Below are 288,358 nucleotides of genomic sequence, written 5' to 3'. Positions count from 1 at the left end.
GGAAAGAATCTTTCTGAGAAACTGCTTAGTGTTCTGTTAATTCATCTCACAGAGTTACATCTGTATTTCGTGGATCTCTTTGCTAGCCTTATTTCTGTGGAATCTGAGAACAGATATTTCGGATCCATTTGAAGACTATAGGGCCAAAGGAAATATCCTCCGATAACAAAGAGAAAGAAGTTTTCTGAGAAACTTCTTTGTGTTCTGTGAAATCATCTCACAGAGTTACAGCTTTCCCCTCAAGAAGCCTTCCGCTAAGACAGTTCTTCTGGAATTGGCAAAGTGATATTTGGTAGCAAATAGAGGGCTAGGGTGAGAAAGGAAATATCCTCAGAGGAAATCTGGAAAGAAGCTTTCTGAGAAACTGCTTAGTGTTCTGTTAATTCATCTCACAGAGTTACATCTGTATTTCGTGGATCACTTTGCTACCCTTATTTCTGTGGAATCTGAGAACAGATATTTCGGATCCCTTTGGAGACTATAGCGCCAAAGGAAATATCCTCTGATAACAAAGAGAAAGAAGCTTTTTGAGAACCTTCTTTGTGTTCTGTGAAATCATCTCACAGAGTTACAGCTTTCCGCTCAAGAAGCCATTCGCTAAGACAGTTCTTGTGGAATTGGCAAAGTGATATTTGGAAGCCCATAGAGGGCTATGGTGAAAAAGGAAATATCCTCAGATGAAATCTGGAAAGAAGCTTTCTGAGAAACTGCTTAGTGTACTGTTAATTCATCTCACAGAGTTACATCTGTATTTCGTGGATCTCTTTGCTAGCCTTATTTCTGTGGAATCTGAGAGCAGATATTTCGGATCCCTTTGGAGACTATAGGTCCAAAGGAAATATCCTCCGATAACAAAGAGAAAGAAGCTTTTTGAGAAACTTCTTTCTGTTCTTTGAAATCAACTCACAGAGTTACAGCTTTCCCCTCAAAAAGCCTTTAGCTAAGACAGTTTTTGTGGAATTGGCAAAGTGATATTTGGAAGCCCTTAGAGGGCTATGGTGAAAAAGGAAATATCCTCAGATGAAATCTGGGAAGAAGATTTCTGAGAAACTGCTTACTGTTCTGTTAATTCATCTCACAGAGTTACATGTGTATTTCGTGGATCTCTTTGCTAGCCTTATTTCCGTGGAATCTGAGAACAGATATTTCGCATCCCTTTGGAGACTATAGGGACAAAGGAAATATCCTCCGATAACAAAGAGAAAGAAGCTTTCTGAGAAACTTCTTTGTGTTCTGTGAAATCATCTCACAGAGTTACAGCTTTCCCCTCAAGAAGCCTTTCGCTAAGACAGTTCTTGTGGAATTGGCAAAGTGAAATTTGGAAGCCCATAGAGGGCTATGGTGAAAAAGGAAATATCCTCAGAAGAAATCTGGAAAGAAGCTTTCTGAGAAACTGCTTAGTGTTCTGTTAGTTCATCTCACAGAGTTACATCTGTATTTCGTGGATCTCTTTGCTAGCCTTATTTCTGTGGATTCTGAGAACAGATGTTTCGGATCACTTTGGAGACTATAGGGCCAAAGGAAATATCCTCCGATAACAAAGAGAAAGAAGCTTTTTGAGAAACTTCTTTGTTTTCTTTGAAATCAACTCACAGAGTTACAGCTTTCCTCTCAAGAAGCCTTTCGCTAAGACAGTTCTTGTGGAATTGGCATAGTGATATTTGGAAGCACTTAGAGGGCTATGGTGAAAAAGGAAATATCCTCAGATGAAATCTGGAAAGAAGCTTTGTGAGAATCTGCTTAGTGTTCTGTTAATTCATCTCACAGAGTTACATCTGTATTTCGTGGATCTCTTTGCTAGCCTTATTTCTGTGGAATCTGAGAACAGGTATTTCGGATCCCTTTGAAGAGTATAGGGTCAAAGGAAATATCCTCAGATAACAAAGAGAAAGAAGCTTTCTGAGAAACTTCTTTGTGTTCTGTGAAATCATCTCACAGAGTTAGAGCTTTCCCCTCAAGAAGCCTTTCGCTAAGACAGTTCTTGTGGAATTGGCAAAGTGATATTTGGAAGACCATAGAGGGCGATGGTGAAAAAGGAAATATCCTCCGAGGAAATCTGGAAAGAAGCTTTCTGAGAAACTGCTTAGTGTTCTGTTAATTCATCTCACAGAGTTACATGTGTATTTCGTGGATCTCTTTGCTAGCCTTATTTCTGTGGAATCTGAAAACAGATATTTCCGATCCCATGGAGACTGTACGGCCAAAGGAAATATCCTAAGATAACAAAGAGAAAGAAGCTTTTTGAGAAACTTCTTTGTGTTCTGTGAAATCATCTCACAGAGTTACAGCTTTCCCGTCAAGAAGCCTTTCGCTAAGACAGTTCTTGTGGAATTGGCAAAGTGATATTTGGAAGCCCATAGAGGGCTATGGTGAAAAAGGAAATATCCTCAGAGGAAATCTGGAAAGAAGCTTTCTGAGAAAGTGCTTAGTGTTCTGTTAATTCATCTCACAGAGTTACATCTGTATTTCGTGGATCTCTTTGCTAGCCTTATTTCTGTGGAATCTGAGAACAGATATTTCGGATCCCTTTGGAGACTGTACGGCCAAAGGAAATATCCTCCGATAACAAAGAGAAAGAAGCTTTCTGAGAAACTTCTTTGTGTTCTGTGAAATCATCTCACAGAGTTACAGCTTTCCCCTCAAGAAGCCTTTCGCTAAGACAGTTCTTGTGGAATTGGCAAAGTGATATTTGGTAGCCCATAGAGGGCTAGGGTGAGAAAGGAAATATCCTCAGAGGAAATATGGAAAGAAGCTTTCTGAGAAACTGCTTAGTGTTCTGTTAATTCATCTCACAGAGTTACATCTGTATTTCGTGGATCTCTTTGCTAGCCTTATTTCTGTGGAATCTGAGAACAGATATTTCCTATCCCTTGGAGTCTATAGGGCCAAAGGAAATATCCTCCGATAACACAGAGAAAGAACCTTTTTGAGAAACTTCTTTGTGTTCTGTGAAATCATCTCACAGAGTTACAGCTTTCCCCTCAAGAAGCCTTCCGCTAAGACAGTTCTTGTGGAATTGGCAAAGTGATATTTGGTAGCAAATAGAGGGCTAGGGTGAGAAAGGAAATATCCTCAGAGGAAATCTGGAAAGAAGCTTTCTGAGAAACTGCTTAGTGTTCTGTTAATTCATCTCACAGAGTTACATCTGTATTTCGTGGATCACTTTGCTACCCTTATTTCTGTGGAATCTGAGAACAGATATTTCGGATCCCTTTGGAGACTATAGGGCCAAAGGAAATATCCTCTGATAACAAAGAGAAAGAAGCTTTTTGAGAACCTTCTTTGTGTTCTGTGAAATCATCTCACAGAGTTACAGCTTTCCGCTCAAGAAGCCATTCGCTAAGACAGTTCTTGTGTAATTGGCAAAGTGATATTTGGAAGCCCATAGAGGGCTATGGTGAAAAAGGAAATATCCTCAGATGAAATCTGGAAAGAAGCTTTCTGAGAAACTGCTTAGTGTTCTGTTAATTCATCTCACAGAGTTACATCTGTATTTCATGGATCTCTTTGCTAGCCTTATTTCCATGGAATCTGAGAACAGATATTTCGGATCCCTTTGAAGACTATAGGGCCAAAGGAAATATCCTCCGATAACAAAGAGAAAGAAGTTTTCTGAGAAACTTCTTTGTGTTCTGTGAAATCATCTCAGGGAGTTACAGCTTTCCCCACAAGAAGCCTTTCGCTAAGACAGTTCTTGTGGAATTGGCAAAGTGATATTTGGTAGCAAATAGAGGGCTAGGGTGAGAAAGGAAATATCCTCAGAGGAAATCTGGAAAGAAGCTTTCTGAGAAACTGCTTAGTGTTCTGTTAATTCATCTCACAGAGTTACATCTGTATTTCGTGGATCTCTTTGCTAGCCTTATTTCTGTGGAATCTGAGAACAGATATTTCGGATCCCTTTGGAGACTATAGGGCCAAAGGAAATATCCTCCGATAACAAAGAGAAAGAAGCTTTTTGAGAAACTTCTTTGTGTTCTGTGAAATCATCTCACAGAGTTACAGCTTTCCCCTCAAGAAGCCTTTCGCTAAGACAGTTCTTGTGCAATTGGCAAAGTGATATTTGGAAGCCCATAGAGGGCTATGGTGAAAAAGGAAATATCCTCAGATGAAATCTGGAAAGAAGCTTTCTGAGAATCTGCTTAGTGTTCTGTTAATTCATCTCACAGAGTTACATGTGTATTTCGTGGATCTCTTTGCTAGCCTTATTTCTGTGGAATCTGAGAACAGATATTTCGGATCCCTTTGAAGACTATAGGGCCAAAGGAAATATCCTCCGATAACAAAGAGAAAAAAGTTTTCTGAGAAACTTCTTTGTGTTCTGTGAAATCATCTCAGAGAGTTACAGCTTTCCCCACAAGAAGCCTTTCGCTAAGACAGTTCTTGTGGAATTGGCAAAGTGATATTTGGTAGCAAATAGAGGGCTAGGGTGAGAAAGGAAATATCCTCAGAGGAAATCTGGAAGGAAGCTTTCTGAGAAAGTGCTTAGTGTTCTGTTAATTCATCTCACAGAGGTACATCTGTATTTCGTGGATCTCTTTGCTAGCCTTATTTCTGTGGAATCTGAGAACAGATATTTCGGATCCCTTTGAAGACTCTAGGGCCAAAGGAAGTATCTCCGATAACAAAGAGAAAGAAGTTTTCTGAGAAACTTCTTTGTGTTCTGTGAAATCAACTCACAGAGTTACAGCTTTCCCCTCAAGAAGCCTTTCGCTAAGACAGTTCTTGTGGAATTGGCAAACTGATATTTGGAAGCCCAAAGAGGGCTATGGTGAAAAAGGAAATATCCTCAGATGAAATCTGGAAAGAAGCTTTCTGAGAAACTGCTTAGTGTTCTGTTAATTCATCTCACAGAGTTACATCTGTATTTCGTGGATCTCTTTGCTAGCCTTATTTCTGTGGAATCTGAGAGCAGATATTTCGGATCCCTTTGGAGACTATAGGTCCAAAGGAAATATCCTCCGATAACAAAGAGAAAGAAGCTTTTTGAGAAACTTCTTTGTGTTCTTTGAAATCATCTCACAGAGTTACAGCTTTCCCCTCAAAAAGCCTTTAGCTAAGACAGTTTTTGTGGAATTGGCAAAGTGATATTTGGAAGCCCATAGAGGGCTATGGTGAAAAAGGAAATATCCTCAGATGAAATCTGGAAAGAAGCTTTCTGAGAATCTGCTTAGTGTTCTGTTAATTCATCTCACAGAGTTACATGTGTATTTCGTGGATCTCTTTGCTAGCCTTATTTCTGTGGAATCTGAGAACAGATATTTCGGATCCCTTTGGAGACTATAGGGCCGAAGGAAATATCCTCCGATAACAAAGAGAAAGAATCTTTTTGAGAAACTTCTTTGTGTTCTGTGAAATCATCTCACAGAGTTACAGCTTTCCCCTCAAGAAGCCTTTCGCTAAGACAGTTCTTGTGGAATTGGCAAAGTGATATTTGGAAGCCCTTAGAGGGCTATGGTGAAAAAGGAAATATCCTCAGATGAAATCTGGGAAGAAGATTTCTGAGAAACTGCTTACTGTTCTGTTAATTCATCTCACAGAGTTACATGTGTATTTCGTGGATCTCTTTGCTAGCCTTATTTCCGTGGAATCTGAGAACAGATATTTCGGATCCCTTTGGAGACTATAGGGCCAAAGGAAATATCCTCCGATAACAAAGAGAAAGAAGCTTTCTGAGAAACTTCTTTGTGTTCTGTGAAATCATCTCACAGATTTACAGCTTTCCCCTCAAGAAGCCTTTCGCTAAGACAGTTCTTGTGGAATTGGCAAAGTGAAATTTGGAAGCCCATAGAGGGCTATGGTGAAAAAGGAAATATCCTCAGAAGAAATCTGGAAAGAAGCTTTCTGAGAAACTTCTTAGTGTTCTGTTAGTTCATCTCACAGAGTTACATCTGTATTTCGTGGATCTCTTTGCTAGCCTTATTTCTGTGGATTCTGAGAACAGATGTTTCGGATCACTTTGGAGACTATAGGGCCAAAGGAAATATCCTCCGATAACAAAGAGAAAGAAGCTTCTTGAGAAACTTCTTTGTGTTCGATGAAATAATCTCACAGAGTTACAGCTTTCCTCTCAAGAAGCCTTTCGCTAAGACAGTTCTTGTGGAATTGGCATAGTGATATTTGGAAGCCCTTAGAGGGCTATGGTGAAAAAGGAAATATCCTCAGATGAAATCTGGAAAGAAGCTTTGTGAGAATCTGCTTAGTGTTCTGTTAATTCATCTCACAGAGTTACATCTGTATTTCGTGGATCTCTTTGCTAGCCTTATTTCTGTGGAATCTGAGAACAGGTATTTCGGATCCCTTTGAAGACTATAGGGTCAAAGGAAATATCCTCCGATAACAAAGAGAAAGAAGCTTTCTGAGAAACTTCTTTGTGTTCTGTGAAATCATCTCACAGAGTTACAGCTTTCCCCTCAAGAAGCCTTACGCTAAGACAGTTCTTGTGGAATTGGCAAAGTGATATTTGGAAGACCATAGAGGGCGATGGTGAAAAAGGAAATATCCTCAGAGGAAATCTGGAAAGAAGCTTTCTGAGAAACTGCTTAGTGTTCTGTTAATTCATCTCACAGAGTTACATGTGTATTTCGTGGATCTCTTTGCTAGCCTTATTTCTGTGGAATCCGAAAACAGATATTTCCCATCCCATGGAGACTGTACGGCCAAAGGAAATATCCTAAGATAACAAAGAGAAAGAAGCTTTTTGAGAAACTTCTTTGTGTTCTGTGAAATCATCTCACAGAGTTACAGCTTTCCCGTCAAGAAGCCTTTCGCTAAGACAGTTCTCGTGGAATTGGCAAAGTGATATTTGGAAGCCCATAGAGGGCTATGGTGAAAAAGGAAATATCCTCAGAGGAAATCTGGAAAGAAGCTTTCTGAGAAAGTGCTTAGTGTTCTGTTAATTCATCTCACAGAGTTACATCTGTATTTCGTGGATCTCTTTGCTAGCCTTATTTCTGTGGAATCTGAGAACAGACATTTCTGATCCCTTTGTAGACTATAGGGCCAAAGGAAATATCCTCCGATAACACAGAGAAAGAAGCTTTTTGAGAAACTTCTTTGTGTTCTGTGAAATCATCTCACAGAGTTACAGCTTTCCCCTCAAGAAGCCTTTTGCTAAGACAGTTCTTGTGGAATTGGCAAAGTAATATTTGGAAGCCCATAGGGGGATATGGTGAAAAAGGAAATATCCTCAGAGGAAATCTGGAAAGAAGCTTTCTGAGAATCTGCTTAGTGTTCTGTTAATTCATCTCACAGAGTTACATCTGTATTTCGTGGATCTCTTTGCTAGCCTTATTTCTGTGGAATCTGAGAACAGGTATTTCGGATCCCTTTGAAGACTATAGGGCCAAAGGAAATATCCTCCGATAACACAGAGAAAGAAGCTTTTTGAGAAACTTCTTTGTGTTCTGTGAAATCATCTCACAGAGTTACAGCTTTCCCCTCAAGAAGCCTTTTGCTAAGACAGTTCTTGTGGAATTGGCAAAGTAATATTTGGAAGCCCATAGGGGGATATGGTGAAAAAGGAAATATCCTCAGAGGAAATCTGGAAAGAAGCTTTCTGAGAAAGTGCTTAGTGTTCTGTTAATTCATCTCACAGAGTTACATCTGTATTTCGTGGATCTCTTTGCTAGCCTTATTTCTGTGGAATCTGAGAACAGACATTTCTGATCCCTTTGTAGACTATAGGGCCAAAGGAAATATCCTCCGATAACAAAGAGAAAGAAGGTTTCTGAGAAACTTCTTTGTGTTCTGGGAAATCATCTCACAGAGTTACAGCTTTCCCCTCAAGAAGTCTTTCGCTAAGACACTTCTTGTGGAATTGGCAAAGTGATATTTGGAAGCCCATAGAGGGCTATGGTGAAAAAGGAAATATCCTCAGAGGAAATCTGGAAAGAAGCTTTCTGAGAAACTGCTTAGTGTTCTGTAAATTCATCTCACAGAGTTACATGTGTATTTCGTGGATCTCTTTGCTAGCCTTATTTCTGTGGAATCTGAAAACAGATATTTCGGATCCCTTTGGAGACTATAGGGCCGAAGGAAATATCCTCCGATAACAAAGAGAAAGAAGCTTTCTGAGAAACTTCTTTGTGTTCTGTGAAATCATCTCACAGAGTTACAGCTTTCCCCTCAAGAAGCCTTTCGCTAAGACAGTTCTTGTGGAATTGGCAAAGTGATATTTGGAAGCCCATAGAGGGCTATGGTGAAAAAGGAAATATCCTCAGAGGAAATCTGGAAAGAAGCTTTCTGAGAAAGTGCTTAGTGTTCTGTTAATTCATCTCACAGAGTTACATCTGTATTTCGTGGATCTCTTTGCTAGCCTTATTTCTGTGGAATCTGAGAACAGACATTTCGGATCCCTTTGTAGACTATAGGGCCAAAGGAAATATCCTCCGATAACAAAGAGAAAGAAGGTTTCTGAGAAACTTCTTTGTGTTCTGGGAAATCATCTCACAGAGTTACAGCTTTCCCCTCAAGAAGTCTTTCGCTAAGACACTTCTTGTGGAATTGGCAAAGTGATATTTGGAAGCCCATAGAGGGCTATGGTGAAAAAGGAAATATCCTCAGAGGAAATCTGGAAAGAAGCTTTCTGAGAAACTGCTTAGTGTTCTGTAAATTCATCTCACAGAGTTACATGTGTATTTCGTGGATCTCTTTGCTAGCCTTATTTCTGTGGAATCTGAAAACAGATATTTCGGATCCCTTTGGAGACTATAAGGCCAAAGGAAATATCCTCCGATAACAAAGGGAAAGAAGCTTTTTGAGAAACTTCTTTGTGTTCTGTGAAATCATCTCACAGAGTTACAGCTTTCCCCTCAAGAAGCCTTTTGCTAAGACAGTTCTTGTGGAATTGGCAAAGTGATATTTGGAAGCCCATAGTAGGCTATGGAGAAAAAGGAAATATCCTCAGATGAAATCTGGAAAGAAGCTTTCTGAGAAACTGCTTAGTGTTCTGTTAATTCGTCCCACAGAGTTACATGTGTATTTCGTGGATCTCTTTGCTAGCCTTATTATGTGGAATCTGAAAACAGATATTTCGGATCCCTTTGGAGACTATAGGGCCAAAGGAAATATCCTCCGATAACAAAGAGAAAGAAGTTTTTTGAGAAACTTCTTTGTGTTCTGTGAAATCTTCTCACGGAGTTACAGCTTTCCTATCAAGAAGCCTTTCGCTAAGACAGTTCTTGTGGAATTGGCAAAGTGATATTTGGAAGCCCATAGAGGGCTCTGGTGAAAAAGGAAATATCCTCAGATGAAATCTGGAAAGAAGCTTTCTGAGAAACTGCTTAGTGTTCTGTTAATTCATCTCACAGAGTTACATGTGTATTTCGTGGATCTCTTTGCTAGCCTTATTTCTGTGGAATCTGCGAACAGATATTTCGGATCCCTTTGAAGACTATAGGGCCAAAGGAAATATCCTCCGATAAGAAAGAGAAAGAAGCTTTCTGAGAAACTTCTTTGTGTTCTGTGAAATCATCTCACAGAGTTACAGCTTTCCCCTCAAGAAGACTTTCGCTAAGACAGTTCTTGTGGAATTGTCAAAGTGATATTTGGAAGCCCTTAAAGGGCTATGGTGAAAAAGGAAATATCCTCAGATGAAATCTGGAAAGAAGCTTTCTGAGAAACTGCTTAGTGTTCTGTTAATTCATCCCACAGAGTTCATCTGTATTTCGTGGATCTCTTTGCTAGCCTTATTTCTGTGGAATCTGAGAACAGATATTTCCGATAGCTTTGGAGACTATAGGGCCAAAGGAAATATCCTCTGATACAAAGAGAAAGAAGCTTTCTGAGAAACTTCTTTGTGTTCTGTGTAATCATCTCACAGAGTTAGAGCTTTCCCCTCAAGAAGCCTTTCGCTAAGACAGTTCCTGTAGAATTGTCAAAGTGATATTTGGAAGCCTATAGAGGGCTATGGTGAAAAAGGAAATATCCTCAGAGGAAATCTGGAAAGAAGCTTTCTGAGAAACTGCTTAGTGTTCTGTTAATTCATCTCACAGAGTTACATGTGTATTTCGTGGATCTCTTTGCTAGCCTTATTTCTGTGGAATCTGAGAACAGATATTTCGGATCCCTTTGGAGACTATAGGGCCAAAGGAAATATCCTCCGATAACAAAGAGAAAGAAGCTTTTTGAGAAACTTCTTTGTGTTCTGTGAAATCATCTCACAGAGTTACAGCTTTCCCCTCAAGAAGCCTTTCGCTAAGACAGTTCTTGTGCAATTGGCAAAGTGATATTTGGAAGCCCATAGAGGGCTATGGTGAAAAAGGAAATATCCTCAGCTGAAATCTGGAAGGAAACTTTCTGAGAAACTGCTTAGTGTTCTGTTAATTCATCTCACAGAGTTACATCTGTATTTCGTGGATCTCTTTGCTAGCCTTATTTCTGTGGAATCTCAGAACAGATATTTCGGATCCCTTTGAAGACTATAGGGCCAAAGGAAATATCCTCCGATAACAAAGAGAAAGAAGCTTTCTGAGAAACTTCTTTGTGTTCTGTGAAATCAACTCACAGAGTTACAGCTTTCCCCTCAAGAAGCCTTTCGCTAAGACATTTCTTGTGGAATTGGCAAAGTGATATTTGGAAGCCCATAGAGGGCTATGGTGAAAAAGGAAATATCCTCAGATGAAATCTGGAAAGAAGCTGTCTGAGAAACTGCTTAGTGTTCTGTTAATTCATCTCACAGAGTTACATCTGTATTTCGTGGATCTCTTTGCTAGCCTTATTTCTGTGGAATATGAGAACAGATATTTCGGATCCCTTTGAAGGCTATAGGGCCAAAGGAAATATCCTCCGATAACAAAGAGAAAGAAGCTTTCGGAGAAACTTCTTTGTGTTCTGTGAAATCAACTCACAGAGTTACAGCTTTCCCCTCAAGAAGCCTTTCGCTAAGACAGTTCTTGTGGAATTGGCAAACTGATATTTGGAAGCCCAAAGAGGGCTATGGTGAAAAAGGAAATATCCTCAGATGAAATCTGGAAAGAAGCTTTCTGAGAAAATGCTTAGTGTTCTGTTAATTCATCTCACAGAGTTACATCTGTATTTCGTGGATCTCTTTGCTAGCCTTATTTCTGTGGAATCTGAGAACAGATATTTCGGATCCCTTTGGAGACTATAGGGCCGAAGGAAATATCCTCCGATAACAAAGAGAAAGAATCTTTTTGAGAAACTTCTTTGTGTTCTGTGAAATCATCTCACAGAGATACAGCTTTCCCCTCAAGAAGCTTTCGCTAAGACAGTTCTTGTGGAATTGGCAAAGTGATATTTGGAAGCCCTTAGAGGGCTATGGTGAAAAAGGAAATATCCTCAGATAAATCTGGGAAGAAGATTTCTGAGAAACTGCTTACTGTTCTGTTAATTCATCTCACAGAGTTACATGTGTATTTCGTGGATCTCTTTGCTAGCCTTATTTCTGTGGATTCTGAGAACAGATGTTTCGGATCACTTTGGAGACTATAGGGCCAAAGGAAATATCCTCCGATAAAAAATAGAAAGAAGCTTCTTGAGAAACTTCTTTGTGTTCGATGAAATAATCTCACAGAGTTACAGCTTTCCTCTCAAGAAGCCTTTCGCTAAGACAGTTCTTGTGGAATTGGCATAGTGATATTTGGAAGCCCTTAGAGGGCTATGGTGAAAAAGGAAATATCCTCAGATGAAATCTGGAAAGAAGCTTTGTGAAAATCTGCTTAGTGTTCTGTTAATTCATCTCACAGAGTTACATCTGTATTTCGTGGATCTCTTTGCTAGCTTTATTTCTGTGGAATCTGAGAACAGGTATTTCGGATCCCTTTGAAGACTATAGGGTCAAAGGAAATATCCTCCGATAACAAAGAGAAAGAAGCTTTCTGAGAAACTTCTTTGTGTTCTGTGAAATCATCTCACATAGTTACAGCTTTCCCCTCAAGAAGCCTTTCGCTAAGACAGTTCTTGTGGAATTGGCAAAGTGATATTTGGAAGACCATAGAGGGCGATGGTGAAAAAGGAAATATCCTCAGAGGAAATCTGGAAAGAAGCTTTCTGAGAAACTGCTTAGTGTTCTGTTAATTCATCTCACAGAGTTACATGTGTATTTCGTGGATCTCTTTGCTAGCCTTATTTCTGTGGAATCCGAAAACAGATATTTCCGATCCCATGGAGACTGTACGGCCAAAGGAAATATCCTAAGATAACAAAGAGAAAGAAGCTTTTTGAGAAACTTCTTTGTGTTCTGTGAAATCATCTCACAGAGTTACAGCTTTCCCGTCAAGAAGCCTTTCGCTAAGACAGTTCTTGTGGAATTGGCAAAGTGATATTTGGAAACCCATAGAGGGCTATGGTGAAAAAGGAAATATCCTCAGAGGAAATCTGGAAAGAAGCTTTCTGAGAAAGTGCTTAGTGTTCTGTTAATTCATCTCACAGAGTTACATCTGTATTTCGTGGATCTCTTTGCTAGCCTTATTTCTGTGGAATCTGAGAACAGACATTTCGGATCCCTTTGTAGACTATAGGGCCAAAGGAAATATCCTCCGATAACAAAGAGAAAGAAGCTTTCTGAGAAATTTCTTTGTGTTCTGTGAAATCATCTCACAGAGATACAGCTTTCCCCTCAAGAAGCTTTCGCTAAGACAGTTCTTGTGGAATTGGCAAAGTGATATTTGGAAGCCCTTAGAGGGCTATGGTGAAAAAGGAAATATCCTCAGATAAATCTGGGAAGAAGATTTCTGAGAAACTGCTTACTGTTCTGTTAATTCATCTCACAGAGTTACATGTGTATTTCGTGGATCTCTTTGCTAGCCTTATTTCTGTGGATTCTGAGAACAGATGTTTCGGATCACTTTGGAGACTATAGGGCCAAAGGAAATATCCTCCGATAAAAAATAGAAAGAAGCTTCTTGAGAAACTTCTTTGTGTTCGATGAAATAATCTCACAGAGTTACAGCTTTCCTCTCAAGAAGCCTTTCGCTAAGACAGTTCTTGTGGAATTGGCATAGTGATATTTGGAAGCCCTTAGAGGGCTATGGTGAAAAAGGAAATATCCTCAGATGAAATCTGGAAAGAAGCTTTGTGAAAATCTGCTTAGTGTTCTGTTAATTCATCTCACAGAGTTACATCTGTATTTCGTGGATCTCTTTGCTAGCTTTATTTCTGTGGAATCTGAGAACAGGTATTTCGGATCCCTTTGAAGACTATAGGGTCAAAGGAAATATCCTCCGATAACAAAGAGAAAGAAGCTTTCTGAGAAACTTCTTTGTGTTCTGTGAAATCATCTCACATAGTTACAGCTTTCCCCTCAAGAAGCCTTTCGCTAAGACAGTTCTTGTGGAATTGGCAAAGTGATATTTGGAAGCCCATAGAGGGCGATGTTGAAAAAGGAAATATCCTCAGAGGAAATCTGGAAAGAAGCTTTCTGAGAAACTGCTTAGTGTTCTGTTAATTCATCTCACAGAGTTACATGTGTATTTCGTGGATCTCTTTGCTAGCCTTATTTCTGTGGAATCCGAAAACAGATATTTCCGATCCCATGGAGACTGTACGGCCAAAGGAAATATCCTAAGATAACAAAGAGAAAGAAGCTTTTTGAGAAACTTCTTTGTGTTCTGTGAAATCATCTCACAGAGTTACAGCTTTCCCGTCAAGAAGCCTTTCGCTAAGACAGTTCTTGTGGAATTGGCAAAGTGATATTTGGAAACCCATAGAGGGCTATGGTGAAAAAGGAAATATCCTCAGAGGAAATCTGGAAAGAAGCTTTCTGAGAAAGTGCTTAGTGTTCTGTTAATTCATCTCACAGAGTTACATCTGTATTTCGTGGATCTCTTTGCTAGCCTTATTTCTGTGGAATCTGAGAACAGACATTTCGGATCCCTTTGTAGACTATAGGGCCAAAGGAAATATCCTCCGATAACAAAGAGAAAGAAGCTTTCTGAGAAACTTCTTTGTGTTCTGTGAAATCATCTCACAGAGTTACAGCTTTCCCCTCAAGAAGTCTTTCGCTAAGACACTTCTTGTGGAATTGGCAAAGTGATATTTGGAAGCCCATAGAGGGCTATGGTGAAAAAGGAAATATTCTCAGAGGAAATCTGGAAAGAAGATTTCTGAGAAACTGCTTAGTGTTCTGTTAATTCATCTCACAGAGTTACATCTGTATTTCGTGGATCTCTTTGCTAGCCTTATTTCTGTGGAATCTGAGAACAGATATTTCGGATCGCTTTGGAGACTATAGGGCCAAAGGAAATATCCTCCGATAACAAAGAGAAAGAAGCTTTTTGAGAAACTTCTTTGTGTTCTGTGAAATCATCTCACAGAGTTACAGCTTTCCTCTCAAGAAGCCTTTCGCTAAGACAGTTCTTCTGGAATTGCCAAAGTGATATTTGGAAGCCCATTGAGGGCTATGGTGAAAAAGGAAATATCCTCAGATGAAATCTGGAAAGAAGCTTTCTGAGAAACTGCTTAGTGTTCTGTTAATTCATCTCACAGAGTTACATCTGTATTTCGTGGATCTCTTTGCTAGCCTTATTTCTGTGGAATCTGAAAACAGATATTTCTTATCGCTTTGAAGACTATAGGGCCAAAGGAAATATCCTCCGATAACAAAGAGAAAGAATCTTTCTGAGAAACTTCTTTGTGTTCTGTGAAATCATCTCACAGAGTTACAACTTTCCCCTCAAGAAGCCTTTCGCTAAGACAGTTCTTGTGGAATTGGCAAAGTGATATTTGGAAGCCCATAGAGGGCGATGGTGAAAAAGGAAATATCCACAGAGGAAATCTGGAAAGAAGCTTTCTGAGAAACTGCTTAGTGTTCTGTTAATTCATCTCACAGAGTTACATCTGTATTTCGTGGATCCCTTTGCTAGCCTTATTTCTGTGGAATCCGAGAACAGATATTTCCGATCCCATGGAGACTGTACGGCCAAAGGAAATATCCTCCGATAACAAAGAGAAAGAAGCTTTTTGAGAAACTTCTTTGTGTTCTGTGAAATCATCTCAGAGTTACAGCTTTCCCGTCAAGAAGCCTTTCGCTAAGACAGTTCTTGTGGAATTGGCAAAGTGATATTTGGAAGCCCATAGAGGGCTATGGTGAAAAAGGAAATATCCTCAGAGGAAATCTGGAAAGAAGCTTTCTGAGAAAGTGCTTAGTGTTCTGTTAATTCATCTCACAGAGTTACATCTGTATTTCGTGGATCTCTTTGCTAGCCTTATTTCTGTGGAATCTGAGAACAGACATTTCGGATCCCTTTGTAGACTATAGGGCCAAAGGAAATATCCTCCGATAAGAGAGAGAAAGAAGGTTTCTGAGAAACTTCTTTGTGTTCTGGGAAATCATCTCACAGAGTTACAGCTTTCCCCTCAAGAAGTCTTTCGTTAAGACACTTCTTGTGGAATTGGCAAAGTGATATTTGGAAGCCCATAGAGGGCTATGGTGAAAAAGGAAATATCCTCAGAGGAAATCTGGAAAGAAGCTTTCTGAGAAACTGCTTAGTGTTCTGTAAATTCATCTCACAGAGTTACATGTGTATTTCGTGGATCTCTTTGCTAGCCTTATTTCTGTGGAATCTGAAAACAGATATTTCGGATCCCTTTGGAGACTATAGGGCCGAAGGAAATATCCTCCGATAACAAAGAGAAAGAAGCTTTCTGAGAAACTTCTTTGTGTTCTGTGAAATCATCTCACAGAGTTACAGCTTTCCCCTCAAGAAGCCTTTCGCTAAGACAGTTCTTGTGGAATTGGCAAAGTGATATTTGGAAGCCCATAGAGGGCGATGGTGAAAAAGGAAATATCCTCAGAGGAAATCTGGAAAGAAGCTTTCTGAGAAACTGCTTAGTGTTCTGTTAATTCATCTCACAGAGTTACATCTGTATTTCGTGGATCTCTTTGCTAGCCTTATTTCTGTGGAATCCGAGAACAGATATTTCCGATGCCATGGAGACTGTACGGCCAAAGGAAATATCCTCCGATAAAAAGAGAAAGAAGCTTTTTGAGAAACTTCTTTGTGTTCTGTGAAATCATCTCAGAGTTACAGCTTTCCCCTCAAGAAGCCTTTCGCTAAGACAGTTCCTGTGGAATTGGCAAGGTGATATTTGGAAGCACATAGAGGGCGATGGTGAAAAAGGAAAAATCCTCAGAGGAAATCTGGAAAGAAGCTTTCTGAGAAAGTGCTTAGTGTTCTGTTAATTCATCTCACAGAGTTACATCTGTATTTCGTGGATCTCTTTGCTAGCCTTATTTCTGTGGAATCTGAGAACAGATATTTCGGATCCCTTTGAAGACTATAGGGCCAAAGGAAATATCCTCCGATAACAAAGAGAAAGAAGCTTTCTGAGAAACTTCTTTGTGTTCTGTGAAATCATCTCACGGAGTTACAGCTTTCCCCTCAAGAAGCCTTTCGCTAAGACAGTTCCTGTGGAATTGGCAAAGTGATATTTGGAAGCCCATAGTAGGCTATGGAGAAAAAGGAAATATCCTCAGATGAAATCTGGAAAGAAGCTTTCTGAGAAACTGCTTAGTGTTCTGTTAATTCGTCTCAGAGAGTTACATGTGTATTTCGTGGATCTCTTTGCTAGCCTTATTTCTGTGGAATCTGAAAACAGATATTTCGGATCCCTTTGGAGACTATAGGGCCAAAGGAAATATCCTCCGATAACAAAGAGAAAGAAGCTTTTTGAGAAACTTCTTTGTGTTCTGTGAAATCATCTCACAGAGTTACAGCTTTCCCGTCAAGAAGCCTTTCGCTAAGACAGTTCTTGTGGAATTGGCAAAGTGATATTTGGAAGCCCATAGAGGGCTATGGTGAAAAAGGAAATATCCTCAGAGGAAATCTGGAAAGAAGCTTTCTGAGAAAGTGCTTAGTGTTATGTTAATTCATCTCACAGAGTTACATGTGTATTTCGTGGATCTCTTTGCTAGCCTTATTTCTGTGGAATCTGAGAACAGACATTTCGGATCCCTTTGTAGACTATAGGGCCAAAGGAAATATCCTCCGATAACAAAGAGAAAGAAGGTTTCTGAGAAACTTCTTTGTGTTCTGGGAAATCATCTCACAGAGTTACAGCTTTTCCCTCAAGAAGTCTTTCGCTAAGACAGTTCTTGTGGAATTGGCAAAGTGATATTTGGAAGCCCATAGAGGGCTATGGTGAAAAAGGAAATATCCTCAGAGGAAATCTGGAAAGAAGCTTTCTGAGAAACTGCTTAGTGTTCTGTAAATTCATCTCACAGAGTTACATGTGTATTTCGTGGATCTCTTTGCTAGCCTTATTTCTGTGGAATCTGAAAACAGATATTTCGGATCCCTTTGGAGACTATAAGGCCAAAGGAAATATCCTCCGATAACAAAGAGAAAGAAGCTTTTTCAGAAACTTCTTTGTGTTCTGTGAAATCATCTCACAGAGTTACAGCTTTCCCCTCAAGAAGCCTTTCGCTAAGACAGTTCTTGTGGAATTGGCAAAGTGATATTTGGAAGCCCATAGTAGGCTATGGAGAAAAAGGAAATATCCTCAGATGAAATCTGGAAAGAAGCTTTCTGAGAAACTGCTTAGTGTTCTGTTAATTCGTCTCACAGAGTTACGTGTGTATTTCGTGGATCTCTTTGCTAGCCTTATTTCTGTGGAATCTGAAAACAGATATTTCGGATCCCTTTGGAGACTATAGGGCCAAAGGAAATATCCTCCGATAAGAAAGAGAAAGAAGCTTTCTGAGAAACTTCTTTGTGTTCTGTGAAATCATCTCACAGAGTTACAGCTTTCCCCTCAAGAAGCCTTTCGCTAAGACAGTTCTTTTGGAATTGGCAAAGTGATATTTGGAAGCCCTTAAAGGGCTATGGTGAAAAAGGAAATATCCTCAGATGAAATCTGGAAAGAAGCTTTCTGAGAAACTGCTCAGTGTTCTGTTAATTCATCCCACAGAGTTCATCTGTATTTCGTGGATCTCTTTCCTAGCCTTATTTCTGTGGAATCTGAGAACAGATATTTCGGATCCCTTTGGAGACTATAGCGCCAAAGGAAATATCCTCTGATAACAAAGAGAAAGAAGCTTTTTGAGAAACTTCTTTGTGTTCTTTGAAATCATCTCACAGAGTTACAGCTTTCCCCTCCAAAAGCCTTTCGCTAAGACAGTTCTTGTGGAATTGGGAAAGTATGGTGAAAAAGGAAATATCCTCAGATGAAATCTGGAAAGAAGCTTTGTTTGAATCTGATTAGTGTTCTGTTAATTCATCTCACAGAGTTAATCTGTTTTTCGTGGATCTCTTTGCTAGTCTTATTTCTGTGGAATCTGAGAACAGATATTTCGGACCCCTTTGAAGACTATAGGGCCAAAGGAAATATCCTCCGATAACAAAGAGAAAGAAGTTTTCTGAGAAACTTCTTTGTGTTCTGTGAAATCATCTCACAGAGTTACAGCTTTCCCCTCAAGAAGCCTTTCGCTAAGACAGTTCTTGTGGAATTGGCAAAGTGATATTTCGAAGCCCATAGAGGGCGATGTTGAAAAAGGAAATATCCTCAGAGGAAATCTGGAAAGAAGCTTGCTGAGAAACTGCTTATGTTCTGTTAATTCATCTCACAGAGTTACATGTGTATTTCGTGGATCTCTTTGCTAGCCTTTTTTCTGTGGAATCTGAGAACAGATATTTCGGATCCCTTTGGAGACTTTAGGGCCAAAGGAAATATCCTCCGATAACAAAGAGAAAGAAGCTTTTTGAGAAACTTCTTTGTGTTCTGTGAAATCATCTCACCGAGTTACAGCTTTCCCCTCAAGAAGCCTTTCGCTAAGACAGTTCTTGTGGAATTGGCAAAGTGATATTTGGAAGCCCATAGAGGGCTACGGTGAAAAAGGAAATATCCTCAGAGGAAATCTGGAAAGAAGCTTTCTGAGAAAGTGCTTAGTGTTCTGTTAATTCATCTCACAGAGTTACATCTGTATTTCGTGGATCTGTTTGCTAGCCTTATTTCTGTGGAATCTGAGAACAGATATTTCGGATCCCTTTGAAGACTATAGGGCCAAAGGAAATATCCTCCGATAACAAAGAGAAAGAAGCTTTCTGAGAAACTTCTTTGTGTTCTGTGAAATCATCTCACGGAGTTACAGCTTTCCCCTCAAGAAGCCTTTCGCTAAGACAGTTCCTGTGGAATTGGCAAGGTGATATTTGGAAGCACATAGAGGGCGATGGTGAAAAAGGAAAAATCCTCAGAGGAAATCTGGAAAGAAGCTTTCTGAGAAAGTGCTTAGTGTTCTGTTAATTCATCTCACAGAGTTACATCTGTATTTCGTGGATCTCTTTGCTAGCCTTATTTCTGTGGAATCTGAGAACAGATATTTCGGATCCCTTTGAAGACTATAGGGCCAAAGGAAATATCCTCCGATAACAAAGAGAAAGAAGCTTTCTGAGAAACTTCTTTGTGTTCTGTGAAATCATCTCACGGAGTTACAGCTTTCCCCTCAAGAAGCCTTTCGCTAAGACAGTTCCTGTGGAATTGGCAAAGTGATATTTGGAAGCCCATAGTAGGCTATGGAGAAAAAGGAAATATCCTCAGATGAAATCTGGAAAGAAGCTTTCTGAGAAACTGCTTAGTGTTCTGTTAATTCGTCTCAGAGAGTTACATGTGTATTTCGTGGATCTCTTTGCTAGCCTTATTTCTGTGGAATCTGAAAACAGATATTTCGGATCCCTTTGGAGACTATAGGGCCAAAGGAAATATCCTCCGATAACAAAGAGAAATAAGCTTTTTGAGAAACTTCTTTGTGTTCTGTGAAATCATCTCACGGAGTTACAGCTTCCCCCTCAAGAAGCCTTTCGCTAAGACAGTTCTTGTGGAATTGGCAAAGTGATATTTGGAAGCCAATAGAGGGCTATGGTGAAAAAGGAAATATCCTCAGATGAAATCTGGAAAGAAGCTTTCTGAGAAACTGCTTAGTGTTCTGTTAATTCATCTCACAGAGTTACATCTGTATTTCGTGGATCTCTTTGCTAGCCTTATTTCTGTGGAATCTGCGAACAGATATTTCGGATCCCTTTGAAGACTATAGGGCCAAAGGAAATATCCTCCGATAAGAAAGAGAAAGAAGCTTTCTGAGAAACTTCTTTGTGTTCTGTGAAATCATCTCACAGAGTTACAGCTTTCCCCTCAAGAAGCCTTTCGCTAACACAGTTCTTGTGGAATTGTCAAAGTGATATTTGGAAGCCCTTAAAGGGCTATGGTGAAAAAGGAAATATCCTCAGATGAAATCTGGAAAGAAGCTTTCTGAGAAACTGCTTAGTGTTCTGTTAATTCATCCCACAGAGTTCATCTGTATTTCGTGGATCTCTTTGCTAGCCTTATTTCTGTGGGATCTGAGAACAGATATTTCGGATCCCTTTGGAGACTATAGGGCCAAAGGAAATATCCTCCGATACAAAGAGAAAGAAGCTTTCTGAGAAACTTCTTTGTGTTCTGTGTAATCATCTCACAGAGTTAGAGCTTTCCCCTCAAGAAGCCTTTCGCTAAGACAGTTCTTGTAGAATTGGCAAAGTGATATTTCGAAGCCTATAGAGGGCTATGGTGAAAAAGGAAATATCCTCAGAGGAAATCTGGAAAGAAGCTTTCTGAGAAACTGCTTAGTGTTCTGTTAATTCATCTCACAGAGTTACATGTGTATTTCGTGGATCTCTTTGCTAGCCTTATTTCTGTGGAATCTGAGAACAGATATTTCGGATCCCTTTGGAGACTATAGGGCCAAAGGAAATATCCTCCGATAACAAAGAGAAAGAAGCTTTTTGAGAAACTTCTTTGTGTTCGGTGAAATAATCTCACAGAGTTACAGCTTTCCTCTCAAGAAACCTTTCGCAAAGACAGTTCTTGTGGAATTGGCAAAGTGATATTTGGAAGCCCATAGAGGGCTATAGTGAAAAAGGAAATATCCTCAAATGAAATCTTGAAAGAAGCTTTCTGAGAATCTGCTTAGTGTTCTGTTAATTCATCTCACAGAGTTACATCTGTATTTCGTGGATCTCTTTGCTAGCCTTATTTCTGTGGAATCTGAGAACAGATAATTCGGATCCCTTTGAAGACTATAGGGCCAAAGGAAATATCCTCCATAACAAAGAGAAAGAAGCTTTCTGAGAAATTTCTTTGTGTTCTGTGAAATCATCTCACATAGTTACAGCTTTCCCCTCAAGAAGCCTTTCGCTAAGACAGTTCTTGTGGAATTGTCAAAGTGATATTTTGAAGCCCTTAGAGGGCTATGGTGAAAAAGGAAATATCCTCAGAGGAAATCTGGAAAGAAGCTTTCTGAGAAACTGCTTAGTGTTCTGTTAATTCATCTCACAGAGTTACATGTGTATTTCGTGGATCTCTTTGCTAGTCTTATTTCTGTGGAATCTGAGAACAGATATTTCGGATCCCTTTGGAGACTAGAGGGCCAAAGGAAATATCCTCCGATAACAAAGAGAAAGAAGCTTTTTGAGAAACTTCTTTGTCTTCTTTGAAATCATCTCACAGAGTTACAGCTTTCCCCTCAAGAAGCCTTTCGCTAAGCCAGTTCTTGTGGAATTGGCAAAGTGATATTTGGAAGCCCATAGAGGGCTATGGTGAAAAAGGAAATATCCTCAGATGAAATCTGGAAAGAAGCTTTCTGAGAAACTGCTTAGTGTTCTGTTAATTCACCTCACAGAGTTACATGTGTATTTCGTGGATCACTTTGCTAGCCTTATTTCTGTGGAATCTGAGAACAGATATTTCGGATCCCTTTGGAGACTATAGGGCCAAAGGAAATTTCCTCCGATAACAAAGAGAAAGAAGCTTTTTGAGAAACTACTTTGTGTTCTGTGAAATCATATCACAGAGTTACAGCTTTCCCCTCAAGAAGACTTTCGCTGAGACAGTTCTTGTGGAATTGGCAAAGTGATATTTGGAAGCCCATAGAGGGCTATGGTGAAAAAGGAAATATCCTTAGAGGAAATCCGGAAAGAAGCTTTCTGAGAAAGTGCTTAGTGTTCTGTTAATTCATCTCACAGAGTTACATGTGTATTTCGTGGATCTCTTTGCTAGCCTTATTTCTGTGGAATCTGAGAACAGATATTTCGGATCCCTTTGAAGACTATAGGGCCAAAGGAAATATCCTCCGATAACAAAGAGAAAGAAGCTTTCTGATAAACTTCTTTGTGTTCTGTGAAATCATCTCACAGAGTTACAGCTTTCCCCTCAAGAAGCCTTTCGCTAAGACAGTTCTTGTGGAATTGGCAAAGTGATATTTCGAAGCTCATAGAGGGCTATGGTGAAAAAGGAAATATCCTCAGATGAAATCTGGTAAGAAGCTTTCTGAGAAACTGCTTAGTGTTCTGTTAATTCATCTCACAGAGTTACATCTGTATTTCGTGGATCTCTTTCCTAGCCTTATTTCTGTGGAATCTGAGAACAGATATTTCGGATCCCTTTGGAGACTATAGCGCCAAAGGAAATATCCTCTGATAAAAAAGAGAAGGAAGCTTTTTGAGAAACTTCTTTGTGTTCTTTGAAATCGTCTCACAGAGTTACAGCTTTCCCCTCCAAAAGCCTTTCGCAAAGACAGTTCTTGTGGAATTGGCAAAGTATGGTGAAAAAGGAAATATCCTCAGATGAAATCTGGAAAGAAGCTTTCTGAGAATCTGCTTAGTGTTCTGTTAATTCATCTCACAGAGTTACATCTGTTTTTCGCGGATCTCTTTGCTAGTCTTATTTCTGTGGAATCTGAGAACAGATATTTCGGACCCCTTTGAAGACTATAGGGCCAAAGGAAATATCCTCCGATAACAAAGAGAAAGAAGTTTTCTGAGAAACTTCTTTGTGTTCTGTGAAATCATCTCACAGAGTTACAGCTTTCCCCTCAAGAAGCCTTTCGCTAAGACAGTTCTTGTGGAATTGGCAAAGTGATATTTGGAAGCCCATAGAGGGCGATGTTGAAAAAGGAAATATCCTCAGAGGAAATCTGGAAAGAAGCTTTCTGAGAAACTGCTTAGTGTTCTGTTAATTCATCTCACAGAGTTACATCTGTATTTCGTGGATCTTTTTGCTAGCCTTATTTCTGTGGAATCTGAGAAGAGATATTTCGGATCCCTTTGAAGACTATAGGGCCAAAGGAAATATCCTCCGATAACAAAGAGAAAGAAGCTTTCTGAGAAACTTCTTTGTGTTCTGTGAAATCATCTCACGGAGTTACAGCTTTCCCCTCAAGAAGCCTTACGCTAAGACAGTTCCTGTGGAATTGGCAAGGTGATATTTGGAAGCACATAGGGGGCGATGGTGAAAAAGAAAAAATCCTCAGAGGAAATCTGGAAAGAAGCTTTCTGAGAAAGTGCTTAGTGTTCTGTTAATTCATCTCACAGAGTTACATCTGTATTTCGTGGATGTCTTTGCTAGCCTTATTTCTGTGGAATCTGAGAACAGATATTTCGGATCCCTTTGGAGACTATAGGGCCAAAGGAAATATCCTCCGATAACAAAGAGAAAGAAGTTTTCTGAGAAACTTCTTTGTGTTCTGTGAAATCATCTCACAGAGTTACAACTTTCCCCTCAAGAAGCCTTTCGCTAAGACAGTTCTTGTGGAATTGGCAAAGTGATATTTGGAAGCCCATAGAGGGCTAGGGTGAGAAAGGAAATATCCTCAGATGAAATCAGGAAAGAAGCTTTCTGAGAAACTGCTTAGTGTTCTGTTAATTCATCTCACAGTGTTACATGTGTATTTGGTGGATGTCTTTGCTAGCCTTATTTCTGTGGAATCTGAGAACAGATATTTCGGATCCCTTTGGAGACTATAAGGCCAAAGGAAATATCCTCCGATAACAAAGAGAAAGAAGCTTTTTGAGGAACTTCTTTGTGTTCTTTGAAATCATCTCACAGAGTTACAGCTTTCCCCTCAAAAAGCCTTTCGCTAAGACAGTTCTTGTGGAATTGGAAAAGTATTATTTGGAAGCCCATAGAGGGCTGTGGTGAAAAAGGAAATATCCTCAGATGAAATCTGGAAAGAAGCTTCCTGAGAATCTGCTTAGTGTTCTGTTAATTCATCTCACAGAGTTACATCTGTATTTCGTGGATCTCTTTGCTAGTCTTATTTCTGTGGAATCTGAGAACAGATATTTCGGACCCCTTTGAAGACTATAGGGCCAAAGGAAATATCCTCCGATAACAAAGAGAAAGAAGCTTTCTGAGAAACTGCTTCGTGTTCTGTGAAATCAACTCACAGAGTTACAGCTTTCCCCTCAAGAAGCCTTTCGCTAAGACAGTTCTTGTGGAATTGGCAAAGTGATATTTGGAAGCCCATAGAGGGCAGTGTTGAAAAAGGAAATATCTTCAGAGGAAATCTGGAAAGAAGCTTTCTGAGAAAGTGCTTAGTGTTCTGTTAATTCATCTCACAGAGTTACATCTGTATTTCGTGGATCTCTTTGCTAGCCTTATTTCTGTGGAATCTGAGAACAGATATTTCGGATCCCTTTGAAGAATATAGGGCCAAAGGAAATATCCTCCGATAACAAAGAGAAAGAAGTTTTCTGAGAAACTTCTTTGTGTTCTGTGAAATCATCTCACAGAGTTACAGCTTTCCCCTCAAGAAGCCTTTCGCTAAGACAGTTCTTGTGGAATTGGCAAAGTGATATTTGGAAGCCCATAGAGGGCTATGGTGAAAAAGGAAATATCCTCAGATGAAATCTGGAAAGAAGCTTTCTGAGAAACTGCTTAGTGTTCTGTTAATTCATCTCACAGAGTTACATCTGTATTTCGTGGATCTCTTTGCTCGCCTTATTTCTGTGGAATCTGAGAACAGATATTTCGGACCCCTTTGAAGACTATAGGGCCAAAGGAAATATCCTCCGATAACAAAGAGAAAGAAGTTTTCGGAGAAACTTCTTTGTGTTCTGTGAAATCAACTCACAGAGTTACAGCTTTCCAGTCAAGAAGCCTTTCCCTAGGACAGTTCTTGTGGAATTGGCAAAGTGATATTTGGAAGCCCATAGAGGGCTATGGTGAAAAAGGAAATATCCTCAGATGAAATCTGGAAAGAAGCTTTCTGAGAATCTGCTTAGTGTTCTGTTAATTCATCTCACAGAGTTACATCTCTATTTCGTGGATCTCTTTGCTAGTCTTATTTCTGTGGAATCTGAGAACAGATATTTCGGACCCCTTTGAAGACTATAGGGCCAAAGGAAATATCCTCCGATAACAAAGAGAAAGAAGCTTTCTGAGAAACTGCTTCGTGTTCTGTGAAATCATCTCACAGAGTTGCAGCTTTCCACTCAAGAAGCCTTTCGCTAAGACAGTTCTTGTGGAATTGGCAAAGTGATATTTGGAAGCCCATAGAGGTCGACGTCCAAAAAGGAAATATCCTCAGAGGAAATCTGGAAAGAAGCTTTCAGAGAAAGTGCTTAGTGTTCTGTTAATTCATCTCACAGAGTTACATCTGTATTTCGTGGATCTCTTTGCTAGCCTTATTTCTGTGGAATCTGAGAACAGATATTTCGGATCCCTTTGGAGACTATAGGGCCAAAGGAAATATCCTCCGATAACAAAGAGAAAGAAGCTTTTTGAGAAACTTCTTTGTGTTCTGTGAAATCATCTCACGGAGTTACAGCTTTCCCCTCAAGAAGCCTTTCGCTAAGACAGTTCTTGTGGAATTGGCAAAGTGATATTTGGAATCCCATAGAGGGCTATGGTGAAAAACGAAATATCCTCAGAGGAAATCTGGAAAGAAGCTTTCTGAGAAAGTGCTTAGTGTTCTGTTAAGTCATCTCACAGAGTTACATCTGTATTTCGTGGATCTCTTTGCTAGCCTTATTTCTGTGGAATCTGAGAACAGATATTTCGGATCCCTTTGAAGAGTATAGGGCCAAAGGAAATATCCTCCGATAACAAAGAGAAAGAAGCTTTCTGAAAAACTTCTTTGTGTTCTGTGAAATCATCTCACGGAGTTACAGCTTTCCCCTCAAGAAGCCTTTCGCTAAGACAGTTCTTGTGGAATTGGCAAGGTGATATTTGGAAGCCCATAGAGGGCTATGGTGAAAAAGGAAATATCCACAGAGGAAATCTGGAAAGAAGCTTTCTGAGAAACTGCTTAGTGTTCTGTTAATTCATCTCACAGAGTTACATGTGTATTTCGTGGATCTCTTTGCTGGCCTTATTTCTGTGGAATCTGAGAACAGATATTTCGGATCCCTTTGGAGACTATAGGGCCAAAGGAAATATCCTCCGATAACAAAGAGAAAGAAGCTTTTTGAGAAACTTCTTTGTGTTCTGTGAAATCATCTCACAGAGTTACAGCTTTCCCCTCAAGAAGCCTTTCGCTAAGACAGTTCTTGTGGAATTGGCAAAGTGATATTTGGAAGCCCATAGAGGGCTATGGTGAAAAAGGAAATATCCTCAGAGGAAATCTGGAAAGAAGCTTTCTGAGAAAGTGCTTAGTGTTCTGTTAATTCATCTCACAGAGTTACATCTGTATTTCGTGGATCTCTTTGCTAGCCTTATTTCTGTGGAATCTGAGAACAGATATTTCGGATCCCTTTGAAGACTATAGGGCCAAAGGAAATATCCTCCGATAACAAAGAGAAAGAAGCTTTCTGAGAAACTTTTTTGTGTTCTGTGAAATCATCTCACGGAGTAACAGCTTTCCCCTCAAGAAGCCTTTCGCTAAGACAGTTCTTGTGGAATTGGCAAGGTGATATTTGGAAGCCCATAGAGGGCGATGGTGAAAAAGGAAATATCCTCAGAGGAAATCTGAAAAGAAGCTTTCAGAGAAAGTGCTTAGTGTTCTGTTAATTCATCTCACAGAGTTACATCTGTGTTTCGTGGATCTCTTTGCTAGCCTTATTTCTGTGGAATCTCAGAACAGATATTTCGGATCCCTTTGGAGACTATAGGGCCAAAGGAAATATCCTCCGATAACAAAGAGAAAGAATGTTTTTGAATAACTTCTTTGTGTTCTGTGAAATCATCTCACAGAGTTACAGCTTTCCCCTCAAGAAGCCTTTCGCTGAGACAGTTCTTGTGGAATTGGCAAAGTGATATTTGGAAGCCCATAGAGGGCTATGGAGAAAAAGGAAATATCCTCAGATGAAATCTGGAAAGAAGCTTTCTGAGAAACTGCTTAGTGTTCTGTTAATTCATCTCACAGAGTTACATCTGTATTTCGTGGATCTCTTTGCTAGCCTTATTTCTGTGGAATCTGAGAACAGATATTTCGGATCCCTTTGAAGACTATAGGGCCAAAGGAAATATCCTCCGATAACAAAGAGAAAGAAGTTTTCGGAGAAACTTCTTTGTGTTCTCTGAAATCATCTCACGGAGTTACAGCTTTCCCCTCCAAAAGCCTTTCGCTAAGACAGTTCTTGTGGAATTGGCAAAGTATGGTGAAAAAGGAAATATCCTCAGATGAAATCTGGAAAGAAGCTTTCTGAGAATCTGCTTAGTGTTCTGTTAATTCATCTCACAGAGTTACATCTGTTTTTCGCGGATCTCTTTGCTAGTCTTATTTCTGTGGAATCTGAGAACAGATATTTCGGACCCCTTTGAAGACTATAGGGCCAAAGGAAATATCCTCCGATAACAAAGAGAAAGAAGTTTTCTGAGAAACTTCTTTGTGTTCTGTGACATCATCTCACAGAGTTACAGCTTTCCCCTCAAGAAGCCTTTCGCTAAGACAGTTCTTGTGGAATTGGCAAAGTGATATTTGGAAGCCCATAGAGGGCGATGTTGAAAAAGGAAATATCCTCAGAGGAAATCTGGAAAGAAGCTTTCTGAGAAACTGCTTAGTGTTCTGTTAATTCATCTCACAGAGTTACATCTGTATTTCGTGGATCTTTTTGCTAGCCTTATTTCTGTGGAATCTGAGAAGAGATATTTCGGATCCCTTTGAAGACTATAGGGCCAAAGGAAATATCCTCCGATAACAAAGAGAAAGAAGCTTTCTGAGAAACTTCTTTGTGTTCTGTGAAATCATCTCACGGAGTTACAGCTTTCCCCTCAAGAAGCCTTTCGCTAAGACAGTTCCTGTGGAATTGGCAAGGTGATATTTGGAAGCACATAGGGGGCGATGGTGAAAAAGGAAAAATCCTCAGAGGAAATCTGGAAAGAAGCTTTCTGAGAAAGTGCTTAGTGTTCTGTTAATTCATCTCACAGAGATACATCTGTATTTCGTGGATCTCTTTGCTAGCCTTATTTCTGTGGAATCTGAGAACAGATATTTCGGATCCCTTTGGAGACTATAGGGCCAAAGGAAATATCCTCCGATAACAAAGAGAAAGAAGTTTTCTGAGAAACTTCTTTGTGTTCTGTGAAATCATCTCACAGAGTTACAACTTTCGCCTCAAGAAGCCTTTCGCTAAGACAGTTCTTGTGGAATTGGCAAAGTGATATTTGGAAGCCCATAGAGGGCTAGGGTGAGAAAGGAAATATCCTCAGATGAAATCAGGAAAGAAGCTTTCTGAGAAACTGCTTAGTGTTCTGTTAATTCATCTCACAGTGTTACATGTGTATTTGGTGGATGTCTTTGCTAGCCTTATTTCTGTGGAATCTGAGAACAGATATTTCGGATCCCTTTGGAGACTATAAGGCCAAAGGAAATATCCTCCGATAACAAAGAGAAAGAAGCTTTTTGAGGAACTTCTTTGTGTTCTTTGAAGTCATCTCACAGAGTTACAGCTTTCCCCTCAAAAAGCCTTTCGCTAAGACAGTTCTTGTGGAATTGGCAAAGTATTATTTGGAAGCCCATAGAGGGCTATGGTGAAAAAGGAAATATCCTCAGATGAAATCTGGAAAGAAGCTTCCTGAGAATCTGCTTAGTGTTCTGTTAATTCATCTCACAGAGTTACATCTGTATTTCGTGGATCTCTTTGCTAGTCTTATTTCTGTGGAATCTGAGAACAGATATTTCGGACCCCTTTGAAGACTATAGGGCCAAAGGAAATATCCTCCGATAACAAAGAGAAAGAAGCTTTCTGAGAAACTGCTTCGTGTTCTGTGAAATCATCTCACAGAGTTACAGCTTTCCCCTCAAGAAGCCTTTCGCTAAGACAGTTCTTGTGGAATTGGCAAAGTGATATTTGGAAGCCCATAGTGGGCGGTGTTGAAAAAGGAAATATCCTCAGAGGAAATCTGGAAAGAAGCTTTCTGAGAAAGTGCTTAGTGTTCTGTTAATTCATCTCACAGAGTTACATCTGTATTTCGTGGATCTCTTTGCTAGCCTTATTTCTGTGGAATCTGAGAACAGATATTTCGGATCCCTTTGAAGAATATAGGGCCAAAGGAAATATCCTCCGATAACAAAGAGAAAGAAGTTTTCTGAGAAACTTCTTTGTGTTCTGTGAAATCATCTCACAGAGTTACAGCTTTCCCCTCAAGAAGCCTTTCGCTAAGACAGTTCTGGTGGAATTGGCAAAGTGATATTTGGAAGCCCATAGAGGGCTATGGTGAAAAAGGAAATATCCTCAGATGAAATCTGGAAAGAAGCTTTCTGAGAAACTGCTTAGTGTTCTGTAAATTCATCTCACAGAGTTACATCTGTATTTCGTGGATCTCTTTGCTCGCCTTATTTCTGTGGAATCTGAGAACAGATATTTCGGACCCCTTTGAAGACTATAGGGCCAAAGGAAATATCCTCCGATAACAAAGAGAAAGAAGTTTTCGGAGAAACTTCTTTGTGTTCTGTGAAATCAACTCACAGAGTTACAGCTTTCCCCTCAAGAAGCCTTTCCCTAGGACAGTTCTTGTGGAATTGGCAAAGTGATATTTGGAAGCCCATAGAGGGCTATGGTGAAAAAGGAAATATCCTCAGATGAAATCTGGAAAGAAGCTTTCTGAGAAAGTGCTTAGTGTTCTGTTAATTCATCTCACATAGTTACATCTGTATTTCGTGGATCTCTTTGCTAGCCTTATTTCTGTGGAATCTGAGAACAGATATTTCGGATCCCTTTGTTGACTATAGGGCCAAAGGAAATATCCTCCGATAACAAAGAGAAAGAAGTTTTCGGAGAAACTTATTTGTGTTCTGTGAAATCAACTCACAGAGTTACAGCTTTCCCCTCAAGAAGCCTTTCGATAGGAAAGTTCTTTTGGAATTGGCAAAGTGATATTTGGAAGCCCATAGAGGGCTATGGTGAAAAAGGAAATATCCTCAGATGAAATCTGGAAAGGAGCTTTCTAAGAAACTGCTTAGTGTTCTATTAATTCATCTCACAGAGTTACATCTGTATTTCGTGGATCTCTTTGCTGGCCCTATTTCTGTGGAATCTGAGAACAGATATTTCGGATCCCTTTGAAGAATATAGGGCCAAAGGAAATATCCTCCGATAACAAAGAGATAGAAGCTTTATGAGAAACTTCTTTGTGTTCTGTGAAATCATCTCACAGAGTTACAGCTTTCCCCTCAAGAAGCCTTTCGCTAAGACAGTTCTTGTGGAATTGGCAAAGTGATATTTGGAAGCCCATAGAGGGCTATGGTGAAAAAGGAAATATCCTCAGATGAAATCTGGAAAGAAGCTTTCTGAGAAAGTGCTTAGTGTTCTGTTAATTCATCTCACAGAGTTACATCTGTATTTCGTGGATCTCTTTGCTAGCCTTATTTCTGTGGAATCTGAGAACAGATATTTCGGATCCCTTTGAAGACTATAGGGCCAAAGGAAATATCCTCCGATAACAAAGAGAAAGAAGTTTTCTGAGAAACTTCTTTGAGTTCTGTGAAATCATCTCACAGAGTTACAGCTTTCCCCTCAAGAAGCCTTTCGCTAAGACAGTTCTTGTGGAATTGGCAAAGTGATATTTGGAAGCCCATAGAGGGCTATGGTGAAAAAGGAAATATCCTCAGATGAAATCTGGAAAGAAGCTTTCTGAGAAAGTGCTTAGTGTTCTGTTAATTCATCTCACATAGTTACATCTGTATTTCGTGGATCTCTTTGCTAGCCTTATTTCTGTGGAATCTGAGAACAGATATTTCGGATCCCTTTGTTGACTTTAGGGCCAAAGGAAATATCCTCCGATAACAAAGAGAAAGAAGATTTCGGAGAAACTTCTTTGTGTTCTGTGAAATCAACTCACAGAGTTACAGCTTTCCCCTCAAGAAGCCTTTCGATAGGAAAGTTCTTTTGGAATTGGCAAAGTGATATTTGGAAGCCCATAGAGGGCTATGGTGAAAAAGGAAATATCCTCAGATGAAATCTGGAAAAAAGCTTTCTAAGAAACTGCTTAGTGTTCTATTAATTAATCTCACAGAGTTACATCTGTATTTCGTGGATCTCTTTGCTGGCCCTATTTCTGTGGAATCTGAGAACAGATATTTCGGATCCCTTTGGAGACTATAGGGCCAAAGGAAATATCCTCCGATAACAAAGAGAAAGAAGCTTTATGAGAAACTTCTTTGTGTTCTGTGAAATCATCTCACAGAGTTACAGCTTTCCCCTCAAGAAGCCTTTCGCTAAGACAGTTCTTGTGGAATTGGCAAAGTGATATTTGGAAGCCCATAGAGGGCTATGGTGAAAAAGGAAATATCCTCAGATGAAATCTGGAAAGAAGCTTTCTGAGAAAGTGCTTAGTGTTCTGTTAATTCATCTCACAGAGTTACATCTGTATTTCGTGGATCTCTTTGCTAGCCTTATTTCTGTGGAATCTGAGAACAGATATTTCGGATCCCTTTGAAGACTATAGGGCCAAAGGAAATATCCTACGATAACAAAGAGAAAGAAGTTTTCGGAGAAACTTCTTTGTGTTCTGTGAAATCATCTCACAGAGTTACAGCTTTCCCCTCATGAAGCCTTTCGCTAGGACAGTTCTTGTGGAATTGGCAAAGTGATATTTGGAAGCCCATAGAGGGCTATGGTGAAAAAGGAAATATCCTCAGATGAAATCTGGAAAGAAGCTTTCTGAGAAACTGCTTAGTGTTCTGTTAATTCATCTCACAGAGTTATATCTGTATTTCGTGGATCTCTTTGCTAGCCTTATTTCTGTGGAATCTGAGAACAGATATTTCGGATCCCTTTGGAGACTATAGGGCCAAAGGAAATATCCTCCGATAACAAAGAGAAAGATGCTTTCTGAGAAACTTCTTTGTGTTCTTTGAAATCATCTCACAGAGTTACAGCTTTCCCCTCAAAAAGCCTTTCGCTCAAACAGTTCTTGTGGAATTGGCAAAGTGATATTTGGAAGCCCATAGAGGGCGAAGTTGAAAAAGGAAATATCCTCAGAGGAATTCTGGAAAAAAGCTTTCTGAGAAACTGCTTAGTGTTCTGTTAATTCATCTCACAGAGTTACATGTGTATTTCGTGGATCTCTTTGCTAGCCTTATTTCTGTGGAATCTGAGAACAGATATTTCGGATCCCTTTGGAGACTATAGGGCCAAAGGAAATATCCTCCGATAACAAAGAGAAAGAAGCTTTTTGAGAAACTTCTTTGTGTTCTGTGAAATCATCTCACAGAGTTACAGCTTTCCCCTCAAGAAGCCTTTCGCTAAGACACTTCTTGTGGAATTGGCAAAGTGATATTTGGAAGCCCATAGAGGGCTATGGTGAAAAAGGAAATATCCTCAGAGGAAATCTGGAAAGAAGCTTTCTGAGAAACTGCTTAGTGTTCTGTTAATTCATCTCACAGAGTTACATCTGTATTTCGTGGATCTCTTTGCTAGCCTTATTTCTGTGGAATCTGAGAACAGATATTTCGGATCCCTTTGAAGACTATAGGGCCAAAGGAAATATCCTCCGATAAGAAAGAGAAAGAAGCTTTTTGAGAAACTTCTTTGTGTTCTGTGAAATCATCTCACAGAGTTACAGCTTTCCCCTCAAGAAGCCTTTCGCTAAGACAGTTCTTGTGTAATTGGCAAAGTGATATTTGGAAGCCCATAGAGGGCTATGGTGAAAAAGGAATTATCCTCAGATGAAATCTGGAAAGAAGCTTTCTGAGAAAGTGCTTAGTGTTCTGTTAATTCATCTCACAGAGTTACATCTGTGTTTCGTGGATCTCTTTGCTAGCCTTATTTCTGTGGAATCTGAGAACAGATATTTCGGATCCTTTTGAAGACTATAGGGCCAAAGGAAATATTCTCCGATAACAAAGAGACAGAAGTTTTCTGAGAAACTTCTTTGTGTTCTGTGAAATCATCTCACAGAGTTAGAGCTTTCCCCTCAAGAAGCCTTTCGCTAAGACAGTTCTTCTGGAATTGGCAAAGTGATATTTGGAAGCCCATAGAGGGCTATGGTGAAAAAGGAAATGTCCTCAGATGAAATCTGGAAAGAAGCTTTCTGAGAAAGTGCTTAGTGTTCTGTTAATTCATCTCACAGAGTTACATCTGTATTTCGTGGATTTCTTTGCTAGCCTTATTTCTGTGGAATCTGAGAACAGATATTTCGGATCCCTTTGAAGACTATAGGGCCAAAGGAAATATCCTCCGATAACAAAGAGAAAGAAGTTTTCGGAGAAACTTCTTTGTGTTCTGTGAAATCAACTCACAGAGTTACAGCTTTCCTCTCAAGAAGCCTTTCGCTAGGAAAGTTCTTGTGGAAATGGCAAAGTGATATTTGGAAGCCCTTAGAGGGCTATGGTGAAAAAGGAAATATCCTCAGATGAAATCTGGAAAGAAGCTTTCTAAGAAACTGCTTAGTGTTCTGTTAATTCATCTCACAGAGTTACATCTGTATTTCTTGGATCTCTTTGCTGGCCTTATTTCTGTGGAATCTGAGAACAGATATTTCGGATCCCTTTGGAGACTATAGGGCCAAAGGAAATATCCTCCGATAACAAAGAGAAAGAAGCTTTCTGAGAAACTTCTTTGTGTTCTTTGAAATCATCTCACAGAGTTACAGCTTTCCCCTCAAAAAGCCTTTCGCTCAAACAGTTCTTGTGGAATTGGCAAATTGATATTTGGAAGCCCATAGAGGGCTATGGTGAAAAAGGAAATATCCTCAGATGAAATCTGGAAAGAAGCTTTCTGAGAATCTGCTTAGTGTTCTGTTAATTCATCTCACAGAGTTACATCTGTATTTCTGGATCTCTTTGCTAGTCTTATTTCTGTGGAATCTGAGAACAGATATTTCGGACCCCTTTGAAGACTATAGGGCCAAAGGAAATATCCTCCGATAACAAAGAGAAAGAAGTTTTCGGAGAAACTTCTTTGTGTTCTGTGAAATCATCTCACAGAGTTACAGCTTTCCCCTCAAGAAGCCTTTCGCTAAGACAGTTCTTGTGGAATTGGCAAAGTGATATTTGGAAGCCCATAGAGGTCTATGGTGAAAAAGGAAATATCCTCAGAGGAAATCTGGAAAAAAGCTTTCTGAGAAACTGCTTAGTGTTCTGTTAATTCATCTCACAGAGTTACATGTGTATTTTTTGGATCTCTTTGCTAGCCTTATTTCTGTGGAATCTGAGAACAGATATTTCGGATCCCTTTGGAGACTATAGGGCCAAAGGAAATATCCTCCGATAACAAAGAGAAAGAAGCTTTTTGAGAAACTTCTTTGTGTTCTGTGAAATCATCTCACAGAGTACAGCTTTCCCCTCAAGAAGCCTTTCGCTAAGACAGTTCTTGTGGAATTGGCAAAGTGATATTTGGAAGCCCATAGAGGGCTATGGTGAAAAAGGAAATATCCTCAGATGAAATCTGGAAAGAAGCTTTCTGAGAAAGTGCTTAGTGTTCTGTTAATTCATCTCACAGAGTTACATCTGTATTTCGTGGATCTCTTTGCTAGCCTTATTTCTGTGGAATCTGAGAAGAGATATTTCGGATCCCTTTGAAGACTATAGGGCCAAAGGAAATATCCTCCGATAACAAAGAGAAAGAAGTTTTCGGAGAAACTTCTTTGTGTTCTGTGAAATCAACTAACAGAGTTACAGCTTTCCCCTCAAGAAGCCTTTCGCTAGGACAGTTCTTGTGGAATTGGCAAAGTGATATTTGGAAGCCCCTAGAGGGCTATGGTGAAAAAGGAAATATCCTCAGATGAAATCTGGAAAGAAGCTTTCTGAGAAACTGCTTAGTGTTCTGTTAATTCATCTCACAGAGTTACATATGTATTTCTTGGATCTCTTTGCAGGCTTATTTCTGTGGAATCTGAGAACAGATATTTCGGATCCCTTTGGAGACTATAAGGCCAAAGGAAATATCCTCCGATAACAAAGAGAAAGAAGCTTTTTGAGGAACTTCTTTGTGTTCTTTGAAATCATCTCACAGAGTTACAGCTTTCCCCTCAAAAAGCCTTTCGCTAAGACAGTTCTTGTGGAATTGGCAAAGTGATATTTGGAAGCCCTTAGAGGGCTATGGTGAAAAAGGAAATATCCTCAGATGAAATCTGGAAAGAAGCTTTCTGAGAAACTGCTTAGTGTTCTGTTAATTCATCTCACAGAGTTACATGTGTATTTCGTGGATCTCTTGGCTGGCCTTATTTCTGTGGAATCTGAGAACAGATATTTCGGATCCCTTTGGAGACTATAGGGCCAAAGGAAATATCCTCCGATAACAAAGAGAAAGAATCTTTCTGAGAAACTTCTTTGTGTTCTGTGAAATCATCTCACGGAGTAGCAGCTTTCCCCTCAACAAGCCTTTCGCTAAGACAGTTCTTGTGGAATTGGCAAGGTGATATTTGGAAGCCCATAGAGGGCGATGGTGAAAAAGGAAATATCCTCAGAAGAAATCTGGAAAGAAGCTTTCAGAGAAAGTGCTTAGTGTTCTGTTAATTCATCTCACAGAGTTACATCTGTATTTCGTGGATCTCTTTTCTAGCCTTATTTCTGTGGCATCTGTGAACAGATATTTCGGATCCCTTTGGAGACTATAGGGCCAAAGGAAATTTCCTCCGATAACAAAGAGAAAGAAGCTTTTTGAATAACTTCTTTGTGTTCTGTGAAATCATCTCACAAAGTTACAGCTTTCCCCTCAAGAAGCCTTTCGCTAAGACAGTTCTTGTGGAATTGGCAAAGTGATATTTGGAAGCCCATAGAGGGCTATGGTGAAAAAGGAAATATCCTCAGATGAAATCTGGAAAGAAGCTTTCTGAGAATCTGCTTAGTGTTCTGTTAATTCATCTCACAGAGTTACATCTGTATTTCGTGGATCTCTTTGCTAGTCTTATTTCTGTGGAATCTGAGAACAGATATTTCGGACCCCTTTGAAGACTATAGGGCCAAAGGAAATACCCTCCGATAACAAAGAGAAAGAAGCTTTCTGAGAAACTGCTTCGTGTTCTGTGAAATCATCTCACAGAGTTACAGCTTTCCCCTCAAGAAGCCTTTCGCTAAGACAGTTCTTGTGGAATTGGCAAAGTGATATTTGGAAGCCCATAGTGGGCGACGTTGAAAAAGGAAATATCCTCAGAGGAAATCTGGAAAGAAGCTTTCTGAGAAAGTGCTTAGTGTTCTGTTAATTCATCTCACAGAGTTACATCTGTATTTCGTGGATCTCTTTGCTAGCCTTATTTCTGTGGAATCTGAGAACAGATATTTCGGATCCCTTTGGAGACTATAGGGCCAAAGGAAATATCCTCCGATAACAAAGAGAAAGAAGCTTTTTGAATAACTTCTTTGTGTTCTGTGAAATCATCTCACAGAGTTACAGCTTTCCCCTCAAGAAGCCTTTCGCTAAGACAGTTCTTGTGGAATTGGCAAAGTGATATTTGGAAGCCCATAGAGGACTATGGAGAAAAAGGAAATATCCTCAGATGAAATCTGGAAAGAAGCTTTCTGAGAAACTGCTTAGTGTTCTGTTAATTCATCTCACAGAGTTACATCTGTATTTCGTGGATCTCTTTGCTAGCCTTATTTCTGTGGAATCTGAGAACAGATATTTCGGATCCCTTTGAAGAGTATAGGGCCAAAGGAAATATCCTCCGATAACAAAGAGAAAGAAGCTTTCTGAAAAACTTCTTTGTGTTCTGTGAAATCATCTCACGGAGTTACAGCTTTCCCCTCAAGAAGCCTTTCGCTAAGACAGTTCTTGTGGAATTGGCAAGGTGATATTTGGAAGCCCATAGAGGGCGATGGTGAAAAAGGAAATATCCTCAGAGGAAATCTGGAAAGAAGCTTTCTGAGAAACTGCTTAGTGTTCTGTTAATTCATCTCACAGAGTTACATGTGTATTTCGTGGATCTCTTTGCTGGCCTTATTTCTGTGGAATCTGAGAACAGATATTTCGGATCCCTTTGGAGACTACAGGGCCAAAGGAAATATCCTCCGATATCAAAGAAAAAGAAGCTTTTTGAGAAACTTCTTTGTGTTCTGTGAAATCATCTCACAGAGTTACAGCTTTCCCCTCAAGAAGCCTTTCGCTAAGACAGTTCTTGTGGAATTGGCAAAGTGATATTTGGAAGCCCATAGAGGGCTATGGTGAAAAAGGAAATATCCTCAGAGGAAATCTGGAAAGAAGCTTTCTGAGAAAGTGCTTAGTGTTCTGTTAATTCATCTCACAGAGTTACATCTCTATTTCGTGGATCTTTTTGCTAGCCTTATTTCTGTTGGAATCTGAGAACAGATATTTCGGATCCCTTTGAAGACTATAGGGCCAAAGGAAATATCCTCCGATAAGAAAGAGAAAGAAGCTTTCTGAGAAACTTTTTTGTGTTCTGTGAAACCATCTCACGGAGTAACAGCTCTCCCCTCAAGAAGCCTTTCGCTAAGACAGTTCTTGTGGAATTGGCAAGGTGATATTTGGAAGCCCATAGAGGGCGATGGTGAAAAAGGAAATATCCTCAGAGGAAATCTGGAAAGAAGCTTTCAGAGAAAGTGCTTAGTGTTCTGTTAATTCATCTCACAGAGTTACATCTGTATTTCGTGGATCTCTTTGCTAGCTTTATTTCTGTGGAATCTCAGAACAGATATTTCGGATCCCTTTGGAGACTATAGGGCCAAAGGAAATATCCTCCGATAACAAAGAGAAAGAAGCTTTTTGAATAACTTCTTTGTGTTCTGTGAAATCATCTCACAGAGTTCCAGCTTTCCCCTCAAGAAGCCTTTCGCTGAGACAGTTCTTGTGGAATTGGCAAAGTGATATTTGGAAGCCCATAGAGGGCTATGGAGAAAAAGGAAATATCCTCAGATGAAATCTGGAAAGAAGCTTTCTGAGAAACTGCTTAGTGTTCTGTTAATTCATCTCACAGAGTTACATCTGTATTTCGTGGATCTCTTTGCTAGCCTTATTTCTGTGGAATCTGAGAACAGATATTTCGGATCCCTTTGAAGACTATAGGGCCAAAGGAAATAACCTCCGATAACAAAGAGAAAGAAGTTTTCTGAGAAACTTCTTTGTGTTCTGTGAAATATCTCACAGAGTTACAACTTTCCCCTCAAGAAGCCTTTCGCTAAGACAGTTCTTGTGGAATTGGCAAAGTGATATTTGGTAGCCCATAGAGGGCTAGGGTGAGAAAGGAAATATCCTCAGATGAAATCAGGAAAGAAGCTTTCTGAGAAACTGCTTAGTGTTCTGTTAATTCATCTCACAGAGTTACATGTGTATTTGGTGGATGTCTTTGCTAGCCTTATTTCTGTGGAATCTGAGAACAGATATTTCGGATCCCTTTGGAGACTATAAGGCCAAAGGAAATATCCTCCGATAACAAAGAGAAAGAAGCTTTTTGAGGAACTTCTTTGTGTTCTTTGAAATCATCTCACAGAGTTACAGCTTTCCCCTCAAAAAGCCTTTCGCTAAGACAGTTCTTGTGGAATTGGCAAAGTATTATTTGGAAGCCCATAGAGGGCTATGGTGAAAAAGGAAATATCCTCAGATGAAATCTGGAAAGAAGCTTCCTGAGAATCTGCTTAGTGTTCTGTTAATTCATCTCACAGAGTTACATCTGTATTTCGTGGATCTCTTTGCTAGTCTTATTTCTGTGGAATCTGAGAACAGATATTTCGGACCCCTTTGAAGACTATAGGGCCAAAGGAAATATCCTCCGATAACAAAGAGAAAGAAGCTTTCTGAGAAACTGCTTCGTGTTCTGTGAAATCATCTCACAGAGTTACAGCTTTCCCCTCAAGAAGCCTTTCGCTAAGACAGTTATTGTGGAATTGGCAAAGTGATATTTGGAAGCCCATAGAGGGCTATGGTGAAAAACAAATATCCTCAGATGAAATCTGGAAAGAAGCTTTCTGAGAAACTGCTTAGTGTTCTGTTAATTCATCTCACAGAGTTGCATCTGTGTTTCGTGGATCTCTTTGCTCGCCTTATTTCTGTGGAATCTGAGAACAGATATTTCGGACCCCTTTGAAGACTATAGGGCCAAAGGAAATATCCTCCGATAACAAAGAGAAAGAAGTTTTCGGAGAAACTTCTTTGTGTTCTGTGAAATCAACTCACAGAGTTACAGCTTTCCCCTCAAGAAGCCTTTCGCTAGGACAGTTCTTGTGGAATTGGCAAAGTGATATTTGGAAGCCCATAGAGGGCTATGGTGAAAAAGGAAATATCCTCAGATGAAATCTGGAAAGAAGCTTTCTGAGAAAGTGCTTAGTGTTCTGTTAATTCATCTCACAGTGTTACATCTGTATATCCTGGATCTCTTTGCTAGCCTTATTTCTGTGGAATCTGAGAACAGATATTTCGGATCCCTTTGGAGACTATAGGGCCAAAGGAAATATCCTCCGATAACAAAGAGAAAGAAGCTTTCTGAGAAACTTCTTTGTGTTTTTTGAAATCATCTCACAGAGTTACAGCTTTCCCCTCAAGAAGCCTTTCGCTAAGACAGTTCTTGTGGAATTGGCAAAGTGATATTTGGAAGCCCTTAGAGGGCTATGGTGAAAAAGGAAATATCCTCAGAGGAAATCTAGAAAGAAGCTTTCTGAGAAACTGCTTAGTGTTCTGTTAATTCATCTCACAGAGTTACATGTGTATTTCGTGGATCACTTTGCTAGCCTTATTTCTGTGGAATCTGAGAACAGATATTTCGGATCCCTTTGGAAACTATAGGGCCAAGGAAATATCCTCCGATAACAAAGAGAAAGAAGCTTTTTGAGAAACTTCTTTGTGTTCCGTGAAATCATCTCACAGAGTTACAGCTTTCCCCTCAAGAAGCCTTTCGCTAAGACAGTTCTGGTGGAATTGGCAAAGTGATATTTGGAAGCCCATAGAGGGCTATGGTGAAAAAGGAAATATCCTCAGATGAAATCTGGAAAGAAGCTTTCTGAGAAACTGCTTAGTGTTCTGTTAATTCATCTCACAGAGTTACATCTGTATTTCGTGGATCTCTTTGCTAGCCTTATTTCTGTGGAATCTGAGAAGAGATATTTCAGATCCCTTTGAAGACTATAGGGCCAAAGGAAATATCCTCCGATAACAAAGAGAAAGAAGTTTTCTGAGAAACTTCTTTGTGTTCTGTGAAATCAACTCACAGAGTTACAGCTTTCCCCTCAATGAGCCTTTCGCTAGGACAGTTCTTGTGGAATTGGCAAAGTGATATTTGCAAGCCCATAGAGGGCTATGGTGAAAAAGGAAATATCCTCAGATGAAATCTGGAAAGAAGCTTTCTGAGAAACTGCTTAGTGTTCTGTTAATTCATCTCACAGAGTTACATCTGTATTTCGTGGATCTCTTTGCTAGCCTTATTTCTGTGGAATCTGAGAACAGATATTTCGGATCCCTTTGGAGACTATAGGGCCAAAGGAAATATCCTCCGATAACAAAGAGAAAGAAGCTTTCTGAGAAACTTCTTTGTGTTCTTTGAAATCATCACACAGAGTTACAGATTTCCCTTCAAAAAGCCTTTCGCTCAAACAGTTCTTGTGGAATTGGCAAAGTGATATTTGGAAGCCCTTAGAGGGCTATGGTGAAAAAGGAAATATCCTCAGATGAAATCTGGAAAGAAGCTTTCTGAGAATCTGCTTAGTGTTCTGTTAATTCATCTCACAGAGTTACATCTGTATTTCTGGATCTCTTTGCTAGTCTTATTTCTGTGGAATCTGAGAACAGATATTTCGGACCCCTTTGAAGACTATAGGGCCAAAGGAAATATCCTCCGATAACAAAGAGAAAGAAGCTTTCTGAGAAACTTCTTTGTGTTCTGTGAAATCATCTCACAGAGTTACAGCTTTCCCCTCAAGAAGCCTTTCGCTAAGACAGTTCTTGTGGAATTGGCAAAGTGATATTTGGAAGCCCATAGAGGGCGATGTTGAAAAAGGAAATATCCTCAGAGGAAATCTGGAAAAAAGCTTTCTGAGAAACTGCTTAGTGTTCTGTTAATTCATCTCACAGAGTTACATGTGTATTTCGTGGATCTCTTTGCTAGCCTCATTTCTGTTGAATCTGAGAACAGATATTTCGGATCCCTTTGAAGACTATAGGGCCAAAGGAAATATCCTCCGATAACAAAGAGAAAGAAGTTTTCTGAGAAACTTCTTTGTGTTCTGTGAAATCATCTCACAGAGTTACAGCTTTCCCCTCAAGAAGCCTTTCGCTAAGACAGTTCTTGTGGAATTGGCAAAGTGATATTTGGAAGCCCATAGAGGGCTATGGTGAAAAAGGAAATATCCTCAGATGAAATCTGGAAAGAAGCTTTCTGAGAAAGTGCTTAGTGTTCTGTTAATTCATCTCACATAGTTACATCTGTATTTCGTGGATCTCTTTGCTAGCCTTATTTCCGTGGAATCTGAGAACAGATATTTCGGATCACTTTGTTGTCTATAGGGCCAAAGGAAATATCCTCCGATAACAAAGAGAAAGAAGTTTTCGGAGAAACTTCTTTGTGTTCTGTGAAATCAACTCACAGAGTTACAGCTTTCCCCTCAAGAAGCCTTTCGCTAGGAAAGTTCTTGTGGAATTGGCAAAGTGATATTTGGAAGCCCATAGAGAGCTATGGTGAAAAAGGAAATATCCTCAGATGAAATCTGGAAAGAAGCTTTCTGAGAAACTGCTTAGTGTTCTGTTAATTCATCTCACAGAGTTACATCTGTATTTCGTGGATCTCTTTGCTGGCCTTATTTCTGTGGAATCTGAGAACAGATATTTCGGATCCCTTTGGAGACTATAGGGCCAAAGGAAATATCCTCCGATAACTAAGAGAAAGATGCTTTCTGAGAAACTTCTTTGTGTTCTTTGAAATCATCTCACAGAGTTACAGCTTTCCCCTCAAAAAGCCTTTCGCTCAAACAGTTCTTGTGGAATTGGCAAAGTGATATTTGGAAGCCCATAGAGGGCGAGGTTGAAAAAGGAAATATCCTCAGAGGAATTCTGGAAAAAAGCTTTCTGAGAAACTGCTTAGTGTTCTGTTAATTCATCTCACAGAGTTACATGTGTATTTCGTGGATCTCTTTGCTAGCCTTATTTCTGTGGAATCTGAGAACAGATATTTCGGATCCCTTTGGAGACTATAGGGCCAAAGGAAATATCCTCCGATCACAAAGAGAAAGAAGCTTTTTAGAAACTTCTTTGTGTTCTGTGAAATCATCTCACAGAGTTACAGCTTTCCCCTCAAGAAGCCTTTCGCTAAGACACTTCTTGTGGAATTGGCAAAGTGATATTTGGAAGCCCATAGAGGGCTATGGTGAAAAAGGAAATATCCTCAGAGGAAATCTGGAAAGAAGCTTTCTGAGAAACTGCTTAGTGTTCTGTTAATTCATCTCACAGAGTTACATCTGTATTTCGTGGATCTCTTTGCTGGCCTTATTTCTGTGGAATCTGAGAACAGATATTTCGGATCCCTTTGGAGACTATAGGGCCAAAGGAAATATCCTCCGATAACAAAGAGAAAGAAGCTTTATGAGAAACTTCTTTGTGTTTTGTGAAATCATCTCACTGAGTTACAGCTTTCCCCTCAAGAAGCCTTTCGCTAAGACAGTTCTTGTGGAATTGGCAAAGTGATATTTGGAAGCCCATAGAGGGCTATGGTGAAAAAGGAAATATCCTCAGATGAAATCTGGAAAGAAGCTTTCTGAGAAACTGCTTAGTGTTCTGTTAATTCATCTCACAGAGTTACATCTGTATTTCGTGGATCTCTTTGCTAGCCTTATTTCTGTGGAATCTGAGAACAGATATTTCGGATCCCTTTGGAGACTATAGGGCCAAAGGAAATATCCTCCGATAACAAAGAGAAAGATGCTTTCTGAGAAACTTCTTTGTGTTCTTTGAAATCATCTCACAGAGTTACAGCTTTCCCCTCAAAAAGCCTTTCGCTCAAACAGTTCTTGTGGAATTGGCAAAGTGATATTTGGAAGCCCATAGAGGGCGAGGTTGAAAAAGGAAATATCCTCAGAGGAATTCTGGAAAAAAGCTTTCTGAGAAACTGCTTAGTGTTCTGTTAATTCATCTCACAGAGTTACATGTGTATTTCGTGGATCTCTTTGCTAGCCTTTATCTGTGGAATCTGAGAACAGATATTTCGGATCCCTTTGGAGACTATAGGGCCAAAGGAAATATCCTCCGATAACAAAGAGAAAGAAGCTTTTTAGAAACTTCTTTGTGTTCTGTGAAATCATCTCACAGAGTTACAGCTTTCCCCTCAAGAAGCCTTTCGCTAAGACACTTCTTGTGGAATTGGCAAAGTGATATTTGGAAGCCCATAGAGGGCTATGGTGAAAAAGGAAATATCCTCAGAGGAAATCTGGAAAGAAGCTTTCTGAGAAACTGCTTAGTGTTCTGTTAATTCATCTCACAGAGTTACATCTGTATTTCGTGGATCTCTTTGCTAGCCTTATTTCTGTGGAATCTGAGAACAGATATTTCGGATCCCTTTGGAGACTATAGGGCCAAAGGAAATATCCTCCGATATGAAAGAGAAAGAAGCTTTTTGAGAATCTTCTTTGTGTTCTGTGAAATCATCTCACAGAGTTACAGCTTTCCCCTCAAGAAGCCTTTCGCTAAGACAGTTCTTGTGGAATTGGCAAAGTGATATTTGGAAGCCCATAGAGGGCTATGGTGAAAAAGGAATTATCCTCAGATGAAATCTGGAAAGAAGCTTTCTGAGAAAGTGCTTAGTGTTCTGTTAATTCATCTCACAGAGTTACATCTGTGTTTCGTGGATCTCTTTGCTAGCCTTATTTCTGTGGAATCTGAGAACAGATATTTCGGATCCTTTTGAAGACTATAGGGCCAAAGGAAATATTCTCCGATAACAAAGAGACAGAAGTTTTCTGAGAAACTTCTTTGTGTTCTGTGAAATCATCTCACAGAGTTAGAGCTTTCCCCTCAAGAAGCCTTTCGCTAAGACAGTTCTTCTGGAATTGGCAAAGTGATATTTGGAAGCCCATAGAGGGCTATGGTGAAAAAGGAAATATCCTCAGATGAAATCTGGAAAGAAGCTTTCTGAGAAACTGCTTAGTGTTCTATTAATTCATCTCACAGAGTTACATCTGTATTTCGTGGATCTCTTTGCTAGCCTTATTTCTGTGGAATCTGAGAACAGATATTTCGGACCCCTTTGAAGACTATAGGGCCAAAGGAAATATCCTCCGATAACAAAGAGAAAGAAGCTTTCTGAGAAACTTCTTTGTGTTCTTTGAAATCATCTCACAGAGTTACAACTTTCCCCTCAAAAAGCCTTTGGCTCAGACAGTTCTTGTGGATTTCGCAAAGTGATATTTGGAAGCCCTCAGTGGGATATGATGAAAAAGGAAATATCCTCAGATGAAATCTGGAAAGAAGCTTTCTGAGAATCTGCTTAGTGTTCTGTTAATACATCTCACAGAATTACATCTGTATTTCTGGATCTCTTTGCTAGTCTTATTTCTGTGGAATCTGAGAACAGATATTTCGGATCCCTTTGGAGACTATAGGGCCAAAGGAAATATCCTCCGATAACAAAGAGAAAGAAGCTTTTTGAGAAACTTCTTTGTGTTCTGTGAAATCATCTCACAGAGTTACATCTTTCCCCTTAAGAAGTCTTTCGCTAAGACAGTTCTTGTGGAATTGGCAAAGTGATATTTGGAAGCCCATAGAGGGCTATGGTGAAAAAGGAAATATCCTCTGATGAAATCTGGAAAGAAGCTTTCTGAGAAAGTGCTTAGTGTTCTGTTAATTCATCTCACAGAGTTACATGTGTATTTCGTGGATCTCTTTGCTAGCCTTAATTCTGTGGAATCTGAGAACAGATATTTCGGATCCCTTTGAAGACTATAGGGCCAAAGGAAATATCCTCCGATAACAAAGAGAAAGAAGTTTTCTGAGAAACTTCTTTGTGTTCTGTGAAATCATCTCACAGAGTTACAGCTTTCCCCTCAAGAAGCCTTTCGCTAAGACAGTTCTTGTGGAATTGGCAAAGTGATATTTGGAAGCCCATAGAGGGCTATGGTGAAAAAGGAAATATCCTCAGATGAAATCTGGAAAGAAGCTTTCTGAGAAAGTGATTAGTGTTCTGTTAATTCATCTCACAGAGTTACATCTGTATTTCGTGGATTTCTTTGCTAGCCTTATTTCTGTGGAATCTGAGAACAGATATTTCGGATCCCTTTGAAGACTATAGGGCCAAAGGAAATATCCTCCGATAACAAAGAGAAAGAAGTTTTCGGAGAAACTTCTTTGTGTTCTGTGAAATCAACACACAGAGTTACAGCTTTCCTCTCAAGAAGCCTTTCGCTAGGAAAGTTCTTGTGGAATTGGCAAAGTGATATTTGGAAGCCCATAGAGGGCTATGGTGAAAAAGGAAATATCCTCAGATGAAATCTGGAAAGAAGCTTTCTAAGAAACTGCTTAGTGTTCTGTTAATTCATCTCACAGAGTTACATCTGTATTTCGTGGATCTCTTTGCTGGCCTTATTTCTGTGGAATCTGAGAACAGATATTTCGGATCCCTTTGGAGACTATAGGGCCAAAGGAAATATCCTCCGATAACAAAGAGAAAGAAGCTTTCTGAGAAACTTCTTTGTGTTCTGTGAAATCATCTCACAGAGTTACAGCTTTCCCCTCAAAAAGCCTTTCGCTCAAACAGTTCTTGTGGAATTGGCAAAGTGATATTTGGAAGCCCATAGAGGGCTATGGTGAAAAAGGAAATATCCTCAGATGAAATCTGGAAAGAAGCTTTCTGAGAATCTGCTTAGTGTTCTGTTAATTCATCTCACAGAGTTACATCTGTATTTCTGGATCTCTTTGCTAGTCTTATTTCTGTGGAATCTGAGAACAGATATTTCGGACCCCTTTGAAGACTATAGGGCCAAAGGAAATATCCTCCGATAACAAAGAGAAAGAAGCTTTCTGAGAAACTTCTTTGTGTTCTGTGAAATCATCTCACAGAGTTACAGCTTTCCCCTCAAGAAGCCTTTCGCTAAGACAGTTCTTGTGGAATTGGCAAAGTGATATTTGGAAGCCCATAGAGGGCTATGGTGAAAAAGGAAATATCCTCAGATGAAATGTGGAAAGAAGCTTTCTGAGAAAGTGCTTAGTGTTCTGTTAATTCATCTCACAGAGTTACATCTGTATTTCGTGGATTTCTTTGCTAGCCTTATTTCTGTGGAATCTGAGAACTGATATTTCGGATCCCTTTGAAAACTATAGGGCCAAAGGAAATATCCTCCGATAACAAAGAGAAAGAAGTTTTCGGAGAAACTTCTTTGTGTTCTGTGAAATCAACACACAGAGTTACAGCTTTCCTCTCAAGAAGCCTTTCGCTAGGAAAGTTCTTGTGGAATTGGCAAAGTGATATTTGGAAGCCCTTAGAGGGCTATGGTGAAAAAGGAAATATCCTCAGATGAAATCTGGAAAGAAGCTTTCTAAGAAACTGCTTAGTGTTCTGTTAATTCATCTCACAGAGTTACATCTGTATTTCGTGGATCTCTTTGCTGGCCTTATTTCTGTGGAATCTGAGAACAGATATTTCGGATCCCTTTGGAGACTATAGGGCCAAAGGAAATATCCTCCGATAACAAAGAGAAAGAAGCTTTCTGAGAAACTTCTTTGTGTTCTTTGAAATCATCTCACAGAGTTACAGCTTTCCCCTCAAAAAGCCTTTCGCTCAAACAGTTCTTGTGGAATTGGCAAAGTGATATTTGGAAGCCCATAGAGGGCTATGGTGAAAAAGGAAATATCCTCAGATGAAATCTGGAAAGAAGCTTTCCGAGAATCTGCTTAGTGTTCTGTTAATTCATCTCACAGAGTTACATCTGTATTTCTGGATCTCTTTGCTAGTCTTATTTCTGTGGAATCTGAGAACAGATATTTCGGACCCCTTTGAAGACTATAGGGCCAAAGGAAATATCCTCCGATAACAAAGAGAAAGAAGCTTTCTGAGAAACTTCTTTGTGTTCTGTGAAATCATCTCACAGAGTTACAGCTTTCCCCTCAAGAAGCCTTGCGCTAAGACAGTTCTTGTGCAATTGGCAAAGTGATATTTGGAAGCCCATAGAGGGCGATGTTGAAAAAGGAAATATCCTCAGAGGAAATCTGGAAAAAAGCTTTCTGAGAAACTGCTTAGTGTTCTGTTAATTCATCTCACAGAGTTACATGTGTATTTTTTGGATCTCTTTGCTAGCCTTATTTCTGTGGAATCTGAGAACAGATATTTCGGATCCCTTTGGAGACTATAGGGCCAAAGGAAATATCCCCCGATAACAAAGAGAAAGAAGCTTTTTCAGAAACTTCTTTGTGTTCTGTGAAATCATCTCACAGAGTTACAGCTTTCCCCTCAAGAAGCCTTTCGCTAAGACAGTTCTTGTGGAATTGGCAAAGTGATATTTGGAAGCCCCTAGAGGGCTATGGTGAAAAAGGAAATATCCTCAGATGAAATCTGGAAAGAAGTTTTCTGAGAAACTGCTTAGTGTTCTGTTAATTCATCTCACAGAGTTACATCTGTATTTCGTGGATCTCTTTGCAGGCTTATTTCTGTGGAATCTGAGAACAGATATTTCGGATCCCTTTGGAGACTATAAGGCCAAAGGAAATATCCTCCGATAACAAAGAAAAGAAGTTTTTTGAGGAACTTCTTTGTGTTCTTTGAAATCATCTCACAAAGTTACAGCTTTCCCCTCAAAAAGCCTTTCGCTAAGACAGTTCTTGTGGAATTGGCAAAGTGATATTTGGAAGCCCATAGAGGGCTATTGTGAAAAAGGAAATATCCTCAGATGAAATCTGGAAAGAAGCTTTCTGAGAATCTGCTTAGTGTCCTGTTAATTCATCTCACAGAGTTACATCTGTATTTCGTGGATCTCTTTGCTAGCCTTATTTCTGTGGAATCTGAGAACAGATATTTCGGACCCCTTTGAAGACTATAGGGCCAAAGGAAATATCCTCCGATAACAAAGAGAAAGAAGCTTTCTGAGAAACTGCTTAGTGTTCTGTGAAATCATCTCACAGAGTTACAGCTTTCCCCTCAAGAAGCCTTTCGCTAAGACAGTTCTTGTGGAATTGGCAAAGTGATATTTGGAAGCCCATAGACGGCGACGTTGAAAAAGGAAATATCCTCAGAGGAAATCTGGAAAGCAGCTTTCAGAGAAAGTGCTTAGTGTTCTGTTAATTCATCTCACAGAGTTACATCTGTATTTCGTGGATCTCTTTGCTAGCCTTATTTCTGTGGAATCTGAGAACAGATATTTCGGATCCCTTTGGAGACTACAGGGCCAAAGGAAATATCCTCCGATAACAAAGAGAAAGAAGCTTTTTGCGAAACTTCTTTGTGTTCTGTGAAATCATCTCACGGAGTTACAGCTTTCCCCTTAAGAAGCCTTTCGCTAAGACAGTTCTTGTGGAATTGGCAAAGTGATATTTGGAATTCCATAGAGGGCTATGGTGAAAAAGGAAATATCCTCAGAGGAAATCTGGAAAGAAGCTTTCTGAGAAAGTGCTTAGTGTTCTGTTAAGTCATCTCACAGAGTTACATCTGTATTTCGTGGATCTCTTTTCTAGCCTTATTTCTGTGGAATCTGAGAACAGATATTTCGGATCCCTTTGAAGACTATAGGGCCAAAGGAAATATCCTCTGATAACAAAGAGAAAGAAGCTTTCTGAGAAACTTCTTTGTGTTCTGTGAAATCATCTCACAGAGTTACAGCTTTCCCCTCAAGAAGCCTTTCGCTAAGAGAGTTCTTGTGGAATTGGCAAGGTGATATTTGGAAGCCCATAGAGGGCGATGGTGAAAAAGGAAATATCCTCAGAGGAAATCTGGAAAGAAGCTTTCTGAGAAACTGCTTAGTGTTCTGTTAATTCATCTCACAGAGTTACATGTGTATTTCGTGGATCTCTTTGCTGGCCTTATTTCTGTGGAATCTGAGAACAGATATTTCGGATCCCTTTGGAGACTATAGGGCCAAAGGAAATATCCTCCGATAACAAAGAGAAAGAAGCTTTCTGAGAAACTGCTTCGTGTTCTGTGAAATCATCTCACAGAGTTACAGCTTTCCCCTCAAGAAGCCTTTCGCTAAGACAGTTCTTGTGGAATTGGCAAAGTGATATTTGGAAGCCCATAGTGGGCGACGTTGAAAAAGGAAATATCCTCAGAGGAAATCTGGAAAGAAGCTTTCAGAGAAAGTGCTTAGTGTTCTGTTAATTCATCTCACAGAGTTACATCTGTATTTCGTGGATCTCTTTGCTAGCCTTATTTCTGTGGAATCTGCGAACAGATATTTCGGATCCCTTTGGAGACTATAGGGCCAAAGGAAATATCCTCCGATAACAAAGAGAAAGAAGCTTTTTGAATAACTTCTTTGTGTTCTGTGAAATCATCTCACAGAGTTACAGCTTTCCCCTCAAGAAGCCTTTCGCTAAGACAGTTCTTGTGGAATTGGCAAAGTGATATTTGGAAGCCCATAGAGGACTATGGAGAAAAAGGAAATATCCTCAGATGAAATCTGGAAAGAAGCTTTCTGAGAAACTGCTTAGTGTTCTGTTAATTCATCTCACAGAGTTACATCTGTATTTCGTGGATCTCTTTGCTAGCCTTATTTCTGTGGAATCTGAGAACAGATATTTTGGATCCCTTTGAAGACTATAGGGCCAAAGGAAATATCCTCCGATAACAAAGAGAAAGAAGTTTTCTGAGAAACTTCTTTGTGTTCTGTGAAATCATCTCACAGAGTTACAACTTTCCCCTCAAGAAGCCTTTCGCTAAGACAGTTCTTTTGGAATTGGCAAAGTGATATTAGGTAGCCCATAGAGGGCTAGGGTGAGAAAGGAAATATCCTCAGATGAAATCAGGAAAGAAGCTTTCTGAGAAACTGCTTAGTGTTCTGTTAATTCATCTCACAGAGTTACATCTGTATTTGGTGGATGTCTTTGCTAGCCTTATTTCTGTGGAATCTGAGAACAGATATTTCGGATCCCTTTGGAGACTATAAGGCCAAAGGAAATATCCTCTGATAACAAAGAGAAAGAAGCTTTTTGAGGAACTTCTTTGTGTTCTTTGAAATCATCTCACAGAGTTACAGGTTTCCCCTCAAAAAGCCTTTCGCTAAGACAGTTCTTGTGGAATTGGCAAAGTGATATTTGGAAGCCCTTAGAGGGCTATGGTGAAAAAGGAAATATCCTCAGATGAAATCTGGAAAGAAGCTTTCTGAGAATCTGCTTAGTGTTCTGTTAATTCATCTCACAGAGTTACATCTGTATTTCGTGGATCTCTTTGCTAGTCTTATTTCTGTGGAATCTGAGAACAGATATTTCGGACCCCTTTGAAGACTATAGGGCCAAAGGAAATATCATCCGATAACAAAGAGAAAGAAGCTTTCTGAGAAACTGCTTCGTGTTCTGTGAAATCATCTCACAGAGTTACAGATTTCCCCTCAAGAAGCCTTTCGCTAAGACAGTTCTTGTGGAATTGGCAAAGTGATATTTGGAAGCCCATAGAGGGCGATGTTGAAAAAGGAAATATCCTCAGAGGAAATCTGGAAAGAAGCTTTCTGAGAAAGTGCTTAGTGTTCTGTTAATTCATCTCACAGAGTTACATGTGTATTTCGTGGATCTCTTTGCTAGCCTTATTTCTGTGGAATCTGAGAACAGATATTTCGGATCCCTTTGGAGACTATAGGGCCAAAGGAAATATCCTCCGATAACAAAGAGAAAGAAGCTTTTTGAGAAACTTCTTTGTGTTCTGTGAAATCATCTCACAGAGTTACAGCTTTCCCCTCAAGAAGCCTTTCGCTAAGACAGTTCTTGTGGAATTGGCAAAGTGATATTTGGAAGCCCATAGAGGGCTATGGTGAAAAAGGAAATATCCTCAGAGGAAATCTGGAAAGAAGCTTTCTGAGAAAGTGCTTAGTGTTCTGTTAATTCATCTCACAGAGTTACATCTCTATTTCGTGGATCTTTTTGCTAGCCTTATTTCTGTGGAATCTGAGAACAGATATTTCGGATCCCTTTGAAGACTATAGGGCCAAAGGAAATATCCTCCGATAACAAAGAGAAAGAAGCTTTCTGAGAAACTTTTTTGTGTTCTGTGAAATCATCTCACGGAGTAACAGCTCTCCCCTCAAGAAGCCTTTCGCTAAGACAGTTCTTGTGGAATTGGCAAGGTGATATTTGGAAGCCCATAGAGGGCGATGGTGAAAAAGGAAATATCCTCAGAGGAAATCTGGAAAGAAGCTTTCAGAGAAAGTGCTTAGTGTTCTGTTAATTCATCTCACAGAGTTACATCTGTATTTCGTGGATCTCTTTGCTAGCCTTATTTCTGTGGAATCTCAGAACAGATATTTCGGATCCCTTTGGAGACTATAGGGCCAAAGGAAATATCCTCCGATAACAAAGAGAAAGAAGCTTTTTGAATAACTTCTTTGTGTTCTGTGAAATCATCTCACAGAGTTCCAGCTTTCCCCTCAAGAAGCCTTTCGCTGAGACAGTTCTTGTGGAATTGGCAAAGTGATATTTGGAAGCCCATAGAGGGCTATGGAGAAAAAGGAAATATCCTCAGATGAAATCTGGAAAGAAGCTTTCTGAGAAACTGCTTAGTGTTCTGTTAATTCATCTCACAGAGTTACATCTGTATTTCGTGGATCTCTTTGCTAGCCTTATTTCTGTGGAATCTGAGAACAGATATTTCGGATCCCTTTGAAGACTATAGGGCCAAAGGAAATAACCTCCGATAACAAAGAGAAAGAAGTTTTCTGAGAAACTTCTTTGTGTTCTGTGAAATCATCTCACAGAGTTACAACTTTCCCCTCAGGAAGGCTTTCTCTAAGACAGTTCTTGTGGAATTGGCAAAGTGATATATGGTAGCCCATAGAGGGCTAGGGTGAGAAAGGAAATATCCTCAGATGAAATCAGGAAAGAAGCTTTCTGAGAAACTGCTTAGTGTTCTGTTAATTCATCTCACAGAGTTACATGTGTATTTGGTGGATGTCTTTGCTAGCCTTATTTCTGTGGAATCTGAGAACAGATATTTCGGATCCCTTTGGAGACTATAAGGCCAAAGGAAATATCCTCCGATAACAAAGAGAAAGAAGCTTTTTGAGGAACTTCTTTGTGTTCTTTGAAATCATCTCACAGAGTTACAGCTTTCCCCTCAAAAAGCCTTTCGCTAAGACAGTTCTTGTGGAATTGGCAAAGTATAATTTGGAAGCCCATAGAGGGCTATGGTGAAAAAGGAAATATCCTCAGATTAAATCTGGAAAGAAGCTTCCTGAGAATCTGCTTAGTGTTCTGTTAATTCATCTCACAGAGTTACATCTGTATTTCGTGGATCTCTTTGCTAGTCTTATTTCTGTGGAATCTGAGAACAGATATTTCGGACCCCTTTGAAGACTATAGGGCCAAAGGAAATATCCTCCGATAACAAAGAGAAAGAAGCTTTCTGAGAAACTGCTTCGTGTTCTGTGAAATCATCTCACAGAGTTACAGCTTTCCCCTCAAGAAGCCTTTCGCTAAGACAGTTCTTGTGGAATTGGCAAAGTGATATTTGGAAGCCCATAGAGGGCGGTGTTGAGAAAGGAAATATCCTCAGAGGAAATCTGGAAAGAAGCTTTCTGAGAAAGTGCTTAGTGTTCTGTTAATTCATCTCACAGAGTTACATGTGTATTTCGTGGATCTCTTTGCTAGCCTTATTTCTGTGGAATCTGAGAACAGATATTTCGGATCCCTTTGAAGAATATAGGGCCTAAGGAAATATCCTCCGATAACAAAGAGAAAGAAGTTTTCTGAGAAACTTCTTTGTGTTCTGTGAAATCATCTCACAGAGTTACAGCTTTCCCCTCAAGAAGCCTTTCGCTAAGACAGTTATTGTGGAATTGGCAAAGTGATATTTGGAAGCCCATAGAGGGCTATGGTGAAAAACAAATATCCTCAGATGAAATCTGGAAAGAAGCTTTCTGAGAAACTGCTTAGTGTTCTGTTAATTCATCTCACAGAGTTACATCTGTGTTTCGTGGATCTCTTTGCTCGCCTTATTTCTGTGGAATCTGAGAACAGATATTTCGGACCCCTTTGAAGACTATAGGGAGAAAGGAAATATCCTCCGATAACAAAGAGAAAGAAGTTTTCGGAGAAACTTCTTTGTGTTCTGTGAAATCAACTCACAGAGTTACAGCTTTCCCCTCAAGAAGCCTTTCGCTAGGACAGTTCTTGTGGAATTGGCAAAGTGATATTTGGAAGCCCATAGAGGGCTATGGTGAAAAAGGAAATATCCTCAGATGAAATCTGGAAAGAAGCTTTCTGAGAAAGTGCTTAGTGTTCTGTTAATTCATCTCACAGTGTTACATCTGTATATCCTGGATCTCTTTGCTATCCTTATTTCTGTGGAATCTGAGAACAGATATTTCGGATCCCTTTGGAGACTATAGGGCCAAAGGAAATATCCTCCTATAACAAAGAGAAAGAAGCTTTCTGAGAAACTTCTTTGTGTTTTTTGAAATCATCTCACAGAGTTACAGCTTTCCCCTCAAGAAGCCTTTCGCTAAGACAGTTCTTGTGGAATTGGCAAAGTGATATTTGGAAGCCCTTAGAGGGCTATGGTGAAAAAGGAAATATCCTCAGAGGAAATCTAGAAAGAAGCTTTCTGAGAAACTGCTTAGTGTTCTGTTAATTCATCTCACAGAGTTACATGTGTATTTCGTGGATCACTTTGCTAGCCTTATTTCTGTGGAATCTGAGAACAGATATTTCGGATCCCTTTGGAAACTATAGGGCCAAGGAAATATCCTCCGATAACAAAGAGAAAGAAGCTTTTTGAGAAACTTCTTTGTGTTCTGTGAAATCATCTCACAGAGTTACAGCTTTCCCCTCAAGAAGCCTTTCGCTAAGACAGTTCTTGTGGAATTGGCAAAGTGATATTTGGAAGCCCATAGAGGGCAATGGTGAAAAAGGAAATATCCTCAGATGAAATCTGGAAAGAAGGTTTCTGAGAAACTGCTTAGTGTTCTGTTAATTCATCTCACAGAGTTACATCTGTATTTCGTGGATCTCTTTGCTAGCCTTATTTCTGTGGAATCTGAGAAGAGATATTTCGGATCCCTTTGAAGACTATAGGGCCAAAGGAAATATCCTCCGATAACAAAGAGAAAGAAGTTTTCTGAGAAACTTCTTTGTGTTTTGTGAAATCAACTCACAGAGTTACAGCTTTCCCCTCAATGAGCCTTTCGCTAGGACAGTTCTTGTGGAATTGGCAAAGTGATATTTGGAAGCCCATAGAGGGCTATGGTGAAAAAGGAAATATCCTCAGATGAAATCTGGAAAGAAGCTTTCTGAGAAACTGCTTAGTGTTCTGTTAATTCATCTCACAGAGTTACATCTGTATTTCGTGGATCTCTTTGCTGGCCTTATTTCTGTGGAATCTGAGAACAGATATTTCGGATCCCTTTGGAGACTATAGGGCCAAAGGAAATATCCTCCGATAACAAAGAGAAAGAAGCTTTCTGAGAAACTTCTTTGTGTTCTTTGAAATCATCACACAGAGTTACAGATTTCCCTTCAAAAAGCCTTTCGCTCAAACAGTTCTTGTGGAATTGGCAAAGTGATATTTGGAAGCCCTTAGAGGGCTATGGTGAAAAAGGAAATATCCTCAGATGAAATCTGGAAAGAAGCTTTCTGAGAATCTGCTTAGTGTTCTGTTAATTCATCTCACAGAGTTACATCTGTATTTCTGGATCTCTTTGCTAGTCTTATTTCTGTGGAATCTGAGAACAGATATTTCGGACCCCTTTGAAGACTATAGGGCCAAAGGAAATATCCTCCGATAACAAAGAGAAAGAAGCTTTCTGAGAAACTTCTTTGTGTTCTGTGAAATCATCTCACAGAGTTACAGCTTTCCCCTCAAGAAGCCTTTCGCTAAGACAGTTCTTGTGGAATTGGCAAAGTGATATTTGGAAGCCCATAGAGGGCGATGTTGAAAAAGGAAATATCCTCAGAGGAAATCTGGAAAAAAGCTTTCTGAGAAACTGCTTAGTGTTCTGTTAATTCATCTCACAGAGTTACATGTGTATTTCGTGGATCTCTTTGCTAGCCTTATTTCTGTGGAATCTGAGAACAGATATTTCGGATCCCTTTGGAGACTATAGGGCCAAAGGAAATATCCTCCGATAAGAAAGAGAAAGAAGCTTTTTGAGAAACTTCTTTGTGTTCTGTGATATCATCTCACAGAGTTACATCTTTCCCATTAAGAAGTCTTTCGCTAAGACAGTTCTTGTGGAATTGGCAAAGTGATACTTGGAAGCCCATAGAGGGCTATGGTGAAAAAGGAAATATCCTCTGATGAAATCTGGAAAGAAGCTTTCTGAGAAAGTGCTTAGTGTTCTGTTAATTCATCTCACAGAGTTACATCTGTATTTCGTGGATCTCTTTGCTAGCCTCATTTCTGTGGAATCTGAGAACAGATATTTCGGATCCCTTTGAAGACTATAGGGCCAAAGGAAATATCCTCCGATAACAAAGAGAAAGAAGTTTTCTGAGAAACTTCTTTGTGTTCTGTGAAATCATCTCACAGAGTTACAGCTTTCCCCTCAAGAAGCCTTTCGCTAAGACAGTTCTTGTGGAATTGGCAAAGTGATATTTGGAAGCCCATAGAGGGCTATGGTGAAAAAGGAAATATCCTCAGATGAAATCTGGAAAGAAGCTTTCTGAGAAAGTTCTTAGTGTTCTGTTAATTCATCTCACATAGTTACATCTGTATTTCGTGGATCTCTTTGATAGCCTTATTTCCGTGGAATCTGAGAACAGATATTTCGGATCACTTTGTTGTCTATAGGGCCAAAGGAAATATCCTCCGATAACAAAGAGAAAGAAGTTTTCGGAGAAACTTCCTTGTGTTCTGTGAAATCAACTCACAGAGTTACAGCTTTCCCCTCAAGAAGCCTTTCGCTAGGAAAGTTCTTGTGGAATTGGCAAAGTGATATTTGGAAGCCCATAGAGAGCTATGGTGAAAAAGGAAATATCCTCAGATGAAATCTGGAAAGAAGATTTCTAAGAAACTGCTTAGTGTTCTGTTAATTCATCTCACAGAGTTACATCTGTATTTCGTGGATCTCTTTGCTGGCCTTATTTCTGTGGAATCTGAGAACAGATATTTCGGATCCCTTTGGAGACTATAGGGCCAAAGGAAATATCCTCCGATAACAAAGAGAAAGAAGCTTTATGAGAAACTTCTTTGTGTTCTGTGAAATCATCTCACAGAGTTACAGCTTTCCCCTCAAGAAGCCTTTCGCTAAGACAGTTCTTGTGGAATTGGCAAAGTGATATTTGGAAGCCCATAGAGGGCTATGGTGAAAAAGGAAATATCCTCAGATGAAATCTGGAAAGAAGCTTTCTGAGAAACTGCTTAGTGTTCTGTTAATTCATCTCACAGAGTTACATCTGTATTTCGTGGATCTCTTTGCTAGCCTTATTTCTGTGGAATCTGAGAACAGATATTTCGGATCCCTTTGAAGACTATAGGGCCAAAGGAAATATCCTCCGATAACAAAGAGAAAGAAGTTTTCGGAGAAACTTCTTTGTGTTCTGTGAAATCAACTCATAGAGTTACAGCTTTCCCCTCATGAAGCCTTTCGCTAGGACAGTTCTTGTGGAATTGGCAAAGTGATATTTGGAAGCCCATAGAGGGCTATGGTGAAAAAGGAAATATCCTCAGATGAAATCTGGAAAGAAGCTTTCTGAGAAACTGCTTAGTGTTCTGTTAATTCATCTCACAGAGTTACATCTGTATTTCGTGGATCTCTTTGCTAGCCTTATTTCTGTGGAATCTGAGAACAGATATTTCGGATCCCTTTGGAGACTATAGGGCCAAAGGAAATATCCTCCGATAACAAAGAGAAAGATGCTTTCTGAGAAACTTCTTTGTGTTCTTTGAAATTATCTCACAGAGTTACAGCTTTCCCCTCAAAAAGCCTTTCGCTCAAACAGTTCTTGTGGAATTGGCAAAGTGATATTTGGAAGCCCATAGAGGGCGATGTTGAAAAAGGAAATATCCTCAGAGGAATTCTGAAAAAAAGCTTTCTGAGAAACTGCTTAGTGTTCTGTTAATTCATCTCACAGAGTTACATGTGTATTTCGTGGATCTCTTTGCTAGCCTTATTTCTGTGGAATCTGAGAACAGATATTTCGGATCCCTTTGGAGACTATAGGGCCAAAGGAAATATCCTCCGATAACAAAGAGAAAGAAGCTTTTTGAGAAACTTCTTTGTGTTCTGTGAAATCATCTCACAGAGTTACAGCTTTCCCCTCAAGAAGCCTTTCGCTGAGACACTTCTTGTGGAATTGGCAAAGTGATATTTGGAAGCCCATAGAGGGCTATGGTGAAAAAGGAAATATCCTCAGAGGAAATCTGGAAAGAAGCTTTCTGAGAAACTGCTTAGTGTTCTGTTAATTCATCTCACAGAGTTACATCTGTATTTCGTGGATCTCTTTGCTAGCCTTCTTTCTGTGGAATCTGAGAAAAGATATTTCGGATCCCTTTGGAGACTATAGGGCCAAAGGAAATATCCTCCGATAAGAAAGAGAAAGAAGCTTTTTGAGAAACTTCTTTGTGTTCTGTGAAATCATCTCACAGAGTTACAGCTTTCCCCTCAAGAAGCCTTTCGCTAAGACAGTTCTTGTGGAATTGGCAAAGTGATATTTGGAAGCCCATAGAGGGCTATGGTGAAAAAGGAATTATCCTCAGATGAAATCTGGAAAGAAGCTTTCTGAGAAAGTGCTTAGTGTTCTGTTAATTCATCTCACAGAGTTACATCTGTGTTTCGTGGATCTCTTTGCTAGCCTTATTTCTGTGGAATCTGAGAACAGATATTTCGGATCCTTTTGAAGACTATAGGGCCAAAGGAAATATTCTCCGATAACAAAGAGACAGAAGTTTTCTGAGAAACTTCTTTGTGTTCTGTGAAATCATCTCACAGAGTTAGAGCTTTCCCCTCAAAAAGCCTTTGGCTCAGACAGTTCTAGTGGATTTCGCAAAGTGATATTTGGAAGCCCCCAGTGGGCTATGGTGAAAAAGGAAATATCCTCAGATGAAATCTGGAAAGAAGCTTTCTGAGAATCTGCTTAGTGTTCTGTTAATACATCTCACAGAGTTACATCTGTATTTCTGGATCTCTTTGCTAGTCTTATTTCTGTGGAATCTGAGAACAGATATTTCGGATCCCTTTGGAGACAATAGGGCCAAAGGAAATATCCTCCGATAACAAAGACAAAGAAGCTTTTTGAGAAACTTCTTTGTGTTCTGTGAAATCATCTCACAGAGTTACATCTTTCCCCTTAAGAAGTCTTTCGCTAAGACAGTTCTTGTTGAATTGGCAAAGTGATATTTGGAAGCCCATAGAGGGCTATGGTGAAAAAGGAAATATCCTCTGATGAAATCTGGAAAGAAGCTTTCTGAGAAAGTGCTTAGTGTTCTGTTAATTCATCTCACAGAGTTACATGTGTATTTCGTCGATCTCTTTGCTAGCCTTATTTCTGTGGAATCTGAGAACAGATATTTCGGATCCCTTTGAAGACTATAGGGCCAAAGGAAATATCCTCCGATAACAAAGAGAAAGAAGTTTTCTGAGAAACTTCTTTGTGTTCTGTGGAATCATCTCACAGAGTTACAGCTTTCCCCTCAAGAAGCCTTTCGCTAAGACAGTTCTTGTGGAATTGGCAAAGTGATATTTGGAAGCCCATAGAGGGCTATGGTGAAAAAGGAAATATCCTCAGATGAAATCTGGAAAGAAGCTTTCTAAGAAACTGCTTAGTGTTCTGTTAATTCATCTCACAGAGTTACATCTGTATTTCGTGGATCTCTTTGCTAGCCTTATTTCTGTGGAATCTGAGAACAGATATTTCGGATCCCTTTGGAGACTATAGGGCCAAAGGAAATATCCTCCGATAACAAAGAGAAAGAAGCTTTCTGAGAAACTTCTTTGTGTTCTTTGAAATCATCTCACAGAGTTACAGCTTTCCCCTCAAAAAGCCTTTCGCTCAAACAGTTCTTGTGGAATTGGCAAAGTGATATTTGGAAGCCCATAGAGGGCTATGGTGAAAAAGGAAATATCCTCAGATGAAATCTGGAAAGAAGCTTTCTGAGAATCTGCTTAGTGTTCTGTTAATTCATCTCACAGAGTTACATCTGTATTTCTGGATCTCTTTGCTAGTCTTATTTCTGTGGAATCTGAGAACAGATATTTCGGACCCCTTTGAAGACTATAGGGCCAAAGGAAATATCCTCCGATAACAAAGAGAAAGAAGCTTTCTGAGAAACTTCTTTGTGTTCTGTGAAATCATCTCACAGAGTTACAGCTTTCCCCTCAAGAAGCCTTGCGCTAAGACACTTCTTGTGCAATTGGCAAAGTGATATTTGGAAGCCCATAGAGGGCGATGTTGAAAAAGGAAATATCCTCAGAGGAAATCTGGAAAAAAGCTTTCTGAGAAACTGCTTAGTGTTCTGTTAATTCATCTCACAGAGTTACATGTGTATTTTTTGGATCTCTTTGCTAGCCTTATTTCTGTGGAATCTGAGAACAGATATTTCGGATCCCTTTGGAGACTATAGGGCCAAAGGAAATATCCTCCGATAACAAAGAGAAAGAAGCTTTTTGAGAAACTTCTTTGTGTTCTGTGAAATCATCTCACAGAGTTACAGCTTTCCCCTCAAGAAGCCTTTCGCTAAGACAGTTCTTGTGGAATTGGCAAAGTGATATTTGGAAGCCCCTAGAGGGCTATGGTGAAAAAGGAAATATCCTCAGATGAAATCTGGAAAGAAGTTTTCTGAGAAACTGCTTAGTGTTCTGTTAATTCATCTCACAGAGTTACATCTGTATTTCGTGGATCTCTTTGCAGGCTTATTTCTGTGGAATCTGAGAACAGATATTTCGGATCCCTTTGGAGACTATAAGGCCAAAGGAAATATCCTCCGATAACAAAGAAAAGAAGCTTTTTGAGGAACTTCTTTGTGTTCTTTGAAATCATCTCACAAAGTTAAAGCTTTCCCCTCAAAAAGCCTTTCGCTAAGACAGTTCTTGTGGAATTGGCAAAGTGATATTTGGAAGCCCATAGAGGGCTATGGTGAAAAAGGAAATATCCTCAGATGAAATCTGGAAAGAAGCTTTCTGAGAATCTGCTTAGTGTCCTGTTAATTCATCTCACAGAGTTACATCTGTATTTCGTGGATCTCTTTGCTAGCCTTATTTCTGTGGAATCTGAGAACAGATATTTCGGACCCCTTTGAAGACTATAGGGCCAAAGGAAATATCCTCCGATAACAAAGAGAAAGAAGCTTTCTGAGAAACTGCTTAGTGTTCTGTGGAATCATCTCACAGAGTTACAGCTTTCCCCTCAAGAAGCCTTTCGCTAAGAGTTCTTGTGGAATTGGCAAAGTGATATCTGGAAGCCCATAGAGGGCGACGTTGAAAAAGGAAATATCCTCAGAGGAAATCTGGAAAGAAGCTTTCAGAGAAAGTGCTTAGTGTTCTGTTAATTCATCTCACAGAGTTACATCTGTATTTCGTGGATCTCTTTGCTAGCCTTATTTCTGTGGAATCTGAGAACAGATAGTTCGGATCCCTTTGGAGACTACAGGGCCAAAGGAAATATCCTCCGATAACAAAGAGAAAGAAGCTTTTTGAGAAACTTCTTTGTGTTCTGTGAAATCATCTCACGGAGTTACAGCTTTCCCCTTAAGAAGCCTTTCGCTAAGACAGTTCTTGTGGAATTCGCAAAGTGACATTTGGAATCCCTTAGAGGGCTATGGTGAAAAAGGAAATATCCTCAGATGAAATCTGGAAAGAAGCTTTCTGAGAAAGTGCTTAGTGTTCTGTTAAGTCATCTCACAGAGTAACATCTGTATTTCGTGGATCTCTTTTCTAGCCTTATTTCTGTGGAATCTGAGAACAGATATTTCGGATCCCTTTGAAGACTATAGGGCCAAAGGAAATATCCTCTGATAACAAAGAGAAAGAAGCTTTCTGAGAAACTTCTTTGTGTTCTGTGAAATCATCTCCCGGAGTTACAGCTTTCCCCTCAAGAAGCCTTTCGCTAAGACAGTTCTTGTGGAATTGGTAAGGTGATATTTGGAAGCCCATAGAGGGCGATGGTGAAAAAGGAAATATCCTCAGAGGAAATCTGGAAAGAAGCTTTCTGAGAAACTGCTTAGTGTTCTGTTAATTCATCTCACAGAGTTACATGTGTATTTCGTGGATCTCTTTGCTGGCCTTATTTCTGTGGAATCTGAGAACAGATATTTCGGATCCCTTTGGAGACTATAGGGCCAAAGGAAATATCCTCCGATAACAAAGAGAAAGAAGCTTTCTGAGAAACTGCTTCGTGTTCTGTGAAATCATCTCACAGAGTTACAGCTTTCCCCTCAAGAAGCCTTTCGCTAAGACAGTTCTTGTGGAATTGGCAAAGTGATATTTGGAAGCCCATAGTGGGCGACGTTGAAAAAGGAAATATCCTCAGAGGAAATCTGGAAAGAAGCTTTCAGAGAAAGTGCTTAGTGTTCTGTTAATTCATCTCACAGAGTTACATCTGTATTTCGTGGATCTCTTTGCTAGCCTTATTTCTGTGGAATCTGAGAACAGATATTTCGGATCCCTTTGGAGACTATAGGGCCAAAGGAAATATCCTCCGATAACAAAGAGAAAGAAGCTATTTGAATTACTTCTTTGTGTTCTGTGAAATCATCTCACAGAGTTACAGCTTTCCCCTCAAGAAGCCTTTCGCTAAGACAGTTCTTTTGGAATTGGCAAAGTGATATTTGGTAGCCCATAGAGGGCTAGGGTGAGAAAGGAAATATCCTCAGATGAAATCAGGAAAGAAGCTTTCTGAGAAACTGCTTAGTGTTCTGTTAATTCATCTCACAGAGTTACATCTGTATTTGGTGGATATCTTTGCTAGCCTTATTTCTGTGGAATCTGAGAACAGATATTTCGGATCCCTTTGGAGACTATAAGGCCAAAGGAAATATCCTCCGATAACAAAGAGAAAGAAGCTTTTTGAGGAACTTCTTTGTGTTCTTTGAAATCATCTCACAGAGTTACAGGTTTCCCCTCAAAAAGCCTTTCGCTAAGACATTTCTTGTGGAATTGGCAAAGTGATATTTGGAAGCCCTTAGAGGGCTATGGTGAAAAAGGAAATATCCTCAGATGAAATCTGGAAAGAAGCTTTCTGAGAATCTGCTTAGTGTTCTGTTAATTCATCTCACAGAGTTACATCTGTATTTCGTGGATCTCTTTGCTAGTCTTATTTCTGTGGAATCTGAGAACAGATATTTCGGACCCCTTTGAAGACTATAGGGCCAAAGGAAATATCATCCGATAACAAAGAGAAAGAAGCTTTCTGAGAAACTGCTTCGTGTTCTGTGAAATCATCTCAGAGAGTTACAGATTTCCCCTCAAGAAGCCTTTCGCTAAGACAGTTCTTGTGGAATTGGCAAAGTGATATTTGGAAGCCCATAGAGGGCGATGTTGAAAAAGGAAATATCCTCAGAGGAAATCTGGAAAGAAGCTTTCTGAGAAAGTGCTTAGTGTTCTGTTAATTCATCTCACAGAGTTACATGTGTATTTCGTGGATCTCTTTGCTAGCCTTATTTCTGTGGAATCTGAGAACAGATATTTCGGATCCCTTTGGAGACTATAGGGCCAAAGGAAATATCCTCCGATAACAAAGAGAAAGAAGCTTTTTGAGAAACTTCTTTGTGTTCTGTGAAATCATCTCACAGAGTTACAGCTTTCCCCTCAAGAAGCCTTTCGCTAAGACAGTTCTTGTGGAATTGGCAAAGTGATATTTGGAAGCCCATAGAGGGCTATGGTGAAAAAGGAAATATCCTCAGAGGAAATCTGGAAAGAAGCTTTCTGAGAAAGCGCTTAGTGTTCTGTTAATTCATCTCACAGAGTTACATCTGTATTTCGTGGATCTCTTTGCTAGCCTTATTTCTGTGGAATCTGAGAACAGATATTTCGGATCCCTTTGGAGACTATAGGGCCAAAGGAAATATCCTCCGATAACAAAGAGAAAGAAGCTTTTTGAATAACTTCTTTGTGTTCTGTGAAATCATCTCACAGAGTTACAGCTTTCCCCTCAAGAAGCCTTTCGCTAAGAGAGTTCTTGTGGAATTTGCAAAGTGATATTTGGAAGCCCATAGAGGGCTATGGTGAAAAGGAAATATCCTCAGATGAAATCTGGAAAGAAGCTTTCTGAGAATCTGCTTAGTGTTCTGTTAATTCATCTCACAGAGTTACATCTGTATTTCGTGGATCTCTTTGCTAGTCTTACTTCTGTGGAATCTGAGAACAGATATTTCGGACCCCTTTGAAGACTATAGGGCCAAAGGAAATATCCTCCGATAACAAAGAGAAAGAAGCTTTCTGAGAAACTGCTTCGTGTTCTGTGAAATCATCTCACAGAGTTACAGCTTTCCCCTCAAGAAGCCTTTCGCTAAGACAGTTCTTGTGGAATTGGCAAAGTGATATTTGGAAGCCCATAGAGGGCGACGTTGAAAAAGGAAATATCCTCAGAGGAAATCTGGAAAGAAGCTTTCAGAGAAAGTGCTTAGTGTTCTGTTAATTCATCTCACAGAGTTACATCTGTATTTCGTGGATCTCTTTGCTAGCCTTATTTCTGTGGAATCTGAGAACAGATATTTCGGATCCCTTTGGAGACTATAGGGCCAAAGGAAATATCTTCCGATAACAAAGAGAAAGAAGCTTTTTGAATAACTTCTTTGTGTTCTGTGAAATCATCTCACAGAGTTACAGCTTTCCCCTCAAGAAGCCTTTCGCTAAGACAGTTCTTGTGGAATTGGCAAAGTGATATTTGGAAGCCCATAGAGGACTATGGAGAAAAAGGAAATATCCTCAGATGAAATCTGGAAAGAAGCTTTCTGAGAAACTGCTTAGTGTTCTGTTAATTCATCTCACAGAGTTACATCTGTATTTCGTGGATCTCTTTGCTAGCCTTATTTCTGTGGAATCTGAGAACAGATATTTCGGATCCCTTTGAAGACTATAGGGCCAAAGGAAATATCCTCCGATAACAAAGAGAAAGAAGTTTTCTGAGAAACTTCTTTGTGTTCTGTGAAATCATCTCACAGAGTTACAACTTTCCCCTCAAGAAGCCTTTCGCTAAGACAGTTCTTGTGGAATTGGCAAAGTGATATTTGGTAGCCCATAGAGGGCTAGGGTGAGAAAGGAAATATCCTCAGATGAAATCAGGAAAGAAGCTTTCTGAGAAACTGCTTAGTGTTCTGTTAATTCATCTCACAGAGTTACATGTGTATTTGGTGGATGTCTTTGCTAGCCTTATTTCTGTGGAATCTGAGAACAGATATTTCGGATCCCTTTGGAGACTATAAGGCCAAAGGAAATATCCTCCGATAACAAAGAGAAAGAAGCTTTTTGAGGAACTTCTTTGTGTTCTTGGAAATCATCTCACAGAGTTACAGGTTTCCCCTCAAAAAGCCTTTCGCTAAGACAGTTCTTGTGGAATTGGCAAAGTATTATTTGGAAGCCCATAGAGGGCTATGGTGAAAAAGGAAATATCCTCAGATGAAATCTGGAAAGAAGCTTTCTGAGAATCTGCTTAGTGTTCTGTTAATTCATCTCACAGAGTTACATATGTATTTCGTGGATCTCTTTGCTAGTCTTATTTCTGTGGAATCTGAGAACAGATATTTCGGACCCCTTTGAAGACTATAGGGCCAAAGGAAATATCCTCCGATAACAAAGAGAAAGAAGCTTTCTGAGAAACTGCTTCGTGTTCTGTGAAATCATCTCACAGAGTTACAGATTTCCCCTCAAGAAGCCTTTCGCTAAGACAGTTCTTGTGGAATTGGCAAAGTGATATTTGGCAGCCCATAGAGAGCGATGTTGAAAAAGGAAATATCCTCAGAGGAAATCTGGAAAGAAGCTTTCTGAGAAAGTGCTTAGTGTTCTGTTAATTTATCTCACAGAGTTACATGTGTATTTCGTGGATCTCTTTGCTAGCCTTATTTCTGTGGAATCTGAGAACAGATATTTCGGATCCCTTTGAAGAATATAGGGCCAAAGGAAATATCCTCCGATAACAAAGAGAAAGAAGTTTTCTGAGAAACTTCTTTGTGTTCTGTGAAATCATCTCACAGAGTTACAGCTTTCCCCTCAAGAAGCCTTTCGCTAAGACAGTTATTGTGGAATTGGCAAAGTGATATTTGGAAGCCCATAGAGGGCTATGGTGAAAAAGGAAATATCCTCAGATGAAATCTGGAAAGAAGCTTTCTGAGAAACTGCTTAGAGTTCTGTTAATTCATCTCACAGAGTTACATCTGTATTTCGTGGATCTCTTTGCTAGCCTTATTTCTGTGGAATCTGAGAACAGATATTTCGGACCCCTTTGAAGACTATAGGGCCAAAGGAAATATCCTCCGATAACAAAGAGAAAGAAGTTTTCGGAGAAACTTCTTTGTGTTCTGTGAAATCAACTCAACGAGTTACAGCTTTCCCCTCAAGAAGCCTTTCGCTAGGACAGTTCTTGTGGAATTGGCAAAGTGATATTTGGAAGCCCATAGAGGGCTATGGTGAAAAAGGAAATATCCTCAGATGAAATCTGGAAAGAAGCTTTCTGAGAAAGTGCTTAGTGTTCTGTTAATTCATCTCACAGTGTTACATCTGTATATCCTGGATCTCTTTGCTAGCCTTATTTCTGTGGAATCTGAGAACAGATATTTCGGATCCCTTTGGAGACTATAAGGCCAAAGGAAATATCCTCCGATAACAAAGAGAAAGAAGCTTTTTGAGGAACTTCTTTGTGTTCTTTGAAATCATCTCACAGAGTTACAGGTTTCCCTTCAAAAAGCCTTTCGCTAAGACAGTTCTTGTGGAATTGGCAAAGTATTATTTGGAAGCCCATAGAGGGCTACGGTGAAAAAGGAAATATCCTCAGATGAAATCTGGAAAGAAGCTTTCTGAGAATCTGCTTAGTGTTCTGTTAATTCATCTCACAGAGTTACATCTGTATTTCGTGGATCTCTTTGCTAGTCTTATTTCTGTGGAATCTGAGAACAGATATTTCGGACCCCTTTGAAGACTATAGGGCCAAAGGTAATATCCTCCGATAACAAAGAGAAAGAAGCTTTCTGAGAAACTGCTTCGTGTTCTGTGAAATCATCTCACAGAGTTACAGCTTTCCCCTCAAGAAGCCTTTCGCTAAGACAGTTCTTGTGGAATTGGCAAAGTGATATTTGGAAGCCCATAGAGGGCAATGTTGAAAAAGGAAATATCCTCAGAGGAAATCTGGAAAGAAGCTTTCTGAGAAAGTGCTTAGTGTTCTGTTAATTCATCTCACAGAGTTACATGTGTATTTCGTGGATCTCTTTGCTAGCCTTATTTCTGTGGAATCTGAGAACAGATATTTCGGATCCCTTTGAAGAATATAGGGCCAAAGGAAATATCCTCCGATAACCAAGAGAAAGAAGTTTTCTGAGAAACTTCTTTGTGTTCTGTGAAATCATCTCACAGAGTTACAAGTTTCCCCTCAAGAAGCCTTTCGCTAAGACAGTTCTTTTGGATTGGGAAAGTGATATTTGGTAGCCCATAGAGGGCTAGGGTGAGAAAGGAAATATCCTCAGATGAAATCAGGAAAGAAGCTTTCTGAGAAACTGCTTAGTGTTCTGTTAATTCATCTCACAGAGTTACATGTGTATTTGGTGGATGTCTTTGCTAGCCTTATTTCTGTGGAATCTGAGAACAGATATTTCGGATCCCTTTGGAGACTATAAGGCCAAAGGAAATATCCTCCGATAACAAAGAGAAAGAAGCTTTTTGAGGAACTTCTTTGTGTTCTTTGAAATCATCTCACAGAGTTACAGGTTTCCCCTCAAAAAGCCTTTTGCTAAGACAGTTCTTGTGGAATTGGCAAAGTGATATTTGGAAGCCCTTAGAGGGCTATGGTGAAAAAGGAAATATCCTCAGATGAAATCTGGAAAGAAGCTTTCTGAGAATCTGCTTAGTGTTCTGTTAATTCATCTCACAGAGTTACATCTGTATTTCGTGGATCTTTTTGCTAGTCTTATTTCTGTGGAATCTGAGAACAGATATTTCGGACCCCTTTGAAGACTATAGGGCCAAAGGAAATATCATCCGATAACAAAGAGAAAGAAGCTTTCTGAGAAACTGCTTCGTGTTCTGTGAAATCATCTCACAGAGTTACAGATTTCCCCTCAAGAAGCCTTTCGCTAAGACAGTTCTTGTGGAATTGGCAAAGTGATATTTGGAAGCCCATAGAGGGCGATGTTGAAAAAGGAAATATCCTCAGAGGAAATCTGGAAAGAAGCTTTCTGAGAAAGTGCTTAGTGTTCTGTTAATTCATCTCACAGAGTTACATGTGTATTTCGTGGATCTCTTTGCTAGCCTTATTTCTGTGGAATCTGAGAACAGATATTTCGGAACCCTTTGAAGACTATAGGGCCAAAGGAAATATCCTCCGATAACAAAGAGAAAGAAGCTTTTTGAGAAACTTCTTTGTGTTCTGTGAAATCATCTCACAGAGTTACAGCTTTCCCCTCAAGAAGCCTTTCGCTAAGACAGTTCTTGTGGAATTGGCAAAGTGATATTTGGAAGCCCATAGAGGGCTATGGTGAAAAAGGAAATATCCTCAGAGGAAATCTGGAAAGAAGCTTTATGAGAAAGCGCTTAGTGTTCTGTTAATTCATCTCACAGAGTTACATCTGTATTTCGTGGATCTCTTTGCTAGCCTTATTTCTGTGGAATCTGAGAACAGATATTTCGGATCCCTTTGGAGACTATAGGGCCAAAGGAAATATCCTCCGATAACAAAGAGAAAGAAGCTTTTTGAATAACTTCTTTGTGTTCTGTGAAATCATCTCACAGAGTTACAGCTTTCCCCTCAAGAAGCCTTTCGCTAAGAGAGTTCTTGTGGAATTGGCAAAGTGATATTTGGAAGCCCATAGAGGGCTATGGTGAAAAGGAAATATCCTCAGATGAAATCTGGAAAGAAGCTTTCTGAGAATCTGCTTAGTGTTCTGTTAATTCATCTCACTGAGTTACATCTGTATTTCGTGGATCTCTTTGCTAGTCTTATTTCTGTGGAATCTTAGAACAGATATTTCGGACCCTTTTGAAGACTATAGGGCCAAAGGAAATATCCTACGATAACAAAGAGAAAGAAGCTTTCTGAGGAACTGCTTCGTGTTCTGTGAAATCATCTCACAGAGTTACAGCTTTCCCCTCAAGAAGCCTTTCGCTAAGACAGTTCTTGTGGAATTGGCAAAGTGATATTTGGAAGCCCATAGAGGGCGACGTTGAAAAAAGAAATATCCTCAGAGGAAATCTGGAAAGAAGCTTTCAGAGAAAGTGCTTAGTGTTCTGTTAATTCATCTCACAGAGTTACATCTGTATTTCGTGGATCTCTTTGCTAGCCTTATTTCTGTGGAATCTGAGAACAGATATTTCGGATCCCTTTGGAGACTATAGGGCCAAAGGAAATATCTTCCAATAACAAAGAGAAAGAAGCTTTTTGAATAACTTCTTTGTGTTCTGTGAAATCATCTCACAGAGTTACAGCTTTCCCCTCAAGAAGCCTTTCGCTAAGACAGTTCTTGTGGAATTGGCAAAGTGATATTTGGAAGCCCATAGAGGACTATGGAGAAAAAGGAAATATCCTCAGATGAAATCTGGAAAGAAGCTTTCTGAGAAACTGCTTAGTGTTCTGTTAATTCATCTCACAGAGTTACATCTGTATTTCGTGGATCTCTTTGCTAGCCTTATTTCTGTGGAATCTGAGAACAGATATTTCGGATCCCTTTGAAGACTATAGGGCCAAAGGAAATATCCTCCGATAACAAAGAGAAAGAAGTTTTCTGAGAAACTTCTTTGTGTTCTGTGAAATCATCTCACAGAGTTACAACTTTCCCCTCAAGAAGCCTTTCGCTAAGACAGTTCTTGTGGAATTGGCAAAGTGATATTTGGTAGCCCATAGAGGGCTAGGGTGAGAAAGGAAATATCCTCAGATGAAATCAGGAAAGAAGCTTTCTGAGAAACTGCTTAGTGTTCTGTTAATTCATCTCACAGAGTTACATGTGTATTTGGTGGATGTCTTTGCTAGCCTTATTTCTGTGGAATCTGAGAACAGATATTTCGGATCCCTTTGGAGACTATAAGGCCAAAGGAAATATCCTCCGATAACAAATAGAAAGAAGCTTTTTGAGGAACTTCTTTGTGTTCTTTGAAATCATCTCACAGAGTTACAGGTTTCCCCTCAAAAAGCCTTTCGCTAAGACAGTTCTTGTGGAATTGGCAAAGTATTATTTGGAAGCCCATAGAGGGCTATGGTGAAAAAGGAAATATCCTCAGATGAAATCTGGAAAGAAGCTTTCTGAGAATCTGCTTAGTGTTCTGTTAATTCATCTCACAGAGTTACATCTGTATTTCGTGGATCTCTTTGCTAGTCTTATTTCTGTGGAATCTGAGAACAGATATTTCGGACCCCTTTGAAGACTATAGGGCCAAAGGAAATATCCTCCGATAACAAAGAGAAAGAAGCTTTCTGAGAAACTGCTTCGTGTTCTGTGAAATCATCTCACAGAGTTACAGATTTCCCCTCAAGAAGCCTTTCGCTAAGACAGTTCTTGTGGAATTGGCAAAGTGATATTTGGCAGCCCATAGAGGGCGATGTTGAAAAAGGAAATATCCTCAGAGGAAATCTGGAAAGAAGCTTTCTGAGAAACTGCTTAGTGTTCTGTTAATTCATCTCACAGAGTTACATCTGTATTTCGTGGATCTCTTTGCTAGCCTTATTTCTGTGGAATCTGATAAGAGATATTTCGGATCCCTTTGAAGAATATAGGGCCAAAGGAAATATCCTCCGATAAAAAAGAGAAAGAAGTTTTCTGAGAAACTTCTTTGTGTTCTGTGAAATCATCTCACAGAGTTACAGCTTTCCCCTCAAGAAGCCTTTCGCTAAGACAGTTATTGTGGAATTGGCAAAGTGATATTTGGAAGCCCATAGAGGGCTATGGTGAAAAAGGAAATATCCTCAGATGAAATCTGGAAAGAAGCTTTCTGAGAAACTGCTTAGAGTTCTGTTAATTCATCTCACAGAGTTACATCTGTATTTCGTGGATCTCTTTGCTAGCCTTATTTCTGTGGAATCTGAGAACAGATATTTCGGACCCCTTTGAAGACTATAGGGCCAAAGGAAATATCCTCCGATAACAAAGAGAAAGAAGTTTTCGGAGAAACTTCTTTGTGTTCTGTGAAATCAACTCAACGAGTTACAGCTTTCCCCTCAAGAAGCCTTTCGCTAGGACAGTTCTTGTGGAATTGGCAAAGTGATATTTGGAAGCCCATAGAGGGCTATGGTGAAAAAGGAAATATCCTCAGATGAAATCTGGAAAGAAGCTTTCTGAGAAAGTGCTTAGTGTTCTGTTAATTCATCTCACAGTGTTACATCTGTATATCCTGGATCTCTTTGCTAGCCTTATTTCTGTGGAATCTGAGAACAGATATTTCGGATCCCTTTGGAGACTATAAGGCCAAAGGAAATATCCTCCGATAACAAAGAGAAAGAAGCTTTTTGAGGAACTTCTTTGTGTTCTTTGAAATCATCTCACAGAGTTACAGGTTTCCCTTCAAAAAGCCTTTCGCTAAGACAGTTCTTGTGGAATTGGCAAAGTATTATTTGGAAGCCCATAGAGGGCTATGGTGAAAAAGGAAATATCCTCAGATGAAATCTGGAAAGAAGCTTTCTGAGAATCTGCTTAGTGTTCTGTTAATTCATCTCACAGAGTTACATCTGTATTTCGTGGATCTCTTTGCTAGTCTTATTTCTGTGGAATCTGAGAACAGATATTTCGGACCCCTTTGAAGACTATAGGGCCAAAGGAAATATCCTCCGATAACAAAGAGAAAGAAGCTTTCTGAGAAACTGCTTCGTGTTCTGTGAAATCATCTCACAGAGTTACAGATTTCCCCTCAAGAAGCCTTTCGCTAAGACAGTTCTTGTGGAATTGGCAAAGTGATATTTGGAAGCCCATAGAGGGCGATGTTGAAAAAGGAAATATCCTCAGAGGAAATCTGGAAAGAAGCTTTCTGAGAAAGTGCTTAGTGTTCTGTTAATTCATCTCACAGAGTTACATGTGTATTTCGTGGATCTCTTTGCTAGCCTTATTTCTGTGGAATCTGAGAACAGATATTTCGGAACCCTTTGGAGACTATAGGGCCAAAGGAAATATCCTCCGATAACAAAGAGAAAGAAGCTTTTTGAGAAACTTCTTTGTGTTCTGTGAAATCATCTCACAGAGTTACAGCTTTCCCCTCAAGAAGCCTTTCGCTAAGACAGTTCTTGTGGAATTGGCAAAGTGATATTTGGAAGCCCATAGAGGGCTATGGTGAAAAAGGAAATATCCTCAGAGGAAATCTGGAAAGAAGCTTTATGAGAAAGCGCTTAGTGTTCTGTTAATTCATCTCACAGAGTTACATCTGTATTTCGTGGATCTCTTTGCTAGCCTTATTTCTGTGGAATCTGAGAACAGATATTTCGGATCCCTTTGGAGACTATAGGGCCAAAGGAAATATCCTCCGATAACAAAGAGAAAGAAGCTTTTTGAATAACTTCTTTGTGTTCTGTGAAATCATCTCACAGAGTTACAGCTTTCCCCTCAAGAAGCCTTTCGCTAAGAGAGTTCTTGTGGAATTGGCAAAGTGATATTTGGAAGCCCATAGAGGGCTATGGTGAAAAGGAAATATCCTCAGATGAAATCTGGAAAGAAGCTTTCTGAGAATCTGCTTAGTGTTCTGTTAATTCATCTCACAGAGTTACATCTGTATTTCGTGGATCTCTTTGCTAGTCTTATTTCTGTGGAATCTTAGAACAGATATTTCGGACCCTTTTGAAGACTATAGGGCCAAAGGAAATATCCTACGATAACAAAGAGAAAGAAGCTTTCTGAGAAACTGCTTCGTGTTCTGTGAAATCATCTCACAGAGTTACAGCTTTCCCCTCAAGAAGCCTTTCGCTAAGACAGTTCTTGTGGAATTGGCAAAGTGATATTTGGAAGCCCGTAGAGGGCGACGTTGAAAAAAGAAATATCCTCAGATGAAATCTGGAAAGAAGCTTTCAGAGAAAGTGCTTAGTGTTCTGTTAATTCATCTCACAGAGTTACATCTGTATTTCGTGGATCTCTTTGCTAGCCTTATTTCTGTGGAATCTGAGAACAGATATTTCGGATCCCTTTGGAGACTATAGGGCCAAAGGAAATATCTTCCGATAACAAAGAGAAAGAAGCTTTTTGAATAACTTCTTTGTGTTCTGTGAAATCATCTCACAGAGTTACAGCTTTCCCCTCAAGAAGCCTTTCGCTAAGACAGTTCTTGTGGAATTGGCAAAGTGATATTTGGAAGCCCATAGAGGACTATGGAGAAAAAGGAAATATCCTCAGATGAAATCTGGAAAGAAGCTTTCTGAGAAACTGCTTAGTGTTCTGTTAATTCATCTCACAGAGTTACATCTGTATTTCGTGGATCTCTTTGCTAGCCTTATTTCTGTGGAATCTGAGAACAGATATTTCGGATCCCTTTGAAGACTATAGGGCCAAAGGAAATATCCTCCGATAACAAAGAGAAAGAAGTTTTCTGAGAAACTTCTTTGTGTTCTGTGAAATCATCTCACAGAGTTACAACTTTCCCCTCAAGAAGCCTTTCGCTAAGACAGTTCTTGTGGAATTGGCAAAGTGATATTTGGTAGCCCATAGAGGGCTAGGGTGAGAAAGGAAATATCCTCAGATGAAATCAGGAAAGAAGCTTTCTGAGAAACTGCTTAGTGTTCTGTTAATTCATCTCACAGAGTTACATGTGTATTTGGTGGATGTCTTTGCTAGCCTTATTTCTGTGGAATCTGAGAACAGATATTTCGGATCCCTTTGGAGACTATAAGGCCAAAGGAAATATCCTCCGATAACAAATAGAAAGAAGCTTTTTGAGGAACTTCTTTGTGTTCTTTGAAATCATCTCACAGAGTTACAGGTTTCCCCTCAAAAAGCCTTTCGCTAAGACAGTTCTTGTGGAATTGGCAAAGTATTATTTGGAAGCCCATAGAGGGCTATGGTGAAAAAGGAAATATCCTCAGATGAAATCTGGAAAGAAGCTTTCTGAGAATCTGCTTAGTGTTCTGTTAATTCATCTCACAGAGTTACATCTGTATTTCGTGGATCTCTTTGCTAGTCTTATTTCTGTGGAATCTGAGAACAGATATTTCGGACCCCTTTGAAGACTATAGGGCCAAAGGAAATATCCTCCGATAACAAAGAGAAAGAAGCTTTCTGAGAAACTGCTTCGTGTTCTGTGAAATCATCTCACAGAGTTACAGATTTCCCCTCAAGAAGCCTTTCGCTAAGACAGTTCTTGTGGAATTGGCAAAGTGATATTTGGCAGCCCATAGAGGGCGATGTTGAAAAAGGAAATATCCTCAGAGGAAATATGGAAAGAAGCTTTCTGAGAAACTGCTTAGTGTTCTGTTAATTCATCTCACAGAGTTACATCTGTATTTCGTGGATCTCTTTGCTAGCCTTATTTCTGTGGAATCTGATAAGAGATATTTCGGATCCCTTTGAAGAATATAGGGCCAAAGGAAATATCCTCCGATAACAAAGAGAAAGAAGTTTTCTGAGAAACTTCTTTGTGTTCTGTGAAATCATCTCACAGAGTTACAGCTTTCCCCTCAAGAAGCCTTTCGCTAAGACAGTTATTGTGGAATTGGCAAAGTGATATTTGGAAGCCCATAGAGGGCTATGGTGAAAAAGGAAATATCCTCAGATGAAATCTGGAAAGAAGCTTTCTGAGAAACTGCTTAGAGTTCTGTTAATTCATCTCACAGAGTTACATCTGTATTTCGTGGATCTCTTTGCTAGCCTTATTTCTGTGGAATCTGAGAACAGATATTTCGGACCCCTTTGAAGACTATAGGGCCAAAGGAAATATCCTCCGATAACAAAGAGAAAGAAGTTTTCGGAGAAACTTCTTTGTGTTCTGTGAAATCAACTCAACGAGTTACAGCTTTCCCCTCAAGAAGCCTTTCGCTAGGACAGTTCTTGTGGAATTGGCAAAGTGATATTTGGAAGCCCATAGAGGGCTATGGTGAAAAAGGAAATATCCTCAGATGAAATCTGGAAAGAAGCTTTCTGAGAAAGTGCTTAGTGTTCTGTTAATTCATCTCACAGTGTTACATCTGTATATCCTGGATCTCTTTGCTAGCCTTATTTCTGTGGAATCTGAGAACAGATATTTCGGATCCCTTTGGAGACTATAGGGCCAAAGGAAATATCCTCCGATAACCAAGAGAAAGAAGCTTTCTGAGAAACTTCTTTGTGTTCTTTGAAATCATCTCACAGAGTTACAGCTTTCCCCTCAAAAAGCCTTTCGCTCAAACAGTTCTTGTGGAATGGGCAAAGTGATATTTGGAAGCCCTTAGAGGGCTATGGTGAAAAAGGAAATATCCTCAGATGAAATCTGGAAAGAAGCTTTCTGAGAATCTGCTTAGTGTTCTGTTAATTCATCTCACAGGGTTACATCTGTATTTCTGGATCTCTTTGCTACTCTTATTTCTGTGGAATCTGAGAACAGATATTTCGGATCCCTTTGAAGACTATAGGGCCAAAGGAAATATCCTCCGATAACAAAGAGAAAGAAGTTTTCTGAGAAACTTCTTTGTGTTCTGTGAAATCAACTGACAGAGTTACAGCTTTCCCCTCAAGAAGCCTTTCGCTAGGACAGTTCTTGTGGAATTGGCAAAGTGATATTTGGAAGCCCAAAGAGGGCTATGGTGAAAAAGGAAATATCCTCAGATGAATTCTGGAAAGAAGCTTTCTGAGAAACTGCTTAGTGTTCTGTTAATTCATCTCACAGAGTTACATCTGTATTTCGTGGATCTCTTTGCTAGCCTTATTTCTGTGGAATCTGAGAACAGATATTTCGGATCCCTTTGGAGACTATAGGGCCAATGGAAATATCCTCCGATAAGAAAGAGAAAGAACCTTTTTGAGAAACTTCTTTGTGTTCTGTGAAATCATCTCACAGAGTTACAGCTTTCCCCTCAAGAAGCCTTTCGCTAAGACAGTTCTTGTGGAATTGGCAAAGTGATATTTGGAAGCCCATAGAGGGCTATGGTGAAAAAGGAATTATCCTCAGATGAAATCTGGAAAGAAGCTTTCTGAGAAAGTGCTTAGTGTTCTGTTAATTCATCTCACAGAGTTACATCTGTATTTCGTGGATCTCTTTGCTAGCCTTATTTCTGTGGAATCTGAGAACAGATATTTCGGATCCTTTTGAAGACTATAGGGCCAAAGGAAATATTCTCCGATAACAAAGAGAAAGAAGTTTTCTGAGAAACTTCTTTGTGTTCTGTGAAATCATCTCACAGACTTAGAGCTTTCCCCTCAAGAAGCCTTTCGCTAAGACAGTTCTTGTGGAATTGGCAAAGTGATATTTGGAAGCCCATAGAGGGCTATGGTGAAAAAGGAAATATCCTCAGATGAAATCTGGAAAGAAGCTTTCTGAGAAACTGCTTAGTGTTCTGTTAATTCATCTCACAGAGTTACATGTGTATTTCGTGGATCTCTTTGCTAGCCTTATTTCTGTGGAATCTGAGAACAGATATTTCGGATCCCTTTGGAGACTATAGGGCCAAAGGAAATATCCTCCGATAACAAAGAGAAAGAAGCTTTTTGAGAAACTTCTTGTGTTCTGTGAAATCATCTCACAGAGTTACAGCTTTCCTCTCAAGAAGCCTTTCGCTAAGACAGTTCTTGTGGAATTGGCAAAGTGATATTTGGAAGCCCATAGAGGGCTATGGTGAAAAAGGAAATATCCTCAGAGGAAATCTGGAAAGAAGCTTTCTGAGAAACTGCTTAGTGTTCTGTTAATTCATCTCACAGAGTTACATCTGTATTTCGTGGATCTCTTTGCTAGCCTTATTTCTGTGGAATCTGAGAACAGATATTTCGGATCCCTTTGGAGACTATAGGGCCAAAGGAAATATCCTCCGATAACAAAGAGAAAGAAGCTTTCTGAGAAACTTCTTTGTGTTCTTTGAAATCATCTCACAGAGTTACAGATTTCCCCTCAAAAAGCCTTTCGCTCAAACAGTTCTTGTGGAATTGGCAAAGTGATATTTGGAAGCCCTTAGAGGGCTATGGTGAAAAAGGAAATATCCTCAGATGAAATCTGGAAAGAAGCGTTCTGAGAATCTGCTTAGTGTTCTGTTAATTCATCTCACAGAGTTACATCTGTATTTCTGGATCTCTTTGCTAGTCTTATTTCTGTGGAATCTGAGAACAGATATTTCGGACCCCTTTGAAGACTATAGGGCCAAAGGAAATTGCCTCCGATAACAAAGAGAAAGAAGCTTTCTGTGAAACGTCTTTGTGTTCTGTGAAATCATCTCACAGAGTTACAGCTTTCCCCTCAAGAAGCCTTTCGCTAAGACAGTTCTTGTGGAATTGGCAAAGTGATATTTGGAAGCCCATAGAGGGCGATGTTGAAAAAGGAAATATCCTCAGAGGAAATCTGGAAAAAAGCTTTCTGAGAAACTGCTTAGTGTTCTGTTAATTCATCTGACAGAGTTACATGTGTATTTCGTGGATCTCTTTGCTAGCCTTATTTCTGTGGAATCTGAGAACAGATATTTCGGATCCCTTTGGAGACTATAGGGCCAAAGGAAATATCCTCCGATAACAAAGAGAAAGAAGCTTTATGAGAAACTGCTTTGTGTTCTGTGAAATCATCTCACAGAGTTACAGCTTTCCCCTCAAGAAGCCTTTCGCTAAGACAGTTCTTGTGGAATTGGCAAAGTGATATTTGGAAGCCCATAGAGGGCTATGGTGAAAAAGGAATTATCCTCAGATGAAATCTGGAAAGAAGCTTTCTGAGAAAGTGCTTAGTGTTCTGTTAATTCATCTCACAGAGTTACATCTGTATTTCGTGGATCTCTTTGCTAGCCTTATTTCTGTGGAATCTGAGAACAGATGTTTCGGATCCCTTTGAAGACTATAGGGCCAAAGGAAATTCCTCCGATAACAAAGAGAAAGAAGTTTTCTGAGAAACTTGTTTGTGTTCTGTGAAATCATCTCACAGAGTTACAGCTTTCCCCTCAAGGGCCTTTCGCTAAGACAGTTCTTGTGGAATTGGCAAAGTGATATTTGGAAGCCCATAGAGGGCTATGGTGAAAAAGGAAATATCCTCAGAGGAAATCTGGAAAGAACCTTTCTGAGAAAGTGCTTAGTGTTCTGTTAATTCATCTCACAGAGTTACATCTGTATTTCGTGGATCTCTTTGCTAGCCTTATTTCTGTGGAATCTGAGAACAGATATTTCGGATCCCTTTGAAGACTATAGGGCCAAAGGAAATATCCTCCGATAACAAAGAGAAAGAAGTTTTCGGAGAAACTTCTTTGTGTTCTGTGAAATCAACTCACAGAGTTACAGCTTTCCCCTCATGAAGCCTTTCGCTAGGACAGTTCTTGTGGAATTGGCAAAGTGATATTTGGAAGACCATAGAGGGCTACGGTGAAAAAGGAAATATCCTCAGATGAAATCTGGAAAGAAGCTTTCTGAGAAACTGCTTAGTGTTCTGTTAATTCATCTCACAGAGTTACATCTGTATTTCGTGGATCTCTTTGCTAGCCTTGTTTCTGTGGAATCTGAGAACAGATATTTCGGATCCCTTTGGAGACAATAGGGCCAAAGGAAATATCCTCCGATAACAAAGAGAAAGATGCTTTCTGAGAAACTTCTTTGTGTTCTTTGAAATCATCTCACAGAGTTACAGCTTTCCCCTCAAAAAGCCTTTCGCTCAAACAGTTCTTGTGGAATTGGCAAAGTGATATTTGGAAGCCCTTAGAGGGCTATGGTGAAAAAGGAAATATCCTCAGTGAAATCTGGAAAGAAGCTTTCTGAGAATCTGCTTAGTGTTCTGTTAATTCATCTCACAGAGTTACATCTGTATTTCTGGATCTCTTTGCTGGTCTTATTTCTGTGGAATCTGAGAACAGATATTTCGGACCCCTTTGAAGACTATAGGGCCAAAGGAAATATCCTCCGATAACAAAGAGAAAGAAGCTTTCTGAGAAACTTCTTTGTGTTCTGTGAAATCATCTCACAGAGTTACAGCTTTCCCCTCAAGAAGCCTTTCGCTAAGACAGTTCTTGTGGAATTGGCAAAGTGATATTTGGAAGCCCATAGAGGGCGATGTTGAAAAAGGAAATATCCTCAGAGGAAATCTGGAAAAAAGCTTTCTGAGAAACTGCTTAGTGTTCTGTTAATTCATCTCACAGAGTTACATGTGTGTTTCGTGGATCTCTTTGCTAGCCTTATTTCTGTGGAATCTGAGAGCAGATATTTCGGATCCCTTTGGAGACTATAGGGCCAAAGGAAATATCCTCCGATAACAAAGAGAAAGAAGCTTTTTGAGAAACTTATTTGTGTTCTGTGAAATCATCTCACAGAGTTACAGCTTTCCCCTCAAGAAGCCTTTCGCTAAGACACTTCTTGTGGAATTGGCAAAGTGATATTTGGAAGCCCATAGAGGGCTATGGTGAAAAAGGAAATATCCTCAGAGGAAATCTGGAAAGAACCTTTCTGAGAAACTGCTTAGTGTTCTGTTAATTCATCTCACAGAGTTACATCTGTATTTCGTGGATCTCTTTGCTAGTCTTATTTCTGTGGAATCTGATAACAGATATTTCGGATCCCTTTGGAGACTATAGGGCCAAAGGAAATATCCTCCGATAAGAAAGAGAAAGAAGCTTTTTGAGAAACTTCTTTGTGTTCTGTGAAATCATCTCACAGAGTTACAGCTTTCCCCTCAAGAAGCCTTTCGCTAAGACAGTTCTTGTGGAATTGGCAAAGTGATATTTGGAAGCCCATAGAGGGCTATGTTGAAAAAGGAATTTTCCTCAGATGAAATCTGGAAAGAAGCTTTCTGAGAAAGTGCTTAGTGTTCTGTAAATTCATCTCACAGAGTTACATCTGTATTTCGTGGATCTCTTTGCTAGCCTTATTTATGTGGAATCTGAGAACAGATATTTCGGATCCTTTTGAAGACTATAGGGCCAAAGGAAATATTCTCCGATAACAAAGAGAAAGAAGTTTTCTGAGAAACTTCTTTGTGTTCTGTGAAATCATCTCACAGACTTAGAGCTTTCCCCTCAAGAAGCCTTTCGCTAAGACAGTTCTTGTGGAATTGGCAAAGTGATATTTGGAAGCCCATAGAGGGCTATGGTGAAAAAGGAAATATCCTCAGATGAAATCTGGAAAGAAGCTTTCTGAGAAACTGCTTAGTGTTCTATTAATTCATCTCACAGAGTTACATCTGTATTTCGTGGATCTCTTTGCTAGCCTTATTTCTGTGGAATCTGAGAACAGATATTTCGGATCCCTTTGAAGACTATAGGGCCAAAGGAAATATCCTCCGATAACAAAGAGAAAGAAGCTTTCTGAGAAACTTCTTTGTGTTCTTTGAAATCATCTCACAGAGTAACAGCTTTCCCCTCAAAAAGCCTTTCGCTCAGACAGTTCTTGTGGATTTGGCAAAGTGATATTTGGAATCCCATAGAGGGCTATGGTGAAAAAGGAAATATCCTCAGATGAAATCTGGAAAGAAGCTTTCTGAGAATCTGCTTAGTGTTAAGTTAATTCATCTCACAGAGTTACATCTGTATTTCTGGATCTCTTTGCTAGTCTTATTTCTGTGGAATCTGAGAACAGATATTTCGGATCCCTTTGGAGACTATAGGGCCAAAGGAAATATCCTCCGATAACAAAGAGAAAGAAGCTTTTTGAGAAACTTCTTTGTGTTCTGTGAAATCATCTCACAGAGTTACAGCTTTCCCCTCAAGAAGCCTTTCGCTAAGACACTTCTTGTGGAATTGGCAAAGTGATATTTGGAAGCCCATAGAGGGCTATGGTGAAAAAGGAAATATCCTCAGAGGAAATGGGGAAAGAACCTTTCTGAGAAACTGCTTAGTGTTCTGTTAATTCATCTCACAGAGTTACATCTGTATTTCGTGGATCTCTTTGCTAGTCTTATTTCTGTGGAATCTGATAACAGATATTTCGGATCCCTTTGGAGACTATAGTGCCAAAGGAAATATCCTCCGATAAGAAAGAGAAAGAAGCTTTTTGAGAAACTTCTTTGTGTTCTGTGAAATCATCTCACAGAGTTACAGCTTTCCCCTCAAGAAGCCTTTCGCTAAGACAGTTCTTGTGGAATTGGCAAAGTGATATTTGGAAGCCCATAGAGGGCTATGTTGAAAAAGGAATTTTCCTCAGATGAAATCTGGAAAGAAGCTTTCTGAGAAAGTGCTTAGTGTTCTGTTAATTCATCTCACAGAGTTACATCTGTATTTCGTGGATCTCTTTGCTAGCCTTATTTCTGTGGAATCTGAGAACAGATATTTCGGATCCTTTTGAAGACTATAGGGCCAAAGGAAATATTCTCCGATAACAAAGAGAAAGAAGTTTTCTGAGAAACTTCTTTGTGTTCTGTGAAATCATCTCACAGACTTAGAGCTTTCCCCTCAAGAAGCCTTTCGCTAAGACAGTTCTTGTGGAATTGGCAAAGTGATATTTGGAAGCCCATAGAGGGCTATGGTGAAAAAGGAAATATCCTCAGATGAAATCTGGAAAGAAGCTTTCTGAGAAACTGCTTAGTGTTCTATTAATTCATCTCACAGAGTTACATCTGTATTTCGTGGATCTCTTTGCTAGCCTTATTTCTGTGGAATCTGAGAACAGATATTTCGGATCCCTTTGAAGACTATAGGGCCAAAGGAAATATCCTCCGATAACAAAGAGAAAGAAGCTTTCTGAGAAACTTCTTTGTGTTCTTTGAAATCATCTCACAGAGTAACAGCTTTCCCCTCAAAAAGCCTTTCGCTCAGACAGTTCTTGTGGATTTGGCAAAGTGATATTTGGAATCCCATAGAGGGCTATGGTGAAAAAGGAAATATCCTCAGATGAAATCTGGAAAGAAGCTTTCTGAGAATCTGCTTAGTGTTAAGTTAATTCATCTCACAGAGTTACATCTGTATTTCTGGATCTCTTTGCTAGTCTTATTTCTGTGGAATCTGAGAACAGATATTTCGGATCCCTTTGGAGACTATAGGGCCAAAGGAAATATCCTCCGATAACAAAGAGAAAGAAGCTTTTTGAGAAACTTCTTTGTGTTCTGTGAAATCATCTCACAGAGTTACATCTTTCCCCTTAAGAAGTCTTTCGCTAAGACAGTTCTTGTGGAATTGGCAAAGTGATATTTGGAAGCCCATAGAGGGCTATGGTGAAAAAGGAAATATCCTCTGATGAAATCTGGAAAGAAGCTTTCTGAGAAAGTGCTTAGTGTTCTGTTAATTCATCTCACAGAGTTACATCTGTATTTCGTGGATCTCTTTGCTAGCCTTATTTCTGTGGAATCTGAGAACAGATATTTCGGATCCCTTTGAAGACTATAGGGCCAAAGGAAATATCCTCCGATAACAAAGAGAAAGAAGTTTTCTGAGAAACTTCTTTGTGTTCTGTGAAATCATCTCACCGAGTTACAGCTTTCCCCTCAAGAAGCCTTTCGCTAAGACAGTTCTTGTGGAATTGGCAAAGTGATATTTGGAAGCCCATAGAGGGCTATGGTGAAAAAGGAAATATCCTCAGATGAAATCTGGAAAGAAGCTTTCTGAGAAAGTGCTTAGTGTTCTGTTAATTCATCTCACAGAGTTACATCTGTATTTCGTGGATCTCTTTGCTAGCCTTATTTCTGTGGAATCTGAGAACAGATATTTCGGATCCCTTTGAAGACTACAGGGCCAAAGGAAATATCCTCCGATAACAAAGAGAAAGAAGTTTTCGGAGAAACTTCTTTGTGTTCTGCGAAATCAACTCACAGAGTTACAGCTTTCCTCTCAAGAAGCCTTTCGCTAGGAAAGTTCTTGTGGAATTGGCATAGTGATATTTGGAAGCCCATAGAGGGCTATGGTGAAAAAGGAAATATCCTCAGATGAAATCTGGAAAGAAGCTTTCTAAGAAACTGCTTAGTGTTCTGTTAATTCATCTCACAGAGTTACATCTGTATTTCGTGGATCTCTTTGCTGGCCTTATTTCTGTGGAATCTGAGAACAGATATTTCGGATCCCTTTGGAGACTATAGGGCCAAAGGAAATATCCTCCGATAACAAAGAGAAAGAAGCTTTCTGAGAAACTTCTTTGTGTTCTTTGAAATCATCTCACAGAGTAACAGCTTTCCCCTCAAAAAGCCTTTCGCTCAAACAGTTCTTGTGGAATTGGCAAAGTGATATTTGGAAGCCCATAGAGGGCTATGGTGAAAAAGGAAATATCCTTAGATGAAATCTGGAAAGAAGCTTTCTGAGAATCTGCTTAGTGTCTGTTAATTCATCTCACAGAGTTACATCTGTATTTCTGGATCTCTTTGCTAGTCTTATTTCTGTGGAATCTGAGAACAGATATTTCTGACCCCTTTGAAGACTATAGGGCCAAAGGAAATATCCTCCGATAACAAAGAGAAAGAAGCTTTCTGAGAAACTTCTTTGTGTTCTGTGAAATCATCTCACAGAGTTACAGCTTTCCCCTCAAGAAGCCTTTCGCTAAGACAGTTCTTGTGGAATTGGCAAAGTGATATTTGGAAGCCCATAGAGGGCTATGGTGAAAAAGGAATTATCCTCAGATGAAATCTGGAAAGAAGCTTTCTGAGAAAGTGCTTAGTGTTCTGTTAATTCATCTCACAGAGTTACATCTGTATTTCGTGGATCTCTTTGCTAGCCTTATTTATGTGGAATCTGAGAACAGATATTTCGGATCCTTTTGAAGACTATAGGGCCAAAGGAAATATTCTCCGATAACAAAGAGAAAGAAGTTTTCTGAGAAACTTCTTTGTGTTCTGTGAAATCATCTCACAGACTTAGAGCTTTCCCCTCAAGAAGCCTTTCGCTAAGACAGTTCTTGTGGGATTGGCAAAGTGATATTTGGAAGCCCATAGAGGGCTATGGTGAAAAAGGAAATATCCTCAGATGAAATCTGGAAAGAAGCTTTCTGAGAAACTGCTTAGTGTTCTATTAATTCATCTCACAGAGTTACATCTGTATTTCGTGGATCTCTTTGCTAGCCTTATTTCTGTGGAATCTGAGAACAGATATTTCGGATCCCTTTGAAGACTATAGGGCCAAAGGAAATATCCTCCGATAACAAAGAGAAAGAAGCTTTCTGAGAAACTTCTTTGTGTTCTTTGAAATCATCTCACAGAGTTACAGCTTTCCCCTCAAAAAGCCTTTCGCTCAGACAGTTCTTGTGGATTTGGCAAAGTGATATTTGGAATCCCATAGAGGGCTATGGTGAAAAAGGAAATATCCTCAGATGAAATCTGGAAAGAAGCTTTCTGAGAATCTGCTTAGTGTTCTGTTAATTCATCTCACAGAGTTACATCTGTATTTCTGGATCTCTTTGCTAGTCTTATTTCTGTGGAATCTGAGAACAGATATTTCGGATCCCTTTGGAGACTATAGGGCCAATGGAAATATCCTCCGATAACAAAGAGAAAGAAGCTTTTTGAGAAACTTCTTTGTGTTCTGTGAAATCATCTCACAGAGTTACATCTTTCCCCTTAAGAAGTCTTTCGCTAAGACAGTTCTTGTGGAATTGGCAAAGTAATATTTGGAAGCCCATAGAGGGCTATGGTGAAAAAGGAAATATCCTCTGATGAAATCTGGAAAGAAGCTTTCTGAGAAAGTGCTTAGTGTTCTGTTAATTCATCTCACAGAGTTACATCTGTATTTCGTGGATCTCTTTGCTAGCCTTATTTCTGTGGAATCTGAGAAGAGATATTTCGGATCCCTTTGAAGACTATAGGGCCAAAGGAAATATCCAACGATAACAAAGAGAAAGAAGTTTTCTGAGAAACTTCTTTGTGTTCTGTGAAATCATCTCACAGAGTTACAGCTTTCCCCTCAAGAAGCCTTTCGCTAAGGCAGTTATTGTGGAATTGGCAAAGTGATATTTGGAAGCCCATAGAGGGCTATGGTGAAAAAGGAAATATCCTCAGATGAAATCTGGAAAGAAGCTTTCTGAGAAAGTGCTTAGTGCTCTGTTAATTCATCTCACAGAGTTACATCTGTATTTCGTGGATCTCTTTGCTAGCCTTATTTCTGTGGAATCTGAGAACAGATATTTCGGATCCCTTTGAAGACTACAGGGCCAAAGGAAATATCCTCCGATAACAAAGAGATAGAAGTTTTCGGAGAAACTTCTTTGTGTTCTGCGAAATCAACTCACAGAGTTACAGCTTTCCTCTCAAGAAGCCTTTCGCTAGGAAAGTTCTTGTGGAATTGGCAAAGTGATATTTGGAAGCCCATAGAGGGCTATGGTGAAAAAGGAAATATCCTCAGATGAAATCTGGAAAGAAGCTTTCTAAGAAACTGCTTAGTGTTCTCTTAATTCATCTCACAGAGTTACATCTGTATTTCGTGGATCTCTTTGCTGGCCTTATTTCTGTGGAATCTGAGAACAGATATTTCGGATCCCTTTGGAGACTATAGGGCCAAAGGAAATATCCTCCGATAACAAAGAGAAAGAAGCTTTCTGAGAAACTTCTTTGTGTTCTTTGAAATCATCTCACAGAGTTACAGCTTTCCCCTCAAAAAGCCTTTCGCTCAAACAGTTCTTGTGGAATTGGCAAAGTGATATTTGGAAGCCCATAGAGGGCTATGGTGAAAATGGAAATATCCTTAGATGAAATCTGGAAAGAAGCTTTCTGAGAATCTGCTTAGTGTTCTGTTAATTCATCTCACAGAGTTACATCTGTATTTCTGGATCTCTTTGCTAGTCTTATTTCTGTGGAATCTGAGAACAGATATTTCGGACCCCTTTGAAGACTATAGGGCCAAAGGAAATATCCTCCGATAACAAAGAGAAAGAAGCTTTCTGAGAAACTTCTTTGTGTTCTGTGAAATCATCTCACAGAGTTACAGCTTTCCCCTCAAGAAGCCTTTCGCTAAGACAGTTCTTGTGGAATTGGCAAAGTGATATTTGGAAGCCCATAGAGGGCGATGTTGAAAAAGGAAATATCCTCAGAGGAAATCTGGAAAAAAAGCTTTCTGAGAAACTGCTTAGTGTTCTGTTAATTCATCTCACAGAGTTACATCTGTATTTCTGGATCTCTTTGCTAGTCTTATTTCTGTGGAATCTGAGAACAGATATTTCGGACCCCTTTGAAGACTATAGGGCCAAAGGAAATATCCTCCGATAACAAAGAGAAAGAAGCTTTCTGAGAAACTTCTTTGTGTTCTGTCAAATCATCTCACAGAGTTACAGCTTTCCCCTCAAGAAGCCTTTCGCTAAGACAGTTCTTGTGGAATTGGCAAAGTGATATTTGGAAGCCCATAGAGGGCGATGTTGAAAAAGGAAATATCCTCAGAGGAAATCTGGAAAAAAAGCTTTCTGAGAAACTGCTTAGTGTTCTGTTAATTCATCTCACAGAGTTACATGTGTATTTCGTGGATCTCTTTGCTAGCCTTATTTCTGTGGAATCTGAGAACAGATATTTCGGATCCCTTTGGAGACTATAGGGCCAAAGGAAATATCCTCCGATAACAAAGAGAAAGAAGCTTTTTGAGAAACTTCTTTGTGTTCTGTGAAATCATCTCACAGAGTTACAGCTTTCCCCTCAAGAAGCCTTTCGCTAAGACAGTTCTTGTGGAATTGGCAAAGTGATATTTGGAAGCCCATAGAGGGCTATGGTGAAAAAGGAAATATCCTCAGATGAAATCTGGAAAGAAGCTTTCTGAGAAAGTGCTTAGTGTTCTGTTAATTCATCTCACAGAGTTACATCTGTATTTCGTGGATCTCTTTGCTAGCCTTATTTCTGTGAAATCTGAGAACAGATATTTCGGATCCCTTTGAAGACTATAGGGCCAAAGGAAATATCCTCCGATAACAAAGAGAAAGAAGTTTTCGGAGAAACTTCTTTGTATTCTGTGAAATCATCTCACAGAGTTACAGCTTTCCCCTCAAGAAGCCTTTCGCTAAGACAGTTCTTGTGGAATTTGCAAAGTGATATTTGGAAGCCCATAGAGGGCTATGGTGAAAAAGGAAATATCCTCAGAGGAAATCTGGAAAGAAGCTTTCTGAGAAAGTGCTTAGTGTTCTGTTAATTCATCTCACAGAGTTACATCTGTATTTCGTGGATCTCTTTGCTAGCCTTATTTCTGTGGAATCTGAGAACAGATATTTCGGATCCCTTTGAAGACTATAGGGCCAAAGGAAATATCCTCCGATAACAAAGAGAAAGAAGTTTTCGGAGAAACTTATTTGTGTTCTGTGAAATCAACTAACAGAGTTACAGCTTTCCCCTCAAGAAGCCTTTCGCTAGGACAGTTCTTGTGGAATTATCAAAGTGATATTTGGAAGCCCCTAGAGGGCTATGGTGAAAAAGGAAATATCCTCAGATGAAATCTGGAAAGAAGCTTTCTGAGAAACTGCTTAGTGTTCTGTTAATTCATCTCACAGAGTTACATCTGTATTTCGTGGATCTCTTGGCAGGCTTATTTCTGTGGAATCTGAGAACAGATATTTCGGATCCCTTTGGAGACTATAGGGTCAAAGGAAATATCCTCCGATAACAAAGAGAAAGAAGCTTTCTGAGAAACTTCTTTGTGTTCTTTGAAATCATCTCACAGAGTTACAGCTTTCCCCTCAAAAAGCCTTTCGCTCAAACAGTTCTTGTGGAATTGGCAAAGTGATATTTGGAAACTCTTAGAGGGCTATGGTGAAAAAGGAAATATCCTCAGTGAAATCTTGAAAGAAGCTTTCTGAGAATCTGCTTAGTGTTCTGTTAATTCATCTCACAGAGTTACATCTGTATTTCTGGATCTCTTTGCTAGTCTTATTTCTTTGGAATCTGAGAACAGATATTTCGGACCCCTTTGAAGACTATAGGGCCAAAGGAAATATTCTCCGATAACAAAGAGAAAGAAGCTTTCTGAGAAACTTCTTTGTGTTCTGTGAAATCATCTCACAGAGTTACAGCTTTCCCCTCAAGAAGCCTTTCGCTAAGACAGTTCTTGTGGAATTGGCAAAGTGATATTTGGAAGCCCATAGAGGGCGATGTTGAAAAAGGAAATATCCTCAGAGGAAATCTGGAAAAAAGCTTTCTGAGAAACTGCTTAGTGTTCTGTTAATTCATCTCACAGAGTTACATGTGTATTTCGTGGATCTCTTTGCTAGCCTTATTTCTGTGGAATCTGAGAACAGATATTTCGGATCCCTTTGGAGACTATAGGGCCAAAGGAAATATCCTCCGATAACAAAGGGAAAGAAGCTTTTTGAGAAACTTCTTTGTGTTCTGTGAAATCATCTCACAGAGTTACAGCTTTCCCCTCAAGAAGCCTTTCGCTAAGACAGTTCTTGTGGAATTGGCAAAGTGATATTTGGAAGCCCTTAGAGGGCTATGGTGAAAAAGGAAATATCCACAGAGGAAATCTGGAAAGAAGCTTTCTGAGAAACTGCTTAGTGTTCTGTTAATTCATCTCACAGAGTTACATCTGTATTTCGTGGATCTCTTTGCTAGCCTTATTTCTGTGGAATCTGAGAACAGATATTTCGGATCCCTTTGAAGACTATAGGGCCAAAGGAAATATCCTCCGATAACAAAGAGAAAGAAGTTTTCTGAGAAACTTCTTTGTGTTCTGTGAAATCATCTCACAGAGTTACAGATTTCCCCTCAAGAAGCCTTTCGCTAAGACAGTTCTTGTGGAATTGGCAAAGTGATATTTGGAAGCCCATAGAGGGCTATGGTGAAAAAGGAAATATCCTCAGATGAAATCTGGAAAGAAGCTTTGTGAGAAAGTGCTTAGTGTTCTGTTAATTCATCTCACAGAGTTACATCTGTATTTCGTGGATCTCTTTGCTAGCCTTATTTCTGTGGAATCTGAGAACAGATATTTCGGATCCCTTTGAAGACTATAGGGCCAAAGGAAATATCCTCCGATAACAAAGAGAAAGAAGTTTTCTGAGAAACTTCTTTGTGTTCTGTGAAATCATCTCACAGAGTTACAACTTTCCCCTCAAGAAGCCTTTCGCTAAGACAGTTCTTGTGGAATTGGCAAAGTGATATTTGGTAGCCCATAGAGGGCTAGGGTGAGAAAGGAAATATCCTCAGATGAAATCAGGAAAGAAGCTTTCTGAGAAACTGCTTAGTGTTCTGTTAATTCATCTCACAGAGTTACATGTGTATTTGGTGGATGTCTTTGCTAGCCTTATTTCTGTGGAATCTGAGAACAGATATTTCGGATCCCTTTGGAGACTATAAGGCCAAAGGAAATATCCTCCGATAACAAATAGAAAGAAGCTTTTTGAGGAACTTCTTTGTGTTCTTTGAAATCATCTCACAGAGTTACAGGTTTCCCCTCAAAAAGCCTTTCGCTAAGACAGTTCTTGTGGAATTGGCAAAGTATTATTTGGAAGCCCATAGAGGGCTATGGTGAAAAAGGAAATATCCTCAGATGAAATCTGGAAAGAAGCTTTCTGAGAATCTGCTTAGTGTTCTGTTAATTCATCTCACAGAGTTACATCTGTATTTCGTGGATCTCTTTGCTAGTCTTATTTCTGTGGAATCTGAGAACAGATATTTCGGACCCCTTTGAAGACTATAGGGCCAAAGGAAATATCCTCCGATAACAAAGAGAAAGAAGCTTTCTGAGAAACTGCTTCGTGTTCTGTGAAATCATCTCACAGAGTTACAGATTTCCCCTCAAGAAGCCTTTCGCTAAGACAGTTCTTGTGGAATTGGCAAAGTGATATTTGGCAGCCCATAGAGGGCGATGTTGAAAAAGGAAATATCCTCAGAGGAAATCTGGAAAGAAGCTTTCTGAGAAACTGCTTAGTGTTCTGTTAATTCATCTCACAGAGTTACATCTGTATTTCGTGGATCTCTTTGCTAGCCTTATTTCTGTGGAATCTGATAAGAGATATTTCGGATCCCTTTGAAGAATATAGGGCCAAAGGAAATATCCTCCGATAAAAAAGAGAAAGAAGTTTTCTGAGAAACTTCTTTGTGTTCTGTGAAATCATCTCACAGAGTTACAGCTTTCCCCTCAAGAAGCCTTTCGCTAAGACAGTTATTGTGGAATTGGCAAAGTGATATTTGGAAGCCCATAGAGGGCTATGGTGAAAAAGGAAATATCCTCAGATGAAATCTGGAAAGAAGCTTTCTGAGAAACTGCTTAGAGTTCTGTTAATTCATCTCACAGAGTTACATCTGTATTTCGTGGATCTCTTTGCTAGCCTTATTTCTGTGGAATCTGAGAACAGATATTTCGGACCCCTTTGAAGACTATAGGGCCAAAGGAAATATCCTCCGATAACAAAGAGAAAGAAGTTTTCGGAGAAACTTCTTTGTGTTCTGTGAAATCAACTCAACGAGTTACAGCTTTCCCCTCAAGAAGCCTTTCGCTAGGACAGTTCTTGTGGAATTGGCAAAGTGATATTTGGAAGCCCATAGAGGGCTATGGTGAAAAAGGAAATATCCTCAGATGAAATCTGGAAAGAAGCTTTCTGAGAAAGTGCTTAGTGTTCTGTTAATTCATCTCACAGTGTTACATCTGTATATCCTGGATCTCTTTGCTAGCCTTATTTCTGTGGAATCTGAGAACAGATATTTCGGATCCCTTTGGAGACTATAAGGCCAAAGGAAATATCCTCCGATAACAAAGAGAAAGAAGCTTTTTGAGGAACTTCTTTGTGTTCTTTGAAATCATCTCACAGAGTTACAGGTTTCCCTTCAAAAAGCCTTTCGCTAAGACAGTTCTTGTGGAATTGGCAAAGTATTATTTGGAAGCCCATAGAGGGCTATGGTGAAAAAGGAAATATCCTCAGATGAAATCTGGAAAGAAGCTTTCTGAGAATCTGCTTAGTGTTCTGTTAATTCATCTCACAGAGTTACATCTGTATTTCGTGGATCTCTTTGCTAGTCTTATTTCTGTGGAATCTGAGAACAGATATTTCGGACCCCTTTGAAGACTATAGGGCCAAAGGAAATATCCTCCGATAACAAAGAGAAAGAAGCTTTCTGAGAAACTGCTTCGTGTTCTGTGAAATCATCTCACAGAGTTACAGATTTCCCCTCAAGAAGCCTTTCGCTAAGACAGTTCTTGTGGAATTGGCAAAGTGATATTTGGAAGCCCATAGAGGGCGATGTTGAAAAAGGAAATATCCTCAGAGGAAATCTGGAAAGAAGCTTTCTGAGAAAGTGCTTAGTGTTCTGTTAATTCATCTCACAGAGTTACATGTGTATTTCGTGGATCTCTTTGCTAGCCTTATTTCTGTGGAATCTGAGAACAGATATTTCGGAACCCTTTGGAGACTATAGGGCCAAAGGAAATATCCTCCGATAACAAAGAGAAAGAAGCTTTTTGAGAAACTTCTTTGTGTTCTGTGAAATCATCTCACAGAGTTACAGCTTTCCCCTCAAGAAGCCTTTCGCTAAGACAGTTCTTGTGGAATTGGCAAAGTGATATTTGGAAGCCCATAGAGGGCTATGGTGAAAAAGGAAATATCCTCAGAGGAAATCTGGAAAGAAGCTTTATGAGAAAGCGCTTAGTGTTCTGTTAATTCATCTCACAGAGTTACATCTGTATTTCGTGGATCTCTTTGCTAGCCTTATTTCTGTGGAATCTGAGAACAGATATTTCGGATCCCTTTGGAGACTATAGGGCCAAAGGAAATATCCTCCGATAACAAAGAGAAAGAAGCTTTTTGAATAACTTCTTTGTGTTCTGTGAAATCATCTCACAGAGTTACAGCTTTCCCCTCAAGAAGCCTTTCGCTAAGAGAGTTCTTGTGGAATTGGCAAAGTGATATTTGGAAGCCCATAGAGGGCTATGGTGAAAAGGAAATATCCTCAGATGAAATCTGGAAAGAAGCTTTCTGAGAATCTGCTTAGTGTTCTGTTAATTCATCTCACAGAGTTACATCTGTATTTCGTGGATCTCTTTGCTAGTCTTATTTCTGTGGAATCTTAGAACAGATATTTCGGACCCTTTTGAAGACTATAGGGCCAAAGGAAATATCCTACGATAACAAAGAGAAAGAAGCTTTCTGAGAAACTGCTTCGTGTTCTGTGAAATCATCTCACAGAGTTACAGCTTTCCCCTCAAGAAGCCTTTCGCTAAGACAGTTCTTGTGGAATTGGCAAAGTGATATTTGGAAGCCCGTAGAGGGCGACGTTGAAAAAAGAAATATCCTCAGATGAAATCTGGAAAGAAGCTTTCAGAGAAAGTGCTTAGTGTTCTGTTAATTCATCTCACAGAGTTACATCTGTATTTCGTGGATCTCTTTGCTAGCCTTATTTCTGTGGAATCTGAGAACAGATATTTCGGATCCCTTTGGAGACTATAGGGCCAAAGGAAATATCTTCCGATAACAAAGAGAAAGAAGCTTTTTGAATAACTTCTTTGTGTTCTGTGAAATCATCTCACAGAGTTACAGCTTTCCCCTCAAGAAGCCTTTCGCTAAGACAGTTCTTGTGGAATTGGCAAAGTGATATTTGGAAGCCCATAGAGGACTATGGAGAAAAAGGAAATATCCTCAGATGAAATCTGGAAAGAAGCTTTCTGAGAAACTGCTTAGTGTTCTGTTAATTCATCTCACAGAGTTACATCTGTATTTCGTGGATCTCTTTGCTAGCCTTATTTCTGTGGAATCTGAGAACAGATATTTCGGATCCCTTTGAAGACTATAGGGCCAAAGGAAATATCCTCCGATAACAAAGAGAAAGAAGTTTTCTGAGAAACTTCTTTGTGTTCTGTGAAATCATCTCACAGAGTTACAACTTTCCCCTCAAGAAGCCTTTCGCTAAGACAGTTCTTGTGGAATTGGCAAAGTGATATTTGGTAGCCCATAGAGGGCTAGGGTGAGAAAGGAAATATCCTCAGATGAAATCAGGAAAGAAGCTTTCTGAGAAACTGCTTAGTGTTCTGTTAATTCATCTCACAGAGTTACATGTGTATTTGGTGGATGTCTTTGCTAGCCTTATTTCTGTGGAATCTGAGAACAGATATTTCGGATCCCTTTGGAGACTATAAGGCCAAAGGAAATATCCTCCGATAACAAATAGAAAGAAGCTTTTTGAGGAACTTCTTTGTGTTCTTTGAAATCATCTCACAGAGTTACAGGTTTCCCCTCAAAAAGCCTTTCGCTAAGACAGTTCTTGTGGAATTGGCAAAGTATTATTTGGAAGCCCATAGAGGGCTATGGTGAAAAAGGAAATATCCTCAGATGAAATCTGGAAAGAAGCTTTCTGAGAATCTGCTTAGTGTTCTGTTAATTCATCTCACAGAGTTACATCTGTATTTCGTGGATCTCTTTGCTAGTCTTATTTCTGTGGAATCTGAGAACAGATATTTCGGACCCCTTTGAAGACTATAGGGCCAAAGGAAATATCCTCCGATAACAAAGAGAAAGAAGCTTTCTGAGAAACTGCTTCGTGTTCTGTGAAATCATCTCACAGAGTTACAGATTTCCCCTCAAGAAGCCTTTCGCTAAGACAGTTCTTGTGGAATTGGCAAAGTGATATTTGGCAGCCCATAGAGGGCGATGTTGAAAAAGGAAATATCCTCAGAGGAAATCTGGAAAGAAGCTTTCTGAGAAACTGCTTAGTGTTCTGTTAATTCATCTCACAGAGTTACATCTGTATTTCGTGGATCTCTTTGCTAGCCTTATTTCTGTGGAATCTGATAAGAGATATTTCGGATCCCTTTGAAGAATATAGGGCCAAAGGAAATATCCTCCGATAACAAAGAGAAAGAAGTTTTCTGAGAAACTTCTTTGTGTTCTGTGAAATCATCTCACAGAGTTACAGCTTTCCCCTCAAGAAGCCTTTCGCTAAGACAGTTATTGTGGAATTGGCAAAGTGATATTTGGAAGCCCATAGAGGGCTATGGTGAAAAAGGAAATATCCTCAGATGAAATCTGGAAAGAAGCTTTCTGAGAAACTGCTTAGAGTTCTGTTAATTCATCTCACAGAGTTACATCTGTATTTCGTGGATCTCTTTGCTAGCCTTATTTCTGTGGAATCTGAGAACAGATATTTCGGACCCCTTTGAAGACTATAGGGCCAAAGGAAATATCCTCCGATAACAAAGAGAAAGAAGTTTTCGGAGAAACTTCTTTGTGTTCTGTGAAATCAACTCAACGAGTTACAGCTTTCCCCTCAAGAAGCCTTTCGCTAGGACAGTTCTTGTGGAATTGGCAAAGTGATATTTGGAAGCCCATAGAGGGCTATGGTGAAAAAGGAAATATCCTCAGATGAAATCTGGAAAGAAGCTTTCTGAGAAAGTGCTTAGTGTTCTGTTAATTCATCTCACAGTGTTACATCTGTATATCCTGGATCTCTTTGCTAGCCTTATTTCTGTGGAATCTGAGAACAGATATTTCGGATCCCTTTGGAGACTATAAGGCCAAAGGAAATATCCTCCGATAACAAAGAGAAAGAAGCTTTTTGAGGAACTTCTTTGTGTTCTTTGAAATCATCTCACAGAGTTACAGGTTTCCCTTCAAAAAGCCTTTCGCTAAGACAGTTCTTGTGGAATTGGCAAAGTATTATTTGGAAGCCCATAGAGGGCTATGGTGAAAAAGGAAATATCCTCAGATGAAATCTGGAAAGAAGCTTTCTGAGAATCTGCTTAGTGTTCTGTTAATTCATCTCACAGAGTTACATCTGTATTTCGTGGATCTCTTTGCTAGTCTTATTTCTGTGGAATCTGAGAACAGATATTTCGGACCCCTTTGAAGACTATAGGGCCAAAGGAAATATCCTCCGATAACAAAGAGAAAGAAGCTTTCTGAGAAACTGCTTCGTGTTCTGTGAAATCATCTCACAGAGTTACAGCTTTCCCCTCAAGTAGCCTTTCGCTAAGACAGTTCTTGTGGAATTGGCAAAGTGATATTTGGAAGCCCATAGAGGGCGATGTTGAAAAAGGAAATATCCTCAGAGGAAATCTGGAAAGAAGCTTTCTGAGAAAGTGCTTAGTGTTCTGTTAATTCATCTCACAGAGTTACATGTGTATTTCGTGGATCTCTTTGCTAGCCTTATTTCTGTGGAATCTGAGAACAGATATTTCGGATCCCTTTGAAGACTATAGGGCCAAAGGAAATATCCTCCGATAACAAAGAGAAAGAAGTTTTCTGAGAAACTTCTTTGTGTTCTGTGAAATCATCTCACAGAGTTACAGCTTTCCCCTCAAGAAGCCTTTCGCTAAGACAGTTATTGTGGAATTGGCAAAGTGATATTTGGAAGCCCATAGAGGGCTATGGTGAAAAAGGAAATATCCTCAGATGAAATCTGGAAAGAAGCTTTCTAAGAAAGTGCTTAGTGTTCTGTTAATTCATCTCACAGTGTTACATCTGTATATCCTGGATCTCTTTGCTAGCCTTATTTCTGTGGAATCTGAGAACAGATATTTCGGATCCCTTTGGAGACTATAGGGCCAAAGGAAATATCCTCCGATAACCAAGAGAAAGAAGCTTTCTGAGAAACTTCTTTGTGTTCTTTGAAATCATCTCACAGAGTTACAGCTTTCCCCTCAAAAAGCCTTTCGCTCAAACAGTTCTTGTGGAATGGGCAAAGTGATATTTGGAAGCCCTTAGAGGGCTATGGTGAAAAAGGAAATATCCTCAGATGAAATCTGGAAAGAAGCTTTCTGAGAATCTGCTTAGTGTTCTGTTAATTCATCTCACAGGGTTACATCTGTATTTCTGGATCTCTTTGCTACTCTTATTTCTGTGGAATCTGAGAACAGATATTTCGGATCCCTTTGAAGACTATAGGGCCAAAGGAAATATCCTCCGATAACAAAGAGAAAGAAGTTTTCTGAGAAACTTCTTTGTGTTCTGTGAAATCAACTGACAGAGTTACAGCTTTCCCCTCAAGAAGCCTTTCGCTAGGACAGTTCTTGTGGAATTGGCAAAGTGATATTTGGAAGCCCAAAGAGGGCTATGGTGAAAAAGGAAATATCCTCAGATGAATTCTGGAAAGAAGCTTTCTGAGAAACTGCTTAGTGTTCTGTTAATTCATCTCACAGAGTTACATCTGTATTTCGTGGATCTCTTTGCTAGCCTTATTTCTGTGGAATCTGAGAACAGATATTTCGGATCCCTTTGGAGACTATAGGGCCAATGGAAATATCCTCCGATAAGAAAGAGAAAGAAGCTTTTTGAGAAACTTCTTTGTGTTCTGTGAAATCATCTCACAGAGTTACAGCTTTCCCCTCAAGAAGCCTTTCGCTAAGACAGTTCTTGTGGAATTGGCAAAGTGATATTTGGAAGCCCATAGAGGGCTATGGTGAAAAAGGAATTATCCTCAGATGAAATCTGGAAAGAAGCTTTCTGAGAAAGTGCTTAGTGTTCTGTTAATTCATCTCACAGAGTTACATCTGTATTTCGTGGATCTCTTTGCTAGCCTTATTTCTGTGGAATCTGAGAACAGATATTTCGGATCCTTTTGAAGACTATAGGGCCAAAGGAAATATTCTCCGATAACAAAGAGAAAGAAGTTTTCTGAGAAACTTCTTTGTGTTCTGTGAAATCATCTCACAGACTTAGAGCTTTCCCCTCAAGAAGCCTTTCGCTAAGACAGTTCTTGTGGAATTGGCAAAGTGATATTTGGAAGCCCATAGAGGGCTATGGTGAAAAAGGAAATATCCTCAGATGAAATCTGGAAAGAAGCTTTCTGAGAAACTGCTTAGTGTTCTGTTAATTCATCTCACAGAGTTACATGTGTATTTCGTGGATCTCTTTGCTAGCCTTATTTCTGTGGAATCTGAGAACAGATATTTCGGATCCCTTTGGAGACTATAGGGCCAAAGGAAATATCCTCCGATAACAAAGAGAAAGAAGCTTTTTGAGAAACTTCTTGTGTTCTGTGAAATCATCTCACAGAGTTACAGCTTTCCTCTCAAGAAGCCTTTCGCTAAGACAGTTCTTGTGGAATTGGCAAAGTGATATTTGGAAGCCCATAGAGGGCTATGGTGAAAAAGGAAATATCCTCAGAGGAAATCTGGAAAGAAGCTTTCTGAGAAACTGCTTAGTGTTCTGTTAATTCATCTCACAGAGTTACATCTGTATTTCGTGGATCTCTTTGCTAGCCTTATTTCTGTGGAATCTGAGAACAGATATTTCGGATCCCTTTGGAGACTATAGGGCCAAAGGAAATATCCTCCGATAAGAAAGAGAAAGAAGCTTTTTGAGAAACTTCTTTGTGTTCTGTGAAATCATCTCACAGAGTTACAGCTTTCCCCTCAAGAAGCCTTTCGCTAAGACAGTTCTTGTGGAATTGGCAAAGTGATATTTGGAAGCCCATAGAGGGCTATGGTGAAAAAGGAATTATCCTCAGATGAAATCTGGAAAGAAGCTTTCTGAGAAAGTGCTTAGTGTTCTGTTAATTCATCTCACAGAGTTACATCTGTATTTCGTGGATCTCTTTGCTAGCCTTATTTCTGTGGAATCTGAGAACAGATATTTCGGATCCTTTTGAAGACTATAGTGCCAAAGGAAATATTCTCCGATAACAAAGAGAAAGAAGTTTTCTGAGAAACTTCTTTGTGTTCTGTGAAATCATCTCACAGAGTTAGAGCTTTCCCCTCAAGAAGCCTTTCGCTAAGACAGTTCTTGTGGAATTGGCAAAGTGATATTTGGAAGCCCATAGAGGGCTATGGTGAAAAAGGAAATATCCTCAGATGAAATCTGGAAAGAAGCTTTCTGAGAAACTGCTTAGTGTTCTATTAATTCATCTCACAGAGTTACATCTGTATTTCGTGGATCTCTTTGCTAGCCGTATTTCTGTGGAATCTGAGAACAGATATTTCGGATCCCTTTGAAGACTATAGGGCCAAAGGAAATATCCTCCGATAACAAAGAGAAAGAAGCTTTCTGAGAAACTTCTTTGTGTTCTTTGAAATCATCTCACAGAGTTACAGGTTTCCCCTCAAAAAGCCTTTCGCTCAGACAGTTCTTGTGGATTTGGCAAAGTGATATTTGGAAGCCCATAGAGGGCTATGGTGAAAAAGGAAATATCCTCAGATGAAATCTGGAAAGAAGCTTTCTGAGAAACTGCTTAGTGTTCTGTTAATTCATCTCACAGAGTTACATCTGTATTTCGTGGATCTCTTTGCTAGCCTTATTTCTGTGGAATCTGAGAACAGATATTTCGGATCCCTTTGAAGACTATAGGGCCAAAGGAAATATCCTCCGATAACAAAGAGAAAGAAGTTTTCTGAGAAACTTCTTTGTGTTCTGTGAAATCAACTCACAGAGTTACAGCTTTCCCCTCAAGAAGCCTTTCGCTAGGACAGTTCTTGTGGAATTGGCAAAGTGATATTTGGAAGCCCATAGAGGGCTAGGGTGAAAAAGGAAATATCCTCAGATGAAATCTGGAAAGAAGCTTTCTGAGAAACTGCTTAGTGTTCTGTTAATTCATCTCACAGAGTTACATCTGTATTTCGTGGATCTCTTTGCTAGCCTTATTTCTGTGGAATCTGAGAACAGATATTTCGGATCCCTTTGGAGACTATAGGGCCAAAGGAAATATCCTCCGATAACAAAGAGAAAGAAGCTTTCTGAGAAACTTCTTTGTGTTCTTTGAAATCATCTCACAGAGTTACAGATTTCCCCTCAAAAAGCCTTTCGCTCAAACAGTTCTTGTGGAATTGGCAAAGTGATATTTGGAAGCCCTTAGAGGGCTATGGTGAAAAAGGAAATATCCTCAGATGAAATCTGGAAAGAAGCGTTCTGAGAATCTGCTTAGTGTTCTGTTAATTCATCTCACAGAGTTACATCTGTATTTCTGGATCTCTTTGCTAGTCTTATTTCTGTGGAATCTGAGAACAGATATTTCGGACCCCTTTGAAGACTATAGGGCCAAAGGAAATTGCCTCCGATAACAAAGAGAAAGAAGCTTTCTGTGAAACGTCTTTGTGTTCTGTGAAATCATCTCACAGAGTTACAGCTTTCCCCTCAAGAAGCCTTTCGCTAAGACAGTTCTTGTGGAATTGGCAAAGTGATATTTGGAAGCCCATAGAGGGCGATGTTGAAAAAGGAAATATCCTCAGAGGAAATCTGGAAAAAAGCTTTCTGAGAAACTGCTTAGTGTTCTGTTAATTCATCTGACAGAGTTACATGTGTATTTCGTGGATCTCTTTGCTAGCCTTATTTCTGTGGAATCTGAGAACAGATATTTCGGATCCCTTTGGAGACTATAGGGCCAAAGGAAATATCCTCCGATAACAAAGAGAAAGAAGCTTTATGAGAAACTGCTTTGTGTTCTGTGAAATCATCTCACAGAGTTACAGCTTTCCCCTCAAGAAGCCTTTCGCTAAGACAGTTCTTGTGGAATTGGCAAAGTGATATTTGGAAGCCCATAGAGGGCTATGGTGAAAAAGGAATTATCCTCAGATGAAATCTGGAAAGAAGCTTTCTGAGAAAGTGCTTAGTGTTCTGTTAATTCATCTCACAGAGTTACATCTGTATTTCGTGGATCTCTTTGCTAGCCTTATTTCTGTGGAATCTGAGAACAGATGTTTCGGATCCCTTTGAAGACTATAGGGCCAAAGGAAATTCCTCCGATAACAAAGAGAAAGAAGTTTTCTGAGAAACTTGTTTGTGTTCTGTGAAATCATCTCACAGAGTTACAGCTTTCCCCTCAAGGGCCTTTCGCTAAGACAGTTCTTGTGGAATTGGCAAAGTGATATTTGGAAGCCCATAGAGGGCTATGGTGAAAAAGGAAATATCCTCAGAGGAAATCTGGAAAGAACCTTTCTGAGAAAGTGCTTAGTGTTCTGTTAATTCATCTCACAGAGTTACATCTGTATTTCGTGGATCTCTTTGCTAGCCTTATTTCTGTGGAATCTGAGAACAGATATTTCGGATCCCTTTGAAGACTATAGGGCCAAAGGAAATATCCTCCGATAACAAAGAGAAAGAAGTTTTCGGAGAAACTTCTTTGTGTTCTGTGAAATCAACTCACAGAGTTACAGCTTTCCCCTCATGAAGCCTTTCGCTAGGACAGTTCTTGTGGAATTGGCAAAGTGATATTTGGAAGACCATAGAGGGCTACGGTGAAAAAGGAAATATCCTCAGATGAAATCTGGAAAGAAGCTTTCTGAGAAACTGCTTAGTGTTCTGTTAATTCATCTCACAGAGTTACATCTGTATTTCGTGGATCTCTTTGCTAGCCTTGTTTCTGTGGAATCTGAGAACAGATATTTCGGATCCCTTTGGAGACAATAGGGCCAAAGGAAATATCCTCCGATAACAAAGAGAAAGATGCTTTCTGAGAAACTTCTTTGTGTTCTTTGAAATCATCTCACAGAGTTACAGCTTTCCCCTCAAAAAGCCTTTCGCTCAAACAGTTCTTGTGGAATTGGCAAAGTGATATTTGGAAGCCCTTAGAGGGCTATGGTGAAAAAGGAAATATCCTCAGTGAAATCTGGAAAGAAGCTTTCTGAGAATCTGCTTAGTGTTCTGTTAATTCATCTCACAGAGTTACATCTGTATTTCTGGATCTCTTTGCTGGTCTTATTTCTGTGGAATCTGAGAACAGATATTTCGGACCCCTTTGAAGACTATAGGGCCAAAGGAAATATCCTCCGATAACAAAGAGAAAGAAGCTTTCTGAGAAACTTCTTTGTGTTCTGTGAAATCATCTCACAGAGTTACAGCTTTCCCCTCAAGAAGCCTTTCGCTAAGACAGTTCTTGTGGAATTGGCAAAGTGATATTTGGAAGCCCATAGAGGGCGATGTTGAAAAAGGAAATATCCTCAGAGGAAATCTGGAAAAAAGCTTTCTGAGAAACTGCTTAGTGTTCTGTTAATTCATCTCACAGAGTTACATGTGTGTTTCGTGGATCTCTTTGCTAGCCTTATTTCTGTGGAATCTGAGAGCAGATATTTCGGATCCCTTTGGAGACTATAGGGCCAAAGGAAATATCCTCCGATAACAAAGAGAAAGAAGCTTTTTGAGAAACTTCTTTGTGTTCTGTGAAATCATCTCACAGAGTTACAGCTTTCCCCTCAAGAAGCCTTTCGCTAAGACACTTCTTGTGGAATTGGCAAAGTGATATTTGGAAGCCCATAGAGGGCTATGGTGAAAAAGGAAATATCCTCAGAGGAAATCTGGAAAGAACCTTTCTGAGAAACTGCTTAGTGTTCTGTTAATTCATCTCACAGAGTTACATCTGTATTTCGTGGATCTCTTTGCTAGTCTTATTTCTGTGGAATCTGATAACAGATATTTCGGATCCCTTTGGAGACTATAGGGCCAAAGGAAATATCCTCCGATAAGAAAGAGAAAGAAGCTTTTTGAGAAACTTCTTTGTGTTCTGTGAAATCATCTCACAGAGTTACAGCTTTCCCCTCAAGAAGCCTTTCGCTAAGACAGTTCTTGTGGAATTGGCAAAGTGATATTTGGAAGCCCATAGAGGGCTATGTTGAAAAAGGAATTTTCCTCAGATGAAATCTGGAAAGAAGCTTTCTGAGAAAGTGCTTAGTGTTCTGTAAATTCATCTCACAGAGTTACATCTGTATTTCGTGGATCTCTTTGCTAGCCTTATTTATGTGGAATCTGAGAACAGATATTTCGGATCCTTTTGAAGACTATAGGGCCAAAGGAAATATTCTCCGATAACAAAGAGAAAGAAGTTTTCTGAGAAACTTCTTTGTGTTCTGTGAAATCATCTCACAGACTTAGAGCTTTCCCCTCAAGAAGCCTTTCGCTAAGACAGTTCTTGTGGAATTGGCAAAGTGATATTTGGAAGCCCATAGAGGGCTATGGTGAAAAAGGAAATATCCTCAGATGAAATCTGGAAAGAAGCTTTCTGAGAAACTGCTTAGTGTTCTATTAATTCATCTCACAGAGTTACATCTGTATTTCGTGGATCTCTTTGCTAGCCTTATTTCTGTGGAATCTGAGAACAGATATTTCGGATCCCTTTGAAGACTATAGGGCCAAAGGAAATATCCTCCGATAACAAAGAGAAAGAAGCTTTCTGAGAAACTTCTTTGTGTTCTTTGAAATCATCTCACAGAGTAACAGCTTTCCCCTCAAAAAGCCTTTCGCTCAGACAGTTCTTGTGGATTTGGCAAAGTGATATTTGGAATCCCATAGAGGGCTATGGTGAAAAAGGAAATATCCTCAGATGAAATCTGGAAAGAAGCTTTCTGAGAATCTGCTTAGTGTTAAGTTAATTCATCTCACAGAGTTACATCTGTATTTCTGGATCTCTTTGCTAGTCTTATTTCTGTGGAATCTGAGAACAGATATTTCGGATCCCTTTGGAGACTATAGGGCCAAAGGAAATATCCTCCGATAACAAAGAGAAAGAAGCTTTTTGAGAAACTTCTTTGTGTTCTGTGAAATCATCTCACAGAGTTACAGCTTTCCCCTCAAGAAGCCTTTCGCTAAGACACTTCTTGTGGAATTGGCAAAGTGATATTTGGAAGCCCATAGAGGGCTATGGTGAAAAAGGAAATATCCTCAGAGGAAATGGGGAAAGAACCTTTCTGAGAAACTGCTTAGTGTTCTGTTAATTCATCTCACAGAGTTACATCTGTATTTCGTGGATCTCTTTGCTAGTCTTATTTCTGTGGAATCTGATAACAGATATTTCGGATCCCTTTGGAGACTATAGTGCCAAAGGAAATATCCTCCGATAAGAAAGAGAAAGAAGCTTTTTGAGAAACTTCTTTGTGTTCTGTGAAATCATCTCACAGAGTTACAGCTTTCCCCTCAAGAAGCCTTTCGCTAAGACAGTTCTTGTGGAATTGGCAAAGTGATATTTGGAAGCCCATAGAGGGCTATGTTGAAAAAGGAATTTTCCTCAGATGAAATCTGGAAAGAAGCTTTCTGAGAAAGTGCTTAGTGTTCTGTTAATTCATCTCACAGAGTTACATCTGTATTTCGTGGATCTCTTTGCTAGCCTTATTTCTGTGGAATCTGAGAACAGATATTTCGGATCCTTTTGAAGACTATAGGGCCAAAGGAAATATTCTCCGATAACAAAGAGAAAGAAGTTTTCTGAGAAACTTCTTTGTGTTCTGTGAAATCATCTCACAGACTTAGAGCTTTCCCCTCAAGAAGCCTTTCGCTAAGACAGTTCTTGTGGAATTGGCAAAGTGATATTTGGAAGCCCATAGAGGGCTATGGTGAAAAAGGAAATATCCTCAGATGAAATCTGGAAAGAAGCTTTCTGAGAAACTGCTTAGTGTTCTATTAATTCATCTCACAGAGTTACATCTGTATTTCGTGGATCTCTTTGCTAGCCTTATTTCTGTGGAATCTGAGAACAGATATTTCGGATCCCTTTGAAGACTATAGGGCCAAAGGAAATATCCTCCGATAACAAAGAGAAAGAAGCTTTCTGAGAAACTTCTTTGTGTTCTTTGAAATCATCTCACAGAGTAACAGCTTTCCCCTCAAAAAGCCTTTCGCTCAGACAGTTCTTGTGGATTTGGCAAAGTGATATTTGGAATCCCATAGAGGGCTATGGTGAAAAAGGAAATATCCTCAGATGAAATCTGGAAAGAAGCTTTCTGAGAATCTGCTTAGTGTTAAGTTAATTCATCTCACAGAGTTACATCTGTATTTCTGGATCTCTTTGCTAGTCTTATTTCTGTGGAATCTGAGAACAGATATTTCGGATCCCTTTGGAGACTATAGGGCCAAAGGAAATATCCTCCGATAACAAAGAGAAAGAAGCTTTTTGAGAAACTTCTTTGTGTTCTGTGAAATCATCTCACAGAGTTACATCTTTCCCCTTAAGAAGTCTTTCGCTAAGACAGTTCTTGTGGAATTGGCAAAGTGATATTTGGAAGCCCATAGAGGGCTATGGTGAAAAAGGAAATATCCTCTGATGAAATCTGGAAAGAAGCTTTCTGAGAAAGTGCTTAGTGTTCTGTTAATTCATCTCACAGAGTTACATCTGTATTTCGTGGATCTCTTTGCTAGCCTTATTTCTGTGGAATCTGAGAACAGATATTTCGGATCCCTTTGAAGACTATAGGGCCAAAGGAAATATCCTCCGATAACAAAGAGAAAGAAGTTTTCTGAGAAACTTCTTTGTGTTCTGTGAAATCATCTCACCGAGTTACAGCTTTCCCCTCAAGAAGCCTTTCGCTAAGACAGTTCTTGTGGAATTGGCAAAGTGATATTTGGAAGCCCATAGAGGGCTATGGTGAAAAAGGAAATATCCTCAGATGAAATCTGGAAAGAAGCTTTCTGAGAAAGTGCTTAGTGTTCTGTTAATTCATCTCACAGAGTTACATCTGTATTTCGTGGATCTCTTTGCTAGCCTTATTTCTGTGGAATCTGAGAACAGATATTTCGGATCCCTTTGAAGACTACAGGGCCAAAGGAAATATCCTCCGATAACAAAGAGAAAGAAGTTTTCGGAGAAACTTCTTTGTGTTCTGCGAAATCAACTCACAGAGTTACAGCTTTCCTCTCAAGAAGCCTTTCGCTAGGAAAGTTCTTGTGGAATTGGCATAGTGATATTTGGAAGCCCATAGAGGGCTATGGTGAAAAAGGAAATATCCTCAGATGAAATCTGGAAAGAAGCTTTCTAAGAAACTGCTTAGTGTTCTGTTAATTCATCTCACAGAGTTACATCTGTATTTCGTGGATCTCTTTGCTGGCCTTATTTCTGTGGAATCTGAGAACAGATATTTCGGATCCCTTTGGAGACTATAGGGCCAAAGGAAATATCCTCCGATAACAAAGAGAAAGAAGCTTTCTGAGAAACTGCTTTGTGTTCTTTGAAATCATCTCACAGAGTAACAGCTTTCCCCTCAAAAAGCCTTTCGCTCAAACAGTTCTTGTGGAATTGGCAAAGTGATATTTGGAAGCCCATAGAGGGCTATGGTGAAAAAGGAAATATCCTTAGATGAAATCTGGAAAGAAGCTTTCTGAGAATCTGCTTAGTGTCTGTTAATTCATCTCACAGAGTTACATCTGTATTTCTGGATCTCTTTGCTAGTCTTATTTCTGTGGAATCTGAGAACAGATATTTCTGACCCCTTTGAAGACTATAGGGCCAAAGGAAATATCCTCCGATAACAAAGAGAAAGAAGCTTTCTGAGAAACTTCTTTGTGTTCTGTGAAATCATCTCACAGAGTTACAGCTTTCCCCTCAAGAAGCCTTTCGCTAAGACAGTTCTTGTGGAATTGGCAAAGTGATATTTGGAAGCCCATAGAGGGCTATGGTGAAAAAGGAATTATCCTCAGATGAAATCTGGAAAGAAGCTTTCTGAGAAAGTGCTTAGTGTTCTGTTAATTCATCTCACAGAGTTACATCTGTATTTCGTGGATCTCTTTGCTAGCCTTATTTATGTGGAATCTGAGAACAGATATTTCGGATCCTTTTGAAGACTATAGGGCCAAAGGAAATATTCTCCGATAACAAAGAGAAAGAAGTTTTCTGAGAAACTTCTTTGTGTTCTGTGAAATCATCTCACAGACTTAGAGCTTTCCCCTCAAGAAGCCTTTCGCTAAGACAGTTCTTGTGGGATTGGCAAAGTGATATTTGGAAGCCCATAGAGGGCTATGGTGAAAAAGGAAATATCCTCAGATGAAATCTGGAAAGAAGCTTTCTGAGAAACTGCTTAGTGTTCTATTAATTCATCTCACAGAGTTACATCTGTATTTCGTGGATCTCTTTGCTAGCCTTATTTCTGTGGAATCTGAGAACAGATATTTCGGATCCCTTTGAAGACTATAGGGCCAAAGGAAATATCCTCCGATAACAAAGAGAAAGAAGCTTTCTGAGAAACTTCTTTGTGTTCTTTGAAATCATCTCACAGAGTTACAGCTTTCCCCTCAAAAAGCCTTTCGCTCAGACAGTTCTTGTGGATTTGGCAAAGTGATATTTGGAATCCCATAGAGGGCTATGGTGAAAAAGGAAATATCCTCAGATGAAATCTGGAAAGAAGCTTTCTGAGAATCTGCTTAGTGTTCTGTTAATTCATCTCACAGAGTTACATCTGTATTTCTGGATCTCTTTGCTAGTCTTATTTCTGTGGAATCTGAGAACAGATATTTCGGATCCCTTTGGAGACTATAGGGCCAATGGAAATATCCTCCGATAACAAAGAGAAAGAAGCTTTTTGAGAAACTTCTTTGTGTTCTGTGAAATCATCTCACAGAGTTACATCTTTCCCCTTAAGAAGTCTTTCGCTAAGACAGTTCTTGTGGAATTGGCAAAGTAATATTTGGAAGCCCATAGAGGGCTATGGTGAAAAAGGAAATATCCTCTGATGAAATCTGGAAAGAAGCTTTCTGAGAAAGTGCTTAGTGTTCTGTTAATTCATCTCACAGAGTTACATCTGTATTTCGTGGATCTCTTTGCTAGCCTTATTTCTGTGGAATCTGAGAAGAGATATTTCGGATCCCTTTGAAGACTATAGGGCCAAAGGAAATATCCAACGATAACAAAGAGAAAGAAGTTTTCTGAGAAACTTCTTTGTGTTCTGTGAAATCATCTCACAGAGTTACAGCTTTCCCCTCAAGAAGCCTTTCGCTAAGGCAGTTATTGTGGAATTGGCAAAGTGATATTTGGAAGCCCATAGAGGGCTATGGTGAAAAAGGAAATATCCTCAGATGAAATCTGGAAAGAAGCTTTCTGAGAAAGTGCTTAGTGCTCTGTTAATTCATCTCACAGAGTTACATCTGTATTTCGTGGATCTCTTTGCTAGCCTTATTTCTGTGGAATCTGAGAACAGATATTTCGGATCCCTTTGAAGACTACAGGGCCAAAGGAAATATCCTCCGATAACAAAGAGATAGAAGTTTTCGGAGAAACTTCTTTGTGTTCTGCGAAATCAACTCACAGAGTTACAGCTTTCCTCTCAAGAAGCCTTTCGCTAGGAAAGTTCTTGTGGAATTGGCAAAGTGATATTTGGAAGCCCATAGAGGGCTATGGTGAAAAAGGAAATATCCTCAGATGAAATCTGGAAAGAAGCTTTCTAAGAAACTGCTTAGTGTTCTCTTAATTCATCTCACAGAGTTACATCTGTATTTCGTGGATCTCTTTGCTGGCCTTATTTCTGTGGAATCTGAGAACAGATATTTCGGATCCCTTTGGAGACTATAGGGCCAAAGGAAATATCCTCCGATAACAAAGAGAAAGAAGCTTTCTGAGAAACTTCTTTGTGTTCTTTGAAATCATCTCACAGAGTTACAGCTTTCCCCTCAAAAAGCCTTTCGCTCAAACAGTTCTTGTGGAATTGGCAAAGTGATATTTGGAAGCCCATAGAGGGCTATGGTGAAAATGGAAATATCCTTAGATGAAATCTGGAAAGAAGCTTTCTGAGAATCTGCTTAGTGTTCTGTTAATTCATCTCACAGAGTTACATCTGTATTTCTGGATCTCTTTGCTAGTCTTATTTCTGTGGAATCTGAGAACAGATATTTCGGACCCCTTTGAAGACTATAGGGCCAAAGGAAATATCCTCCGATAACAAAGAGAAAGAAGCTTTCTGAGAAACTTCTTTGTGTTCTGTGAAATCATCTCACAGAGTTACAGCTTTCCCCTCAAGAAGCCTTTCGCTAAGACAGTTCTTGTGGAATTGGCAAAGTGATATTTGGAAGCCCATAGAGGGCGATGTTGAAAAAGGAAATATCCTCAGAGGAAATCTGGAAAAAAAGCTTTCTGAGAAACTGCTTAGTGTTCTGTTAATTCATCTCACAGAGTTACATCTGTATTTCTGGATCTCTTTGCTAGTCTTATTTCTGTGGAATCTGAGAACAGATATTTCGGACCCCTTTGAAGACTATAGGGCCAAAGGAAATATCCTCCGATAACAAAGAGAAAGAAGCTTTCTGAGAAACTTCTTTGTGTTCTGTCAAATCATCTCACAGAGTTACAGCTTTCCCCTCAAGAAGCCTTTCGCTAAGACAGTTCTTGTGGAATTGGCAAAGTGATATTTGGAAGCCCATAGAGGGCGATGTTGAAAAAGGAAATATCCTCAGAGGAAATCTGGAAAAAAAGCTTTCTGAGAAACTGCTTAGTGTTCTGTTAATTCATCTCACAGAGTTACATGTGTATTTCGTGGATCTCTTTGCTAGCCTTATTTCTGTGGAATCTGAGAACAGATATTTCGGATCCCTTTGGAGACTATAGGGCCAAAGGAAATATCCTCCGATAACAAAGAGAAAGAAGCTTTTTGAGAAACTTCTTTGTGTTCTGTGAAATCATCTCACAGAGTTACAGCTTTCCCCTCAAGAAGCCTTTCGCTAAGACAGTTCTTGTGGAATTGGCAAAGTGATATTTGGAAGCCCATAGAGGGCTATGGTGAAAAAGGAAATATCCTCAGATGAAATCTGGAAAGAAGCTTTCTGAGAAAGTGCTTAGTGTTCTGTTAATTCATCTCACAGAGTTACATCTGTATTTCGTGGATCTCTTTGCTAGCCTTATTTCTGTGAAGTCTGAGAACAGATATTTCGGATCCCTTTGAAGACTATAGGGCCAAAGGAAATATCCTCCGATAACAAAGAGAAAGAAGTTTTCGGAGAAACTTCTTTGTATTCTGTGAAATCATCTCACAGAGTTACAGCTTTCCCCTCAAGAAGCCTTTCGCTAAGACAGTTCTTGTGGAATTTGCAAAGTGATATTTGGAAGCCCATAGAGGGCTATGGTGAAAAAGGAAATATCCTCAGAGGAAATCTGGAAAGAAGCTTTCTGAGAAAGTGCTTAGTGTTCTGTTAATTCATCTCACAGAGTTACATCTGTATTTCGTGGATCTCTTTGCTAGCCTTATTTCTGTGGAATCTGAGAACAGATATTTCGGATCCCTTTGAAGACTATAGGGCCAAAGGAAATATCCTCCGATAACAAAGAGAAAGAAGTTTTCGGAGAAACTTATTTGTGTTCTGTGAAATCAACTAACAGAGTTACAGCTTTCCCCTCAAGAAGCCTTTCGCTAGGACAGTTCTTGTGGAATTATCAAAGTGATATTTGGAAGCCCCTAGAGGGCTATGGTGAAAAAGGAAATATCCTCAGATGAAATCTGGAAAGAAGCTTTCTGAGAAACTGCTTAGTGTTCTGTTAATTCATCTCACAGAGTTACATCTGTATTTCGTGGATCTCTTGGCAGGCTTATTTCTGTGGAATCTGAGAACAGATATTTCGGATCCCTTTGGAGACTATAGGGTCAAAGGAAATATCCTCCGATAACAAAGAGAAAGAAGCTTTCTGAGAAACTTCTTTGTGTTCTTTGAAATCATCTCACAGAGTTACAGCTTTCCCCTCAAAAAGCCTTTCGCTCAAACAGTTCTTGTGGAATTGGCAAAGTGATATTTGGAAACTCTTAGAGGGCTATGGTGAAAAAGGAAATATCCTCAGTGAAATCTTGAAAGAAGCTTTCTGAGAATCTGCTTAGTGTTCTGTTAATTCATCTCACAGAGTTACATCTGTATTTCTGGATCTCTTTGCTAGTCTTATTTCTTTGGAATCTGAGAACAGATATTTCGGACCCCTTTGAAGACTATAGGGCCAAAGGAAATATTCTCCGATAACAAAGAGAAAGAAGCTTTCTGAGAAACTTCTTTGTGTTCTGTGAAATCATCTCACAGAGTTACAGCTTTCCCCTCAAGAAGCCTTTCGCTAAGACAGTTCTTGTGGAATTGGCAAAGTGATATTTGGAAGCCCATAGAGGGCGATGTTGAAAAAGGAAATATCCTCAGAGGAAATCTGGAAAAAAGCTTTCTGAGAAACTGCTTAGTGTTCTGTTAATTCATCTCACAGAGTTACATGTGTATTTCGTGGATCTCTTTGCTAGCCTTATTTCTGTGGAATCTGAGAACAGATATTTCGGATCCCTTTGGAGACTATAGGGCCAAAGGAAATATCCTCCGATAACAAAGGGAAAGAAGCTTTTTGAGAAACTTCTTTGTGTTCTGTGAAATCATCTCACAGAGTTACAGCTTTCCCCTCAAGAAGCCTTTCGCTAAGACAGTTCTTGTGGAATTGGCAAAGTGATATTTGGAAGCCCTTAGAGGGCTATGGTGAAAAAGGAAATATCCACAGAGGAAATCTGGAAAGAAGCTTTCTGAGAAACTGCTTAGTGTTCTGTTAATTCATCTCACAGAGTTACATCTGTATTTCGTGGATCTCTTTGCTAGCCTTATTTCTGTGGAATCTGAGAACAGATATTTCGGATCCCTTTGAAGACTATAGGGCCAAAGGAAATATCCTCCGATAACAAAGAGAAAGAAGTTTTCTGAGAAACTTCTTTGTGTTCTGTGAAATCATCTCACAGAGTTACAGATTTCCCCTCAAGAAGCCTTTCGCTAAGACAGTTCTTGTGGAATTGGCAAAGTGATATTTGGAAGCCCATAGAGGGCTATGGTGAAAAAGGAAATATCCTCAGATGAAATCTGGAAAGAAGCTTTGTGAGAAAGTGCTTAGTGTTCTGTTAATTCATCTCACAGAGTTACATCTGTATTTCGTGGATCTCTTTGCTAGCCTTATTTCTGTGGAATCTGAGAACAGATATTTCGGATCCCTTTGAAGACTATAGGGCCAAAGGAAATATCCTCCGATAACAAAGAGAAAGAAGTTTTCGGAGAAACTTCTTTGTGTTCTGTGAAATCAACTCACAGAGTTACAGCTTTCCCCTCAAGAAGCCTTTCGCTAGGACAGTTCTTGTGGAATTGGCAAAGTGATATTTGGAAGCCCATAGAGGGCTATGGTGAAAAAGGAAATATCCTCAGATGAAATCTGGAAAGAAGCTTTCTGAGAAACTGCTTAGTGTTCTGTTCATTCATCTCACAGAGTTACATGTGTATTTCGTGGATCTCTTTGCTAGCCTTATTTCTGTGGAATCTGGGAACAGATATTTCGGATCCCTTTGGAGACTATAGGGCCAAAGGAAATATCCTCCGATAACAAAGAGAAAGAAGCTTTCTGAGAAACTTCTTTGTGTTCTTTGAAATCATCTCACAGAGTTACAGCTTTCCTCTCAAAAGCCTTTCGCTCAAACAGTTCTTGTGGAATTGGCAAAGTGATATTTGGAAGCCCTTAGAGGGCTATGGTGAAAAAGGAAATATCCTCAGTGAAATCTGGAAAGAAGCTCTCTGAGAAAGTGCTTAGTGTTCTGTTAATTCATCTCACAGAGTTACATCTGTATTTCTGGATCTCTTTGCTAGTCTTATTTCTGTGGAATCTGAGAACAGATATTTCGGACCCCTTTGAAGACTATAGGGCCAAAGGAAATATCCTCCGATAACAAAGAGAAAGAAGCTTTCTGAGAAACTTCTTTGTGTTCTGTGAAATCATCTCACAGAGTTACAGCTTTCCCCTCAAGAAGCCTTTCGCTACGACAGTTCTTGTGGAATTGGCAAAGTGATATTTGGAAGCCCATAGAGGGCTATGGTGAAAAAGGAAATATCCTCAGAGGAGATCTGGAAAGAAGCTTTCTGAGAAACTGCTTAGTGTTCTGTTAATTCATCTCACAGAGTTACATCTGTATTTCGTGGATCTCTTTGCTAGCCTTATTTCTGTGGAATCTGAGAACAGATATTTCGGTTCCCTTTGGAGACTATAGGGCCAAAGGAAATATCCTCCGATAACAAAGAGAAAGAAGCTTTTTGAGAAACTTCTTTGTGTTCTCTGAAATCATCTCACAGAGTTACAGTTTTCCTCTCAAGAAGCCTTTCGCTAAGACACTTCTTGTGGAATTGGCAAAGTGATATTTGGAAGCCCATAGAGGGCTATGGTGAAAAAGGAAATATCCTCAGAGGAAATCTGGAAAGAACCTTTCTGAGAAACTGCTTAGTGTTCTGTTAATTCATCTCACAGAGTTACATCTGTATTTCGTGGATCTCTTTGCTAGTCTTATTTCTGTGGAATCTGATAACAGATATTTCGGATCCCTTTGGAGACTATAGGGCCAAAGGAAATATCCTCCGATAAGAAAGAGAAAGAAGCTTTTTGAGAAACTTCATTGTGTTCTGTGAAATCATCTCACAGAGTTACAGCTTTCCCCTCAAGAAGCCTTTCGCTAAGACAGTTCTTGTGGAATTGGCAAAGTGATATTTGGAATCCCATAGAGGGCTATGGTGAAAAAGGAATTATCCTCAGATGAAATCTGGAAAGAAGCTTTCTGAGAAAGTGCTTAGTGTTCTGTTAATTCATCTCACAGAGTTACATCTGTATTTCGTGGATCTCTTTGCTAGCCTTATTTATGTAGAATCTGTGAACAGATATTTCGGATCCTTTTGAAGACTATAGGGCCAAAGGAAATATTCTCCGATAACAAAGAGAAAGAAGTTTTCTGAGAAACTTCTTTGTGTTCTGTGAAATTATCTCACAGAGTTAGAGCTTTCCCCTCAAGAAGCCTTTCGCTAAGACAGTTCTTGTGGAATTGGCAAAGTGATATTTGGAAGCCCATAGAGGGCTATGGTGAAAAAGGAAATATCCTCAGATGAAATCTGGAAAGAAGCTTTCTGAGAAACTGCTTAGTGTTCTATTAATTCATCTCACAGAGTTACATCTGTATTTCGTGGATCTCTTTGCTAGCCTTATTTCTGTGGAATCTGAGAACAGATATTTCGGATCCCTTTGAAGACTATAGGGCCAAAGGAAATATCCTCCGATAACAAAGAGAAAGAAGCTTTCTGAGAAACTTCTTTGTGTTCTTTGAAATCATATCACAGAGTTACAGCTTTCCCCTCAAAAAGCCTTTCGCTCAGACAGTTCTTGTGGATTTGGCAAAGTGATATTTGGAATCCCATAGAGGGCTATGGTGAAAAAGGAAATATCCTCAGATGAAATCTGGAAAGAAGCTTTCTGAGAATCTGCTTAGTGTTCTGTTAATTCATCTCACAGAGTTACATCTGTATTTCTGGATCTCTTTGCTAGTCTTATTTCTGTGGAATCTGAGAACAGATATTTCGGATCCCTTTGGAGACTATAGGGCCAAAGGAAATATCCTCCGATAACAAAGAGAAAGAAGCTTTTTGAGAAACTTCTTTGTGTTCTGTGAAATCATCTCACAGAGTTACATCTTTCCCCTTAAGAAGTCTTTCGCTAAGACAGTTCTTGTGGAATTGGCAAAGTGATATTTGGAAGCCCATAGAGGGCTATGGTGAAAAAGGAAATATCCTCTGATGAAATCTGGAAAGAAGCTTTCTGAGAAAGTGCTTAGTGTTCTGTTAATTCATCTCACAGAGTTACATCTGTATTTCGTGGATCTCTTTGCTAGCCTTATTTCTGTGGAATCTGAGAACAGATATTTCGGATCCCTTTGAAGACTATAGGGCCAAAGGAAATATCCTCCGATAACAAAGAGAAAGAAGTTTTCTGAGAAACTTCTTTGTGTTCTGTGAAATCATCTCACAGAGTTACAGCTTTCCCCTCAAGAAGCCTTTCGCTAAGACAGTTCTTGTGGAATTGGCAAAGTGATATTTGGAAGCCCATAGAGGGCTATGGTGAAAAAGGAAATATCCTCAGATGAAATCTGGAAAGAAGCTTTCTGAGAAAGTGCTTAGTGTTCTGTTAATTCATCTCACAGAGTTACATCTGTATTTCGTGGATCTCTTTGCTAGCCTTATTTCTGTGGAATCTAAGAACAGATATATCGGATCCCATTGAAGACTATAGGGCCAAAGGAAATATCCTCCGATAACAAAGAGAAAGAAGTATTCGGAGAAACTTCTTTGTGTTCTGTGAAATCAACTCACAGAGTTACAGCTTTCCCCTCAAGAAGCCTTTCGCTAGGACAGTTCTTGTGGAATTGGCAAAGTGATATTTGGAAGCCCATAGAGGGCTATGGTGAAAAAGGAAATATCCTCAGAGGAAATCTGGAAAGAACCTTTCTGAGAAACTGCTTAGTGTTCTGTTAATTCATCTCACAGAGTTACATCTGTATTTCGTGGATCTCTTTGCTAGTCTTATTTCTGTGGAATCTGATAACAGATATTTCGGATCCCTTTGGAGACTATAGGGCCAAAGGAAATATCCTCCGATAAGAAAGAGAAAGAAGCTTTTTGAGAAACTTCTTTGTGTTCTGTGAAATCATCTCACAGAGTTACAGCTTTCCCCTCAAGAAGCCTTTCGCTAAGACAGTTCTTGTGGAATTGGCAAAGTGATATTTGGAATCCCATAGAGGGCTATGGTGAAAAAGGAATTATCCTCAGATGAAATCTGGAAAGAAGCTTTCTGAGAAACTGCTTAGTGTTCTGTTAATTCATCTCACAGAGTTACATCTGTATTTCGTGGATCTCTTTGCTAGCCTTATTTCTGTGGAATCTGAGAACAGATATTTCGGATCCCTTTGGAGACTATAGGGCCAAAGGAAATATCCTCCGATAACAAAGAGAAAGAAGCTTTTTGAGAAACTTCTTTGTGTTCTGTGAAATCATCTCACAGAGTTACATCTTTCCTCTTAAGAAGTCTTTCGCTAAGACAGTTCTTGTGGAATTGGCAAAGTGATATTTGGAAGCCCATAGAGGGCTATGGTGAAAAAGGAAATATCCTCTGATGAAATCTGGAAAGAAGCTTTCTGAGAAAGTGCTTAGTGTTCTGTTAATTCATCTCACAGAGTTACATCTGTATTTCGTGGATCTCTTTGCTAGCCTTATTTCTGTGGAATCTGAGAACAGATATTTCGGATCCCTTTGAAGACTATAGGGCCAAAGGAAATATCCTCCGATAACAAAGAGAAAGAAGTTTTCTGAGAAACTTCTTTGTGTTCTGTGAAATCATCTCACAGAGTTACAGCTTTCCCCTCAAGAAGCCTTTCGCTAAGACAGTTCTTGTGGAATTGGCAAAGTGATATTTGGAAGCCCATAGAGGGCTATGGTGAAAAAGGAAATATCCTCAGATGAAATCTGGAAAGAAGCTTTCTGAGAAAGTGCTTAGTGTTCTGTTAATTCATCTCACAGAGTTACATCTGTATTTCGTGGATCTCTTTGCTAGCCTTATTTCTGTGGAATCTAAGAACAGATATTTCGGATCCCATTGAAGACTATAGGGCCAAAGGAAATATCCTCCGATAACAAAGAGAAAGAAGTATTCGGAGAAACTTCTTTGTGTTCTGTGAAATCATCTCACAGAGTTACAGCTTTCCCCTCAAGAAGCCTTTCGCTAAGACAGTTCTTGTGGAATTGGCAAAGTGATATTTGGAAGCCCATAGAGGGCTATGGTGAAAAAGGAAATATCCTCAGAGGAAATCTGGAAAGAAGCTTTCTGAGAAAGTGCTTAGTGTTCTGTTAATTCATCTCACAGAGTTACATCTGTATTTCGTGGATCTCTTTGCTAGCCTTATTTCTGTGGAATCTGAGAACAGATATTTCGGATCCCTTTGAAGACTATAGGGCCAAAGGAAATATCCTCCGATAACAAAGAGAAAGAAGTTTTCGGAGAAACTTCTTTGTGTTCTGTGAAATCAACTCACAGAGTTACAGCTTTCCCCTCAAGAAGCCTTTCGCTAGGACAGTTCTTGTGGAATTGGCAAAGTGATATTTGGAAGCCCATAGAGGGCTACGGTGAAAAAGGAAATATCCTCAGATGAAATCTGGAAAGAAGCTTTCTGAGAAACTGCTTAGTGTTCTGTTAATTCATCTCACAGAGTTACATCTGTATTTCGTGGATCTCTTTGCTAGCCTTATTTCTGTGGAATCTGAGAACAGATATTTCGGATCCCTTTGGAGACTATAGGGCCAAAGGAAATATCCTCCGATAACAAAGAGAAAGAAGCTTTTTGAGAAACTTCTTTGTGTTCTTTGAAATCATCTCACAGAGTTAAAGCTTTCCCCTCAAGAAGCCTTTCGCTAAGACAGTTCTTGTGGAATTGGCAAAGTGATATTTGGAAGCCCATAGAGGGCTATGGTGAAAAAGGAAATATCCTCAGAGGAAATCTGGAAAGAAGCTTTCTGAGAAAGTGCTTAGTGTTCTGTTAATTCATCTCAGAGTTACATCTGTATTTCGTGGATCTCTTTGCTAGCCTTATTTCTGTGGAATCTGAGAACAGATATTTCGGATCTTTTTGAAGACTATAGGGCCAAAGGAAATATCCTCTGATAACAAAGAGAAAGAAGTTTTCGGAGAAACTTCTTTGTGTTCTGTGAAATCAACTCACAGAGTTACAGCTTTCCCCTCAAGAAGCCTTTCGCTAGGACAGTTCTTGTGGAATTGGCAAAGTGATATTTGGAAGCCCATAGAGGGCTATGGTGAAAAAGGAAATATCCTAAGATGAAATCTGGAAAGAAGCTTTCTGAGAAACTGCTTAGTGTTCTGTTAATTCATCTCACAGAGTTACATCTGTATTTCGTGGATCTCTTTGCTAGCCTTATTTCTGTGGAATCTGAGAACAGATATTTCGGATCCCTTTGGAGACTATAGGGCCAAAGGAAATATCCTCCGATAACAAAGAGAAAGAAGCTTTTTGAGAAACTTCTTTGTGTTCTGTGAAATCATCTCACAGAGTTACAGCTTTCCCCTCAAGAAGCCTTTCGCTATGACACTTCTTGTGGAATTGGCAAAGTGATATTTGGAAGCCCATAGAGGGGTATGGTGAAAAAGGAAATATCCGCAGAGGAAATCTGGAAAGAACCTTTCTGAGAAACTGCTTAGTGTTCTGTTAATTCATCTCACAGAGTTACATCTGTATTTCGTGGATCTCTTTGCTAGTCTTATTTCTGTGGAATGTGATAACAGATATTTCGGATCCCTTTGGAGACTATAGGGCCAAAGGAAATATCCTCCGATAAGAAAGAGAAAGAAGCTTTTTGAGAAACTTCTTTGTGTTCTGTGAAATCATCTCACAGAGTTACAGCTTTCCCCTCAAGAAGCCTTTCGCTAAGACAGTTCTTGTGGAATTGGCAAAGTGATATTTGGAATCCCATAGAGGGCTACGGTGAAAAAGGAATTATCCTCAGATGAAATCTGGAAAGAAGCTTTCTGAGAAAGTGCTTAGTGTTCTGTTAATTCATCTCACAGAGTTACATCTGTATTTCGTGGATCTCTTTGCTAGCCTTATTTATGTGGAATCTGTGAACAGATATTTCGGATCCTTTTGAAGACTATAGGGCCAAAGGAAATATTCTCCGATAACAAAGAGAAAGAAGTTTTCTGAGAAACTTCTTTGTGTTCTGTGAAATCATCTCACAGAGTTAGAGCTTTCCCCTCAAGAAGCCTTTCGCTAAGACAGTTCTTGTGGAATTGGCAAAGTGATATTTGGAAGCCCATAGAGGGCTATGGTGAAAAAGGAAATATCCTCAGATGAAATCTGGAAAGAAGCTTTCTGAGAAACTGCTTAGTGTTCTATTAATTCATCTCACAGAGTTACATCTGTATTTCGTGGATCTCTTTGCTAGCCTTATTTCTGTGGAATCTGAGAACAGATATTTCGGATCCCTTTGAAGACTATAGGGCCAAAGGAAATATCCTCCGATAACAAAGAGAAAGAAGCTTTCTGAGAAACTTCTTTGTGTTCTTTGAAATCATCTCACAGAGTTACAGCTTTCCCCTCAAAAAGCCTTTCGCTCAGACAGTTCTTGTGGATTTGGCAAAGTGATATTTGGAATCCCATAGAGGGCTATGGTGAAAAAGGAAATATCCTCAGATGAAATCTGGAAAGAAGCTTTCTGAGAATCTGCTTAGTGTTCTGTTAATTCATCTCACAGAGTTACATCTGTATTTCTGGATCTCTTTGCTAGTCTTATTTCTGTGGAATCTGAGAACAGATATTTCGGATCCCTTTGGAGACTATAGAGCCAAAGGAAATATCCTCCGATAACAAAGAGAAAGAAGCTTTTTGAGAAACTTCTTTGTGTTCTGTGAAATCATCTCACAGAGTTACATCTTTCCCCTTAAGAAGTCTTTCGCTAAGACAGTTCTTGTGGAATTGGCAAAGTGATATTTGGAAGCCCATAGAGGGCTATGGTGAAAAAGGAAATATCCTCTGATGAAATCTGGAAAGAAGCTTTCAGAGAAAGTGCTTAGTGTTCTGTTAATTCATCTCACAGAGTTACATCTGTATTTCGTGGATCTCTTTGCTAGCCTTATTTCTGTGGAATCTGAGAACAGATATTTCGGATCCCTTTGAAGACTATAGGGCCAAAGGAAATATCCTCCGATAACAAAGAGAAAGAAGTTTTCTGAGAAACTTCTTTGTGTTCTGTGAAATCATCTCACAGAGTTACAGCTTTCCCCTCAAGAAGCCTTTCGCTAAGACAGTTCTTGTGGAATTGGCAAAGTGATATTTGGAAGCCCATAGAGGGCGATGTTGAAAAAGGAAATATCCTCAGAGGAAATCTGGAAAAAAGTTTTCTGAGAAACTGCTTAGTGTTCTGTTAATTCATCTCACAGAGTTACATGTGTATTTCGTGGATCTCTTTGCTAGCCTTATTTCTGTGGAATCTGAGAAGAGATATTTCGGATCCCTTTGGAGACTATAGGGCCAAAGGAAATATCCTCCGATAACAAAGAGAAAGAAGCTTTTTGAAAAACTTCTTTGTGTTCTGTGAAATCATCTCACAGAGTTACAGCTTTCCCCTCAAGAAGCCTTTCGCTAAGACAGTTCTTGTGGAAGTGGCGAACTGATATTTGGAAGCCCCGAGAGGGCTATGGTGAAAAAGGAAATATCCTCAGAGGAAATCTGGAAAGAAGCTTTCTGAGAAACTGCTTAGTGTTCTGTTAATTCATCTCACAGAGTTACATCTGTATTTCGTGGATCTCTTTGCTAGCCTTATTTCTGTGGAATCTGAGAACAGATATTTCGGATCCCTTTGGAGACTATAGGGCCAAAGGAAATATCCTCCGATCAGAAAGAGAAAGAAGATTTTTGAGAAACTTCTTTGTGTTCTGTGAAATCATCTCACAGAGTTACAGCTTTCCCCTCAAGAAGCCTTTCGCTAAGACAGTTCTTGTGGAATTGGCAAAGTGATATTTGGAAGCCCTTAGAGGGCTATGGTGAAAAAGGAAATATCCTCAGATGAAATCTAGAAAGAAGCTTTCTGAGAAAGTGCTTAGTGTTCTGTTAATTCATCTCACAGAGTTACATCTGTATTTCGTGGATCTCTTTGCTAGCCTTATTTCTGTGGAATCTGAGAACAAATATTTTAGATCCTTTTGAAGACTATAGGGCCAAAGGAAATATTCTCCGATAACAAAGAGAAAGAAGTTTTCTGAGAAACTTCTTTGTGTTCTGTGAAATCATCACACAGAGTTAGAGCTTTCCCCTCAAGAAGCCTTTCGCTAAGACAGTTCTTGTGGAATTGGCAAAGTGATATTTGGAAGCCCATAGAGGGCTATGGAGAAAAAGGAAATATCCTCAGATGAAATCTGGAAAGAAGCTTTCTGAGAAAGTGCTTAGTGTTCTGTTAATTCATCTCACAGAGTTACATCTGTATTTCGTGGATCTCTTTGCTAGCCTTATTTCTGTGGAATCTGAGAACAGATATTTCGGATCCCTTTGAAGACTATAGGGCCAAAGGAAATATCCTCCGATAACAAAGAGAAAGAAGCTTTCTGAGAAACTTCTTTGTGTTCTTTGAAATCTCTCACAGAGTTACAGCTTTCCCCTCAAAAAGCCTTTCGCTCAGACAGTTCTTGTGGAATTGGCAAAGTGATATTTGGAAGCCCGTAGAGGGCTATGGTGAAAAAGGAAATATCCTCAGATGAAATCTGGAAAGAAGCTTTCTGAGAATCTGCTTAGTGTTCTGTTAATTCATCTCACAGAGTTACATCTGTATTTCTGGCTCTCTTTGCTAGTCTTATTTCTGTGGAATCTGAGAACAGATATTTCGGATCCCTTTGGAGACTACAGGGCCAAAGGAAATATCCTCCGATAACAAAGAGAAAGAAGCTTTTTAAGAAACTTCTTTGTGTTCTGTGAAATCATCTCACAGAGTTACATCTTTCCCCTTAAGAAGTCTTTCGCTAAGACAGTTCTTGTGGAATTGGCAAAGTGATATTTGGAAGCCCATAGAGGGCTATGGTGAAAAAGGAAATATCCTCAGAGGAAATCTGGAAAGAAGATTTCTGAGAAAGTGCTTAGTGTTCTGTTAATTCATCTCACAGAGTTACATCTGTATTTCGTGGATCTCTTTGCTAGCCTTATTTCTGTGGAATCTGAGAACAGATATTTCGGATCCCTTTGAAGACTATAGGGCCAAGGGAAATATCCTTCGATAACAAAGAGAAAGAAGTTTTCTGAGAAACTTCTTTGTGTTCTGTGAAATCATCTCACAGAGTTACAGCTTTCCCCTCAAGAAGCCTTTCGCTAAGACAGTTCTTGTGGAATTGGCAAAGTGATATTTGGAAGCCCATAGAGGGCTATGGTGAAAAAGGAAATATCCTCAGATGAAATCTGGAAAGAAGCTTTCTGAGAAAGTGCTTAGTGTTCTGTTAATTCATCTCACAGAGTTACATCTGTATTTCGTGGATCTCTTAGCTAGCCTTATTTCTGTGGAATCTGAGAACAGATATTTCGGATCTTTTTGAAGACTATAGGGCCAAAGGAAATATCCTCCGATAACAAAGAGAAAGAAGTTTTCGGAGAAACTTCTTTGTGTTCTGTGAAATCAACTCACAGAGTTACAGCTTTCCCCTCAAGAAGCCTTTCGCTAGGACAGTTCTTGTGGAATTGGCAAAGTGATATTTGGAAACCCATAGAGGGCTATGGTGAAAAAGGAAATATCCTAAGATGAAATCTGGAAAGAAGCTTTCTGAGAAACTGCTTAGTGTTCTGGTAATTCATCTCACAGAGTTACATCTGTATTTCGTGGATCTCTTTGCTAGCCTTATTTCTGTGGAATCTGAGAACAGATATTTCGGATACCTTTGGAGACTATAGGAGCAAAGGAAATATCCTCCGATAACAAAGAGAAAGAAGCTTTCTGAGAAACTTCTTTTTGTTCTTTGAAATCATCTCACAGAGTTACAGCTTTCCCCTCAAAAAGCCTTTCGCTCAAACAGTTCTTGTGGAATTGGCAAAGTGATATTTGGAAGCCCTTAGAGGGCTATGGTGAAAAAGGAAATATCCTCAGTGAAATCTGGAAAGAAGCTTTCTGAGAATCTGCTTAGTGTTCTGTTAATTCATCTCACAGAGTTACATCTGTATTTCTGGATCTCTTTGCTAGTCTTATTTCTGTGGAATCTGAGAACAGATATTTCGGATCTTTTTGAAGACTATAGGGCCAAAGGAAATATCCTCCGATAACAAAGAGAAAGAAGTTTTCGGAGAAACTTGTTTGTGTTCTGTGAAATCAACTCACAGAGTTACAGCTTTCCCCTCAAGAAGCCTTTCGCTAGGACAGTTCTTGTGGAATTGGCAAAGTGATATTTGGAAGCCCAAAGAGGGCTATGGTGAAAAAGGAAATATCCTAAGATGAAATATGGAAAGAAGCTTTCTGAGAAACTGCTTAGTGTTCTGTTAATTCATCTCACAGAGTTACATCTGTATTTCGTGGATCTCTTTGCTAGCCTTATTTCTATGGAATCTGAGAACAGATATTTCGGATACCTTTGGAGACTATAGGAGCAAAGGAAATATCCTCCGATAACAAAGAGAAAGAAGCTTTCTGAGAAACTTCTTTTTGTTCTTTGAAATCATCTCACAGAGTTACAGCTTTCCCCTCAAAAAGCCTTTCGCTCAAACAGTTCTTGTGGAATTGGCAAAGTGATATTTGGAAGCCCTTAGAGGGCTATGGTGAAAAAGGAAATATCCTCAGTGAAATCTGGAAAGAAGCTTTCTGAGAATCTGCTTAGTGTTCTGTTAATTCATCTCACAGAGTTACATCTGTATTTCTGGATCTCTTTGCTAGTCTTATTTCTGTGGAATCTGAGAACAGATATTTCGGACCCCTTTGAAGACTATAGGGCCAAAGGAAATATCCTCCGATAACAAAGAGAAAGAAGCTTTCTGAGAAACTTCTTTGTGTTCTGTGAAATCATCTCACAGAGTTACAGCTTTCCCCTCAAGAAGCCTTTCGCTAAGACAGTTCTTGTGGAATTGGCAAAGTGATATTTGGAAGCCCATAGAGGGCGATGTTGAAAAAGGAAATATCCTCAGAGGAAATCTGGAAAAAAGTTTTCTGAGAAACTGCTTAGTGTTCTGTTAATTTATCTCACAGAGTTACATGTGTATTTCGTGGATCTCTTTGCTAGCCTTATTTCTGTGGAATCTGAGAAGAGATATTTCGGATCCCTTTGGAGACTATAGGGCCAAAGGAAATATCCTCCGATAACAAAGAGAAAGAAGCTTTTTGAAAAACTTCTTTGTGTTCTGTGAAATCATCTCACAGAGTTACAGCTTTCCCCTCAAGAAGCCTTTCGCTAAGACAGTTCTTGTGGAATTGGCAAACTGATATTTGGAAGCCCATAGAGGGCTATGGTGAAAAAGGAAATATCCTCAGAGGAAATCTGGAAAGAAGCTTTCTGAGAAACTGCTTAGTGTTCTGTTAATTCATCTCACAGAGTTACATCTGTATTTCGTGGATCTCTTTGCTAGCCTTATTTCTGTGGAATCTGAGAACAGATATTTCGGATCCCTTTGGAGACTATAGGGCCAAAGGAAATATCCTCCGATCAGAAAGAGAAAGAAGATTTTTGAGAAACTTCTTTGTGTTCTGTGAAATCATCTCACAGAGTTACAGCTTTCCCCTCAAGAAGCCTTTCGCTAAGACAGTTCTTGTGGAATTGGCAAAGTGATATTTGGAAGCCCATAGAGGGCTATGGTGAAAAAGGAAATATCCTCAGATGAAATCTGGAAAGAAGCTTTCTGAGAAAGTGCTTAGTGTTCTGTTAATTCATCTCACAGAGTTACATCTGTATTTCGTGGATCTCTTTGCTAGCCTTATTTCTGTGGAATCTGAGAACAAATATTTCAGATCCTTTTGAAGACTATAGGGCCAAAGGAAATATTCTCCGATAACAAAGAGAAAGAAGTTTTCTGAGAAACTTCTTTGTGTTCTGTGAAATCATCACACAGAGTTAGAGCTTTCCCCTCAAGAAGCCTTTCGCTAAGACAGTTCTTGTGGAATTGGCAAAGTGATATTTGGAAGCCCATAGAGGGCTATGGAGAAAAAGGAAATATCCTCAGATGAAATCTGGAAAGAAGCTTTCTGAGAAAGTGCTTAGTGTTCTGTTAATTCATCTCACAGAGTTACATCTGTATTTCGTGGATCTCTTTGCTAGCCTTATTTCTGTGGAATCTGAGAACAGATATTTCGGATCCCTTTGAAGACTATAGGGCCAAAGGAAATATCCTCCGATAACAAAGAGAAAGAAGCTTTCTGAGAAACTTCTTTGTGTTCTTTGAAATCTCTCACAGAGTTACAGCTTTCCCCTCAAAAAGCCTTTCGCTCAGACAGTTCTTCTGGAATTGGCAAAGTGATATTTGGAAGCCCATAGAGGGCTATGGTGAAAAAGGAAATATCCTCAGATGAAATCTGGAAAGAAGCTTTCTGAGAATCTGCTTAGTGTTCTGTTAATTCATCTCACAGAGTTACATCTGTATTTCTGGATCTCTTTGCTAGTCTTATTTCTGTGGAATCTGAGAACAGATATTTCGGATCCCTTTGGAGACTACAGGGCCAAAGGAAATACCCTCCGATAACAAAGAGAAAGAAGCTTTTTGAGAAACTTCTTTGTGTTCTGTGAAATCATCTCACAGAGTTACATCTTTCCCCTTAAGAAGTCTTTCGCTAAGACAGTTCTTGTGGAATTGGCAAAGTGATATTTGGAAGCCCATAGAGGGCTATGGTGAAAAAGGAAATATCCTCAGAGGAAATCTGGAAAGAAGATTTCTGAGAAAGTGCTTAGTGTTCTGTTAATTCATCTCACAGAGTTACATCTGTATTTCGTGGATCTCTTTGCTAGCCTTATTTCTGTGGAATCTGAGAACAGATATTTCGGATCCCTTTGAAGACTATAGGGCCAAGGGAAATATCCTTCGATAACAAAGAGAAAGAAGTTTTCTGAGAAACTTCTTTGTGTTCTGTGAAATCATCTCACAGAGTTACAGCTTTCCCCTCAAGAAGCCTTTCGCTAAGACAGTTCTTGTGGAATTGGCAAAGTGATATTTGGAAGCCCATAGAGGGCTATGGTGAAAAAGGAAATATCCTCAGAGGAAATCTGGAAAGAAGCTTTCTGAGAAAGTGCTTAGTGTTCTGTTAATTCATCTCACAGAGTTACATCTGTATTTCGTGGATCTCTTTGCTAGCCTTATTTCTGTGGAATCTGAGGACAGGTATTTCGGATCCCTTTGAAGACTATAGGGCCAAAGGAAATATCCTCCGATAACAAAGAGAAAGAAGTTTTCGGAGAAACTTCTTTGTGTTCTGTGAAATCAACTCACAGAGTTACAGCTTTCCCCTCAAGAAGCCTTTCGCTAGGACAGTTCTTGTGGAATTGGCAAAGTGATATTTGGAAGCCCATAGAGGGCTATGGTGAAAAAGGAAATATCCTCAGATGAAATCTGGAAAGAAGCTTTCTGAGAAAATGCTTAGTGTTCTGTTAATTCATCTCACAGAGTTACATCTGTATTTCGTGGATCTCTTTGCTAGCCTTATTTCTGTGGAATCTGAGAACAGATATTTCGGATCCCTTTGGAGACTATAGGGCCAAAGGAAATATCCTCCGATAACAAAGAGAAAGAAGCTTTCTGAGAAACTGCTTTGTGTTCTTTGAAATCATCTCACAGAGTTACAGCTTTCCCCTCAAAAAGCCTTTCGCTCAAACAGTTCTTGTGGAATTGGCAAAGTGATATTTGGAAGCCCTTAGAGGGCTATGGTGAAAAAGGAAATATCCTCAGTGAAATCTGGAAAGAAGCTTTCTGAGAATCTGCTTAGTGTTCTGTTAATTCATCTCACAGAGTTACATCTGTATTTCTGGATCTCTTTGCTAGTCTTATTTCTGTGGAATCTGAGAACAGATATTTCGGATCCCTTTGGAGACTATAGGGCCAAAGGAAATATCCTCCGATAACAAAGAGAAAGAAGCTTTCTGAGAAACTTCTTTGTGTTCTGTGAAATCATCTCACAGAGTTACAGCTTTCCCCTCAACAAGCCTTTCGCTAAGACAGTTCTTGTGGAATTGGCAAAGTGATATTTGGAAGCCCATAGAGGGCGACGTTGAAAAAGGAAATATCCTCAGAGGAAATCTGGAAAAAAGCTTTCTGAGAAACTGCTTAGTGTTCTGTTAATTCATCTCACAGAGTTACATGTGTATTTCGTGTATCTCTTTGCTAGCCTTATTTCTGTGGAATCTGAGAAGAGATATTTCGGATCCCTTTGGAGACTACAGGGCCAAAGGAAATATCCTCCGATAACAAAGAGAAAGAAGCTTTTTGAGAAACTTCTTTGTGTTCTGTGAAATCATCTCACAGAGTTACATCTTTCCCCTTAAGAAGTATTTCGCTAAGACAGTTCTTGTGGAATTGGCAAAGTGATATTTGGAAGCCCATACAGGGCTATGGTGAAAAAGGAAATATCCTCAGATGAAATCTGGAAAGAAGCTTTCTGAGAAAGTGCTTAGTGTTCTGTTAATTCATCTCACAGAGTTACATCTGTATTTCGTGGATCTCTTTGCTAGCCTTATTTCTGTGGAATCTGAGAACACATATTTCGGATCCCTTTGAAGACTATAGGGCCAAAGGAAATATCCTCCGATAACAAAGAGAAAGAAGTTTTCTGAGAAACTTCTTTGTGTTCTGTGAAATCATCTCACAGAGTTACAGCTTTCCCCTCAAGAAGCCTTTCGCTAAGACAGTTCTTGTGTAATTGGCAAAGTGATATTTGGAAGCCCTTAGAGGGCTATGGTGAAAAAGGAAATATCCTCAGAGGAAATCTGGAAAGAAGCTTTCTGAGAAAGTGCTTAGTGTTCTGTTAATTCATCTCACAGAGTTACATCTGTATTTCGTGGATCTCTTTGCTAGCCTTATTTCTGTGGAATCTGAGAACAGATATTTCGGATCCCTTTGAAGACTATAGGGCCAAAGGAAATATCCTCCGATAACAAAGAGAAAGAAGTTTTCGGAGAAACTTCTTTGTGTTCTGTGAAATCAACTCACAGAGTTACAGCTTTCCCCTCAAGAAGCCTTCGCTAGGACAGTTCGTGTGGAATTGGCAAAGTGATATTTGGAAGCCCATAGAGGGCTATGGTGAAAAAGGAAATATCCTCAGATGAAATCTGGAAAGAAGCTTTCTGAGAAACTGCTTAATGTTCTGTTAATTCATCTCACAGAGTTACATCTGTATTTCGTGGATCTCTTTGCTAGCCTTATTTCTGTGGAATCTGAGAACAGATATTTCGGATCCCTTTGGAGACTATAGGGCCAAAGGAAATATCCTCCGACAACAAAGAGAAAGAAGCTTTCTGAGAAACTTCTTTGTGTTCTTTGAAATCATCTCACAGAGTTACAGCTTTCCCCTCAAAAAGCCTTTCGCTCAAACAGTTCTTGTGGAATTGGCAAAGTGATATTTGGAAGTCCTTAGAGGGCTATGGTGAAAAAGGAAATATCCTCAGAGGAAATCTGGAAAGAAGCTTTCTGAGAAACTGCTTAGTGTTCTCGTAATTCATCTCACAGAGTTACATCTGTATTTCGTGGATCTCTTTGCTAGCCTTATTTCTGTGGAATCTGAGAACAGATATTTCGGATCCCTTTGGAGACTATAGGGCCAAAAGAAATATCCTCCGATAACAAAGAGAAAGAAGCTTTTTGAGAAACTTCTTTGTGTTCTGTGAAATCATCTCACAGAGTTACAGCTTTCCCCTCAAGAAGCCTTTCGCTAAGACAGTTCTTGTGGAATTGGCAAAGTGATATTTGGAAGCCCATAGAGGGCTATGGTGAAAAAGGAAATATCCTCAGAGGAAATCTGGAAAGAAGCTTTCTGAGAAAGTGCTTAGTGTTCTGTTAATTCATCTCACAGAGTTACATCTGTATTTCGTGGATCTCTTTGCTAGCCTTATTTCTGTGGAATCTGAGAACAGATATTTCAGATCCCTTTGGAGACTATAGGGCCAAAGGAAATATCCTCCGATAACAAAGAGAAAGAAGTTTTCGGAGAAACTTCTTTGTGTTCTGTGAAATCAACTCACAGAGTTACAGCTTTTCCCTCAAGAAGCCTTTCGCTGGGACAGTTCTTGTGGAATTGGCAAAGTGATATTTGGAAGTCCATAGAGGGCTACGGTGAAAAAGGAAATATCCTCAGATGAAATCTGGAAAGAAGCTTTCTGAGAAACGGCTTAGTGTTCTGTTAATTCATCTCACAGAGTTAAATCTGTATTTCCTGGATCTCTTTGCTAGCCTTATTTCTGTGGAATCTGAGAACAGATATTTCGGATCCCTTTGGAGACTATAGGGCCAAAGGAAATATCCTCCGATAACAAAGAGAAAGAAGCTTTCTGAGAAACTTCTTTGTGTTCTTTGAAATCATCTCACAGAGTTACAGCTTTCCCCTCAAAAAGCCTTTCGCTCAAACAGTTCTTGTGGAATTGGCAAAGTGATATTTGGAAGCCCTTAGAGGGCTATGGTGAAAAAGGAAATATCCTCAGTGAAATCTGGAAAGAAGCTTTCTGAGAATCTGCTTAGTGTTCTGTTAATTCATCCCACAGAGTTACATCTGTATTTCTGGATCTCTTTGCTAGTCTTATTTCTGTGGAATCTGAGAACAGATATTTGGGACCCCTTTGAAGACTATAGGGCCAAAGGAAATATCCTCCGATAACAAAGAGAAAGAAGCTTTCGGAGAAACTTCTTTGTGTTCTGTGAAATCATCTCACAGAGTTACAGCTTTCCCCTCAAGAAGCCTTTCGCTAAGACAGTTCTTGTGGAATTGGCAAAGTGATATTTGGAAGCCCATAGAGGGCGATGTTCAAAAAGGAAATATCCTCATAGGAAATCTGGAAAGAAGCTTTCTGAGAAAGTGCTTAGTGTTCTGTTAATTCATCTCACAGGCTTACATGTGTATTTCGTGGATCTCTTTGCTGGCCTTATTTCTGTGGAATCTGAGAAGAGATATTTCGGATCCCTTTGGAGACTATAGGGCCAAAGGAAATATCCTCCAATAACAAAGAGAAAGGAGCTTTTTGAAAAACTTCTTTGTGTTCTGTGAAATCATCTCACAGAGTTAGAGCTTTCCCCTCAAGAAGCCATTCGCTAAGACAGTTCTTGTGGAATTGGCAAAGTGATATTTGGAAGCCCATAGAGGGCTATGGTGAAAAAGGAAATATCCTCAGAGGAAATCTGGAAAGAAGCTTTCTGAGAAACTGCTTAGTGTTCTGTTAATTCATCTCACAGAGTTACATCTGTATTTCGTGGATCTCTTTGCTAGCCTTATTTCTGTGGAATCTGAGAACAGATATTTCGGATCCCTTTGGAGACTATAGGGCCAAAGGAAATATCCTCCGATCAGAAAGAGAAAGAAGCTTTTTGAGAAACTTCTTTGTGTTCTGAGAAATCATCTCACAGAGTTACAGCTTTCCCCTCAAGAAGCCTTTCGCTAAGACAGTTCTTGTGGAATTGGCAAAGTGATATTTGGAAGCCCATAGAGGGCTAGGGTGAAAAAGGAAATATCCTCAGATGAAATCTGGAAAGAAGCTTTCTGAGAAAGTGCTTAGTGTTCTGTTAATTCATCTCACAGAGTTACATCTGTATTTCGTGGATCTCTTTACTAGCCTTATTTCTGTGGAATCTGAGAACAGATATTTCAGATCCCTTTGGAGACTATAGGGCCAAGGGAAATATCCTTCGATAACAAAGAGAAAGAAGTTTTCTGAGAAACTTCTTTGTGTTCTGTGAAATCATCTCACAGAGTTACAGCTTTCCCCTCAAGAAGCCTTTCGCTAAGACAGTTCTTGTGGAATTGGCAAAGTGATATTTGGAAGCCCATAGAGGGCTATGGTGAAAAAGGAAATATCCTCAGAGGAAATCTGGAAAGAAGCTTTCTGAGAAACTGCTTAGTGTTCTGTTAATTCATCTCACAGAGTTACATCTGTATTTCGTGGATCTCTTTGCTAGCCTTATTTCTGTGGAATCTGAGAACAGAAATTTCGGATCCCTTTGGAGACTATAGGGCCAAAGGAAATATCCTCCGATAAAAAAGAGAAAGTAGCTTTTTGAGAAACTTCTTTGTGTTCTGTGAAATCATCTCACAGAGTTACAGCTTTCCCCTCAAGAAGCCTTTCGCTAAGACAGTTCTTGTGGAATTGGCAAAGTGATATTTGGAAGCCCATAGAGGGCTATGGTGAAAAAGGAAATATCCTCAGAGGAAATCTGGAAAGAAGCTTTCTGAGAAAGTGCTTAGTGTTCTGTTAATTCATCTCACAGAGTTACATCTGTATTTCGTGGATCTCTTTGCTAGCCTTATTTCTGTGGAATCTGAGGACAGGTATTTCGGATCCCTTTGAAGACTATAGGGCCAAAGGAAATATCCTCCGATAACAAAGAGAAAGAAGTTTTCGGAGAAACTTCTTTGTGTTCTGTGAAATCAACTCACAGAGTTACAGCTTTCCCCTCAAGAAGCCTTTCGCTAGGACAGTTCTTGTGGAATTGGCAAAGTGATATTTGGAAGCCCATAGAGGGCTATGGTGAAAAAGGAAATATCCTCAGATGAAATCTGGAAAGAAGCTTTCTGAGAAAATGCTTAGTGTTCTGTTAATTCATCTCACAGAGTTACATCTGTATTTCGTGGATCTCTTTGCTAGCCTTATTTCTGTGGAATCTGAGAACAGATATTTCGGATCCCTTTGGAGACTATAGGGCCAAAGGAAATATCCTCCGATAACAAAGAGAAAGAAGCTTTCTGAGAAACTTCTTTGTGTTCTTTGAAATCATCTCACAGAGTTACAGCTTTCCCCTCCAAAAGCCTTTCGCTAAAACAGTTCTTGTGGAATTGGCATAGTGATATTTGGAAGCCCTTAGAGGGCTATGGTGAAAAAGGAAATATCCTCAGTGAAATCTGGAAAGAAGCCTTCTGAGAATCTGCTTAGTGTTCTGTTAATTCATCTCACAGAGTTACATCTGTATTTCTGGATCTCTTTGCTAGTCTTATTTCTGTGGAATCTGAGAACAGATATTTCGGATCCCTTTGGAGACTATAGGGCCAAAGGAAATATCCTCCGATAACAAAGAGAAAGAAGCTTTCTGAGAAACTTCTTTGTGTTCTGTGAAATCATCTCACAGAGTTACAGCTTTCCCCTCAACAAGCCTTTCGCTAAGACAGTTCTTGTGGAATTGGCAAAGTGATATTTGGAAGCCCATAGAGGGCGACGTTGAAAAAGGAAATATCCTCAGAGGAAATCTGGAAAAAAGCTTTCTGAGAAACTGCTTAGTGTTCTGTTAATTCATCTCACAGAGTTACATGTGTATTTCGTGTATCTCTTTGCTAGCCTTATTTCTGTGGAATCTGAGAACAGATATTTCGGATCCCTTTGGAGACTACAGGGCCAAAGGAAATATCCTCCGATAACAAAGAGAAAGAAGCTTTTTGAGAAACTTCTTTGTGTTCTGTGAAATCATCTCACAGAGTTACATCTTTCCACTTAAGAAGTCTTTCGCTAAGACAGTTCTTGTGGAATTGGCAAAGTGATATTTGGAAGCCCCTAGAGGGCTATGGTGAGAAAGGAAATATCCTCTGATGAAATCTGGAAAGAAGCTTTCTGAGAAAGTGCTTAGTTTTCTGTTAATTCATCTCACAGAGTTACATCTGTATTTCCTGGATCTCTTTGCTAGCCTTATTTCTGTGGAATCTGAGAACAGATATTTCGGATCCCTTTGAAGACTATAGGGCCAAAGGAAATATCCTCCGATAACAAAGAGAAAGAAGTTTTCTGAGAAACTTCTTTGTGTTCTGTGAAATCATCTCACAGAGTTACAGCTTTCCCCTCAAGAAGCCTTTCGCTAAGACAGTTCTTGTGTAATTGGCAAAGTGATATTTGGAAGCCCTTAGAGGGCTATGGTGAAAAAGGAAATATCCTCAGAGGAAATCTGGAAAGAAGCTTTCTGAGAAAGAGCTTAGTGTTCTGTTAATTCATCTCACAGAGTTACATCTGTATTTCGTGGATCTCTTTGCTAGCCTTATTTCTGTGGAAACTGAGAACAGATATTTCGGATCCCTTTGAAGACTATAGGGCCAAAGGAAATATCCTCCGATAACAAAGAGAAAGAAGTTTTCGGAGAAACTTCTTTGTGTTCTGTGAAATCAACTCACAGAGTTACAGCTTTCCCCTCAAGAAGCCTTCGCTAGGACAGTTCGTGTGGAATTGGCAAAGTGATATTTGGAAGCCCATAGAGGGCTATGGTGAAAAAGGAAATATCCTCAGATGAAATCTGGAAAGAAGCTTTCTGAGAAACTGCTTAGTGTTCTGTTAATTCATCTCACAGAGTTACATCTGTATTTCGTGGATCTCTTTGCTAGCCTTATTTCTGTGGAATCTGAGAACAGATATTTCGGATCCCTTTGGAGACTATAGGGCCAAAGGAAATATCCTCCGATAACAAAGAGAAAGAAGCTTTCTGAGAAACTTCTTTGTGTTCTTTGAAATCATCTCACAGAGTTACAGCTTTCCCCTCAAAAAGCCTTTCGCTCAAACAGTTCTTGTGGAATTGGCAAAGTGATATTTGGAAGTCCTTAGAGGGCTATGGTGAAAAAGGAAATATCCTCAGATGAAATCTGGAAAGAAGCTTTCTGAGAATCTGCTTAGTGTTCTGTTAATTCATCTCACAGAGTTACATCTGTATTTCTGGATCTCTTTGCTAGTCTTGTTTCTGTGGAATCTGAGAACAGATATTTCGGACCTCTTTGAAGACTATAGGGCCAAAGGAAATATCCTCCGATAACAAAGAGAAAGAAGCTTTCTGAGAAACTTCTTTGTGTTCTGTGAAATCATCTCACAGAGTTACAGCTTTCCCGTCAAGAAGCCTTTCACTAATACAGTTCTTGTGGAATTGGCAAAGTGATATTTGGAAGCCCATAGAGGGCGATGTTGAAAAAGGAAATATCCTCAGAGGAAATCTGGAAAAAAGCTTTCTGAGAAACTGCTTAGTGTTCTGTTAATTCATCTCACAGAGTTACATGTGTATTTCGTGGATCTCTTTGCTAGCGTTATTTCTGTGGAATCTGAGAACAGATATTTCGGATCCCTTTGGAGTCTATAGGGCCAAAGGAAATATCCTCCGATAACAAAGAGAAAGAAGCTTTTTGAGAAACTTCTTTGTGTTCTGTGAAATCATCTCACAGAGTTACAGCTTTCCCCTCAAGAAGCCTTTCGCTAAGACAGTTCTTGTGGAATTGGCAAAGTGATATTTGGAAGCCCATAGAGGGCGATGGTGAAAAAGGAAATATCCTCAGAGGAAATCTGGAAAGAAGCTTTCTGAGAAACTGCTTAGTGTTCTGGTAATTCATCTCACAGAGTTACATCTGTATTTCGTGGATCTCTTTGCTAGCCTTATTTCTGTGGAATCTGAGAACAGATATTTCGGATCCCTTTGGAGACTATAGGGCCAAAGGAAATATCCTCCGATAAAAAAGAGAAAGAAGCTTTTTGAGAAACTTCTTTGTGTTCTGTGAAATCATCTAACAGAGTTACAGCTTTCCCCTCAAGAAGCCTTTCGCTAAGACAGTTCTTGTGGAATTGGCAAAGTGATATTTGGAAGCCCATAGAGGGCTATGGGGAAAAAGGAAATATCCTCAGAGGAAATCTGGAAAGAAGCTTTCTGAGAAACTGCTTAGTGTTCTGGTAATTCATCTCACAGAGTTACATCTGTATTTCGTGGATCTCTTTGCTAGCCTTATTTCTGTGGAATCTGAGAACAGATATTTCGGATCCCTTTGAAGACTATAGGGCCAAAGGAAATATCCTCCGATAACAAAGAGAAAGAAGCTTTCTGAGAAACTTCTTTGTGTTCTTTGAAATCATCTCACAGAGTTACAGCTTTCCCCTCAAAAAGCCTTTCGCTCAGACAGTTCTTGTGGAATTGGCAAAGTGATATTTGGAAGCCCATAGAGGGCTATGGTGAAAAAGGAAATATCCTCAGATGAAATCTGGAAAGAAGCTTTCTGAGAAAGTGCTTAGTGTTCTGTTAATTCATCTCACAGAGTTACATCTGTATTTCGTGGATCTCTTTGCTAGCCTTATTTCTGTGGAATCTGAGAACAGATATTTCGGATCCCTTTGAAGACTATAGGGCCAAAGGAAATATCCTCCGATAACAAAGAGAAAGAAGCTTTCTGAGAAACTTCTTTGTGTTATTTGAAATCATCTCACAGAGTTACAGCTTTCCCCTCAAAAAGCCTTTCGCTCAGACAGTTCTTGTGTAATTGGCAAAGTGATATTTGGAAGCCCATAGAGGGCTATGGTGAAAAAGGAAATATCCTCAGATGAAATCTGGAAAGAGGCTTTCTGAGAATCTGCTTAGTGTTCTGTTAATTCATCTCACAGAGTTACATCTGTATTTCTGGATCTCTTTGCTAGTCTTATTTCTGTGGAATCTGAGAAAAGATATTTCTGATCCGTTTGGAGACTACAGGGCCAAAGGAAATATCCTCCGATAACAAAGAGAAAGAAGCTTTTTGAGAAACTTCTTTGTGTTCTGTGAAATCATCTCACAGAGTTACAGCTTTCCCCTTAAGAAGTCTTTCGCTAAGACAGTTCTTGTGGAATTGGCAAAGTGATATTTGGAAGCCCATAGAGGGCTATGGTGAAAAAGGAAATATCCTCTGATGAAATCTGGAAGGAAGCCTTCTGAGAAAGTGCTTAGTGTTCTGTTAATTCAACTCACAGAGTTACATCTGTATTTCGTGGATCTCTTTGCTAGCCTTATTTCTGTGGAATCTGAGAACAGATATTTCGGATCCCTTTGAAGACTATAGGGCCAAAGGAAATATCCTCCGATAACAAAGAGAAAGAAGTGTTCTGAGAAACTTCTTTGTGTTCTGTGAAATCATCTCACAGAGTTACAGCTTTCCCCTCAAGAAGCCTTTCGCTAAGACAGTTCTTGTGGAATTGGCAAAGTGATATTTGGAATCCCATAGAGGGCTATGGTGAAAAAGGAAATATCCTCAGATGAAATCTGGAAAGAAGCTTTCTGAGAAAGTGCTTAGTGTTCTGTTAATTCATCTCACAGAGTTACATCTGTATTTTGTGGATCTCTTTGCTAGCCTTATTTCTGTGGAATCTGAGAACACATATTTCGGATCCCTTTGAAGACTATAGAGCCAAAGGAAATATCCTCCGATAACAAAGAGAAAGAAGCTTTCTGAGAAACTTCTTTGTGTTCTGTGAAATCATCTCACAGAGTTACAGCTTTCCCCTCAACAAGCCTTTCGCTAAGACAGTTCTTGTCGAATTGGCAAAGTCATATTTGGAAGCCCATAGAGGGCGATGTTGAAAAAGGAAATATCCTCAGAGGAAATCTGGAAAAAAGCTTTCTGAGAAACTGCTTAGTGTTCTGTTAATTCATCTCACAGAGTTACATGTGTACTTCGTGTATCTCTTTGCTAGCCTTATTTCTGTGGAATCTGAGAAGAGATATTTCGGATCCCTTTGGAGACTATAGGGCCAAAGGAAATATCCTCCGATAACAAAGAGAAAGAAGCTTTCTGAAAAACTTCTTTGTGTTCTGTGAAATCATCTCACAGAGTTACAGCTTTCCCCTCAAGAAGCCTTTCGCTAAGACAGTTCTTGTGGAATTGGCAAAGTGATATTTGGAAGCCCATAGAGGGCTATGGTAAAAAAGGAAATATCCTCAGATGAAATCTGGAAAGAAGCTTTCTGAGAAAGTGCTTAGTGTTCTGTTAATTCATCTCACAGAGTTACATCTGTATTTCGTGGATCTCTTTGCTAGCCTTATTTCTGTGGAATCTGAGAACACATATTTCGGTTCCCTTTGGAGACTATAGGGCCAAAGGAAATATCCTCCGATAACAAAGAGAAAGAAGCTTTCTGAGAAACTTCTTTGTGTTCTGTGAAATCATCTCACAGAGTTACAGCTTTCCCGTCAACAAGCCTTTCGCTAAGACAGTTCTTGTGGAATTGGCAAAGTGATATTTGGAAGCCCATAGAGGGCGATGTTGAAAAAGGAAATATCCTCAGAGGAAATCTGGAAAAAAGCTTTCTGAGAAACTGCTTAGTGTTCTGTTAATTCATCTCACAGAGTTACATGTGTATTTCGTGTATCTCTTTGCTAGCCTTATTTCTGTGGAATCTGAGAAGAGATATTTCGGATCCCTTTGGAGACTATAGGGCCAAAGGAAATATCCTCCGATAACAAAGAGAAAGAAGCTTTTTGAAAAACTTCTTTGTGTTTTGTGAAATCATCTCACAGAGTTACAGCTTTCCCCTCAAGAAGCCTTTCGCTAAGACAGTTCTTGTGGAATTGGCAAAGTGATATTTGGAAGCCCATAAAGGGCTATGGTGAAAAAGGAAATATCCTCAGAGGAAATCTGGAAAGAAGATTTCTGAGAAACTGCTTAGTGTTCTGTTAATTCATCTCACAGAGTTACATCTGTATTTCGTGGATCTCTTTGCTAGCCTTATTTCTGTGGAATCTGAGAACAGATATTTCGGATCCCTTTGGAGACTATAGGGCCAAAGTAAATATCCTCCGATAAGAAAGAGAAAGAAGCTTTTTGAGAAACTTCTTTGTGTTCTGTGAAATCATCTCACAGAGTTACAGCTTTCCCCTCAAGAAGCCTTTCGCTAAGACTGTTCTTGTGGAATTGGCAAAGTGATATTTGGAAGCCCATAGAGGGCTATGGTGAAAAAGGAAATATCCTCAGAGGAAATCTGGAAAGAAGCTTTCTGAGAAAGTGCTTAGTGTTCTGTTAATTCATCTCACAGAGTTACATCTGTATTTCGTGGATCTCTTTGCTAGCCTTATTTCTGTGGAATCTGAGAACAGATATTTCGGATCCCTTTGAAGACTATAGGGCCAAAGGAAATATCCTCCGATAACAAAGAGAAAGAAGCTTTCTGAGAAACTTCTTTGTGTTCTTTGAAATCATGTCACAGAGTTACAGCTTTCCCCTCAAAAAGACTTTCGCTCAGACAGTTCTTGTGGAATTGGCAAAGTGATATTTGGAAGCCCATAGAGGGCTATGGTGAAAAAGGAAATATCCTCAGATGAAATCTGGAAAGAAGCTTTGTGAGAATCTGCTTAGTGTTCTGTTAATTCATCTCACAGAGTTACATCTGTATTTCTGGATCTCTTTGCTAGTCTTATTTCTGTGGAATCTGAGAACAGATATTTCGGATCCCTTTGGAGACTACAGGGCCAAAGGAAATATCCTCCGATAACAAAGAGAAAGAAGCTTTTTGAGAAACTTCTTTGTGTTCTGTGAAATCATCTCACAGAGTTACATCTTTCCCCTTAAGAAGTCTTTCGCTAAGACAGTTCTTGTGGAATTGGCAAAGTGATATTTGGAAGCCCATAGAGGGCTATGGTGAAAAAGGAAATATCCTCTGATGAAATCTGGAAAGAAGCTTTCTGAGAAAGTGCTTAGTTTTCTGTTAATTCATCTCACAGAGTTACATCTGTATTTCGTGGATCTCTTTGCTAGCCTTATTTCTGTGGAATCTGAGAACAGATATTTCGGATCCCTTTGAAGACTATAGGGCCAAAGGAAATATCCTCCGATAACAAAGAGAAAGAAGTCTTCTGAGAAACTTCTTTGTGTTCTGTGAAATCATCTCACAGAGTTACAGCTTTCCCCTCAAGAAGCCTTTCGCTAAGACAGTTCTTGTGGAATTGGCAAAGTGATATTTGGAAGCCCATAGAGGGCTATGGTGAAAAAGGAAATATCCTCAGATGAAATCTGGAAAGAAGCTTTCTGAGAAAGTGCTTAGTGTTCTGTTAATTCATTTCACAGAGTTACATCTGTATTTCGTGGATCTCTTTGCTAGCCTTATTTCTGTGGAATCTGAGAACACATATTTCGGATCCCTTTGAAGACTATAGGGCCAAAGGAAATATCCTCCGATAACAAAGAGAAAGAAGTTTTCTGAGTAACTTCTTTGTGTTCTGTGAAATCATCTCACAGAGTTACAGCTTTCCCCTCAAGAAGCCTTTCGCTAAGACAGTTCTTGTGGAATTGGCAAAGTGATATTTGGAAGCCCTTAGAGGGCTATGGTGAAAAAGGAAATATCCTCAGAGGAAATCTGGAAAGAAGCTTTCTGAGAAAGTGCTTAGTGTTCTGTTAATTCATCTCACAGAGTTACATCTGTATTTCGTGGATCTCTTTGCTAGCCTTATTTCTGTGGAATCTGAGAACAGATATTTCGGATCCCTTTGAAGAGTATAGGGCGAAAGGAAATATCCTCCGATAACAAAGAGAAAGAAGTTTTCGGAGAAACTTCTTTGTGTTCTGTGAAATCAACTCACAGAGTTACAGCTTTCCCCTCAAGAAGCCTTCGCTAGGAAAGTTCGTGTGGAATTGGCAAAGTGATATTTGGAAGCCCATAGAGGGCTATGGTGAAAAAGGAAATATCCTCAGATGAAATCTGGAAAGAAGCTTTCTGAGAAACTGCTTAGTGTTCTGTTAATTCATCTCACAGAGTTACATCTGTATTTCGTGGATCTCTTTGCTAGCCTTATTTCTGTGGAATCTGAGAACAGATATTTCGGATCCCTTTGAAGACTATAGGGCCAAAGGAAATATCCTCCGATAAGAAAGAGAAAGAAGTTTTCTAAGAAACTTCTTTGTGTTCTGTGAAATCATCTCACAGAGTTAGAGCTTTCCCCTCAAGAAGCCTTTCGCTCGGACAGTTCTTGTGGAATTGGCAAAGTGATATTTGGAAGCCCATAGAGGGCTATGGTGAAAAAGGAAATATCCTCAGATGAAATCTGGAAAGAAGCTTTCTGAGAATCTGCTTAGTGTTCTGTTAATTCATCTCACAGAGTTACATCTGTATTTCTGGATCTCTTTGCTAGTCTTATTTCTGTGGAATCTGAGAACAGATATTTCGGATCCCTTTGGAGAATACAGGGCCAAAGGAAATATCCTCCGATAACAAAGAGAAAGAAGCTTTTTGAGAAACTTCTTTGTGTTCTGTGAAATCATCTCACAGAGTTACATCTTTCCCCTTAAGAAGTCTTTCGCTAAGACAGTTCTTGTGGAATTGGCAAAGTGATATTTGGAAGCCCATAGAGGGCTATGGTGAAAAAGGAAATATCCTGAGATGAAATCTGGAAAGAAGCTTTCTGAGAAAGTGCTTAGTGTTCTGTTAATTCATCTCACAGAGTTACATCTGTATTTCGTGGATCTCCTTGCTAGCCTTATTTCTGTGGAATCTGAGAACAGATATTTCGGATCCCTTTGAAGACTATAGGGCCAAAGGAAATATCCTCCGATTACAAAGAGAAAGAAGCTTTCTGAGAAACTTCTTTGTGTTCTTTGAAATCATCTCACAGAGTTACAGCTTTCCCCTCAAAAAGCCTTTCGCTCAAACAGTTCTTGTGGAATTGGCAAAGTGATATTTGGAAGTCCTTGGAGGGCTATGGTGAAAAAGGAAATATCCTTAGTGAAATCTGGAAAGAAGCTTTCTGAGAATCTGCTTAGTGTTCTGTTAATTCATCTCACAGAGTTACATCTGTATTTCTGGATCTCTTTGCTAGTCTTATTTCTGTGGAATCTGAGAACAGATATTTCGGACCCCTTTGAAGACTATAGGGCCAAAGGAAATATCCTCCGATAACAAAGAGAAAGAAGCTTTCTGAGAAACTTCTTTGTGTTCTGTGAAATCATCTCACAGAGTTACAGCTTTCCCCTCAAGAAGCCTTTCGCTAAGACAGTTCTTGTGGAATTTGCAAAGTGATATTTGGAAGCCCATAGAGGGCGATGTTGAAAAAGGAAATATCCTGAGAGGAAATCTGGAAAAAAGCTTTCTGAGAAACTGCTTAGTGTTCTGTTAATTCATCTCACAGAGTTACATGTGTATTTCGTGGATCTCTTTGCTAGCCTTATTTCTGTGGAATCTGAGAACAGATATTTCGGATCCCTTTGGAGACTATAGGGCCAAAGGAAATATCCTCCGATAACAAAGAGAAAGAAGCTTTTTGAGAAACTTCTTTGTGTTCTGTGAAATCATCTCACAGAGGTACAGCTTTCCCCTCAAGAAGCCTTTCGCTAAGCCAGTTCTTGTGGAATTGGCAAAGTGATATTTGGAAGCCCATATAGGGCTATGGGGAAAAAGGAAATATCCTCAGAGGAAATCTGGAAAGAAGCTTTCTGAGAAACTGCTTAGTGTTCTGGTAATTCATCTCACAGAGTTACATCTGTATTTCGTGGATCTCTTTGCTAGCCTTATTTCTATGGAATCTGAGAACAGATATTTCGGATCCCTTTGGAGACTATAGGGCCAAAGGAAATATCCTCCGATAAAAAAAGAGAAAGAAGCTTTTTGAGAAACTTCTTTGTGTTCTGTGAAATCATCTCACAGAGTTACAGCTTTCCCCTCAAGAAGCCTTTCGCTAAGACAGTTCTTGTGGAATTGGCAAAGTGATATTTGGAAGCCCATAGAGGGCTATGGTGAAAAAGGAAATATCCTCAGATGAAATCTGGAAAGAAGCTTTCTGAGAAAGTGCTTAGTGTTCTGTTAATTCATCTCACATAGTTACATCTGCATTTCGTGGATCTCTTTGCTAGCCTTATTTCTGTGGAATATGAGAACAGATATTTCGGATCCTTTTGAAGACTATAGGGCCAAAGGAAATATTCTCCGATAACAAAGAGAAAGAAGTTTTCTGAGAAACTTCTTTGTGTTCTGTGAAATCATGTCACAGAGTTACAGCTTTCCCCTCAAGAAGCCTTTCGCTAAGACATTTCTTGTGGAATTGGCAAAGTGATATTTGGAAGCCCATAGAGGGCGATGTTGAAAAAGGAAATATCCTCAGAGGAAATCTGGAAAGAAGCTTTCTGAGAAAGTGCTTAGTGTTCTGTTAATTCATCTCACAGAGTTACATGTGTATTTCGTGGATCTCTTTGCTAGCCTTATTTCTGTGGAATCTGAGAAGAGATATTTCGGATCCCTTTGGAGACTATAGGGCCAAAGGAAATATCCTCCGATAACAAAGAGAAAGAAGCTTTTTGAAAAACTTCTTTGTGTTCTGTGAAATCATCTCACAGAGTTAGAGCTTTCCCCTCAAGAAGCCTTTCGCTAAGACAGTTCTTGTGGAATTGGCAAAGTGATATTTGGAAGCACATAGAGGGCTATGGTGAAAAAGGAAATATCCTCAGAGGAAATCTGGAAAGAAGCTTTCTGAGAAACTACTTAGTGTTCTGTTAATTCATCTCACAGAGTTACATCTGTATTTCGTGGATCTCTTTGCTAGCCTTATTACTGTGGAATCTGAGAACAGATATTTCGGATCCCTTTGGATACTATAGGGCCAAAGGAAATATCCTCCGATCAGAAAGAGAAAGAAGCTTTTTGAGAAACTTCTTTGTGTTCTGTGAAATCATCTCACAGAGTTACAGCTTTCCCCTCAAGAAGCCTTTCGCTAAGACAGTTCTTGTGGAATTGGCAAAGTGATATTTGGAAGCCCATAGAGGGCTATGGTGAAAAAGGAAATATCCTCAGAGGAAATCTGGAAATAAGCTTTCTGAGAAAGTGCTTAGTGTTCTGTTAATTCATCTCACAGAGTTACATCTGTATTTCGTGGATCTCTTTGCTAGCCTTATTTCTGTGGAATCTGAGAACAGATATTTCGGATCCTTTTGAAGACTATAGGGCCAAAGGAAATATTCTCCGATAACAAAGAGAAAGAAGTTTTCTGAGAAACTTCTTTGTGTTCTTTGAAATCATCTCACAGAGTTACAGCTTTCCCCTCAAAAAGCCTTTCGCTCAGACAGTTCTTGTGGAATTGGCAAAGTGATATTTGGAAGCCCATAGAGGGCTATGGTGAAAAAGGAAATATCCTCAGATGAAATCTGGAAAGAAGCTTTCTGAGAATCTGCTTAGTGTTCTGTTAATTCGTCTCACAGAGTTACATCTGTATTTCTGGATCTCTTTGCTAGCCTTATTTCTGTGGAATCTGAGAACAGATATTTCGGATCCCTTTGAAGACTATAGTGCCAAAGGAAATATCCTCCGATAACAAAGAGAAAGAAGCTTTCTGAGAAACGTCTTTGTGTTCTTTGAAATCATCTCACAGAGTTACAGCTTTCCCCTCAAAAAGCCTTTCGCTCAGACAGTTCTTGTGGAATTGGCAAAGTGATATTTGGAAGCCCATAGAGGGCTATGGTGAAAAAGGAAATATCCTCAGATGAAATCTGGAAAGAAGCTTTCTGAGAAACTGCTTAGTGTTCTGTTAATTCATCTCACAGAGTTACATCTGTATTTCGTGGATCTCTTTGCTAGCCTTATTTCTGTGGAATCTGAGAACAGATATTTCGGATCCCTTTGAAGACTATAGGGCCAAAGGAAATATCCTCCAATAACAAAGAGAAAGAAGCTTTCTGAGAAACTTCTTTGTGTTCTTTGAAGTCATCTCACAGAGTTACAGCTTTCCCCTCAAAAAGCCTTTCGCTCAGACAGTTCTTGTGGAATTGGCAAAGTGATATTTGGAAGCCCATAGAAGGCTATGGTGAAAAAGGAAATATCCTCAGATGAAATCTGGAAAGAAGCTTTCTGAGAATCTGCTTAGTGTTCTGTTAATTCATCTCACAGAGTTACATCTGTATTTCTGGATCTCTTTGCTAGTCTTATTTCTGGGGAATCTGAGAACAGATATTTCGGATCCCTTTGGAGACTACAGGGCCAAAGGAAATATCCTCCGATAACAAAGAGAAAGAAGCTTTTTGAGAAACTTCTTTGTGTTCTGTGAAATCATCTCACAGAGTTACATCTTTCCCCTTAAGAAGTCTTTCGCTAAGACAGTTCTTGTGGAATTGGCAAAGTGATATTTGGAAGCCCAGAGAGGGCTATGGTGAAATAGGAAATATCCTCTGATGAAATCTGGAAAGAAGCTTTCTGAGAAAGTGCTTAGTGTTCTGTTAATTCATCTCACAGAGTTACATCTGTATTTCGTGGATCTCTTTGCTAGCCTTATTTCTGTGGAATCTGAGAACAGATATTTCGGATCCCTTTGAAGACTATAGGGCCAAAGGAAATATCCTCCGATAACAAAGAGAAAGAAGTTTTCTGAGAAACTTCTTTGTGTTCTGTGAAATCATCTCACAGAGTTAGAGCTTTCCCCTCAAGAAGCCTTTCGCTAAGACAGTTCTTGTGGAATTGGCAAAGTGATATTTGGAAGCCCATAGAGGGCTATGGTGAAAAAGGAAATATCCTCAGATGAAATCTGGAAAGAAGCTTTCTGAGAAAGTGCTTAGTGTTCTGTTAATTCATCTCACATAGTTACATCTGCATTTCGTGGATCTCTTTGCTAGCCTTATTTCTGTGGAATATGAGAACAGATATTTCGGATCCTTTTGAAGACTATAGGGCCAAAGGAAATATTCTCCGATAACAAAGAGAAAGAAGTTTTCTGAGAAACTTCTTTGTGTTCTGTGAAATCATCTCACAGAGTTACAGCTTTCCCCTCAAGAAGCCTTTCGCTAAGACAGTTCTTGTGGAATTGGCAAAGTGATATTTGGAAGCCCATAGAGGGCGATGTTGAAAAAGGAAATATCCTCAGAGGAAATCTGGAAAGAAGCTTTCTGAGAAAGTGCTTAGTGTTCTGTTAATTCATCTCACAGAGTTACATGTGTATTTCGTGGATCTCTTTGCTAGCCTTATTTCTGTGGAATCTGAGAAGAGATATTTCGGATCCCTTTGGAGACTATAGGGCCAAAGGAAATATCCTCCGATAACAAAGAGAAAGAAGCTTTTTGAAAAACTTCTTTGTGTTCTGTGAAATCATCTCACAGAGTTAGAGCTTTCCCCTCAAGAAGCCTTTCGCTAAGACAGTTCTTGTGGAATTGGCAAAGTGATATTTGGAAGCACATAGAGGGCTATGGTGAAAAAGGAAATATCCTCAGAGGAAATCTGGAAAGAAGCTTTCTGAGAAACTACTTAGTGTTCTGTTAATTCATCTCACAGAGTTACATCTGTATTTCGTGGATCTCTTTGCTAGCCTTATTACTGTGGAATCTGAGAACAGATATTTCGGATCCCTTTGGAGACTATAGGGCCAAAGGAAATATCCTCCGATCAGAAAGAGAAAGAAGCTTTTTGAGAAACTTCTTTGTGTTCTGTGAAATCATCTCACAGAGTTACAGCTTTCCCCTCAAGAAGCCTTTCGCTAAGACAGTTCTTGTGGAATTGGCAAAGTGATATTTGGAAGCCCATAGAGGGCTATGGTGAAAAAGGAAATATCCTCAGATGAAATCTGGAAAGAAGCTTTCTGAGAAAGTGCTTAGTGTTCTGTTAATTCATCTCACAGAGTTACATCTGTATTTCGTGGATCTCTTTGCTAGCCTTATTTCTGTGGAATCTGAGAACAGATATTTCGGATCCTTTTGAAGACTATAGGGCCAAAGGAAATATTCTCCGATAACAAAGAGAAAGAAGTTTTCTGAGAAACTTCTTTGTGTTCTTTGAAATCATCTCACAGAGTTACAGCTTTCCCCTCAAAAAGCCTTTCGCTCAGACAGTTCTTGTGGAATTGGCAAAGTGATATTTGGAAGCCCATAGAGGGCTATGGTGAAAAAGGAAATATCCTCAGATGAAATCTGGAAAGAAGCTTTCTGAGAATCTGCTTAGTGTTCTGTTAATTCGTCTCACAGAGTTACATCTGTATTTCTGGATCTCTTTGCTAGCCTTATTTCTGTGGAATCTGAGAACAGATATTTCGGATCCCTTTGAAGACTATAGTGCCAAAGGAAATATCCTCCGATAACAAAGAGAAAGAAGCTTTCTGAGAAACGTCTTTGTGTTCTTTGAAATCATCTCACAGAGTTACAGCTTTCCCCTCAAAAAGCCTTTCTCTCAGACAGTTCTTGTGGAATTGGCAAAGTGATATTTGGAAGCCCATAGAGGGCTATGGTGAAAAAGGAAATATCCTCAGATGAAATCTGGAAAGAAGCTTTCTGAGAAACTGCTTAGTGTTCTGTTAATTCATCTCACAGAGTTACATCTGTATTTCGTGGATCTCTTTGCTAGCCTTATTTCTGTGGAATCTGAGAACAGATATTTCGGATCCCTTTGAAGACTATAGGGCCAAAGGAAATATCCTCCAATAACAAAGAGAAAGAAGCTTTCTGAGAAACTTCTTTGTGTTCTTTGAAGTCATCTCACAGAGTTACAGCTTTCCCCTCAAAAAGTCTTTCGCTCAGACAGTTCTTGTGGAATTGGCAAAGTGATATTTGGAAGCCCATAGAAGGCTATGGTGAAAAAGGAAATATCCTCAGATGAAATCTGGAAAGAAGCTTTCTGAGAATCTGCTTAGTGTTCTGTTAATTCATCTCACAGAGTTACATCTGTATTTCTGGATCTCTTTGCTAGTCTTATTTCTGGGGAATCTGAGAACAGATATTTCGGATCCCTTTGGAGACTACAGGGCCAAAGGAAATATCCTCCGATAACAAAGAGAAAGAAGCTTTTTGAGAAACTTCTTTGTGTTCTGTGAAATCATCTCACAGAGTTACATCTTTCCCCTTAAGAAGTCTTTCGCTAAGACAGTTCTTGTGGAATTGGCAAAGTGATATTTGGAAGCCCAGAGAGGGCTATGGTGAAATAGGAAATATCCTCTGATGAAATCTGGAAAGAAGCTTTCTGAGAAAGTGCTTAGTGTTCTGTTAATTCATCTCACAGAGTTACATCTGTATTTCGTGGATCTCTTTGCTAGCCTTATTTCTGTGGAATCTGAGAACAGATATTTCGGATCCCTTTGAAGACTATAGGGCCAAAGGAAATATCCTCCGATAACAAAGAGAAAGAAGTTTTCTGAGAAACTTCTTTGTGTTCCGTGAAATCATCTCACAGAGTAACAGCTTTCCCCTCAAGAAGCCTTTCGCTAAGACAGTTCTTGTGGAATTGGCAAAGTGATATTTGGAAGCCCATAGAGGGCTAGGGTGAAAAAGGAAATATCCTCAGATGAAATCTGGAAAGAAGCTTTCTGAGAAAGTGCTTAGTGTTCTGTTAATTCATCTCACAGAGTTACATCTGTATTTCGTGGATCTCTTTGCTAGCCTTATTTCTGTGGAATCTGAGAACACATATTTCGGATCCCTTTGAAGACTATATGGCCAAAGGAAATATCCTCCGATAACAAAGAGAAAGAAGTTTTCTGAGAAACTTCTTTGTGTTCTGTGAAATCATCTCACAGAGTTACAGCTTTCCCCTCAAGAAGCCTTTCGCTAAGACAGTTCTTGTGGAATTGGCAAAGTGATATTTGGAAGCCCATAGAGGGCCATGGTGCACAAGGAAATATCCTCAGAGGAAATCTGGAAAGAAGCTTTCTGAGAAAGTGCTTAGTGTTCTGTTAATTCATCTCACAGAGTTACATCTGTATTTCGTGGATCTCTTTGCTAGCCTTATTTCTGTGGCATCTGAGAACAGATATTTCGGATCCCTTTGAAGACTATAGGGCCAAAGGAAATATCCTCCGATAACAAAGAGAAAGAAGTTTTCGGAGAAACTTCTTTGTGTTCTGTGAAATCAACTCACAGAGTTACAGCTTTCCCCTCAAGAAGCCTTTCGCTAGGACAGTTCTTGTGGAATTGGCAAAGTGATATTTGGAAGCCCATAGAGGGCTATGGTGAAAAAGGAAATATCCTCAGATGAAATCTGGAAAGAAGCTTTCTGAGAAACTGCTTAGTGTTCTGTTAATTCATCTCACAGAGTTACATCTGTATTTCGTGGATCTCTTTGCTAGCCTTATTTCTGTGGAATCTGAGAACAGATATTTCGGATCCCTTTGGAGACTATAGGGCCAAAGGAAATATACTCCGATAACAAAGAGAAAGAAGCTTTCTGAGAAACTTCTTTGTGTTCTTTGAAATCATCTCACAGAGTTACAGATTTCCCCTCAAAAAGCCTTTCTCTCAAACAGTTCTTGTGGAATTGGCAAAGTGATATTTGGAAGTCCTTAGAGGGCTATGGTGAAAAAGGAAATGTCCTCAGTGAAATCTGGAAAGAAGCTTTCTGAGAATCTGCTTAGTGTTCTGTTAATTCATCTCACAGAGTTACATCTGTATTTCTGGATCTCTTTGCTAGTCTTATTTCTGTGGAATCTGAGAACAGATATTTCGGACCCCTTTGAAGACTATAGGGCCAAAGGAAATATCCTCCGATAACAAAGAGAAAGAAGCTTTCTGAGAAACTACTCTGTGTTCTGTGAAATCATCTCACAGAGTTACAGCTTTCCCCTCAAGAAGCCTTTCGCTAAGACAGTTCTTGTGGAATTGGCAAAGTGATATTTGGAAGCCCATAGAGGGCGATGTTGAAAAAGGAAATATCCTCAGAGGAAATCTGGAAAAAAGCTTTCTGAGAAACTGCTTAGTGTTCTGTTAATTCATCTCACTGAGTTACATGTGTATTTCGTGGATCTCTTTGCTAGCCTTATTTCTGTGGAATCTGAGAACAGATATTTCGGATCCCTTTGGAAACTATAGGGCCAAAGGAAATATCCTCCGATAACAAAGAGAAAGAAGCTTTTTGAGAAACTTCTTTGTGTTCTGTGAAATCATCTCACAGAGTTACAGCTTTCCCCTCAAGAAGCCTTTCGCTAAGACAGTTCTTGTGTAATTGGCAAAGTGATATTTGGAAGCCCATAGAGGGCTATGGTGAAAAAGGAAATATCCTCAGAGGAAATCTGGAAAGAAGCTTTCTGAGAAACTGCTTAGTGTTCTGTTAATTCATCTCACAGAGTTACATCTGTATTTCGTGGATCTCTTTGCTAGCCTTATTTCTGTGGAATCTGAGAACAGATATTTCGGATCCCTTTGGAGACTATAGGGCCAAAGGAAATATCCTCCGATAAAAAAGAGAAAGAAGCTTTTTGAGAAACTTCTTTGTGTTCTGTGAAATCATCTCACAGAGTTACAGCTTTCCCCTAAAGAAGCCTTTCGCTAAGACAGTTCTTGTGGAATTGGCAAAGTGATATTTGGAAGCCCATAGAGGGCTATGGTGAAAAAGGAAATATCCTCACAGGAAATCTGGAAAGAAGCTTTCTGAAAAAGTGCTTAGTGTTCTGTAAATTCATCTCACAGAGTTACATCTGTATTTCGTGGATCTCTTTGCTAGCCTTATTTCTGTGGAATCTGAGAACAGATATTTCTGATCCTTTTGAAGACTATCGGGCCAAAGGAAATATTCTCCGATAACAAAGAGAAAGAAGTTTTCTGAGAAACTACTTTGTGTTCTGTGAAATCATCTCACAGAGTTACAGCTTTCCCCTCAAGAAGCCTTTCGCTAAGACAGTTCTTGTGGAATTGGCAAAGTGATATTTGGAAGCCCATAGAGGGCTATGGTGAAAAAGGAAATATCCTCAGAGGAAATCTGGAAAGAAGCTTTCTGAGAAAGTGCTTAGTGTTCTGTTAATTCATCTCACAGAGTTACAACTGTATTTCGTGGATCTCTTTGCTAGCCTTATTTCTGTGGAATCTGAGAACAGATATTTCGGATCCCTTTGAAGACTATAGGGCCAAAGGAAATATCCTCCGATAACAAAGAGAAAGAAGTTTTCGGAGAAACTTCTTTGTGTTCTGTGAAATCAACTCACAGAGTTACAGCTTTCCCCTCAAGAAGCCTTTCGCTAGGACAGTTCTTGTGGAATTGGCAAAGTGATATTTGGAAGCCCATAGAGGGCTATGGTGAAAAAGGAAATATCCTCAGATGAAATCTGGAAAGAAGCTTTCTGAGAAAGTGCTTAGTGTTCTGTTAATTCATCTCACAGAGTTACATCTGTATTTCGTGGATCTCTTTGCTAGCCTTATTTCTGTGGAATCTGAGAACAGATATTTCGGATCCCTTTGGAGACTATAGGGCCAAAGGAAATATCCTCCGATAACAAAGAGAAAGAAGCTTTCTGAGAAACTTCTTTCTGTTCTGTGAAATCATCTCACAGAGTTACAGCTTTCCCCTCAAAAAGCCTTTCGCTCAAACAGTTCTTGTGGAATTGGCAAAGTGATATTTGGAAGCCCTTAGAGGGCTATGGTGAAAAAGGAAATATCCTCAGAGGAAATCTGGAAAAAAGCTTTCTGAGAAACTGCTTAGTGTTCTGTTAATTCATCTCACAGAGTTACATGTGTATTTCGTGGATCTCTTTGCTAGCCTTATTTCTGTGGAATCTGAGAACAGATATTTCGGATCCCTTTGGAGACTATAGGGCCAAAGGAAATATCCTCCGATAACAAAGAGAAACAAGCTTTTTGAGAAACTTCTTTGTGTTCTGTGAAATCATCTCACAGAGTTACAGCTTTCCCCTCAAGAAGCCTTTCGCTAAGACAGTTCTTGTGGAATTCGCAAAGTGATATTTGGAAGCCCATAGAGGGCTATGGTGAAAAAGGAAATATCCTCAGATGAAATCTGGAAAGAAGCTTTCTGAGAAAGTGCTTAGTGTTCTGTTAATTCATCTCACAGAGTTACATCTGTATTTCGTGGATCTCTTTGCTAGCCTTATTTCTGTGGAATCTGAGAACAGATATTTCGGATCCCTTTGAAGACTATAGGGCCAAAGGAAATATCCTCCGATAACAAAGAGAAAGAAGTTTTCTGAGAAACTTCTTTGTGTTCTGTGAAATCATCTCACAGAGTTACAGCTTTCCCCTCAAGAAGCCTTTCGCTAACACAGTTCTTGTGGAATTGGCAAAGTGATATTTGGAAGCCCATAGAGGGCTATGGTGAAAAAGGAAATATCCTTAGAGGAAATCTTTAAAGAAGCTTTCTGAGAAAGTGCTTAGTGTTCTGTTAATTCATCTCACAGAGTTACATCTGTATTTCGTGGATCTCTTTGCTAGCCTTATTTCTGTGGAATCTGAGAACAGATATTTCGGATCCCTTTGAAGACTATAGGGCCAAAGGAAATATCCTCCGATAACAAAGAGAAAGAAGTTTTTGGAGAAACTTCTTTGTGTTCTGTGAAATCAACTCACAGAGTTACAGCTTTCCCCTCAAGAAGCCTTTCGCTAGGACAGTTCTTGTGGAATTGGCAAAGTGATATTTGGAAGCCCATAGAGGGCTATGGTGAAAAAGGAAATATCCTCAGATGAAATCTGGAAAGAAGCTTTCTGAGAAACTGCTTAGTGTTCTGTTAATTCATCTCACAGAGTTACATCTGTATTTCATGGATCTCTTTGCAGGCTTATTTCAGTGGAATCTGAGAACAGATATTTCGGATCCCTTTGGAGACTATAGGGTCAAAGGAAATATCCTCCGATAACAAAGAGAAAGAAGCTTTCTGAGAAACTTCTTTGTGTTCTTTGAAATCATCTCACAGAGTTACAGCTTTCCCCTCAAAAATCCTTTCGCTCAAACAGTTCTTGTGGAATTGGCAAAGTGATATTTGGAAGCTCTTAGAGGGCTATGGTGAAAAAGGAAATATCCTCAGTGAAATCTGGAGAGAAGCTTTCTGAGAATCTGCTTAGTGTTCTGTTAATTCATCTCACAGAGTTACATCTGTATTTCTGGATCTCTTTGCTAGTCTTATTTCTGTGGAATCTGAGAACAGATATTTCGGACCACTTTGAAGACTATAGGGCCAAAGGAAATATCCTCCGATAACAAAGAGAAAGAAGCTTTCTGAGAAACTCCTTTGTGTTCTCTGAAATCATCTCACAGAGTTACAGCTTTCCCCTCAGGAAGCCTTTCGCTAATACAGTTCTTGTGGATTTGGCAAAGTGATATTTGGAAGCCCATAGAGGGCTATGGTGAAAAAGGAAATATCCTCAGAGGAAATCTGGAAAGAAGTTTTCTGAGAAACTGCTTAGTGTTCTGTTAATTCATCTCACAGAGTTACATCTGTATTTCGTGGATCTCCTTGCTAGCCTTATTTCTGTGGAATCTGAGAACAGATATTTCGGATCCCTTTGGAGACTATAGGGCCAAAGGAAATATCCTCCGATAAGAAAGAGAAAGAAGCTTTTTGAGAAACTTCTTTGTGTTCTGTGAAATCATCTCACAGAGTTACAGCTTTCCCCTCAAGAAGCCTTTCGCTAAGACAGTTCTTGTGGAATTGGCAAAGTGATATTTGGAAGCCCATAGAGGGCTATGGTGAAAAAGGAAATATCCTCAGATGAAATCTGGAAAGAAGCTTTCTGAGAAAGTGCTTAGTGTTCTGTTAATTCATCTCACAGAGTTACATCTGTATTTCGTGGATCTCTTTGCTAGCCTTATTTCTGTGGAATCTGAGAACAGATATTTCGGATTCTTTTGAAGACTATAGGGCCAAAGGAAATATTCTCCGATAACAAAGAGAAAGAAGTTTTCTGAGAAACTTCTTTCTGTTCTTTGAAATCATCTCACAGAGTTAGAGCTTTCCCCTCAAGAAGCCTTTCGCTAAGACAGTTCTTGTGGAATTGGCAAAGTGATATTTGGAAGCCCATAGAGGGCTATGGTGAAAAAGGAAATATCCTCAGATGAAATCTGGAAAGAAGCTTTCTGAGAAAGTTCTTAGTGTTCTGTTTATTCATCTCACAGAGTTACATCTGTATTTCGTGGATCTCTTTGCTAGCCTTATTTCTGTGGAATCTGAGAACAGATATTTCGGATCCCTTTGAAGACTATAGGGCCAAAGGAAATATCCTCCGATAACAAAGAGAAAGAAGTTTTCAGAGAAACTTCTTTGTGTTCTGTGAAATCATCTCACAGAGTTACAGCTTTCCCCTCAAGAAGCCTTTCGCTATGACAGTTCTTGTGGAATTGGCAAAGTGATATTTGGAAGCCCATAGAGGGCTATGGTGAAAAAGGAAATATCCTCAGAGGAAATCTGGAAAGAAGCTTTCTGAGAAAGTGCTTAGTGTTCTGTTAATTCATCTCACAGAGTTACATCTGTATTTCGTGGATCTCTTTGCTAGCCTTATTTCTGTGGAATCTGAGAACAGATATTTCGGATCCCTTTGTAGACTATAGGGCCAAAGGAAATATCCTCCGATAACAAAGAGAAAGAAGTTTTCGGAGAAACTTCTTTGTGTTCTGTGAAATCAACTCACAGAGTTACAGCTTTCCCCTCAAGAAGCCTTTCGCTAGGACAGTTCTTGTGGAATTGCCAAAGTGATATTTGGAAGCCCATAGAGGGCTATGGTGAAAAAGGAAATATCCTCAGATGAAAACTGGAAAGAAGATTTCTGAGAAAGTGCTTAGTGTTCTGTTAATTCATCTCACAGAGTTACATCTGTATTGCGTGGATCTCTTTGCTAGCCTTATTTCTGTGGAATCTGAGAACAGATATTTCGGATCCCTTTGGAGACTATAGGGCCAAAGGAAATATCCTCCGATAACAAAGAGAAAGAAGCTTTTTGAGAAACTTCTTTGTGTTCTGTGAAATCATCTCACAGAGTTACAGCTTTCCCCTCAAGAAGCCTTTCGCAAAGACAGTTCTTGTGGAATTGGCAAAGTGATATTTGGAAGCGCATATAGGGCTATGGTGAAAAAGGAATTATCCTCAGATGAAATCTGGAAAGAAGCTTTCTGAGAAACTGCTTAGTGTTCTGTTAATTCATCTCACAGAGTTACATCTGTATTTCGTGGATCTCTTTGTTAGCCTTATTTCTGTGGAATCTGAGAACAGATATTTCGGATCCTTTTGAAGGCTATAGGGCCAAAGGAAATATTCTCCGGTAACAAAGAGAAAGAAGTTTTCTGAGAAACTTCTTTGTGTTCTGTGAAATCATCTCACAGAGTTAGAGCTTTCCCCTCAAGAAGCCTTTCGCTAAGACAGTTCTTGTGGAATTGGCAAAGTGATATTTGGAAGCCCATAGAGGGCTATGGTGAAAAAGGAAATATCCTCTGATGAAATCTGGAAAGAAGCTTTCTGAGAAAGTGCTTAGTGTTCTGTTAATTCATTTCACAGAGTTACATCTGTATTTCGTGGATCTCTTTGCTAGCCTTATTTCTGTGGAATCTGAGAACAGATATTTCGGATCCCTTTGAAGACTATAGGGCCAAAGGAAATATCCTCCGATAACAAAGAGAAGGAAGTTTTCTGAGAAACTTCTTTGTGTTCTGTGAAATCATCTCACAGAGTTACAGCTTTCCCCTCAAGAAGCCTTTCGCTAAGACAGTTCTTGTGGAATTGGCAAAGTGATATTTGGAAGCCCATAGAGGGCTATGGTGAAAAAGGAAATATCCTCAGATGAAATCTGGAAAGAAGCTTTCTGAGAAACAGCTTAGTGTTCTGTTAATTCATCTCACAGAGTTACATCTGTATTTCGTGGATCTCTTTGCTAGCCTTATTTCTGTGGAATCTGAGAACAGATATTTCGGATCCCTTTGGAGACTATAGGTCCAAAGGAAATATCCTCCGATAACAAAGAGAAAGAAGCTTTCTGAGAAACTTCTTTGTGTTCTTTGAAATCATCTCACTGAGTTACAGCTTTCCCCTTAAAAAGCCTTTCGCTCAAACAGTTCTTGTGGAATTGGCAAAGTGATATTTGGAAGCCCTTAGAGGGCTATGGTGAAAAAGGAAATATCCTCAGATGAAATCTGGAAAGAAGCTTTCTGAGAATCTGCTTAGTGTTCTGTTAATTCATCTCACAGAGTTACATCTGTATTTCTGGATCTCTTTGCTAGTCTTATTTCTGTGGAATCTGAGAACAGATATTTCGGACCCCTTTGAAGACTATAGGGCCAAAGGAAATATCCTCCGATAACAAAGAGAAAGAAGCTTTCTGAGAAACTTCTTTGTGTTCTATCAAATCATCTCACAGAGTTACAGCTTTCCCCTCAAGAAGCCTTTCGCTAAGACAGTTCTTGTGGAATTGGCAAAGTGATATTTGGAAGCCCATACAGTGCGATGTTGAAAAAGGAAATATCCTCAGAGGAAATCTGGAAAAAAGCTTTCTGAGAAACTGCTTAGTGTTCTGTTAATTCATCTCACAGAGTTACATGTGTATTTCGTGGATCTCTTTGCTAGCCTTATTTCTGTGGAATCTGAGAACAGATATTTCGGATCCCTTTGGAGACTATAGGGCCAAAGGAAATATCCTCCGATAACAAAGAGAAGGAAGCTTTTTGAGAAACTTCTTTGTGTTCTGTGAAATCATCTGACAGAGTAACAGCTTTCCCCTTAAGAAGCCTTTCGCTAAGATAGTTCTTGTGGAATTGGCAAAGTGATATTTGGAAGCCCTTAGAGGGCTATGTTGAAAAAGGAAATATCCTCAGATGAAATCTGGAAAGAAGCTTTCTGAGAAAGTGCTTAGTGTTCTGTTAATTCATCTCACAGAGTTACATCTGTATTTCGTGGATCTCTTTGCTAGCCTTATTTCTGTGGAATCTGAGAACAGATATTTCGGATCCCTTTGAAGACTATAGGGCCAAAGGAAATATCCTCCGATAACAAAGAGAAAGAAGTTTTCTGAGAAACTTTTTTGAGTTCTGTGAAATCATCTCACAGAGTTACAGCTTTCCCCTCAAGAAGACTTTCGCTAAGACAGTTCTTTTGGAATTGGCAAAGTGATATTTGGAAGCCCATAGAGGGCTATGGTGAAAAAGGAAATATCCTCAGAGGAAATCTGGAAAGAAGCTTTCTGAGAAACTGCTTAGTGTTCTGTTAATTCATCTCACAGAGTTACATCTGTATTTCGTGGATCTCTTTGCTAGCCTTATTTCTGTGGAATCTGAGAACAGATATTTCGAATCCCTTTGGAGACTATAGGGCCAAAGGAAATATCCTCCGATAACAAAGAGAAAGAAGCTTTCTGAGAAACTTCTTTGTGTTCTTTGAAATCATCTCACAGAGTTACAGCTTTCCCCTCAAAAAGCCTTTCGCTCAAACAGTTCTTGTGGAATTGGCAAAGTGATATTTGGAAGTCCTTAGAGGGCTATGGTGAAAAAGGAAATATACTCAGTGAAATCTGGAAAGAAGCTTTCTGAGAATCTGCTTAGTGTTCTGTTAATTCATCTCACAGAGTTACATCTGTATTTCTGGATCTCTTTGCTAGTCTTATTTCTGTGGAATCTGAGAACAGATATTTCGGACCCCTTTGAAGACTATAGGGCCAAAGGAAATATCCTCCGATAACAAAGAGAAAGAAGCTTTCTGAGAAACTTCTTTGTGTTCTTTGAAATCATCTCACAGAGTTACAGCTTTCCCCTCAAGAAGCCTTTCGCTCAGACAGTTCTTGTGGAATTGGCAAAGTGATATTTGGAAGCCCATAGAGGGCTATGGTGAAAAAGGAAATATCCTCAGATGAAATCTGAAAAGAAGCTTTCTGAGAATCTGCTTAGTGTTCTGTTAATTCATCTCACAGAGTTACATCTGTATTTCTGGATCTCTTTGCTAGTCTTATTTCTGTGGAATCTGAGAAGAGATATTTCGGATCCCTTTGGAGACTATAGGGTCAAAGGAAATATCCTCCGATAACAAAGAGAAAGAAGCTTTCTGAGAAACTTCTTTGTGTTCTTTGAAATCAACTCACAGAGTTACAGCTTTCCCCTCAAAAATCCTTTCGCTCAAACAGTTCTTGTGGAATTGGCAAAGTGATATTTGGAAGCTCTTAGAGGGCTATGGTGAAAAAGGAAATATCCTCAGTGAAATCTGGAGAGAAGCTTTCTGAGAATCTGCTTAGTGTTCTGTTAATTCATCTCACAGAGTTACATCTGTATTTCTGGATCTCTTTGCTAGTCTTATTTCTGTGGAATCTGAGAACAGATATTTCGGACCACTTTGAAGACTATAGGGCCAAAGGAAATATCCTCCGATAAAAAAGAGAAAGAAGCTTTCTGAGAAACTTCTTTGTGTTCTCTGAAATCATCTCACAGAGTTACAGCTTTCCCCTCAGGAAGCCTTTCGCTAATACAGTTCTTGTGGATTTGGCAAAGTGATATTTGGAAGCCCATAGAGGGCTATGGTGAAAAAGGAAATATCCTCAGAGGAAATCTGGAAAGAAGTTTTCTGAGAAACTGCTTAGTGTTCTGTTAATTCATCTCACAGAGTTACATCTGTATTTCGTGGATCTCCTTGCTAGCCTTATTTCTGTGGAATCTGAGAACAGATATTTCGGATCCCTTTGGAGACTATAGGGCCAAAGGAAATATCCTCCGATAAGAAAGAGAAAGAAGCTTTTTGAGAAACTTCTTTGTGTTCTGTGAAATCATCTCACAGAGTTACAGCTTTCCCCTCAAGAAGCCTTTCGCTAAGACAGTTCTTGTGGAATTGGCAAAGTGATATTTGGAAGCCCATAGAGGGCTATGGTGAAAAAGGAAATATCCTCAGATGAAATCTGGAAAGAAGCTTTCTGAGAAAGTGCTTAGTGTTCTGTTAATTCATCTCACAGAGTTACATCTGTATTTCGTGGATCTCTTTGCTACCTTATTTCTGTGGAATCTGAGAACAGATATTTCGGATTCTTTTGAAGACTATAGGGCCAAAGGAAATATTCTCCGATAACAAAGAGAAAGAAGTTTTCTGAGAAACTTCTTTCTGTTCTTTGAAATCATCTCACAGAGTTAGAGCTTTCCCCTCAAGAAGCCTTTCGCTAAGACAGTTCTTGTGGAATTGGCAAAGTGATATTTGGAAGCCCATAGAGGGCTATGGTGAAAAAGGAAATATCCTCAGATGAAATCTGGAAAGAAGCTTTCTGAGAAAGTTCTTAGTGTTCTGTTTATTCATCTCACAGAGTTACATCTGTATTTCGTGGATCTCTTTGCTAGCCTTATTTCTGTGGAATCTGAGAACAGATATTTCGGATCCCTTTGAAGACTATAGGGCCAAAGGAAATATCCTCCGATAACAAAGAGAAAGAAGTTTTCAGAGAAACTTCTTTGTGTTCTGTGAAATCATCTCACAGAGTTACAGCTTTCCCCTCAAGAAGCCTTTCGCTATGACAGTTCTTGTGGAATTGGCAAAGTGATATTTGGAAGCCCATAGAGGGCTATGGTGAAAAAGGAAATATCCTCAGAGGAAATCTGGAAAGAAGCTTTCTGAGAAAGTGCTTAGTGTTCTGTTAATTCATCTCACAGAGTTACATCTGTATTTCGTGGATCTCTTTGCTAGCCTTATTTCTGTGGAATCTGAGAACAGATATTTCGGATCCCTTTGTAGACTATAGGGCCAAAGGAAATATCCTCCGATAACAAAGAGAAAGAAGTTTTCGGAGAAACTTCTTTGTGTTCTGTGAAATCAACTCACAGAGTTACAGCTTTCCCCTCAAGAAGCCTTTCGCTAGGACAGTTCTTGTGGAATTGCCAAAGTGATATTTGGAAGCCCATAGAGGGCTATGGTGAAAAAGGAAATATCCTCAGAGGAAATCTGGAAAGAAGCTTTCTGAGAAAGTGCTTAGTGCTCTGTTAATTCATCTCACAGAGTTACATGTGTATTTCGTGGATCTCTTTGCTAGCCTTATTTCTGTGGAATCTGAGAACAGATATTTCGGATCCCTTTGGAGACTATAGGGCCAAAGGAAATATCCTCCGATAACAAAGAGAAAGAAGCTTTTTGAGAAACTTCTTTGTGTTCTGTGAAATCATCTCACAGAGTTACAGCTTTCCCCTCAAGAAGCCTTTCGCTAAGACAGTTCTTGTGGAATTGGCAAAGTGATATTTGGAAGCGCATATAGGGCTATGGTGAAAAAGGAATTATCCTCAGATGAAATCTGGAAAGAAGCTTTCTGAGAAACTGCTTAGTGTTCTGTTAATTCATCTCACAGAGTTACATCTGTATTTCGTGGATCTCTTTGTTAGCCTTATTTCTGTGGAATCTGAGAACAGATATTTCGGATCCTTTTGAAGGCTATAGGGCCAAAGGAAATATTCTCCGGTAACAAAGAGAAAGAAGTTTTCTGAGAAACTTCTTTGTGTTCTGTGAAATCATCTCACAGAGTTAGAGCTTTCCCCTCAAGAAGCCTTTCGCTAAGACAGTTCTTGTGGAATTGGCAAAGTGATATTTCGAAGCCCATAGAGGGCTATGGTGAAAAAGGAAATATCCTCAGATGAAATCTGGAAAGAAGCTTTCTGAGAAACTGCTTAGTGTTCTATTAATTCATCTCACAGATTTACATCTGTATTTCGTGGATCTCTTTGCTAGCCTTATTTCTGTGGAATCTGAGAACAGATATTTGGGATCCCTTTGAAGACTATAGGGCCAAAGGAAATATCCTCCGATAACAAAGAGAAAGAAGCTTTCTGAGAAACTTCTTTGTGTTCTTTGACATCATCTCACAGAGTTACAGCTTTCCCCTCAAGAAGCCTTTCGCTAAGACAGTTATTGTGGAATTGGCAAAGTGATATTTGGAAGCCCATAGAGGGCTATGGTGAAAAAGGAAATATCCTCAGATGAAATCTGAAAAGAAGCTTTCTGAGAATCTGCTTAGTGTTCTGTTAATTCATCTCACAGAGTTACATCTGTATTTCTGGATCTCTTTGCTAGTCTTATTTCTGTGGAATCTGAGAACAGATATTTCGGATCCCTTTGGAGACTATAGGGCCAAAGGAAATATCCTCCGATAACAAAGAGAAGGAAGCTTTTTGAGAAACTTCTTTGTGTTCTGTGAAATCATCTCACAGAGTTACATCTTTCCCCTTCAGAAGTCTTTCGCTAAGACAGTTCTTGTGGAATTGGCAAAGTGATATTTGGAAGCCCATAGAGGGCTATGGTGAAAAAGGAAATATCCTCTGATGAAATCTGGAAAGAAGCTTTCTGAGAAAGTGCTTAGTGTTCTGTTAATTCATTTCACAGAGTTACATCTGTATTTCGTGGATCTCTTTGCTAGCCTTATTTCTGTGGAATCTGAGAACAGATATTTCGGATCCCTTTGAAGACTATAGGGCCAAAGGAAATATCCTCCGATAACAAAGAGAAGGAAGTTTTCTGAGAAACTTCTTTGTGTTCTGTGAAATCATCTCACAGAGTTACAGCTTTCCCCTCAAGAAGCCTTTCGCTAAGACAGTTCTTGTGGAATTGGCAAAGTGATATTTGGAAGCCCATAGAGGGCTATGGTGAAAAAGGAAATATCCTCAGATGAAATCTGGAAAGAAGCTTTCTGAGAAACAGCTTAGTGTTCTGTTAATTCATCTCACAGAGTTACATCTGTATTTCGTGGATCTCTTTGCTAGCCTTATTTCTGTGGAATCTGAGAAGAGATATTTCGGATCCCTTTGGAGACTATAGGGCCAAAGGAAATATCCTCCGATAACAAAGAGAAAGAAGCTTTCTGAGAAACTTCTTTGTGTTCTTTGAAATCATCTCACTGAGTTACAGCTTTCCCCTTAAAAAGCCTTTCGCTCAAACAGTTCTTGTGGAATTGGCAAAGTGATATTTGGAAGCCCTTAGAGGGCTATGGTGAAAAAGGAAATATCCTCAGATGAAATCTGGAAAGAAGCTTTCTGAGAATCTGCTTAGTGTTCTGTTAATTCATCTCACAGAGTTACATCTGTATTTCTGGATCTCTTTGCTAGTCTTATTTCTGTGGAATCTGAGAACAGATATTTCGGACCCCTTTGAAGACTATAGGGCCAAAGGAAATATCCTCCGATAACAAAGAGAAAGAAGCTTTCTGAGAAACTTCTTTGTGTTCTATCAAATCATCTCACAGAGTTACAGCTTTCCCCTCAAGAAGCCTTTCGCTAAGACAGTTCTTGTGGAATTGGCAAAGTGATATTTGGAAGCCCATACAGTGCGATGTTGAAAAAGGAAATATCCTCAGAGGAAATCTGGAAAAAAGCTTTCTGAGAAACTGCTTAGTGTTCTGTTAATTCATCTCACAGAGTTACATGTGTATTTCGTGGATCTCTTTGCTAGCCTTATTTCTGTGGAATCTGAGAACAGATATTTCGGATCCCTTTGGAGACTATAGGGCCAAAGGAAATATCCTCCGATAACAAAGAGAAAGAAGCTTTTTGAGAAACTTCTTTGTGTTCTGTGAAATCATCTGACAGAGTTACAGCTTTCCCCTTAAGAAGCCTTTCGCTAAGATAGTTCTTGTGGAATTGGCAAAGTGATATTTGGAAGCCCTTAGAGGGCTATGTTGAAAAAGGAAATATCCACAGATGAAATCTGGAAAGAAGCTTTCTGAGAAAGTGCTTAGTGTTCTGTTAATTCATCTCACAGAGTTACATCTGTATTTCGTGGATCTCTTTGCTAGCCTTATTTCTGTGGAATCTGAGAACAGATATTTCGGATCCCTTTGAAGACTATAGGGCCAAAGGAAATATCCTCCGATAACAAAGAGAAAGAAGTTTTCTGAGAAACTTCTTTGTGTTTTGTGAAATCATCTCACAGAGTTACAGCTTTCCCCTCAAGAAGACTTTCGCTAAGACAGTTCTTTTGGAATTGGCAAAGTGATATTTGGAAGCCCATAGAGGGCTATGGTGAAAAAGGAAATATCCTCAGAGGAAATCTGGAAAGAAGCTTTCTGAGAAACTGCTTAGTGTTCTGTTAATTCATCTCACAGAGTTACATCTGTATTTCGTGGATCTCTTTGCTAGCCTTATTTCTGTGGAATCTGAGAACAGATATTTCGAATCCCTTTGGAGACTATAGGGCCAAAGGAAATATCCTCCGATAACAAAGAGAAAGAAGCTTTCTGAGAAACTTCTTTGTGTTCTTTGAAATCATCTCACAGAGTTACAGCTTTCCCCTCAAAAAGCCTTTCGCTCAAACAGTTCTTGTGGAATTGGCAAAGTGATATTTGGAAGTCCTTAGAGGGCTATGGTGAAAAAGGAAATATCCTCAGTGAAATCTGGAAAGAAGGTTTCTGAGAATCTGCTTAGTGTTCTGTTAATTCATCTCACAGAGTTACATCTGTATTTCTGGATCTCTTTGCTAGTCTTATTTCTGTGGAATCTGAGAACAGATATTTCGGACCCCTTTGAAGACTATAGGGCCAAAGGAAATATCCTCCGATAACAAAGAGAAAGAAGCTTTCTGAGAAACTTCTTTGTGTTCTTTGAAATCATCTCACAGAGTTACAGCTTTCCCCTCAAGAAGCCTTTCGCTCAGACAGTTCTTGTGGAATTGGCAAAGTGATATTTGGAAGCCCATAGAGGGCTATGGTGAAAAAGGAAATATCCTCAGATGAAATCTGAAAAGAAGCCTTCTGAGAATCTGCTTAGTGTTCTGTTAATTCATCTCACAGAGTTACATCTGTATTTCTGGATCTCTTTGCTAGTCTTATTTCTGTGGAATCTGAGAACAGATATTTCGGATCCCTTTGGAGACTATAGGGCCAAAGGAAATATCCTCCGATAAAAAAGAGAAAGAAGCTTTTTGAGAAACTTCTTTGTGTTCTGTGAAATAATCTCACAGAGTTACATCTTTCCCCTTAAGAAGTCTTTCGCTAAGACAATTCTTGTGGAATTGGCAAAGTGATATTTGGAAGCCTATAGAGGGCTATGGTGAAAAAGGAAATATCCTCTGATGAAATCTGGAAAGAATCTTTCTGAGAAAGTGCTTAGTGTTCTGTTAATTCATTTCACAGAGTTACATCTGTATTTCGTGGATCTCTTTGCTAGCCTTATTTCTGTGGAATCTGAGAACAGATATTTCGGATCCCTTTGAAGACTATAGGGCCAAAGGAAATATCCTCCGATAACAAAGAGAAAGAAGTTTTCTGAGAAACTTCTTTGTGTTCTGTGAAATCATCTCACAGAGTTACAGCTTTCCCCTCAAGAAGCCTTTCGCTAAGACAGTTCTTGTGGAATTGGCAAAGTGATATTTGGAAGCCCATAGAGGGCTATGGTGAAAAAGGAAATATCCTCAGAGGAAATCTGGAAAGAAGCTTTCTGAGAAAGTGCTTAGTGTTCTGTTATTTCATCTCACAGAGTTACATCTGTATTTCGTGGATCTCTTTGCTAGCCTTATTTCTGTGGAATCTGAGAACAGATATTTCGGATCCCTTTGAAGACTATAGGGCCAAAGGAAATATCCTCCGATAACAAAGAGAAAGAAGTTTTCGGAGAAACTTCTTTGTGTTCTGTGAAATCAACTCACAGAGTTACAGCTTTCCCCTCAAGAAGGCTTTCGCTAGGACAGTTCTTGTGGAATTGGGAAAGTGATATTTGGAAGCCCATAGAGGGCTATGGTGAAAAAGGAAATATCCTCAGAGGAAATCTGGAAAGAAGCTTTCTGAGAAACTGCTTAGTGTTCTGTTAATTCATCTCACAGAATTACATCTGTATTTCGTGGATCTCTTTGCTAGCCTTATTTCTGTGGAATCTGAGAACAGATATTTCGAATCCCTTTGGAGACTATAGGACCAAAGGAAATATCCTCCGATAACAAAGAGAAAGAAGCTTTCTGAGAAACTTCTTTGTGTTCTTTGAAATCATCTCACAGAGTTACAGCTTTCCCCTCAAAAAGCCTTTCGCTCAAACAGTTCTTGTGGAATTGGCAAAGTGATATTTGGAAGTCCTTAGAGGGCTATGGTGAAAAAGGAAATATCCTCAGTGAAATCTGGAAAGAAGCTTTCTGAGAATCTGCTTAGTGTTCTGTTAATTCATCTCACAGAGTTACATCTGTATTTCTGGATCTCTTTGCTAGTCTTATTTCTGTGGAATCTGAGAACAGATATTTCGGACCCCTTTGAAGACTATAGGGCCAAAGGAAATATCCTCCGATAACAAAGAGAAAGAAGCTTTCTGAGAAACTTCTTTGTGTTCTTTGAAATCATCTCACAGAGTTACAGCTTTCCCTCAAGAAGCCTTTCGCTCAGACAGTTCTTGTGGAATTGGCAAAGTGATATTTGGAAGCCCATAGAGGGCTATGGTGAAAAAGGAAATATCCTCAAATGAAATCTGAAAATAAGCTTTCTGAGAATCTGCTTAGTGTTCTGTTAATTCATCTCACAGAGTTACATCTGTATTTCTGGATCTCTTTGCTAGTCTTATTTCTGTGGAATCTGAGAACAGATATTTCGGATCCCTTTGGAGACTATAGGGCCAAAGGAAATATCCTCCGATAAAAAAGAGAAAGAAGCTTTTTGAGAAACTTCTTTGTGTTCTGTGAAATCATCTCACAGAGTTACATCTTTCCCCTTAAGAAGTCTTTCGCTAAGACAGTTCTTGTGAAATTGGCAAAGTGATATTTGGAAGCCCATAGAGGGCTATGGTGAAAAAGGAAATATCCTCTGATGAAATCTGGAAAGAAGCTTTCTGAGAAAGTGCTTAGTGTTCTGTTAATTCATTTCACAGAGTTGCATCTGTATTTCGTGGATCTCTTTGCTAGCCTTATTTCTGTGGAATCTGAGAACAGATATTTCGGATCCCTTTGAAGACTATAGGGCCAAAGGAAATATCCTCCGATAACAAAGAGAAAGAAGTTTTCTGAGAAACTTCTTTGTGTTCTGTGAAATCATCTCACAGAGTTACAGCTTTCCCCTCAAGAAGCCTTTCGCTAAGACAGTTCTTGTGGAATTGGCAAAGTGATATTTGGAAGCCCATAGAGGGCTATGGTGAAAAAGGAAATATCCTCAGAGGAAATCTGGAAAGAAGCTTTCTGAGAAAGTGCTTAGTGTTCTGTTATTTCATCTCACAGAGTTACATCTGTATTTCGTGGATCTCTTTGCTAGCCTTATTTCTGTGGAATCTGAGAACAGATATTTCGGATCCCTTTGAAGACTATAGGGCCAAAGGAAATATCCTCCGATAACAAAGAGAAAGAAGTTTTCGGAGAAACTTCTTTGTGTTCTGTGAAATCAACTCACAGAGTTACAGCTTTCCCCTCAAGAAGGCTTTCGCTAGGACAGTTCTTGTGGAATTGGCTAAGTGATATTTGGAAGCCCATAGAGGGCTATGGTGAAAAAGGAAATATCCTCAGAGGAAATCTGGAAAGAAGCTTTCTGAGAAACTGCTTAGTGTTCTGTTAATTCATCTCACAGAGTTACATGTGTATTTCGTGGATCTCTTTGCTAGCCTTATTTCTGTGGAATCTGAGAACAGATATTTCGGATCCCTTGGAGACTATAGGGCCAAAGGAAATATCCTCCGATAACAAAGAGAAAGAAGCTTTCTGAGAAACTTCTTTGTGTTCTTTGAAATCATCTCACAGAGTTACAGCTTTCCCCTCAAAAAGCCTTTCGCTCAAACAGTTCTTGTGAAATTGGCAATGTGATATTTGGAAGTCCTTAGAGGGCTATGGTGAAAAAGGAAATATCCTCAGTGAAATCTGGAAAGAAGCGTTCTGAGAATCTGCTTAGTGTTCTGTTAATTCATCTCACAGAGTTACATCTGTATTTCTGGATCTCTTTGCTAGTCTTATTTCTGTGGAATCTGAGAACATATATTTCGGACCCCTTTGAAGACTATGGGGCCAAAGGAAATATCCTCCGATAACAAAGAGAAAGAAGCTTTCTGAGAAACTTCTTTGTGTTCTGTGAAATCATCTCACAGAGTTACAGCTTTCCCCTCAAGAAGCCTTTCGCTAAGACAGTTCTTGTGGAATTGGCAAAGTGATATTTGGAAGCCCATATTGGGCGATGTTGAAAAAGGAAATATCCTCAGAGGAAATCTGGAAAAAAGCTTTCTGAGAAACTGCTTAGTGTTCTGTTAATTCATCTCACAGAGTTACATGTGTATTTCGTGGATCTCTTTGCTAGCCTTATTTCTGTGGAATCTGAGAACAGATATTTCGGATCCCTTTGGAGACTATAGGGCCAAAGGAAATATCCTCCGATAACAAAGAGAAAGAAGCTTTTTGAGAAACTTCTTTGTGTTCTGTGAAATCATCTCACAGAGTTACAGCTTTCCACTCAAGAAGCCTTTCGCTAAGACAGTTCTTGTGGAATTGGCAAAGTGATATTTGGAAGCCCATAGAGGGCTATGGTGAAAAAGGAAATATCCTCAGAGGAAATCTGGACATAAGCTTTCTGAGAAACTGCTTAGTGTTCTGTTAATTCATCTCACAGAGTTACATCTGTATTTCGTGGATCTCCTTGCTAGCCTTATTTCTGTGGAGTCTGAGAACAGATATTTCGGATCCCTTTGGAGACTATAGGGCCAAAGGAAATATCCTCTGATAAAAAAGAGAAAGAAGCTTTTTGAGAAACTTCTTTGTGTTCTGTGAAATCATCTCACAGAGTTACAGCTTTCCCCTCAAGAAGCCTTTCGCTAAGACAGTTCTTATGGAATGGGCAAAGTGATATTTGGAAGCCCATAGAGGGCTATGGTGAAAAAGGAAATATCCTCAGATGAAATCTGGAAAGAAGCTTTCTGAGAAAGTGCTTAGTGTTCTGTTAATTCATCTCACAGAGTTACATCTGTATTTCGTGGATCTCTTTGCTAGCCTTATTTCTGTGGAATCTGAGAACAGATATTTCGGATCCCTTTGAAGACTATAGGGCCAAAGGAAATATTCTCCGATAACAAAGAGAAAGAAGTTTTCTGAGAAACTTCTTTGTGTTCTGTGAAATCATCTCACAGAGTTAGAGCTTTCCCCTCAAGAAGCCTTTCGCTAAGACAGTTCTTGTGGAATTGGCAAAGTGATATTTGGAAGCCCATAGAGGGCTATGGTGAAAAAGGAAATATCCTCAGATGAAATCTGGAAAGAAGCTTTCTGAGAAAGTGCTTAGTGTTCTGTTAATTCATCTCACAGTGTTACATCTGTATTTCGTGGATCTCTTTGCTAGCCTTATTTCTGTGGAATCTGAGAACAGATATTTCGGATCCCTTAGAAGACTATAGGGCCAAAGGAAATATCCTCCGATAACAAAGATAAAGAAGCTTTCTGAGAAACTTCTTTGTGTTCTTTGAAATCATCTCACAGAGTTACAGCTTTCCCCTCAAAAAGCCTTTCGCTCAGACAGTTCTTGTGGAATTGGCAAAGCGATATTTGGAAGCCCATAGAGGGCTATGGTGAAAAAGGAAATATCCTCAGATGAAATCTGGAAAGAAGCTTTCTGAGAATCTGCTTAGTGTTTTGTTAATTCATCTCACAGAGTTACATGTGTATTTCGTGGATCTCTTTGCTAGCCTTATTTCTGTGGAATCTGAGAACAGATATTTCGGATCCCTTTGGAGACTATAGGGCCAAAGGAAATATCCTCCGATAACAAAGAGAAAGAAGCTTTCTGAGAAACTTCTTTGTGTTCTTTGAAATCATCTCACAGAGTTACAGCTTTCCCCTCAAAAAGCCTTTCGCTCAAACAGTTCTTGTGAAATTGGCAATGTGATATTTGGAAGTCCTTAGAGGGCTATGGTGAAAAAGGAAATATCCTCAGTGAAATCTGGAAAGAAGCGTTCTGAGAATCTGCTTAGTGTTCTGTTAATTCATCTCACAGAGTTACATCTGTATTTCTGGATCTCTTTGCTAGTCTTATTTCTGTGGAATCTGAGAACATATATTTCGGACCCCTTTGAAGACTATGGGGCCAAAGGAAATATCCTCCGATAACAAAGAGAAAGAAGCTTTCTGAGAAACTTCTTTGTGTTCTGTGAAATCATCTCACAGAGTTACAGCTTTCCCCTCAAGAAGCCTTTCGCTAAGACAGTTCTTGTGGAATTGGCAAAGTGATATTTGGAAGCCCATATTGGGCGATGTTGAAAAAGGAAATATCCTCAGAGGAAATCTGGAAAAAAGCTTTCTGAGAAACTGCTTAGTGTTCTGTTAATTCATCTCACAGAGTTACATGTGTATTTCGTGGATCTCTTTGCGAGCCTTATTTCTGTGGAATCTGAGAACAGATATTTCGGATCCCTTTGGAGACTATAGGGCCAAAGGAAATATCCTCCGATAACAAAGAGAAAGAAGCTTTCTGAGAAACTTCTTTGTGTTCTTTGAAATCATCTCACAGAGTTACAGCTTTCCCCTCAAGAAGCCTTTCGCTCAGACAGTTCTTGTGGAATTGGCAAAGTGATATTTGGAAGCCCATAGAGGGCTATGGTGAAAAAGGAAATATCCTCAGATGAAATCTGAAAAGAAGCTTTCTGAGAATCTGCTTAGTGTTCTGTTAATTCATCTCACAGAGTTACATCTGTATTTCTGGATCTCTTTGCTAGTCTTATTTCTGTGGAATCTGAGAAGAGATATTTCGGATCCCTTTGGAGACTATAGGGTCAAAGGAAATATCCTCCGATAACAAAGAGAAAGAAGCTTTCTGAGAAACTTCTTTGTGTTCTTTGAAATCAACTCACAGAGTTACAGCTTTCCCCTCAAAAATCCTTTCGCTCAAACAGTTCTTGTGGAATTGGCAAAGTGATATTTGGAAGCTCTTAGAGGGCTTTGGTGAAAAAGGAAATATCCTCAGTGAAATCTGGAGAGAAGCTTTCTGAGAATCTGCTTAGTGTTCTGTTAATTCATCTCACAGAGTTACATCTGTATTTCTGGATCTCTTTGCTAGTCTTATTTCTGTGGAATCTGAGAACAGATATTTCGGACCACTTTGAAGACTATAGGGCCAAAGGAAATATCCTCCGATAAAAAAGAGAAAGAAGCTTTCTGAGAAACTTCTTTGTGTTCTCTGAAATCATCTCACAGAGTTACAGCTTTCCCCTCAGGAAGCCTTTCGCTAATACAGTTCTTGTGGATTTGGCAAAGTGATATTTGGAAGCCCATAGAGGGCTATGGTGAAAAAGGAAATATCCTCAGAGGAAATCTGGAAAGAAGTTTTCTGAGAAACTGCTTAGTGTTCTGTTAATTCATCTCACAGAGTTACATCTGTATTTCGTGGATCTCCTTGCTAGCCTTATTTCTGTGGAATCTGAGAACAGATATTTCGGATCCCTTTGGAGACTATAGGGCCAAAGGAAATATCCTCCGATAAGAAAGAGAAAGAAGCTTTTTGAGAAACTTCTTTGTGTTCTGTGAAATCATCTCACAGAGTTACAGCTTTCCCCTCAAGAAGCCTTTCGCTAAGACAGTTCTTGTGGAATTGGCAAAGTGATATTTGGAAGCCCATAGAGGGCTATGGTGAAAAAGGAAATATCCTCAGATGAAATCTGGAAAGAAGCTTTCTGAGAAAGTGCTTAGTGTTCTGTTAATTCATCTCACAGAGTTACATCTGTATTTCGTGGATCTCTTTGCTACCTTATTTCTGTGGAATCTGAGAACAGATATTTCGGATTCTTTTGAAGACTATAGGGCCAAAGGAAATATTCTCCGATAACAAAGAGAAAGAAGTTTTCTGAGAAACTTCTTTCTGTTCTTTGAAATCATCTCACAGAGTTAGAGCTTTCCCCTCAAGAAGCCTTTCGCTAAGACAGTTCTTGTGGAATTGGCAAAGTGATATTTGGAAGCCCATAGAGGGCTATGGTGAAAAAGGAAATATCCTCAGATGAAATCTGGAAAGAAGCTTTCTGAGAAAGTTCTTAGTGTTCTGTTTATTCATCTCACAGAGTTACATCTGTATTTCGTGGATCTCTTTGCTAGCCTTATTTCTGTGGAATCTGAGAACAGATATTTCGGATCCCTTTGAAGACTATAGGGCCAAAGGAAATATCCTCCGATAACAAAGAGAAAGAAGTTTTCAGAGAAACTTCTTTGTGTTCTGTGAAATCATCTCACAGAGTTACAGCTTTCCCCTCAAGAAGCCTTTCGCTATGACAGTTCTTGTGGAATTGGCAAAGTGATATTTGGAAGCCCATAGAGGGCTATGGTGAAAAAGGAAATATCCTCAGAGGAAATCTGGAAAGAAGCTTTCTGAGAAAGTGCTTAGTGTTCTGTTAATTCATCTCACAGAGTTACATCTGTATTTCGTGGATCTCTTTGCTAGCCTTATTTCTGTGGAATCTGAGAACAGATATTTCGGATCCCTTTGTAGACTATAGGGCCAAAGGAAATATCCTCCGATAACAAAGAGAAAGAAGTTTTCGGAGAAACTTCTTTGTGTTCTGTGAAATCAACTCACAGAGTTACAGCTTTCCCCTCAAGAAGCCTTTCGCTAGGACAGTTCTTGTGGAATTGCCAAAGTGATATTTGGAAGCCCATAGAGGGCTATGGTGAAAAAGGAAATATCCTCAGAGGAAATCTGGAAAGAAGCTTTCTGAGAAAGTGCTTAGTGCTCTGTTAATTCATCTCACAGAGTTACATGTGTATTTCGTGGATCTCTTTGCTAGCCTTATTTCTGTGGAATCTGAGAACAGATATTTCGGATCCCTTTGGAGACTATAGGGCCAAAGGAAATATCCTCCGATAACAAAGAGAAAGAAGCTTTTTGAGAAACTTCTTTGTGTTCTGTGAAATCATCTCACAGAGTTACAGCTTTCCCCTCAAGAAGCCTTTCGCTAAGACAGTTCTTGTGGAATTGGCAAAGTGATATTTGGAAGCGCATATAGGGCTATGGTGAAAAAGGAATTATCCTCAGATGAAATCTGGAAAGAAGCTTTCTGAGAAACTGCTTAGTGTTCTGTTAATTCATCTCACAGAGTTACATCTGTATTTCGTGGATCTCTTTGTTAGCCTTATTTCTGTGGAATCTGAGAACAGATATTTCGGATCCTTTTGAAGGCTATAGGGCCAAAGGAAATATTCTCCGGTAACAAAGAGAAAGAAGTTTTCTGAGAAACTTCTTTGTGTTCTGTGAAATCATCTCACAGAGTTAGAGCTTTCCCCTCAAGAAGCCTTTCGCTAAGACAGTTCTTGTGGAATTGGCAAAGTGATATTTCGAAGCCCATAGAGGGCTATGGTGAAAAAGGAAATATCCTCAGATGAAATCTGGAAAGAAGCTTTCTGAGAAACTGCTTAGTGTTCTATTAATTCATCTCACAGATTTACATCTGTATTTCGTGGATCTCTTTGCTAGCCTTATTTCTGTGGAATCTGAGAACAGATATTTGGGATCCCTTTGAAGACTATAGGGCCAAAGGAAATATCCTCCGATAACAAAGAGAAAGAAGCTTTCTGAGAAACTTCTTTGTGTTCTTTGACATCATCTCACAGAGTTACAGCTTTCCCCTCAAGAAGCCTTTCGCTAAGACAGTTATTGTGGAATTGGCAAAGTGATATTTGGAAGCCCATAGAGGGCTATGGTGAAAAAGGAAATATCCTCAGATGAAATCTGAAAAGAAGCTTTCTGAGAATCTGCTTAGTGTTCTGTTAATTCATCTCACAGAGTTACATCTGTATTTCTGGATCTCTTTGCTAGTCTTATTTCTGTGGAATCTGAGAACAGATATTTCGGATCCCTTTGGAGACTATAGGGCCAAAGGAAATATCCTCCGATAACAAAGAGAAGGAAGCTTTTTGAGAAACTTCTTTGTGTTCTGTGAAATCATCTCACAGAGTTACATCTTTCCCCTTCAGAAGTCTTTCGCTAAGACAGTTCTTGTGGAATTGGCAAAGTGATATTTGGAAGCCCATAGAGGGCTATGGTGAAAAAGGAAATATCCTCTGATGAAATCTGGAAAGAAGCTTTCTGAGAAAGTGCTTAGTGTTCTGTTAATTCATTTCACAGAGTTACATCTGTATTTCGTGGATCTCTTTGCTAGCCTTATTTCTGTGGAATCTGAGAACAGATATTTCGGATCCCTTTGAAGACTATAGGGCCAAAGGAAATATCCTCCGATAACAAAGAGAAGGAAGTTTTCTGAGAAACTTCTTTGTGTTCTGTGAAATCATCTCACAGAGTTACAGCTTTCCCCTCAAGAAGCCTTTCGCTAAGACAGTTCTTGTGGAATTGGCAAAGTGATATTTGGAAGCCCATAGAGGGCTATGGTGAAAAAGGAAATATCCTCAGATGAAATCTGGAAAGAAGCTTTCTGAGAAACAGCTTAGTGTTCTGTTAATTCATCTCACAGAGTTACATCTGTATTTCGTGGATCTCTTTGCTAGCCTTATTTCTGTGGAATCTGAGAAGAGATATTTCGGATCCCTTTGGAGACTATAGGGCCAAAGGAAATATCCTCCGATAACAAAGAGAAAGAAGCTTTCTGAGAAACTTCTTTGTGTTCTTTGAAATCATCTCACTGAGTTACAGCTTTCCCCTTAAAAAGCCTTTCGCTCAAACAGTTCTTGTGGAATTGGCAAAGTGATATTTGGAAGCCCTTAGAGGGCTATGGTGAAAAAGGAAATATCCTCAGATGAAATCTGGAAAGAAGCTTTCTGAGAATCTGCTTAGTGTTCTGTTAATTCATCTCACAGAGTTACATCTGTATTTCTGGATCTCTTTGCTAGTCTTATTTCTGTGGAATCTGAGAACAGATATTTCGGACCCCTTTGAAGACTATAGGGCCAAAGGAAATATCCTCCGATAACAAAGAGAAAGAAGCTTTCTGAGAAACTTCTTTGTGTTCTATCAAATCATCTCACAGAGTTACAGCTTTCCCCTCAAGAAGCCTTTCGCTAAGACAGTTCTTGTGGAATTGGCAAAGTGATATTTGGAAGCCCATACAGTGCGATGTTGAAAAAGGAAATATCCTCAGAGGAAATCTGGAAAAAAGCTTTCTGAGAAACTGCTTAGTGTTCTGTTAATTCATCTCACAGAGTTACATGTGTATTTCGTGGATCTCTTTGCTAGCCTTATTTCTGTGGAATCTGAGAACAGATATTTCGGATCCCTTTGGAGACTATAGGGCCAAAGGAAATATCCTCCGATAACAAAGAGAAAGAAGCTTTTTGAGAAACTTCTTTGTGTTCTGTGAAATCATCTGACAGAGTTACAGCTTTCCCCTTAAGAAGCCTTTCGCTAAGATAGTTCTTGTGGAATTGGCAAAGTGATATTTGGAAGCCCTTAGAGGGCTATGTTGAAAAAGGAAATATCCACAGATGAAATCTGGAAAGAAGCTTTCTGAGAAAGTGCTTAGTGTTCTGTTAATTCATCTCACAGAGTTACATCTGTATTTCGTGGATCTCTTTGCTAGCCTTATTTCTGTGGAATCTGAGAACAGATATTTCGGATCCCTTTGAAGACTATAGGGCCAAAGGAAATATCCTCCGATAACAAAGAGAAAGAAGTTTTCTGAGAAACTTCTTTGTGTTTTGTGAAATCATCTCACAGAGTTACAGCTTTCCCCTCAAGAAGACTTTCGCTAAGACAGTTCTTTTGGAATTGGCAAAGTGATATTTGGAAGCCCATAGAGGGCTATGGTGAAAAAGGAAATATCCTCAGAGGAAATCTGGAAAGAAGCTTTCTGAGAAACTGCTTAGTGTTCTGTTAATTCATCTCACAGAGTTACATCTGTATTTCGTGGATCTCTTTGCTAGCCTTATTTCTGTGGAATCTGAGAACAGATATTTCGAATCCCTTTGGAGACTATAGGGCCAAAGGAAATATCCTCCGATAACAAAGAGAAAGAAGCTTTCTGAGAAACTTCTTTGTGTTCTTTGAAATCATCTCACAGAGTTACAGCTTTCCCCTCAAAAAGCCTTTCGCTCAAACAGTTCTTGTGGAATTGGCAAAGTGATATTTGGAAGTCCTTAGAGGGCTATGGTGAAAAAGGAAATATCCTCAGTGAAATCTGGAAAGAAGGTTTCTGAGAATCTGCTTAGTGTTCTGTTAATTCATCTCACAGAGTTACATCTGTATTTCTGGATCTCTTTGCTAGTCTTATTTCTGTGGAATCTGAGAACAGATATTTCGGACCCCTTTGAAGACTATAGGGCCAAAGGAAATATCCTCCGATAACAAAGAGAAAGAAGCTTTCTGAGAAACTTCTTTGTGTTCTTTGAAATCATCTCACAGAGTTACAGCTTTCCCCTCAAGAAGCCTTTCGCTCAGACAGTTCTTGTGGAATTGGCAAAGTGATATTTGGAAGCCCATAGAGGGCTATGGTGAAAAAGGAAATATCCTCAGATGAAATCTGAAAAGAAGCCTTCTGAGAATCTGCTTAGTGTTCTGTTAATTCATCTCACAGAGTTACATCTGTATTTCTGGATCTCTTTGCTAGTCTTATTTCTGTGGAATCTGAGAACAGATATTTCGGATCCCTTTGGAGACTATAGGGCCAAAGGAAATATCCTCCGATAAAAAAGAGAAAGAAGCTTTTTGAGAAACTTCTTTGTGTTCTGTGAAATAATCTCACAGAGTTACATCTTTCCCCTTAAGAAGTCTTTCGCTAAGACAATTCTTGTGGAATTGGCAAAGTGATATTTGGAAGCCTATAGAGGGCTATGGTGAAAAAGGAAATATCCTCTGATGAAATCTGGAAAGAATCTTTCTGAGAAAGTGCTTAGTGTTCTGTTAATTCATTTCACAGAGTTACATCTGTATTTCGTGGATCTCTTTGCTAGCCTTATTTCTGTGGAATCTGAGAACAGATATTTCGGATCCCTTTGAAGACTATAGGGCCAAAGGAAATATCCTCCGATAACAAAGAGAAAGAAGTTTTCTGAGAAACTTCTTTGTGTTCTGTGAAATCATCTCACAGAGTTACAGCTTTCCCCTCAAGAAGCCTTTCGCTAAGACAGTTCTTGTGGAATTGGCAAAGTGATATTTGGAAGCCCATAGAGGGCTATGGTGAAAAAGGAAATATCCTCAGAGGAAATCTGGAAAGAAGCTTTCTGAGAAAGTGCTTAGTGTTCTGTTATTTCATCTCACAGAGTTACATCTGTATTTCGTGGATCTCTTTGCTAGCCTTATTTCTGTGGAATCTGAGAACAGATATTTCGGATCCCTTTGAAGACTATAGGGCCAAAGGAAATATCCTCCGATAACAAAGAGAAAGAAGTTTTCGGAGAAACTTCTTTGTGTTCTGTGAAATCAACTCACAGAGTTACAGCTTTCCCCTCAAGAAGGCTTTCGCTAGGACAGTTCTTGTGGAATTGGGAAAGTGATATTTGGAAGCCCATAGAGGGCTATGGTGAAAAAGGAAATATCCTCAGAGGAAATCTGGAAAGAAGCTTTCTGAGAAACTGCTTAGTGTTCTGTTAATTCATCTCACAGAATTACATCTGTATTTCGTGGATCTCTTTGCTAGCCTTATTTCTGTGGAATCTGAGAACAGATATTTCGAATCCCTTTGGAGACTATAGGACCAAAGGAAATATCCTCCGATAACAAAGAGAAAGAAGCTTTCTGAGAAACTTCTTTGTGTTCTTTGAAATCATCTCACAGAGTTACAGCTTTCCCCTCAAAAAGCCTTTCGCTCAAACAGTTCTTGTGGAATTGGCAAAGTGATATTTGGAAGTCCTTAGAGGGCTATGGTGAAAAAGGAAATATCCTCAGTGAAATCTGGAAAGAAGCTTTCTGAGAATCTGCTTAGTGTTCTGTTAATTCATCTCACAGAGTTACATCTGTATTTCTGGATCTCTTTGCTAGTCTTATTTCTGTGGAATCTGAGAACAGATATTTCGGACCCCTTTGAAGACTATAGGGCCAAAGGAAATATCCTCCGATAACAAAGAGAAAGAAGCTTTCTGAGAAACTTCTTTGTGTTCTTTGAAATCATCTCACAGAGTTACAGCTTTCCCTCAAGAAGCCTTTCGCTCAGACAGTTCTTGTGGAATTGGCAAAGTGATATTTGGAAGCCCATAGAGGGCTATGGTGAAAAAGGAAATATCCTCAAATGAAATCTGAAAATAAGCTTTCTGAGAATCTGCTTAGTGTTCTGTTAATTCATCTCACAGAGTTACATCTGTATTTCTGGATCTCTTTGCTAGTCTTATTTCTGTGGAATCTGAGAACAGATATTTCGGATCCCTTTGGAGACTATAGGGCCAAAGGAAATATCCTCCGATAAAAAAGAGAAAGAAGCTTTTTGAGAAACTTCTTTGTGTTCTGTGAAATCATCTCACAGAGTTACATCTTTCCCCTTAAGAAGTCTTTCGCTAAGACAGTTCTTGTGAAATTGGCAAAGTGATATTTGGAAGCCCATAGAGGGCTATGGTGAAAAAGGAAATATCCTCTGATGAAATCTGGAAAGAAGCTTTCTGAGAAAGTGCTTAGTGTTCTGTTAATTCATTTCACAGAGTTGCATCTGTATTTCGTGGATCTCTTTGCTAGCCTTATTTCTGTGGAATCTGAGAACAGATATTTCGGATCCCTTTGAAGACTATAGGGCCAAAGGAAATATCCTCCGATAACAAAGAGAAAGAAGTTTTCTGAGAAACTTCTTTGTGTTCTGTGAAATCATCTCACAGAGTTACAGCTTTCCCCTCAAGAAGCCTTTCGCTAAGACAGTTCTTGTGGAATTGGCAAAGTGATATTTGGAAGCCCATAGAGGGCTATGGTGAAAAAGGAAATATCCTCAGAGGAAATCTGGAAAGAAGCTTTCTGAGAAAGTGCTTAGTGTTCTGTTATTTCATCTCACAGAGTTACATCTGTATTTCGTGGATCTCTTTGCTAGCCTTATTTCTGTGGAATCTGAGAACAGATATTTCGGATCCCTTTGAAGACTATAGGGCCAAAGGAAATATCCTCCGATAACAAAGAGAAAGAAGTTTTCGGAGAAACTTCTTTGTGTTCTGTGAAATCAACTCACAGAGTTACAGCTTTCCCCTCAAGAAGGCTTTCGCTAGGACAGTTCTTGTGGAATTGGCAAAGTGATATTTGGAAGCCCATAGAGGGCTATGGTGAAAAAGGAAATATCCTCAGAGGAAATCTGGAAAGAAGCTTTCTGAGAAACTGCTTAGTGTTCTGTTAATTCATCTCACAGAGTTACATGTGTATTTCGTGGATCTCTTTGCTAGCCTTATTTCTGTGGAATCTGAGAACAGATATTTCGGATCCCTTGGAGACTATAGGGCCAAAGGAAATATCCTCCGATAACAAAGAGAAAGAAGCTTTCTGAGAAACTTCTTTGTGTTCTTTGAAATCATCTCACAGAGTTACAGCTTTCCCCTCAAAAAGCCTTTCGCTCAAACAGTTCTTGTGAAATTGGCAATGTGATATTTGGAAGTCCTTAGAGGGCTATGGTGAAAAAGGAAATATCCTCAGTGAAATCTGGAAAGAAGCGTTCTGAGAATCTGCTTAGTGTTCTGTTAATTCATCTCACAGAGTTACATCTGTATTTCTGGATCTCTTTGCTAGTCTTATTTCTGTGGAATCTGAGAACATATATTTCGGACCCCTTTGAAGACTATGGGGCCAAAGGAAATATCCTCCGATAACAAAGAGAAAGAAGCTTTCTGAGAAACTTCTTTGTGTTCTGTGAAATCATCTCACAGAGTTACAGCTTTCCCCTCAAGAAGCCTTTCGCTAAGACAGTTCTTGTGGAATTGGCAAAGTGATATTTGGAAGCCCATATTGGGCGATGTTGAAAAAGGAAATATCCTCAGAGGAAATCTGGAAAAAAGCTTTCTGAGAAACTGCTTAGTGTTCTGTTAATTCATCTCACAGAGTTACATGTGTATTTCGTGGATCTCTTTGCTAGCCTTATTTCTGTGGAATCTGAGAACAGATATTTCGGATCCCTTTGGAGACTATAGGGCCAAAGGAAATATCCTCCGATAACAAAGAGAAAGAAGCTTTTTGAGAAACTTCTTTGTGTTCTGTGAAATCATCTCACAGAGTTACAGCTTTCCACTCAAGAAGCCTTTCGCTAAGACAGTTCTTGTGGAATTGGCAAAGTGATATTTGGAAGCCCATAGAGGGCTATGGTGAAAAAGGAAATATCCTCAGAGGAAATCTGGACATAAGCTTTCTGAGAAACTGCTTAGTGTTCTGTTAATTCATCTCACAGAGTTACATCTGTATTTCGTGGATCTCCTTGCTAGCCTTATTTCTGTGGAGTCTGAGAACAGATATTTCGGATCCCTTTGGAGACTATAGGGCCAAAGGAAATATCCTCTGATAAAAAAGAGAAAGAAGCTTTTTGAGAAACTTCTTTGTGTTCTGTGAAATCATCTCACAGAGTTACAGCTTTCCCCTCAAGAAGCCTTTCGCTAAGACAGTTCTTATGGAATGGGCAAAGTGATATTTGGAAGCCCATAGAGGGCTATGGTGAAAAAGGAAATATCCTCAGATGAAATCTGGAAAGAAGCTTTCTGAGAAAGTGCTTAGTGTTCTGTTAATTCATCTCACAGAGTTACATCTGTATTTCGTGGATCTCTTTGCTAGCCTTATTTCTGTGGAATCTGAGAACAGATATTTCGGATCCCTTTGAAGACTATAGGGCCAAAGGAAATATTCTCCGATAACAAAGAGAAAGAAGTTTTCTGAGAAACTTCTTTGTGTTCTGTGAAATCATCTCACAGAGTTAGAGCTTTCCCCTCAAGAAGCCTTTCGCTAAGACAGTTCTTGTGGAATTGGCAAAGTGATATTTGGAAGCCCATAGAGGGCTATGGTGAAAAAGGAAATATCCTCAGATGAAATCTGGAAAGAAGCTTTCTGAGAAAGTGCTTAGTGTTCTGTTAATTCATCTCACAGTGTTACATCTGTATTTCGTGGATCTCTTTGCTAGCCTTATTTCTGTGGAATCTGAGAACAGATATTTCGGATCCCTTAGAAGACTATAGGGCCAAAGGAAATATCCTCCGATAACAAAGATAAAGAAGCTTTCTGAGAAACTTCTTTGTGTTCTTTGAAATCATCTCACAGAGTTACAGCTTTCCCCTCAAAAAGCCTTTCGCTCAGACAGTTCTTGTGGAATTGGCAAAGCGATATTTGGAAGCCCATAGAGGGCTATGGTGAAAAAGGAAATATCCTCAGATGAAATCTGGAAAGAAGCTTTCTGAGAATCTGCTTAGTGTTTTGTTAATTCATCTCACAGAGTTACATGTGTATTTCGTGGATCTCTTTGCTAGCCTTATTTCTGTGGAATCTGAGAACAGATATTTCGGATCCCTTTGGAGACTATAGGGCCAAAGGAAATATCCTCCGATAACAAAGAGAAAGAAGCTTTCTGAGAAACTTCTTTGTGTTCTTTGAAATCATCTCACAGAGTTACAGCTTTCCCCTCAAAAAGCCTTTCGCTCAAACAGTTCTTGTGAAATTGGCAATGTGATATTTGGAAGTCCTTAGAGGGCTATGGTGAAAAAGGAAATATCCTCAGTGAAATCTGGAAAGAAGCGTTCTGAGAATCTGCTTAGTGTTCTGTTAATTCATCTCACAGAGTTACATCTGTATTTCTGGATCTCTTTGCTAGTCTTATTTCTGTGGAATCTGAGAACATATATTTCGGACCCCTTTGAAGACTATGGGGCCAAAGGAAATATCCTCCGATAACAAAGAGAAAGAAGCTTTCTGAGAAACTTCTTTGTGTTCTGTGAAATCATCTCACAGAGTTACAGCTTTCCCCTCAAGAAGCCTTTCGCTAAGACAGTTCTTGTGGAATTGGCAAAGTGATATTTGGAAGCCCATATTGGGCGATGTTGAAAAAGGAAATATCCTCAGAGGAAATCTGGAAAAAAGCTTTCTGAGAAACTGCTTAGTGTTCTGTTAATTCATCTCACAGAGTTACATGTGTATTTCGTGGATCTCTTTGCGAGCCTTATTTCTGTGGAATCTGAGAACAGATATTTCGGATCCCTTTGGAGACTATAGGGCCAAAGGAAATATCCTCCGATAACAAAGAGAAAGAAGCTTTTTGAGAAACTTCTTTGTGTTCTGTGAAGTCATCTCACAGAGTTACAGCTTTCCACTCAAGAAGCCTTTCGCTAAGACAGTTCTTGTGGAATTGGCAAAGTGATATTTGGAAGCCCATAGAGGGCTATGGTGAAAAAGGAAATATCCTCAGAGGAAATCTGGACATAAGCTTTCTGAGAAACTGCTTAGTGTTCTGTTAATTCATCTCACAGAGTTACATCTGTATTTCGTGGATCTCCTTGCTAGCCTTATTTCTGTGGAGTCTGAGAACAGATATTTCGGATCCCTTTGGAGACTATAGGGCCAAAGGAAATATCCTCCGATAAAAAAGAGAAAGAAGCTTTTTGAGAAACTTCTTTGTGTTCTGTGAAATCATCTCACAGAGTTACAGCTTTCCCCTCAAGAAGCCTTTCGCTAAGACAGTTCTTATGGAATGGGCAAAGTGATATTTGGAAGCCCATAGAGGGCTATGGTGAAAAAGGAAATATCCTCAGATGAAATCTGGAAAGAAGCTTTCTGAGAAAGTGCTTAGTGTTCTGTTAATTCATCTCACAGAGTTACATCTGTATTTTGTGGATCTCTTTGCTAGCCTTATTTCTGTGGAATCTGAGAACAGATATTTCGGATCCCTTTGAAGACTATAGGGCCAAAGGAAATATTCTCCGATAACAAAGAGAAAGAAGTTTTCTGAGAAACTTCTTTGTGTTCTGTGAAATCATCTCACAGAGTTAGAGCTTTCCCCTCAAGAAGCCTTTCGCTAAGACAGTTCTTGTGGAATTGGCAAAGTGATATTTGGAAGCCCATAGAGGGCTATGGTGAAAAAGGAAATATCCTCAGATGAAATCTGGAAAGAAGCTTTCTGAGAAAGTGCTTAGTGTTCTGTTAATTCATCTCACAGTGTTACATCTGTATTTCGTGGATCTCTTTGCTAGCCTTATTTCTGTGGAATCTGAGAACAGATATTTCGGATCCCTTAGAAGACTATAGGGCCAAAGGAAATATCCTCCGATAACAAAGATAAAGAAGCTTTCTGAGAAACTTCTTTGTGTTCTTTGAAATCATCTCACAGAGTTACAGCTTTCCCCTCAAAAAGCCTTTCGCTCAGACAGTTCTTGTGGAATTGGCAAAGCGATATTTGGAAGCCCATAGAGGGCTATGGTGAAAAAGGAAATATCCTCAGATGAAATCTGGAAAGAAGCTTTCTGAGAATCTGCTTAGTGTTCTGTTAATTCATCTCGCAGAGTTACATCTGTATTTCTGGATCTCTTTGCTAGTCTTATTTCTGTGGAATCTGAGAACAGATATTTCGGATCCCTTTGGAGACTATAGGGCCAAAGGAAATATCCTCCGATAACAAAGAGAAAGAACCTTTCTGAGAAACTTCTTTGTGTTCTGTCAAATCATCTCACAGAGTTACAGCTTTCCCCTCAGGAAGCCTTTCGCTAAGACAGTTCTTGTGGAATTGGCAAAGTGATATTTGGAAGCCCATAGAGGGCGATGTTGAAAAAGGAAATATCCTCAGAGGAAATCTGGAAAAAAGCTTTCTGAGAAACTGCTTAGTGTTCTGTTAATTCATCTCACAGAGTTACATGTGTATTTCGTGGATCTCTTTGCTAGCCTTATTTCTGTGGAATCTGAGAACAGATATTTCGGATCCCTTTGGAGACTATAGGGCCAAAGGAAATATCCTCCGATAACGAAGAGAAAGAAGCTTTTTGAGAAACTTCTTTGTGTTCTGTGAAATCATCTCACAGAGTTACAGCTTTCCCCTTAAGAAGCCTTTCGCTAAGACAGTTCTTGTGGAATTGCAAAGTGATATTTGGAAGCCCATAGAGGGCTATGGTGAAAAAGGAAATATCCTCAGATGAAATCTGGAAAGAAGCTTTCTGAGAAAGTGCTTAGTGTTCTGTTAATTCATCTCACAGAGTTACATCTGTATTTCGTGGATCTCTTTGCTAGCCTTATTTCTGTGGAATCTGAGAACAGATATTTCGGATCCCTTTGAAGACTATAGGGCCAAAGGAAATATCCTCCGATAACAAAGAGAAAGAAGTTTTCTGAGAAACTTCTTTGTGTTCTGTGAAATCATCTCACAGAGTTACAGCTTTCCCCTCAAGAAGACTTTCGCTAAGACAGTTCTTGTGGAATTGGCAAAGTGATATTTGGAAGCCCATAGAGGGCTATGGTGAAAAAGGAAATATCCTCAGAGGAAATCTGGAAAGAAGCTTTCTGAGAAACTGCTTAGTGTTCTGTTAATTCATCTCACAGAGTTACATCTGTATTTCGTGGATTTCTTTGCTAGCCTTATTTCTGTGGAATCTGAGAACAGATATTTCGGATCCCTTTGAAGACTATAAGGCCAAAGTAAATATCCTCCGATAACAAAGAGAAAGAAGTTTTCGGAGAAACTTCTTTGTGTTCTGTGAAATCAACTCACAGAGTTACAGCTTTCCCCTCAAGAAGCCTTTCGCTAGGACAGTTCTTGTGGAATTGGCAAAGTGATATTTGGAAGCCCATAGAGGGCTATGGTGAAAAAGGAAATATCCTCAGAGGAAATCTGGAAAGAAGCTTTCTGAGAAACTGCTTAGTGTTCTGTTAATTCATCTCACAGAGTTACATCTGTATTCCGTGGATCTCTTTGCTAGCCTTATTTCTGTGGAATCTGAGAACAGATATTTCGAATCCCTTTGGAGACTATAGGGCCAAAGGAAATATCCTCCGATAACAAAGAGAAAGAAGCTTTCTGAGAAACTTCTTTGTGTTCTTTGAAATCATCTCACAGAGTTACAGCTTTCCCCTCAAAAAGCCTTTCGCTCAAACAGTTCTTGTGGAATTGGCAAAGTGATATTTGGAAGTCCTTAGAGGGCTATGGTGAAAAAGGAAATATCCTCAGTGAAATCTGGAAAGAAGCTTTCTGAGAATCTGCTTAGTGTTCTGTTAATTCATCTCACAGAGTTACATCTGTATTTCTGGATCTCTTTGCTAGTCTTATTTCTTTGGAATCTGAGAACAGATATTTCGGACCCCTTTGAAGACTATAGGGCCAAAGGAAATATCCTCCGATAACAAAGAGAAAGAAGCTTTCTGAGAAACTTCTTTGTGTTCTGTCAAATCATCTCACAGAGTTACAGCTTTCCCCTCAAGAAGTCTTTCGCTAAGACAGTTCTTGTGGAATTGGCAAAGTGATATTTGGAAGCCCATAGAGGGCGATGTTGAAAAAGGAAATATCCTCAGAGGAAATCTGGAAAAAAGCTTTCTGAAAAACTGCTTAGTGTTCTGTTAATTCATCTCACAGAGTTTTATGTGTATTTCGTGGATCTCTTTGCTAGCCTTATTTCTGTGGAATCTGAGAACAGATATTTCGGATCCCTTTGGAGACTATAGGGCCAAAGGAAATATCCTACGATAACAAAGAGAAAGAAGCTTTTTGAGAAACTTCTTTGTGTTCTGTGAAATCATCTCATAGAGTTACAGCTTTCCCCTCAAGAAGCCTTTCGCTAAGACAGTTCTTGTGGAATTGGCAAAGTGATATTTGGAAGCCCATAGAGGGCTATGGTGAAAAAGGAAATATCCTCAGATGAAATCTTGAAAGAAGCTTTCTGAGAAACTGCTTAGTGTTCTATTAATTCATCTCACAGAGTTACATCTGTATTTCGTGGATCTCTTTGCTAGCCTTATTTCTGTGGAATCTGAGAACAGATATTTCGGATCCCTTTGAAGACTATAGGGCCAAAGGAAATATCCTCCGATAACAAAGAGAAAGAAGCTTTCTGAGAAACTTCTTTGTGTTCTTTGAAATCATCACACAGAGTTACAGCTTTCCCCTCAAGAAGCCTTTCGCTCAGACAGTTCTTTTGGAATTGGCAAAGTGATATTTGGAAGCCCATAGAGGGCTATGGTGAAAAAGGAAATATCCTCAGATGAAATCTGAAAAGAAGCTTTCTGAGAAAGTGCTTAGTGTTCTGTTAATTCATCTCACAGAGTTACATCTGTATTTCTGGATCTCTTTGCTAGTCTTATTTCTGTGGAATCTGAGAACAGATATTTCGGATCCCTTTGGAGACTATAGGGCCAAAGGAAATATCCTCCGATAACAAAGAGAAAGAAGCTTTTTGAGAAACTTCTTTGTGTTCTGTGAAATTATCTCACAGAGTTACAGCTTTCCCCTCAAGAAGCCTTTCGCTAAGACAGTTCTTGTGGAATTGGCAAAGTGATATTTGGAAGCCCATAGAGGGCTATGGTGAAAAAGGAAATATCCTCAGATGAAATCTTGAAAGAAGCTTTCTGAGAAACTGCTTAGTGTTCTATTAATTCATCTCACAGAGTTACATGTGTATTTCGTGGATCTCTTTGCTAGCCTTATTTCTGTGGAATCTGAGAACAGATATTTCGGATCCCTTTGAAGACTATAGGGCCAAAGGAAATATCCTCCGATAACAAAGAGAAAGAAGCTTTCTGAGAAACTTCTTTGTGTTCTTTGAAATCATCACACAGAGTTACAGCTTTCCCCTCAAGAAGCCTTTCGCTCGGACAGTTCTTTTGGAATTGGCAAAGTGATATTTGGAAGCAGATAGAGGGCGATGTTGAAAAAGGAAATATCCTCAGAGGAAATCTGGAAAAAAGCTTTCTGAGAAACTGCTTAGTGTTCTGTTAATTCATCTCACAGAGTTACATGTGTATTTCGTGGATCTCTTTGCTAGCCTTATTTCTGTGGAATCTGAGAACAGATATTTCGGATCCCTTTGGAGACTATAGGGCCAAAGGAAATATCCTCCGATAACAAAGAGAAAGAAGCTTTTTAAGAAACTTCTTTGTGTTCTGTGAAATCATCTCACAGAGTTACAGCTTTCCCCTCAAGAAGCCTTTCGCTAAGACAGTTCTTGTGGAATTGGCAAAGTGATATTTGGAAGCCCATAGAGGGCTATGGTGAAAAAGGAAATATCCTCAGAGGAAATCTGGAAAGAAGCTTTCTGAGAAACTGCTTAGTGTTCTGTTAATTCATCTCACAGAGTTACATCTGTATTTCGTGGATCTCCTTGCTAGCCTTATTTCTGTGGAGTCTGAGAACAGATATTTCGGATCCATTTGGAGACTATAGGGCCAAAGGAAATATCCTCCGATAAAAAAGAGAAAGAAGCTTTTTGAGAAACTTCTTTGTGTTCTGTGAAATCATCTCACAGAGTTACAGCTTTCCCCTCAAGAAGCCTTTCGCTAAGACAGTTCTTGTGGAATTGGCAAAGTGATATTTGGAAGCCCATAGAGGGCTATGGTGAAAAAGGAAATATCCTCAGATGAAATCTGGAAAGAAGCTTTCTGAGAAAGTGCTTAGTGTTCTGTTAATTCATCTCCCAGAGTTACATCTGTATTTCGTGGATCTCTTTGCTAGCCTTATTTCTGTGGAATCTGAGAACAGATATTTCGAATCCCTTTGGAGACTATAGGACCAAAGGAAATATCCTCCGATAACAAAGAGAAAGAAGCTTTCTGAGAAACTTCTTTGTGTTCTTTGAAATCATCTCACAGAGTTACAGCTTTCCCCTCAAAAAGCCTTTCGCTCAAACAGTTCTTGTGGAATTGGCAAAGTGATATTTGGAAGTCCTTAGAGGGCTATGGTGAAAAAGGAAATATCCTCAGTGAAATCTGGAAAGAAGCTTTCTGAGAATCTGCTTAGTGTTCTGTTAATTCATCTCACAGAGTTACATCTGTATTTCTGGATCTCTTTGCTAGTCTTATTTCTGTGGAATCTGAGAACAGATATTTCGGACCCCTTTGAAGACTATAGGGCCAAAGGAAATATCCTCCGATAACAAAGAGAAAGAAGCTTTCTGAGAAACTTCTTTGTGTTCTTTGAAATCATCTCACAGAGTTACAGCTTTCCCTCAAGAAGCCTTTCGCTCAGACAGTTCTTGTGGAATTGGCAAAGTGATATTTGGAAGCCCATAGAGGGCTATGGTGAAAAAGGAAATATCCTCAGATGAAATCTGAAAATAAGCTTTCTGAGAATCTGCTTAGTGTTCTGTTAATTCATCTCACAGAGTTACATCTGTATTTCTGGATCTCTTTGCTAGTCTTATTTCTGTGGAATCTGAGAACAGATATTTCGGATCCCTTTGGAGACTATAGGGCCAAAGGAAATATCCTCCGATAAAAAAGAGAAAGAAGCTTTTTGAGAAACTTCTTTGTGTTCTGTGAAATCATCTCACAGAGTTACATCTTTCCCCTTAAGAAGTCTTTCGCTAAGACAGTTCTTGTGAAATTGGCAAAGTGATATTTGGAAGCCCATAGAGGGCTATGGTGAAAAAGGAAATATCCTCTGATGAAATCTGGAAAGAAGCTTTCTGAGAAAGTGCTTAGTGTTCTGTTAATTCATTTCACAGAGTTGCATCTGTATTTCGTGGATCTCTTTGCTAGCCTTATTTCTGTGGAATCTGAGAACAGATATTTCGGATCCCTTTGAAGACTATAGGGCCAAAGGAAATATCCTCCGATAACAAAGAGAAAGAAGTTTTCTGAGAAACTTCTTTGTGTTCTGTGAAATCATCTCACAGAGTTACAGCTTTCCCCTCAAGAAGCCTTTCGCTAAGACAGTTCTTGTGGAATTGGCAAAGTGATATTTGGAAGCCCATAGAGGGCTATGGTGAAAAAGGAAATATCCTCAGAGGAAATCTGGAAAGAAGCTTTCTGAGAAAGTGCTTAGTGTTCTGTTATTTCATCTCACAGAGTTACATCTGTATTTCGTGGATCTCTTTGCTAGCCTTATTTCTGTGGAATCTGAGAACAGATATTTCGGATCCCTTTGAAGACTATAGGGCCAAAGGAAATATCCTCCGATAACAAAGAGAAAGAAGTTTTCGGAGAAACTTCTTTGTGTTCTGTGAAATCAACTCACAGAGTTACAGCTTTCCCCTCAAGAAGGCTTTCGCTAGGACAGTTCTTGTGGAATTGGCAAAGTGATATTTGGAAGCCCATAGAGGGCTATGGTGAAAAAGGAAATATCCTCAGAGGAAATCTGGAAAGAAGCTTTCTGAGAAACTGCTTAGTGTTCTGTTAATTCATCTCACAGAGTTACATGTGTATTTCGTGGATCTCTTTGCTAGCCTTATTTCTGTGGAATCTGAGAACAGATATTTCGGATCCCTTTGGAGACTATAGGGCCAAAGGAAATATCCTCCGATAACAAAGAGAAAGAAGCTTTCTGAGAAACTTCTTTGTGTTCTTTGAAATCATCTCACAGAGTTACAGCTTTCCCCTCAAAAAGCCTTTCGCTCAAACAGTTCTTGTGAAATTGGCAATGTGATATTTGGAAGTCCTTAGAGGGCTATGGTGAAAAAGGAAATATCCTCAGTGAAATCTGGAAAGAAGCGTTCTGAGAATCTGCTTAGTGTTCTGTTAATTCATCTCACAGAGTTACATCTGTATTTCTGGATCTCTTTGCTAGTCTTATTTCTGTGGAATCTGAGAACATATATTTCGGACCCCTTTGAAGACTATGGGGCCAAAGGAAATATCCTCCGATAACAAAGAGAAAGAAGCTTTCTGAGAAACTTCTTTGTGTTCTGTGAAATCATCTCACAGAGTTACAGCTTTCCCCTCAAGAAGCCTTTCGCTAAGACAGTTCTTGTGGAATTGGCAAAGTGATATTTGGAAGCCCATATTGGGCGATGTTGAAAAAGGAAATATCCTCAGAGGAAATCTGGAAAAAAGCTTTCTGAGAAACTGCTTAGTGTTCTGTTAATTCATCTCACAGAGTTACATGTGTATTTCGTGGATCTCTTTGCTAGCCTTATTTCTGTGGAATCTGAGAACAGATATTTCGGATCCCTTTGGAGACTATAGGGCCAAAGGAAATATCCTCCGATAACAAAGAGAAAGAAGCTTTTTGAGAAACTTCTTTGTGTTCTGTGAAATCATCTCACAGAGTTACAGCTTTCCACTCAAGAAGCCTTTCGCTAAGACAGTTCTTGTGGAATTGGCAAAGTGATATTTGGAAGCCCATAGAGGGCTATGGTGAAAAAGGAAATATCCTCAGAGGAAATCTGGACATAAGCTTTCTGAGAAACTGCTTAGTGTTCTGTTAATTCATCTCACAGAGTTACATCTGTATTTCGTGGATCTCCTTGCTAGCCTTATTTCTGTGGAGTCTGAGAACAGATATTTCGGATCCCTTTGGAGACTAGAGGGCCAAAGGAAATATCCTCTGATAAAAAAGAGAAAGAAGCTTTTTGAGAAACTTCTTTGTGTTCTGTGAAATCATCTCACAGAGTTACAGCTTTCCCCTCAAGAAGCCTTTCGCTAAGACAGTTCTTATGGAATGGGCAAAGTGATATTTGGAAGCCCATAGAGGGCTATGGTGAAAAAGGAAATATCCTCAGATGAAATCTGGAAAGAAGCTTTCTGAGAAAGTGCTTAGTGTTCTGTTAATTCATCTCACAGAGTTACATCTGTATTTCGTGGATCTCTTTGCTAGCCTTATTTCTGTGGAATCTGAGAACAGATATTTCGGATCCCTTTGAAGACTATAGGGCCAAAGGAAATATTCTCCGATAACAAAGAGAAAGAAGTTTTCTGAGAAACTTCTTTGTGTTCTGTGAAATCATCTCACAGAGTTAGAGCTTTCCCCTCAAGAAGCCTTTCGCTAAGACAGTTCTTGTGGAATTGGCAAAGTGATATTTGGAAGCCCATAGAGGGCTATGGTGAAAAAGGAAATATCCTCAGATGAAATCTGGAAAGAAGCTTTCTGAGAAAGTGCTTAGTGTTCTGTTAATTCATCTCACAGTGTTACATCTGTATTTCGTGGATCTCTTTGCTAGCCTTATTTCTGTGGAATCTGAGAACAGATATTTCGGATCCCTTAGAAGACTATAGGGCCAAAGGAAATATCCTCCGATAACAAAGATAAAGAAGCTTTCTGAGAAACTTCTTTGTGTTCTTTGAAATCATCTCACAGAGTTACAGCTTTCCCCTCAAAAAGCCTTTCGCTCAGACAGTTCTTGTGGAATTGGCAAAGCGATATTTGGAAGCCCATAGAGGGCTATGGTGAAAAAGGAAATATCCTCAGATGAAATCTGGAAAGAAGCTTTCTGAGAATCTGCTTAGTGTTTTGTTAATTCATCTCACAGAGTTACATGTGTATTTCGTGGATCTCTTTGCTAGCCTTATTTCTGTGGAATCTGAGAACAGATATTTCGGATCCCTTTGGAGACTATAGGGCCAAAGGAAATATCCTCCGATAACAAAGAGAAAGAAGCTTTCTGAGAAACTTCTTTGTGTTCTTTGAAATCATCTCACAGAGTTACAGCTTTCCCCTCAAAAAGCCTTTCGCTCAAACAGTTCTTGTGAAATTGGCAATGTGATATTTGGAAGTCCTTAGAGGGCTATGGTGAAAAAGGAAATATCCTCAGTGAAATCTGGAAAGAAGCGTTCTGAGAATCTGCTTAGTGTTCTGTTAATTCATCTCACAGAGTTACATCTGTATTTCTGGATCTCTTTGCTAGTCTTATTTCTGTGGAATCTGAGAACATATATTTCGGACCCCTTTGAAGACTATGGGGCCAAAGGAAATATCCTCCGATAACAAAGAGAAAGAAGCTTTCTGAGAAACTTCTTTGTGTTCTGTGAAATCATCTCACAGAGTTACAGCTTTCCCCTCAAGAAGCCTTTCGCTAAGACAGTTCTTGTGGAATTGGCAAAGTGATATTTGGAAGCCCATATTGGGCGATGTTGAAAAAGGAAATATCCTCAGAGGAAATCTGGAAAAAAGCTTTCTGAGAAACTGCTTAGTGTTCTGTTAATTCATCTCACAGAGTTACATGTGTATTTCGTGGATCTCTTTGCGAGCCTTATTTCTGTGGAATCTGAGAACAGATATTTCGGATCCCTTTGGAGACTATAGGGCCAAAGGAAATATCCTCCGATAACAAAGAGAAAGAAGCTTTTTGAGAAACTTCTTTGTGTTCTGTGAAGTCATCTCACAGAGTTACAGCTTTCCACTCAAGAAGCCTTTCGCTAAGACAGTTCTTGTGGAATTGGCAAAGTGATATTTGGAAGCCCATAGAGGGCTATGGTGAAAAAGGAAATATCCTCAGAGGAAATCTGGACATAAGCTTTCTGAGAAACTGCTTAGTGTTCTGTTAATTCATCTCACAGAGTTACATCTGTATTTCGTGGATCTCCTTGCTAGCCTTATTTCTGTGGAGTCTGAGAACAGATATTTCGGATCCCTTTGGAGACTATAGGGCCAAAGGAAATATCCTCCGATAAAAAAGAGAAAGAAGCTTTTTGAGAAACTTCTTTGTGTTCTGTGAAATCATCTCACAGAGTTACAGCTTTCCCCTCAAGAAGCCTTTCGCTAAGACAGTTCTTATGGAATGGGCAAAGTGATATTTGGAAGCCCATAGAGGGCTATGGTGAAAAAGGAAATATCCTCAGATGAAATCTGGAAAGAAGTTTTCTGAGAAAGTGCTTAGTGTTCTGTTAATTCATCTCACAGAGTTACATCTGTATTTTGTGGATCTCTTTGCTAGCCTTATTTCTGTGGAATCTGAGAACAGATATTTCGGATCCCTTTGAAGACTATAGGGCCAAAGGAAATATCCTCCGATAACAAAGAGAAAGAAGTTTTCTGAGAAACTTCTTTGTGTTCTGTGAAATCATCTCACAGAGTTAGAGCTTTCCCCTCAAGAAGCCTTTCGCTAAGACAGTTCTTGTGGAATTGGCAAAGTGATATTTGGAAGCCCATAGAGGGCTATGGTGAAAAAGGAAATATCCTCAGATGAAATCTGGAAAGAAGCTTTCTGAGAAAGTGCTTAGTGTTCTGTTAATTCATCTCACAGTGTTACATCTGTATTTCGTGGATCTCTTTGCTAGCCTTATTTCTGTGGAATCTGAGAACAGATATTTCGGATCCCTTAGAAGACTATAGGGCCAAAGGAAATATCCTCCGATAACAAAGATAAAGAAGCTTTCTGAGAAACTTCTTTGTGTTCTTTGAAATCATCTCACAGAGTTACAGCTTTCCCCTCAAAAAGCCTTTCGCTCAGACAGTTCTTGTGGAATTGGCAAAGCGATATTTGGAAGCCCATAGAGGGCTATGGTGAAAAAGGAAATATCCTCAGATGAAATCTGGAAAGAAGCTTTCTGAGAATCTGCTTAGTGTTCTGTTAATTCATCTCGCAGAGTTACATCTGTATTTCTGGATCTCTTTGCTAGTCTTATTTCTGTGGAATCTGAGAACAGATATTTCGGATCCCTTTGGAGACTATAGGGCCAAAGGAAATATCCTCCGATAACAAAGAGAAAGAACCTTTCTGAGAAACTTCTTTGTGTTCTGTCAAATCATCTCACAGAGTTACAGCTTTCCCCTCAAGAAGCCTTTCGCTAAGACAGTTCTTGTGGAATTGGCAAAGTGATATTTGGAAGCCCATAGAGGGCGATGTTGAAAAAGGAAATATCCTCAGAGGAAATCTGGAAAAAAGCTTTCTGAGAAACTGCTTAGTGTTCTGTTAATTCATCTCACAGAGTTACATGTGTATTTCGTGGATCTCTTTGCTAGCCTTATTTCTGTGGAATCTGAGAACAGATATTTCGGATCCCTTTGGAGACTATAGGGCCAAAGGAAATATCCTCCGATAACGAAGAGAAAGAAGCTTTTTGAGAAACTTCTTTGTGTTCTGTGAAATCATCTCACAGAGTTACAGCTTTCCCCTTAAGAAGCCTTTCGCTAAGACAGTTCTTGTGGAATTGCAAAGTGATATTTGGAAGCCCATAGAGGGCTATGGTGAAAAAGGAAATATCCTCAGATGAAATCTGGAAAGAAGCTTTCTGAGAAAGTGCTTAGTGTTCTGTTAATTCATCTCACAGAGTTACATCTGTATTTCGTGGATCTCTTTGCTAGCCTTATTTCTGTGGAATCTGAGAACAGATATTTCGGATCCCTTTGAAGACTATAGGGCCAAAGGAAATATCCTCCGATAACAAAGAGAAAGAAGTTTTCTGAGAAACTTCTTTGTGTTCTGTGAAATCATCTCACAGAGTTACAGCTTTCCCCTCAAGAAGACTTTCGCTAAGACAGTTCTTGTGGAATTGGCAAAGTGATATTTGGAAGCCCATAGAGGGCTATGGTGAAAAAGGAAATATCCTCAGAGGAAATCTGGAAAGAAGCTTTCTGAGAAACTGCTTAGTGTTCTGTTAATTCATCTCACAGAGTTACATCTGTATTTCGTGGATTTCTTTGCTAGCCTTATTTCTGTGGAATCTGAGAACAGATATTTCGGATCCCTTTGAAGACTATAAGGCCAAAGTAAATATCCTCCGATAACAAAGAGAAAGAAGTTTTCGGAGAAACTTCTTTGTGTTCTGTGAAATCAACTCACAGAGTTACAGCTTTCCCCTCAAGAAGCCTTTCGCTAGGACAGTTCTTGTGGAATTGGCAAAGTGATATTTGGAAGCCCATAGAGGGCTATGGTGAAAAAGGAAATATCCTCAGAGGAAATCTGGAAAGAAGCTTTCTGAGAAACTGCTTAGTGTTCTGTTAATTCATCTCACAGAGTTACATCTGTATTCCGTGGATCTCTTTGCTAGCCTTATTTCTGTGGAATCTGAGAACAGATATTTCGAATCCCTTTGGAGACTATAGGGCCAAAGGAAATATCCTCCGATAACAAAGAGAAAGAAGCTTTCTGAGAAACTTCTTTGTGTTCTTTGAAATCATCTCACAGAGTTACAGCTTTCCCCTCAAAAAGCCTTTCGCTCAAACAGTTCTTGTGGAATTGGCAAAGTGATATTTGGAAGTCCTTAGAGGGCTATGGTGAAAAAGGAAATATCCTCAGTGAAATCTGGAAAGAAGCTTTCTGAGAATCTGCTTAGTGTTCTGTTAATTCATCTCACAGAGTTACATCTGTATTTCTGGATCTCTTTGCTAGTCTTATTTCTTTGGAATCTGAGAACAGATATTTCGGACCCCTTTGAAGACTATAGGGCCAAAGGAAATATCCTCCGATAACAAAGAGAAAGAAGCTTTCTGAGAAACTTCTTTGTGTTCTGTCAAATCATCTCACAGAGTTACAGCTTTCCCCTCAAGAAGTCTTTCGCTAAGACAGTTCTTGTGGAATTGGCAAAGTGATATTTGGAAGCCCATAGAGGGCGATGTTGAAAAAGGAAATATCCTCAGAGGAAATCTGGAAAAAAGCTTTCTGAAAAACTGCTTAGTGTTCTGTTAATTCATCTCACAGAGTTTTATGTGTATTTCGTGGATCTCTTTGCTAGCCTTATTTCTGTGGAATCTGAGAACAGATATTTCGGATCCCTTTGGAGACTATAGGGCCAAAGGAAATATCCTACGATAACAAAGAGAAAGAAGCTTTTTGAGAAACTTCTTTGTGTTCTGTGAAATCATCTCATAGAGTTACAGCTTTCCCCTCAAGAAGCCTTTCGCTAAGACAGTTCTTGTGGAATTGGCAAAGTGATATTTGGAAGCCCATAGAGGGCTATGGTGAAAAAGGAAATATCCTCAGATGAAATCTTGAAAGAAGCTTTCTGAGAAACTGCTTAGTGTTCTATTAATTCATCTCACAGAGTTACATCTGTATTTCGTGGATCTCTTTGCTAGCCTTATTTCTGTGGAATCTGAGAACAGATATTTCGGATCCCTTTGAAGACTATAGGGCCAAAGGAAATATCCTCCGATAACAAAGAGAAAGAAGCTTTCTGAGAAACTTCTTTGTGTTCTTTGAAATCATCACACAGAGTTACAGCTTTCCCCTCAAGAAGCCTTTCGCTCAGACAGTTCTTTTGGAATTGGCAAAGTGATATTTGGAAGCCCATAGAGGGCTATGGTGAAAAAGGAAATATCCTCAGATGAAATCTGAAAAGAAGCTTTCTGAGAAAGTGCTTAGTGTTCTGTTAATTCATCTCACAGAGTTACATCTGTATTTCTGGATCTCTTTGCTAGTCTTATTTCTGTGGAATCTGAGAACAGATATTTCGGATCCCTTTGGAGACTATAGGGCCAAAGGAAATATCCTCCGATAACAAAGAGAAAGAAGCTTTTTGAGAAACTTCTTTGTGTTCTGTGAAATTATCTCACAGAGTTACAGCTTTCCCCTCAAGAAGCCTTTCGCTAAGACAGTTCTTGTGGAATTGGCAAAGTGATATTTGGAAGCCCATAGAGGGCTATGGTGAAAAAGGAAATATCCTCAGATGAAATCTTGAAAGAAGCTTTCTGAGAAACTGCTTAGTGTTCTATTAATTCATCTCACAGAGTTACATGTGTATTTCGTGGATCTCTTTGCTAGCCTTATTTCTGTGGAATCTGAGAACAGATATTTCGGATCCCTTTGAAGACTATAGGGCCAAAGGAAATATCCTCCGATAACAAAGAGAAAGAAGCTTTCTGAGAAACTTCTTTGTGTTCTTTGAAATCATCACACAGAGTTACAGCTTTCCCCTCAAGAAGCCTTTCGCTCGGACAGTTCTTTTGGAATTGGCAAAGTGATATTTGGAAGCAGATAGAGGGCGATGTTGAAAAAGGAAATATCCTCAGAGGAAATCTGGAAAAAAGCTTTCTGAGAAACTGCTTAGTGTTCTGTTAATTCATCTCACAGAGTTACATGTGTATTTCGTGGATCTCTTTGCTAGCCTTATTTCTGTGGAATCTGAGAACAGATATTTCGGATCCCTTTGGAGACTATAGGGCCAAAGGAAATATCCTCCGATAACAAAGAGAAAGAAGCTTTTTAAGAAACTTCTTTGTGTTCTGTGAAATCATCTCACAGAGTTACAGCTTTCCCCTCAAGAAGCCTTTCGCTAAGACAGTTCTTGTGGAATTGGCAAAGTGATATTTGGAAGCCCATAGAGGGCTATGGTGAAAAAGGAAATATCCTCAGAGGAAATCTGGAAAGAAGCTTTCTGAGAAACTGCTTAGTGTTCTGTTAATTCATCTCACAGAGTTACATCTGTATTTCGTGGATCTCCTTGCTAGCCTTATTTCTGTGGAGTCTGAGAACAGATATTTCGGATCCATTTGGAGACTATAGGGCCAAAGGAAATATCCTCCGATAAAAAAGAGAAAGAAGCTTTTTGAGAAACTTCTTTGTGTTCTGTGAAATCATCTCACAGAGTTACAGCTTTCCCCTCAAGAAGCCTTTCGCTAAGACAGTTCTTGTGGAATTGGCAAAGTGATATTTGGAAGCCCATAGAGGGCTATGGTGAAAAAGGAAATATCCTCAGATGAAATCTGGAAAGAAGCTTTCTGAGAAAGTGCTTAGTGTTCTGTTAATTCATCTCACAGAGTTACATCTGTATTTCGTGGATCTCTTTGCTAGCCTTATTTCTGTGGAATCTGAGAACACATATTTCGGATCCCTTTGAAGACTATAGGGCCAAAGGAAATATTCTCCGATAACAAAGAGAAAGAAGTTTTCTGAGAAACTTCTTTGTGTTCTGTGAAATCATCTCACAGAGTTAGAGCTTTCCCCTCAAGAAGCCTTTCGCTAAGACAGTTCTTGTGGAATTGGCAAAGTGATATTTGGAAGTCCTTAGAGGGCTATGGTGAAAAAGGAAATATCCTCAGTGAAATCTGGAAAGAAGCGTTCTGAGAATCTGCTTAGTGTTCTGTTAATTCATCTCACCGAGTTACATCTGTATTTCTGGATCTCCTTGCTAGTCTTATTTCTGTGGAATCTGAGAACATATATTTCGGACCCCTTTGAAGACTATGGGGCCAAAGGAAATATCCTCCGATAACAAAGAGAAAGAAGCTTTCTGAGAAACTTCTTTGTGTTCTGTGAAATCATCTCACACAGTTACAGCTTTCCCCTCAAGAAGCCTTTCGCTAAGACAGTTCTTGTGGAATTGGCAAAGTGATATTTGGAAGCCCATAGAGGGCGATGTTGAAAAAGGAAATATCCTCAGAGGAAATCTGGAAAAAAGCTTTCTGAGAAACTGCTTAGTGTTCTGTTAATTCATCTCACAGAGTTACATGTGTATTTCGTGGATCTCTTTGCTAGCCTTATTTCTGTGGAATCTGAGAACAGATATTTCGGATCCCTTTGGAGACTATAGGGCCAAAGGAAATATCCTCCGATAACAAAGAGAAAGAAGCTTTTTGAGAAACTTCTTTGTGTTCTGTGAAATCATCTCACAGAGTTACAGCTTTCCCCTCAAGAAGCCTTTCGCTAAGACAGTTCTTGTGGAATTGGCAAAGTGATATTTGGAAGCCCATAGAGGGCTATGGTGAAAAAGGAAATATCCTCAGATGAAATCTGGAAAGAAGCTTTCTGAGAAACTGCTTAGTGTTCTGTTAATTCATCTCACAGAGTTACATCTGTATTTCGTGGATCTCCTTGCTAGCCTTATTTCTGTGGAGTCTGAGAACAGATATTTCGGATCCATTTGGAGACTATAGGGCCAAAGGAAATATCCTCCGATAAAAAAGAGAAAGAAGCTTTTTGAGAAACTTCTTTGTGTTCTGTGAAATCATCTCACAGAGTTACAGCTTTCCCCTCAAGAAGCCTTTCGCTAAGACAGTTCTTGTGGAATTGGCAAAGTGATATTTGGAAGCCCATAGAGGGCTATGGTGAAAAAGGAAATGTCCTCAGATGAAATCTGGAAAGAAGCTTTCTGAGAAACAGCTTAGTGTTCTGTTAATTCATCTCACAGAGTTACATCTGTATTTCGTGGATCTCTTTGCTAGCCTTATTTCTGTGGAATCTGAGAACAGATATTTCGGATCCCTTTGGAGACTATAGGGCCAAAGGAAATATCCTCCGATAACAAAGAGAAAGAAGCTTTCTGAGAAACTTCTTTGTGTTCTGTGAAATCATCTCACAGAGTTACAGCTTTCCCCTCAAAAAGCCTTTCGCTCAAACAGTTCTTGTGGAATTGGCAAAGTGATATTTGGAAGCCCTTAGAGGGCTATGGTGAAAAAGGAAATATACTCAGATGAAATCTGGAAAGAAGCTTTCTGAGAATCTGCTTAGTGTTCTGTTAATTCATCTCACAGAGTTACATCTGTATTCCTGGATCTCTTTGCTAGTCTTATTTCTGTGGAATCTGAGAACAGATATTTCGGACCCCTTTGAAGACTATAGGGCCAAAGGAAATATCCTCCGATAACAAAGAGAAAGAAGCTTCTGAGAAACTTCTTTGTGTTCTGTGAAATCATCTCACAGAGTTACAGCTTTCCCCTCAAGAAGCCGTTCGCTAAGACTGTTCTTGTGGAATTGGCAAAGTGATATTTGGAAGCCCATAGAGGGCGATGTTGAAAAAGGAAATATCCTCAGAGGAAATCTGGAAAAAAGCTTTCTGAGAAACTGCTTAGTGTTCTGTTAATTCATCTCACAGAGTTACATCTGTATTTCGTGGATCTCTTTGCTAGCCTTATTTCTGTGGAATCTGAGAACAGATATTTCGGATCCCTTTGGAAACTATAGGGCCAAAGGAAATATCCTCCGATAACAAAGAGAAAGAAGCTTTTTGAGAAACTTCTTTGTGTTCTGTGAAATCATCTCCCAGAGTTGCAGCTTTCCCCTCAAGAAGCCTTTCGCTAAGACAGTTCTTGTGGAATTGGCAAAGTGATATTTGGAAGCCCTTAGAGGGCTATGGTGAAAAAGGAAATATCCTCAGATGAAATCTGGAAAGAAGCTTTCTGAGAAACTGCTTAGTGTTCTGTTAATTCATCTCACAGAGTTACATCTGTATTTCGTGGATCTCTTTGCTAGCCTTATTTCTGTGAAATCTGAGAACAGATATTTCGTATCCCTTTGGAGACTATAGGGCCAAAGGAAATATCCTCCGATAACAAAGAGAAAGAAGCTTTTTGAGAAACTTCTTTGTGTTCTGTGAAATCAACTCACAGAGTTACATCTTTCCCCTTAAGAAGTCTTTCGCTAAGACAGTTCTTGTGGAATTGGCAAAGTGATATTTGGAAGCCCATAGAGGGCTATGGTGAAAAAGGAAATATCCTCTGATGAAATCTGTAAACAAGCTTTCTGAGAAAGTGCTTAATGTTCTGTTAAATCATCTCACAGAGTTACATCTGTATTTCGTGGATCTCTTTGCTAGCCTTATTTCTGTGGAATCTGAGAACAGATATTTCGGATCCCTTTGAAGACTATAGGGCCAAAGGAAATATCCTCCGATAACAAAGAGAAAGAAGTTTTCTGAGAAACTTCTTTGTGTTCTGTGAAATCATCTCACAGAGTTACAGCTTTCCCCTCAAGAAGCCTTTCGCTAAGACAGTTCTTGTGGAATTGGCAAAGTGATATTTGGAAGCCCATAGAGGGCTATGGTGAAAAAGGAAATATCCTCAGATGAAATCTGGAAAGAAGCTTTCTGAGAAAGTGCTTACTGTTCTGTTAATTCATCTCACAGAGTTACATGTGTATTTCGTGGATCTCTTTGCTAGCCTTATTTCTGTGGAATCTGAGAACAGATATTTCGGATCCCTTTGAAGACTATAGGGCCAAAGGAAATATCCTCCGATAACAAAGAGAAAGAAGTTTTCGGAGAAACTTCTTTGTGTTCTGTGAAATCAACTCACAGAGTTACAGCTTTCACCTCAAGAAGCCTTTCGCTAGGAAAGTTCTTGTGGAATTGGCAAAGTGATATTTGGAAGCCCGTAGAGGGCTATGGTGAAAAAGGAAATATCCTCAGATGAAATCTGGAAAGAAGCTTTCTAAGAAACTGCTTAGTGTTCTGTTAATTCATCTCACAGAGTTACATCTGTATTTCGTGGATCTCTTTGCTGGCCTTATTTCTGTGGAATCTGAGAACAGATATTTCGGATCCCTTTGGAGACTATAGAGCCAAAGGAAATATCCTCCGATAACAAAGAGAAAGAAGCTTTCTGAGAAACTTCTTTGTGTTCTTTGAAATCATCTCACAGAGTTACAGCTTTCCCCTCAAAAAACCTTTCGCTCAAACAGTTCTTGTGGAATTGGAAAAGTGATATTTGGAAGCCCATAGAGGGCTATGGTGAAAAAGGAAATATCCTCAGATGAAATCTGGAAAGAAGCTTTCTGAGAAAGTGCTTAGTGTTCTGTTAATTCATCTCACAGAGTTACATCTGTATTTCTGGATCTCTTTGCTAGTCTTATTTCTGTGGAATCTGAGAACAGATATTTCGGACCCCTTTGAAGACTATAGGGCCAAAGGAAATATCCTCCGATAACAAAGAGAAAGAAGCTTTCTGAGAAACTTCTTTGTGTTCTGTCAAATCATCTCACAGAGTTACAGCTTTCCCCTCAAGAAGCCTTTCGCTAAGACAGTTCTTGTGGAATTGGCAAAGTGATATTTGGAAGCCCATAGAGGGCGATGTTGAAAAAGGAAATATCCTCAGAGGAAATCTGGAAAAAAGCTTTCTGAGAAACTGCTTAGTGTTCTGTTAATTCATCTCACAGAGTTACATGTGTATTTCGTGGATCTCTTTGCTAGCCTTATTTCTGTGGAATCTGAGAACAGATATTTCGGATCCCTTTGGAGACTATAGGGCCAAAGGAAATATCCTCCGATAACAAAGAGAAAGAAGCTTTTTGAGAAACTTCTTTGTGTTCTGTGAAATCATCTCACAGAGTTACAGCTTTCCCCTCAAGAAGTCTTTCGCTAAGACAGTTCTTGTGGAATTGGCAAAGTGATATTTGGAAGCCCATAGAGGGCTATGTTGAAAAAGGAAATATCCTCAGATGAAATCTGGAAAGAAGCTTTCTGAGAAAGTGCTTAGTGTTCTGTTAATTCATCTCACGGAGTTACATCTGTATTCCGTGGATCTCTTTGCTAGCCTTATTTCTGTGGAATCTGAGAACAGATATTTCGGATCCCTTTGAAGACTATAGGGCCAAAGGAAATATCCTCCGATAACAAAGAGAAAGAAGTTTTCTGAGAAACTTCTTTGTGTTCTGTAAAATCATCTCACAGAGTTACAGCTTTACCCTCAAGAAGACTTTCGCTAAGACAGTTCTTGTGGAATTGGCAAAGTGATATTTGGAAGCCCTTAGAGGGCTATGGTGAAAAAGGGAATATCCTCAGAGGAAATCTGGAAAGAAGCTTTCTGAGAAAGTGCTTAGTGTTCTGTTAATTCATCTCACAGAGTTACATCTGTATTTCGTGGATCTCTTTGCTAGCCTTATTTCTGTGGAATCTGAGAACAGATATTTCGGATCCCTTTGAAGACTATAAGGCCAAAGTAAATATCCTCCGATAACAAAGAGAAAGAAGTTTTCGGAGAAACTTCTTTGTGTTCTGTGAAATCAACTCACAGAGTTACAGCTTTCCCCTCAAGAAGCCTTTCGCTAGGACAGTTCTTGTGGAATTGGCAAAGTGATATTTGGAAGCCCATAGAGGGCTATGGTGAAAAAGGAAATATCCTCAGAGGAAATATGGAAAGAAGCTTTCTGAGAAACAGCTTAGTGTTCTGTTAATTCATCTCACAGAGTTACATCTGTATTTCGTGGATCTCTTTGCTAGCCTTATTTCTGTGGAATCTGAGAACAGATATTTCGGATCCCTTTGGAGACTATAGGGCCAAAGGAAATATCCTCCGATAACAAAGAGAAAGAAGCTTTCTGAGAAACTTCTTTGTATTCTTTGAAATCATCTCACAGAGTTACAGCTTTCCCCTCAACAAGCCTTTCGCTCAAACAGTTCTTGTGGAATTGGCAAAGTGATATTTGGAAGCCCTTAGAGGGCTATGGTGAAAAAGGAAATATCCTCAGATGAAATCTGGAAAGAAGCTTTCTGAGAATCTGCTTAGTGTTCTGTTAATTCATCTCACAGAGTTACATCTGTATTTCTGGATCTCTTTGCTAGTCTTATTTCTGTGGAATCTGAGAACAGATATTTCGGACCCCTTTGAAGACTATAGGGCCAAAGGAAATATCCTCCGATAACAAAGAGAAAGAAGCTTTCTGAGAAACTTCTTTGTGTTCTGTCAAATCATCTCACAGAGTTACAGCTTTCCACTCAAGAAGCCTTTCGCTAAGACAGTTCTTGTGGAATTGGCAAAGTGATATTTGGAAGCCCATAGAGGGCGATGTTGAAAAAGGAAATATCCTCAGAGGAAATCTGGAAAAAAGCTTTCTGAGATTCTGCTTAGTGTTCTGTTAATTCATCTCACAGAGTTACATCTGTATTTCGTGGATCTCTTTGCTAGCCTTATTTCTGTGGAATCTGAGAACAGATATTTCGGATCCCTTTGGAGACTATAGGGCCAAAGGAAATATCCTCCGATAACAAAGAGAAAGAAGCTTTTTGAGAAACTTCTTTGTGTTCTGTGAAATCATCTCCCAGAGTTGCAGCTTTCCCCTCAAGAAGCCTTTCGCTAAGACAGTTCTTGTGGAATTGGCAAAGTGATATTTGGAAGCCCTTAGAGGGCTATGGTGAAAAAGGAAATATCCTCCGAGGAAATCTGGAAAGAAGTTTCTGAGAAACTGCTTAGTGTTCTGTTAATTCATCTCAGAGAGTTACATCTGTATTTCGTGGATCTCTTTGCTAGCCTTATTTCTGTGAAATCTGAGAACAGATATTTCGTATCCCTTTGGAGACTATAGGGCCAAAGGAAATATCCTCCGATAAGAAAGAGAAAGAAGCTTTTTGAGAAACTTCTTTGTGTTCTGTGAAATCATCTCACAGAGTTACAGCTTTCCCCTCAAGAAGCCTTTCGCTAAGACAGTTCTTGTGGAATTGGCAAAGTGATATTTGGAAGCCCATAGAGGGCTATGGTGAAAAAGGAAATATCCTCAGATGAAATCTGGAAAGAAGCTTTCTGAGAAAGTGCTTAGTGTTCTGGTAATTCATCTCACGGAGTTACATCTGTATTTCGTGGATCTCTTTGCCAACCTTATTTCTGTGGAATCTGAGAACAGATATTTCGGATCCCTTTGAAGACTATAGGGCCTAGGAAATATCCTCCGATAACAAAGAGAAAGAAGTTTTCTGAGAAACATCTTTGTGTTCTGTGAAATCATCTCACAGAGTTACAGCTTTCCCCTCAAGAAGCCTTTCGCTAGGACAGTTCTTGTGGAATTGGCAAAGTGATATTTGGAAGCCCATAGAGGGCTATGGTGAAAAAGGAAATATCCTCAGATGAAATCTGGAAAGAAGCTTTCTGAGAAACAGCTTAGTGTTCTGTTAATTCATCTCACAGAGTTACATCTGTATTTCGTGGATCTCTTTGCTAGCCTTATTTCTGTGGAATCTGAGAACAGATATTTCGGATCCCTTTGGAGACTATAGGGCCAAAGGAAATATCCTCCGATAACAAAGAGAAAGAAGCCTTCTGAGAAACTTCTTTGTGTTCTTTGAAATCATCTCACAGAGTTACAGCTTTCCCCTCAAAAAGCCTTTCGCTCAAACAGTTCTTGTGGAATTGGCAAAGTGATATTTGGAAGCCCTTAGAGGGCTATGGTGAAAAAGGAAATATCCTCAGATGAAATCTGGAAAGAAGCTTTCTGAGAATCTGCTTAGTGTTCTGTTAATTCATCTCACAGAGTTACATCTGTATTTCTGGATCTCTTTGCTAGTCTTATTTCTGTGGAATCTGAGAACAGATATTTCGGACCCCTTTGAAGACTATAGGGCCAAAGGAAATATCCTCCGATAACAAAGAGAAAGAAGCTTTCTGAGAAACTTCTTTGTGTTCTGTCAAATCATCTCACAGAGTTACAGCTTTCCCCTCAAGAAGCCTTTCGCTAAGACAGATCTTGTGGAATTGGCAAAGTGATATTTGGAAGCCCATAGAGGGCGATGTTGAAAAAGGAATTATCCTCAGAGGAAATCTGGAAAAAAGCTTTCTGAGAAACTGCTTAGTGTTCTGTTAATTCATCTCACAGAGTTACATGTGTATTTCGTGGATCCCTTTGCTGGCCTTATTTCTGTGGAATCTGAGAACAGATATTTCGGATCCCTTTGGAGACTATAGGGCCAAAGGAAATAACCTCCGATTACAAAGAGAAAGAAGCTTTTTGAGAAACTTCTTTGTGTTCTGTGACATCATCTCACAGAGTTACAGCTTTCCCCTTAAGAAGCCTTTCGCTAAGATAGTTCTTGTGGAATTGGCAAAGTGATATTTGGAAGCCCTTAGAGGGCTATGTTGAAAAAGGAAATATCCTCAGATGAAATCTGGAGAGAAGCTTTCTGAGAAAGTGCTTAGTGTTCTGTTAATTCATCTCACAGAGTTACATCTGTATTTCGTGGATCTCTTTGCTAGCCTTATTTCTGTGGAATCTGAGAACAGATATTTCGGATCCCTTTGAAGACTATAGGGCCAAAGGAAATATCCTCCGATAACAAAGAGAAAGAAGTTTTCTGAGAAACTTCTTTGTGTTCTGTGAAATCATCTCACAGAGTTACAGCTTTCCCCTCAAGAAGACTTTCGCTAAGACAGTTCTTGTGGAATTGGCAAAGTGATATTTGGAAGCCCTTAGAGGGCTATGGTGAAAAAGGAAATATCCTCAGAGGAAATCTGGAAAGAAGCTTTCTGAGAAACTGCTTAGTGTTCTGTTAATTCATCTCACAGAGTTACATCTGTATTTCTGGATCTCTTTGCTAGTCTTATTTCTTTGGAATCTGAGAACAGATATTTCGGACCCCTTTGAAGACTATAGGGCCAAAGGAAATATCCTCCGATAACAAAGAGAAAGAAGCTTTCTGAGAAACTTCTTTGTGTTCTGTCAAATCATCTCACAGAGTTACAGCTTTCCCCTCAAGAAGCCTTTCGCTAAGACAGTTCTTGTGGAATTGGCAAAGTGATATTTGGAAGCCCATAGAGGGCGATGTTGAAAAAGGAAATATCCTCAGAGGAAATCTGGAAAAAAGCTTTCTGAAAAACTGCTTAGTGTTCTGTTAATTCATCTCACAGAGTTATATGTGTATTTCGTGGATCTCTTTGCTAGCCTTATTTCTGTGGAATCTGAGAACAGATATTTCGGATCCCTTTGGAGACTATAGGGCCAAAGGAAATATCCTACGATAACAAAGAGAAAGAAGCTTTTTGAGAAACTTCTTTGTGTTCTGTGAAATCATCTCATAGAGTTACAGCTTTCCCCTCAAGAAGCCTTTCGCTAAGACAGTTCTTGTGGAATTGGCAAAGTGATATTTGGAAGCCCATAGAGGGCTATGGTGAAAAAGGAAATATCCTCAGATGAAATCTTGAAAGAAGCTTTCTGAGAAACTGCTTAGTGTTCTATTAATTCATCTCACAGAGTTACATCTGTATTTCGTGGATCTCTTTGCTAGCCTTATTTCTGTGGAATCTGAGAACAGATATTTCGGATCCCTTTGAAGACTATAGGGCCAAAGGAAATATCCTCCGATAACAAAGAGAAAGAAGCTTTCTGAGAAACTTCTTTGTGTTCTTTGAAATCATCACACAGAGTTACAGCTTTCCCCTCAAGAAGCCTTTCGCTCAGACAGTTCTTTTGGAATTGGCAATGTGATATTTGGAAGCCCATAGAGGGCTATGGTGAAAAAGGAAATATCCTCAGATGAAATCTGAAAAGAAGCTTTCTGAGAAAGTGCTTAGTGTTCTGTTAATTCATCTCACAGAGTTACATCTGTATTTCTGGATCTCTTTGCTAGTCTTATTTCTGTGGAATCTGAGAACAGATATTTCGGATCCCTTTGGAGACTATAGGGCCAAAGGAAATATCCTCCGATAACAAAGAGAAAGAAGCTTTTTGAGAAACTTCTTTGTGTTCTGTGAAATTATCTCACAGAGTTACAGCTTTCCCCTCAAGAAGCCTTTCGCTAAGACAGTTCTTGTGGAATTGGCAAAGTGATATTTGGAAGCCCATAGAGGGCTATGGTGAAAAAGGAAATATCCTCAGATGAAATCTTGAAAGAAGCTTTCTGAGAAACTGCTTAGTGTTCTATTAATTCATCTCACAGAGTTACATCTGTATTTCGTGGATCTCTTTGCTAGCCTTATTTCTGTGGAATCTGAGAACAGATATTTCGGATCCCTTTGAAGACTATAGGGCCAAAGGAAATATCCTCCGATAACAAAGAGAAAGAAGCTTTCTGAGAAACTTCTTTGTGTTCTTTGAAATCATCACACAGAGTTACAGCTTTCCCCTCAAGAAGCCTTTCGCTCGGACAGTTCTTTTGGAATTGGCAAAGTGATATTTGGAAGCAGATAGAGGGCGATGTTGAAAAAGGAAATATCCTCAGAGGAAATCTGGAAAAAAGCTTTCTGAGAAACTGCTTAGTGTTCTGTTAATTCATCTCACAGAGTTACATGTGTATTTCGTGGATCTCTTTGCTAGCCTTATTTCTGTGGAATCTGAGAACAGATATTTCGGATCCCTTTGGAGACTATAGGGCCAAAGGAAATATCCTCCGATAACAAAGAGAAAGAAGCTTTTTAAGAAACTTCTTTGTGTTCTGTGAAATCATCTCACAGAGTTACAGCTTTCCCCTCAAGAAGCCTTTCGCTAAGACAGTTCTTGTGGAATTGGCAAAGTGATATTTGGAAGCCCATAGAGGGCTATGGTGAAAAAGGAAATATCCTCAGAGGAAATCTGGAAAGAAGCTTTCTGAGAAACTGCTTAGTGTTCTGTTAATTCATCTCACAGAGTTACATCTGTATTTCGTGGATCTCCTTGCTAGCCTTATTTCTGTGGAGTCTGAGAACAGATATTTCGGATCCATTTGGAGACTATAGGGCCAAAGGAAATATCCTCCGATAAAAAAGAGAAAGAAGCTTTTTGAGAAACTTCTTTGTGTTCTGTGAAATCATCTCACAGAGTTACAGCTTTCCCCTCCAGAAGCCTTTCGCTAAGACAGTTCTTGTGGAATTGGCAAAGTGATATTTGGAAGCCCATAGAGGGCTATGGTGAAAAAGGAAATATCCTCAGATGAAATCTGGAAAGAAGCTTTCTGAGAAAGTGCTTAGTGTTCTGTTAATTCATCTCACAGAGTTACATCTGTATTTCGTGGATCTCTTTGCTAGCCTTATTTCTGTGGAATCTGAGAACAGATATTTCGGATCCCTTTGAAGACTATAGGGCCAAAGGAAATATTCTCCGATAACAAAGAGAAAGAAGTTTTCTGAGAAACTTCTTTGTGTTCTGTGAAATCATCTCACAGAGTTAGAGCTTTCCCCTCAAGAAGCCTTTCGCTAAGACAGTTCTTGTGGAATTGGCAAAGTGATATTTGGAAGTCCTTAGAGGGCTATGGTGAAAAAGGAAATATCCTCAGTGAAATCTGGAAAGAAGCGTTCTGAGAATCTGCTTAGTGTTCTGTTAATTCATCTCACAGAGTTACATCTGTATTTCTGGATCTCCTTGCTAGTCTTATTTCTGTGGAATCTGAGAACATATATTTCGGACCCCTTTGAAGACTATGGGGCCAAAGGAAATATCCTCCGATAACAAAGAGAAAGAAGCTTTCTGAGAAACTTCTTTGTGTTCTGTGAAATCATCTCACACAGTTAAAGTTTTCCCCTCAAGAAGCCTTTCGCTAAGACAGTTCTTGTGGAATTGGCAAAGTGATATTTGGAAGCCCATAGAGGGCGATGTTGAAAAAGGAAATATCCTCAGAGGAAATCTGGAAAAAAGCTTTCTGAGAAACTGCTTAGTGTTCTGTTAATTCATCTCACAGAGTTACATGTGTATTTCGTGGATCTCTTTGCTAGCCTTATTTCTGTGGAATCTGAGAACAGATATTTCGGATCCCTTTGGGACTATAGGGCCAAAGGAAATATCCTCCGATAACAAAGAGAAAGAAGCTTTTTGAGAAACTTCTTTGTGTTCTGTGAAATCATCTCACAGAGTTACAGCTTTCCCCTCAAGAAGCCTTTCGCTAAGACAGTTCTTGTGGAATTGGCAAAGTGATATTTGGAAGCCCATAGAGGGCTATGGTGAAAAAGGAAATATCCTCAGATGAAATCTGGAAAGAAGCTTTCTGAGAAACTGCTTAGTGTTCTGTTAATTCATCTCACAGAGTTACATCTGTATTTCGTGGATCTCCTTGCTAGCCTTATTTCTGTGGAGTCTGAGAACAGATATTTCGGATCCATTTGGAGACTATAGGGCCAAAGGAAATATCCTCCGATAAAAAAGAGAAAGAAGCTTTTTGAGAAACTTCTTTGTGTTCTGTGAAATCATCTCACAGAGTTACAGCTTTCCCCTCAAGAAGCCTTTCGCTAAGACAGTTCTTGTGGAATTGGCAAAGTGATATTTGGAAGCCCATAGAGGGCTATGGTGAAAAAGGAAATGTCCTCAGATGAAATCTGGAAAGAAGCTTTCTGAGAAAGTGCTTAGTGTTCTGTTAATTCATCTCACAGAGTTACATCTGTATTTCGTGGATCTCTTTGCTAGCCTTATTTCTGTGGAATCTGAGAACAGATATTTCGGATCCCTTTGAAGACTATAGGGCCAAAGGAAATATTCTCCGATAACAAAGAGAAAGAAGTTTTCTGAGAAACTTCTTTGTGTTCTGTGAAATCATCTCACAGAGTTAGAGCTTTCCCCTCAAGAAGCCTTTCGGTAAGACAGTTCTTGTGGAATTGGCAAAGTGATATTTGGAAGCCCATAGAGGGCTATGGTGAAAAAGGAAATATCCTCAGATGAAATCCGGAAAGAAGCTTTCTGAGAAACAGCTTAGTGTTCTGTTAATTCATCTCACAGAGTTACATCTGTATTTCGTGGATCTCTTTGCTAGCCTTATTTCTGTGGAATATGAGAACAGATATTTCGGATCCCTTTGGAGACTATAGGGCCAAAGGAAATATCCTCCGATAACAAAGAGAAAGAAGCTTTCTGAGAAACTTCTTTGTGTTCTGTGAAATCATCTCACAGAGTTACAGCTTTCCCCTCAAAAAGCCTTTCGCTCAAACAGTTCTTGTGGAATTGGCAAAGTGATATTTGGAAGCCCATAGAGGGCTATGGTGAAAAAGGAAATATACTCAGATGAAATCTGGAAAGAAGCTTTCTGAGAATCTGCTTAGTGTTCTGTTAATTCATCTCACAGAGTTACATCTGTATTTCTGGATTTCTTTGCTAGTCTTATTTCTGTGGAATCTGAGAACAGATATTTCGGACCCCTTTGAAGACTATAGGGCCAAAGGAAATATCCTCCGATAACAAAGAGAAAGAAGCTTTCTGAGAAACTTCTTTGTGTTCTGTGAAATCATCTCACAGAGTTACAGCTTTCCCGTCAAGAAGCCGTTCGCTAAGACTGTTCTTGTGGAATTGGCAAAGTGATATTTGGAAGCCCATAGAGGGCGATGTTGAAAAAGGAAATATCCTCAGAGGAAATCTGGAAAGAAGCTTTCTGAGAAACTGCTTAGTGTTCTGTTAATTCATCTCACAGAGTTACATCTGTATTTCGTGGATCTCTTTGCTAGCCTTATTTCTGTGGAATCTGAGAACAGATATTTCGGATCCCTTTGGAAACTATAGGGCCAAAGGAAATATCCTCCGATAACAAAGAGAAAGAAGCTTTTTGAGAAACTTCTTTGTGTTCTGTGAAATCATCTCCCAGAGTTGCAGCTTTTCCCTCAAGAAGCCTTTCGCTAAGACAGTTCTTGTGGAATTGGCAAAGTGATATTTGGAAGCCCTTAGAGGGCTATGGTGAAAAAGGAAATATCCTCCGAGGAAATCTGGAAAGAAGCTTTCTGAGAAACTGCTTAGTGTTCTGTTAATTCATCTCACAGAGTTACATCTGTATTTCGTGGATCTCTTTGCTAGCCTTATTTCTGTGAAATCTGAGAACAGATATTTCGTATCCCTTTGGAGACTATAGGGCCAAAGGAAATATCCTCCGATAACAAAGAGAAAGAAGCTTTTTGAGAAACTTCTTTGTGTTCTGTGAAATCAACTCACAGAGTTACATCTTTCCCCTTAAGAAGTCATTCGCTAAGACAGTTCTTGTGGAATTGGCAAAGAGATATTTGGAAGCCCATAGAGGGCTATGGTGAAAAAGGAATTATGCTCTGATGAAATCTGTAAAGTAGCTTTCTGAGAAAGTGCTTAATGTTCTGTTAAATCATCTCACAGAGTTACGTCTGTATTTCGTGGATCTCTTTGCTAGCCTTATTTCTGTGGAATCTGAGAACAGATATTTCGGATCCCTTTGAAGACTATAGGGCCAAAGGAAATATCCTCCGATAACAAAGAGAAAGAAGTTTTCTGAGAAACTTCTTTGTGTTCTGTGAAATCATCTCACAGAGTTACAGCTTTCCCCTCAAGAAGCCTTTCGCTAAGACAGTTCTTGTGGAATTGGCAAAGTGATATTTGGAAGCCCATAGAGGGCTATGGTGAAAAAGGAAATATCCTCAGATGAAATCTGGAAAGAAGCTTTCTGAGAAACTGCTGAGTGTTCTGTTAATTCATCTCACAGAGTTACATGTGTATTTCGTGGATCTCTTTGCTAGCCTTATTTCTGTGGAATCTGAGAACAGATATTTCGGATCCCTTTGAAGACTATAGGGCCAAAGGAAATATCCTCCGATAACAAAGAGAAAGAAGCTTTCTGAGAAACTTCTTTGTGTTCTGTGAAATCAACTCACAGAGTTACAGCTTTCCCCTCAAGAAGCCTTTCGCTAAGACAGTTCTTGTGGAATTGGCAAAGTTATATTTGGAAGCCCATAGAGGGCTATGGTGAAAAAGGAAATGTCCTCAGATGAAATCTGGAAAGAAGCTTTCTGAGAAACAGCTTAGTGTTCTGTTAATTCATCTCACAGAGTTACATCTGTATTTCGTGGATCTCTTTGCTAGCCTTATTTCTGTGGAATCTGAGAACAGATATTTCGGATCCCTTTGGAGAATATAGGGCCAAAGGAAATATCCTCCGATAACAAAGAGAAAGAAGCTTTCTGAGAAACTTCTTTGTGTTCTGTGAAATCATCTCACAGAGTTACAGCTTTCCCCTCAAAAAGCCTTTCGCTCAAACAGTTCTTGTGGAATTGGCAAAGTGATATTTGGAAGCCCTTAGAGGGCTATGGTGAAAAAGGAAATATACTCAGATGAAATCTGGAAAGAAGCTTTCTGAGAATCTGCTTAGTGTTCTGTTAATTCATCTCACAGAGTTACATCTGTATTCCTGGATCTCTTTGCTAGTCTTATTTCTGTGGAATCTGAGAACAGATATTTCGGACCCCTTTGAAGACTATAGGGCCAAAGGAAATATCCTCCGATAACAAAGAGAAAGAAGCTTTCTGAGAAACTTCTTTGTGTTCTGTGAAATCATCTCAAAGAGTTACAGCTTTCCCCTCAAGAAGCCGTTCGCTAAGACTGTTCTTGTGGAATTGGCAAAGTGATATTTGGAAGCCCATAGAGGGCGATGTTGAAAAAGGAAATATCCTCAGAGGAAATCTGGAAAAAAGCTTTCTGAGAAACTGCTTAGTGTTCTGTTAATTCATCTCACAGAGTTACATCTGTATTTCGTGGATCTCTTTGCTAGCCTTATTTCTGTAGAATCTGAGAACAGATATTTCGGATCCCTTTGGAAACTATAGGGCCGAAGGAAATATCCTCCGATAACAAAGAGAAAGAAGCTTTTTGAGAAACTTCTTTGTGTTCTGTGAAATCATCTCCCAGAGTTGCAGCTTTCCCCTCAAGAAGCCTTTCGCTAAGACAGTTCTTGTGGAATTGGCAAAGTGATATTTGGAAGCCCTTAGAGGGCTATGGTGAAAAAGGAAATATCCTCAGATGAAATCTGGAAAGAAGATTTGTGAGAAACTGCTTAGTGTTCTGTTAATTCATCTCACAGAGTTACATCTGTATTTCGTGGATCTCTTTGCTAGCCTTATTTCTGTGAAATCTGAGAACAGATATTTCGTATCCCTTTGGAGACTATAGGGCCAAAGGAAATATCCTCCGATAACAAAGAGAAAGAAGCTTTTTGAGAAACTTCTTTGTGTTCTGTGAAATCAACTCACAGAGTTACATCTTTCCCCTTAAGAAGTCTTTCGCTAAGACAGTTCTTGTGGAATTGGCAAAGTGATATTTGGAAGCCCATAGAGGGCTATGGTGAAAAAGGAAATATCCTCTGATGAAATCTGTAAACAAGCTTTCTGAGAAAGTGCTTAATGTTCTGTTAAATCATCTCACAGAGTTACATCTGTATTTCGTGGATCTCTTTGCTAGCCTTATTTCTGTGGAATCTGAGAACAGATATTTCGGATCCCTTTGAAGACTATAGGGCCAAAGGAAATATCCTCCGATAACAAAGAGAAAGAAGTTTTCTGAGAAACTTCTTTGTGTTCTGTGAAATCATCTCACAGAGTTACAGCTTTCCCCTCAAGAAGCCTTTCGCTAAGACAGTTCTTGTGGAATTGGCAAAGTGATATTTGGAAGCCCATAGAGGGCTATGGTGAAAAAGGAAATATCCTCAGATGAAATCTGGAAAGAAGCTTTCTGAGAAAGTGCTTACTGTTCTGTTAATTCATCTCACAGAGTTACATGTGTATTTCGTGGATCTCTTTGCTAGCCTTATTTCTGTGGAATCTGAGAACAGATATTTCGGATCCCTTTGAAGACTATAGGGCCAAAGGAAATATCCTCCGATAACAAAGAGAAAGAAGTTTTCGGAGAAACTTCTTTGTGTTCTGTGAAATCAACTCACAGAGTTACAGCTTTCACCTCAAGAAGCCTTTCGCTAGGAAAGTTCTTGTGGAATTGGCAAAGTGATATTTGGAAGCCCATAGAGGGCTATGGTGAAAAAGGAAATATCCTCAGAGGAAATCTGGAAAGAAGCTTTCTGAGAAAGTGCTTAGTGTTCTGTTAATTCATCTCACAGAGTTACATCTGTATTTCGTGGATCTCTTTGCTAGCCTTATTTCTGTGGAATCTGAGAACAGATATTTCGGATCCCTTTGAAGACTATAAGGCCAAAGTAAATATCCTCCGATAACAAAGAGAAAGAAGTTTTCGGAGAAACTTCTTTGTGTTCTGTGAAATCAACTCACAGAGTTACAGCTTTCCCCTCAAGAAGCCTTTCGCTAGGACAGTTCTTGTGGAATTGGCAAAGTGATATTTGGAAGCCCATAGAGGGCTATGGTGAAAAAGGAAATATCCTCAGAGGAAATATGGAAAGAAGCTTTCTGAGAAACAGCTTAGTGTTCTGTTAATTCATCTCACAGAGTTACATCTGTATTTCGTGGATCTCTTTGCTAGCCTTATTTCTGTGGAATCTGAGAACAGATATTTCGGATCCCTTTGGAAACTATAGGGCCAAAGGAAATATCCTCCGATAACAAAGAGAAAGAAGCTTTCTGAGAAACTTCTTTGTATTCTTTGAAATCATCTCACAGAGTTACAGCTTTCCCCTCAAAAAGCCTTTCGCTCAAACAGTTCTTGTGGAATTGGCAAAGTGATATTTGGAAGCCCTTAGAGGGCTATGGTGAAAAAGGAAATATCCTCAGATGAAATCTGGAAAGAAGCTTTCTGAGAATCTGCTTAGTGTTCTGTTAATTCATCTCACAGAGTTACATCTGTATTTCTGGATCTCTTTGCTAGTCTTATTTCTGTGGAATCTGAGAACAGATATTTCGGACCCCTTTGAAGACTATAGGGCCAAAGGAAATATCCTCCGATAACAAAGAGAAAGAAGCTTTCGGAGAAACTTCTTTGTGTTCTGTCAAATCATCTCACAGAGTTACAGCTTTCCACTCAAGAAGCCTTTCGCTAAGACAGTTCTTGTGGAATTGGCAAAGTGATATTTGGAAGCCCATAGAGGGCGATGTTGAAAAAGGAAATATCCTCAGAGGAAATCTGGAAAAAAGCTTTCTGAGAAACTGCTTAGTGTTCTGTTAATTCATCTCACAGAGTTACATCTGTATTTCGTGGATCTCTTTGCTAGCCTTATTTCTGTGGAATCTGAGAACAGATATTTCGGATCCCTTTGGAGACTATAGGGCCAAAGGAAATATCCTCCGATAACAAAGAGAAAGAAGCTTTTTGAGAAACTTCTTTGTGTTCTGTGAAATCATCTCCCAGAGTTGCAGCTTTCCCCTCAAGAAGCCTTTCGCTAAGACAGTTCTTGTGGAATTGGCAAAGTGATATTTGGAAGCCCTTAGAGGGCTATGGTGAAAAAGGAAATATCCTCCGAGGAAATCTGGAAAGAAGTTTCTGAGAAACTGCTTAGTGTTCTGTTAATTCATCTCAGAGAGTTACATCTGTATTTCGTGGATCTCTTTGCTAGCCTTATTTCTGTGAAATCTGAGAACAGATATTTCGTATCCCTTTGGAGACTATAGGGCCAAAGGAAATATCCTCCGATAAGAAAGAGAAAGAAGCTTTTTGAGAAACTTCTTTGTGTTCTGTGAAATCATCTCACAGAGTTACAGCTTTCCCCTCAAGAAGCCTTTCGCTAAGACAGTTCTTGTGGAATTGGCAAAGTGATATTTGGAAGCCCATAGAGGGCTATGGTGAAAAAGGAAATATCCTCAGATGAAATCTGGAAAGAAGCTTTCTGAGAAAGTGCTTAGTGTTCTGTTAATTCATCTCACGGAGTTACATCTGTATTTCGTGGATCTCTTTGCTAGCCTTATTTCTGTGGAATCTGAGAACAGATATTTCGGATCCCTTTGAAGACTATAGGGCCTAGGAAATATCCTCCGATAACAAAGAGAAAGAAGTTTTCTGAGAAACATCTTTGTGTTCTGTGAAATCATCTCACAGAGTTACAGCTTTCCCCTCAAGAAGCCTTTCGCTAAGACAGTTCTTGTGGAATTGGCAAAGTGATATTTGGAAGCCCATAGAGGGCTATGGTGAAAAAGGAAATATCCTCAGATGAAATCTGGAAAGAAGCTTTCTGAGAAACTGCTTAGTGTTCTGTTAATTCATCTCACAGAGTTACATCTGTATTTCGTGGATCTCTTTGCTAGCCTTATTTCTGTGGAATCTGAGAACAGATATTTCGGATCCCTTTGAAGACTATAGGGCCAAAGTAAATATCCTCCGATAACAAAGAGAAAGAAGTTTTCGGAGAAACTTCTTTGTGTTCTGTGAAATCAACTCACAGAGTTACAGCTTTCCCCTCAAGAAGCCTTTCGCTAGGACAGTTCTTGTGGAATTGGCAAAGTGATATTTGGAAGCCCATAGAGGGCTATGGTGAAAAAGGAAATATCCTCCGAGGAAATCTGGAAAGAAGCTTTCTGAGAAACTGCTTAGTGTTATGTTAATTCATCTCACAGAGTAACATCTGTATTTCGTGGATCTCTTTGCTAGCCTTATTTCTGTGGAATCTGAGAACAGATATTTCGTATCCCTTTGGAGACTATAGGGTCAAAGGAAATATCCTCCGATAAGAAAGAGAAAGAAGCTTTTTGAGAAACTTCTTTTTGTTCTGTGAAATCATCTCACAGAGTTACAGCTTTCCCCTCAAGAAGCCTTTCGCTAAGACAGTTCTTGTGGAATTGGCAAAGTGATATTTGGAAGCCCATAGAGGGCTATGGTGAAAAAGGAAATATCCTCAGATGAAATCTGGAAAGAAGCTTTCTGAGAAACTGCTTAGTGTTCTGTTAATTCATCTCACAGAGTTACATCTGTATTTCGTGGATCTCTTTGCTAGCCTTATTTCTGTGGAATCTGAGAACAGATATTTCGGATCCCTTTGAAGAGCATAGGGCCTAGGAAATATCCTCCGATAACAAAGAGAAAGAAGTTTTCTGAGAAACTTCTTTGTGTTCTGTGAAATCATCTCACAGAGTTACAGCTTTCCCCTCAAGAAGCCTTTCGCTAAGACAGTTCTTGTGGAATTGGCAAAGTGATATTTGGAAGCCCATAGAGGGCTATGGTGAAAAAGGAAATATCCTCAGATGAAATCTGGAAAGAAGCTTTCTGAGAAAGTGCTTAGTGTTCTGTTAATTCATCTCACAGAGTTACATCTGTATTTCGTGGATCTCTTTGCTAGCCTTATTTCTGTGGAATCTGAGAACAGATATTTCGGATCCCTTTGAAGACTATAGGGCCAAAGTAAATATCCTCCGATAACAAAGAGAAAGAAGTTTTCGGAGAAACTTCTTTGTGTTCTGTGAAATCAACTCACAGAGTTACAGCTTTCCCCTCAAGAAGCCTTTCGCTAGGACAGTTCTTGTGGAATTGGCAAAGTGATATTTGGAAGCCCATAGAGGGCTATGGTGAAAAAGGAAATATCCTCAGATGAAATCTGGAAAGAAGCTTTCTGAGAAAGTGCTTAGTGTTCTGTTAATTCATCTCACAGAGTTACATCTGTATTTCTGGATCTCTTTGCTAGTCTTATTTCTGTGGAATCTGAGAAGAGATATTTCGGACCCCTTTGAAGACTATAGGGCCAAATAAATATCCTCCGATAACAAAGAGAAAGAAGCTTTCTGAGAAACTTCTTTGTGTTCTGTGAAATCATCTCACAGAGTTACAGCTTTCCCCTCAAGAAGCCTTTCGCTAAGACAGTTCTTGTGGAATTGGCAAAGTGATATTTGGAAGCCCATAGAGGGCTATGGTGAAAAAGGAAATATCCTCAGATGAAATCTGGAAAGAAGCTTTCTGAGAAACTGCTTAGTGTTCTGTTAATTCATCTCACAGAGTTACATCTGTATTTCGTGGATCTCTTTGCTAGCCTTATTTCTGTGGTATCTGAGAACAGATATTTCGGATCGCTTTTGAGACTATAGGGCCAAAGGAAATATCCTCCGATAACAAAGGGAAAGAAGCTGTTTGAGAAACTTCTTTGTGTTCTGTGAAATCATCTCACAGAGTTACAGCTTTCCCCTCAAAAAGCCTTTCGCTAAGACAGTTCTTGTGGAATTGGCACAGTGATATTTGGAAGCCCATAGAGGGCTATGGTGAAAAAGGAAATATCCTCAGAGGAAATCTGGAAAGAAGCTTTCTGAGAAACTGCTTAGTGTTCTGTTAATTCATCTCACTGAGTTACATCTGTATTTCGTGGATCTCTTTGCTAGCCTTATTTCTGTGGAATCTGAGAACAGATATTTCGGATCCCTTTGGAGACTATAGGGCCAAAGGAAATATCCTCCAATAATAAAGAGAAAGAAGTTTTCTGAGAAACTTCTTTGTGTTCTGTGAAATAATCTCACAGAGTTACAGCTTTCCCCTCAAGAAGCCTTTCGCTAAGACAGTTCTTGTGGAATTGGCAAAGTGATATTTGGAAGCCCTTCGAGGGCTATGGTGAAAAAGGAAATATCCTCAGAGGAAATCTGGAAAGAAGGTTTCTGAGAAACTGCTGAGTGTTCTGTTAATTCATCTCACAGAGTTACATCTGTATTTCGTGGATCTCTTTGCTAGCCTTATTTCTGTGGAATCTGAGAACAGATATTTCGGATCCCTTTAAACACTATAGGGCCAAAGGAAATATCCTCAGATAACAAAGAGAAAGAAGTTTTCTGAGAAACTTCTTTGTGTTCTGTGAAATCATCTCACAGAGTTACAGCTTTCCCCTCAAGAAGCCTTTCGCTAAGACAGTTCTTGTGGAATTGGCAAAGTGATATTTGGAAGTCCTTCGAGGGCTATGGTAAAAAAGGAAATATCCTCAGAGGAAATCTGGAAAGAAGCTTTCTGAGAAACTGCTTAGTGTTCTGTTAATTCATCTCACAGGGTTACATCTGTATTTCGTAGATCTCTTTGCTAGCCTTATTTCTGTGGAATCAGAGAAGAGATATTTCGGATCCCTTAGGAGACTATAGGACAAAAGGAAATATCCTCCGATAAGAAAGAGAAAGAAGCTTTTTGAGAAACTTCTTTGTGTTCTTTGAAATCATCTCACAGAGTTAAAGCTTTCCCCTCAAGAAGCCTTTCGCTAAGACAGTTCTTGTGGAATTGGCAAAGTGATATTTGGAAGCCCACAGTGGGCGATGGTGAAAAAGGAAATATCCTCAGATGAAATCTGGAAAGAAGCTTTCTGAGAATCTGCTTAGTGTTCTGTTAATTCATCTCACAGAGTTACTTCTGTATTTCGTGGATCTCTTTGCTAGCCTTATTTCTGTAGAATCTGAGAACAGATATTTCGGATCCCTTTGGAGACTATAGGGCAAAGGAAATATCCTCCGATAACAAAGAGAAAGAAGCTTTCGGAGAAACTTCTTTGTGTTCTGTGAAATCATCTCACAGAGTTACAGCTTTCCCCTCAAGAAGCCTTTCGCTAAGACAGTTCTTGTGGAATTGGCAAAGTGATATTTCGAAGCCCTTAGAGGGCGATGTTGAAAAAGGAAATATCCTCAGAGGAAATCTGGAAAGAAGCTTTCTGAGAAACTGCTTAGTGGTCTGTTAATTCATCTCACAGAGTTACATGTGTATTTCGTGGATCTCTTTGCTAGCCTTATTTCTGTGAAATCTGAGAACAGATATTTCGGATCCCTTTGGAGACTATAGGGCCAAAGGAAATATCCTCCGATAACAAAGAGAAAGAAGCTTTTTGAGAAACTTCTTTGTGTTCTGTGAAATCATCTCACAGAGTTACAGCTTTCCCCTCAAGAAGCCGTTGGCTAAGACAGTTCTTGTGGAATTGGCAAAGTGATATTTGGAAGCCCTTATAGGGCTATGGTGAAAAAGGAAATATCCTCAGAGGAAATCTGGAAAGGAGCTTTCTGAGAAACTTCTTAGTGTTCTGTTAATTCATCTCACAGAGTTACATCTGTATTTCGTGGATCACTTTGCTAGCCTTATTTCTGTGGAATCGGAGAACAGATATTTCGGATCCCTTTGAAGACTATAGGGCCAAAGGAAATATCCTCCGATAACAAAGAGAAAGAAGCTTCCTGAGAAACTTCTTTGTGTTCTGTGAAATCATCTCACAGAGTTACAGCTTTCCCCTCAAGAAGCCTTTCGCTAAGACAGTTCTTGTGGAATTGGCAAAGTGATATTTGGAAGCCCATAGAGGGCTATGGTGAAAAAGGAAATATCCTCAGATGAAATCTGGAAAGAAGCTTTCTGAGAAACTGCTTAGTGTTCTGTTAATTCATCTCACAGAGTTACATCTGTATTTCGTGGATCTCTTTGCTAGCCTTATTTCTGTGGTATCTGAGAACAGATATTTCGGATCGCTTTTGAGACTATAGGGCCAAAGGAAATATCCTCCGATAACAAAGGGAAAGAAGCTGTTTGAGAAACTTCTTTGTGTTCTGTGAAATCATCTCACAGAGTTACAGCTTTCCCCTCAAAAAGCCTTTCGCTAAGACAGTTCTTGTGGAATTGGCACAGTGATATTTGGAAGCCCATAGAGGGCTATGGTGAAAAAGGAAATATCCTCAGAGGAAATCTGGAAAGAAGCTTTCTGAGAAACTGCTTAGTGTTCTGTTAATTCATCTCACAGAGTTACATCTGTATTTCGTGGATCTCTTTGCTAGCCTTATTTCTGTGGAATCTGAGAACAGATATTTCGGATCCCTTTGGAGACTATAGGGCCAAAGGAAATATCCTCCAATAATAAAGAGAAAGAAGTTTTCTGAGAAACTTCTTTGTGTTCTGTGAAATAATCTCACAGAGTTACAGCTTTCCCCTCAAGAAGCCTTTCGCTAAGACAGTTCTTGTGGAATTGGCAAAGTGATATTTGGAAGCCCTTCGAGGGCTATGGTGAAAAAGGAAATATCCTCAGAGGAAATCTGGAAAGAAGGTTTCTGAGAAACTGCTGAGTGTTCTGTTAATTCATCTCACAGAGTTACATCTGTATTTCGTGGATCTCTTTGCTAGCCTTATTTCTGTGGAATCTGAGAACAGATATTTCGGATCCCTTTAAACACTATAGGGCCAAAGGAAATATCCTCAGATAACAAAGAGAAAGAAGTTTTCTGAGAAACTTCTTTGTGTTCTGTGAAATCATCTCACAGAGTTACAGCTTTCCCCTCAAGAAGCCTTTCGCTAAGACAGTTCTTGTGGAATTGGCAAAGTGATATTTGGAAGTCCTTCGAGGGCTATGGTAAAAAAGGAAATATCCTCAGAGGAAATCTGGGAAGAAGCTTTCTGAGAAACTGCTTAGTGTTCTGTTAATTCATCTCACAGGGTTACATCTGTATTTCGTAGATCTCTTTGCTAGCCTTATTTCTGTGGAATCAGAGAAGAGATATTTCGGATCCCTTAGGAGACTATAGGACAAAAGGAAATATCCTCCGATAAGAAAGAGAAAGAAGCTTTTTGAGAAACTTCTTTGTGTTCTTTGAAATCATCTCACAGAGTTAAAGCTTTCCCCTCAAGAAGCCTTTCGCTAAGACAGTTCTTGTGGAATTGGCAAAGTGATATTTGGAAGCCCACAGTGGGCGATGGTGAAAAAGGAAATATCCTCAGATGAAATCTGGAAAGAAGCTTTCTGAGAATCTGCTTAGTGTTCTGTTAATTCATCTCACAGAGTTACTTCTGTATTTCGTGGATCTCTTTGCTAGCCTTATTTCTGTAGAATCTGAGAACAGATATTTCGGATCCCTTTGGAGACTATAGGGCAAAGGAAATATCCTCCGATAACAAAGAGAAAGAAGCTTTCGGAGAAACTTCTTTGTGTTCTGTGAAATCATCTCACAGAGTTACAGCTTTCCCCTCAAGAAGCCTTTCGCTAAGACAGTTCTTGTGGAATTGGCAAAGTGATATTTCGAAGCCCTTAGAGGGCGATGTTGAAAAAGGAAATATCCTCAGAGGAAATCTGGAAAGAAGCTTTCTGAGAAACTGCTTAGTGGTCTGTTAATTCATCTCACAGAGTTACATGTGTATTTCGTGGATCTCTTTGCTAGCCTTATTTCTGTGAAATCTGAGAACAGATATTTCGGATCCCTTTGGAGACTATAGGGCCAAAGGAAATATCCTCCGATAACAAAGAGAAAGAAGCTTTTTGAGAAACTTCTTTGTGTTCTGTGAAATCATCTCACAGAGTTACAGCTTTCCCCTCAAGAAGCCGTTGGCTAAGACAGTTCTTGTGGAATTGGCAAAGTGATATTTGGAAGCCCTTATAGGGCTATGGTGAAAAAGGAAATATCCTCAGAGGAAATCTGGAAAGGAGCTTTCTGAGAAACTTCTTAGTGTTCTGTTAATTCATCTCACAGAGTTACATCTGTATTTCGTGGATCACTTTGCTAGCCTTATTTCTGTGGAATCGGAGAACAGATATTTCGGATCCCTTTGAAGACTATAGGGCCAAAGGAAATATCCTCCGATAACAAAGAGAAAGAAGCTTCCTGAGAAACTTCTTTGTGTTCTGTGAAATCATCTCACAGAGTTACAGCTTTCCCCTCAAGAAGACTTTCGCTAAGACGGTTCTTGTGGAATTGGCAAAGTGATATTTGGAAGCCCATAGAGGGCTAGGGTGAGAAAGGAAATATACTCAGAGGAAATCTGGAAAGAAGCTTTCTGAGAAACTGCTTAGTGTTCTGTTAATTAATCTCACAGAGTTACATCTGTATTTCGTGGATCTCTTTGCTAGCCTTATTTCTGTGGAATCTGAGAACAGATATTTCGGATCCCTTTGGAGACTATAGGGCCAAAGGAAATACCCTCCGATAACAAAGAGAAAGAAGGTTTTTGAGAAACTTCTTTGTGTTCTGTGAAATCATCTCACAGAGTTACAGCTTTCCCCTCAAGAAGCGTTTCGCTAAGACAGTTCTTGTGGAATTGGCAAAGTGATATTTGGAAGCCCATAGAGGGCTATGGTGAAAAAGGAAATATCCTCAGAGGAAATCTAGAAAGAAGCTTTCTGAGAAACTGCTTAGTATTCTGTTAATTCATCTCACAGAGTTACATCTGTATTTCCTGGATCTCTGTGCTAGCCTTATTTCTGTGGAATGTGAGAACAGATATTTCGGATCCCTTTGGAGGCTATAGGGCCATAGGAAACATCCTCCGATAACAAAGAGAAAGAAGTTTTCAGAGAAACTTCTTTGTGTTCTGTGAAATCATCTCACAGAGTTACAGCTTTCCCCTCAGGAAGCCTTTCGCTAAGACAGTTCTTGTGGAATTGGCAAAGAGATATTTGGAAGCCCATAGAGGGCTATGGTGAAAAAGGAAATATCCTCACAGGAAATCTGGAAAGAAGCTTTCTGAGAAACTGCTTAGTGTTCTGTTAATTCATCTCACAGAGTTACATCTGTATTTCGTGGATCTCTTTGCTAGCCTTATTTCTGTGGAATCTGAGAACACATATTTCGGATCTATTTGAAGACTATAGGGCCAAAGGAAATATCCTCCGATAACAAAGAGAAAGAAGTTTTCAGAGAAACTTCTATGTGTTCTGTGAAATCATGTAACCGAGTTACAGCTTTCCCCTCAAGAAGCCTTTCGCTAAGACAGTTCTTGTGGAATTGGCAAAGTGATATTTGGAAGCCCATAGAGGGCTATGGTGAAAAAGAAAATATCCTCAGATGAAAGCTGGAGAGAAGCTTTCTGAGAAACTGCGTAGTGTTCTGTTAATTCATCTCACAGAGTTACATCTGTATTTCGTGGATCTCTTTGCTAGCTTTACTTCTGTGGAATCTAAGAACAGATATTTCGGATCCCTTTGAAGACTATAGTTCAAAAGGAAATATCCTCCGGTAACAAAGAGAAAGAAGCTTTCTGAGAAACTTCTTTGTGTTCTGTGAAATCAACTCACAGAGTTACAGCTTTTCAATCAAGAAGCCTTTCGCTAAGACAGTTCTTGTGGAAATGGCAAAGTGATATTTGGAAGCCCATAGAGGGCGATGGTGAAAAAGGAAATATCCTCAGATGAAATCTGGAAAGAAGCTTTCTGAGAAACTGCTTAGTGTTCTGTTAATTCATCTCACAGAGTTACATCAGTATTTCGTGGATCTCTTTGCTAGCCTTATTTCTGTGGAATCTGAGAACAGATATTTCGGATCCCTTTGGAGACTATAGGGCCAAAGGAAATATCCTCCGATAATAAAGAGAAAGAAGCTTTCTGAGAAACTTCTTTGTGTTCTGTGAAATCATCTCACTGAATTACAGCTTTTCCCTCAAGAAGCCTTTCGCTAAGACAGTTCTTGTGGAATTGGCAAAGTGATATTTGGAAGCCCATAGATGGCTATGGTGAAAAAGGAAATATCCTCAGATGAAATCTGGAATGAAGCTTTCGGAGAAATTGCTTAGTGTTCTGTTAATTCATCTCACAGAGTTACATCAGTATTTCGTGGATCTCTTTGCTAGCCTTATTTCTGTGGAATCTGAGAACAGATATTTCAGATCCCTTTGGAGACTATAGGGCCAAAGGAAATATCCTCCGATAATAAAGAGAAAGAAGCTTTCTGAGAAACTTCTTTGTGTTCTGTGAAATCATCTCACTGAATTACAGCTTTTCCCTCAAGAAGCCTTTCGCTAAGACAGTTCTTGTGGAAGTGGCAAAGTGATATTTGGAAGCCCATAGAAGGCGATCGTGAAAAAGGAAATATCCTCAGAGGAAATCTGGAAGGAAGCTTTCTGAGAAACTGCTTAGTGTTCTGTTAATTCATCTCACAGAGTTACATGTGTATTTCGTGGATCTCTTTGCTAGCCTTATTTCTGTGGAATCTGAGAACAGATATTTCGGATCCCTTTGAAGACTATAGGGCCGAAGGAAATACCCTACGATAACAAAGAGAAAGAAGTTTTCAGAGAAACTTCTTTGTGTTCTGTGAAATCATCTCACAGAGTTACAGCTTTCCCCTCAGGAAGTCTTTCGCTAAGACAGTTCTTGTGGAATTGGCAAAGCGATATTTGGAAGCCCATAGAGGGCTATTGTGAAAAAGGAAATATCCTCAGAGGAAATCTGGAAAGAAGCTTTCTGAGAAACTGCTTAGTGTTCTGTTAATTCATCTCACAGAGTTACATCTCGATTTCGTGGATCTCTTTGCTAGCCTTATTTCTGTGGAATCTGAGAACAGATGTTTCGGATCCCTTTGGAGACTATGGGGCCAAAGGAAATATCCTCCGATAACAAAGAGAAAGTAGCTTTTTGAAAAACTTCTTTGTGTTCGGTGAAATAATCTCGCAGAGTTACAGCTTTACTCTCAAGAAGCCTTTCGCTAAGACAGTTCTTGTGGAATTGGCAAAGTGATATTTGGAAGCCCATAGAGGGCTATGTTGAAAAAGGAAATATCCTCAGAGGAAATCTGGAAAGAAGCTTTCTGAGAAACTGCTTAGTGTTCTGTTAATTCATCTCAAAGAGTTACATCTCTATTTCGTGAATCTCTTTGCTAGCCTTATTTCTGTGGAATCTGAGAACAGATATTTCGGATCCCTTTGAAGACTATAGGGCCAAAGGAAATACCCTCCGATAACAAAGAGAAAGAAGGTTTTTGAGAAACTTCTTTGTGTTCTGTGAAATCATCTCACAGAGTTACAGCTTTCCCCTCAAGAAGAGTTTCGCTAAGACAGTTCTTGTGGAATTGGCAAAGTGATATTTGGAAGCCCATAGAGGGCTATGGTGAAAAAGGAAATATCCTCACAGGAAATCTGGAAAGAAGCTTTCTGAGAAACTGCTTACTGTTCTGTTAATTCATCTCACAGAGTTACATCTGTATTTCCTGGATCTCTGTGATAGCCTTATTTCTGTGGAATGTGAGAACAGATATTTCGGATCCCTTTGGAGGCTATAGGGCCATAGGAAACATCCTCCGATAACAAAGAGAAAGAAGTTTTCAGAGAAACTTCTTTGTGTTCTGTGAAATCATCTCACAGAGTTACAGCTTTCCCCTCAAGAAGACTTTTGCTAAGACAGTTCTTGTGGAATTGGCAAAGTGATCTTTGGAAGCCCATAGAGGGCTACGGTGAAAAAGGAAATATCCTCAGATGAAATCTGGAAAGAAGCTTTTTGAGAAACTGCATAGTGTTCTATTAATACATCTCACAGAGTTACATCTGTATTTCGTGGATCTCTTTGCTAGCCTTATTTCTGTGGAATCTGAGAACAGATATTTCGGATCCCTTTGAAGACTGTAGGGCCAAAGGAAATAACCTCCGATAACAAAGAGAAAGAAGCTTTCTTAGAAACTTCTTTGTGTTCTGTGAAATCAACTCACAGAGTTACAGCTTTCCCCTCAAGAAGCCTTTCGCTAAGACAGTTCTTGTGGAATTGGCAAAGTGATATTTGGAAGCCCATAGAGGGCTATGGTGAAAAAGAAAATATCCTCACATGAAATCTGGAAAGAAGCTTTCTGAGAAACTGCTTAGTGTTCTGTTAATTCATCTCAAAGAGTTACATCTGTATTTCGTGGATCTCTTTGTTAGCCTTATTTCTGTGGAATCTGAGAACAGATATTTCGGATCCCTTTGCAGACTATAGGGCCAAAGAAATATCCTCCGATAACAAAGAGAAAGAAGCGTTCTGAGAAACTTCTTTGTGTTCTGTGAAATCATCTCACAGAGTTACAGCTTTCCCCTCAAGAAGCCTTTTGCTAAGACAGTTCTTGTGGAATTGGCAAAGTGATCTTTGGAAGCCAATAGAGGGCTATGGTGAAAAAGGAAATATCCTCAGATGAAATCTGGAAAGAAGCTTTCTGAGAAACTGCTTAGTGTTCTGTTAATTCATCTCACAGAGTAACATCTCTATTTCGTGGATCTCTTTGCTAGCCTTATTTCTGTTTAATCTGAGAACAGATATTTCGGATCCCTTTGAAGACTATAGGGCCAAAGGAAATATCCTCCGATAACTAAGAGAAAGAAGCTTTCTGAGAAACTTCTTTGTGTTCTGTGAAATCAACTCACAGAGTTACAGCTTTTCCCTCAAGAAGCCTTTCGCTAAGACAGTTCTTGTGGAATTGGCAAAGTGATATTTGGAAGCCCATAGAGGGCTATGGTGAAAAAGGAAATATCCTCACAGGAAATCTGGAAAGAAGCTTTCTGAGAAACTGCTTATTGTTCTGTTAATTTGTCTCACAGAGCTACATCTGTATGTCGTGGATCTCTTTGCTAGCCTTATTTCTGTGGAATCTGAGAACAGATATTTCGGATCTATTTGAAGACTATAGGGCCAAAGGAAATATCCTCCGATAACAAAGAGAAAGAAGTTTTCAGAGAAACTTCTTTGTGTTCTGTGAAATCATGTCACAGAGTTACAGCTTTCCCCTCAAGAAGCCTTTCGCTAAGAGAGTTCTTGTGGAATTGGCAAAGTGATATTTGGAAGCCCATAGAGGGCTATGGTGAAAAGGGAAATATCCTCAGAGGAAATCTGGAAAGAAGCTTTCTGAGAAACTGCTTAGTGTTCTGTTAATTCACCACACAGACTTACATCGGGATTTCGTGGATCTCTTTGCTAGCCTTATTTTTGTGGAATCTAAGAACAGATATTTCGGATCCCTTTGGAGACTATAGGGCCAAAGGAAATATCCTCCGATAACAAAGAGAAAGAAGCTTTTTGAGAAACTTCTTTGTGTTCTGTGAAATCATCTCACAGTGTTACAGCTTTCCTCTCGAGTAGCCTTTCGCTAAGACAGTTCTTGTGGAATTGGCGAAGTGATATTTGGAAGCCCATAGAGGGCTATGGTGAAAAAGGAAATATCCTCAGATGAAATCTGGAAAGAAGCTTTCTGAGAAACTGCCTAGTGTTCTGTTAATTCATCTCACAGAGTTACATGTGTATTTCGTGGATCTCTTTGCTAGCCTTATTTCTGTGGAATCTGAGAACAGATTATTTCGGATCCCTTTGAAGACTATAGGGCCAAAGGAAATATCCTCCGATAACACAAAGAAAGAAGCTTTCTGAGAAACTTCTTTGTGTTCTGTGAAATCAACTCACAGAGTTACAGCTTTCCCCTCAAGAAGCCTTTCGCTAAGACAGTTCTTTTGGAATTGGCAAAGTGATATTTGGAAGCCCATAGAGGGCGATGGTGAAAAAGGAAATATCCTCAGAGGAAATCTGGAAAGAAGTTTTCTGAGAAACTGCTTAGTGTTCTGTTAATTCATCTCACAGAGTTACATCTCTATTTCGTGGATCTCTTTGCTAGCCTTATTTCTGTGGAATCTGAGAACAGATATTTCGGATCCCTTTGGAGACTATGGGGCCAAAGGAAATATCCTCCGATAACAAAGAGAAAGTAGCTTTTTGAGAAACTTCTTTGTGTTTGGTGAAATAATCTCACAGAGTTACAGCTTTCCTCTCAAGAAGCCTTTCGCTAAGACAGTTCTTGTGGAATTGGCAAAGTGATATTTGGAAGCCCATAGAGGGCGATGGTGAAAAAGGAAATATCCTCAGAGGAAATCTGGAAAGAAGCTTTCTGAGAATCTGCTTAGCGTTCTGTTAATTCATCTCACAGAGTTACATCTGTATTTCGTGGATCTCTTTCCTAGCCTTATTTCTGTGGAGTTTGAGAACAGATATTTCTTATCCCTTTGAAGACTATAGGGCCAAAGGAAATATCCTCCGATAACAAAGAGAAAGAAGCTTTCTGAGAAACTTCTTTGTGTTCTGTGAAATCATCACACAGAGTTACAGGTTTCCCCTCAAGAAGCCTTTCGCTAAGACATTTCTTGTGGAATTGGCAAAGTGATATTTGGAAGCCCATAAAGGGCGATGGTGAAAAAGGAAATATCCTCAGAGAAAATATGGAAAGAAGCTTTCTGAGAAACTGGTTAGTGTTCTGTTAATTCATCTCATAGAGTTACATTGGGATTTCGTGGATCTCTTTGCTAGCCTTATTTCTGTGGAATCTGAGAACAGATATTTCGGATCCCTTTGGAGACTATAGGGCCAAAGGAAATATCCTCCGATAACAAAGAGAAAGAAGCTTTTTGAGAAACTACTTTGTGTTCTGTGAAATCATCTCACAGTGTTACAGCTTTCCCCTCAAGTAGCCTTTCGCTAAGACAGTTCTTGTGGAATTGGCAAAGTGATATTTGGAAGCCCATAGAGGGCTATGGTGAAAAAGGAAATATCCTCAGATGAAATCTGGAAAGAAGCTTTCTGAGAAACTGCTAGTGTTCTGTTAATTCATCTCACAGAGTTACATCTGTATTTCGTGGATCTCTTTGCTAGCCTTATTTCTGTGGAATCTGAGAACAGATATTTCGGATCCCTTTGAAGACTATAGGGCCAAAGGAAATATCCTCCGATAACACAAAGAAAGAAGCTTTCTGAGAAACTTCTTTGTGTTCTGTGAAATCAACTCACAGAGTTACAGCTTTCCCCTCAAGAAGCCTTTCGCTAAGACAGTTCTTTTGGAATTGGCAAAGTGATATTTGGAAGCCCATAGAGGGCGATGGTGAAAAAGGAAATATCGTCAGAGGAAAACTGGAAAGAAGCTTTCTGAGAAACTGCTTAGTGTTCTGTTAATTCATCTCACAGAGTTACATCTGTATTTCGTGGATCTCTTTGCTAGCCTTATTTCTGTGGAATCTAAGAACAGATATTTCGGATCCCTTTGGAGACATAGGGCCAAAGGAAATATCCTCCGATAACAAAGAGAAAGAAGCTTTTTGAGAAACTTCTTTGTGTTCTGTGAAATAATCTCACAGAGTTACAGCTTTCCCCTCAAAAAGCCTTTCGCTAAGACAGTTCTTGTGGAATTGGAAAAGTGATATTTGGAAGCCCATAGAGGGCTATGGTGAAAAGGGAAATATCCTCAGAGGAAATCTGGAAAGAAGCTTTCTGAGAAACTGCTTAGTGTTCTGTTAATTCACCACACAGACTTACATCGGGATTTCGTGGATCTCTTTGCTAGCCTTATTTTTGCGGAATCTAAGAACAGATATTTCGGATCCCTTTGGAGACTATAGGGCCAAAGGAAATATCCTCCGATAACAAAGAGAAAGAAGCTTTTTGAGAAACTTCTTTGTGTTCTGTGAAATCATCTCACAGTGTTACAGCTTTCCTCTCGAGTAGCCTTTCGCTAAGACAGTTCTTGTGGAATTGGCAAAGTGATATTTGGAAGCCCATAGAGGGCTATGGTGAAAAAGGAAATATCCTCAGATGAAATCTGGAAAGAAGCTTTCTGAGAAACTGCTTTGTGTTCTGTTAATTCATCTCACAGAGTTACATGTGTATTTCGTGGATCTCTTTGCTAGCCTTATTTCTGTGGAATCTGAGAACAGATTATTTCGGATCCCTTTGAAGACTATAGGGCCAAAGGAAATATCCTCCGATAACACAAAGAAAGAAGCTTTCTGAGAAACTTCTTTGTGTTCTGTGAAATCAACTCACAGAGTTACAGCTTTCCCCTCAAGAAGCCTTTCGCTAAGACAGTTCTTGTGGAATTGGCAAAGTGATATTTGGAAGCCCATAGAGGGCGATGGTGAAAAAGGAAATATCCTCAGAGGAAATCTGGAAAGAAGTTTTCTGAGAAACTGCTTAGTGTTCTGTTAATTCATCTCACAGAGTTACATCTCTATTTCGTGGATCTCTTTGCTAGCCTTATTTCTGTGGAATCTGAGAACAGATATTTCGGATCCCTTTGGAGACTATGGGGCCAAAGGAAATATCCTCCGATAACAAAGAGAAAGTAGCTTTTTGAGAAACTTCTTTGTGTTTTGTGAAATAATCTCACAGAGTTACAGCTTTCCTCTCAAGAAGCCTTTCGCTAAGACAGTTCTTGTGGAATTGGCAAAGTGATATTTGGAAGCCCATAGAGGGCTATGGTGAAAAGGGAAATATCCTCAGAGGAAATCTGGAAAGAAGCTTTCTGAGAAACTGCTTAGTGTTCTGTTAATTCACCTCACAGACTTACATCGGGATTTCGTGGATCTCTTTGCTAGCCTTATTTTTGTGGAATCTAAGAACAGATATTTCGGATCCCTTTGGAGACTATAGGGCCAAAGGAAATATCCCCGATAACAAAGAGAAAGAAGGTTTTTGAGAAACTTCTTTGTGTTCTGTGAAATCATCTCACAGAGTTACAGCTTTCCCCTCAAGAAGCCTTTCGCTAAGACAGTTCTTGTGGAATTGGCAAAGTGATATTTGGAAGCCCATAGAGGGCTATGGTGAAAAAGGAAATATCCTCAGAGGAAATCTGGAAAGAAGCTTTCTGAGAAACTGCTTAGTGTTCTGTTAATTCATCTCACAGAGTTACATCTGTATTTCGTGGATCTCTTTGCTAGCCTTATTTCTGTGGAATCTGAGAACAGATATTTCGGATCCCTTTGAAGACTATAGGGCCAAAGGAAATATCCTCCAATAACTAAGAGAAAGAAGCTTTCTGAGAAACTTCTTTGTGTTCTGTGAAATCAACTCACAGAGTTACAGCTTTTCCCTCAAGAAGCCTTTCGCTAAGACAGTTCTTGTGGAATTGGCAAAGTGATATTTGGAAGCCCATAGAGGGCTATGGTGAAAAAGGAAATATCCTCACAGGAAATCTGGAAAGAAGCTTTCTGAGAAACTGCTTAGTGTTCTGTTAATTCGTCTCACAGAGTTACATCTGTATTTCGTGGATCTCTTTGCTAGCCTTATTTCTGTGGAATCTGAGAACAGATATTTCGGATCTATTTGAAGACTATAGGGCCAAAGGAAATATCCTCCGATAACAAAGAGAAAGAAGTTTTCAGAGAAACTTCTTTGTGTTCTGTGAAATCATGTCACAGAGTTACAGCTTTCCCCTCAAGAAGCCTTTCGCTAAGACAGTTCTTGTGGAATTGGCAAAGTGATATTTGGAAGCCCATAGAGGGCTATGGTGAAAAGGGAAATATCCTCAGAGGAAATCTGGAAAGAAGCTTTCTGAGAAACTGCTTAGTGTTCTGTTAATTCACCACACAGACTTACATCGGGATTTCGTGGATCTCTTTGCTAGCCTTATTTTTGTGGAATCTAAGAACAGATATTTCGGATCCCTTTGGAGACTATAGGGCCAAAGGAAATATCCTCCGATAACAAAGAGAAAGAAGCTTTTTGAGAAACTTCTTTGTGTTCTGTGAAATCATCTCACAGTGTTACAGCTTTCCTCTCGAGTAGCCTTTCGCTAAGACAGTTCTTGTGGAATTGGCAAAGTGATATTTGGAAGCCCATAGAGGGCTATGGTGAAAAAGGAAATATCCTCAGATGAAATCTGGAAAGAAGCTTTCTGAGAAACTGCCTTGTGTTCTGTTAATTCATCTCACAGAGTTACATGTGTATTTCGTGGATCTCTTTGCTAGCCTTATTTCTGTGGAATCTGAGAACAGATTATTTCGGATCCCTTTGAAGACTATAGGGCCAAAGGAAATATCCTCCGATAACACAAAGAAAGAAGCTTTCTGAGAAACTTCTTTGTGTTCTGTGAAATCAACTCACAGAGTTACAGCTTTCCCCTCAAGAAGCCTTTCGCTAAGACAGTTCTTGTGGAATTGGCAAAGTGATATTTGGAAGCCCATAGAGGGCGATGGTGAAAAAGGAAATATCCTCAGAGGAAATCTGGAAAGAAGTTTTCTGAGAAACTGCTTAGTGTTCTGTTAATTCATCTCACAGAGTTACATCTCTATTTCGTGGATCTCTTTGCTAGCCTTATTTCTGTGGAATCTGAGAACAGATATTTCGGATCCCTTTGGAGACTATGGGGCCAAAGGAAATATCCTCCGATAACAAAGAGAAAGTAGCTTTTTGAGAAACTTCTTTGTGTTTGGTGAAATAATCTCACAGAGTTACAGCTTTCCTCTCAAGAAGCCTTTCGCTAAGACAGTTCTTGTGGAATTGGCAAAGTGATATTTGGAAGCCCATAGAGGGCTATGGTGAAAAGGGAAATATCCTCAGAGGAAATCTGGAAAGAAGCTTTCTGAGAAATTGCTTAGTGTTCTGTTAATTCACCTCATAGACTTACATCGGGATTTCGTGGATCTCTTTGCTAGCCTTATTTTTGTGGAATCTAAGAACAGATATTTCGGATCCCTTTGGAGACTATAGGGCCAAAGGAAATATCCCCGATAACAAAGAGAAAGAAGCTTTTTGAGAAACTTCTTTGTGTTCTGTGAAATCATCTCACAGTGTTACAGCTTTCCTCTCGAGTAGCCTTTCGTTAAGACAGTTCTTGTGGAATTGGCAAAGTGATATTTGGAAGCCCATAGAGGGCTATGGTGAAAAAGGAAATATCCTCAGATGAAATCTGGAAAGAAGCTTTCTGAGAAACTGCTTAGTGTTCTGTTAATTCATCTCACAGAGTAACATGTGTATTTCGTGGATCTCTTTGCTAGCCTTATTTCTGTGGAATCTGAGAACAGATATTTCGGATCCCTTTGGAGACTGTAGGGCCAAAGGAAATATCCTCCGATAACAAAGGGAAAGAAGTTTTCAGAGAAACTTCTTTGTGTTCTGTGAAATCATCTCACAGAGTTACAGCTTTCCCCTCAGGAAGCCTTTCGATAAGACAGTTCTTGTGGAATTGGCAAAGTGATATTTGGAAGCCCATAGAGGGCGATGGTGAAAAAGGAAATATCCTCAGGGGAAATCTGGAAAGAAGCTTTCTGAGAATCTGCTTAGCGTTCTGTTAATTCATCTCACAGAGTTACATCTGTATTTCGTGGATCTCTTTCCTAGCCTTATTTCTGTGGAGTTTGAGAACAGATATTTCTTATCCCTTTGAAGACTACAGGGCCAAAGGAAATATCCTCCGATAACAAAGAGAAAGAAGCTTTCTGAGAAACTTCTTTGTGTTCTGTGAAATCATCACACAGAGTTACAGGTTTCCCCTCAAGAAGCCTTTCGCTAAGACATTTCTTGTGGAATTGGCAAAGTGATATTTGGAAGCCCATAAAGGGCGATGGTGAAAAAGGAAATATCCTCAGAGAAAATCTGGAAAGAAGCTTTCTGAGAAACTGGTTAGTGTTCTGTTAATTCATCTCATAGAGTTACATTGGGATTTCGTGGATCTCTTTGCTAGCCTTATTTCTGTGGAATCTGAGAACAGATATTTCGGATCCCTTTGAAGACTATAGGGCCAAAGGAAATATCCTCCGATAACAAAGAGAAAGAAGCTTTCTGAGAAACTTCTTTGTGTTCTGTGAAATCATATCACAGAGTTACAGCTTTCCCCTCAAGAAGCCTTTCGCTAAGACAGTTCTTGTGGAATTGGCAAAGTGATATTTGGAAGCCCATAGAGGGCGATGGTGAAAAAGGAAATATCCTCAGATGAAATCTGGAAAGAAGCTTTCTGAGAAACTGCTTAGTGTTCTGTTAATTCATCTCAAAGAGTTACATCTCTATTTCGTGCATCTCTTTGCTAGCCTTATTTCTGTGGAATCTGAGAACAGATATTTCGGATCCCTTTGGAGACCATAGGGCCAAACGAAATACCCTCCGATAACAAAGAGAAAGAAGGTTTTTGAGAAACTTCTTTGTGTTCTGTGAAATCATCTCACAGAGTTACTGCTTTCCCCTCAAGAAGCCTTTCGCTAAGACAGTTCTTGTGGAATTGGCAAAGTGATATTTGGAAGCCCATAGAGGGCTATGGTGAAAAAGGAAATATCCTCACAGGAAATCTGGAAAGAAGCTTTCTGAGAAACTGCTTAGTGTTCTGTTAATTCATCTCACAGAGTTACATCTGTATTTCGTGGATCTCTTTGCTAGCCTTATTTCTGTGGAATCTGAGAACAGATATTTCGGATCTATTTGAAGACTATAGGGCCAAAGGAAATATCCTCCGATAACAAAGAGAAAGAAGTTTTCAGAGAAACTTCTTTGTGTTCTGTGAAATCATGTCACAGAGTTTAGCTTTCCCCTCAAGAAGCCTTTCGCTAATACAGTTCTTGTGGAATTGGCAAAGTGATATTTGGAAGCCCATAGAGGGCTATGGTGAAAAGGAAATATCCTCAGAGGAAATCTGGAAAGAAGCTTTCTGAGAAACTGCTTAGTGTTCTGTTAATTCACCTCACAGAGTTACATCGGTATTTCGGGGATCTCTTTGCTAGCCTTATTTTTGTGGAATCTGAGAACAGATATTTCGGATCCCTTTGGAGACTATAGGGCCAAAGGAAATATCCTCCGATAACAAAGAGAAAGAAGCATTTTGAGAAACTTCTTTGTGTTCTGTGAAATCATCTCACAGAATTACAGCTTTCCCCTCAAGAAGCCTTTCGCTAAGACAGTTCTTGTGGAATTGGCAAAGTGATATTTGGAAGCCCATAGAGGGCTACGGTGAAAAAGGAAATATCCTCAGAAGAAATCTGGAAAGAAGCTTTCTGAGAAACTGCTTAGTGTTCTGTTAATTCATCTCACAGAGTTACATCTGTATGTCGTGGATCTCTTTGCTAGCCTTATTTCTGTGGAATCTGAGAAAAGATATTTCGGATCCCTTTGGAGACTATAGGGCCAAAGCAAATATCCTCCGATAACAAAGAGAAAGAAGTTTTCTGAGAAACTTCTTCGTTTTCTGTGAAATCAACTCACAGAGTTACAGCTTTCCCCTCAAAAAGCCTTTCGCTAAGACAGTTCTGGAGGAATTGGCAAAGTGATATTTGGAAGCCCATTGAGGTCTATGGTGAAAAAGGAAATATCCTCAGAGGAAATCTGGAAAGAAGCTTTCTGAGAAACTGCTTAGTGTTCTGTTAATTCATCTCACAGAGTTACATGTGTATTTCGTGTATCTCTTTGCTGGCCTTATTTCTGTGGAATCTGAGAACAGATATTTCGGATCCCTTTGGAGACTATAGGGCCAAAGAAATATCCTCCGATAACAAAGAGAAAGAAGCTTTTTGAGAAACTTCTTTGTGTTCTGTGAAATCATCTCACAGAGTTACAGCTTTCCCCTCAAGAAGACTTTTGCTAAGACAGTTCTTGTGGAATTGGCAAAGTGATCTTTGGAAGCCCATAGAGGGCTATGGTGAAAAAGGAAATATCCTCAGATGAAATCTGGAAAGAAGCTTTTTGAGAAACTGCATAGTGTTCTATTAATACATCTCACAGAGTTACATCTGTATTTCGTGGATCTCTTTGCTAGCCTTATTTCTGTGGAATCTGAGAACAGATATTTCGGATCCCTTTGAAGACTGTAGGGCCAAAGGAAATAACCTCCGATAACAAAGAGAAAGAAGCTTTCTGAGAAACTTCTTTGTTTTCTGTGAAATCAACTCACAGAGTTACAGCTTTACCCTCAAGAAGCCTTTCGCTAAGACAGTTCTTGTGGAATTGGCAAAGTGATATTTGGAAGCCCATAGAGGGCTATGGTGAAAAAGGAAATATCCTCACATGAAATCTGGAAAGAAGCTTTCTGAGAAACTGCTTAGTGTTCTGTTAATTCATCTCAAAGAGTTACATCTGTATTTCGTGGATCTCTTTGGTAGCCTTATTTCTGTGGAATCTGAGAACAGATATTTCGGATCCCTTTGCAGACTATAGGGCCAAAGAAATATCCTCCGATAACAAAGAGAAAGAAGCGTTCTGAGAAACTTCTTTGTGTTCTGTGAAATCATCTCACAGAGTTACAGCTTTCCCCTCAAGAAGCCTTTTGCTAAGACAGTTCTTGTGGAATTGGCAAAGTGATCTTTGGAAGCCAATAGAGGGCTATGGTGAAAAAGGAAATATCCTCAGATGAAATCTGGAAAGAAGCTTTCTGAGAAACTGCTTAGTGTTCTGTTAATTCATCTCACAGAGTAACATCTCTATTTCGTGGATCTCTTTGTTAGCCTTATTTCTGTTTAATCTGAGAACAGATATTTCGGATCCCTTTGAAGACTAGAGGGCCAAAGGAAATATCCTCCGATAACTAAGAGAAAGAAGCTTTCTGAGAAACTTCTTTGTGTTCTGTGAAATCAACTCACAGAGTTACAGCTTTACCCTCAAGAAGCCTTTCACTAAGACAGTTCTTGTGGAATTGGCAAAGTGATATTTGGAAGCCCATAGAGGGCTATGGTGAAAAAGGAAATATCCTCACAGGAAATCTGGAAAGAAGCTTTCTGAGAAACTGCTTAGTGTTCTGTTAATTCGTCTCACAGAGTTACATCTGTATTTCGTGGATCTCTTTGCTAGCCTTATTTCTGTGGAATCTGAGAACAGATATTTCGGATCTATTTGAAGACCATAGGGCCAAAGGAAATATCCTCCGATAACAAAGAGAAAGAAGTTTTCAGAGAAACTTCTTTGTGTTCTGTGAAATCATGTCACAGAGTTACAGCTTTCCCCTCAAGAAGCCTTTCGCTAAGAGAGTTCTTGTGGAATTGGCAAAGTGATATTTGGAAGCCCATAGAGGGCTATGGTGAAAAGGGAAATATCCTCAGAGGAAATCTGGAAAGAAGCTTTCTGAGAAACTGCTTAGTGTTCTGTTAATTCACCACACAGACTTAGATCGGGATTTCGTGGATCTCTTTGCTAGCCTTATTTTTGTGGAATCTAAGAACAGATATTTCGGATCCCTTTGGAGATATAGGGCCAAAGGAAATATCCTCCGATAACAAAGAGAAAGAAGCTTTTTGAGAAACTTCTTTGTGTTCTGTGAAATCATCTCACAGTGTTACAGTTTTCCTCTCGAGTAGCCTTTCGCTAAGACAGTTCTTGTGGAATTGGCAAAGTGATATTTGGAAGCCCATAGAGGGCTATGGTGAAAAAGGAAATATCCTCAGATGAAATCTGGAAAGAAGCTTTCTGAGAAACTGCTTTGTGTTCTGTTAATTCATCTCACAGAGTTACATGTGTATTTCGTGGATCTCTTTGCTTGCCTTATTTCTGTGGAATCTGAGAACAGATTATTTCGGATCCCTTTGAAGACTATAGGGCCAAAGGAAATATCCTCCGATAACACAAACAAAGAAGCTTTCTGAGAAACTTCTTTGTGTTCTGTGAAATCAACTCACAGAGTTACAGCTTTCCCCTCAAGAAGCCTTTCGCTAAGACAGTTCTTGTGGAATTGGCAAAGTGATATTTGGAAGCCCATAGAGGGCGATGGTGAAAAAGGAAATATCCTCAGAGGAAATCTGGAAAGAAGTTTTCTGAGAAACTGCTTAGTGTTCTGTTAATTCATCTCACAGAGTTACATCTCTATTTCGTGGATCTCTTTGCTAGCCTTATTTCTGTGGAATCTGAGAACAGATATTTCGGATCCCTTTGGAGACTATGGGGCCAAAGGAAATATCCTCCGATAACAAAGAGAAAGTAGCTTTTTGAGAAACTTCTTTGTGTTTGGTGAAATAATCTCACAGAGTTACAGCTTTCCTCTCAAGAAGCCTTTCGCTAAGACAGTTCTTGTGGAATTGGCAAAGTGATATTTGGAAGCCCATAGAGGGCTATGGTGAAAAGGGAAATATCCTCAGAGGAAATCTGGAAAGAAGCTTTCTGAGAAACTGCTTAGTGTTCTGTTAATTCACCTCACAGACTTACATCGGGATTTCGTGGATCTCTTTGCTAGCCTTATTTTTGTGGAATCTAAGAACAGATATTTCGGATCCCTTTGGAGACTATAGGGCCAAAGGAAATATCCTCCGATAACAAAGAGAAAGAAGCTTTTTGAGAAACTTCTTTGTGTTCTGTGAAATCATCTCACAGTGTTACAGCTTTCCTCTCGAGTAGCCTTTCGCTAAGACAGTTCTTGTGGAATTGGCACAGTGATATTTGGAAGCCCATAGAGGGCTATGGTGAAAAAGGAAATATCCTCAGATGAAATCTGGAAAGAAGCTTTCTGAGAAACTGCTTAGTGTTCTGTTAATTCATCTCACAGAGTTACATGTGTATTTCCTATATCTCTTTGCTAGCCTTATTTCTGTGGAATCTGAGAACAGATTATTTCGGATCCCTTTGAAGACTATAGGGCCAAAGGAAATATCCTCCGATAACACAAAGAAAGAAGCTTTCTGAGAAACTTCTTTGTGTTCTGTGAAATCAACTCACAGAGTTACAGCTTTCCCCTCAAGAAGCCTTTCGCTAAGACAGTTCTTGTGGAATTGGCAAAGTGATATTTGGAAGCCCATAGAGGGCGATGGTGAAAAAGGAAATATCCTCAGAGGAAATCTGGAAAGAAGTTTTCTGAGAAACTGCTTAGTGTTCTGTTAATTCATCTCACAGAGTTACATCTCTATTTCGTGGATGTCTTTGCTAGCCTTATTTCTGTGGAATCTGAGAACAGATATTTCGGATCCCTTTGGAGACTGTGGGGCCAAAGGAAATATCCTCCGATAACAAAGAGAAAGTAGCTTTTTGAGAAACTTCTTTGTGTTTGGTGAAATAATCTCACAGAGTTACAGCTTTCCTCTCAAGAAGCCTTTCGCTAAGACAGTTCTTGTGGAATTGGCAAAGTGATATTTGGAAGCCCATAGAGGGCGATGGTGAAAAAGGAAATATCCTCAGAGGATATCTGGAAAGAAGCTTTCTGAGAAACTGCTTAGTGTTCTGTTAATTCATCTCACAGAGTTACATGTGTATTTCGTGGATCTCTTTGCTAGCCTTATTTCTGTGGAATCTGAGAACAGATGTTTCGGATCCCTTTGGAGACTATAGGGCCAAAGAAATATCCTCCGATAACAAAGAGAAAGAAGATTTTTGAGAAACTTCTTTGTGTTCTGTGAAATCATCTCACAGAGTTACAGCTTTCCCCTCAAGAAGCCTTTTGCTAAGACAGTTCTTGTGGAATTGGCAAAGTGATCTTTGGAAGCCCATAGAGGGCTATGGTGAAAAAGGAAATATCCTCAGATGAAATCTGGAAAGAAGCTTTCAGAGAAACTGCTTAGTGTTCTGTTAATTCATCTCACAGAGTTACATCTGTATTTCGTGGATCTCTTTGCTAGCCTTATTTCTGTTGAATCTGAGAACAGATATTTCGGATCCCTTTGGAGACTATAGGGCCAAAGGAAATATCCTCCGATAACAAAGGGAAAGAAGTTTTCAGAGAAACTTCTTTGTGTTCTGTGAAATCATCTCACAGAGTTACAGCTTTCCCCTCAGGAAGCCTTTCGCTAAGACAGTTCTTGTGGAATTGGCAAAGTGATATTTGGAAGCCCATAGAGGGCGATGGTGAAAAAGGAAATATCCTCAGAGGAAATCTGGAAAGAAGCTTTCTGAGAAACTGCTTAGTGTTCTGTTAATTCATCTCACAGAGTTACATCTCGATTTCGTGGATCTCTTTGCTAGCCTTATTTCTGTGGAATCTGAGAACAGATGTTTCGGATCCCTTTGGAGACTATGGGGCCAAAGGAAATATCCTCCGATAAAAAAGAGAAAGTAGCTTTTTGAGAAACTTCTTTGTGTTCGGTGAAATAATCTCACAGAGTTAAAGCTTTACTCTCAAGACGCCTTAGGCTAAGACAGTTCTTGTGGAATTGGCAAAGTGATATTTGGAAGCCCATAGAGGGCTATGTTGAAAAAGGAAATATCCTCAGAGGAAATCTGGAAAAAAGCTTTCTGAGAAACTGCTTAGTGTTCTGTTAATTCATCTCAAAGAGTTACATCTCTATTTCGTGAATCTCTTTGCTAGCCTTATTTCTGTGGAATCTGAGAACAGATATTTCGGATCCCTTTGGAGACCATAGGGCCAAAGGAAATACCCTCCGATAACAAAGAGAAAGAAGGTTTTTGAGAAACTTCTTTGTGTTCTGTGAAATCATCTCACAGAGTTACAGCTTTCCCCTCAAGAAGCGTTTCGCTAAGACAGTTCTTGTGGAATTGGCAAAGTGATATTTGGAAGCCCATAGAGGGCTATGGTGAAAAAGGAAATATCCTCAGAGGAAATCTGGAAAGAAGCTTTCTGAGAAACTGCTTAGTATTCTGTTAATTCATCTCACAGGGTTACATCTCTATTTCCTGGATCTCTGTGCTAGCCTTATTTCTGTGGAATCTGAGAACAGATATTTCGGATCCCTTTGGAGGCTCTAGGGCCAAAGGAAACATCCTCCGATAACAAAGAGAAAGAAGTTTTCAGAGAAACTTCTTTGTGTTCTGTGAAATCATCTCACAGAGTTACAGCTATCCCCTCAGGAAGCCTTTCGCTAAGACAGTTCTTGTGGAATTGGCAAAGTGATATTTGGAAGCCCATAGAGGGCTATGGTGAAAAAGGAAATATCCTCACATGAAATCTGGAAAGAAGCTTTCTGAGAAACTGCTTAGTGTTCTGTTAATTCATCTCAAAGAGTTACATCTGTATTTCGTGGATCTCTTTGGTAGCCTTATTTCTGTGGAATCTGAGAACAGATATTTCGGACCCCTTTGCAGACTATAGGGCCAAAGAAATATCCTCCGATAACAAAGAGAAAGAAGCGTTCTGAGAAACTTCTTTGTGTTCTGTGAAATCATCTCACAGAGTTACAGCTTTCCCCTCAAGAAGCCTTTTGCTAAGACAGTTCTTGTGGAATTGGCAAAGTGATCTTTGGAAGCCAATAGAGGGCTATGGTGAAAAAGGAAATATCCTCAGATGAAATCTGGAAAGAAGCTTTCTGAGAAACTGCTTAGTGTTCTGTTAATTCATCTCACAGAGTAACATCTCTATTTCGTGGATCTCTTTGTTAGCCTTATTTCTGTTTAATCTGAGAACAGATATTTCGGATCCCTTTGAAGACTAGAGGGCCAAAGGAAATATCCTCCGATAACTAAGAGAAAGAAGCTTTCTGAGAAACTTCTTTGTGTTCTGTGAAATCAACTCACAGAGTTACAGCTTTACCCTCAAGAAGCCTTTCACTAAGACAGTTCTTGTGGAATTGGCAAAGTGATATTTGGAAGCCCATAGAGGGCTATGGTGAAAAAGGAAATATCCTCACAGGAAATCTGGAAAGAAGCTTTCTGAGAAACTGCTTAGTGTTCTGTTAATTCGTCTCACAGAGTTACATCTGTATTTCGTGGATCTCTTTGCTAGCCTTATTTCTGTGGAATCTGAGAACAGATATTTCGGATCTATTTGAAGACCATAGGGCCAAAGGAAATATCCTCCGATAACAAAGAGAAAGAAGTTTTCAGAGAAACTTCTTTGTGTTCTGTGAAATCATGTCACAGAGTTACAGCTTTCCCCTCAAGAAGCCTTTCGCTAAGAGAGTTCTTGTGGAATTGGCAAAGTGATATTTGGAAGCCCATAGAGGGCTATGGTGAAAAGGGAAATATCCTCAGAGGAAATCTGGAAAGAAGCTTTCTGAGAAACTGCTTAGTGTTCTGTTAATTCACCACACAGACTTAGATCGGGATTTCGTGGATCTCTTTGCTAGCCTTATTTTTGTGGAATCTAAGAACAGATATTTCGGATCCCTTTGGAGATATAGGGCCAAAGGAAATATCCTCCGATAACAAAGAGAAAGAAGCTTTTTGAGAAACTTCTTTGTGTTCTGTGAAATCATCTCACAGTGTTACAGTTTTCCTCTCGAGTAGCCTTTCGCTAAGACAGTTCTTGTGGAATTGGCAAAGTGATATTTGGAAGCCCATAGAGGGCTATGGTGAAAAAGGAAATATCCTCAGATGAAATCTGGAAAGAAGCTTTCTGAGAAACTGCTTTGTGTTCTGTTAATTCATCTCACAGAGTTACATGTGTATTTCGTGGATCTCTTTGCTTGCCTTATTTCTGTGGAATCTGAGAACAGATTATTTCGGATCCCTTTGAAGACTATAGGGCCAAAGGAAATATCCTCCGATAACACAAACAAAGAAGCTTTCTGAGAAACTTCTTTGTGTTCTGTGAAATCAACTCACAGAGTTACAGCTTTCCCCTCAAGAAGCCTTTCGCTAAGACAGTTCTTGTGGAATTGGCAAAGTGATATTTGGAAGCCCATAGAGGGCTCTGGTGAAAAAGGAAATATCCTCAGAGGAAATCTGGAAAGAAGTTTTCTGAGAAACTGCTTAGTGTTCTGTTAATTCATCTCACAGAGTTACATCTCTATTTCGTGGATCTCTTTGCTAGCCTTATTTCTGTGGAATCTGAGAACAGATATTTCGGATCCCTTTGGAGACTATGGGGCCAAAGGAAATATCCTCCGATAACAAAGAGAAAGTAGCTTTTTGAGAAACTTCTTTGTGTTTGGTGAAATAATCTCACAGAGTTACAGCTTTCCTCTCAAGAAGCCTTTCGCTAAGACAGTTCTTGTGGAATTGGCAAAGTGATATTTGGAAGCCCATAGAGGGCTATGGTGAAAAGGAAAATATCCTCAGAGGAAATCTGGAAAGAAGCATTCTGAGAAACTGCTTAGTGTTCTGTTAATTCACCTCACAGACTTACATCGGGATTTCGTGGATCTCTTTGCTAGCCTTATTTTTGTGGAATCTAAGAACAGATATTTCGGATCCCTTTGGAGACTATAGGGCCAAAGGAAATATCCTCCGATAACAAAGAGAAAGAAGCTTTTTGAGAAACTTCTTTGTGTTCTGTGAAATCATCTCACAGTGTTACAGCTTTCCTCTCGAGTAGCCTTTCGCTAAGACAGTTCTTGTGGAATTGGCACAGTGATATTTGGAAGCCCATAGAGGGCTATGGTGAAAAAGGAAATATCCTCAGATGAAATCTGGAAAGAAGCTTTCTGAGAAACTGCTTAGTGTTCTGTTAATTCATCTCACAGAGTTACATGTGTATTTCCTATATCTCTTTGCTAGCCTTATTTCTGTGGAATCTGAGAACAGATTATTTCGGATCCCTTTGAAGACTATAGGGCCAAAGGAAATATCCTCCGATAACACAAAGAAAGAAGCTTTCTGAGAAACTTCTTTGTGTTCTGTGAAATCAACTCACAGAGTTACAGCTTTCCCCTCAAGAAGCCTTTCGCTAAGACAGTTCTTGTGGAATTGGCAAAGTGATATTTGGAAGCCCATAGAGGGCGATGGTGAAAAAGGAAATATCCTCAGAGGAAATCTGGAAAGAAGTTTTCTGAGAAACTGCTTAGTGTTCTGTTAATTCATCTCACAGAGTTACATCTCTATTTCGTGGATGTCTTTGCTAGCCTTATTTCTGTGGAATCTGAGAACAGATATTTCGGATCCCTTTGGAGACTGTGGGGCCAAAGGAAATATCCTCCGATAACAAAGAGAAAGTAGCTTTTTGAGAAACTTCTTTGTGTTTGGTGAAATAATCTCACAGAGTTACAGCTTTCCTCTCAAGAAGCCTTTCGCTAAGACAGTTCTTGTGGAATTGGCAAAGTGATATTTGGAAGCCCATAGAGGGCGATGGTGAAAAAGGAAATATCCTCAGAGGATATCTGGAAAGAAGCTTTCTGAGAAACTGCTTAGTGTTCTGTTAATTCATCTCACAGAGTTACATGTGTATTTCGTGGATCTCTTTGCTAGCCTTATTTCTGTGGAATCTGAGAACAGATATTTCGGATCCCTTTGGAGACTATAGGGCCAAAGAAATATCCTCCGATAACAAAGAGAAAGAAGATTTTTGAGAAACTTCTTTGTGTTCTGTGAAATCATCTCACAGAGTTACAGCTTTCCCCTCAAGAAGCCTTTTGCTAAGACAGTTCTTGTGGAATTGGCAAAGTGATCTTTGGAAGCCCATAGAGGGCTATGGTGAAAAAGGAAATATCCTCAGATGAAATCTGGAAAGAAGCTTTCAGAGAAACTGCTTAGTGTTCTGTTAATTCATCTCACAGAGTTACATCTGTATTTCGTGGATCTCTTTGCTAGCCTTATTTATGTTGAATCTGAGAACAGATATTTCGGATCCCTTTGGAGACTGTAGGGCCAAAGGAAATATCCTCCGATAACAAAGGGAAAGAAGTTTTCAGAGAAACTTCTTTGTGTTCTGTGAAATCATCTCACAGAGTTACAGCTTTCCCCTCAGGAAGCCTTTCGCTAAGACAGTTCTTGTGGAATTGGCAAAGTGATATTTGGAAGCCCATAGAGGGCGATGGTGAAAAAGGAAATATCCTCAGAGGAAATCTGGAAAGAAGCTTTCTGAGAAACTGCTTAGTGTTCTGTTAATTCATCTCACAGAGTTACATCTCGATTTCGTGGATCTCTTTGCTAGCCTTATTTCTGTGGAATCTGAGAACAGATGTTTCGGATCCCTTTGGAGACTATGGGGCCAAAGGAAATATCCTCCGATAAAAAAGAGAAAGTAGCTTTTTGAGAAACTTCTTTGTGTTCGGTGAAATAATCTCACAGAGTTAAAGCTTTACTCTCAAGACGCCTTTCGCTAAGACAGTTCTTGTGGAATTGGCAAAGTGATATTTGGAAGCCCATAGAGGGCTATGTTGAAAAAGGAAATATCCTCAGAGGAAATCTGGAAAGAAGCTTTCTGAGAAACTGCTTAGTGTTCTGTTAATTCATCTCAAAGAGTTACATCTCTATTTCGTGAATCTCTTTGCTAGCCTTATTTCTGTGGAATCTGAGAACAGATATTTCGGATCCCTTTGGAGACCATAGGGCCAAAGGAAATACCCTCCGATAACAAAGAGAAAGAAGGTTTTTGAGAAACTTCTTTGTGTTCTGTGAAATCATCTCACAGAGTTACAGCTTTCCCCTCAAGAAGCGTTTCGCTAAGACAGTTCTTGTGGAATTGGCAAAGTGATATTTGGAAGCCCATAGAGGGCTATGGTGAAAAAGGAAATATCCTCAGAGGAAATCTGGAAAGAAGCTTTCTGAGAAACTGCTTAGTATTCTGTTAATTTATCTCACAGAGTTACATCTCTATTTCCTGGATCTCTGTGCTAGCCTTATTTCTGTGGAATCTGAGAACAGATATTTCGGATCCCTTTGGAGGCTCTAGGGCCAAAGGAAACATCCTCCGATAACAAAGAGAAAGAAGTTTTCAGAGAAACTTCTTTGTGTTCTGTGAAATCATCTCACAGAGTTACAGCTATCCCCTCAGGAAGCCTTTCGCTAAGACAGTTCTTGTGGAATTGGCAAAGAGATATTTGGAAGCCCATAGAGGGCTATGGTGAAAAAGGAAATATCCTCACAGGAAATCTGGAAAGAAGCTTTCTGAGAAACTGCTTAGTGTTCTGTTAATTCATCTCACACAGTTACATCTGTATTTCGTGGATCTCTTTGTTAGCCTTATTTCTGTGGAATCTGAGAACACATATTTCGGATCTATTTGAAGACTATAGGGCCAAAGGAAATATCCTCCGATAACAAAGAGAAAGAAGTTTTCAGAGAAACTTCTATGTGTTCTGTGAAATCATGTAACCGAGTTACAGCTTTCCCCTCAAGAAGCCTTTCGCTAAGACAGTTCTTGTGCAATTGGCAAAGTGATATTTGGAAGCCCATAGAGTGCTATGGTGAAAAAGGAAATATCCTCAGATGAAATCTGGAAAGAAGCTTTCTGAGAAACTGCTTAGTGTTCTGTTAATTCATCTCACAGAGTTACATCTGTATTTCGTGGATCTCTTGGCTAGCCTTATTTCTGTGGAATCTGAGAGCAGATATTTCGGATCCGTTTGAAGACTATAGGGCCAAAGGAAATATCCTCCGATAACAAAGAGAGAGAAGCTATCTGAGAAACTTCTTTGTGTTCTGTGAAATCATCTCACAGAGTTACAGCTTTTCCCTCAAGAAGCCTTTCGCTAAGACGGTTCTTGTGGAATTGGCAAAGTGATGTTTGGAATCCCATAGAGGGCTATGGTGAAAAAGGAAATATCCTCACAGGAAATCTGGAAAGAAGCTTTCTGAGAAACTGCTTAGTGTTCTGTTAATTCATCTCAAAGAGTTACATCTGTATTTCGTGGATCTCTTTGCTAGCCTTATTTCTGTGGAATCTGAGAACAGATATTTCGGATCCCTTTGGAAACTATGGGGCCAAAGGAAATATCCTCCGATAACAAAGAGAAAGTAGCTTTTTGAGAAACTTGTTTGTTTTCGGTGAAATAATCTCACAGAGTTACAGCTTTTCTCTCAAGAAGCCTTTCGCTAAGACAGTTCTTGTGGAATTGGCAAAGTGATATTTGGAAGCCCATAGAGGGCTATGGTGAAAAAGGAAATATCCTCAGAGGAAATCTGGAAAGAACCTTTCTGAGAAACTGCTTAGTGTTCTGTTAATTCATCTCAAAGAGTTACATCTCAAAGAGTTACATTTCGTGGATCTCTTTGGTAGCCTTATTTCTGTGGAATCTGAGAACAGATATTTCGGATCCCTTTGCAGACTATAGGGCCAAAGAAATATCCTCCGATAACAAAGAGAAAGAAGCGTTCTGAGAAACTTCTTTGTGTTCTGTGAAATCATCTCACAGAGTTACAACTTTCCCCTCAAGAAGCCTTTTGCTAAGACAGTTCTTGTGGAATTGGCAAAGTGATCTTTGGAAGCCAATAGAGGGCTATGGTGAAAAAGGAAATATCCTCAGATGAAATCTGGAAAGAAGCTTTCTGAGAAACTGCTTAGTGTTCTGTTAATTCATCTCACAGAGTAACATCTCTATTTCGTGGATCTCTTTGCTAGCCTTATTTCTGTTTAATCTGAGAACAGATATTTCGGATCCCTTTGAAGACTATAGGGCCAAAGGAAATATCCTCCGATAACTAAGAGAAAGATGCTTTCTGAGAAACTTCTTTGTGTTCTGTGAAATCAACTCACAGAGTTACAGCTTTTCCCTCAAGAAGCCTTTCGCTAAGACAGTTCTTGTGGAATTGGCAAAGTGATATTTGGAAGCACATAGAGGGCTATGGTGAAAAAGGAAATATCCTCACAGGAAATCTGGAAAGAAGCTTTCTGAGAAACTGCTTAGTGTTCTGTTAATTCGTCTCACAGAGTTACATCTGTATTTCGTGGATCTCTTTGCTAGCCTTATTTCTGTGGAATCTGAGAACAGATATTTCGGATCTATTTGAAGACTATAGGGCCAAAGGAAATATCCTCCGATAACAAAGAGAAATAAGTTTTCAGAGAAACTTCTTTGTGTTCTGTGAAATCATGTCACAGAGTTACAGCTTTCCCCTCAAGAAGCCTTTCGCTAAGACAGTTCTTGTGGAATTGGCAAAGTGATATTTGGAAGCCCATAGAGGGCTATGGTGAAAAGGGAAATATCCTCAGAGGAAATCTGGAAAGAAGCTTTCTGAGAAACTGCTTAGTGTTCTGTTAATTCACCTCACAGACTTACATCGGGATTTCGTGGATCTCTTTGCTAGCCTTATTTTTGTGGAATCTAAGAACAGATATTTCGGATCCCTTTGGAGACTATAGGGCCAAAGGAAATATCCTCCGATAACAAAGAGAAAGAAGCTTTTTGAGAAACTTCTTTGTGTGCTGTGAAATCATCTCACAGTGTTACAGCTTTCCTCTCGAGTAGCCTTTCTTTAAGACAGTTCTTGTGGAATTGGCAAAGTGATATTTGGAAGCCCATAGAGGGCTATGGTGAAAAAGGAAATATCCTCAGATGAAATCTGGAAAGAAGCTTTCTGAGAAACTGCTTAGTGTTCTGTTAATTCATCTCACAGAGTTACATCTGTATTTCGTGGATCTCTTTGCTAGCCTTATTTCTGTGGAATCTGAGAACCGATACTTCGGATCCCTTTGGAGACTATAGGGCCAAAGGAAATATCCTCCGAATATAAAGGGAAAGAAGCTTTCTGAGAAACTTCTTTGTGTTCTATGAAATCATCTCACAGAGTTACAGCTTTCCCCTCAAGAAGCCTTTCGCTAAGACAGTTCTTGTGGAATTGGCAAAGTGATATTTGGAAGCCCATAGAGGGCGATGGTGAAAAAGGAAATATCCTCAGAGGAAATCTGGAAAGAAGCTTTCTGAGAAACTGCATAGTGTTCTGTTAATTCATCTCATAGAGTTACATCTGTATTCCGTGGATCTCTTTGCTAGCCTTATTTCTGTGGAATCTGAGAACAGATATTTCGGATCCCTTTGAAGACTATAGAGCCAAAGGAAATATCCTCCGATAACAAAGAGAAAGAAGCGTTCTGAGAAACATCTTTGTGTTCTGTGAAATCATATCACAGAGTTACAGCTTTCCCCTCAAGAAGCCTTTCGCTAAGACAGTTCTTGTGGAATTGGCAAAGTGATATTTGGAAGCCCATAGAGGGCTATGGTGAAAAAGGAAATATCCTCAGATGAAACCTGGAGAGAAGCTTTCTGAGAAACTGCGTAGTGTTCTGTTAATTCATCTCACAGAGTTACATCTGTATTTCGTGGATCTCTTTGCTAGCTTTATTTCTGTGAATCTGAGAACAGATATTTCGGATCCCTTTGAAGACTATAGTTCAAAAGGAAATATCCACCGGTAACACAGAGAAAGAAGCTTTCTGAGAAACTTCTTTGTGTTCTGTGAAATCAACTCACAGAGTTACAGCTTTTCCCTCAAGAAGCCTTTCGCTAAGACACTTCTTGTGGAATTGGCAAAGTGATATTTGGAAGCCCATAGAGGGCTATGGTGAAAAAGGAAATATCCTCAGATGAAATCTGGAAAGAAGCTTTCTGAGAAACTGCTTAGTGTTCTGTTAATTCATCTCACAGAGTTACATCTGTATTTCGTGGATCTCTTTGCTAGCCTTATTTCTGTGGAATCTGAGAACCGATACTTCGGATCCCTTTGGAGACTATAGGGCCAAAGGAAATATCCTCCGATAACAAAGAGAAAGAAGTTTTCTGAGAAACTTCTTTGTTTTCTGTGAAATCAACTCACAGAGTTACAGCTTTCCCCTCAAAAAGCCTTTCGCTGAGACAGTTCTTGAGGAATTGGCAAAGTGATATTTGGAAGCCCATAGAGGGCTATGGTGTAAAAGGAAATATCCTCAGAGGAAATCTGGAAAGAAGCTTTCTGAGAAACTGCTTAGTGTTCTGTTAATTCATCTCAAAGAGTTACATCTGTATTTTTGGATCTCTTTGGTAGCCTTATTTCTGTGGAATCTCAGAACAGATATTTCGGATCCCTTTGGAGACTATAGGGCCAAAGAAATATCCTCCGATAACAAAGAGAAAGAAGCGTTCTGAGAAACTTCTTTGTGTTCTGTGAAATCATCTCACAGAGTTACAGCTTTCCCCTCAAGAAGCCTTTTGCTAAGACAGTTCTTGTGGAATTGGCAAAGTGATCTTTGGAGGCCAATAGAGGGCTATGATGAAAAAGGAAATATCCTCAGATGAAATCTGGAAAGAAGCTTTCTGAGAAACTGCTTAGTATTCTCTTAATTCATCTCACAGTGTTACATCTCTATTTCGTGGATCTCTTTGCTAGCCTTATTTCTGTGGAATCTGAGAACAGATATTTCGGATCCCTTTGAAGACTATAGAGCCAAAGGAAATATCCTCCGATAACAAAGAGAAAGAAGCGTTCTGAGAAACTTCTATGTGTTCTGTGAAATCATATCACAGAGTTACAGCTTTCCCCTCAAGAAGCCTTTCGCTAAGACAGTTCTTGTGGAATTGGCAAAGTGATATTTGGAAGCCCATAGAGGGCTATGGTGAAAAAGGAAATATCCTCAGATGAAACCTGGAGAGAAGCTTTCTGAGAAACTGCGTAGTGTTCTGTTAATTCATCTCACAGAGTTACATCTGTATTTCGTGGATCTCTTTGCTAGCTTTATTTCTGTGAATCTGAGAACAGATATTTCGGATCCCTTTGAAGACTATAGTTCAAAAGGAAATATCCACCGGTAACACAGAGAAAGAAGCTTTCTGAGAAACTTCTTTGTGTTCTGTGAAATCAACTCACAGAGTTACAGCTTTTCCCTCAAGAAGCCTTTCGCTAAGACACTTCTTGTGGAATTGGCAAAGTGATATTTGGAAGCCCATAGAGGGCTATGGTGAAAAAGGAAATATCCTCAGATGAAATCTGGAAAGAAGCTTTCTGAGAAACTGCTTAGTGTTCTGTTAATTCATCTCACAGAGTTACATCTGTATTTCGTGGATCTCTTTGCTAGCCTTATTTCTGTGGAATCTGAGAACCGATACTTCGGATCCCTTTGGAGACTATAGGGCCAAAGGAAATATCCTCCGATAATAAAGGGAAAGAAGCTTTCTGAGAAACTTCTTTGTGTTCTATGAAATCATCTCACAGAGTTACAGCTTTCCCCTCAAGAAGCCTTTCGCTAAGACAGTTCTTGTGGAATTGGCAAAGTGATATTTGGAAGCCCATAGAGGGCGATGGTGAAAAAGGAAATATCCTCAGAGGAAATCTGGAAAGAAGCTTTCTGAGAAACTGCATAGTGTTCTGTTAATTCATCTCATAGAGTTACATCTGTATTCCGTGGATCTCTTTGCTAGCCTTATTTCTGTGGAATCTGAGAACAGATATTTCGGATCCCTTTGAAGACTATAGAGCCAAAGGAAATATCCTCCGATAACAAAGAGAAAGAAGCGTTCTGAGAAACTTCTTTGTGTTCTGTGAAATCATATCACAGAGTTACAGCTTTCCCCTCAAGAAGCCTTTCGCTAAGACAGTTCTTGTGGAATTGGCAAAGTGATATTTGGAAGCCCATAGAGGGCTATGGTGAAAAAGGAAATATCCTCAGATGAAACCTGGAGAGAAGCTTTCTGAGAAACTGCGTAGTGTTCTGTTAATTCATCTCACAGAGTTACATCTGTATTTCGTGGATCTCTTTGCTAGCTTTATTTCTGTGAATCTGAGAACAGATATTTCGGATCCCTTTGAAGACTATAGTTCAAAAGGAAATATCCACCGGTAACACAGAGAAAGAAGCTTTCTGAGAAACTTCTTTGTGTTCTGTGAAATCAACTCACAGAGTTACAGCTTTTCCCTCAAGAAGCCTTTCGCTAAGACACTTCTTGTGGAATTGGCAAAGTGATATTTGGAAGCCCATAGAGGGCTATGGTGAAAAAGGAAATATCCTCAGATGAAATCTGGAAAGAAGCTTTCTGAGAAACTGCTTAGTGTTCTGTTAATTCATCTCACAGAGTTACATCTGTATTTCGTGGATCTCTTTGCTAGCCTTATTTCTGTGGAATCTAAGAACCGATACTTCGGATCCCTTGGAAGACTATAGGGCCAAAGGAAATATCCTCCGATAACAAAGAGAAAGAAGCGTTCTGAGAAACTTCTTTGTGTTTTGTGAAATCATGTCACAGAGTAACAGCTTTCCCCTCAAGAAGCCTTTCGCTAAGACAGTTCTTGTGGAATTGGCAAAGTGATATTTGAAAGCCCATAGAGGGCTATGGTAAAAAGGAAATATCCTCAGATGAAATCTGGAAAGAAGCTTTCTGAGAAACAGCTTAGTGTTATGCGAATTCATCTCACAGAGTTACATCTGTATTTCGTGGATCTCTTTGCTAGCCTTATTTCTGTGGAATCTGAGAACAGATATTTGGGATCCCTTTGGAGACTATAGGGCCAAAGGAAATATCCTCCGACAACAAAGAGAAAGTAGCTTTTTGAGAAACTTCTTTGTGTTCGGTGAAATCATCTCACAGAGTTACAGCTTTCCTCTCAAGAAGCCTTTCGCGAAGACAGTCCTTGTGGAATTGGCAAAGTGATATTTGGAAGCCCATAGAGGGCTATGGTGAAAAACGAAATATCCTCAGAGGAAATCTGGAAAGAAGCTTTCTGAGAAACTGCTTAGTGTTCTGTTAATTCATCTCACAGAGTTACATGTGTATTTCGTGGATATCTTTGCTAGCCTTATTTCTGTGGAATCTGAGAACAGATATTTCGGATCGCTTTGGAGACTATAGGGCCAAAGGAAATATCCTCCGATAACAAAGAGAAAGAAGTTTTCGGAGAAACTTCTTTGTGTTCTGTGAAATTAACTCACAGAGTTACAGCTTTCCCCTAAAGAAGCCTTTCGCTAAGACAGTTCTTGTGGAATTGGCAAAGTGATATTTGGAAGCCCATAGAGGGCTATGGTGAAAAAGGAAATATCCTCAGAAGAAATCTGGAAAGAAGCTTTCTGAGAAACTGCTTAGTGTTATGTTAATTCATCTCACAGAGTTACATCTGTATTTCGTGGATCTCTTTGCTAGCCTTATTTCTGTGGAATCTGAGAAAAGATATTTCGGATACTTTTGGAGACTATAGGGCCAAAGCAAATATCCTCCGATAACAAAGAGAAAGAAGTTTTCTGAGAAACTTCTTCGTTTTCTGTGAAATCAACTCACAGAGTTACAGCTTTCCCCTCAAAAAGCCTTTCGCTAAGACAGTTCTGGAGGAATTGGCAAAGTGATATTTGGAAGCCCATTGAGGTCTATGGTGAAAAAGGAAATATCCTCAGAGGAAATCTGGAAAGAAGCTTTCTGTGAAACTGCTTAGTGTTCTGTTAATTCATCTCAAAGAGTTACATCTGTATTTTTGGATCTCTTTGGTTGCCTTATTTCTGTGGAATCTCAGAACAGATATTTCGGATCCCTTTGGAGACTATAGGGCCAAAGAAATATCCTCCGATAACAAAGAGAAAGAAGCGTTCTGAGAAACTTCTTTGTGTTCTGTGAAATCATCTCACAGAGTTACAGCTTTCCCCTCAAGAAGCCTTTTGCTAAGACAGTTCTTGTGGAAATGGCAAAGTGATCTTTGGAGGCCAATAGAGGGCTATGATGAAAAAGGAAATATCCTCAGATGAAATCTGGAAAGAAGCTTTCTGAGAAACTGCTTAGTGTTCTGTTAATTCATCTCACAGTGTTACATCTCTATTTCGTGGATCTCTTTGCTAGCCTTATTTCTGTGGAATCTGAGAACAGATATTTCGGATCCCTTTGAAGACTATAGGGCCAAAGGAAATATCCTCCGATAACTAAGAGAAAGAAGCTTTCTGAGAAACATCTTTGTGTTCTGTGAAATCAACTCACAGAGTTACAGCTTTTCCCTCAAGAAGCCTTTCGCTAAGACAGTTCTTGTGGAATTGGCAAAGTGATATTTGGAAGCCCATAGAGGGCTATGGTGAAAAGGGAAATATCCTCAGAGGAAATCTGGAAAGAAGCTTTCTGAGAAACTGCTTAGTGTTCTGTTAATTCACCTCACAGACTTACATCGGGATTTCGTGGATCTCTTTGCTAGCCTTATTTTTGTGGAATCTAAGAACAGATATTTCGGATCCCTTTGGAGACTATAGGGCCAAAGGAAATATCCTCCGATAACAAAGAGAAAGAAGCTTTTTGAGAAACTTCTTTGTGTGCTGTGAAATCATCTCACAGTGTTACAGCTTTCCTCTCGAGTAGCCTTTCGCTAAGACAGTTCTTGTGGAATTGGCAAAGTGATATTTGGAAGCCCATAGAGGGCTATGGTGAAAAAGGAAATATCCTCAGATGAAATCTGGAAAGAAGCTTTCTGAGAAACTGCTTAGTGTTCTGTTAATTCATCTCACAGAGTTACATCTGTATTTCGTGGATCTCTTTGCTAGCCTTATTTCTGTGGAATCTGAGAACCGATACTTCGGATCCCTTTGGAGACTATAGGGCCAAAGGAAATATCCTCCGAATATAAAGGGAAAGAAGCTTTCTGAGAAACTTCTTTGTGTTCTATGAAATCATCTCACAGAGTTACAGCTTTCCCCTCAAGAAGCCTTTCGCTAAGACAGTTCTTGTGGAATTGGCAAAGTGATATTTGGAAGCCCATAGAGGGCGATGGTGAAAAAGGAAATATCCTCAGAGGAAATCTGGAAAGAAGCTTTCTGAGAAACTGCATAGTGTTCTGTTAATTCATCTCATAGAGTTACATCTGTATTCCGTGGATCTCTTTGCTAGCCTTATTTCTGTGGAATCTGAGAACAGATATTTCGGATCCCTTTGAAGACTATAGAGCCAAAGGAAATATCCTCCGATAACAAAGAGAAAGAAGCGTTCTGAGAAACATCTTTGTGTTCTGTGAAATCATATCACAGAGTTACAGCTTTCCCCTCAAGAAGCCTTTCGCTAAGACAGTTCTTGTGGAATTGGCAAAGTGATATTTGGAAGCCCATAGAGGGCTATGGTGAAAAAGGAAATATCCTCAGATGAAACCTGGAGAGAAGCTTTCTGAGAAACTGCGTAGTGTTCTGTTAATTCATCTCACAGAGTTACATCTGTATTTCGTGGATCTCTTTGCTAGCTTTATTTCTGTGAATCTGAGAACAGATATTTCGGATCCCTTTGAAGACTATAGTTCAAAAGGAAATATCCACCGGTAACACAGAGAAAGAAGCTTTCTGAGAAACTTCTTTGTGTTCTGTGAAATCAACTCACAGAGTTACAGCTTTTCCCTCAAGAAGCCTTTCGCTAAGACACTTCTTGTGGAATTGGCAAAGTGATATTTGGAAGCCCATAGAGGGCTATGGTGAAAAACGAAATATCCTCAGATGAAATCTGGAAAGAAGCTTTCTGAGAAACTGCTTAGTGTTCTGTTAATTCATCTCACAGAGTTACATCTGTATTTCGTGGATCTCTTTGCTAGCCTTATTTCTGTGGAATCTCAGAACCGATACTTCGGATCCCTTTGGAGACTATAGGGCCAAAGGAAATATCCTCCGATAACAAAGAGAAAGAAGTTTTCTGAGAAACTTCTTTGTTTTCTGTGAAATCAACTCACAGAGTTACAGCTTTCCCCTCAAAAAGCCTTTCGCTGAGACAGTTCTTGAGGAATTGGCAAAGTGATATTTGGAAGCCCATAGAGGGCTATGGTGTAAAAGGAAATATCCTCAGAGGAAATCTGGAAAGAAGCTTTCTGAGAAACTGCTTAGTGTTCTGTTAATTCATCTCAAAGAGTTACATCTGTATTTTTGGATCTCTTTGGTAGCCTTATTTCTGTGGAATCTCAGAACAGATATTTCGGATCCCTTTGGAGACTATAGGGCCAAAGAAATATCCTCCGATAACAAAGAGAAAGAAGCGTTCTGAGAAACTTCTTTGTGTTCTGTGAAATCATCTCACAGAGTTACAGCTTTCCCCTCAAGAAGCCTTTTGCTAAGACAGTTCTTGTGGAATTGGCAAAGTGATCTTTGGAGGCCAATAGAGGGCTATGATGAAAAAGGAAATATCCTCAGATGAAATCTGGAAAGAAGCTTTCTGAGAAACTGCTTAGTATTCTCTTAATTCATCTCACAGTGTTACATCTCTATTTCGTGGATCTCTTTGCTAGCCTTATTTCTGTGGAATCTGAGAACAGATATTTCGGATCCCTTTGAAGACTATAGAGCCAAAGGAAATATCCTCCGATAACAAAGAGAAAGAAGCGTTCTGAGAAACTTCTATGTGTTCTGTGAAATCATATCACAGAGTTACAGCTTTCCCCTCAAGAAGCCTTTCGCTAAGACAGTTCTTGTGGAATTGGCAAAGTGATATTTGGAAGCCCATAGAGGGCTATGGTGAAAAAGGAAATATCCTCAGATGAAACCTGGAGAGAAGCTTTCTGAGAAACTGCGTAGTGTTCTGTTAATTCATCTCACAGAGTTACATCTGTATTTCGTGGATCTCTTTGCTAGCTTTATTTCTGTGAATCTGAGAACAGATATTTCGGATCCCTTTGAAGACTATAGTTCAAAAGGAAATATCCACCGGTAACACAGAGAAAGAAGCTTTCTGAGAAACTTCTTTGTGTTCTGTGAAATCAACTCACAGAGTTACAGCTTTTCCCTCAAGAAGCCTTTCGCTAAGACACTTCTTGTGGAATTGGCAAAGTGATATTTGGAAGCCCATAGAGGGCTATGGTGAAAAAGGAAATATCCTCAGATGAAATCTGGAAAGAAGCTTTCTGAGAAACTGCTTAGTGTTCTGTTAATTCATCTCACAGAGTTACATCTGTATTTCGTGGATCTCTTTGCTAGCCTTATTTCTGTGGAATCTGAGAACCGATACTTCGGATCCCTTTGGAGACTATAGGGCCAAAGGAAATATCCTCCGATAATAAAGGGAAAGAAGCTTTCTGAGAAACTTCTTTGTGTTCTATGAAATCATCTCACAGAGTTACAGCTTTCCCCTCAAGAAGCCTTTTGCTAAGACAGTTCTTGTGGAATTGGCAAAGTGATCTTTGGAGGCCAATAGAGGGCTATGATGAAAAAGGAAATATCCTCAGATGAAATCTGGAAAGAAGCTTTCTGAGAAACTGCTTAGTATTCTCTTAATTCATCTCACAGTGTTACATCTCTATTTCGTGGATCTCTTTGCTAGCCTTATTTCTGTGGAATCTGAGAACAGATATTTCGGATCCCTTTGAAGACTATAGAGCCAAAGGAAATATCCTCCGATAACAAAGAGAAAGAAGCGTTCTGAGAAACTTCTATGTGTTCTGTGAAATCATATCACAGAGTTACAGCTTTCCCCTCAAGAAGCCTTTCGCTAAGACAGTTCTTGTGGAATTGGCAAAGTGATATTTGGAAGCCCATAGAGGGCTATGGTGAAAAAGGAAATATCCTCAGATGAAACCTGGAGAGAAGCTTTCTGAGAAACTGCGTAGTGTTCTGTTAATTCATCTCACAGAGTTACATCTGTATTTCGTGGATCTCTTTGCTAGCTTTATTTCTGTGAATCTGAGAACAGATATTTCGGATCCCTTTGAAGACTATAGTTCAAAAGGAAATATCCACCGGTAACACAGAGAAAGAAGCTTTCTGAGAAACTTCTTTGTGTTCTGTGAAATCAACTCACAGAGTTACAGCTTTTCCCTCAAGAAGCCTTTCGCTAAGACACTTCTTGTGGAATTGGCAAAGTGATATTTGGAAGCCCATAGAGGGCTATGGTGAAAAAGGAAATATCCTCAGATGAAATCTGGAAAGAAGCTTTCTGAGAAACTGCTTAGTGTTCTGTTAATTCATCTCACAGAGTTACATCTGTATTTCGTGGATCTCTTTGCTAGCCTTATTTCTGTGGAATCTGAGAACCGATACTTCGGATCCCTTTGGAGACTATAGGGCCAAAGGAAATATCCTCCGATAATAAAGGGAAAGAAGCTTTCTGAGAAACTTCTTTGTGTTCTATGAAATCATCTCACAGAGTTACAGCTTTCCCCTCAAGAAGCCTTTCGCTAAGACAGTTCTTGTGGAATTGGCAAAGTGATATTTGGAAGCCCATAGAGGGCGATGGTGAAAAAGGAAATATCCTCAGAGGAAATCTGGAAAGAAGCTTTCTGAGAAACTGCATAGTGTTCTGTTAATTCATCTCATAGAGTTACATCTGTATTCCGTGGATCTCTTTGCTAGCCTTATTTCTGTGGAATCTGAGAACAGATATTTCGGATCCCTTTGAAGACTATAGAGCCAAAGGAAATATCCTCCGATAACAAAGAGAAAGAAGCGTTCTGAGAAACTTCTTTGTGTTCTGTGAAATCATATCACAGAGTTACAGCTTTCCCCTCAAGAAGCCTTTCGCTAAGACAGTTCTTGTGGAATTGGCAAAGTGATATTTGGAAGCCCATAGAGGGCTATGGTGAAAAAGGAAATATCCTCAGATGAAACCTGGAGAGAAGCTTTCTGAGAAACTGCGTAGTGTTCTGTTAATTCATCTCACAGAGTTACATCTGTATTTCGTGGATCTCTTTGCTAGCTTTATTTCTGTGAATCTGAGAACAGATATTTCGGATCCCTTTGAAGACTATAGTTCAAAAGGAAATATCCACCGGTAACACAGAGAAAGAAGCTTTCTGAGAAACTTCTTTGTGTTCTGTGAAATCAACTCACAGAGTTACAGCTTTTCCCTCAAGAAGCCTTTCGCTAAGACACTTCTTGTGGAATTGGCAAAGTGATATTTGGAAGCCCATAGAGGGCTATGGTGAAAAAGGAAATATCCTCAGATGAAATCTGGAAAGAAGCTTTCTGAGAAACTGCTTAGTGTTCTGTTAATTCATCTCACAGAGTTACATCTGTATTTCGTGGATCTCTTTGCTAGCCTTATTTCTGTGGAATCTAAGAACCGATACTTCGGATCCCTTGGAAGACTATAGGGCCAAAGGAAATATCCTCCGATAACAAAGAGAAAGAAGCGTTCTGAGAAACTTCTTTGTGTTTTGTGAAATCATGTCACAGAGTAACAGCTTTCCCCTCAAGAAGCCTTTCGCTAAGACAGTTCTTGTGGAATTGGCAAAGTGATATTTGAAAGCCCATAGAGGGCTATGGTAAAAAGGAAATATCCTCAGATGAAATCTGGAAAGAAGCTTTCTGAGAAACAGCTTAGTGTTATGCGAATTCATCTCACAGAGTTACATCTGTATTTCGTGGATCTCTTTGCTAGCCTTATTTCTGTGGAATCTGAGAACAGATATTTGGGATCCCTTTGGAGACTATAGGGCCAAAGGAAATATCCTCCGACAACAAAGAGAAAGTAGCTTTTTGAGAAACTTCTTTGTGTTCGGTGAAATCATCTCACAGAGTTACAGCTTTCCTCTCAAGAAGCCTTTCGCGAAGACAGTCCTTGTGGAATTGGCAAAGTGATATTTGGAAGCCCATAGAGGGCTATGGTGAAAAACGAAATATCCTCAGAGGAAATCTGGAAAGAAGCTTTCTGAGAAACTGCTTAGTGTTCTGTTAATTCATCTCACAGAGTTACATGTGTATTTCGTGGATATCTTTGCTAGCCTTATTTCTGTGGAATCTGAGAACAGATATTTCGGATCGCTTTGGAGACTATAGGGCCAAAGGAAATATCCTCCGATAACAAAGAGAAAGAAGTTTTCGGAGAAACTTCTTTGTGTTCTGTGAAATTAACTCACAGAGTTACAGCTTTCCCCTAAAGAAGCCTTTCGCTAAGACAGTTCTTGTGGAATTGGCAAAGTGATATTTGGAAGCCCATAGAGGGCTATGGTGAAAAAGGAAATATCCTCAGAAGAAATCTGGAAAGAAGCTTTCTGAGAAACTGCTTAGTGTTATGTTAATTCATCTCACAGAGTTACATCTGTATTTCGTGGATCTCTTTGCTAGCCTTATTTCTGTGGAATCTGAGAAAAGATATTTCGGATACTTTTGGAGACTATAGGGCCAAAGCAAATATCCTCCGATAACAAAGAGAAAGAAGTTTTCTGAGAAACTTCTTCGTTTTCTGTGAAATCAACTCACAGAGTTACAGCTTTCCCCTCAAAAAGCCTTTCGCTAAGACAGTTCTGGAGGAATTGGCAAAGTGATATTTGGAAGCCCATTGAGGTCTATGGTGAAAAAGGAAATATCCTCAGAGGAAATCTGGAAAGAAGCTTTCTGTGAAACTGCTTAGTGTTCTGTTAATTCATCTCAAAGAGTTACATCTGTATTTTTGGATCTCTTTGGTTGCCTTATTTCTGTGGAATCTCAGAACAGATATTTCGGATCCCTTTGGAGACTATAGGGCCAAAGAAATATCCTCCGATAACAAAGAGAAAGAAGCGTTCTGAGAAACTTCTTTGTGTTCTGTGAAATCATCTCACAGAGTTACAGCTTTCCCCTCAAGAAGCCTTTTGCTAAGACAGTTCTTGTGGAAATGGCAAAGTGATCTTTGGAGGCCAATAGAGGGCTATGATGAAAAAGGAAATATCCTCAGATGAAATCTGGAAAGAAGCTTTCTGAGAAACTGCTTAGTGTTCTGTTAATTCATCTCACAGTGTTACATCTCTATTTCGTGGATCTCTTTGCTAGCCTTATTTCTGTGGAATCTGAGAACAGATATTTCGGATCCCTTTGAAGACTATAGGGCCAAAGGAAATATCCTCCGATAACTAAGAGAAAGAAGCTTTCTGAGAAACATCTTTGTGTTCTGTGAAATCAACTCACAGAGTTACAGCTTTTCCCTCAAGAAGCCTTTCGCTAAGACAGTTCTTGTGGAATTGGCAAAGTGATATTTGGAAGCCCATAGAGGGCTATGGTGAAAAGGGAAATATCCTCAGAGGAAATCTGGAAAGAAGCTTTCTGAGAAACTGCTTAGTGTTCTGTTAATTCACCTCACAGACTTACATCGGGATTTCGTGGATCTCTTTGCTAGCCTTATTTTTGTGGAATCTAAGAACAGATATTTCGGATCCCTTTGGAGACTATAGGGCCAAAGGAAATATCCTCCGATAACAAAGAGAAAGAAGCTTTTTGAGAAACTTCTTTGTGTGCTGTGAAATCATCTCACAGTGTTACAGCTTTCCTCTCGAGTAGCCTTTCGCTAAGACAGTTCTTGTGGAATTGGCAAAGTGATATTTGGAAGCCCATAGAGGGCTATGGTGAAAAAGGAAATATCCTCAGATGAAATCTGGAAAGAAGCTTTCTGAGAAACTGCTTAGTGTTCTGTTAATTCATCTCACAGAGTTACATCTGTATTTCGTGGATCTCTTTGCTAGCCTTATTTCTGTGGAATCTGAGAACCGATACTTCGGATCCCTTTGGAGACTATAGGGCCAAAGGAAATATCCTCCGAATATAAAGGGAAAGAAGCTTTCTGAGAAACTTCTTTGTGTTCTATGAAATCATCTCACAGAGTTACAGCTTTCCCCTCAAGAAGCCTTTCGCTAAGACAGTTCTTGTGGAATTGGCAAAGTGATATTTGGAAGCCCATAGAGGGCGATGGTGAAAAAGGAAATATCCTCAGAGGAAATCTGGAAAGAAGCTTTCTGAGAAACTGCATAGTGTTCTGTTAATTCATCTCATAGAGTTACATCTGTATTCCGTGGATCTCTTTGCTAGCCTTATTTCTGTGGAATCTGAGAACAGATATTTCGGATCCCTTTGAAGACTATAGAGCCAAAGGAAATATCCTCCGATAACAAAGAGAAAGAAGCGTTCTGAGAAACATCTTTGTGTTCTGTGAAATCATATCACAGAGTTACAGCTTTCCCCTCAAGAAGCCTTTCGCTAAGACAGTTCTTGTGGAATTGGCAAAGTGATATTTGGAAGCCCATAGAGGGCTATGGTGAAAAAGGAAATATCCTCAGATGAAACCTGGAGAGAAGCTTTCTGAGAAACTGCGTAGTGTTCTGTTAATTCATCTCACAGAGTTACATCTGTATTTCGTGGATCTCTTTGCTAGCTTTATTTCTGTGAATCTGAGAACAGATATTTCGGATCCCTTTGAAGACTATAGTTCAAAAGGAAATATCCACCGGTAACACAGAGAAAGAAGCTTTCTGAGAAACTTCTTTGTGTTCTGTGAAATCAACTCACAGAGTTACAGCTTTTCCCTCAAGAAGCCTTTCGCTAAGACACTTCTTGTGGAATTGGCAAAGTGATATTTGGAAGCCCATAGAGGGCTATGGTGAAAAACGAAATATCCTCAGATGAAATCTGGAAAGAAGCTTTCTGAGAAACTGCTTAGTGTTCTGTTAATTCATCTCACAGAGTTACATCTGTATTTCGTGGATCTCTTTGCTAGCCTTATTTCTGTGGAATCTCAGAACCGATACTTCGGATCCCTTTGGAGACTATAGGGCCAAAGGAAATATCCTCCGATAACAAAGAGAAAGAAGTTTTCTGAGAAACTTCTTTGTTTTCTGTGAAATCAACTCACAGAGTTACAGCTTTCCCCTCAAAAAGCCTTTCGCTGAGACAGTTCTTGAGGAATTGGCAAAGTGATATTTGGAAGCCCATAGAGGGCTATGGTGTAAAAGGAAATATCCTCAGAGGAAATCTGGAAAGAAGCTTTCTGAGAAACTGCTTAGTGTTCTGTTAATTCATCTCAAAGAGTTACATCTGTATTTTTGGATCTCTTTGGTAGCCTTATTTCTGTGGAATCTCAGAACAGATATTTCGGATCCCTTTGGAGACTATAGGGCCAAAGAAATATCCTCCGATAACAAAGAGAAAGAAGCGTTCTGAGAAACTTCTTTGTGTTCTGTGAAATCATCTCACAGAGTTACAGCTTTCCCCTCAAGAAGCCTTTTGCTAAGACAGTTCTTGTGGAATTGGCAAAGTGATCTTTGGAGGCCAATAGAGGGCTATGATGAAAAAGGAAATATCCTCAGATGAAATCTGGAAAGAAGCTTTCTGAGAAACTGCTTAGTATTCTCTTAATTCATCTCACAGTGTTACATCTCTATTTCGTGGATCTCTTTGCTAGCCTTATTTCTGTGGAATCTGAGAACAGATATTTCGGATCCCTTTGAAGACTATAGAGCCAAAGGAAATATCCTCCGATAACAAAGAGAAAGAAGCGTTCTGAGAAACTTCTATGTGTTCTGTGAAATCATATCACAGAGTTACAGCTTTCCCCTCAAGAAGCCTTTCGCTAAGACAGTTCTTGTGGAATTGGCAAAGTGATATTTGGAAGCCCATAGAGGGCTATGGTGAAAAAGGAAATATCCTCAGATGAAACCTGGAGAGAAGCTTTCTGAGAAACTGCGTAGTGTTCTGTTAATTCATCTCACAGAGTTACATCTGTATTTCGTGGATCTCTTTGCTAGCTTTATTTCTGTGAATCTGAGAACAGATATTTCGGATCCCTTTGAAGACTATAGTTCAAAAGGAAATATCCACCGGTAACACAGAGAAAGAAGCTTTCTGAGAAACTTCTTTGTGTTCTGTGAAATCAACTCACAGAGTTACAGCTTTTCCCTCAAGAAGCCTTTCGCTAAGACACTTCTTGTGGAATTGGCAAAGTGATATTTGGAAGCCCATAGAGGGCTATGGTGAAAAAGGAAATATCCTCAGATGAAATCTGGAAAGAAGCTTTCTGAGAAACTGCTTAGTGTTCTGTTAATTCATCTCACAGAGTTACATCTGTATTTCGTGGATCTCTTTGCTAGCCTTATTTCTGTGGAATCTGAGAACCGATACTTCGGATCCCTTTGGAGACTATAGGGCCAAAGGAAATATCCTCCGATAATAAAGGGAAAGAAGCTTTCTGAGAAACTTCTTTGTGTTCTATGAAATCATCTCACAGAGTTACAGCTTTCCCCTCAAGAAGCCTTTCGCTAAGACAGTTCTTGTGGAATTGGCAAAGTGATATTTGGAAGCCCATAGAGGGCGATGGTGAAAAAGGAAATATCCTCAGAGGAAATCTGGAAAGAAGCTTTCTGAGAAACTGCATAGTGTTCTGTTAATTCATCTCATAGAGTTACATCTGTATTCCTTGGATCTCTTTGCTAGCCTTATTTCTGTGGAATCTGAGAACAGATATTTCGGATCCCTTTGAAGACTATAGAGCCAAAGGAAATATCCTCCGATAACAAAGAGAAAGAAGCGTTCTGAGAAACTTCTTTGTGTTCTGTGAAATCATATCACAGAGTTACAGCTTTCCCCTCAAGAAGCCTTTCGCTAAGACAGTTCTTGTGGAATTGGCAAAGTGATATTTGGAAGCCCATAGAGGGCTATGGTGAAAAAGGAAATATCCTCAGATGAAACCTGGAGAGAAGCTTTCTGAGAAACTGCGTAGTGTTCTGTTAATTCATCTCACAGAGTTACATCTGTATTTCGTGGATCTCTTTGCTAGCTTTATTTCTGTGAATCTGAGAACAGATATTTCGGATCCCTTTGAAGACTATAGTTCAAAAGGAAATATCCACCGGTAACACAGAGAAAGAAGCTTTCTGAGAAACTTCTTTGTGTTCTGTGAAATCAACTCACAGAGTTACAGCTTTTCCCTCAAGAAGCCTTTCGCTAAGACACTTCTTGTGGAATTGGCAAAGTGATATTTGGAAGCCCATAGAGGGCTATGGTGAAAAAGGAAATATCCTCAGATGAAATCTGGAAAGAAGCTTTCTGAGAAACTGCTTAGTGTTCTGTTAATTCATCTCACAGAGTTACATCTGTATTTCGTGGATCTCTTTGCTAGCCTTATTTCTGTGGAATCTAAGAACCGATACTTCGGATCCCTTGGAAGACTATAGGGCCAAAGGAAATATCCTCCGATAACAAAGAGAAAGAAGCGTTCTGAGAAACTTCTTTGTGTTTTTTGAAATCATGTCACAGAGTAACAGCTTTCCCCTCAAGAAGCCTTTCGCTAAGACAGTTCTTGTGGAATTGGCAAAGTGATATTTGAAAGCCCATAGAGGGCTATGGTAAAAAGGAAATATCCTCAGATGAAATCTGGAAAGAAGCTTTCTGAGAAACAGCTTAGTGTTATGCGAATTCATCTCACAGAGTTACATCTGTATTTCGTGGATCTCTTTGCTAGCCTTATTTCTGTGGAATCTGAGAACAGATATTTGGGATCCCTTTGGAGACTATAGGGCCAAAGGAAATATCCTCCGACAACAAAGAGAAAGTAGCTTTTTGAGAAACTTCTTTGTGTTCGGTGAAATCATCTCACAGAGTTACAGCTTTCCTCTCAAGAAGCCTTTCGCGAAGACAGTCCTTGTGGAATTGGCAAAGTGATATTTGGAAGCCCATAGAGGGCTATGGTGAAAAACGAAATATCCTCAGAGGAAATCTGGAAAGAAGCTTTCTGAGAAACTGCTTAGTGTTCTGTTAATTCATCTCACAGAGTTACATGTGTATTTCGTGGATATCTTTGCTAGCCTTATTTCTGTGGAATCTGAGAACAGATATTTCGGATCGCTTTGGAGACTATAGGGCCAAAGGAAATATCCTCCGATAACAAAGAGAAAGAAGTTTTCGGAGAAACTTCTTTGTGTTCTGTGAAATTAACTCACAGAGTTACAGCTTTCCCCTAAAGAAGCCTTTCGCTAAGACAGTTCTTGTGGAATTGGCAAAGTGATATTTGGAAGCCCATAGAGGGCTATGGTGAAAAAGGAAATATCCTCAGAAGAAATCTGGAAAGAAGCTTTCTGAGAAACTGCTTAGTGTTATGTTAATTCATCTCACAGAGTTACATCTGTATTTCGTGGATCTCTTTGCTAGCCTTATTTCTGTGGAATCTGAGAAAAGATATTTCGGATACTTTTGGAGACTATAGGGCCAAAGCAAATATCCTCCGATAACAAAGAGAAAGAAGTTTTCTGAGAAACTTCTTCGTTTTCTGTGAAATCAACTCACAGAGTTACAGCTTTCCCCTCAAAAAGCCTTTCGCTAAGACAGTTCTGGAGGAATTGGCAAAGTGATATTTGGAAGCCCATTGAGGTCTATGGTGAAAAAGGAAATATCCTCAGAGGAAATCTGGAAAGAAGCTTTCTGTGAAACTGCTTAGTGTTCTGTTAATTCATCTCAAAGAGTTACATCTGTATTTTTGGATCTCTTTGGTAGCCTTATTTCTGTGGAATCTCAGAACAGATATTTCGGATCCCTTTGGAGACTATAGGGCCAAAGAAATATCCTCCGATAACAAAGAGAAAGAAGCGTTCTGAGAAACTTCTTTGTGTTCTGTGAAATCATCTCACAGAGTTACAGCTTTCCCCTCAAGAAGCCTTTTGCTAAGACAGTTCTTGTGGAAATGGCAAAGTGATCTTTGGAGGCCAATAGAGGGCTATGATGAAAAAGGAAATATCCTCAGATGAAATCTGGAAAGAAGCTTTCTGAGAAACTGCTTAGTGTTCTGTTAATTCATCTCACAGTGTTACATCTCTATTTCGTGGATCTCTTTGCTAGCCTTATTTCTGTGGAATCTGAGAACAGATATTTCGGATCCCTTTGAAGACTATAGGGCCAAAGGAAATATCCTCCGATAACTAAGAGAAAGAAGCTTTCTGAGAAACATCTTTGTGTTCTGTGAAATCAACTCACAGAGTTACAGCTTTTCCCTCAAGAAGCCTTTCGCTAAGACAGTTCTTGTGGAATTGGCAATGTGATATTTGGAAGCCCATAGAGGGCTATGGTGAAAAAGGAAATATCCTCAGAGGAAATCTGGAAAGAAGCTTTCTGAGAAAGTGCTTAGTGTTCTGTTAATTCATCTCACAGAGTTGCATCTGTATTTCGTGGATCTCTTTGCTAGCCTTTTTTCTGTGGAATATGAGAACAGATATTTCGGATCCCTTTGAATACTATAAGGCCAAAGGAAATATCCTCCGATAAAAAAGAGAAAGAAGCTTTGTGAGAAATTTCTTTGTGTTCTGTGAAATCAACTCACAGAGTTACAGCTTTTCCTTCAAGAAGCCTTTCGCTAAGACAGTTCTTGTGGGATTGGCAAAGTGATATTTGGAAGCCGATAGATTGCTATGGTGAAAAAGGAAATATCCTCAGATGAAATCTGGAAAGAAGCTTTTTGAGAAACTGCTTAGTGTTCTGTTAATTCATCTCACAGAGTTACATCTGTATTTCGTGGATCTCTTTGCTAGCCTTATTTCTGTGGAATCTGAGAACAGATATTTCGGATCCCTTTGGAGACTATAGGGCCAAAGAGAAAGAAGCTTTCTGAGAAACTTCTTTGTGTTCTATGAAATCATCTCACTGAGTTACTGCTTTTACCTCAAGAAGCCTTTCACTAAGACAGGTCTTGTTGAATTGGCAAAGTGATATTTGGAAGCCGATAGAGGGCGATCGTGAAAAAGGAAATATCCTCAGAGGAAATCTGGAAAGAAGCTTTCTGAGAAACTGCTTAGTGTTCTGTTAATTCATCTCACAGAGTTACATCTGTATTTCGTGGATCTCTTTGCTAGCCTTATTTCTGTGGAATCTGAGAACAGATACTTCGGATCCCTTTGGAAGACTCTAGGGCCAAAGGAAATATCCTCCGATAACAAAGAGAAAATAGCGTTCTGAGAAACTTCTTTGTGTTCTGTGAAATCATGTCACAGAGTTACAGCTTTCCCCTCAAGAAGCCTTTTGCTAAGACAGTTCTTGTGGAATTGGCAAAGTGATATTTGGAAGCCCATAGAGGGCTATGGTAAAAAGGAAATATCCTCAGATGAAATGAGGAAAGAAGCTTTCGGAGAAACAGCTTAGTCTTCTGTTAATTCATCTCACCGAGTTACATCTGTATTTCGTGGATCTCTTTGCTAGCCTTATTTCTGTGGAATCTGAGAACAGATATTTCAGATCCCTTTGGAGACTATAGGGCCAAAGGAAATATCCTCCGATAACAAAGAGAAAGTAGCTTTTTGAGAAACTTCTTTGTGTTCGGTGAAATAATCTCACAGAGTTACAGCTTTCCTCTCAAGAAGTCTTTCGCTAAGACAGTTCTTGTGGAATTGGCAAAGTGATATTTGGAAGCCCATAGAGGGCTATGGTGAAAAAGGAAATAACCTCAGAGGAAATCTGGAAAGAAGCTTTCTGAGAAACTGCTTAGTGTTCTGTTAATTCATCTCAGAGTTACATCTCTATTTCGTGGATCTCTTTGCTAGCCTTATTTCTGTGGAATCTGAGAACAGATATTTCGGATCCCTTTGAAGACTATAGGGCCAAAGAAAATATCCTCCGATAACAAAGAGAAAGAAGCTTTTTGAGAAACTTCTTTGTGTTCTGTGAAATCATCTCACAGAGTTACAGCTTTCCCATCAAGAAGCCTTTCGCTAAGACACTTCTTGTGGAATTGGCAAAGTGATATTTGGAAGCCCATAGAGGGCTATGATGAAAAAGGAAATGTCCTCAGAGGAAATCTGGAAAGAAGCTTTATGAGAAACTGCTTAGTGTTCTGTTAATTCATATCACAGACTTACATCTGTATTTCGTGGAACTCTTTGCTAGCCTTATTTCTGAGGAATCTGAGAACAGATATTTCGGATCCCTTTGAAGACAAGAGGGCCAAAGGAAATATCCTCCGATAACAAAGAGAAAGAAGCTTTCTGAGGAACTTCTTTGTGTTCTGTGAAATCATCTCACAGAGTTACAGCTTTCCCCTCAAGAAGCCTTTCGCTAACACAGTTCTTGTGGAATTGCCAAAGTGATATTTGGAAGCCCTTAGAGGGCTATGGTGAAAAAGGAAATATCCTCAGATGAAATCTGGAAAGAAGCTTTCTGAGAAACTGCTTAGTGTTCTGTTAATTCATCTCACAGAGTTACATCTGTATTTCGTGGATCTCTTTGCTAGCCTTTTTTCTGTGGAATCTGAGAAGAGATATTTCGGATCCCTTTGGAGACTATAGGGCCAAAGGAAATATCCTCCGATAACAAAGAGAAAGAAGCTTTTTGAGAAACTTTTTGTGTTCTGTGAAATCATCTCACAGAGTTACAGCTTTCCCCTCAAGAAGCCTTTCGCTAAGACTGTTCTTGTGGAATTGGCAAAGTGATATTTGGAAGCCGTTAGAGGGCTATGGTGAAAAAGGAAATATCCTCAGATGAAATCTGGAAAGAAGCTTTCTGAGAATCTGCTTATTGTTCTGTTAATTCATCTCACAGAGTTACATCTGTAATTCGTGGATCTCTTTGCTAGCCTTATTTCTGTGGAGTTTGAGAACAGATATTTCTTATCCCTTTGGAGACTATAGGGCCAAAGGAAATATCCTCCGATAACAAAGAGAAAGAAGTTTTCAGGGAAACTTCTTTGTGTTCTGTGAAATCATGTCACAGAGTTACAGCTTTCTCCTCAGGAAGCCTTTCGCTAAGACAGTTCTTGTGGAATTGGCAAAGTGATATTTGGAAGCCCATAGAGGGCTATGGTGAAAAAGGAAATATCCTCAGAGGAAATCTGGAAAGAAGCTTTCTGAGAAACTGCTTAGTGTTCTGTTAATTCATCTCACAGAGTTACATCTGTATTTCGTGGATCTCTTTGCTAGCCTTATTTCTGTGGAATCTGAGAACAGATATTTCGGATCCCTTTGAAGTCTATAGGGCCAAAGGAAATATCCTCCGATAACAAAGAGAAAGAAGCTTTCTGAGAAACTTCTTTGTGTTCTGTGAGATCATCTCACAGAGTTACAGCATTCCCCTCAGGAAGCGTTTCGCTAAGACAGTTCTTGTGAAATTGGCAAAGTGATATTTGGAAGCCCATAGAGGGCTATGTTGAAAAAGGAAATATCCTCAGAGGAAATCTGGAAAGAAGCTTTCTGAGAAACTCCTTAGTGTTCTGTTAATTCATCTCAAAGAGTTACATCTCTATTTCGTGGATCTCTTTGCTAGCCTTATTTCTGTGGAATCTGAGAACAGATATTTCGGATCCCTTTGAGACCATAGGGCCAAAGGAAATATCCTCCGATAACAAAGAGAAAGAAGGTTTTTGAGAAACTTCTTTGTGTTCTGTGAAATCATCTCACAGAGTTACAGCTTTCCCCTAAAGAAGCGTTTCGCTAAGACAGTTCTTGTGGAATTGGCAAAGTGATATTTGGAAGCCCATAGAGGGCTATGGTGAAAAAGGAAATATCCTCAGAGGAAATCTGGAAAGAAGCTTTCTGAGAAACAGCTTAGTATTCTGTTAATTCATCTCACAGAGTTACATCTGTATTTCGTGGATCTCTTTGCTAGCCTTATTTCTGTGGAATCTGAGAACAGATATTTCGGATCCCTTTGGAGACTATAGGGCCAAAGGAAATATCCTCCGATAACAAAGAGAAAGAAGTTTTCAGAGAAACTTCTTTGTGTTCTGTGAAATCATCTCACAGAGTTACAGCTTTCCCCTCAGGAAGCCTTTCGCTAAGACAGTTCTTGTGGAATTGGCAAAGTGATATTTGGAAGCCCATAGAGGGCTATGGTGAAAAAGGAAATATCCTCAGAGGAAATCTGGAAAGAAGCTTTCTGAGAAAGTGCTTAGTGTTCTGTTAATTCATCTCACAGAGTTACATCTGTATTTCGTGGATCTCTTTGCTAGCCTTATTTCTGTGGAATCTGAGAACAGATATTTCGGATCTATTTGAAGACTATAGGGCCAAAGGAAATATCCTCCGATAACAAAGAGAAAGAAGTTTTCAGAGAAACTTCTTTGTGTTCTGTGAAATCATGTCACAGAGTTACAGCTTTCCCCTCAAGAAGCCTTTCGCTAAGACAGTTCTTGTGGAATTGGCAAAGTGATATTTGGAAGCCCATAGAGGGCAATGGTGAAAAGGGAAATATCCTCAGGGGAAATCTGGAAAGAAGCTTTCTGAGAAACTGCTTAGTGTTCTGTTAATTCACCTCACAGAGTTACATCGATATTTCGTGCATGTCTTTGCTAGCCTTATTTTTGTGGAATCTGAGAACAGATATTTCGGATCCCTTTGAAGACTATAGTTCAAAAGGAAATATCCTCCGGTAACAAAGAGAAAGTAGCTTTCTGAGAAACTTCTTTGTGTTCTGTGAAATCAACTCACAGAGTTACAGCTTTTCCCTCAAGAAGCCTTTTGCTAAGACAGTTCTTGTGGAATTGGCAAAGTGATCTTTGGAAGCCCGTAGAGGGCTATGGTGAAAAAGGAAATATCCTCAGATGAAATCTGGAAAGAAGCTTTCTGAGAAACTGCTTAGTGTTCTGTTAATTCATCTCACAGAGTTGCATCTGTATTTCGTGGATCTCTTTGCTAGCCTTATTTCTGTGGAATCTGAGAACATATATTTCGGATCCCTTTGAAGACTATAGGGCCGAAGGAAATATCCTCCGATAACAAAGAGAAAGAAGCTTTCTGAGAAACTTCTTTGTGTTCTGTGAAATCAACTCACAGAGTTACAGCTTTTCCCTCAAGAAGCCTTTCGCTAAGACAGTTCTTGTGGGATTGGCAAAGTGATATTTGGAAGCCCATAGAGGTCTATGGTGAAAAAGGAAATATCCTCAGATGAAATCTGGAAAGAAGCTTTTTGAGAAACTGCTAAGTGTCTTGTTAATTCATCTCACAGTGTTACATCTGTATTTCGTGGATCTCTTTGCTAGCCTTATTTCTGTGGAATCTGAGAACAGATATTTCGGATCCCTTTGGAGACTATAGGGCCAAAGGAAATATCCTCCGATAATAAAGAGAAAGAAGCTTTGTGAGAAACTTCTTTGTGTTTATGAAATCATCTCACTGAGTTACAGCTTTTCCCTCAAGAAGCCTTTCGCTAAGACAGTTCTTGTGGAATTGGCAAAGTGATATTTGGAAGCCCATAGAGGGCGATCGTGAAAAAGGAAATATCCTCAGAGGAAATCTGGAAAGAAGCTTTCTGAGAAACTGCTTAGTGTTCTGTTAATTCATCTCACAGAGTTACATCTGTATTTCGTGGATCTCTTTGCTAGCCTTATTTCTGTGGAATCTGAGAACAGATATTTCGGATCCCTTGGAAGACTATAGGGCCAAAGGAAATATCCTCCGATAACAAAGAGAAAGAAGCGTTCTGAGAAACTTCTTTGTGTTCTGTGAAATCATATCACAGAGTTACAGCTTGCCCCTCAAGAAGCCTTTCGCTAAGACAGTTCTTGTGGAATTGCCAAAGTGATATTTGGAAGCCCTTAGAGGGCTATGGTGAAAAAGGAAATATCCTCAGATGAAATCTGGAAAGAAGCTTTCTGAGAAACTGCTTAGTGTTCTGTTAATTCATCTCACAGAGTTACATCTGTATTTCGTGGATCTCTTTGCTATCCATTTTTTTGTGGAATCTGAGAAGAGATATTTCGGATCCCTTTGGAGACTATAGGGCCAAAGGAAATATCCTCCGATAACAAAGAGAAAGAAGCTTTTTGAGAAACTTTTTGTGTTCTGTGAAATCATCTCACAGAGTTACAGCTTTCCCCTCAGGAAGCCTTTCTCTAAGACAGTTCTTGTGGAATTGGCAAAGTGATATTTGGAAGCCCATAGAGGGCTATGGTGAAAAAGGAAATATCCTCAGAGGAAATCTGGAAAGAAGCTTTCTGAGAAACTGCTTAGTGTTCTGTTAATTCATCTCACAGAGTTACATCTGTATTTCGTGGATCTCTTTGCTAGCCTTATTTCTGTGGAGTTTGAGAACACATATTTCTTATCCCTTTGAAGATTATAGGGCCAAAGGAAATATCCTCCGATAACAAAGAGAAAGAAGCTTTCTGAGAAACTTCTTTGTGTTCTGTGAAATCATCTCACAGAGTTGCAGGTTTCCCCTCAAGAAGCCTTTCGCTAAGACAGTTCTTGTGGAATTGGCAAAGTGATATTTGGAAGCCCATAGAGGGCTATGGTGAAAAAGGAAATATCCTCAGAGGAAATCTGGAAAGAAGCTTTCTGAGAAACAGGTTAGTGTTCTGTTAATTCATCTCATAGAGTTACATCTCTATTTCGTGGATCTCTTTGCTAGCCTTATTTCTGTGGAATCTGAGAACAGATATTTCGGATCCCTTTGGAGACCATAGGGCCAAAGGAAATATCCTCCGATAACAAAGAGAAAGAAGGTTTTTGAGAAACATCTTTGTGTTCTGTGAAATCATCTCACAGAGTTACAGCTTTCCCCTCAAGAAACCTTTCGCTAAGACAGTTCTTGTGGAATTGGCAAAGTGATATTTGGAAGCCCTTAGAGGGCTATGGTGAAAAAGGAAATATCCTCAGAGGAAATCTGGAAATAAGCTTTCTGAGAAACTGCTTAGTATTCTGTTAATTCATCTCACAGATTTACATCTGTATTTCGTGGATCTCTTTGCTAGCCTTATTTCTGTGGAATCTGAGAACAGATATTTCGGATCCCTTTGGAGACTATAGGGCCAAAGGAAATATCCTCCGATAACAAAGAGAAAGAAGTTTTCAGAGAAACTTCTTTGTGTTCTGTGAAATCATCTCACAGAGTTACAGCTTTCCCCTCAGGAAGCCTTTTGCTAAGACAGTTCTTGTGGAATTGGCAAAGTGATCTTTGGAAGCCCGTAGAGGGCTATGGTGAAAAAGGAAATATCCTCAGATGAAATCTGGAAAGAAGCTTTCTGAGAAACTGCTTAGTGTTCTGTTAATTCATCTCACAGAGTTGCATCTGTATTTCGTGAATCTCTTTGCTAGCCTTATTTCTGTGGAATCTGAGAACATGTATTTCGGATCCCTTTGAAGACTATAGGGCCGAAGGAAATATCCTCCGATAACAAAGAGAAAGAAGCTTTCTGAGAAACTTCTTTGTGTTCTGTGAAATCAACTCACAGAGTTACAGCTTTTCCCTCAAGAAGCCTTTCGCTAAGACAGTTCTTGTGGGATTGGCAAAGTGATATTTGGAAGCCCTTAGAGGGCTATGGTGAAAAAGGAAATATCCTCAGATGAAATCTGGAAAGAAGCTTTTTGAGAAACTGCTTAGTGTTCTGTTAATTCATCTCACAGTGTTACATCTGTATTTCGTGGATCTCTTTGCTAGTCTTATTTCTGTGGAATCTGAGAACAGATATTTCGGATCCCTTTGGAGACTATAGGGCCAAAGGAAATATCCTCCGATAAGAAAGAGAAAGAAGCTTTGTGAGAAACTTCTTTGTGTTTATGAAATCATCTCACTGAGTTACAGCTTTTCCCTCAAGAAGCCTTTCGCTAAGACAGTTCTTGTGGAATTGGCAAGGTGATATTTGGAAGCCCATAGAGGGCGATCGTGAAAAAGGAAATATCCTCAGAGGAAATCTGGAAAGAAGCTTTCTGAGAAACTGCTTAGTGTTCTGTTAATTCATCTCACAGAGTTACATCTGTATTTCGTGGATCTCTTTGCTAGCCTTATTTCTGTGGAATCTGAGAACAGATATTTCGGATCCCTTGGAAGATTATAGGGCCAAAGGAAATATCCTCCGATAACAAAGAGAAAGAAGCGTTCTGAGAAACTTCTTTGTGTTCTGTGAAATCATATCACAGAGTTACAGCTTGCCCCTCAAGAAGCCTTTTGCTAAGACTGTTCTTGTGGAATTGGCAAATTGATATTTGGACGCCCATAGAGGGCTATGGTAAAAAGGAAATATCCTCAGATGAAATCTGGAAAGAAGCTTTCTGAGAAACTGCTTAGTGTTCTGTTAATTCATCTCACAGAGTTACATCTGTATTTCGTGGATCTCTTTGCTAGCCTTATTTCTGTGGAATCTGAGAACAGATATTTCGGATCCCTTTGGAGACTATAGGGCCAAAGGAAATATCCTCCGATAACAAAGAGAAAGAAACTTTTTGAGAAACTTCTTTGTGTTCTGTGAAATCATCTCACAGAGTTACAGCTTTCCCCTCAAGAAGCGTTTCGCTAAGACAGTTCTTGTGGAATTGGCAAAGTGATCTTTGGAAGCCCGTAGAGGGCTATGGTGAAAAAGGAAATATCCTCAGATGAAATCTGCTTAGAAGCTTTCTGAGAAACTGCTTAGTGTTCTGTTAATTCATCACACAGAGTTGCATCTGTATTTCGTGGATCTCTTTGCTAGCCTTATTTCTGTGGAATCTGAGAACATATATTTCAGATCCCTTTGAAGACTATAGGGCCGAAGGAAATATCCTCCGTTAACAAAGAGAAAGAAGCTTTCTGAGAAACTTCTTTGTGTTCTGTGAAATCAACTCACAGAGTTACAGCTTTTCCCTCAAGAAGCCTTTCGCTAAGACAGTTCTTGTGGGATTGGCAAAGTGATATTTGGAAGCCCATAGAGGGCTATGGTGAAAAAGGAAATATCCTCAGATGAAATCTGGAAAGAAGCTTTTTGAGAAACTGCTTAGTGTTCTGTTAATTCATCTCACAGTGTTACATCTGTATTTCGTGGATCTCTTTGCTAGCCTTATTTCTGTGGAATCTGAGAACAGATATTTCGGATCCCTTTGGAGACTATAGGGCCAAAGGAAATATCCTCCGATAATAAAGAGAAAGAAGCTTTGTGAGAAACTTCTTTGTGTTTATGAAATCATCTAACTGAGTTACAGCTTTCCCCTCAAGAAGCCTTTCGCTAAGACAGTTCTTGTGGAATTGACAAAGGGATATTTGGAAGCCCATAGAGGGCGATCGTGAAAAAGGAAATATCCTCAGAGGAAATCTGGAAAGAAGCATTCTGAGAAACTGCTTAGTGTTCTGTTAATTCACCTCACAGAGTTACGTCTGTATTTCGTGGATCTCTTCGCTAGCCTTATTTCTGTGGAATCTGAGAACAGATATTTCGGATCCCTTGGAAGACTATAGGGCCAAAGGAAATATCCTCCGATAACAAAGAGAATGAAGCGTTCTGAGAAACTTCTTTGTGTTCTGTGAAATCATATCACAGAGTTACAGCTTGCCCCTCAAGAAGCCTTTTGCTAAGACTGTTCTTGTGGAATTGGCAAATTGATATTTGGACGCCCATAGAGGGCTATGGTAAAAAGGAAATATCCTCAGATGAAATCTGGAAAGAAGCTTTCTGAGAAACTGCTTAGTGTTCTGTTAATTCACCTCACAGAGTTACATCGGTATTTCGTGGATCTCTTTGCTAGCCTTATTTCTGTGGAATCTGAGAACAGATATTTCGGATCGCTTTGGAGACTATAGGGCCAAAGGAAATATCCTCCGATAACAAAGAGAAAGAAGTTTTCTGAGAAACTTCTTTGTGTTCTGTGAAATTAACTCACAGAGTTACAGCTTTCCCGTCAAGAAGCCTTTCGCTAAGACAGTTCTTGTGGAATTGGCAAAGTGATATTTGGAAGCCCATAGAGGGCTATGGTGAAAAAGGAAATATCCTCAGAGGAAATCTGGAAAGAAGCTTTCTGAGAAACTGCTTAGTGTTCTGTTAATTCATCTCACAGAGTTACATCTGTATTTCGTGGATCTCTTTGCTAGCCTTATTTCTGTGGAATCTGAGAACAGATATTTCGGATCCCTTTGGAGACTATAGGGCCAAAGGAAATATCCTCCGATAACAAAGAGAAAGAAGCTTTCTGAGAAACTTCTTTGTGTTCTGTGAGATCATCTCACAGAGTTACAGCATTCCCCTCAGGAAGCGTTTCGCTAAGACAGTTCTTGTGAAATTGGCAAAGTGATATTTGGAAGCCCATAGAGGGCTATGTTGAAAAAGGAAATATCCTCAGAGGAAATCTGGAAAGAAGCTGTCTGAGAAACTGCTTAGTGTTCTGTTCATTCATCTCACAGAGTTACATCTGTATTTCGTGGATCTCTTTGCTAGCCTTATTTCTGTGGAATCTGAGAACAGATATTTCGGATCGCTTTGGAGACTATAGGGCCAAAGGAAATATCCTCCGATAACAAAGAGAAAGAAGTTTTCTGAGAAACTTCTTTGTGTTCTGTGAAATTAACTCACAGAGTTACAGCTTTCCCCTCAAGAAGCCTTTCGGTAAGACAGTTCTTGTGGAATTGGCAAAGTGATATTTGGAAGCCCATAGAGGGCCATGGTGAAAAAGGAAATATCCTCAGAGGAAATCTGGAAAGAAGCTTTCTGAGAAACTGCTTAGTGTTCTGTTAATTCATCTCACAGAGTTACATCTGTATTTCGTGGATCTCTTTGCTAGCCTTATTTCTGTGGAATCTGAGAACAGATATTTCGGATCCCTTTGAAGTCTATAGGGCCAATGGAAATATCCTCCGATAACAAAGAGAAAGAAGCTTTCTGAGAAACTTCTTTGTGTTCTGTGAAATCAACTCACAGAGTTACAGCTTTCCCCTCAAGAAGCCTTTTGCTAAGACAGTTCTTGTGGAATTGGCAAAGTGATATTTGGAAGCCGATAGAGGGCTATGGTGAAAAAGGAAATATCCTCAGATGAAATCTGGAAAGAAGCTTTCTGAGAATCTGCTTAGTGTTCTGTTAATTCATCTCACAGAGTTACATCTGTATTTCGTGGATCTCTTTGCTAGCCTTATTTCTGTGGAGTTTGAGAACAGATATTTCTTATCCCTTTGAAGATTATAGGCCAAAGGAAATATCCTCCGATAACAAAGAGAAAGAAGTTTTCTGAGAAACTTCTTTGTGTTCTGTGAAATTAACTCACAGAGTTACAGCTTTCCCGTCAAGAAGCCTTTCGCTAAGACAGTTCTTGTGGAATTGGCAAAGTGATATTTGGAAGCCCATAGAGGGCGATGGGGAAAAAGGAAATATCCTCAGAGGAAATCTGGAAAGAAGCTTTCTGAGAAACAGGTTAGTGTTCTGTTAATTCATCTCATAGAGTTACATCTGTATTTCGTGGATCTCTTTGCTAGCCTTATTTCTGTGGAATCTGAGAACCGATATTTCGGATCCCTTTGAAGACTATAGGGCCAAAGGAAATATCCTCCGATAACAAAGAGAAAGTAGCTTTTTGAGAAACTTCTTTGTGTTCTGTGAAATCATCTCACAGAGTTACAGCTTTCCCCTCAAGAAGCCTTTCGCTAAGACTGTTCTTGTGGAATTGGCAAAGTGATATTTGGAAGCCGATAGAGGGCTATGGTGAAAAAGGAAATATCCTCAGATGAAATCTGGAAAGAAGCTTTCTGAGAATCTGCTTAGTGTTCTGTTAATTCATCTCACAGAGTTACATCTGTATTTCGTGGATCTCTTTGCTAGCCTTATTTCTGTGGAGTTTGAGAACAGATATTTCTTATCCCTTTGAAGACTATAGGGCCAAAGGTAATATCCTCGGATAACAAAGATAAAGAAGCTTTCTGAGAAACCTCTTTGTGTTCTGTGAAATCATCTCACAGAGTTGCAGGTTTCCCCTCAAGAAGCCTTTCGCTAAGACAGTTCTTGTGGAATTGGCAAAGTGATATTTGGAAGCCCATAGAGGGCTATGGTGAAAAAGGAAATATCCTCAGAGGAAATCTGGAACGAAGCTTTCTGAGAAACTGGTTAGTGTTCTGTTAATTCATCTCATAGAGTTACATCTGTATTTCGTGGATCTCTTTGCTAGCCTTATTTCTGTGGAATCTGAGAACCGATATTTCGGATCCCTTTGAAGACTATAGGGCCAAAGGAAATATTCTCCGATAACAAAGAGAAAGAAGCTTTCTGAGAAACTTCTTTGTGTTCTGTGAAATCATCTCACAGAGTTACAGCTTTCCCCTCAAGAAGCCTTTCGCTAAGACAGTTCTTGTGGAATTGGCAAAGTGATATTTGGAAGCCCATAGAGGGCTATGGTGAAAAAGGAAATATCCTCAGAGGAAATCTGGAAAGAAGCTTTCTGAGAAACCGCTTAGTGTTCTGTTAATTCATCTCAAAGAGTTACATCTCTATTTCGTGGATCTCTTTGCTAGCCTTAATTCTGTGGAATCTGAGAACAGATATTTCGGACCCCTTTGGAGACCATAGGGCCAAAGGAAATATCCTCCGATAACAAAGAGAAAGAAGGTTTTTGAGAAGCTTCTTTGTGTTCTGTGAAATCATCTCACAGAGTTACAGCTTTCCCCTCAAGAAGCCTTTCGCTAAGACATTTCTTGTGGAATTGGCAAAGTGATATTTGGAAGCCCTTAGAGGGCTATGGTAAAAAAGGAAATATCCTCAGAGGAAATCTGGAAAGAAGCTTTCTGAGAAACTGCTTAGTATTCTGTTAATTCATCTCACAGAGTTACATCTGTATTTCGTGGATCTCTTTGCTAGCCTTATTTCTGTGGAATCTGAGAACAGATATTTCGGATCCCTTTGAAGTCTATAGGGCCAAAGGAAATATCCTCCGATAACAAAGATAAAGAAGCTTTCTGAGAAACTTCTTTGTGTTCTGTGAGATCATCTCACAGAGTTACAGCTTTCCCCTCAGGAAGCGTTTCGCTAAGACAGTTCTTGTGAAATTGGCAAAGTGATATTTGGAAGCCCATAGAGGGCTATGGTGAAAAAGGAAATATCCTCAGAGGAAATCTGGAAAGAAGCTTTCTGAGAAACTGCTTCGTGTTCTGTTAATTCATCTCACAGAGTTACATCTGTATTTCGTGGATCTCTTTGCTAGCCTTATTTCTGTGGAATCTGAGAACAGATATTTCGGATCCCTTTGAAGACTATAGGGCCAAAGGAAATATCCTCCGATATCAAAGAGAAAGAAGCTTTCTGAGAAACTTCTTTGTGTTCTGTGAAATCAACTCACAGAGTTACAGCTTTCCCCTCAAGAAGCCTTTTGCTAAGACAGTTCTTGTGGAATTGGCAAAGTGATATTTGGAAGCCGATAGAGGGCTATGGTGAAAAAGGAAATATCCTCAGATGAAATCTGGAAAGAAGCTTTTTGAGAATCTGCTTAGTGTTCTGTTAATTCATCTCACAGAGTTACATCTGTATTTCGTGGATCTCTTTGCTAGCCTTATTTCTGTGGAGTTTGAGAACAGATATTTCTTATCCCTTTGAAGATTATAGGCCAAAGGAAATATCCTCCGATATCAAAGAGAAAGAAGCTTTCTGAGAAACTTCTTTGTGTTCTGTGAAATCATCTCACAGAGTTACAGCTTTCCCCACAAGAAGCCTTTCGCTAAGACAGTTCTTGTGGAATTGGCAAAGTGATATTTGGAAGCCCATAGAGGGCTATGGTGAAAAAGGAAATATCCTCAGAGGAAATCTGGAAAGAAGCTTTCTGAGAAACTGCTTAGTGTTCTGTTAATTCATCTCACTGAGTTACATCTGTATTTCGTGGATCTCTTTGCTAGCCTTATTTTTGTGGAATCTGAGAACAGATATTTCGGATCCCCTTGGAGACTATAGGGCCAAAGGAAATACCCTCCGATAACAAAGAGAAAGAAGCTTTTTGAGAAACTTCTTTGTGTTCTTTGAAATCATCTCACAGAGTTACAGCTTTCCCCTCAAGAAGCCTTTCGCTAAGACTGTTCTTGTGGAATTGGCAAAGTGATATTTGGAAGCCGATAGAGGGCTATGGTGAAAAAGGAAATATCCTCAGATGAAATCTGGAAAGAAGCTTTCTGAGAATCTGCTTAGTGTTCTGTTAATTCATCTCACAGAGTTACATCTGTATTTCGTGGATCTCTTTGCTAGCCTTATTTCTGTGGAGTTTGAGAACAGATATTTCTTATCCCTTTGAAGACTATTGGGCCAAAGGAAATATTCTCCGATAACAAAGATAAAGAAGCTTTCTGAGAAACTTCTTTGTGTTCTGTGAAATCATCTCACAGAGTTGCAGGTTTCCCCTCAAGAAGCCTTTCGCTAAGACAGTTCTTGTGGAATTGGCAAAGTGATATTTGGAAGCCCATAGAGGGCTATGGTGAAAAAGGAAATATCCTCAGAGGAAATCTGGAACGAAGCTTTCTGAAAAACTGGTTAGTGTTCTGTTAATTCATCTCATAGAGTTACATCTGTATTTCGTGGATCTCTTCGCTAGCCTCATTTCTGTGGAATCTGAGAACCGATATTTCTTATCCCTTTGAAGACTATAGGGCCAAAGGAAATATCCTCCGATAACAAAGAGAAAGAAGCTTTCAGAGAAACTTCTTTGTGTTCTGTGAAATCATCTCACAGAGTTACAGCTTTCCCCTCAAGAAGCCTTTCGCTAAGACAGTTCTTGTGGAATTGGCAAAGTGATATTTGGAAGCCCATAGAGGGCTATGGTGAAAAAGGAAATATCCACAGATGAAATCTGGAGAGAAGCTTTCTGAGAAACTGCTTAGTGTTCTGTTAATTCATCTCACAGAGTTACATCTGTATTTCGTGGATCTCTTTGCTAGCCTTATTTCTGTGGAATCTGAGAACAGATATTTCGGATCCCTTTGGAGACTATGGGGCCAAAGGAAATATCCTCCGATAACAAAGAGAAAGTAGCTTTTTGAGAAACTTCTTTGTGTCGGTGAAATAATCTCACAGAGTTACAGCTTTCCCCTCAAGAAGCCTTTCGCTAAGACAGTTCTTGTGGAATTGGCAAAGTGATATTTGGAAGCCCATAGAGGGCTATGGTGAAAAAGGAAATATCCTCAGAGGAAATCTGGAAAGAAGCTTTCTGAGAAACCGCTTAGTGTTCTGTTAATTCATCTCACAGAGTTACATCTCTATTTCGTGGATCTCTTTGCTAGCCTTATTTCTGTGGAATCTGAGAACAGATATTTCGGACCCCTTTGGAGACCATAGGGCCAAAGGAAATATCCTCCGATAACAAAGAGAAAGAAGGTTTTTGAGAAACTTCTTTGTGTTCTGTGAAATCATCTCACAGAGTTACAGCTTTCCCCTCAAGAAGCCTTTCGCTAAGACAGTTCTTGTGGAATTGGCAAAGTGATATTTGGAAGCCCTTAGAGGGCTATGGTGAAAAAGGAAATATTCTCAGAGGAAATCTGGAAAGAAGCTTTCTGAGAAACTGCTTAGTATTCTGTTAATTCATCTCACAGAGTTACATCTGTATTTCGTGGATCTCTTTGCTAGCCTTATTTCTGTGGAATCTGAGAACAGATATTTCAGATCCCTTTGGAGTCTATAGGGCCAAAGGAAATATCCTCGGATAACAAAGAGAAAGAAGCTTTCTGAGAAACTTCTTTGTGTTCTGTGAGATCATCTCACAGAGTTACAGCTTTCCCCTCAGGAAGCGTTTCGCTAAGACAGTTCTTGTGGAATTGGAAAAGTGATATTTGGAAGCCCATAGAGGGCTATGGTGAAAAAGGAAATATCCTCGGATGAAATCTGGAAAGAAGCTTTCTGAGAATCTGCTTAGTGTTCTGTTAATTCATCTCACAGAGTTATATCTGTATTTCGTGGATATCTTTGCTAGCCTTACTTCTGTGGAGTTTGAGAACAGATATTTCTTATCCCTTTGAAGACTATAGGGCCAAAGAAAATATCCTCCGATAACAAAGAGAAAGAAGCTTTCTGAGAAACTTCTTTGTGTTCTGTGAAATCATCTCACAGAGTTGCAGCTTTCCTCTCAAGAAGCCTTTCGCTAAGACAGTTCTTGTGGAATTGGCAAAGTGATATTTGGAAGCCCATAGAGGGCGATGGTGAAAAAGGAAATATCCTCAGATGAAATCTGGAAAGAAGCTTTCTGAGAAAGTGCTTAGTGTTCTGTTAATTCATCTCACAGAGTTACCTCTGTATTTCGTGGATCTCTTTGCTAGCCTTATTTCTGTGGAATCTGAGAACAGATATTTCGGATCCCTTTGGAGACTATGGGGCCAAAGGAAATATCCTCCGATAACAAAGAGAAAGTAGCTTTTTGAGAAACTTCTTTGTGTTCGGTGAAATAATCTCACAGAGTTACAGCTTTCCTCTCAAGAAGCCTTTCGCTAAGACACTTCTTGTGGAATTGGCAAAGTGATATTTGGAAGCCCATAGAGGGCTATGGTGAAAAAGGAAATATCCTCAGAGGAAATCTGGAAAGAAGCTTTCTGAGAATCTGCTTAGTGTTCTGTTAATTCATCTCACAGAGTTACATCTGTATTTCGTGGATCTCTTTGTTAGCCTTATTTCTGTGGAGTGAGAGAACAGATATTTCTTATCCCTTTGAAGACTATAGGGCCAAAGGAAATATCCTCCGATAACAAAGAGAAAGAAGCTTTCTGAGAAACTTCTTTGTGTTCTGTGAAATCATCTCACAGAGTTGCAGGTTTCCTCTCAAGAAGCCTTTCGCTAAGACAGTTCTTGTGGAATTGGCAAAGTGATATTTGGAAGCCCATAGAGGGCGATGGTGAAAAAGGAAATATCCTCAGAGGAAATCTGGAAAGAAGCTTTCTGAGAAACTGGTTAGTGTTCTGTTAATTCATCTCATAGAGTTACATCTGTATTTCGTGGATCTCTTTGCTAGCCTTATTTCTGTGGAATCTGAGAACCGATATTTCGGATCCCTTTGAAGACTATAGGGCCAAAGGAAATATCCTCCGATAACAAAGAGAAAGAAGCTTTCTGAGAAACTTCTTCGTGTTCTGTGAAATCATATCACAGAGTTACAGCTTCCCCCTCAAGAAGCGTTTCGCTAAGACAGTTCTTGTGGAATTGACAAAGTGATATTTGGAAGCCCATAGAGGGCTATGGTGAAAAAGGAAATATCCTCAGATGAAACCTGGAAAGAAGTTTTCTGAGAAACTGCTTAGTGTTCTGTTAATTCATCTCACAGAGTTACATCTCTATTTCGTGGATCTCTTTGCTACCCTTATTTCTGTGGAATCTGAGAACAGATATTTCGGATCCCTTTGGAGACTATAGGGCCAAAGGAAATATCCTCCGATAACAAAGAGAAAGAAGGTTTTTGAGAAACTTCTTTGTGTTCTGTGAAGTCATCTCACTGAGTTACAGCTTTCCCCACAAGAAGCGTTTCGCTAAGGCAGTTCTTGTGGAATTGGCAAAGTGATATTTGGAAGCCCTTAGAGGGCTATGGTGAAAAAGGAAATATCCTCAGAGGAAATCTGGAAAGAAGCTTTCTGAGAAACTGCTTAGTATTCTGTTAATTCATCTCACAGAGTTACATCTGTATTTCGTGGATCTCTTTGCTAGCCTTATTTCTGTGGAATCTGAGAACAGATATTTCGGATCCCTTTGGAGACTATAGGGCCAAAGGAAATATCCTCCGATAACAAAGAGAAAGAAGTTTTCAGGGAAACTTCTTTGTGTTCTGTGAAATCATCTCACAGAGTTACAGCTTTCCCCTAAGGAAGCCTTTCGCTAAGACAGTTCTTGTGGAATTGGCAAAGTCATATTTGGAAGCCCATAGAGGGCTATGGTGAAAAAGGAAATATCCTCAGAGGAAATCTGGAAAGAAGCTTTCTGAGAATCTGCTTAGTGTTCTGTTAATTCATCTCACAGAGTTACATCTGTATTTCGTGGATCTCTTTGCTAGCCTTATTTCTGTGGAGTTTGAGAACAGATATTTCTTATCCCTTTGAAGACTATAGGGCCAAAGGAAATATCCTCCGATAACTAAGAGAAAGAAGCTTTCTGAGAAACTTCTTTGTGTTCTGTGAAATCATCTCACAGAGTTGCAGGTTTCCCCTCAAGAAGCCTTTCGCTAAGACAGTTCTTGTGGAATTGGCAAAGTGATATTTGGAAGCCCATAGAGGGCGATGGTGAAAAAGGAAATATCCTCAGAGGAAATCTGGAAAGAAGCTTTCTGAGAAACTGCTTAGTGTTCTGTTAATTCATCTCACAGAGTTACATCTCTATTTCGTGGATCTCTTTGCTAGCCTTATTTCTGTGGAATCTGAGAACAGATATTTCGGATCCCTTTGGAGACTATGGGGCCAAAGGAAATATCCTCCGATAACAAAGAGAAAGTAGCTTTTTGAGAAACTTCTTTGTGTTCGGTGAAATAATCTCACAGAGTTACAGCTTTCCTCTCAAGAAGCCTTTCGCTAAGACAGTTCTTGTGGAATTGGCAAAGTGATATTTGGAAGCCCATAGAGGGCTATGGTGAAAAAGGAAATATCCTCAGAGGAAATCTGGAAAGAAGCTTTCTGAGAAACTGGTTAGTGTTCTGTTAATTCATCTCATAGAGTTACATCTGTATTTCGTGGATCTCTTTGCTAGCCTTATTTCTGTGGAATCTGAGAACCGATATTTCGGATCCCTTTGAAGAGTATAGGGCCAAAGGAAATATCCTCCGATAACAAAGAGAAGGAAGCTTTCTGAGAAACTTCTTTGTGTTCTGTGAAATCAAATCACAGAGTTACAGCTTTCCCCTCAAGAAGCCTTTCGCTAAGACAGTTCTTGTGGAATTGGCAAAGTGATATTTGGAAGCCCATAGAGGGCTATGGTGAAAAAGGAAATATCCTCAGAGGAAATCTGGAAAGAAGCTTTCTGAGAAACTGCTTAGTATTCTGTTAATTCATCTCACAGAGTTACATCTTTATTTCGTGTATCTCTTTGCTAGCCTTATTTCTGTGGAATCTGAGAACAGATATTTCGGATCCCTTTGGAGACTATAGGGCCAAAGGAAATATCCTCCGATAACAAAGAGAAAGAAGTTTTCAGAGAAACTTCTTTGTGTTCTGTGAAATCATCTCACAGAGTTACAGCTTTCCCCTCAGGAAGCCTTTCGCTAAGACAGTTCTTGTGGAATTGGCAAAGTGATATTTGGAAGCCCATAGAGGGCTATGGTGAAAAAGGAAATATCCTCACAGGAAATCTGGAAAGAAGCTTTCTGAGAAACTTCTTAGTGTTCTGTTAATTCATCTCACAGAGTTACATCTGCATTTCCTGGATCTCTTTGCTAGCCTTATTTCTGTGGAATCTGAGAACAGATATTTCGGATCTATTTGAAGACTATAGGGACAAAGGAAATATCCTCCGATAACAAAGAGAAAGAAGTTTTCAGAGAAACTTCTTTGTGTTCTGTGAAATCATGTCACAGAGTTACAGCTTTCCGCTCAAGAAGCCTTTCGCTAAGACAGTTCTTGTGTAATTGGCAAAGTGATATTTGGAAGCCCATAGAGGGCTATGGTGAAAAAGGAAATATCCTAAGAGGAAATATGGAAAGAAGCTTTCTGAGAAACTGCTTAGTGTTCTGTTAATTCATCTCACAGATTTACATCTGCATTTCGTGGATCTCTTTGCTAGCCTTATTTCTGTGGAATCTGAGAACAGATATTACGGATCTCTTTGGAAACTATAGGGCCAAAGGAAATATCCTCCGATAACAAAGAGAAAGAAGCTTTTTGAGAAACTTCCTTGTATTCTGTGAAATAATCTCACAGTGTTACAGCTTTCCAATCAAGAAGCCTTTCACTAAGACAGTTCTTGTGGAATTGGCGAATTGATATATGGAAGCCCATAGAGGGCTATGGTGAAAAAGGAAATATCCTCAGATGAAATCTGGAAAGAAGCTTTCTGAGAATCTGCTTAGTGTTCTGTTAATTCATCTCACTGAGTTACATGTGTATTTCGTGGATCTCTTTGCTAGCCTTATTTCTGTGGAATCTGAGAACAGATATTTCGGATCCCTTTGGAGACTATAGGGCCAAAGGAAATATCCTCCGATAACAAAGAGAAAGAAGCTTTTTGAGAAACTTCTTTGTGTTCTGAGAAATCATCTCACAGAGTTACAGCTTTCCCTTCAAGAAGCCTTTCGCTAAGACAGTTCTTGTGGAATTGGAAAGTGATATTTGGAAGCCCATAGAGGGCTATGGTGAAAAAGGAAATATCCTCAGATGAAATCTGGAAAGAAGCTTTCTGAGAAACTGCTTAGTGTTCTGTTAATTCATCTCACAGAGTTACATCTGTATTTCGTGGATCTCTTTGCTAGCCTTATTTCTGTGGAATTTGAGAACAGATATTTCTTATCCCTTTGAAGAATATAGGGCCAAAGGAAATATCCTCCGATAACAAAGAGAAAGAAGCTTTCTGAGAAACTTCTTCGTGTTCTGTGAAATCATTTCACAGAGTTACAGCTTTCCCCTCAAGAAGCCATTCGCTAAGACAGTTCTTGTGGAATTGGCAAAGCGATATTGGGAAGCCCATAGAGGGCTATGGTGAAAAAGGAAATATCCTCAGATGAAAGCTGGAGAGAAGCTTTCTGAGAAACTGCTTAGTGTTCTGTTAATTCATCTCACAGAGTTACATCTGTATTTCGTGGATCTCTTTGCTAGCCTTATTTCTGTGGAATATGATAACAGATATTTCGGATCCCTTTGAAGACTATAGGGCAAAAGGAAATATCCTCCGATAACAAAGAGAAAGAAGCTTTCTGAGAAACTTCTTTGTGTTCTGTGAAATCAACTCACAGAGTTACAGCTTTTCCCTCAAGAAGCCATTCGCTAAGACAGTTCTTGTGGAATTGGCAAAGTGATATTTGGAAGCCCAGAGGGCTACGGAGAAAAAGGAAATATCCTCAGAGGAAATCTGGAAAGAAGCTTTCTGAGAAACTGCTTAGTGTTCTGTTAATTCATCTCACAGAGTTACATCTGTTTTTCGTGGATCTCTTTGCTAGCCTTATTTCTGTGGAATCTGAGAACAGATATTTCGGATCCCTTTGGAGACTATAGGGCCAAAGGAAATATCCTCCGATAACAAAGAGAAAGAAGCTTTTTGAGAATCTTCTTTGTGTTCTCTGAAATCAACTCACAGTGGTACAGCTTTCCCCTCAAGAAGCCTTTCGCTAAGACAGTTCTTGTGAAATTGGCAAAGTGATATTTGGAACCCCTAGAGGGCTATGGTGAAAAAGGAAATATCCTCAGAGGAAATCTGGAAAGAAGCTTTCTCAGAAACTGCTTAGTGTTCTGTTAATTCATCTAACAGAGTTACATCTATATTTCGTGGATTTCTTTGCTAGCCTTATTTCTGTGGAATCTGAGAACAGATATTTCGGATCCCTTGGGAGACTATAGGGCCAAAGGAAATAACCTCCGATAACAAAGAGAAAGAAGCTTTTTGAGAAACTTCTTTGTGTTCTGTGAAATCATCTCACAGAGGTACAGCTTTCACCTCAAGAAGCCTTTCGCTAAGACAGTTCTTGTGGAATTGGCAAAGTGATATTTGGAAGCCCATAGAGGGCTATGATGAAATAGGAAATATCCTCAGATGAAATCTGGAAAGAAGCTTTCTGAGAAACTGCTTAGTGTTCTGTAAATTCATCTCACAGAGTTATATCTGCATTTCATGGATCTCTTTGCAAGCCTTATTTCTGTGGAATCGGAGAACAGATATTTCAGATCCCTTTGAAAACAATAGGGCCAAAGGAAATATCCTCCGATAACAAAGAAAAAGAAGTTTTTTGAGAACCTTCTTTGTGTTCTGTGAAATCAACTCACAGAGTTACAGCTTTCCACTCAAGAAACCTTTCGCTAAGACAGTTCTTGTGGAATTGGCAATGTGATATTTGGAAGCCCTTAGAGGGCTATGGTGAAAAAGGAAATATCCTCAGAGGAAATCTGGAAAGAAGCTTTCTGAGAAACTGCTTAGTGTTCTGTTAATTCATCACACAGAGTTACATCTGTATTTCGTGGATCTCTTTGCTAGCCTTATTTCTGTGGAATCTGAGAACAGATATTTCGGATCCCTTTGGAGACTATAGGGCCAAAGAAATATCCTCCGATAACAAAGAGAAAGAAGCTTTTTCAGAAACTTCTTTGTGTTCTGTGAAATCAACTCACAGGGTTACAGCTTTCCCCTCAAGAAGCCTTTCGCTAAGACAGTTCTTGTGGAATTGGCAAAGTGATATTTGGAAGCCCGTAGAGGGGTATGGTGAAAAAGGAAATATCCTCAGAGGAAATCTGGAAAGAAGCTTTCTGAGAAACTGCTTAGTGTTCTGTTAATTCATCTCACAGAGTTACATCTGTATTTCGTGGAACTCTTTGCTAGCCTTATTTCTGTGGAATCTGATAACAGATATTTCGGATCCCTTTGAAGACTATAGGGCAAAAGGAAATATCCTCCGATAACAAAGAGAAAGAAGCTTTCTGAGAAACTTCTTTGTGTTCTGTGAAATCAACTCACAGAGTTACAGCTTTTCCCTCATGAAGCCATACGCTAAGACAGTTCTTGTGGAATTGGCAAAGTGATATTTGGAAGCCCAAAGGGCTACGGAGAAAAAGGAAATATCCTCAGATGAAATCTGGAAAGAAGCTTTCTGAGTAACTGCTTAGTGTTCTGTTAATTCATCTCACATAGTTACATCAGTATTTCGTCGATCTCTTTCCTAGCCTTATTTCTGTGGAATCTGAGAACAGATATTTGGGATCCCTTTGGAGACTATAGGGCCAAAGGAAATATCCTCCGATAATAAAGAGAAAGAAGCTTTCTGAGAAACTTCTTTGTGTTCTGTGAAATCATCTCACTGAGTTACAGCTTTTCCCTCAAGAAGCCTTTCGCTAAGACAGTTCTTGTGGAATTGGCAAAGTGATATTTGGAAGCCCATAGAGGGCTATGTTGAAAAAGGAAATATCCTCAGAGGAAATCTGGAAGGAAGCTTTCTGAGAAACTGCTTAGTGTTCTGTTAATTCATCTCACAGAGTTACATCTGTATTTCGTGGATCTCTTTGGTAGCCTTATTTCTGTGGAATCTGAGAACAGATATTTCGGATCCCTTTGGAGACTATAGGGCCAAAGGAAATATCCTCCGATAACAAAGAGAAAGAAGCTTTTTGAGAAACTTCTTTGTGTTCTGTGAAATCAACTCACAGTGGTACAGCTTTCCCCTCAAGAAGCCTTTCGCTAAGACAGTTCTTGTGAAATTGGCAAAGTGATATTTGGAAGCCCATAGAGGGCTATGGTGAAAAAGGAAATATCCTCAGAGGAAATCTGGAAAGAAGCTTTCTGTGAAACTGCTTAGTGTTCTCTTAATTCATCTCACAGAGTTACATCTATATTTCGTGGATTTCTTTGCTAGCCTTATTTCTGTGGAATCTGAGAACAGATATTTCGGATCCCTTTGGAGACTATAGGGCCAAAGGAAATATCCTCCGATAACAAAGAGAAAGAAGCTTTTTGAGAAACTTCTTTGTGTTCTGTGGAATCATCTCACAGAGGTACAGCTTTCACCTCAAGAAGCCTTTCGCTAAGACAGTTCTTGTGGAATTGGCAAAGTGATATTTGGAAGCCCATAGAGGGCTATGATGAAATAGGAAATATCCTCAGATGAAATCTGGAAAGAAGCTTTCTGAGAAACTGCTTAGTGTTCTGTAAATTCATCTCACAGAGTTATATCTGCATTTCGTGGATCTCTTCGCTAGCCTTATTTCTGTGGAATCTGAGAACAGATATTTCGGATCCCTTTGAAGACAATAGGGCCAAAGGAAATATCCACCGATAACAAAGAGAAATAATCTTTTTGAGAACCTTCTTTGTGTTCTGTGAAATCAACTCACAGAGTTACAGCTTTCCCCTCAAGAAACCTTTCGCTAAGACAGTTCTTGTGGAATTGGCAATGTGATATTTGGAAGCCCTTAGAGGGCTATGGTGAAAAAGGAAATATCCTCAGAGGAAATCTGGAAAGAAGCTTTCTGAGAAACTGCTTAGTGTTCTGTTAATTCATCTCACAGAGTTACATCTGTATTTCGTGGATCTCTTTGCTAGCCTTATTTCTGTGGAATCTGAGAACAGATATTTCGGATCCCTTTGGAGACTATAGGGCCAAAGAAATATCCTCCGATAACAAAGAGAAAGAAGCTTTTTGAGAAACTTCTTTGTGTTCTGTGAAATCATCTCACAGAGTTACAGCTTTCCCCTCAAGAAGCCTTTCGCTAAGACAGTTCTTTTGGAATTGTCAAAGTGATATTTGGAAGCCCATAGAGGGCAATGGTGAAAAAGGAAATATTCTCAGATGAAATCTGGAAAGAAGCTTTCTGAGAAACTGCTTAGTGTTCTGTTAATTCACCTCACAGAGTTACATCTGTATTTCGTGGATCTCTTTGCTAGCCTTATTTCTGTGGAATCTGAGAACAGATATTTCGGATCCCTTTGGAGACTATAGGGCCAAAGGAAATATCCTCCGATAACAAAGAGAAAGAAGCTTTTTGAGAAACTTCTTTGTGTTCTGTGAAATCATCTCACAGAGTTACAGCTTTCCCCTCAAGAAGCCTTTCGCTAAGACAGTTCTTGTGGAATTGGCAAAGTGATATTTGGAAGCCCATAGAGGGGTATGGTGAAAAAGGAAATATCCTCAGAGGAAATCTGGAAAGAAGCTTTCTGAGAAACTGCTTAGTGTTCTGTTAATTCATCTCACAGAGTTACATCTGTATTTCGTGGAACTCTTTGCTAGCCTTATTTCTGTGGAATCTGATAACAGATATTTCGGATCCCTTTGAAGACTATAGGGCAAAAGGAAATATCCTCCGATAACAAAGAGAAAGAAGCTTTCTGAGAAACTTCATTGTGTTCTGTGAAATCAACTCACAGAGTTACAGCTTTTCCCTCATGAAGCCATTCGCTAAGACAGTTCTTGTGGAATTGGCAAAGTGATATTTGGAAGCCCATAGGGCTACGGAGAAAAAGGAAATATCCTCAGATGAAATCTGGAAAGAAGCTTTCTGAGAAACTGCTTAGTGTTCTGTTAATTCATCTCACAGAGTTACATCTGTATTTCGAGGATCTCTTTGCTAGCCTTATTTCTGTGGAATCTGAGAACAGATATTTCTTATCGCTTTGAAGACTATAGGGCCAAAGGAAATATCCTCCGATAACAAAGAGAAAGAAGCTTTCTGAGAAACTTCTTTGTGTTCTGTGAAATCATCTCACAGAGTTACAGCTTTCCCCTCAAGAAGCCCTTCGCTAAGACAGTTCTTGTGGAATTGGCAAAGTGATATTTGGAAGCCCATAGAGGGCTATGGTGAAAAAGGAAATATTCTCAGATGAAATCTGGAAAGAAGCTTTCTGAGAAACTGCTTAGTGTTCTGTTAATTCATCTCACAGAGTTACATCTGCGTTTCGTGGATCTCTTTGCTAGCCTTATTTCTGTGGAATCTGAGAACAGATATTTCGGATCCCTTTAGAGACTATAGGGCCAAAGGAAATATCCTCCGATAACAAAGAGAAAGAAGCTTTTTGAGAAACTTCTTTGTGTTCTGTGAAATCATCTCACAGAGTTACAGCTTTCCCCTCAAGAAGCCTTTCGCTAAGACAGTTCTTGTGGAATTGGCAAAGTGATATTTGGAAGCCCATAGAGGGCTATGGTGAAAAAGGAAATATCCTCAGATGAAATCTGGAAAGAAGCTTTCTGAGAAACTGCTTAGTGTTCTGTTAATTCATCTCACAGAGTTACATCTGTATTTCGTGGATCTCTTTGCTAGCCTTATTTCTGTGGAATCTGAGAACAGATATTTCTTATCGCTTTGAAGACTATAGGGCCAAAGGAAATATCCTCCGATAACAAAGAGAAAGAAGCTTTCTGAGAAACTTCTTTGTGTTCTGTGAAATCATCTCACAGAGTTACAGCTTTCCCCTCAAGAAGCCTTTCGCTAAGACAGTTCTTGTGGAATTGGCAAAGTGATATTAGGAAGCCCATAGAGGGCTATGGTGAAAAAGGAAATATTCTCAGATGAAATCTGGAAAGAAGCTTTCTGAGAAACTGCTTAGTGTTCTGTTAATTCATCTCACAGAGTTACATCTGTATTTCGTGGATCTCTTTGCTAGCATTATTTCTGTGGAATCTGAGAACAGATATTACGGATCCCTTTGGAGACTATAGGGCCAAAGGAAATATCCTCCGATAACAAAGAGAAAGAAGATTTTTGAGAAACTTCTTTGTGTTCTGTGAAATCATCTCAAAGAGTTACAGCTTTCCCCTCAAGAAGCCTTTCGCTAAGACAGTTCTTGTGGTATTGGCAAAGTGATATTTGGAAGCCCATAGAGGGGTATGGTGAAAAAGGAAATATCCTCAGAGGAAATCTGGAAAGAAGCTTTCTGAGAAACTGCTTAGTGTTCTGTTAATTCATCTCACAGAGTTACATCTGTATTTCGTGGAACTCTTTGCTAGCCTTATTTCTGTGGAATCTGATAACAGATATTTCGGATCCCTTTGAAGACTATAGGGCAAAAGGAAATATCCTCCGATAACAAAGAGAAAGAAGCTTTCTGAGAAACTTCTTTGTGTTCTGTGAAATCAACTCACAGAGTTACAGCTTTTCCCTCATGAAGCCATTCGCTAAGACAGTTCTTGTGGAATTGGCAAAGTGATATATGGAAGCCCAGAGGGCTACGGAGAAAAAGGAAATATCCTCAGATGAAATCTGGAAAGAAGCTTTCTGAGAAACTGCTTAGTGTTCTGTTAATTCATCTCACAGAGTTACATCAGTATTTCGTCGATCTCTTTCCTAGCCTTTTTTCTGTGGAATCTGAGAACAGATATTTAGAATCCCTTTGGAGACTATAGGGCCAAAGGAAATATCCTCCGATAATAAAGAGAAAGAAGCTTTCTGAGAAACTTCTTTGTGTTCTGTGAAATCATCTCACTGAGTTACAGCTTTTCCCTCAAGAAGCCTTTCGCTAAGACAGTTCTTGTGGAATTGGCAAAGTGATATTTGGAAGCCCATAGAGGGCGATGTTGAAAAAGGAAATATCCTCAGAGGAAATCTGGAAAGAAGCTTTCTGAGAAACTGCTTAGTGTTCTGTTAATTCATCTCACAGAGTTACATCTGTATTTCGTGGATCTCTTTGGTAGCCTTATTTCTGTGGAATCTGAGAACAGATATTTCGGATCCCTTTGGAGACTATAGGGCCAAAGGAAATATCCTCCGATAACAAAGAGAAAGAAGCTTTTTGAGAAACTTCTTTGTATTCTGTGAAATCAACTCACAGTTGTACAGCTTTCCCCTCAAGAAGCCTTTCGCTAAGACAGTTCTGGTGAAATTGGCAAGGTGATATTTGGAAGCCCATAGAGGGCTATGGTGAAAAAGGAAGTATCCTCAGAGGAAATCTGGAAAGAAGCTTTCTTTGAAACTGCTTAGTGTTCTCTTAATTCATCTCACAGAGTTACATCTATATTTCGTGGATTTCTTTGCTAGCCTTATTTCTGTGGAATCTGAGAACAGATATTTCTGATCCCTTTGGAGACTATAGGGCCAAAGGAAATATCCTCCGATAACAAAGAGAAAGAAGCTTTTTGAGAAACTTCTTTGTGTTCTGCGAAATCATCTCACAGAGGTACAGCTTTCACCTCAAGAAGCCTTTCGCTAAGACAGTTCTTGTGGAATTGGCAAAGTGATATTTGGAATCCCATAGAGGGCTATGATGAAATAGGAAATATCCTCAGATGAAATCTGGAAAGAAGCTTTCTGAGAAACTGCTTAGTGTTCTGTAAATTCATCTCACAGAGTTATATCTGCATTTCGTGGATCTCTTCGCTAGCCTTATTTCTGTGGAATCTGAGAACAGATATTTCAGATCCCTTTGAAGACAATAGGGTCAAAGGAAATATCCTCCGATAACAAAGAGAAAGAAATTTTTTGAGAACCTTCTTTGTGTTCTGTGAAATCAACTCACAGAGTTACAGCTTTCCCCTCAAG

The sequence above is a fragment of the Macaca mulatta genome, chromosome 7 (assembly GCF_049350105.2).
Source record: "Macaca mulatta isolate MMU2019108-1 chromosome 7, T2T-MMU8v2.0, whole genome shotgun sequence".
Classification (NCBI taxonomy): Eukaryota; Metazoa; Chordata; class Mammalia; order Primates; family Cercopithecidae; genus Macaca; species Macaca mulatta.
This window is presented reverse-complemented; position numbering follows the sequence as displayed.